Source organism: Perca flavescens, chromosome 3, assembly GCF_004354835.1.
Source record: "Perca flavescens isolate YP-PL-M2 chromosome 3, PFLA_1.0, whole genome shotgun sequence".
In the NCBI taxonomy this organism is placed as follows: domain Eukaryota; kingdom Metazoa; phylum Chordata; class Actinopteri; order Perciformes; family Percidae; genus Perca; species Perca flavescens.
In genome coordinates this window covers 1,716,571-2,004,928 of record NC_041333.1, presented here as the reverse complement: position 1 = coordinate 2,004,928, position 288,358 = coordinate 1,716,571, and the positions used below count along the sequence as shown (strand labels likewise).

At 41.9% G+C, this 288,358-nt stretch overlaps 1 protein-coding gene and 1 long non-coding RNA gene across 11 annotated transcripts in view; both read left to right on the top strand.

Annotated features, from left to right (window-relative positions):
• Nucleotides 1-66,317, top strand: part of LOC114552643 (uncharacterized) — a 183,189-nt gene extending 116,872 nt beyond the window's left edge. For 2 of the 3 annotated variants that reach the window (XR_003692204.1, XR_003692201.1), the window contains 2 exons: nucleotides 65,375-65,484; nucleotides 66,089-66,317. This is a non-coding gene — a long non-coding RNA (uncharacterized LOC114552643). The remainder of the gene's footprint in view (nucleotides 1-65,374; nucleotides 65,485-66,088) is intronic. The other variant, XR_003692202.1, reaches the window with a different exon arrangement.
• Nucleotides 66,318-101,708: 35,391 nt separating this feature from the next.
• Nucleotides 101,709-279,104, top strand: robo2 (roundabout, axon guidance receptor, homolog 2 (Drosophila)). 8 transcript variants are annotated; one of them, XM_028570050.1, is made up of 31 exons: nucleotides 101,709-102,575; nucleotides 115,222-115,548; nucleotides 206,789-206,946; nucleotides 207,243-207,363; nucleotides 208,244-208,382; nucleotides 217,821-217,957; nucleotides 219,121-219,132; nucleotides 223,045-223,169; nucleotides 224,858-225,029; nucleotides 227,990-228,195; nucleotides 229,864-229,945; nucleotides 230,042-230,207; nucleotides 230,360-230,526; nucleotides 231,865-231,986; nucleotides 233,770-234,001; nucleotides 239,079-239,203; nucleotides 239,298-239,469; nucleotides 240,536-240,724; nucleotides 241,605-241,631; nucleotides 244,588-244,630; nucleotides 248,766-248,893; nucleotides 249,778-250,050; nucleotides 251,039-251,164; nucleotides 259,790-259,949; nucleotides 266,079-266,342; nucleotides 267,346-267,560; nucleotides 272,164-272,346; nucleotides 272,865-273,023; nucleotides 273,240-273,512; nucleotides 274,995-275,134; nucleotides 276,024-279,104. In XM_028570050.1, exons 1-31 carry the CDS (start codon nucleotides 102,521-102,523, stop codon nucleotides 276,042-276,044), a joined length of 4,719 nt encoding a protein of 1,572 aa, XP_028425851.1. In that variant the 5' UTR covers nucleotides 101,709-102,520; the 3' UTR covers nucleotides 276,045-279,104. The 8 variants fall into 8 exon arrangements, with proteins under 8 accessions (XP_028425851.1, XP_028425837.1, XP_028425854.1 ...); XM_028570036.1 differs by having other exon boundaries at nucleotides 274,940-275,134; XM_028570053.1 differs by lacking the exon at nucleotides 272,164-272,346 and having other exon boundaries at nucleotides 274,940-275,134.
• Nucleotides 279,105-288,358: the final 9,254 nt, after the last annotated feature.

Sequence of the window (288,358 nt, the reverse complement as noted above, 5' to 3'; positions counted from 1 at the left end):
AAAGTTACACAGAATTAGTTTTTTTCTCGCTCCTCTTTGACTAGGGTCATTAGGGTAACACTGCAAAGAAGGGATGGGATGTAGGAGAGATTTGTCTCAATGTGTTCTGACTTGAAGTACAAGGCTTCAACAACAGTTGTGAATTGAATACACCCGGTAAAACATGGTGGGATAAGCATGAAAAGATTAAATACAAGCATAACAACAGTTTTTGTTTTGGTTCTAATGTCCTAGAGACTCCTGGGAAATGCCCACTGTAGAGCTGTCAATCCTATTATATCATTCGGATTTCATTCATTATTATTTTTAATTAGGGTCCAAGCGCCGACAGCGGCCAAGGCCCTACTGAAACTGAAGGAATTATTATTCTTCCGGCAAATGAGTTGCCTTTTTGAGGGGCTTAAAGGAGAACTCCGGGCAAGTTTTACGTTAATGTTGATTGCTATATGTATATGAGTACTGCCGATAGCAAAAAAAACGAGCCGAATCGGTGCTAGCAACACGGAGCTGCTGCAGCTAATGCCGAGAGCTCCCACTCAGCTAAAACGGCAGTTATGGGGGCATAAGATAAAGAGTGCCTTTGTGCCTCTTAACAGACACAAAATGCAATTAAAATGTCAGTGCAACATGAACAGGGCCCTTACATGACAACAAGATGCATTTAGCAACTTAGCTATTGTTTAAATTCACCTTCCCCACTTAGCTGCTAGCTGCCGTCTGGGATGAGTGAGTGTGTTCAGCCAGACTCCGGTAATAATCATCACGCAGCAGTTCCATGTGTATTTGTAGCATATATATCCATTTTGTGTGCTGTCGTTGGTGAATATGAGTCTCTGCAGTGGCGAATTGTGTGGTAGTTTCCTTAGCCAGGCTAGCAGCCCTGACCGGCATCCAGCTTCTACTTCCTCCCCGCCTCCCTCGCCTGCCGCACCGACAACAATCCACAGGCGCCCGCTGGTCTGGTGGAGGTCCTCCAGAGGACAGTTCATGCTTTCGCGGCGAAATTTTGAAGTTTATTCCCCCCTCAAAAATAGGTAATTGAGCACTGTAGTGGTTATGATCATATCAGTGACTATGTAACTACATGGAAACAGACCAAATTATGCCTTTTTCTTGTAAAGTAGCATTACAGAAGGCTGTAGCCTTGCGCTGAAGTCCCGTGGGAATTTAGTTGTAGCAGGAAAAGGTAAACAGCAGTGTGCAGATCGGAGCATAGTGTGTGAAGATTGAAGAGCAGAGGTGTTCACAAGGGAAGAAGCTTGGGGTAACATAACTATGTAGCTAGAAATAGCCTTCAGTAACGCTATTATACTGTACAATAAACAGGCATCATTAGGGCCCGAGCGCCGACAGCGGCGAAGGCCCTATTGAAACTGAAGGAATTATTAGGGCCCGAGCGTTGGCAGCAGCGAAGGCCCTATTGAAACTGAAGGAATTATTTTTTTCCAGTCAAATGAATTGGCTTTTTGCGGGGCTTAACATATTCAAAAACTCACCAAATTTGGCGGTCGCATCAAGTCTGGTGAACATTTACGTATTTTAAGGGTTTCGGGAATAGGCGCACAAAAATGGCTCGCTAGCGCCCCCTAGAAAGTTAAAGAAATTGAGCCCCTGCAGTGCATTTAACGTAGACTCACGAAACTTGGTACACATATGTAGCATATCAAGATGTACAAAAAACTTCATTAGAGCCATACCCTAAACCCAACAGGAAGTCCGCCATTTTGATTTCAAAGTTCGAAATTTGTGCGATTTTGGCCATTTCCACATGTCGTACTTTAACAAACTCCTCCTAGAGATTTCATCCGATCAACTTCAAACTCGGTCTGTGCCATCTTAAGATGTTAAAGATGAAAAGTTGTTCGTCATAGGGCGTGGCCGTGGCGGGGCAGCCATTTTGTGCGTTTCGCCGCCGAAACAGGAAGTGGGTGTAACTCGAGTGTACGTTGTCCGATTACCTCGAAACTTTTCAGGATTCATAAGAGTCCAACCCTGAGGACAAATAAAGGCAGATATTTACTTAAAGTCATAGCACCCCCCTAGTGGCAACAGGAAGTAGGCCTAAAAGTCAAGGTGCTATACCTTAACGACCTCCTCCTAGAGATTTCATCCGATGGACTTAAAACTTGGTCTGTACCATCCCAACACCTTAACGATGAAAAGTTATTAAAAGAAAAACTTTTCGTCAGACGGTGTGGGTGTGGCGTGGCGGCCATTTTGAGTGTTTAGCGATGAACAAAGAAGTTGTTGTAACTTGAGTGTATGTTGTCGTATCTGCCCAAAATTTCTCACGATGGACAAGGGTCCAGGCCTGAGGACACCTACAGGCCAAAATTGAATTTTGGTCATAGCGCCCCCGCCCTGGCCACAGGAAATGCGCCTTATATGACAAACATCATCCGATTTACATGAAACTCAGAACGTGTGGTCTACATGTGATACTGAGCCGCCCCTTATAATATGACCACGCCCACTTACTCAGGCCACACCCCCTTTCATAACATTTGAACCGTTTAAAGGTAGAGTCTTGTGTGAGGTGTCATTGAACTCAGCAGAGACTTCGTTTTTAATTGGTCATGGTTTGACCCGCCCCTATGCGTAAGCCCCGCCCCCTTTCATAAAATTTGAACTTTTTAAGGTACACCCTTGTGTGAGGTATCATTGAACTCAGCAGTTCCCTTTTCATTGGTGACGATTTGTAGTGTCAGAGTGCCGCGCTAATGCACGGTTGCAAGGAGCAGTGTCCGCCAGTAACGCTGACGCAAGCAGAGGCGCGAGTGCCTGCTTGCAGCTTTAATATTTAAATTATATTTGCATATTTAATGTTCAAATTCAGTAAAATTATATTTGACTCCTGAAATTCATTCCAACAACCCTAGCCCACAGTGCAATCACTTTTCTTTTGTTATTATAAATCAATCAATTATATATTTTGGAAAGTTTGCTTTACTCATATCCTCACCGCAAATTGTGTGGGTGAACAAGGCTCTGTTTGTAGCTGTGTCAATATATTTTATCACTCATCCATTCATGTGTAGAACACATAGATATTCCTATTATTATTTTCTTGTTCTTATTATCTTCTTACTAGTGCAGTACATAACACTCTTCCTATCCACCGTAACCAATGGCATAACAGATACAGTAAATAGAAGTGCTTGGGGCATGTTAAGCTTGTTGGGAATGTGGATAAAATTGGTGATAGAACTAATGATAAAAGGGAAAAATGCATGTTAATGCAGATATAAACGCATTGCAATCAGAATCCGTCAGATTGACCAGATCACATCTGGAGGAGGTCTGGCTATGATTGGATCTTAGCCACATTCTTAAGATGAAGCACCTAGCTTTGACTTTTCCTGCTCTTTCAAACAAGTCTGTCAAGCAGCTACTAGTAGTAACTGTAATATATTTTTTAAAGTTCAGTTTAAGTTGTTTAAAATGGATGGTGGCTGTATAAAGGGCAAGGAGGAAACACGTTGCTTAATAGCAGTAAATAGTTTCACTGCCCTTGACCTGAGACCCCCAAATCCACCAGCTCTGTCATCTGCATATCTAATCTGCAAATTGAGATCCAATTATAATGCAGAATTGTGATAATGAGAGCCATTACTGTATTAATACCAAGACCAATGTAAAGACCAATGATCTGATGTCACTGTCGAAATAAAGCACCTCGGCACAGACCACAATATTTACCATACATGTTTTCCAGTCGGTGTCTGGAAACATATTAGTAAGCCTGTTAGTCTTTTGTTTATTTGGAGATTATATTACAAATCTGATGTCACTTTAGTATACAATTTTCTTAAATGGGTATGTGCTTTGACAGTGCATTAAAAATTGACCTATTTTAGATTATGGGCTATTTTGAAAAATATTTCAAAGTCTTATCCATACTCGCATAACAGATTGTCCTGGTGTCCATCCGACAAAGGCTCATGATTTAAATGTGATGAAAAAGGGCAGTGCAGTAAAGTGTAGATGTCCCTGCGGCCAGGATCCAAAAAGATGGACTTCAAACATGACAGTGAAGGGCAAGGGTTATGGACAGTACCAAGTCCCTCATCAGAATTTTGATTGAAACCATAAGACAGTGACAGATTCACCGTGACCTTGACCCGAGCTGACATGACCGGGGTGAGCCAGTCAAAATGCCTCACCCATGACGAGCTCTCAGCTCCCTCCAAGAGTTGACCTAACTGCCATGTTTCTCTTTCACTCTTTTTCATTAGCTGAGACACAGCCTAACTGCATCTCCTCTACTCATCCTCCATAACTTAATTCTCTGTAACCCTGCACATCAAACCTCCCATTTGGCCTAATATTCCCATGAGCTGCATTTATTAATCAAGCTTGAGGCCTGATTGACAGGAGTTATCACCAGTGGATCAGTTCAGCGCTGCCTATCTGGGCCTTTCCGTCTGACTAGGAGACTATCAGAGCTTCTGCTATCTCTTGCGCCTGCAGCCAGTGTCTACCACGAGGAAGGGCTGCTACATCTGTGGCTCTCTCTTATCTCTTCCATTTTTAAACATCCCACAATCAAAGACCCTGTAGCATTTCCTGGCTAATTGCCGGAGGATAATAAATTGCAAAATCCCCCAACACCCCCATCCTCTCCTTTCACCCCCATCGCTGGTGTTTACAGTTGCTCATTGGCAGCAGGTAGCTAATAATCTGCTTCATTGCCACCGTTCTCGATCGCCTGACTGTAAGCGTATTCAGTTACACGTTGAGTGACCCACTTTAATGGAATCTGTACCTGAATCCATGAAACACATCCAACAAATGGAAAATTATCCTAAGCATCATTAGGCTACACTGGCACTCTATCTGCCAAGATGGAAATGAGCACTGAAGCTGAGCGGGAGTTTTCATTTAAAGATATTGGTCTCTCTCATTGCCCCAATTTATGGGATTACTATCTTTTCATTATGAGCCGGTTATGTTAAACCAGATTTACTGTATTTAAACAGATGGCATACGAGAGTGTCAATTTTGCATGACAGAATTAGGCTCATCTCGCCATTTGGGTGTCTTTTTAAAAAGCTGCAAAATATTAAAACACGAGCGCATTAGGCAAGATGCTTTCATGCAGTCTCGCTGAGTGTAGCACTGAGGGGAGATAATTACTGGGGATACACCCTTGGTCCTAATAATGTACGGCATAATTATTCTTTGAAAAAGAAATGTTGCCTTTGGGTGACTGATGATCTCAACTCCAGCAGTTATAGATTCCTATTGTCTTCAGTGGCTCTAATTCATCATTTGTAAACTTTCTGATATTAAACAACATTGGCCCATTGGGACTTATCTGTGTCGGGATGTTCTCTCTGATTATCACTTTAACAGGAGCAATTTTCATTTTGACATCTGATAGTTGGTTGTTTGTTGTTATTAAAGGTGCAATATGTAATATTGTATGTAATACTGGCAGCTAGCGGTTAAAATAGTTACTGCACTACCAGTTCAAAATACTGGAGAGTTGTTTCCCCCGCCCCCTCCTACCCAGACTCAAAGTTCACGGGGGTTGCCAGGCTGAGACCGCAGCATTCACAACAATGTTGCTAGACGCTTTTCTCACATAGCCAGACATTACTCCACAGCACAGTAGCTAACAGATGCTAGCTAACATTAGATGCTAGTCTCATGCAGTCTCACAGCCACGTTACTCCACAGCACAGCGGAGTAGCTAACGTTAGATGCTAGTCTCACATAGCCAGACGTTACTCCACAGCACAGCGGAGTAGCTAACGTTAGATGCTAGTCTCACATAGCCAGACGTTACTCCACAGCACAGCGGAGTAGCTAACGTTAGATGCTAGTCTCACATAGCCAGACGTTACTCCACAGCACAGCGGAGTAGCTAACGTTAGATGCTAGTCTCACATAGCCAGACGTTACTCCACAGCACAGCGGAGTAGCTAACGTTAGATGCTAGTCTCACATAGCCAGACATTACTCCACAGCACAGCGGAGTAGCTAACTTTAGATGCTAGTCTCACATAGCCAGACATTACTCCACAGCACAGCGGAGTAGCTAACTTTAGATGCTAGTCTCACATAGCCAGACATTACTCCACAGCACAGCGGAGTAGCTAACGCTAGATGCTAGTCTCACATAGCCAGACATTACTCCACAGCACAGCGGAGTAGGTAATGCTGGATGCTAGTCTCACATAGCCAGACATTACTCCACAGCACAGCGGAGTAGCTAACGTTAGATGCTAGTCTCACATAGCCAGACATTACTCCACAGCACAGCGGAGTAGCTAACGTTAGATGCTAGTCTCACATAGCCAGACATTACTCCACAGCACAGCGGAGTAGCTAACGTTAGATGCTAGTCTCACATAGCCAGACATTACTCCACAGCACAGCGGAGTAGCTAACGTTAGATGCTGGCTATATTGACAGTCATAAAAGCCCGTGCTCACGCGGAGCTCTGTAACCAACTGACAGACACTTTTTCGGCTTAAAATGACAGTATGAACCGCTAAAAACACAACAACCTCACTGTCCTCTCCACACGCCAGTCAGGCACACTTCCTCGGCTTAGAATTACAATACAAAACGCTAAAAATACCACTACCTCGCCGACACGCTTCATTGGCTTAGAATTACGGCAACAATCGCTAAACACACTGCAAACTCACAGTCCTCTCTTTCCGATTTACAGCCCCCCTCTCGTGGTTTAAAATAACTCACCGTTGTCGGCTCCAGCCGCTGAAGAGGCTACACGCTGTAAACAGCCATGACAACAGTTAACAGGGTTAGCATAGCGGCGTTAGCCAGGACCAGTCGGGATCACTTTACTGGCTATGTCTCAATTGTTTTTGCGAGTAACCAACTAGGTTACTCTAGCTATATAATTCTATGTGAGTACACAAATGTTGAAATGACAAAAAATGCCCATCCCTAGTAGCTGTGATAAATTAGCCTGAAGCTAATGTTTACCTGTTCAGGAGAAAATAAGCCAACTCTGCGTCCTTTTGGGCTCTAAGCTGTCTCCATCTTTCAAATACATCTCCAATATTTACCAGGGGGTTGTTACGTCTCTGGTCACGCAATTGTTAGAAACATGCTGTTTTCATGTAGAATCTATCTCCGTTGATCCTGTTCGTTTGTTTGCTGCTTTCATGGCTGTACTAACGTTACAGCTGTAGCGTGCTGGGTTTACGTTTTTACAGGTATGTCTGGCAACCCGGCCTGGCTGTCAGACTGGGCCGTTGATAACAACACACAGACCAAAACATAAATTCCGTCACGGAATGTAAATTTCAAAAAGAAAAAATACTGAAATTAGCATTGTTGTCAGAAAAGATAGTATTTCAGTTTAACATGTTTCCTTAATATCTGATGAGGCATTGGTGTCATTTTTGGATTTATTACAGTATAAATATTACATATTGGACCTTTTAATTGTATTAACTCATTTTGTAGCCCTCTTATATACACACACACAAACACAAGCATACAGTACATAATTTGCAACACACACATGCACACAACATACTGTTCATAGTACCTCAAACTGCTTACAAACTTTCTGTGTAATGACCTGACATCTCTATTTTAAGATGACAGTATTTATCTTTATGTAAGGCAAAACATTGATCTAATGTTTTGGCATGTGGGTGAAGGTTTTTTACTTTTTCCATACAGCAATGTACCTCAGATTGTGTTGGTGTTTGGATTATACAATTTAATGTGATCTGAGCATCCTCTCTGTTTGACTCATGATTAAAGTCGTGAACCATCTGATGAACACATACAATTAAACTGATTAATGCTGTATTTGTAGTTAGAAAGCACTTAATTTGGCTACTCTCAAATAGCTGGATTGTCGAAAGAAGAAACTTTGTTCAATATGACCCATTACTGATTGCACGGTTGTATAAAGTGTAGGTTTGGGACGTGAGATTCAGGTCTTTGTTATTTTGGATTAAGTGACAGTATTAGTATGTAAACAGTGCAGTTCTTACAGTAATAGAGTTCTGCAGTTAGGGCTGCATAATTAATTGCAATTTTATCGAAATCACAATATGGACTAAAGCAATATCCAAATCGCAGGGGGGCATAATATTTGTTGAAGGCAAAATATGTGTCAAACCATTCTGAATTAAGTATTGTGGTGCTGCAGAGACATCCCGGCCTACAAATCCTGTCCTACAGACTAAAGACAACATCTTTGTTTGGTACAGAGCCTCGCAAAAATCACATATAATCATTTACATTTTTTAAGATTTAATACTATTCAATGAAAATGAGAATAATGATACAAACATGATCATTCCCTTCAATATCGTCAATCATATTGCAGTCGCAATATCAGTCAAAATAATCGCAATTAAATATTTTCCTCATATCGTGCAGCCCTAGCTGCAGTACAAACTTCTTTTTTTAAAGAAAGTCATTGCTGTACAGTTACAGGTCAGCTAAGAAAGATTGTAAGGCTGATGGTTTATTTTAGTTCAGTCAGTGTTCGTGTTTATGAATAACTCCTTTTTTTTAAGTAAGACTTTTTTTAGAACCTATTTCCCCAGGATGGATTGACTGATTACTTTTTTTTTGAAAAGTCCTGTCTCACACATATTTGTTCTTTTTAACTCTTTTAATGTTCAGCACTTGGATTTGCATTTTATGTATGACTTGTGGTATATAAATAAAGTTTGACGTTTGATGTCCAGCCTACTGCCACAGTCGGAAAACACTGTCCACTGAGCTGCTCTACTGTAGCAGTTAGGAATTATTATTGTGCTATTTTAGTACAGTTACAGTGCAGAAATAACATTTGATAAAAGGCAGTGACAACTAGGTTATTTTTTTTTAGCTTTGATTTAAAAGAACCAACATCAGATCTTAAGCATGTTTGCTCCAGATATGTGCTGCACTGAAACTAAAAGTGCTTCCCCGGGCTTTGTTTTAACTCTGAGAAGTTAGCTTCAAGGCCTGCTCCTGACGACTTGACATTTGTAATACGGAACCAGAGCAGAGATGCACAGTATTATGTAAGTAAAAGTTATAATATTCTAAATCAATCCTGATGGTTTAGTACTGAGTGCATCGATCCGACAACTGAAGCTCCATTGTTTAAACCATGGAACGGGTTAAAAGTGATGGGTTGTTGGTTCATTCTTTTGAGGAGACCTGCGAAGAGTATTATTATTTTGCTACATGTTGACAGCATAAATTTAAAATACAAACTTGTCTTGTTTACTGTATGGCTGTGAGAAACTGAATATTTGTGAAGATTCGAAAATAGCAGCCGGATCATCTCAGAGCAGTAACAGTAAGGATAATAATTATATTTTAGAGCAAGAACTTCATCTAGGTTTCACTGGGGTGTCCTCTGGAGTATGTACTATGCTGTACCTGCCATTAGGGGATCCATGTTGCAACCCCCAGTCATCCTTCTCACCATTCTTCTGTCCCAGTTCTCCCTCCGTTTTCTTCCTCTGGGTACTAATTAATGTGTGGAGGAGGCTCAGAAGTCACGGTATAGCAGCATCCCTGTGTCTCCATGGCTCCTCCCAGGACAGAAGATGCTACTTTTGATACTACCTGAACACAGACACCAATATTCACTCATGGCTCATATCCTTATTGTCTCAACTCTCTTTCTTACTCACTTTATTTTTGATCTCACTTGATTCCCACTCATATACGTATGCTGACACACACACACACACACACACACACACACACACACACACACACACACACACACTGTAATAATGTAACAATACTGATCAAATTAACATTATTCTATGCTAAGCTAAACCATTTGCCTTCATAACAGATGAGTAAAAACCACTTTGACGCTCCCTGATAAACTTGATAGTTGTTACTTGAGTGTTCACATACTATCTGGGGTCTAAATCTGTTCCTATTTGGCTAGAATAAGAAACAGCTGACGTGATCAAGATAAATATCAAACCCATTTCACTAAAAGATCACTTTAGTCAAATACCATGTATTTCATATAGTCATATATACACTGTATATAATATTAAAATGTGTACAATAGATCAAAGCTTTTGTATTAACAGGCATATTTGAGAAGAGCACAACAGCTCCTTATTGTGTGAGAATGAGTTTGCATTGAGGGGGCAGTGACTTAAGTCAGGATATAGGCTGGAACACCTGCTCATATATTAAGTAGCCTAGCTGCTAATGCTGACTCGTAACAATGTCTCAGAACTGTGTTTCAGCTTATCAACCAAGGGCAAATCTGGTTTCCTTAATTACCTGTAAAAAAGCAAAACCTTACAAACAAAATATATATTTGATCCATCTTTAGCTGACTTTAAGAACTAATTTAGCTTAATTTGAGCTGATACATTTAATTGCAGATATACTGAACTATATGGTGATCTCAGAAAAGATAGTAAATCATTTGTATTGCATTTATTATCAAATTGAATCATCTTTACTAGCAAACCTTGAATGTCCTAATGTGTGTATGTATAGTTTGTGCATGTCTGTGAATTTGTGTCACTGCATGCATAAATGCTCATGAATGTACAATTGGTTTTGAATATTATGGCAAACTATGATTTTTCTCACATATTTGAGGTCAGAGGGGTAACTATTATGGATAGCAGACATACAAGCATTTAAAAACTAAAGAATTATGAATATATTTTTTGTTTTTTAGCATATTATTCAGAACATAAAGAATGCAGCCACTTATAATCAAAGTTTTTGTGTATAGCAATTGTTGGATGCGTTATTGCCGTTTTACCGTGCTATGTGTAATAAATTCCCTTTGACTCCTATTATTCATTGGATAATGGCTTCCATTCATCATTGAAAACATGAGGTAAATTAGCTGCTGGAACCTGGTGTTTGGCTCCAAGGCTTTCCTGAAAGAAATCTTTCAAAGTCTTGGTCTGTTAGTTAATTTCAGTGAGAAAAGAAACTCCAGTTACGTAATGTAGTCCTTATGACTGAATTTGCACTTGAACAATAAGATATCTCCATACAACGACATATAGTGCACTATTGAATGGGAAGTATTTCTCAGACCTCACACACTTACACATTACTCGTGTGATAATCCTCACATTTTCTTCTCATGAGCTCTGTATTTTTTTTAGATCATCACATTGCTCAGATGAAATGTGTCTGTCTCCTCCCATTATATACAACCCTTCCCTCAAAATGATAATTAAACAAGGAATGCATCAGAAAGCCTAGAATTAAAGTACTTGATTATGCATCCTTCACACATTAATCTTTCATGATTTGGGAATCAACATTCTTAATTATTCAAAACTGCAAAATATATGAAAAGTTAAATGTGGAAAAGGCAGAACAGATGGATACAGGAATAAACAAAACAAAATGCACATGGAGGTGGTGAAGTAAAGGTCTAATACAGTACCACATAATGTGCAGCAAGACTTCTCTCATTAAGTCAAAAATGTGCATCAGGGAGGAAGACTGGGTTTAATTACCTGATAAAAAGTTAATGCAGGGCAGAGGAATGGAATGGCCTAAGTGGTGCAGAAGAGATCTTTGACCTGGAACAGCAGTCCTGCTGGGAACTTAGAGCAGTGGGGAGGGACAGAGGCTCTAATTTGACGACTGTGTTGGTTCAAAGTGAAACTGACGTTACGCTAAGTGAATGCACAATGTATTAAGATATCTTTGGTGTTTTTCTGGTAAGATCTGTCCAGTTTCTTTGTATCATATCTAGGAAGGAAAGTAACCTTTATGCAATGTATTTGGACATTAAGTCATTTATCCCACATTAAGTGAGAATTAAAAATAATTCATGTAATACATTTCGAGTGGTTGAAAAGATGAAAGGCCGCATTATAATTTATCCATATTTCAACAAAGACAACAACCCCTTTTATGTTTCTTACAAGGTCACGCTTATGCTGTGCATGCTCTTTATGCCTGTTTGTGCATATACTGTACTGTGTTTGTTTTTGGCTAACAACAGTATACAAACAGTGAATGCATTTCCACTCCACTGTGTTGTGCATGCAAATAGGTTTCAAGTTTATGCATTCTGAAGGTCCATCTGAGGGTAAAAGTAGAACATAACACTGACCTGTACCTCTGAAATCATCTGCAGTCTTACGATGACTCTGTAAACCACTAACTACCCTAGGAAAGAGTTGTTACTGTGGCCGGAGGTCACCCAGGCAGGTCTGCTGGGGTGGCACAAGGGCTCCCAGCATGTTTTCTGGCCACTGCTTCTTCCACCGCAGGCCACCATAACAAAGACAGTGGCTTGAGCCAGCACTTGGCCCTTCTTTCTGTCCCTGGAAGGCAATCACAAACACATGTGCACCCGTGTACGTGTGCATACACACATAACTGTGCATGAGAGTTGACCGAGGTTCCCCATGAGGGTCTTGGCCTGTCATCTGACAAAACCTAACAATAGCAGTGAGCAGATGCCTAGGTTCCAGGGCCAAACAGATGGATGGGCCAAGTGGCTTTGGATAAGAATCACCCTCCTAACCCATAAAGGCAGCTTGGGGTTCAGGCTGTCAGGGTGCTATGTTTTTAGATAAATTAGCACAGCAAGAGGAAAAACAGTGGGCTTTGCAAAAGTCCAGGAACAGCTTGCAGGAAGGCAGACATAAAAGAGGTTTGCTTAGGGCCCAGAATCCCACCAAGTCTAATCCCTCACCCATCACTTGGAAGGCCAGAAGGGAGGGCCTGTATCTCTCCATGAGGGACTGAAATATTAAAGCGGTTATAAACCATCAGGCTGGTCTGTACCTTGGTTGACAGGCGGACTTGAAATGGCCACTAGATTTAGAGTGCCACGGGCAGGGTGACAATAAAAAGAAAACATTACAGGGCAGTGTATCAGTACCTGATTAAAAACAGCCAACCTTAAGTCCTATATGTCTGACTTTCATCTCTTTGTAAATTTTGGCTACTCTTCCAAACTTTTTTTTCTTTGCTTGTGTGCTATTTCTACATTTTCCTTTTGATGTTTTCTTTGCTTCAATACATCTTCCAAGGCTTAGTGACCATAAACACCTGTGATATTAGGAGCCTTCCCCTTCAAAGAGCTTCAGTGTGCTGCTGATGCTACACTGTCAGGCCTGTGATAAGGCCTGTGTTGGCAGAGAGCTGTAATTTGAGGAAGAGGAGATGCTGGCTGTCTGACCCCTGGCTTGTCAGGAAACCCTCACAGCATACACAGTATTGAAACTCTGGCAGTCAAATTGGGAGGGGCAGGCGGCGTAATGTCCCTGAGTGGAGTGAGAGAGGGTGCTTAGCCAGGGTAATTTAGGAGCAGGACATATGGATGGGATTGGGGGCAGAGAAGAGACTCTGCAGGGCTGCGGTGATTAGACAGAAGGGCTCTCTTTAGTGCAGCGATGGAACTTGGCCACCCTGACAGAAAAAAAGGGGGGTGGCACCGACCTTGTGACATCATCAAAAAGGGTGAAAATCGCAAGTGTGCTGACCGTAGAGTTTGGGGAGTCCATAATCAAAGGGCTCTCATCAAATCCTTATGACACCGCTGATCATGCTGTTTGTTAAAAGCAAGTAGGACACCAGGTTGCTGCGCTCAGTGAAAATGTCCCTACGGTCAGCAATGTACAGTAAAGGTTTTCCCAGAGGATAAGGATACGGGAAGGTAAACAATCACCAGTCAAGTACTCTAATACCACACTGCAGCATAAGGCTCTGATCACAGAACATCACAAGAATTTAAGAAATAGCACAAGTCATCGTGCAGTGGAGCCGCAAGCTAGTTAAACAAACACCCTGAGGTTCAAGAGGTCATTGTTGATAAGGCGGGGGAAACAACGAACGCGTGGAAACTTACCACAGCCGATTTGACAGCAGGATGTTGCAGACCTATGAAACCAAGCAATGAATACACAATGCCTGTAGTCGTTGAGCCCCCTGGCTCTTATTTATCTGAAGGCAAACATAAATGGAAAACTGCAAATGGCACTCAGCTCCTGCCTGCTGCCCATGTCTGTTTGGACATTACGTGTAATGAAAGCCACACGTCTCCTGTCTGGATGGGTTCGAAATGATGCAGCTCAAATGAACCTGCCTCTCTGTTAAATGTTTTCACACTTCACACTCCATTATGGTGGTGCTGATGTGAGCGGCTCCAGGTAAGCAGTGGGGATGAAGACTGTCAGTGAAGGAGAGGGGATGCGGTCCTTATGTGGGACTGGGAGAAGGGAATGGGAATGGAGCCACAGCTCATTGGGAACATCATCCTGCCACAGGGAGGACAGGGAACATGACTCATTAGGTATGGGCCTCTGCACTTACTATACTGAGCTGCATGTTAATGTCGAGAAGACATGGCTGAACTGGGACTCGAGTCTCTGACAATCACAATGCTGGAACACTGAAAAGGGTTGTGGCTTTTTGTGTAGCATATGGTGGATGTAGCATCACATAACCAGCAATATATTCAGTAACAATAGGATCTCAAAAAACCACATAACATCAACAGTGTGATGTACTTTTGTATGCGATTTACTGGGAACATTTACAGGAAAGACCTTAGGATGACTTGAATAGTTAGAGAAAAGTCTTGGATCATATACTGTACATTATGTCCATTGAACAGCAAGTGAGCCCTGATTGAGATTGAGGTGGAAGGAAAACCTTTATCATACTAATGAGAGGATATTAGCCATACTTTTCAGGCTTCAACGACGTTGACAATTTTACACTTGACATTAATTGCCTTTCTCAAGTACTGAAAATCTTTTTTTTAACCTCAAGAGTGTCATTTTATGCGGCTGAGTTAGATATCGAGGGGGTTGGTAATGAATGTGGACAGGAGTCAGCCAAAAGTTTTCTATTTGCAAGGTTGAGATGTCAATAAAAACTCTTGTGATAGCCTTTACAGCTTTCCTGTGTGTCGTATAAGAATGGAGAAAAGGCTTAATCAATTCAGTCACATTAAGGGGAGTAAACCGCCCTGTTAACGATTACTCCCCATCAAATACGTGGGGATGAACTGTATTTAAACACCACAAAGCAAATGAGGGCTTGTTTGCTCTTGAATTTTTCGTTCTTTTCTTGCTGAAGACTAATTAGATGCTCGAGGATACATCTGATTAAACACACGCCACTCTCACAATTAAATGTCATGTGCAATTAAGATGAGAGGAGTGAGTGATCCTCACACCACGTTACCCATTTGCATGTATCTTTCCATCCTACCAGCCCTTCTTTTCTATCTGGGTTTTCATCTTGGCCTTTGTAAAGTCAGAGATTGTCATTATTAATCAGAACAAGATGCCCTTTGACAATTTAGGAATTTATATACAGCACATAGCATTTACAACAATACAGAGTGACATAATATATAATTAAATATTTTCACCTTGTGAGAGAACTCAAGACATGAGGATTAAGTGCTAACCATTCTTTAATCTTAAAGTACACGATAAGGCTGGTGATATTCTATATTTTTCTTATTTTCAACAAATCCCATAAAATGATCCAAACCAACAGTGAGTTTGTCTGTTTCTCATTACTTCCCCAAGCATGGCTGTGGCTAAATAATAGTAAAAGGCTAAATCATTTACTCAAATAGCGCTGTAGTTTTCCGCAAACATTCCTCAAGCAGATGTAAATAGTGCATTTTTTGGGCACAATTTTCAGCTGCAGGTTTGGTGCACTAGTATTTATCGACTTCAAATGAACTACAGTGCCCATACTTATTGTAATTAAGGAAAACGTCACCCATTGCTAATTTGTTGCTTGTCTATGTGTTTTTAATAGTTTTGGGTCTTTGGCACAGAGAATAAGCTACATTAAGCTTTAGGTACTTCTTGAGGGATCTATTCATTGTTGGTTTTTGCCTTTTAAAAGGGTTTGTTGACAATAAAAATAGAATATCACCAGACTTTGTCTTAATCCTCCATAAGGAAGTTGTACTTTAGATACCATACTTTATGTGATGCTGATGGTCCTATATTCCAAAAAGAGGTGTCCCAGTTTTAAGCAGATTTATGTGAGATTTACAGTCCCCAACTGAGGTACAAAACATTCCCTGTGGGCAAAACTCCCACTCGCTCACACCAAAGTGAAGAAGAAGAACAACAACAACAACTAAAAGTTAGGCCCCTTTGCAAGTTGCCTCAAGCCTTGTAAGCTTCCCGATACATTGTTGTTGTGTTTTGCTTGTTGCTCACCTGCAGTGATTTATGTGTGTATCCGGCTGGGTTTTTGCTGTCATATTTTAACATTATTCTTAGGGCATTTCAGCTGTAACAGTCTTCTCTTGCTGCACAGGCTGTTAGTTAGACTCAAGCACCTGGCCTGCATCTGAGTCTGCTGCATTATGGGATATTTCAAACGGATCATATCATTTAGTCCCATCAAGACTTCTTTTGATGAGGCTGTTGCTACTGAAGGGTTTTTAATTTGACTTATATGAGGTGACCATTTGCTTTATCAGCTCCTTTAGATTCTCCCCCGTCCCGCTGCAGCGCTGTGATCAGTCACCTGTTCTCTGTTTCACACTAAGCTCGCGTGGGCCGTGCAGCGCGTTCATCTCCAGTGCTGCCATATCACTGGGAGAGGGTGTTTTCCCCAGAGTAATCCTGTTTTACTCCTCCGTAGAGCCTGCACACTGCTGCCTCGATGGCTGTGGAGTTGTAGCATACAGCTAGAGCCACCCTACTCTCCCTCTCCCTCGCTCATTACCCCACCCATCTTACATGCTATTCATCGGTTTCCAGAGGTGAGATTTGGAATCGGGTGGGGGTGTGTCCAATGGCATTAACCCACAGTGGAGCTTGAATCACAGATTAGAGCAGAGGAGGAACTGTGCAGAGTGGGGCTGGGTGGGAGGTGATACTGTGGTGAGATGGGGCTTCGGGCGCCTGGGGTGGGTGGACAGCTCTCATCAGGGCCAGCAGGGATAGAGGAATAATACAGAGATGCGGGGCTTGAAATCCAAAAAGGGATAGGCTTAACTCTTCTGCCATTGAGATGGAGCTTTGGGGCTAATAAAGGATTCCCTTGAAGGAAGAGTGAGAGCTCTGCAGCCTCCAGAGTTTGTAGTGTCCCTGCTAGTGCCAGAGCAGACCAATGTATCATCTGTGTTCCTTCTGAAAGCTGCCACACTCATGGAGGAAGAAAAATGTGCCTTCACGTCAGTGTAGTTTTGTCAAAAGTTTTACTGACTTGTCAGTGGGTTCTCAAATTTGTCTCCCTAAACCAGCTTTAGAGTGCCACATTTAGATGCATTGAAGCACTTCAGGAGCTTCTAAAAGGAATATTATTTGTCAGTGTTTTGGGGATAGACCCTTCTTTCCTTTGCTTTGCTTTGCTTTCCTTAAACCTCTCCTTTCCTTTACCCCTTCTCTCACCTTCTCTCCCTATTAACACTAATAGCAGTTTTATTAAAGCTACTCTTTGTTCCTGTTGGTATAGATCTATTTGATGTAACATTATTGGGATGAGCTTTCAAATATCCCATTAGGCTACTAATGGAAGTATGTATCATTACAGTATGATGATTTGATCGTCACTTTGATCCAGAGAAGGATTATAACACACGAAAAATTATTAGTTTTGTTTTGTTTGTGCTGGTTTCACTTCTACTCGGTGGCTTTAAACACCACAAGAATGTGCAAAATATGACAAAGACAAAACTAAAATGCGTATTGGTGGGAATTTCTTGTATACAGAAATCTAAAGTCAGTTTACAGTATATTATTATTTTCTCTCTTATGTCCAGCATCACAGGGATTGGCAAATAATACTTGTTCTTTGAGATCCTCTGCTTCTTACAGTGTTAATGTCAGTCAGTAAAAAATAAGAAATACCTCACATACATTATGTACATTCGAGTGAACTTTCAAAATGCTAAATACATCAATCTTGTATGCTCTGCTCTTTCTCTGTGTGCGCATGTGCATGGGTATGGGTGAATGAGTCCATCAGTCTTCTTTGCACTCATTAATAAGAGTCAGGTTCATAAATAACATGACTGGATGGAGGGGGGTGGTATTTGCGTGCCAGTGGCACCCTCCTGTCACCCCATCAGCACAATACATCCTGTAAAAATGCATGTTTTGTTTATACATAGTTAGGGTCACCGGATGTACAGCATTTTTTCCCACTATCTCAGAATAGATGACCGATGTATAGCTAAACCGGTTTAAAAGTTACTCCACTGCATACTGAGAAACATCAGGGGATCTATCAATAAGGAGGCACTTAAACAGTGTAAGTAAGATAAGTGTTAGGTCAAGGTGCTATAGGGTCAATGCTGAGTAGCTGAAAAGTGTGGCGCTGTGAACAACAAGTGCGTTGCCAAGAATATTGTTTGTAATAATTTCCTTGAATATGTGCTTGGAGGGTTGCACTGTGGAGCTGGTGGTTGATGAATAGCCAGAACTGCTTCGGAAAAGAGGCATTTAGCAATGGATAATTGATGGATCTAATCGGAACTAACCGCTTACTCCCTTCTCCTGCAAATGCTACCCCAGATGTTTGGTTTCCATTAGGCTGCTGCTAACAACTATTAACGTTAATGATTAATGTGCTGATTATTTATTTAGATTCATCAATTAATTGTTTAATGTTGTTTGGATATCCCTAAAAACTGGTCAACAGTCAAAGAAACTTCACATTTGAGAAGCTGGAACCAGCAAATATAATTGTTTTGCTTGATTAATCCCTGCTTGCATTAAATGAATTACAGTAATTGCTGGCAGTTAATTTTGTCAATGGAGTAATTGATTAACTGACTAATCATTTTAGCACTAATTGCCATTGTTTCTCTAATTATATATCACTGTGAATGAAATACTTTTTGGATTTGAAATGTTTTGTGCCAAATGTCACTTTGGGCTCTGGGAAATTCTGTTGGGCATTTAACATCATTTTAAACAATAAAAAAAAAATCTGAATAATCGATAGTTTAAGTTGTAGCCGTAGTTTGCACCTTGCCTTCTTTAGCCCACCTGGCATTAGTATAACCAACAGTAACTCCTTAACGAGCCTAACCTGTCTCCTCACAAGTACTGGAATTAGGACAACTATTCGGCACCAGCCAGTTATTTACATTGCGCCGAGCCGAGTAGTCATTATTATTCAAATTCATTCAATTGCAAAAGTGGGGGGAGAGTGGTCTTATGAAGATGAGGAATTGCAGATAATTAGAAGGAAGGCATTTTGTTTGAACCCAGCCACTTTGACTTGGGAAGCGCTATGAAGGTTGGGTGATAAACAAGCAATGGGAAAGCACAAGGGGAAAGAGAAAAAAAAGACAACGAGCTCTTTCATCTAAACACACACTGAGATAAGTCTAAGGAATAATCAACTGTTGTGTTTCGGGTAGACAGCTGTGGAATTAACCATCTCCAATCTGATTGTCCCCAGCACTTTAATCCCTAATGCAGATAAATATTGCTCCAAAGTCGTTGGGAGAGAGTGGCTGCAGCAGCCCAGGGTCTGGCCATCTAACCGCTTCTGTCTAAATGGCTTTGACTGACGATGAAACGAGGCTGTGGCAGCGGCACTGATGTGATGTTGGCTCCCTCTGTTTGTCTGTCTGCCTGCTTGTTGTTGCTATAGGTATCATTGTTTCCATTCCATTTCACAGCAATCGGCCTTGGTGAGGGAAAAGTGCTTTTCTATCCTTGAGCTGTGTCTTTGTCATATCAAGGCCTCTAGCTCGAGCTGCAGATTCTTTTAAAGCCTAGAAGAGTGTGTGTGTGTGTGTGTGTGCTCCTGTGTGTTAATGCTTTATCTACAGCACATGTCTATAGTTACTGCAGTTTAACCATTGTGCATGGCTTTTTAATGTGTGCAAGTGTGTATGCACAAGTGTGTGAGTGAAGATGTTTGTGTGCGTTGAATATATTGAGAACGTTGATGGATCTATTTTAGACTAAAAGTGTCTCTGTCAAAAGGAATTGCATTAGTATGACAACAAACATTCAAGGCTTGTTGAAAGCATAGTCACTAGAATAAAGAATCTTTTATCAAATCCTAGCTAGCACTTTTTTTTACAAATTGTATGCAAACACCTTTCTTGTGCTTTTATTTTTCAAAACTGACAAAACATATTTTGTGAGGCTTTTGGAATTGCCTGTTTTCTTTGGGTACATTTTTTGATGTATGCGTATTCAGGTACCTGCTGATAGTGCCTGGTTTTGATTTAGTGAGTGTGTCCTCAATATAGCAACATATAAAGGAAACCCGTTTATGCAACTGTACAACTCTGACAATGTTTGTGGCTGATTCCTTTTTAATTGCGTTCTGATAACCTTGGTAGAATGATGCTAGAAGTAATTGATCACACGCCCCTTTTTTGAGTACATTTATAACACAAGTAGACTCGCGCAGGCACACGCACACGCAGGGCTGTGGCAAGGTGATCAATCAACCTAGAACAATGTTCCAAACACACCATCATTCCCTCCATGGCTGCCTTTATCAACAGGCTAATTTGTCTCCCTCTGCACCTCAAACATTATGAGTCCTCACACATTTAGCCCCGCACCTTTCCCTTTTATCTTCCTACCCACCACTTAATACAGCAATCAGAGAACTGTGGAGGTTGCAGCTTCCCATTAACTCTTGCCAGCTTAGGCTAGTTGCCACAATCACAAACTGTAACCTGTATCCTGCTGTGACAGCTACAGTGTTCAACCGACATACTGTAGATACCTCAGCCCAATATTGCTATACCTCTTCCCTGTCTCTTCTTTTCAGAGCACATCCTGCGGATATTCTGTTGTTGTTACATTATGTCTTGCATACTAGTCTCATTGATCTTCCTGCTTACAATTCTTCTGTCTCATATCCAAGCTCACTGGGTTGATAAAGCACTATAGAAGCATTAAGTAGGTAAACATATTAACACTGCTGCGGAGCCCCCTCTTCCCACTTTCTTCTCTTTATAGTTGCCCTCATCTCGTTTCTGTTTGGCCCTACGTCTCTCTCTCTGTCTTTCTCTCCTCTGCTCTGTCCCTTGCTCTCGCTTACTTTTCTGCTTTCATATGCTCTCCTGCTCCTGTTCTGCCCTCATGCTCCAATCTTTCATGTTGATTTCAAAACTGGCAAGTCCACAGATGAAAAGTGGAATGGAGTCGGTTGAAGAGAGCCAATTTCCTCGTCTCTTGTGAAGATTAGCTGAGGCTCATTGGAACGTATGCTTTGTGTTAAAGAGCCTGCCAAATGACAGAACACGGTTGGGGGATTCATAATTATCTTTTCATTACTCTGCATGTATAATGACTGACCCCATTATAAAACTCAAGACAATGTACACAATTATATTACCCCAGACATAACTGAAACAGGTGCATCTATTCTACATTACAGTTGATGACTTTTTGATATCATGCTCATTTCCTTTTATTTTTTTTTCATTTAAAATGAGGGATTGTCTGTCAAAAAGGATATTTTGCGAATAACATTGCATACTATCAGATGGCGTTTTTCAATGCATGTGGTGAACATCATGCATACAATAAATGTTGATACACTACTGTAGCTTCTGGGACAAATGAGTGCAATTTTCTTTATTGAGGAGGCAAAGCTGTTTGATGCATTTACCATATTATCTGAAATATGTGTTATTTTGAGAATAAAATTGAAGGTCTCGTAGAAGGTAGAGCATCTGTTATGGGATGTAGCCAGAATTGAGAATTTCAGTATATCACCATACAATAATATACCTTTAAGTTTGATTTTCATTCCTGGTTTACCTGCTATTGCTATATGATTTTACACAAGGTTTAAAAGGTTTAAGGGATCACAAGAGAAAAAGACTAACATTACAAAAGCCAGGGCACAGTCCATGTGTCAGCATTACATTGAGTGTTTGCAGTCCTTGCACTTTTGCAGTTTTTTTTAAACACATACCTAGCAAATCTCCGATTAAACAGCAAGTATTTTTCCTAAATTTACTCCTCACCCCATTCTTTTTAATTCCTTGTCTGTTGGTCCCAAGCTTTCAGGACTTGAGCATTACATTGGTAGAATAATTTCAGGTTTGTAATTGTGTTTGTCTTGCTTTGAAAATCTGTGCAAATGCAAACAAGAGTCACTATTTGAGTGCACATGTGCACATACGCACACATAGTTCTGCCCATAGTGCCAAATGGTACAGATGTGAGCGAGGACGGAATTGATGGGTTTTTGAATGAGGATGGGATAGAGCAAATGGGTGGTTTGGCTGTAGTATTTCTGTCATCCCACCACAAACAGAAAAACAACAGGACTGCCGGCTTGTGAATAGACTCCGTTATTAACCCCATAAATCACTAGACTGCTGATGGTTTCCATATATGAGACAATTCATCAGATTTTCTCCCTCTCGCGCACACACACACACACACACACACACACACACACACACATACATACAGTGTGTGTGTGTGTGTGTGTGTGTGTATATATATATATATATATATATATATATATATATATATATATATATATATATATATATATATATATATATATATATATATATATATATATATATATATATATATATATATATATATATATATATATATATATATATATATGTATATATATATATATATATAAACACAACAGCTTGAAAAATGGGAAATGTTGCAAATCTTCCACACAATTTCATGACATTGCATCTTGGTCACCAGTCCTGTTTTGTCCTGTTTCATTTTCCTGCATATCCACACTGAGAGGGATTATTTCTTTGAAAAATCCATCACATCCTTACTTGTTCTAACTAATGGTGTTCGACAAGGCATTTGCCACTTGGCTACTAAGAGAGAAGATACTCTCCGTGAATAATCCTGGTGATTCTCATGGTACCTCAGAAGAAAATAGTGGGAAGATAAGATTATAGGTAATGAAGAGGAATGGATTGAGGCAAAGCAGAGGGAAGTAGGAGGGGGTCTTAACTCCATGACCAGCAGCTTTGTGATAGTGATTTAAGAGGTCAGAGAAGGAAGATAAAGGCGTGTGCATTATTAATGCTGAAGGGATTTGAATGGATGTGATTGAAAGTTTCTGCTGGTACTCCTGCTGAAGAAAAACGAAAATTCATCAAAGTGCCTGTGTGTATGTGTTCTCACATCACTGCCTCGTGAAATGATAGAACATTTGAATCTTTATTTGAGCCCTATCCTGTTTTGCATAGTGTAAAAATAGCACAAATCTAAGCTTTTATTTTTTTGCCAGTTGCTGATTTCCCAGAATAAAAGTGTACGTGAGATGAACTAAATGCATCAAAATAAATTTTTAAACTCAATAGTGCAGAAAGTGAGCTTCATTTCTTTTCTCTGCTGCAGTGGAATTAAACAAATAAGAATTCTATTGGTATTTGTAATACCCGGGAATACTTATCTGCAAGTGAGTTTGTGCACAGAGCGCCGGTTAAATGGCAAACTGTGTCACTTGAAATACAGGCAGGTCTGTGTGCATGTTTGTGTGTCTGTGTGTACTGTACATATTTGTACATGTGTGTTTGCGTGTGAGATTGAGTGTAAGCTTGTGGTTAGCTGTCGCCCCCGGTGCAGATTGATGACTTACAGACAGGTAATTTATGACCTCTCGGTGGCTGGCAGAGAGAAGTGTGACACGCGACTTTCCCCGCAGATAAATAAGCGCTCACCTCTGCATGTTTGTGAAATAACTTTTTTTATTATTATCTTTGTCTTCTCTTCTGCTTTTTGCCGGTCTTCTCATGTTGCTTTCTTCAGTTCTTTTATTTCATTCTCACACCTTTCTTTATATTTTTTTCTTTTAATATCATGTACCCTCCTACCCTTTTCCACTCTGTTCCTCTACCGCCTCTGGTTGTCTTTGTTTTGCCCCCCCTCTCAGCAGGGAGCTAGAGACTTTGACATGCTAGCTATCATTTACAGGAATATGGTGTGAAATCAATCTCATGGAGAACCTTGCTGCAACGGTAAATTTGGGAGGGAGGGCTGCAGATTAATTTCAAGGTCTTTTTGGCGAAACACATGGCCTGTCTGAAACAGGGGGAACCTATGAAGGTGTGATATCATATTGTAATTTATCATGTGGCTATAGTCTCTGCAATACAAGACAGTTTCATTTGAGCTGAAATAAACATCACATGGTGGCCTAGCTCAATCAATCCCTTTGTCCGTCCAAGTAATTCTTCCCCAGAGAGGAAAGCTGTAGTGAGCCGAGCAGGAAGTCAAATGGCAGAGAGGGAGAGAGATGTGTTGAACAGAGGTTGACTGATGGATGAGGAAGTTATTACACCGCTGGGAGGACGTGTCATTTATTGCCAGTTGCTTGTCTCTCGTTGCCTCTTGTTTCTTTTATGGCAGTGATTACAGAGCGGATGCATGGACAAACAGCTCCCCCAGAGATCCCCATCAGCCATATAAAACACATGCACGCAGGCACACACACACACACACACACACACACACAAACTAGATTTTAACCTTCCACAGCAAGCCAAGCCACCATCAGGACGGTAAGCACACGATGCAGGTAGGAGAGAAAGCCATCAGGAAAAGTTACATTTGTCAGGTCTGCTGCAGGACCTTGTCTCTCCCTGATGTGAGGACGTGGTAAAGCCACAGGCCAGCAGACCTTGAACAGGTTCTTCTGCTTCACTCTACTGGGGAGCCGTTGACAAGCAAAAAACCTGTTTAGACAGGAGACATTAGTGGGCCTGTTTAAGACCATGGCTCTTTCCCAGATCAGTCAAGCGAAATGTCTGTAGTAGAGCTGGATGAAATAGCAAAATGATGTCCTCACAATATTTTGTGAAACTGTTTCAACAATATGCATATGATTAAATATTTTCCAGTGTCATATTTGCATAGATCTGTAGGCGGTCGTAAATGGGAGGTTTTAACACTCTATTCAGAAATTATCTTTGGCGTAGTCAGAGGTGATTCATTCTTTCCCCAGCCTTCCACTGCCTCCTGGACGATGCCACAATTAAATTAAAACATTATTTCCTGCCATTAAACATTTATTTTATGTTTTACACTAAATAGTGTTACAATTTTGAGACAAATTAGTTGTGTGTGGCTACAACTGGAGTTGAGGACATGCTGCCATGGAAGGGCGCTCAAGTCTAACTTATTCAGTGGTGGCTTTGAAAGAGAAATTTGCCACTTTTTATGTGAATTTCCAATCATTGTTCGTAGTAAATGTAGCCGATTGAAGCAATAAATTCCTCAGTGCGTGCTATATTGACCGAGAAGCTGCAGTTCGCAGCTTCAAAATCTGTTCTTCCTGCATCCAGTGACAGTGACATAGTTGGAAGCAAGGAAGAACTTCAGACTATTTAGCTTGGATTGTTGCTGCCGTTGACAATGTGGGAAATATTAAAAAGTTGTTGCCGTCTTGGTTTACGCTGGTTTGTACTAAGGAGCATTAAGTTTAGGCACGTTGGGTTAAAATTCATGAATGCTTATGTTTAGCAATGGGAATGTGAATTTTAGGTATCATACAAAATATTCTATAATGTCTTATATGATAGTTATTCTAGATTTAATGTTGACATGTGCTGTTTGTTACCAAAGACTAAGACTCGTGAGAAAAGATGACAGCTGGACATGTGTGTGTGAGACAGAGGCGCCAATACTATTTCCAGTTCCTCTGTTCACCTCTGACCTCTGCCTACAGTGAGATAGCTGAGATGGACGCCACTGTGGCTGTGTTAGCAACAGGCTGTGTCAGCTAGATTATTTCCACAATGTTAGGACAAAGTTGTTATGTTAAAGTGATTTTATGCATATCTATTTGTGTTGTATTCTGTGTGTTTCCAACCATATACTGTAAAAGACCTATGTATCTTGCAGCTTAGATAGAGAGAAAGAAACGATGGTCACGTTGCACCACTCTCTCTCCCCGTACATTTGAACTATGCCCGTTGATCACGCCTCTTGTGCAGTAGAAAATACAGAGCAGACTCCCCAGACTAATGTTCAATCTTAAAGGATTGAGCTTGGTCTGCTGATAGCTGCTCTACATCATCACTACCATTTTCCTTTTTCAGACTTGGCTACTCCATGTTTTGGCTGGGTGTCAGTAGCTCCCGACAATGCATCCTGGTACATGTAGGCACTGCTCCGCAAGCAGGGGAACTCAACTGACTACATTTATCATCAACACTGATCGGACATCCACATAAAAGGTGATTGATTTTCCCTTTAAGGAGTTGCAATCAACCATAGTCAGTCAAAAGGGAAACCTCTGCAATAGAGTAAAAATTCCCTTCCTGCCTAGAAAAACACCAGATTCAGAACACAGTAGTTCTGAGTATTGCTTAAATTTCTTTGGTACTAGTGCCATTATGATTCCTTACTTTGAGTATTACAAACACTTTTCTACAAATCAAAAAAAAAAAAAAAAAAAAAGCATGCCTGAGTGAGTACAGTAAGTGAACACAAAAGGAAAGTCGGCAATGGCCGAGCTTCCGCTGCGCCGTGCCAACAAGAAAGATGCACCAGGGCAGATGCAGCCTGAATGTACAGCCCTGCCCAGCCTTAATTTTCTATCCAAGGGCAGTGGCAATTTAGTGTCTGTTCCTGGCACTGTGCCAAGCCATGCTCTTTGTTGTCCTATTTTTCATAATAACACTTTCTTCCAGGGTTTAACAATAACAGAAGAGAGGGACTTTAATAACCCTCCATCTCAACCCTGTGCAGCTCAGGGGCTTGTGGCAACAGTAACTGTGTATTTATTATTGATGGCTAGCACCTTGGCCCTATGTTTGCAGTGGAGGAACGAAACAGGAGAGAAACCAGGTCATCTACTGCACAATGCCAGAGGCCCAGCTGACTCACCCAACCAGCATTATTGCATTATTATTGCATTTCTTTCATTACTGCTATCGCCTGCCTTTTCGATACCTCTGGCGTGGAGTCACAGTTCCCATAGAGTTTACCTTATGGCCTTATGGAGAGCCACTTCTCACTACTACATCTATTCTATTAAACACACACACACACACACACACACACACACACACACACACACACACTCACTCACTTTATATGACTTACTGTTTCTCTCCTCTCAATCTTTACACCCCCCCACACACACACACACACACAACCCACCCACCCTGTCTTTTTTTTTTCTTTCCTCCCTTCTCTAGAGTTATTTTTCTCCTCTTTGAAGAACAGCGATAACGATTTGCCTTGGAAACAGCACTTCTATTCACTTCTGTTAAGTTGCTTCAAGGTATAATTTCTGAATCAAAAAAGGATGTTTTGCTACAAACGTTTACTCAGTGTTTTACTCTGGGGTAATATTCTAGCCTCATGGATGATTATTTTCTGTTTAACAGCCTGGTCTTACACATGGGTCTGTGCTCTGGGTGCAATTAGAATGGACTGAACGCTTTTGATGAAAATTATGTTTTGAGGTCAAATACATAGTAAACACAACAGATATACCACATTGACCCCCTGTGTGTTTTTAATGTTTTAGAGCAGTACATTAACTTGTGTTGCTGGAATATTATACTATACTATATTTAACACCCACACATACATACACACATAATTTGTGGGTTGAGGAGAATGGTCACAGAGTTTGTGTAAACAATGAGGCAGAGCATTTTTATGCCTGTCAAATTGCTCTTTCTGTCTCAGAGAAGGTAGCCGTGGGTGTTTGATCTCATTAATGTGGTGATTAAGTGTTCATTGTCTCATATTTTTCAACTAGAAAAGATTTTACTCTTTTTATGTGCCTGTGAATTGTAAATGTAATGGGGCTAAATTATACCATCACGTCCTGCATGAGCCATTACTGTTTCAGGGTAATTGTGTTTCCCAGAATTAGCAGGAGGTCAGCCCATTGTATTATCACACTCGGTGATCATGGAGATGAATACTGCATCTGAAATGTTTCCTATTCAAACATGTAGAATACTCTGAAAACAGTATAAAGCAGTATACAATGCAGCTTACTAAACCATTCCATGTTGCTTTTCAATCACTGACAGTATGATTTTGTCAAGGTTGTATGAACCTGATATTGATAGACGGACACGGATTTAATACATGTTGAATCCAACCTGTAACACCTTTTATACAATTGCAAATGTTTCTGTAGTTCCAACAACTTGAACAGAGTGATTTATTCCCAGTTCAACTTTAAAGGTGCAATATGTAATATTGTGTGTAATACTGGCAGCTAGCGGTTAAAATAGTTACTGCGCTACCAATTCAAAATACTGGAGAGTCGTTTCCCCCGCCCCCTCCTGCCCAGACTCAAAGTTCACGGAGGTTGCCAGGCTGAGACCGCAGCATTCACAACAATGTTGCTAGACGCTTTTCTCACATAGCCAGACATTACTCCACAGCACAGCAGAGTAGCTAACGTTAGATGCTAGTCTCACATAGCCAGACATTACTCCACAGCACAGCGGAGTAGCTAACGTTAGATGCTAGTCTCACATAGCCAGACATTACTCCACAGCACAGCGGAGTAGCTAACGTTAGATGCTAGTCTCACATAGCCAGACATTACTCCACAGCACAGCAGAGTAGCTAACGTTAGATGCTAGTCTCACATAGCCAGACATTACTCCACAGCACAGCGGAGTAGCTAACGTTAGATGCTAGTCTCACATAGCCAGACATTACTCCACAGCACAGCAGAGTAGCTAACGTTAGATGCTGGCTATATTGACAGTCATAAAAGCCCGTGCTCACGCGGAGCTCTGTAACCAACTGACAGACACACTTTTTTGGCTTAAAATGACAGTATGAACGGCTAAAAACACAACAACCTCACTGTCCTCTCCACACGCCAGTCAGGCACACTTCCTCGGCTTAGAATTACAATACAAAACGCTAAAAATACCACTACCTTGCTGACGGAACACACTTCATTGGCTTAGAATTACGGCAACAATCGCTAAACACACTGCAAACTCACAGTCCCCTCTTTCCGATTTACAGCCCCCCTCTCGTGGTTTAAAATAACTCACCGTTGTCGGCTCCAGCCGCTGAAGAGGCTACACGCTGTAAACAGCCGTGGCCCGCTTGCCTGGTCCTCCCGGTAACGTTAGCAGTTAGCAGGGTTAGCATAACGGCGTTAGCCAGGACCAGTCGGGATCACTTTAATGGCTGTGTCTCAATTGTTTTTGCGAGTAACCAACTCGGTTACTCTAGCTATATAATTCAGTGTGAGTACACAAATGTTGAAATGACAACACAGCTGTGATAAATTAGCATGAAGCTAATGTTTACCTGTTCAGGAGAAAATAAGCCAACTCTGCGTCCTTTTGGGATCTAAGCTGTCTCCATCTTTCAAATACATCTCCAATATTTACCAGGGGGTTGTTACGTCTCTGGTCACGCAACTGTTAGAAACATGCTGTTTTCTTTTTTTATGTCATGTAGAATCTATCTCCATTGATCCTGTTTGTTTGCTGCTTTCATGGCTGTACTACCGTTACAGCTGTAGCGTGCTGGGTTTACGTTTTTACAGGTATATCTGGCAACCCGGCCTGGCTGTCAAACTGGGCCGTTGATAACAACACACAGATCAAAACATAAACATAAATTCCGTCACGGAATGTAAATTTCAAAAAGAAAAAATACTGAAATTAGCATTGTTGTCAGAAAAGATAGTATTTCAGTTTAACAGGTTTCCTTAATATCTGATGAGGCATTGGTGTCATTTTTGGATTTATTACAGTACAAATATTACATATTGGACCTTTAATTCAAATTATATGAATAATTTAAGTTTATAAACTTTATATTTTGAATCAGTACAATTCATATTTTTATCAAGACACTTTAGTTGTTTACAGCTGTGATTTCAATGTGACGGATACATATTAACATTATTTTCAAACTATTTTCTTTTATTTAATTTAGTAGACTTAATAATTAATTTATTAATGGTATAAAACAGGGGTCGGCAACCTTTTTGATATGAAGTGCCCTTTTCAAAATTTCTTGTTTATTAGTGTGCCATATTAACATTAATTTTTTTTATGACATCACATCAAAATGTGATATCCAGGGAATCTGTAATAATCAGGACCTTGTAATTATTATTATTATTATTATTATTATTATTATTATTATTATTATTATATTATTATGGAAACATGGTTTTAGTATGCAGTCCTGATTGGTGGAAAATGGGCTGACAAAAATATCACTGTCAAAGAGCCTGAAGCGAAAAGTTGATGTGGAAAAGCCCAGCTTTAATGATGAATGGACTGATAAGCAGGTCCTGTATGCCTTATTGTCAATGAAACGATGCTGTGGCAAAATAATAATAACACAACCAGCATCATTATCAAGAATGAAGAACACGAACATAACGATTGCGTCATTCACGTGCATATTAAGTAGCCACATGTATTTGTTTTGGTCTTATAATGCATCCATATTTACCGCTCCAGCGGAGAGGATGGTTTCTTCAGACAGCTTAAGTTTATAAGAATTTGTCCAAATTTCAAGATTCCCTGCAAACTAAGATAAATAGACTACAAACCGTCAGCTTTTCTTTTAGCTTGTTTTGTAAAAATTAGCTATTTGCAGAGTAGAGCTGTGTTTGCGTAAAACAGCGCGGTGGACAAGAGTGGACTGAGCAGACAGAGCAGATTGAAATATCGCTTTCTACATGTTGATGCCGGTCTACACAGGTGAGTGCACTGATAAGTATTGACTTTTAACTCACGAAGGTTTAATTATAGCCTCCTTACAGTAACGAGACCAGCGTTAGTTCATCTGCCCCAGCGGCCGTTGGTAATCCTCTTTGTATTGTTCCCAGTCAGAGATATGAGTCAATCAAACTACCGTAAATAACAGGTCGCGCACAGGCGCCGATTTATGTTGTCCTCCGTGGGTGCTCACACGCGCACACAGTTTTAAAAAAGAAAAAGTAGTCAACAATGTTTGCATTTCAGAACCAAAATGGACAGCGGCCGACACGAACACACACGCCGTAAAGTAAGCTAGCTTTCAACTCAGGACAGCGCCACTTCTCACAGATAGGATTGGAGATGAGAAGTTTAATCAGCTTCGTGGGAAATTATAAATCAATACCACCGCCATTACCAATCACACTATGACAGACGCTCCACTTAGCACCACCTGCAATGTTTAATATTAAATTAATATAAAAATGAACTGGCAGTCTGGCTCACGTGAGCACCCACGGTATCGGCACCTATGAGGTCGGCAACTGTGAACGTTGTAATTTGGCATGCGGATGAGAGAGTGCTTCAGCATTTCAACCATGATTTTACCACATCAATAACTCTCTTGCACACATATTGCCAGCGTGCCATTGGTTAAGGTGCCGCGTGCCCATGGTGGCACGCGTGCCTTAGGTTGCCGACCCCTGGTATAAAATAATGAACAGATGAATCGATAATGAAAATAATCGTTGCAGTCTGAATAGAGTTTTCAATCTGTATCTAGTCAATTCACACAGGCTGTCCATGCTCATCCTGTGGCCACTGTCTTTATTTATTTTATAGTGTATGTGTCATGCTCTGTCTCATAAACTGTTCCATTCTGGCCTTGTTTAATGGAAGTGGCAGGGCCATGAGAGGCCATTGAAGGCCAGAGGTGACCAGCAGCCACACGTTTCTTGGGTCAGTCATAATTAGCCAGCCTGCAGCCTGGGGGGCTCCATAAAAAATTAGATGGGTCATCTCAATCTTCAGTCGTCTTGACCAAGCTTTTTCCTGCACTAATTTTAAATGTGTTCAGCGACCCCCAACAAAGTGCTTCCATAAAACACCATCCAGTGTCCCTGGGCAGTCAAGAGCCAATCATGTTGTTTTTTTCCCCTCTATGAATATTTCCAAAACTACTGAAGGTAGTCAACGTAATGTTGTGTCTGACCTGTTGTCCTTTAAATCTTCTGGACTCCCTGAACATAGATCATCCAGATACAGTCGTGTTCCCCTCATTACACATAATGCACTTCATCTTCACTAGAATATACCTAACTAATAATAATTGATCGTGTCATCAGGAATCAGGAATATCAAATGAGGGTTATATAACAAAAGCACTGACACCTTTTATGGTTCACGAGCTTAACTTTGATGCATTGGGTTAAGTGCTGGGGAGATGTCTTGTTTTGCATTTGTGATCATTAATGTAAATGTTGCTCTGTACCAAAGCTGGGGCGGAGTTTCTTTTAATTGCAATATAGTTCTAATTTATAGCAGTCAAACTGAAGGATTATGGTCTCTGCACAATAAATTGGCTAGACAAATAGCAAAAAAGAGGACAATACAGGATATAATTATGTGTTTTACATGTCAAAGAACTGACATATACAATATATCTCGGTGTCAGTGGATCAGGGCAGTGAGGTCCCAGTATTATGGCTTTTTTTTTTTTTGCTTTTATCACCCTTTGATAAACATCCTTAACAAAACAGCAGTGAAAACTCTGGCTTTTATTCTCAAAACTACACATATTTGATAAAACCATAGTCGATTTTGTTCCCGAGTGCATCCTTGCTCTCTGCATGTCATTTTTAACTTGTCTTGCTAAGCTCATCATTTATCTTCAGACTCCCATAATATTCAGACAGTGATGTCTTTTATGGCTATTATTAGAAATGGTGTCTGTCTTCAGAAGCTGGCACAAAAGTGTGAGTGCTCCCTAGGGCACTGTTTCATATCAAGGTTAACTTGTAGTGATTAGGATAAGGAGACGAGTAGTTGCCATGGGGATGAAGAAAACGGCAGTGGAGAGGACGATAAGCCCGGAGCCCTGATGTTTCTGTTGCTCTGTATACAACAAAGCTAATCTAAATACTGTTCATATGTATTATTTCCTTTACAAGGTTTTTCTTGGCAGCATTAGTCATGATGTATTCTCGCATTGCCAGACCTGTCTCCACAGCACGTGTCAGCGCTAAGTAAGGTCTAGCTACACCACACATACGTTCTGTTGTAGGAGGGAAAAAAACGCTCTGGGTTGTTTGCATTTCTTTAAACCAATCACAGTCGTCTTGGGCGGCGCTAAGCTCCGGACGCAGCGACGGTGGCTCTGCAAAATAGTCTCGGGGAGGAACTTGTTTTGGTGGAACATTTGCACCCCGCAATAGAAAACGCCACATATAATATTAAATTAAGTTATCTGTTGACACAAAACCATAACGTGAGCTATATAAATGAGCTGGACACATGGTTAAACTTAATTTGCTCTTACCAGTGTATCGTGTGTATTTTTTCCACAGCAATCCCACCATTCTGTCCCAAAACCTCCCAGTTAGAGAGGAAATACCGTAAACATATTCTTTGTAAATCTTTACAATCATTCCCTGAAAGAACCAAGCAGGCCTGCCTTACTGCACGATCCAAATTTTCAGCATGTAACGTTAGCTTGCTAGCTCGGAGGTTGTTCTTGTCGTTTCCCGTAGCAAAGGGATTTTGACACACAGATAGCAGCAGGGCAAAGTGCCAGATTTGCGGTTAGCCAGGCTTATCCTGGCTTGATCCAGACTAGTCATGGTGTGATGATGTAAACAAATACATCCCTCTCCAGGATTGTTGATAGGTTTTCAATGTAGTGAGTCCCCAGGTGGTCATTTAAGTGAGTCCCCGGGAAATTGAGTGAGTCCCAGACCTTAACTAACTTTTTTCACCATCCTCCTCATTATTTAAAATCAAATTTTGAAGCGTCAAACACTTTATTTCCTGATCTGTTTATTCTGCACATTTTATGCACCAATTTATGGTGTAAACATCTTTAGTATATACAGTATATATAGGCAGGTGATAATTAAAAATATAATGGAATACAATGCAGTAAGGGGGCTTTTTACATCAGGGACCTGGGCCCAGATCCGAGTACACTTGGCCCAAAAGTCCAGTTTGTTTGATTAGTGTGAACACCATCAGTGCCCAAGTCCACTTGAAAAGGTCATCTAGAGTACAGAGGCCCATTTCAGAAAGTTTGTTAACCCTGAGATGAAGGAAACTCTGGGTGTTCCAGCCTGTTTCAGAAAGAGAGGGAACTTAACCTCAGAGTCAGTTACTATGGTAACTGAGCCTGATAACCTAACCTGGTCGGGAGCAGGTTTTCTTCTCTCCGTCTCCTCCCTCTGACACAGCACTCTTTCATTTCCTCACTCATTCATTCAGTCTGTATCAGACGCATTTTAGCACAGTTTGTTAAATGCATGAATAAAATTTTGTTAAAAGTTAAAAGTTTATTAACCATGTTAGGCAAACTATAAAATGTTTTTTTTTTTCTCAAAACATGGCATTTCCTTTTGTTGATGATCCCTGTTAGAATAATTTCATTATCAAATAATAGACAGAGACCACTGAAGATATATTAAAGTTCATTTTACTTGAGAGCCCAACAAGGAGACCTTCTCCGCTCTACAGAATAGTACAGACAATGACCTAACGAAAAGCACTATACAGCTGCTTTTTATAATATTAAGTGAAAATGAGATAAATCATGATACAGAGTAGATGTTGTCAATTGTTATCTTGTCACAGTCGATGACGTGTCACCTATCTGGTCTGGGAGGGCATGTATGCCCTCAGGAACACACCGTGCTCAGACAAGGACACGCAATGGCTCCACGTTATCTTGTTTAGAGTATTCAGTATAATATTATTCTAAGCAAAAACTTTCTCTAACAATCCCGTTGATGAAGAAGCTGTAGCCTATTACTTCTCAGGGTGTTAAACATACGTCGGGAGATGATATTGAGGCCCCCGACTATAGATGCATTTTCATTTCCAGATACTAGCCTACCTATTTAAGCGGAATCGTTTTTCTTCCCGGTCTATCAGTTATGTAGCCTACATAACCTTATCCATTCTCATATCACTAACGTCACCCATCGTGGATATGCTCTTACATCTCAGCACATTCTTTGTGTCGCATTAAGTTTTTTTGCAAACGGCAGTTTTCTTTACAACATTGGTGATGCGGAGCATATTAGTAAAGCCGCTGTATAGCAAAGCACCGTCAGAAGAGTGTGACTCGCTCTGAAACGTGTTTTAAACGTTTTTGTAGTGTTCCCTGGACACAAACCAATGAGAGCCAATAAAAAGGAGTTCCACAGTATTGCAGGTGAATGATGTAAACCCTTTGAAATAAAAGATTATGAATTATAATTCTGTTAATGATGGTGCTGCTTAATGATGATTAAATATCATATACACTATATTGGAACTTGCGCATTTACTCTTGTAGCAATTTTCTCCCACGCAAATTCTCTCTCTTTTGCAGCAGCCTCTGTGTTGCTTTTTGAACGAAATACATGTTCAAACTCGCTGTGTGTGCACATGAGTATTTCCGCCGACCAGTTTGTTTGTGGTTGTTGCCATGGAGAATCGTAGTATCCTATCTCCATTCATGCTGCCTTTTTATTGTGGTGGTGCACGCGCTTAACTCTGAGTCAACCTACTCCGAGTTAATTGAACCAACTCAAATCAGCTGTTCTGGAACCAAAAACTCAGAGTTTCCATCTCAGGGTAAATCAACTCAGAGATCAGGGTTAGACTCTTTTTGTTTGTTAAACCTCCTTCCTGAAACGGGCCCCAGCTCATGTGAACTCCTGTATAGTTCACAACATATTAGCGCTAGCTTCACAGTCAAAACAATGCAGCTTAGCACCAGCCTCATGTGTAACATAGTGGCTGTGGATGAGAGGGAAGTTGACTGCTGAAAGTCAAAGACATTTTGACACTGGTGATTTTCCATTGGTTAAAACATCTAAAAAGCCCTCTATGCAGGTTAAACAAGTGTTAAAAATGCATGCGTGCATTTACCTTACCTAGGCTGTGGGAGGATTTCAGACTGGTCACTGCAGCACACCGACACAGTGCTCTGTGCAGGCCAAAGCTGCAGGTGGGAGACTCGGGTCGAGCGCTCGTGTATGTGCCTGTGCACGTTTTTGTTACCTCTTGGGGAACTTTGTGTGTGTTGTCATGGAGGTTTAATAAGAAGTGTGTGTACGTTCTTTTGTGGTTTGGAGGTTTCTTTTGTTCATTTCTATGATTTCAACACAGATTTATTGTTTACAATGTATCATTACCAGGGAAAAAATAGCGTGTGTCCCCTGGACGCATGGATGGTAAGTTTAATGCGTCAGCGATGCAGGACGCATACCTATCAACATCACTGCCTCTAACATAATGATCATCACCAGTGCTGACGTTAAATAACAAAAGTGTTGAACACGGTAGTTTTATCTAAATAATAAATACATAGCACTAATAGTAATATTGCAATCATATTTGAGCAATTCCATGATTTTGTTTTTGGAAATTTAACAGCAGTCTTGACAGATTGTTCAAAACAAATCAAGGCTCTTTTGATTTCCCATTCACTGATGAGTTTTGGTTGGCCGGCTGATCTATTGCTTTGGGAATTCTGCCATCTGTCATAGAAAAATATGTTGTCAGGAACATTAGTCACTTGATCTAGAACAATCCTAATCATATTCAAATGTAAAAACCTGCTGATATTTCTTGAAGAGCACTGTATGTACCATCCTGTAAACAATGAAAAGATTAATAATCTAGAGCCTGTCTTGGATGAAAAAACTTGCTGAGAATTGCTGTTCTTCAACTCCATTTAGTGACAATTATAAGGTCTTTATGGTAAATCCCCTTTAAATCATAATCCCAAATTATGTAAAAACCTTAATCTCAATCTGTTACTATCAACTGGGTCATCTTTATTCTTTAAAAAACAAAGTGTATTTAGCCAAGAGATAGCTCAGAATGGTATAATGGATAGTTTTATAACAAAACTTCATTTTGACCACTCGTATAATGCCAAGAAGGTTGAATAGACTTTCTCATGGCATCCACTCCTATGGAGTTGATTCAAAAGCCTCTTCAGACATACTTTTCCCTTGGCACTGCCTTGAACGCTGCATGGATAATCCTTGGAGTAGAGGGCTAATGCCCCCAGATCGCCCCCATGAGAGGCGCTATCCTCGCATCCCTTCGGCAGAGCTCTCTCTCCTTGCTGCCGTCCCCAGCAACACAATAATTAATGAGCTCAACCAGCCTATCGCTGCAGAAACCTACCTCCAAAATCTCCATTATCCACAAAATGCAATGATAATTTGACTTACGTAGGTGCTAATTTCAAATAAGTTAAAAGGCAATTAAGAAAATGTGTCTTTTTGACGGGCAGAGGGATTAATGCTAAGCTGTGATGCCACCATTCTTCAGAGGTTGCAGGCTTATACTGGGTATGAAGGCCCCTGCTTGGCAACACCCATTATCGGTCATCACATTAATAACCCCATATTTCACATCTCCATTTGATGTGCTACATTTAATTAAAGTGCGAAGTTGTGTGACGAATTAACGTCTAATTGGAAAGCACCTTTTGAACATTCCCTTTGCTGTACACCAGATGTGTTTTGTTATGGGGGGAGAGAAGTTGTCTAATTTCCTTTCCTAATCCAAATTCAGCCTTCTATTGTTAATGTTCCCATGCTGCTAAAATTGACAAGTTTTTTATAAAGTGAACACTTCTTTCTGTAGATGCCTGCATCACTGTGCCACCTACAGTATGTACAATATTCTTTTATATTTCTTTCACATTTCAGAAACAGAAGATTTGCCCTCATTAATGTTGCATTGTTACATAGCATAGATAGTTTGTGCTCAGTTAAGAAGCTGTGTGATGCACACACCCACCTCACCTGCCTGCTGACATTAAAGGTAAAAGCCCTGTCGGCATTGATATTAAATGTTATTGGGAATTTGGACAACTGGCCTCTGTCTCCTGTTTGGAATCTTAAACATATGCTATTCCAGACTAGTTTAAAGCTCATAAAAATGTAAATCTGCCATACAGGGGTGGAGTGTGCCTAGTAAATGATTTATAAATACCTTCGACAACCTGTATTTCTAATGCATTTATTTCTCCCTTTGAAGGCTGGTGGCTGAGAATTGTAGCTAATCTGACATTTCATGCATTTAGGACTATTTAGGGAGATATTTGAAGATAGAAGCTTATTTCCTCGCCTACCTCAGCATTCCTACAGCGGAGGGAGGATGATTATAATAGATTTGCGGAGAAGTGGTGTTAACGAGTTTACCCACACTGTTTAGAGGCTAAAAAGCAATTTTAACCTCGGCAATAACCATGCAGGATATTGAAATATGATGTATGCTCAGTGGAGTTCCTCGATTCTACATATTCCTGAGGACTTTTGACTGTTGTTTCACCTGCTGTTCTGTTTAGATCCAGTCTCTCCTGCCCAGAGTGTTTGTCTTGTTTGTGTTCTGCTCTGAAGGAGACTTAACAAATTAAATTTGCTTAAGAGCGGCAGTTAAACTAAGTCTCATTACAAACAAGTTGGCCCCATTTACTCTCTCGCCCTTTGCCAAATTAAAGCCTTGATTCAAAGTTCCACTGAGCCTGTCACTCTGTTGGCTGTTGTTCCTATTCCACACCCAGCCTGCATCACACTCTCGTCTGTATTTCTTCATCATTTGTACCTCACACTCGGTAGTAATGATTCCCTGGAACTTGATTAATGCAAGTATTGATTTCTTTGTAAAATGTGAGATCAGATGCATGGACTCCAGCACTATTCATCAAAATGCACTGGCATATAATTAAATTGTCTGTTTATATTTTATGACTGAACACATTTATTAAATATCAAACTCATGTTTGTATTATTTTAACAACGGGACGAATTACTATATGTTCAGAGAGCACAGGTTGGTCGAGGTTAATCTGAAAACTCATACACATACATTTTGATGTAAAATAAGTCTTATATTTTAGGATAGTGCTTGTATTTGTATGCTATCTATCTATCTATCTATCTATCTATCTTTCTTAAAATATGTTGAGGACATTCTATTGAAGTCCAATTTCAGTATATTTAACAAAAATGTTAATTTAAGAACGTAGTCTTTAAGAACATTATAAAAAAAATCCAAGCTCAATTATAGAGTAAAAGCTAATAACCTTTTGGGAACTGCCTTCTTTTTAGAGTTTGCCATGCTTTTATCTCCAAGTGAGTCACCTGATCAACTTTCCTCATTCCTCTGCTATTCCCTTGTCCATCATTTCTGCTATAGCTATAAAAAAACCACACATTTCGGTCGTCTCTCTCTCTCACACACACACACACACCCCATTTCTGGGTACTGGGATTATGGGCTGTGTCCCAATGCATCCATATTTCAGAGTTGTATCTCTGGTGTCACTCTACATCTTGTCTGTGGAAGCAACATGGAGGATCCAGCTCGTGTTTAAGCATGTTTATGTTGCTGACCCAGTTACTGGATTCTCACAGCGTTAGGTATGTGGACAGGGTGGGGCTGCAGCGTAGGCATCATTTATTTCAATTTAACTCTCCATTACAAAGTATGGATACTCACATACTGTAGAGGAGTAACCAAGCATTGAGCTTTTCATGGCATTCTCATGCTAGATGAATAAATGTATGCATTACTCACGCTACACGCTACACACTGAATATGCACACCTATAGAGATTCTATAGATGCTGAAGAAGCTACAGTACACAATTAAAATATAAGTGAGCTCATGATTGATGGATAATTGAAGACCTGAATTGTGTAGAGGAAGTGGTTAGATAACCAGGGGAAGATAGAACCATGAGGTAGGCTTTAGCGTTTCATTTAAAATCTAAGGTATTCAATAATGTAGAGAGCCCTTTGAAAGCTCAGTCGAGGTTTCCAACAATGTCGGGAAAGTGAAAGGCACAGCTTGTACCGAACCAGTGTATGTGGTGGGCTTAGAAACCTGTGTGGCACATATTTTTGTGTGTGCAACATACTGTAGATGCAGACACTGTGTGTGTGTGTGTGTGTGTGTGTGTGTGTGTGTGTGTGTGTGTGTGTGTGTGTGTGTGTGTGTGTGTGTGTGTGTTTGTGGTGTATGCCATTTCACTATATCCCACAACAGTGTGTGTGTGTGTGCGCGCTTACACACATGCGCGCTGTTACGTGATATAGTGAAATAGCATGAACCAACAATGTGCATTTCTGTTGCATTACCTGTCATGACTGGTTTCATGCCTTTCATATCTATGTTAACTGCTGAAATGTAACTATCCCAACATTGAGAGCCATCAACCAGCTGTTATGTTTCCCAGAAGTACTGCTCCATCCACAAACATGTAGTCATTTAGACAACCACATTATGTCATATATCCTCTCTAATGGAGTCACAATCAATGTTCAGGCTGTTCACTATACTGTACCTAATGTATGTTTCATTATCATGTATATAATGTAATAATTTTTAGTTTGTTTGTTTTTTGACATACTGTATGTCATTACTGCAGTGACTTGGAATTGCATTTGGCAATTGAATGGCGTGGCCACCATTATAAAGTAGCTTACAGTGCTATCACATCTTTATATATTTTCTGTGAATTACGTTTTTGAGTCCTGCTGCTTTGTCTTTTAAGTCATAGTCGCTATTCCTGGTGTTCCTTACAGCTGAATTGTAACTGCGCTAAAAATGTGAAATCCATCACTTCACATGGATGTTTATTACAAAAGATGTATATCTTTCATGATCTTAGAAGGGGTCAAATCATGTTGTGTTGCACCAGTTGGTGATGCCAAATCAGAATTCACATGAGCTATGCACATAACAATACAGCTTGTACAGTGTTGTAAGGATGGAAATTAATTAAAAAAAGCTGACATAATTAGAAGATTAACTAAATGGTTGATTGAAATAAAATGAATTTGCAACAGATTTATTTTATGCAGACACACCAAAAGTGGTTTTAGCTTCTCCAATTTGAATATTTGCTGGTTTTCTTAGTCTTCTATGATAGTAAGCTAAATATTTTTGCATTTTGGACTCTTGGTCAGACAAAACAAACGATTTGAAGATGTCCCCTTTGCGTTCCCCTTTGTTTTCACTATTTTTTACATTTTATGGACCAGAGTGTTTAATCAAGAAAACAATGACCAGTTTATTCAATAATGACAATGATTGCCCTAAATTCAATATTATTAACTTTTGATCAAATCATATTGAGATAAAATGGTCATATTGTCTTCTGCCCTGACTATGCATGTACTGTAGGTGCACAGCTCTGCGACAGGCTAAGCAGACTGGAAGCAATTGTGAAACAGAAGATGGATAAAAATGCAGTGATAGTGATTACAATTCAGAAAACAATGACAAAATCTACACTTTAACTGCTGAAATTGATTCACAAAAGTCTAGACTAGATGTCAGAGTAGTGCTTCACTGTGCTTCATGTCAGGAGGAAACAAGTACCAACAGTGAAAGATCATCATTAAGGTTATTTTACCCAGGGGAGGGTTATCATGCACTTTTATTAATTTACTTATATCCTCCTAATTATATTTTTTTTTTTTTTTATTATTATTTGATTACAAGTTTTTCACTTGCAAATCACTTTGGTCAACATTTCTTTTTCAAGTTCTCTATAAATAAATTCACCTGACTTGGCTTGCTTTGACAAATCAACAATCCCAAAACCTCTATAATTAGTACCTGCAGACAATGCTCTAATATGGGCTTTTGGAAAGTAGGTACTAGATGCTTGTCAATATTTGCCTCGACACAGATCTAACAAAATGGTGGATGTATCAATGCCAGTTAAGCTGCTTTAGAACTGTGCCAGTAGTGGTTGCTACTAGCAACACAATATCCAACTGAAAATGACTACTGGTGGCAGAATACAGCATATTGCTTATTCTGTCACACAGATTAATAATTAGTTATACAAGCAGATCAATTTGACAAATTTCTTTTTACATTTGCTATATAACATTTATGGACATAAAAAAACTATTCTTCGCCTTTACATGTAGTCTTATTCATATGGAGCTTGGTAGGTGGGGTCTGTGACTTTTTAATTTGATTGTGGCAGCTTTCTCTGGTGTGCTCTAAGTGTTTGGACTGATCATAGACAGCTGAATCCCCCAGTAATAAGCCACGCCATCACATGTGAAGAAGTTGCTTTCTGTTCTCTATAGAGACGTTCTGCTGCTTGGAAACCACCACCACCTTCACACACACACACACACTCATTCACCACCATTGAGAATTGCTGTGTGTCTTGCGGGTGTTAAAAGAGAGATGTTCCCTTTATGTGTCAACAACAGGTGTACTATCACATGTAGAACAACTGTATCTTTCACAATCTGTTTATCAGCTTTGAGAAGGGTTGTCTTCATCCTGTTCCTGCATTCATATCTACACAGGTAATTATTGAATGGTACAAGCTGCATAAGTTACCCTTGATCGCACTGACAACACATCCATCTGTCTGTCCTTCATAATTTGGCTGTCACTTGTCCTTGTTGCAGAGCTTGTTGCTCAGACAGGGTTGAGATTGATGTAGTTGCAAACCTTTACTGATGCCTCCCTCTGTGTGTCTGTCCTGCTATGGAGAGCTCAGTCTGTAGGAGTTACCATTGTTAAGAATGGTTCTGTCATCATTGGGTTGTGTCTCTGGGTCTGTGTTGAGGTTCCTGTTGGTCTCTGAGGTAATTGTCATGATGTTCTCACTCTGAAAGTAAGCCAGACAGCTGACATCATTGACCAGCTTCCTTTTCTCTCTTCTGCTGTCAGGATGACACCATCCCTCCTTCCACTCTCTGCTCAGCAGCAGACGAAGAGAGTTCGCTGGTCTTGGCAGTGTTGGCTGTGGAAGTAGTTAGAATGCACACTTCTTAGGTCCTTACATAGATATGCTAATCCACTCCATTAATCTTGTCCCCTTGCATGTAAACGTGGGAGCCAGATGCAGCACCAGTTGCTCCTCACACTCTAAACTCTGCTAATGCTTTGCTGTTTTGCTGGGAGAGAGCAATCTGCTGGAAAATAATCAAGGCCGCCTGGCCAGGACATCACTATGGTAACTTCCCATGACCTCCCACTGCGTCGGATCAGAGATATTTGTAGGTTAATTAGGCAGGCTGCTATGAATCCCCCCTCTGTCAGTGGGCTCCACTCTGGCTCCTGGTTATACAGTGACCCAATGATTGGATTGTTTCCCCCCATCCTCTGTAGGACAATTTACAAATCAGTTGTTTATTTGAACAACACTCTGTGAATGAGTTGAATCGGTTTGCCAAAAGAACTGAATTGAATTTTCAAACCACATCTGGGGGCTGGGTGGTTTCTGTACAGTTCAAAGTGAGCCTATGAGATTATGAAAGTGCTGGCAGCTTTGGAGGAATTGTCCTGAATTGACTCACTTACATTTGACAGGCCTGAAAGAGAGTCAGTATCGTATTAGTTCATGGTACAGACCCAAACCTAAAGTTCTGCTGTTGAAATCTGTATCAGTACAAAACTGAGCTGCTGAGCAACTACACTGTAAATCTTAAAAAGCTGCTTATCCATTGTAATTTGTGTCATCTCTTAAAAAATACGGCATCTTAGTGTGTCCCATAATTATGTTATAGGCTTGTAATTCAAAAATACTTAAATGGAAATAAATTTATAAGTTTCTCATAATAACATTGGTAACCCTTTTATGTTAAGAATTTTTCTCAATATAATCTTACTGTGCTCTACAATTATTTCAAGTATCCCCTAATTGAAAATGTTACGCCTCAATTAATGTACAAGTCCATTATAAACGATTTGCACATCCATCATACAGTAAATCCATTATACTGTAGATAATAAGTAAGTGTGAGCGGAGTAAAATGTTACTATAGTTAATATATAGTTAGGAAGATGGGCAAACTTGTTATTCATTGCAATCTTTCAAACTAATCCTCTGCTAAAGAAAAACTGAAAGAACTATATTTAGAAATCAAACTACTCCACGGTGGCCAGTAGAAAATATGTGTACTTTACATGCCTGCAGCTGCGTCACAGTAAAAGCCCTCCATTGCTGCTATGCTGCTTGAATTCAGTTGTAAAGCCTGATGTAGGGCTGGGCGATAAATCGGTTTTATCGATTAACTCGAATGTACAGTTAACGTTGATTTGTTTAAATGAAAATCGGTTTTCTCCTTAACATCCGCTGCCGCTCCCCTCTGGGCTCCCGTAGTTCCGAACAGGCTCAGCCCTCCCCCCGTGTGTTTGCCATAGAGATACACAAACAACATGGCAGCGACAAGGACTAACATTAGTTCTTTTCTTACTAGTCCTTTCATTACTTACTTAACCGTAATCTCCGGAAAAATGACCGGCAGCTCGCGGTGCTCTGTCCCCGGCTGCCAGTCACCTATTCTCGGATATCTCAACCACCAGCTACCGCTGACCTGACGGAGCACCGGAGCCGGTGTTGAAGAACTCTGTTGCGGCTCAACACATCTACTAAATGCCGCTGACCGAGCTGTGACGGAGCTCTGTAGCGGCTTAAACAACCAGCAATCTCCTCTTTGTAGCACGGAGCTCCTTTTGGACGTTTTTTTTACCGCTAGTTACTACAAAGGAGCTTGCTACAGGTATGCTACATTCATGAGACCATGGGATGTCGATGTACGTTACTCAGCAACAGGTGAAAATAGGGGCAAGGTTGCGCGACTAAAGTTTAGGGGAGGAACGAGAAGTGAATTACCTGTATGTGTGAAAACAGCTTTATCTCACACATCCGTTTTGTTGTTGTGGAATATGGCTTAATTATATAAGTTTGTCATTCCCCCCAAAACAATGGTAGGAAAACCACTCAAACCAATTTATATTTCCACAAAATTGGCATGAATAATCATAATGGTATAAATGCCTTGTGTGTGTGTGTGTGTGTGTGTGTGTGTGCGTGTGTGTGTATGAGTCAAAACAAAATAAAGTTAAAACTTGTTTTGAATAATTTATTTGTTGTCATCAGATTGATTTTAAGTGTGTGTGTGTGTGTGTGTGTGTGTGTGTGTGTGTGTGTGTGTGTGTGTGTGTGTGTGTGTGTGTAGAAATCAGCCCTAGCCTGATGGCATCTTCTGTCTTCTTATTTCCTACATCAGACAGGAATATTTGAACCCATCACTTTACAGTTGTATGCATTTACCTCAGTGTCAGATAAAGATGAGTCACTTTGTATATAATAAATCAAAATATATTTACACATGGAAAATATTTTTTTGTGGCATTGACAATGCTCAAGCAAAATTGTGGGCTTCCTGTAAAGTATATACAAATTCAAACCATAGCTTAGAAGGTTTACTCTGGTAATTAAAAACTGCTCAGTACTTAAACCACACTGCCCTACTGTTTATCCACTGTGTACATTCATGTCACCAGTAGTTGTATCATTTGTTTTGCGAGTTGCAGTTGGAGTGTTCTGTGGATTTACTTCAGTTAGCCTACATTGCCTCTCCACAGCACTGTAGCTACTCTGGACCACTGGCCATCACTGGTAGCTGATCAAGCCACTTCATCAGCTTTATCAGGTACTGTGCTGTTACACAGAGTAGGATAGAGCGTGGGAGGAGGAGGAAAGGGGTGGGGGGTTGGGATGTTTTCTTTTTTCACTTCATGCTTTGGTAGCCACGGCTTTGTTGACCAGGGTCTGTCTGTATGTGTACTTTGGGCTTGACATGAGGACAGTGCAGGATCAGTGAGAGAATCAGTGGAACAGAACTTGACAAGAGAACATGAAGGTTCCCTCTGGAGGAGGTTAGACAAAAAAAAGACTATTTATCTGTGCGGGAAACATTTCATTCAGCATTTGTTTCATCCTCTGTTACTTCTTGTTTTACCTTTGTTGTCCTGAAGCGTGATTGCAGATGGCCTCTCCAGAGATTTTAAGATATAGTGAATTGCTAAAGTATCATCCCTTCAATTTTTACACTATTTGTATAATGACATTTCTTTTGCTTTAGGTTATCACCACAAAAAGAACGAGATGATACCACTCTGGTTGTCACTATGAAGGACAAAAACATTTAGCACTTTGCGCTCTTCAATAAATATGTAAACATATCTTGAGCATAACCTCTTACCTAAAGTGTAATTTAACCCATTTTACATGTCAAAGTCAATTTACCAGTCACAGTACAGTACTATGGACTGTGCCTTTGGAGTGAGCTCATTCAAGTCTGAAAATTGCTTAATTAACAATGCTTGAGTAATCTCGGCTTGGGTTTGTAGACTACAAATTTCTTACAGAAATCCTGCATTACAAACTGACGGCATGGAGTGCGAAAGACAGGGGCATTAAACAGGCAGTGGCGGTTAAATGCATTGTGGGAGGAGTACAATCCAGGGTTATTGGAGCTTGCAACATACATCAGACAAAAAATTTGGATAAATCCGTCTCTGCTTCATTGATCTTGAAAGTTGTATTTTTAATCTGTTGCACATATCTCAACTTTATTGAATTAAAGGTACAATATGTAACATTTCTGCATTAAAATGTCTAAAAACAACCATACCTATGATATATATATTTTTTGAGTTGTGTTCTTACAAGATCCCAATTTTTCCACCAAATATCAAACCCAGAGAAATCTGTTATTTTATTATTTGACATGGGACATTTCCTTTAGTCGCCTGTCATGGGAGTCATAGAACCTTTCACCCTCTAGTTACTCTTAACTTCCGTCAAAACACTGGCACCCAGATGATACGTTAGAGAGTAATTGTAAATCATACAATGTCACAGAAAGAAATACGTTTGTTTTTTTTGCCACATGCCATCATTTAGTGATTACATACACATACATTTCAATATTGATCAAGCATAACGTTACTACCATCTGCTGGTTGACAAGTAGCTAACGTTAATGCTAATGCTTGGTGGGTAACATTATGAGGTTACATCATCGTTCAAAATAACGTTAGCTACGTCTCTGTTAGCACTGCCGGTGTTGGTGCCGAAAATCTTCTCCCTGCTGAATTTATCCCCCCTTCGTGTTTAGCTGTCTTTACAGTTGGCTAAATTAACTCAACAAAAGGTGGGTTAAGCACCAAAATGACTAGTTAAGATTACAGCAAAGTAAAAGGGGAGATAATTCCGGGCACCTGGGAGAGCTTCCTTGCCGTCCCGGAGTTCCCCCCAGCAATCCCCACCCACACCTGTCTCTCAGCCTCCTTGAGTAACAACTAGAAAACATCCAAAAGGTGACATTGACATGTGAAATATACTGTGATGGTGTGGGTTTAGCTGCTGGCTAATATTAGCTTGCTTGCTCACTAGCTAACTGATCAGCTACCAACACAAATCAAATCAAGAAAAACTTAATTATGTAAGAGGAACTGCAGCTATTTTATTAGAATGACACGAATAAACATAACATGAATAAACTTGAATTGGTACCGTAATCTCGTCCGTGAACAGATGCATTCTAATAAGCGATGGTGATTAACAATAAGAACTACAATTCCCATAATTCCACACAATTTCTTAACGTCATCGAAAGTCTGTATTTACCATCCATTGTTTTGATTGAGAGACCCCTAGCGGCAGAAAGTTATATATTGTATGTTTAAAAGACTTAAGTTGAGGGAGGGCCCCTTAAAAACAAGTAATTATAAAGCTTCAGCCGCCAACAAAAGGAATTTTATTGGCTGCCAAAGACCTATCAGGCCTGACAAAAAGATCAGCCATTGAGCAATTAAAATCCTTTATGTATCAGTTTAGTTGTGGTTCAGTTTGTTTGTGTTGAGAGAAAATACACTTTTGCAAATATAATAAGGGGGGGATCATTTCTGTTTTTTTAGACATTCAGAGAAAGTTTGAAAATTGACAAATTATAGTTACATTTAAACAGATATTTCCCATCAAATGAATACACACACACACACAGGTGAACTGGCATATAAACTTGCCAATATACAGTACAGGTCACTCCTAGTCCTAATTGGGAATATACATTTTGCATTATACTACAAATAGTAGCATGACCACCTTTGTCCTTATTAAGGGTGGTCATAATATCTCATTGTGACTTGTTCTGTCTAGTAAAACAGGATAATTACTGCTTTCATATTTAACTGATTACCTTTTGAAAGTTTACTGACGTGCTCTGACTACAGAAACACTGTGAACATTGACATGTGTGTAAATATAATCTGCTCTGCAAACCCAGATTTGTCACTTGGCTGCAGGATCCCTTGCATGGCTGGCAGTGTCACTGTGTGAGATGGCTGCTGTTGTGATGGGTAGTTGATTATGGCTCATCTGGCTGCCAGCACCCTCAATCAACATCCACATCTAAAGGGATGAGGAAGAGGGATGTTTATTTGGGCCTGGATTCGGTAAATGCCAGTGTGGAGACATAAGCCCCGTGCCTTATTTCTAAGCTTAATTTTCACTGCTTTCTCTCGCTCCGACTGCCTCTTTCATGCTCCTTCTCATTCTTTTCCTGTCAGCTTTCTACCCCACTTCCCCTTCCACAGTCCCTCCGCCACAATGAGAAAGAAATGTTTATGAGCCAAGCTTGAAATCGTGACCCAAGCCACCCTGTCCCCACGTCTCCGTCACCTGATGTATTTTTCTCCAACCTCCTGTCTCTATGCCAGAGTAAAATTGGCCAACCCTTAACATCTCCTACAGCCCCACTAGACAACCTCCTCCCTCTCCCTCTAGCCCGGCTCAACCCAGGCTGCCAGTCTGCTGTGCTGTTCTGTGCTCTACACGCTCCAGTGCGCTGTCGGCTGGTGACAGGCTATTTGGGATTTACCCACTGCTGCTGTGCCTGTCTCTTCATCTGCAGCCTTTCATGGCAATAAAAAGCAGTTTCTCCTCCCCCTTATCCTTTTCCTCCCTTTTCTTCCCCCCTCACCCTTCAGCTCAACTCATTCCACCATCCTCCCACTGCCCCCTCCCCTCCTGCCATCTCTGCTCCTAATCCCATGCTCCTAAAGACTGTAATTGAGCAGCGCGGCGTGCTGGGATTAGGACTGTTATTGGGGGTATTCTCATTGCAGGAGAAATTTGGGCAAAAGTGTGGGCAACTTAAATCTACTGACACTCGGATGCGAGCAGATGGTTGGGGATATAGGGTGTAGGGGAAAAGGAGGGGGGGGTGAGTTTTCAGAGGCGGGGTCGGCCGAGGGAACAGCCATCACTGGACCCCTGTTCTGACAAGGTCCATCTCCAGGTCAATGCTGATATCCACCAAACTGACAGAAAATCCATAAAACCATAACGATTAAACAATAAAACATCAGCTCCTACAGCCCAATATGACATCAGATCACTGAACAATGATGGACAGATAGTATTCTCCATATAGCATCTAAGATTTGGAATTATATCACACCTGAACTATCGTGGCCATTTCAGTGACTGATAGCTTTTAATAGCAGTCAGTATGAATCCATGGCATGCCAGCTGATCTGCTATGTGCTGAGAAAAACAAATGGCCTGGCACGACTGTCTGTGGTGATTTACTGGTTGGCGAGTAGCAGTGCTGGTTGTTTAGATGTGTTAGCCAATTCATATTGATCAGGTCTTTGGCCCTTGATCCTGTATTTCAAGGCAACCTTCTTTTTTATCCATCATCAGGAGATACGATAAAAGAGACTACACAGAAAGGCTGATATGGAGTTTTTCCCCTCGCTCCTTGAGTTAATTGAGGGATTTGCCATGACCCAGATGAATATTGATTCCAGATAGAAACCAGCCTTCAATTGGCAAATAGGTCTAGCAGGCCATTGAAGCAGTCAGTAAAAATGCACCTAGCAACACCCAAAACAGTTGAATGTCTTTAGTAATATACGTAAAACTGTACATTTTTACTGAAGTGTGCAAGTATTTGATCGGCCAAGTTGTCATGTGGCCAGCATGAGGCAGGATGTGTATTTAAACTCTTTAGGATTTAAAAAGTCTTGCAAACTGCTGTGGAATCATCAAGTTTATTTCCCTGTACTTTGTAAGCTGCTTAAGTCCTGTGCCAGCTTAGCATTGCCATATTAACATCACCCAGTGAGACAGCTCTGACAAGCTCCCTTCCTCCACAGTTGCCTCCTGCTCCTACTGCCTGACTGGCACTGTGGAGGAAAAGTCTTATGAACCGACACACACAACCACATGAATACACATAAGCATGCGCCTTACACACACACACACACACACACACACACACACGTTGAGCAGACATGAGTTAAGATACTTTACATCAAAGCTTTGCATTTTGATATCAAACAACACTTGTACAAGCTCTAATGTTTGCCAAAAGAGTTTTTTTTATTTTTTTATTTCTCACCTAAATGACTGAGAAAAAATGTAGCTGAGGTATGTAGATGCAATGATTGACAAAGCTTAATGTCATGTTACCAGCTGATCAACGCCATTAGCCTACCGTCCTGTCTCTGGCTGGATTCCATGTTTCCTCACTGCTGAGTTTCAACTCCTGTGCCAATGGAAATGTCGATACGTGGAGAGTGAGGATTATAAAGTCACTGTTAAGCAAACGTATGAACACAACGTGATTAATGAATGAAATGGCAGGTAAGTAGTTTGCATTACATCATCTTATATGATGGGACGAGCTGCCCTTTGGCTTTAATGAATATGCTTGTTAAGTTTAGTTAAATGTTGGACAGCATGAGCCAGTTTTAGCCAGCTTTTATCATAGTTTTAAATACTATTGTGGCTTTCTGGGAATGATGGCTAATAACAAAATTTGTACTGTCTGCCAGATGTGGTAAAACACTGGTAGGAGCTGTTTATGTAAAAGAGTGAGTAACAGCACATTTTTAGCGTGAGCCTGAGACTGAGTGCAGCTTTCACCTGGTCTGTGTGTCTCAGCAAAGTAAAACTGACAAAATATGTCAGATGTTTATTGTAAGGTGTAAGATACTGTTACTTAGACGTTCAAGCAAAGACAAGCTTAGACGTTTAGCAAACTAAACTGTATTTCCCTAAGTGCAATTATAGCACATGTCAAGTGTGTCAGGGTGAGAAAGGTGTGGGTGAATACTTTAACAAAATGCATGGGGCGTAGGAAGCATTGAAAATGTGGGTGGGACAATTTAAAGGGGGGTTCTGGTGGTAATTTCCTGTATTTTGGTGATCCTTGCTAACAGGTGGTTTGCTATACTAGCATGAAAATAATAATGGGTAGCCTACATTTTGTATTTTCACCCAGAGGAAGTGGTCAGCCCCAGATCAATATTTTAAGATATTTAAAAGCTGAAAGTACAGATATTGATTCAGTGATAATATTCAGAGTCATCTTTATTAATAACAACTAATTGTTTGTTTATTTAACTTGAGGATCGCTTTATGCTTGCATGTAATTTTAATTTCTGTTAAATTAATTTCTTTAATGTTTTCAAATCAATGAGTGGATAGGACAGCTGTGGTCAATGCACCCCTCTTCATTCTCCAATAAACTACATGTACATTTATTTTACAATAATTTCTACTACTAAGAATTAAAGGACCTGAGGCCGACGTCAGGCCGCTGTCTTTGTTACACACACGTTTTTACACACATAACACTGCTGTCAGGCAGGTTCAGCTCAGTAGAAAATATCACAGGCTCGGAAGGGTCAAAAGTGAAAAAGCAGTGTTCAGATTAAGTTATTCATAATTTACAGAAACATTGCGTGCAATAGTCCATGTTCCACCTTCTCAGTCTCTCAAACCTTGTCGCTCGCGTGTGTGTATGTGTGTGCGCGTTCGTGTGAGAATCTGGATGCAAGGTAGCAGTTGAAACGTGGTGTGGAGTTTCATTGATTTGGGCATTCTCTCAAAAAGCATGTGGATTGGATTTGATGATGACACAGCGCTCTGAAGAGTGCAGAGTGGAAAGACCGATGTTCTGTTTTTGACAAAAATACGGTAAAAGTGGGGAGTCAAAACTAGTAATTTAAAAAAGTGGGTGGGACTCATATAATGGCTGAGACGCCTGTGACAAAATGGTATTTGCTTCAGTTTGGTTTCTGTCAGGTATTGTCTGCTATGTAGTTTGGACCCCATGGAGAGTTTCTGTTGTTTTTATATGAAGGCACAATTTTTGTCCACATCTGAACGTGAGTCGTTCCTCCCTCCTGAAACATGGAATGAGCCTCAGCTTATGACAGGTCCAGCCTTTTGTCACCTCTACTTTCAGTGACCACGTTTACATGCACATAATATTCCGGTTTATGCCCTAATTCCGAAAAAGACGATATTCCGACTGAGCTGTTTACATGGCTAATGAAAGTAAGTATTCCACTAATATTCACGTTTACATGTAGCCATGCAAAACAGGATTTTTTTCAGAGTTTGCCAGCAGAGGCGGACTTGGTGGACAGTGCCAACACAACGTCCCTCCTTCATTCCTTCAACCAGCTTCTTGAAAAGGTCGGTGTACCGATGTGTGAACTATCCAAAAACCTGTTAATGTTTAAAAGTAGCTGTGTTCCTCCTTCTTATCGGATCTGCAGCCTTGCAAACTGTTGGCTGGTTGGTTTGTTTACAGAAACCATAGCAACACACAGAGCTGACCATAAGCCGTAAACAGGCAAGAGGCCGCAAACTGCAGTTAAAAACCCAGATTGAGACCAAGGGGGTAAGCTTCGCTTCAGAACTCAAACCTCCTATGGCGCCATTTTGATGCTACAAAACGATCACCTCTCGTTAGCATTCCATTGACTGCCATTCATTTTGAAGTCACTTTGACAGCGAATAACTTTCCATCTGAAGCGTTTAAAGACTCTATTTGTCCATTGTTTATTTCTAAAGAAACACGACAATGTATAAAAGGCTCCATTACCTTGTACCTCACGTTATGGCTCCGTAGCAGACGGTTTTGTAAAAATAGGCTAACGATTGTGTCACATAGTAGAGGAATTACCGTATAGTACAGGAGAAGCTCGCAGGCAGTTTTGACTTACATTAGCTGTTTAGGTTTAATTACTAATGTTAACTAGCATTTTATTTAGCAATAATTAGCCTGTGCCCATGTTATCTCCTTACTATACCTAAGCTCTCCGTCTCTGCAAGATTGGGAATGATTGAGATTTCTCTCGGCACAGCTACCAGAAGACTTCACACTTTCAGACACGTTGCTCACGTCACATCTGCGTCTTTGTGCTCTGTTTGAGGCTGCGCAGTAACGCTCAGCCAGCACCGGAAAAGTGCTTCTAATATCCTTCACTGGTCTCCGTCCAGAGACACGGGGTCTATTGGTCCAGTTTATATACTGTCTATGATTGAGACGCATATTCCGAATGCGCTGTATACATGTCCAAAGAATGCCTCTAAAACCTGAATAATACCGAAATAACCCACGCCTTAATCGGAAAATGCTATATTCGGGAAAAGGCCTTATTCGAATATCCAACCGGAATATACTGTTTACATGACATGTATCAAATTCAGAATATTATCATATTCTGAATAATAGTGCAGTATTGGTGTGCATGTAAACGTACTGAGTGACTAAATTTAACATGCATAAGCCTCTTACCAATACAGAGGCAAAACAAGAAGGAGTGGTATTGGTTTGAACAAAACAAAGGTATCATTATTATCACTTGAAGAAATATGCCCATAAAATTATGTTTGCCTGTCAAGTTGATTTCAGAGGCAGTGCAAAGCAATACATTTGGAAAGTGAAATCTAATTCTATTCATGACATTCTATATTCCCTCAATGTTGTAACATTTGTATTATGTGCCAGGCTGGTTTTATTCTGGATGCTCTCTCATCTCAAAGCCTTATTTCTTCATAATAAAGACATAATAATAGTATAAAGAGTACTCTAGATTTTCATATTGCCTTCCACCACCAATGTGCTCCTTTTAAGCTATTCCTATTGCCCATATTTTTATATAAAACCAAATATTTATTACAGACCCAATCTTTTCTCAGCAAATGATGGTAGGGAGACTGGAACCCAGGGTTGTTGTGTAATTTATAATATGCAGTGTATGATTTGTCTGGGTAATGAGAACAGAGCTCTTTTCTAAGCTATTCCACCCACCGAATGCCCTGATTGATTAGGGCCTGGCAAAACAAACTCACTGGATTCATCCCTGCTTTAATGCTCCGGACCCCAAGATGGAATATTAACCTAGATGTATTGCAATAAAATATGCACCTTCTTGTTCTTTATAAATCACAAAGTGGGCAGAGATTACAGTGAATGTTGCACTAGTGTGATCAGGGTCAGCCCATTTCTCTCTGCCTTCTCTGTCTGGCTTCCTTTTGCTGAGACAATGAGAGCATGTCAAAGACAGACCACAGGGTGGGGTAGGAGGACACAGAACCAGCCATATGTCTTCACTCTGCAGCACAGCAGCCATGGGGGGAGATGGGAATACTGCCTAATCCTTTGCCCAGTTTGTACACAAATGGACACAGATCTCATTTGTTAACCTTTTTCTTAGAAGCTGTATTTCAGATTTTCTATCTGCTTCTATTAAGAGTTAATAATAGTACTAATTATGGGATAATTATTAGGGACTGTTTTTCCAATGGATACAGGTTTAGTTTTACAGTCCTTTGTTTAATATTTTCCTCAAAGAGAAACATTAAGACAGACAGAATTAATGACATGTATTATAAGACCCTAAAGACATGCATTAGTACTTAATAGGTGTTGATAGCCATATGCATTCCTTTTGTTTAGCTGTATATCCCATCGTGTGGGCGCTATACTGTGCCCTGAGGCTGTATTGTAGGTGAGTAATAGCAGTGTAAATGTAAACACCGGGTTTTGGAAGCAGTTCAATCATGGGCTCAGACAGAGACCTTTAATATTCAACTGGAATTTCAGTTTGATATAAACTTTCATAAAGTTGACAAGAGAGGCATATTAACACAGCCATTCCTGAGGGTATAACAAAAAGGACTTAACAATGTCCCAACACACACACACACACACACACACACACACGCACACGCACATGAGACAGGAAGACAAACAGTTTCCCCGATCAGCGTGCCACCTTAATGCAATTTAGAGATGAGTAACCGCGAGAAACAGACAGCATATTATCAACTAATGGCTTTGGTTTCGCAATCCATCTACCAGCAAATGTTCATGCTGATATAAATAACATTACTAGCCTTGCTTGGAAAGGTATCCACTGCAAAGAGATGATCGTGAAACAGAGTATGCAAAGAACAATTTTAAGCAATTCATGAAATAGGTCTGGTTCTGTTACAATGTTTAAATTGGACAGAGATAAATAAAGTGTAGACATAAATGTTGGACAGCTTAGACTTGCTTTAAAGCAGTTGGCAGTTGTGTGACACGACATAGACAGCTGACATCAAAACGAGCAGCATAATCAGGTTTGTGTGAATCTGTGCGAGTCTTGACAGCAGTGAGATGTATCAATCAACAATAGAAGTCCCTTGAGTTTTCCTGAGTGATACGTTTTATTGGTTCCTTACTGCTACTTTTTTACCCCCAAGGATTATCTAATACTAGTGATCATCTATGGTCTTGTGTCAGACAAGTTCAGGTTCAGTGAGGTCAATGATTGAAATGTGACTGATGAAGGGAATTATAGCTGTATAATCATGTTTAGATTTGACTTCCTATGTCAGGAATCATCATATGTTCTGTATAATTGTGCTGTTGGCAAACTGTTGCTTCCTTTGTTCAAATTGTAACAAAACCGCAGAAAAAGTTGTAAACAGCCTTAACAGTTTCCAAAAGGCCATATAGTGACAAACAACATTATTTTGCTTTGGGTCATTTGCCAGAAATCTTATTTTCTTTCTTCCTGACAGCAATATGCAATTCTGCAATATGTATTCTGGTTTTCTCTCATTCAAGTCGTAGCTGTTGTACTGCGGCTAGACCGCCATTAAAAAGGAAAGGTAAAAATTCAGAGTTGCACAATAACAAGAAGGAATGAGATGTACGTTTTACCGCACTTCAGCAGTGAGCATTCCTGGGAATGAGCACCTGTGTGTCTCTGGGTTATTATTGTGCTCATCCTTCCAGGATGGAGCTGGTGGCAGGAGCTGCTCAGAGGCATACGGAAACTAACAGGATTAACACCTCCATCCCCCACTTACCCACTTTGGCCCTCACCTGTGCATATAAGAGGCTATTTCTATGGTAATGCTCTGTTTACATGAATGGAAAAAATCTATTTGCCATTTTAGTCTTAAAAAACGAATTACAAATTTTGTGTTTTCTCTGCAAATTCCAATCACTTTTTTTTCTTTTTTTGGGGGGGTTTTCCAATGGGAAACAAATTGATGTCCATACTCTTGATAAAACCGACCCCCAGCATAAGAAATAATTGGTGGGTAATCCCACTCCCGTCTCAGGATGCTTTCACATCCATAGAGCTGGCTCCATCTTTCTTATTCATTCATATTTCTAAAATAAGACATTCTTCATTTTCCCCTGTTCATCTTCGAAAACATCATTCTTGTAAGGGGTTTCCCAACACATTCATATCAATCCTATTCATGTTATTCATGAACAAAGACCTAAAATAACAACCACACAATAAACTGCTATGTACACATGTAATACACTTGTGGAAACACAAATTTGAAACCTCAGTATACATTGATAAGCTGTGTTTTAAAGGGAAAACATTACATGGTGCATAGTCCTGGTCATTTGTTTCTGTCCAAACAACATATTTTTAAGTTGTCCATGAGCCGAGTCTAAATAATGTCTTGTTATTGTTGTTTTTCCACACATAAGCATTTCTTGTCAGATCAGTATAGATATCTGTATGACTAAATTGTACAGTGAGACTAGTAGCAATGCTAGCTATACCCCTGACAACTCTTGACTTGCAAAGTGTATCTAAAGGAGTTAGGAGCTCAGACATTTAATTTTCTTTTTTTTAATAAGCAGCTCCAGAATGATATAGTTTTCCTGATAGTTTTTCTGATTCGTGATCTATTTCTAGAATGATTTAGACAACAAGTAATGAGCAGTTGAATTGTCATAAACAAACATTTGCGCAACGTAAATGTTCCATTATGTGTACTGGGGCTACAAAAAACACTGACTACCATTTTTCAAGTGCGTTAGGTGGTTTGCATTGCTGATGTTTTTACCAATTTGGATTTTACATCGCCTCAGTTACTGTTTTGGACTGTCTGTGTGACTGTCAACCTCGAGGGGTTAACTGGTTGGCATTGCTCCACATGGAGGAGACACTGGTGAGTTGGCTGCTGTCATGTCTGCTAATGAAGACATCACATCCAATGGGCATGCATGCTCACGTCCTCTGTTGGCATGACAAATAATACCATTAACCCTACCTCCCAAAGCAGCCATTTTGATTGATGTGCAGCAAAAGTGTGTGTGTGTGTGTGTGTGTGTGTGTGTGTGTGTGTGTGTGTGTGTGTGTGTGTGTGTGTGTGTGTGTGTGTGTGTGTGTGTGTGTGTGTAAACCCACAGTGGTCTTTATTGCTGTGACCCTTCTAGTCATTCCAGCATTCCAATTAAAAGCAGAATTGTGCATGTGATAATAATGGCGTTGAAGCGCGAATCAGATCTTTGAATGATGCCTCCACAGATTTACTGAGTGGTTTAACTGCACGCACATGGGGTGCCTGTGATATATCACCAGGTGGCAGCATTTATGTACAGTATAAATAGAAGCTGCAGTGGATCGGAATTCCTGCACTCAGCTCTAAAGCTTGGCAAAGACATGGGATAGGATTTTGCACATTTCATATTAGAAATTAAAAATCTAATTTCTCAGGACGAGATACCCCAATGTCTCATAATTAAAAAATGACATTTAATGTGGATACAAATTTAATGGCTCATTCATAATTTACAACAACAGCTGGGCATTTTGGCACATGGGATTGGGTGCATGTGAATGCTGTCACTTTTCAGGGGGTGTTGTGTGCTTTGTATAATTATAAAGTTATGGGGTCATTTTGTTTTGTTTACCCTGAAAAAGATCTACTGTCCTCAGTAAAACAGCAGGTATTTTCTTTGTGTGGAATTTGACAGTTGCTGAAGATCGCTTAAGAAATTATAACGGAAATACACGCATTATGGTGGCATTTATTCAGCAGTCAAAGGAACTGTGCTTTTCTTGTCTGGTACCAGCAAATTGTCCAACTCTCCTCAGCTTCTTTCTTTGCATCTCACACCAACAGAGACCATTCACTCGTTTAATTGATGAAGAGCTCACCTGCCAATAGCATTAATGATTTAAAATGTTAAGAGTGAGTGTGTTGCCATATATCAGTCCAAGACAGTTTAACTCTTGTTATTAGGTCTTATATAACTGCGACACTGATTCCAAACTGACAGATGCGCTCACACATTTATTGTCCTATTTACCCACAGAAAGAGTGAATTGTGTTCAGTTGTGGTCTTCCAGAGCTATGTATGTCACAATTAAAATTATCATTAAACAGATTGCCAATTACACATCTCCTGCATTTCACCTCCAGCAGCCCCCCTTCAGATTGCCCTTCAGTCGGTAAACTCTGTGCGACCCAGAAGCACTGAACATGACTGAATGTGGATCTGACTGTTTTAATAAATGAAATTGCAGTCAGAAAACTCTGGACCCAAATCAGATTTGAGTGATGATGATTTGACTCACGGCAAGGCATGCTGAGAAGTCTTTGTGTCCTGTGCTACGTGTGTGTGTGTGTGTGTGTGTGTGTGTGTGTGTGTGTGTGTGTGTGTGTGTGTGTGTGTGTGTGTGTGTGGGGGTACATGCTTGCAAACACACACACACACACGTGTGATTTTTGGGGTTGATTGCATTAGGTACTAGGAGTTAGTCCCTGTGGAGAAGCCACATGCTCGTTGTACCCCAGCTGTAGCTGAGATCTAATATTCCTCCACCAGCACCATTATGTCCTTGGTGGGCCAAACCCATCTTCTGCTTCTTTGTGTCTGCCAGGCAGGGTGGAGAACAGAGTGAAACAGTGACTGTGTTTACATTCACATAATATTCCGTTTTTTGCCCTTATTCCGAAAAAGACGATATTCTGACTAAGCTGTTTACATGGCTAATGAAAGTGAATATTCCACTAATCAGGGCTTGACATTAACTTTTTGAGGCACTTGTCCTTTGGACAAGTACATTTACGTTTCACTTGTCCATGCATAAAAGTCACTTGTCCGGGTAAAGATTCATCATTTTATAAAAGAAATTGTGTTTTGCTAATGCAGAATTTGAACAAACCGTTGAAAGCATCCAAACACTATCAACATTAATACAATTCTGTTGAAACAGTAGAAACAAACGTGCCCCAACAATAGATTTCCCCTTCAACAAGAAAAAAGGATCTCCAGACTCCATAATACAAAGTAATATGTTGCACGCCGGTGTGCAGAAGTTAATATATTGAGATTCTAAGTCAGTATTTTAAAGTTTGTCATTACTTTCAGATTCCTAGTCAATATTCTAAGTTACTTAGTCAATATATTGAGATACTAAGTCAGTATTTTGAGTTGAATCAATATATTGAGATACTGAACCAATATAGTGAGATATTAAGTCAATATATTGAGATACTAAGTCAATATTTTGAGATAAGTCAATCTATTTAGATACTAAGTCAATATTTTGAGATAAATCAATATATTGAGATACTAAGCCAATATACTAAGTCAATATTTTGACATAAATTAATATATTGAGATACTAAGCCAATATATTGAGATTCTAAGTCAATATTTGACATTTTCTCATTACTTTGAGATTCATTACTTTTTCAAAAAGGAAAAAAAAAAAAAACATTGTAGAACGGCTTGTTTATTGCTAAGGCAAAATTAAATGATTTATTAAAAATATAACAACAATAACTTATAACAATAACTTATTTCACCAGTAAGTTCCTGTTAAACAACAAATTTGAATGCAGCACAAGGCTGGCGGGGCGAATTTCAGACACAAATACAGACACACTTTTACACCGTTTAGCTGTCAACATTTTAACGGTTTACTCCAGCTGCTAGCTAACGATAGGCTAACGTTACTTGCTGTTGAGTGTAGTGTTAACTAGCGTAACATGCGGCGATGTTTAGGTTGCCTCTAACGTCCGTTTTCGGAGCATCCGAGAGAAGCGCAGGCATTTCAGTGTCACCGCGTTGCAATTCGGTCCGGTAGATAACGGTCGTTAAGGCACCGGTGCCGTATTAGCACCGGGTCTCTCCTTTTCTGTCAACGATGTGGCGAGGAGGTAACGTTAAGGCGGAGTTAGTTAGCAAGCTAACGTTAGCTAACTAACACCGGCAGGTTCACCGTGCTTTCATGCTGCATTGCTTCCAGAGAACGAGCTGAACAGCGGGCTGGGTCTAACGTTAGCGGGCTGGGTCTAACGTTAGCGGGCTGGGTCTAACGTTAGCGGGCTGGGTCTAACGTTAGCGGGCTGGGTCTAACGTTAGCGGTCCGCTGACCGGGATTGCGGGGAAAGAAATTATCGTTTCAAATCGCTAACATAGACGTAATGAGTGGCACATGACGTGAACTAACATGGCATTTTAGTTTGTTTGAGTTTTAACTTGTCCAGTGGGACAAGTACATTTCTCTTCCACTTGCCCTACAAAAAATCCACTTGTCCCGGACAAGCGGACAAGCCTTAATGTCGAGCCCTGGACTAATATTCCCGTAAAGGATGTTCTTCAAAGTTGTCCACCGGTGGCGGACTTGTTCGACCGTGTGAACAGAGCCTCTTATCTCATTCCTTCAACCACCGTCTTGAAAAGGTCATTGATGCGATGTATGCGCATATCCAAAAACCTGTTGAAATCTGTTTAAAAGTAGCTGTGTTTCTCCTTTCCTTCTATTCTTTTGGGGATGCATCGATACTGCCACCTTGTTGGCTGGTTGGTTTGTGTACAGCAACCATAGCAACGCACAGAGCTGACTGTAAACCGCAAACAGGCAAGAGGCCGTAAAGTGCAGTAAAACCCCAAAAAGAGCCGCATATTCCGAATGTGCTGTACACATGTCCAAAGAATGCCTCTAAAATCCGAACAATTCCAGGATATTCCACGTCTAAATCGTTAAAAGGCTAAATTCGGTAATATCCATAGGGAATATGCTGTTTACATGACCTGTATCAAATTCAGAATATTGTCATATTCTGAATAATAGTGGAATATTGGTGTGCATGTAAACGTACTCATTGTGTGAGGAAGCATATGGTATGCAATATTCATTTCTTAGCAAGTAGACTGACAATCCTGGCTGTAGGGTAGCTTTTACTCCAGATTGGGGATTTCTGAGACGCGAGAGAAGTCACACCAGTCTAAAGAGTAACACTTCAAAAGATTACTGAACCAGAATCTCAGTAATATACCATATAGTGCAGTCATAAATGCTTTTTTTCAGATTCATTTTCTGTAATGTGTTTGTGACTGAGGAAGACAGCTACCCTCTCGGTCACTGCTTTGTAGTCTCGCATTGCCAGACCTTCCTCCACAGCGCTGCGGAGGAGGGTCTGGCTAGTCCACACAGCATTCCGGGATGGGAGAAAAACTTGCTCTGGTTTATTGGCATTTCTTTAAACCAATCACAATTGTCTTGGACGCACGGAGCAACGGTGCCTCTGCAAAATAGCCTCGAGAAGGAACTTGTTTTGGTGGAACATGTGTACGTTCAAAAGTAGTTTTAGTCGTGCAACAGAAAACTCAGATTGGACAGATAGTCTAGCTAGCTGTCTGGATTTACCCTGCAGAGATCTGAGGAGCAGTTAACCATAGTCCTCAGAAATCCACCGGAGGTTAGAACGCCAACACAAAGAAGGAGGAAGGTAACGGACATCCGGCCGAAATGAAAGACATCCGGTGGAATTTCCGGGGGCACGTGAACAATCCCGGACGTGGAACGTCATGGCTATAGACTAATGCTTTGGTCATTTTCTCAGTTCAGAGGACAGTGCGCATACATTTCTATTTGTAGTTGATGTTTTGTCTGAGGTTTTTTTGCAGCAATTGTTGTAGAGGCCTGGTGTAGTGTGGGTGGGCCAGACAGACAGAGGACACTGTCGTTACCTCGCTTCAAATGGCCACAGTGAAAGCCTCCATTAGTCAGACAAACAGAGAATCATCGTCCTCACTCTGCGCACATCAGTTTCAGTCGGCCAATTCAGTCTACATTTTAATATGCCCCACCATGCCAGATGGTCTGACAGCAAGCTATATTCCTCATTTAGGGTTAATTCTACAGCTGTTGCATTTGTTTAGCATATAATGAAAAGGCTCTGTCTATGTTAAGAGACACAGTCCTTTCTGATCACCCTGTATGCTTCTGTTATAGAGGAGAAATTGGCCTTTTCAGTGTGTAAACTCACTCCATTGTCCCTGCTGATTTCCATTATTGTTATCAAATCATAAGCAGTTAGGAGGGTGCCATGTTAGATTGACAGTAGCAAGTGGAGAAGCAATTAACACAAACAGCTGGTTAGAAACAGAGACTGTGTCATCCATGAGGGACAAAAACAAACGCAAATGCTTCTTCAAATTGGGGTAATTGATGCTGTAGGTGCACATCATGGTATAATATACATTTTAATATTTACAGTAGTTAAAGAAGTATATTACAAAAAATATGGCATTGTTTGACATGTGCATCTCTGTACTGATGCTGTAGTTGAAAAGAGTTTCAGTAGCAGATTAGTTTGGATTAGTTTTTTTTTACATCCAGAATTGCAACTTTCAAGAGTAACTGGATATTTAAATAGGCTTTTGTCTTCAGATTAAGTTTAAATGTATTGTCTTAACCCTTGAATGAGAGACAGGCAAACACGTTGAACAAGTTAACTTACATGTGTTTGGACTATGGGAGAAAACCTGCAAACACCTCAGGTTAGCTGAAGCATGCTTACTACTGTACAGTTAACAAAAATAAAATATCCTTCAAGGTGTGCAATATATTTACCAGCAAACTCATCACATCCCCATATACTTATGTGTGATAATATAATGCTTGCTATATACGTTTTTAATGTTGCATGAGCCATTTCATCTCCTACAGTTGATTTTCTTTTTCTTTTGTCTGCCGGTCATGTATTTGCAGATTTGTGTTATTTTCTAAAATGAAAGAGGCCATTATATTCTATCAAACATTTCTATCAAATATGACAATGCATCTTGATAACATATTTCGTTATTTGAATGATTGGGGAGTTGAACTGTTCCCCCTAATACTAACTTTTTTTGCCATGGTAATGCTTAATTCTGGCAGTACGGTGAAGGCTATTAAATATATATTGCCCATTTGCCACATGTTGGATCTTTTGCCATATGTGCTCATTTCTGACAGCAGATTTATGCGCTCATATGAGCAGCAGTTAAGATACTATTTCTTTATACTGAGGGGCAGATTAATTTCACCCATGACCTGCTTGTTTACCAACATCTGCTTAATTAACCTCCTGCCTTGACTGCAGAGGAGCTGCCCCAACTACTACAAAGTGGCGTCCCCCAATCCAGGACAGCTGCCAACTGGCCGGCAGGTAACGGCATAAACCACTGGACCCAGGACAAGATTGATCACTCCAATAACCCCTCAGCATTCAAATGTGTGAGATGATTGCTATGGTTATTGGATGCCCCTAATAAACAGCAGGCTACATTTGGGAGAGCATCTCCCACTGGGTCATTTAGAGTCCACTGGGTCCAAACATGGCAGCTTCATGGCCAGATGTTTGATTACAGACTCACTTCTACTGCCAAGTTTCCGAACTTCAGTAGCCTTAAAAAGTATTCTTTAATTAACACAGTGAGTCCTTATATGAATTATTTTTTTATGGCATTTCTATTTATAGGCTTTTTCAAACCGCTGCAAGTATTTAATTCCATTCTTTAGTGGTTATTTATGTACTCTATATGCATTAAAGTTCTTTGACCACCTGGGTCTTACTTGTGTAGTTTTGGCCATCATTCTATCTGTTGTGATATCATTACTCCCCAGTGCCATTGCTAGGACCTGGGGATGCAGCAGCTTTTCCCAAAGGGAAAGCTAGACAAGGAACAGAAGCGATCAAAGGAAAAAATAGGTTGTAAGAAAACATACATCCGACCCAAATTGTCCTAAAGATCAAATGACAGGTTGTGCTATTTTGTGAAAATGCCTTTTCTTTGTTTTATTTGTTGCTCATTTACCGCAACTATTGATGCTGTTCTTTTTAGATGTCCTTAGTTATGTTAGTATGTCAGTAATGTGCCTTCTACATGGTGTTACAAACAAAAAAGCTGCAGTGAATGTTCACAAATGTTTATGCAGAAACATACACCAATCTTTCCATTTTAGTCAGTTTTGAAATTTCAGGTTGAGTATTGCAGTTCTGTCATCCTCATATGTTTATCACTTAGATTTCATTTGGTTATGATTGATGGGTTGGTTGATTGAATTGTCTGGACATTGTCAAGTTCAATTATGTTTCTGCTGTCTGCTATTTCATTTGGCCTCATCAGACTGTCCAGCAGTCTAGAATCAAAGTCATTATCTTCAAATTTGAGACAATGGTTCTGTAGAAGACAATGTAGCCTATCCAGTTTAGGTTGTAAGCAACTGACACACCAGGATCTGTAAGTAGAACTATAATCAAAATGCACATTTTTTTGCCGCAGCAGTACAGATCTTATCTATATAAATGTGTTATTTCCATGTCCTGTTTTGATAAAAAAATCCATTTGGTAACTAAAACATTTACATCTTACTTGGTATGTGCCTCTACTAGGGCTACATTTGAATCCTTATCGCAATGTAATAGAACCCAATTTTCAAAACACAAAAGCATTGTTTTTTTTAATGCTACACAAGCTGACCACCATTGAGCAAGCTAGAGACGGAGATGGTAGATGCCCTCAGAGCAGACAGGTGTTGGCGATCAGAGCAGAGAACAAATTAGCAGTAAAGTTGTCAAGTGGTAGTTATTTGTGCAGTGTACGTTTCAGTTTGTCCATGAATAATTGCTGCAGCTCCTCAAGACCAAATACAATTCCCGTGTTTTGCTTTCCAACTGCTGGGTAAAGTGAACGGGGTTAGCCCCGAAAGTGAGCGTCAACGTCCCGACCACGGTCTGGCAGCTAAAGCAGGAATGGTTAACTACATCAATATGAGGCTTTGAGTCATCATGATATTTTAAAGCTACATTGTGTAAGAATTACTCCCATCTAGCGTTGACATCATATATCACAATCAACTCTCTCTCGCCACGCAGTATTGCAACTACGGTAGCCTTCACGCTTCAAAAAGCGAAGGTGTACAAAAGGCCGTCTATCAGCCGTCATTGTTGGAGTTCATACATTCTCTTAATACAATGTAAGTTTGTGTAATTTGTTGCGATACTGTTACTGACAGCACATGAGTAAGATTCATATTAATTTATCAATAATAATAGTAAGAGAAGATAAACTCCAAAAATTGCATACAAAAGCATAATCTTAACCTTGGTTTAAATAATCACAATTTGATTATTTTCCCATATTGTTCAGCCCTACCCTCTAGCAGTAGATGGTTTCTTTTTCTTTCTGGAGGCTCAGAAAAGGAGGATGGGTGTATTTAGATCACTGGTGGAGGGAACAGGTGCCTTCTCAGTAGCTGGTTTGACTGATAACATGAGCAGGAAGCAGTGAACCTGATTTTGTTTTGAATTCTATCCCACAGATATTCAGCATCATGCAGCTTTTTGATTCAGCACACATGCTTCAGCCACTTTATTTTGTCTTGCTAGACTTGCCTAGACGTCTATCCGTGTGATAATACGGCATCAGACGGTATGACAAATCTCTTATTGCTTTTAATCATGAAATATTAAAAACAGCAAAGGGATTATTGAGAAATTATACCATTTTCAATAATTTTCAATTATTCACATGTGCTGGAATTATATAAAATGAATGTAATTGAAGCCCCCGCCCACCACCACCTAATGTTTTGATCATGGCTTCAGGACATAGATGAACTTGTACTGATTGGGGGAGAAAAGGCAATAAGAACAAAGAAGTGGGGAGTAACCTTTGAAGATGATCTTCTTTGCCACCGGCGATGTTTCCAGTGAGGCAAAAGCTAATTTCATTAAGACATGGGGGATGGGTGTGTTTGCCTCAGAATTGAGATGACATTATATGATTATAGACTTCATCAGTGTTTCAGAGTGAGGAACTGGATGATCAATACATAGTTCTGCAGGCACTCAGACCAAAACAGGGTACCTGGCTGAGTGAAATCAAATAGTGTGTACATGATTCAACCACTGAAATCACAGGGGCTGGGAACCTCACTGGTTCAAGGTGTTCATGTGGGCAGTAATAGGAGTAAGAGCCTCTGCTTTCTTTAATCTACTTTCTGCCTCTCACACTTCTATCATTGTCCTTCCAGCACTCGGGTGAGCAGTGCGAGGTAGACTGGAAGGGTGAAGCACTCAGAACATGACTTTATCTCTTTTCACCAGCCGCTCTCTGCTCCCATCTATGGAGGGAGCAGGGGAGGAGATTGAAATGCAGTGCAGCGGTGCTGTTGCACAGCTTCTCTCCACTATACTGCCTATGTTTTATGCTTACCCAGCACTCCTTCTGAACACACAAGTGATAATGATACTGATTAAAGTGTATGCTCATTTTCTGTAATGAAATTGTGGAGCTGTCATATATGGTAAAGTGTGTGTTCTTTAAAAAAAATAAAAGTGCATATAATGTAACTGATTGTGTGTTAATTTGTGTGTGCATATGAGAACGATCAAGCGTAAGCCTGAACAGGGGGAGGGGAGTAATGGTGCCCTCTGCTACTCCTAGTCAACATGTTAATTAAAGAATTATTAGCTCTGTTCCACATGTAGTCAGACACTAGTGATTAAAATGAAAAAATGATGTTCAGCCTTTTTTGTTCTAATCTATGGAGCTGAGCCTCTGATATGTAATCACAGCTGTGGTATAAATTAGAATTCTTCTGACATAAAAAAAAAAAATCTCATTTAAATATTGCTACTGTCAGATCCAGTAGTTAGTTTAGGAACTGCCTTTGTTGGAGCTGACCTATTAAACTGCCAGTCACACAGGGGGTAGATAGTTAGTAAACTCTGGCTTGCATGTGGAGTTTTTATGCACCACATATCTGGAACAAACTCCCAGAAAACTGCAGGTCTGCCACAACTCAGTTCTTTTAAATCAAGGCTGAAGACTTTTCTTTTTGATGCTGGCTTTCTTTAAATAATTGTTAATTTCTTATACTGCACTATAATTTTTATTCTCCTATTTTATCTGTTTTTAATTGTTTTTAGCAGCACTTTGAATTGCCTTGTTGCTGAAATGTGCTATACCAATAAAGCTACCTTGACTTGACTTACCTTGCACAGAAACAAACCTATTGATTCAGTTATAGATAAGGAGGCTATGTCCCCTGAAACAAAACACACTTTTTTTACATCGCTATCTGTCCATGTCCAGATTATGTCCATCAGTTGGGAGTACAATACGGTTAGGTATTGTTTAGATATACTGATTTTAATTCATATTTGATTTAGATTGTTATCAAGTCCTGGCTCTAATTTTTATTTATTTATTTTTTGCTATTTTCCATTCTTTTAGCTTTTTTTTAGGCAACCATTAACAGCCATTTGTCCTACTATGTATGAATCAGGATATTTTGGGAGGAAAAAAAGCTCAAAAACCAGAAAGATTGAGCCTTAGATATAGTGTGTGAGTTAGGTGTAGGTGATGTCTAGATGTTTACTGATTTTCAAACATAAAAACCCTGAGATACAAGACTTTTGGCATTTGGGCATTTTAAGTGCATGAGTTGACTGGCTGATGAGAGTCCAGACTTTTACCCAAACAGGGTCACAGGAAATCAACTCAGTAGAAATAGGATCATTGAGTATTTTTAATGCTTTAACATCCCAGGATTCACTACCTACAATAAATGCTGGATTAGTGCAAGACATTTCAAGTAATGCAAACATTAAAAAACTTTTTTTGTAAATTCTTTTTTAAATGCATGTGTAATTGTGTGTATGCATGTTTGTGTGGCTCCACAGTAGTTGTGTGAAGACAGGCTAGCCTTGCTGTCGTGTTTGCCCGGGCCACGGCAGAGTAGCAGTCGCTGCTGGCTCACACACCAGCTGCTGTCACATTTCAGGACACACTGACTCATTCAGTTTATAGCCTTCACTGCCCAGACACCTCCTCAGGCTTTTCACCTTTCTCATGGGTTACCAAACAGACATCACTGAATATGAAGGAAATAAAAGGGTGCTGTATACCACAGTGCCAGAACTGTCCAAAACTAAAGAAAAATCATAACAAAAATTTACAATTTCGGTAATTTCCAAGTACATAATAGTGTTATAGAAGTACATTGCATTAGTACATAGAAGCATGATGAGGTCTCAATAGATCAAATTAACTTTAGCTAATTATTCCACAAAGACTGGGTCAAAAAAGAAAATAAAGATATATATTACTTATTGTTAATGAAGCTGTAGGGATTTGGTGACAATAAGCAAGCTTTATTGGTATATTACATCTTGAGCTGGAGTGCTAGAGGTTATTCAAACAAACCCCCTTAAAGCTAACACAGAGCTGTGGTTCTGTTTACCACCGTTAATGCTCTGTTATTTAGTGGCACTGGCCCACAGGGAGCAGGGTTCGTCAGCAGGGTGAATATTCATTTGGGACTGACACCTGAGTCTCACAGGCTTCTTAGCCAGCACATCCTTAGTCTTCATTAGAGATGTGATAGATGCAGAGTATTGACTGCATTGTTTCAGTGAAATATCCACTGCAGTCAACGCATTATTTTTTTACTTCTGTTTATTCCATATCATTTGTCTGTGTAGCTTTGTAGAAATGTGTTTAATAATGAAGAAATATTGTTTGTAAAATAGGCATGGCAGTGCAAGGCAAATAGCACACTATTGTAGTTAAGTATAGCAATACTGTGGAGGTCATGTGAACAAGATTAACAACAAAAAGAAACAAGTTATCATAACAATGTGCCGTACTATAATACAACATTTAGATTTAACAGTGTAATTTCGCTTCATGTTACTGCACTGGGAAGCTAGAATTGCAGAGCCTGTGCTTTTGAGCTTCCCCAGACTCTCCATTGTGTGCAATATAATGAAGGCATTGAGTGCTTCATGAAATCCATTTCCCTCTAGATCAATCTGGCCTAATGTCATCTGTCTCATTCACATCTAACTGCCTAGGACTGTATTAATAATTGCATCGGCTGTATTGATTTCTATTGACCGTTGAAGCGGCCTGCACGAAACACTGTAGTCTTCAAGCGGCCTGACCCTAAATCAAGTGACATCTCATTAGAACAGACAGTGGCTCTTAAACAGATCTTTTCCAGCTATAAAAATGGAAATGGGAAACGGCCACTAACATAAAAGAGGATTGTTTCTTCATTCTTTGCTGATATGTCATTCGCTGAATAAGTCAATATGTCCCCTCTGAGGTTGACAAAAGGTGTCTTGTTCATTTTTTTTATCATCAATTTACCTGAATACACATTTCTTTTTCTTTTTACTATACTCACTGCCAACTTTTTTAAGGGATGACTGCCTTGTTTTGCATTCAGACTAGACTGACTTGTTCAAGGTTGAATTTTGGTTAGGTTAAGTTGTTAACGCAAACGCTGAGGAGAATATTTTGCATTTTTTGCAGATTGTTTGGTCATGCATTTATGCTCTTATTCTACCTAAACATCCTTGTTGGGTTGACATTGTTAAAGAAAGTCATTTCAGGTTAACAACATTGCTGTAATTTTCCTGTGACCGTGTAAAGAATGAACATGTTTGGCCATTCTCCTCTGAGGTCTCACATTGACAAGTTATTATTTTGCTTTCACAGAGCAGCCACTGAATGTTTTCTTTGTTTAATTTATTGCACCATTCTGTGTAAACTCCAGATGCTGAATCGTGTGAAAATGTTGGGATGGGGGTTGCTGTCTGAGATGAGGATAGGCATACCACATTCAAACCAACATCCATGTAGATCACACATCTTTATTTTGTATCCCCAATAGCGTGGTTAAATAGTTACTTGATATTTTATCTGAATACGTTACAATGTATACTGAATGAAAGTTAGGATTTGAGATTGATATAGTTTATAGGGAACTTCTGGTATTTTACAACCTGAGTGTTATTCTCATAATTGTGGTCGTTTTGGCTATTGTTCATGCTAACTTTGCAGTCTCCACTTCAGATTTAAGAAACACAAATCCTGCAAAGTATATATATGTCGGGGCAAGCAGTGCGGACCTCCTAAAGCTGTCCAATTATACCTCAATTTGTCTCTGGAGTCCGACCCAAAAGTACACACAGGAAGTAGCCTTCTGGATAGGGATATACTTCTGGGGCGAGATACCAAACTAGCTGGCTATTCATCTTCCCACTGCAGTCGGTTTACATGTGTGAGGCTGAGGGTGGCTGTTGTTTTAGTGTGTGGGTATGCTAGAGAAGTAGTAGCAAACCAAATATTTGTTTATGTTATTGTCTAATGAGTTTGCCTTTTACAACCCTATCACACCTGCATAAGTATATACTGGTCATTCAGTTGTTGTAGGGTGCATAAAGCATAATCACTGACATTCAAATTCTCCTTTCTTTTTTGCCTCTGGATGACTCTTTCGGTGGACCTTAAACCTACTAGCTAAGTGCACAAATGTATTTACTACATCATTTTAATTAGCTGGGACAAATATTGATATGCGTAATAACACCAATGGTAACATTGGAAGCGTGCCGTCAATTGATCACATATAACAGGGGAAAGAGGGCAGGACCCGTGGTGGTTGTGAGGACTACTTTCTTTCTCAATCTAATGAGTTGCTGCTGACTGGCTGCCATCATAGGTTAATCTCCTGCTTTGGGCCTCTTTTCTTAAGCACTGTAAAAAAGAAAACGTGTTATGTTGAATGGTTCATTCACGTCTTTTCTACTGAGTTTAAAATGGTTATGAATTAGAAAAATGTTTAAACATAAACATTTTACAAAACACATTTAACTATTTAAATATGTTGCCTGTTTTACCACGTGTTACACAAAAATAAAAAGAGAATAGATGTTTAGGACTTTAAAGCATTATCAGTTGAAACAACGACCCATTTTTTTTTTCTTTTTACAGTGCAGCCCAGGCCAATATAAAGGATAATCTGGCTGGATGTGGTGTTAAATGAGTGCTTTATGATTCCGTGCGGCTCTCTCACGGCTGAGCTTGATTCAGTAATGAGTTAGTAATGAAATTTGGATTTGGTGGGTGCTGGGTAATGTGGCTAAGCAATGCACTGTGGGTCCATGGCGTATGCTCACTTGCTTGTTGGGCCCTGGGCTCTGATGAATCCCCCACAGGTTTTAATATTAGAGCAGAGGCCAGCAATACGGAGTTGTGCTAACACAGCCTTATTGCCTTCTGATAGAAGAATATTGACAAAAGACAGACATTTTCCACATCTCACCTAAGTTACACATATGTAATGATTAATGATTGATGAGATATAGCCTCACTAATGTCCCAATAATAATTCCCTCTAATTTAACAATATGGCCATTCGCTCTCTTCCCTCCCCTCTCTATCGCCTCTCCTTTACATTCCAATCTTTCCATCGACTGTTCTGCTGAAAGCAGCAAAATGGGAGCGCTCGTTTTTAAGTTTAATAGTCATTAGATTTGTAACAGAGTGACAGCTTCATGAATCCAGAAAGCCCCTTTATTGTGTTAGTATGCCTACCTAGTAAATTCCTTTGTGACTCTTTGTAAATTTAAAGCATCAGTTACACTGTATGAATGAATGAATGAATGAATGTATTGGTCATAACTAAAGGGTAAGGTCAGAAGCTTCAGCTTATGTAACGTTTTTTTAAGAGTAACAAACAAATTGGCAAGGAAGACATTTACAAAACAAGAAAGATAAAAATAAATTATACAAAAAAACTGGAACATGTACACTTACCCAGATCACTTTTTACATGCATGCATACATACAGTGTGTTTGCATATACATGCATACACTTGCCTACATATATACATACTTACATACACGCCTATATATATCCATAAGGGTCAGTACTTATATACAGTACATTGCCACCATAAGGTGAATAATATCCTAAATAATGATGATAACCATAAGGAAAATAATGATGTTCATCACCATCATCACCATTATCAACATTCTCACAATACTACTCAATGTCTATACTTATCTTGTCTTTGAACCCTTTTCTAAATTTGAAGACATTCCTACTGTGTTTTAATTCCTCTGGTAATGCGTTCCGTAACTTCACGCCACACACAGATATGTACCTGCTTTTCATCACTGTGTTACAGGTAGGTTGTTTCCAATTGAGTTCGCCTCTGAGGGCGTAACCCCCTTCTCTTTCTCTAAACTTGGTTTGTGTGTTGGGAGGAAGTAGGTTATTTCCAGCTTCATACAGAACTAACGCAGTTTGCTGGTTCACCAGGTCCATGAATTTCAATGTTTTTGACTTAAGAAATAATGAATTTGTATGATCATTGAAGCCAACATTATTCAAAATTTGTATTGCACTTTTCTGAACTGTACACACTGTCTGTAGAGTGGTTTTGCAGGCATTACCCCAAATGTCAACACAGTACGTTAAATAAGATAGAATCAGCGTGCTGTAGAGAGCGTTCATAGATCTGTGGTTAAGAAAGCGTCTGACTTTACTCAACACCCCAATGCTTCTGGAAATTTGGGATCTTACATGGTTTACTTGTGGTTTCCAACTGAATTTGTGGTCTATTATTATAGATCTATAAGACTATCCTTAAGCTTACCTGAGCTGTTAAATTTGTTTTGCGATTTTAAAGATAACTTGTTTACATCAAACCACAGTTTCAATTTACCTAGTTATACTGATACCTTCTCCATTAGCCTTTGTAAACAGTCTGAACAAAAAATGTTGCTATCATCTGCAAAAATGACATATTTCAATATATTGGACACTTTGCAAATATCGTTTATGTACATTTTGATGTACTGTAGCTCTTCAGCCATTCCAGACCTACACCTCTGGTTCCAAACCTTTCCATTTTCTCCAACATAATATCGTGGTCTATAGTGTCAAATGCTTTCCTGAGGTCTATGAACACTCCCACTGCAAACTTTTTCTCACCAACTGCGTAGTGAAGATCTGTGATAAATGTGTGGTGAAAGTGTTGCTGTGCGTCCAGACGGAGATTGTTGTTGTTGCATATATCCTGAACCAGCCATGCATTTGAAAGAAAGTCTCACCATGTGGTCACTATGTATATGGCTTAGTATTAATTTTGCTATTTTCATGATTGATCAACTATAAAATGTAAATGCGTGCCACCACACAGTTCATCCTCAGTACAATTTCAAGGTACCGTTGTATGCATCAAACCTGAAATGATTGCATGTACGTTGGTATACTAAACACTTACAATAAACACTCCGTCAGCCCTCTAATGTCACGTGGAATTAATATGTTGCCTTGTTGGAGTTTTTTATTTTTTCTTTGCAGTGCTGTGCTTTCTCTTGCTTTTGAGGATAAGAAGCTGTTTGTGTGGAAGCCAAGCCAATATAGCTACCATTGCCTCCACAATCTTTCACTGACATATAAGCCACTTTCCTGCACTGCCCAAATCAAGCCCACCTAATCCACTGTGTGCTTGTCTGCTTTCCTACTTTGCTGCAGCAGTGGCAGTGACACAGGAGATGTATACAACACAGGGCCACATAAAGGCTACCTCCACCTAAGGGAAAGAGGAACCCCTGTAATGGCTAGTTGAGAGAGCTGGATGAAAGGAGCACAGCAGAGAATAGACACCAGAGAGCGGTGCTCAGCTGACCCATGGATCAAGCTCTGGTTTGGCCCCTTGGGGTTTAGATCACAACCAATTGTAGCAGCCCCACTGCCCAGGCCTCACACACACACAGCATGTTCTGAGCAGGGCTGTTTACAACCCCGCTATAACCCTGCCGCTATCTTTTCATAAGAGCCAAGGCTGAGGCTCTACAGGGATACGCTATTAAGGAAGAATCAGATCCTAACTCTCCTTACAGTGCCCTAGGCGATATTGGTATTAAAAACTGGCCTTTTGTATTTGTCACGCCATTAGAGTCTACCTTATTTTCACTTTACTGTAGTGTTCTCTGCCTTATTTAATATGTCCTACACTGTCAGCACGCAAGCAACTCTAGCCCCCGACAGTGTTCCGTGAAGCTCATTTAAATGGAAATTGTACAATTATAACCCCTGTGAAACTCTACCACTGTGATGAGAGAATTGAGACTTTTTTCGTGTCAAACATGCATTTTTGGTAATGCATTTACTGATGCTGGGTTTCTCCTGTCCTTTCTGCTGGGAGGGGAGACTGCTTAATGTGTGTTTTGCCTTGAAATGCACTAAAGCAAATATAATGGCAGCTATCAAGCTATCAAGTTCTTTTTCCTCGAGGCCCACACGCAGGGAGCCCATGACACAGAGTTGCAGTAGTAATCTTCTTTCCTGCATGACTCCCACCTTTAACCGGGCTAGGCAAGTCCTGCTGGCACAATAGCCTCACCACTTATCATAACCACCTGCCATTTCCCGCAAACACAATCCTATTCTCTGACTAGGTAATTACTGTGTTTGCTTCCAAATTGTTGTGTTTCCACCATGCTGATAGTCATGTCCAAAGATGACAGCTACTGCTGGTTCTCCAAAGGCTTTACAGCTATGTGCCATATGCGCCTCTCTCACATTGTTTATGTTTTTGTTGAATCCAAAGCACCCCAAAGAGACAAACATGTATCACATCTTGCTGAATGCTCATGTACAACCCTTTTCTTTTCAGTTTTTTCTTCTTTAAATTGAGTCAATGAAGCAGTCAGTGTTGTGAAACACTATGAGCATCCATTCTTCCATTTGAAACACAGGAAGGCATTTGACTACCCAGGTAGATGGTACAGTCTGCGGTCTTTATTTCCAGCATGGCTACAGCTGCAAGTGATGTTTACTTCAGGCCTTTCCATAAATATAGGGGTTCTCAACTGGCCGGGATTAGCACTGTGGGGAAGGGAGGATCTACTAAAGGGGATGGGAGTGGAATGCGGTTTTTGGGGGTAAAAAGCAGCTGTTTGAAGACCGTAAATGCTTCATGATGTAGGTCCTGTGCACTTGATAATGATGACCCTGGATCCCATTTACTCCAGAATCAGAGAGTCACCATCCATGCCCTACAATTAAGAAACAGGATTCCAGGCTGTAATGAGAGGCCCCTGGTCTGGACTGCACGGGATAGCCACGTGATACAGGAAGTCATCCCAGCTCCAGGTCGCACAACAAACACGCTGACCTCAGTACGACAGCTACATTCCACTGTCCATCCATTAAGTGGTTGTAGACATAGGTTTCAGTGATAACCTTAACGTATAGCCAAATAGTATATTTAAGGGTGCAAGATCATTCATGACACATGTGGGTCAATGGAAACATTTTAAGATAATCTCACCATCTGTTTAATTTATATGGTTTAGTAGATGGTTCTGAATTACCAGATCTTTTTCTTGAGACCTGCTGATGTAGGTGTAGTAGTCATAGTATTTAAAATAGATATTTTTAAGGTTGCTACATAATAATGGCAGTTGTTTTGTTATATTTTAGCCTGGGTTATATTTTAGTGAACATTTTAAAATAATAATTACATTTGTAAAATTCAGAATGACACTTAAACCCACTGATGTAGCTGTACTTTGTGGTCTGCTGTGGGTTGAAAGGTTGGTTTTCTCCTAGCTGATTGACCATTAAGACTTAGCAAACCATCTTTACTAACTAACTAGTAACTAACTTTTTTGTGTTGGGTTTTATGAGTGATGTATGCACATTTATAATGCAGTTGAATCAGGCATTCAGCCATATACGTATTTGTTTGCTTACAATTGTTACATTTAAAGAATAAAAATACCTTATTTCAATATGTCATGAAGCTTTGGAGGCAGATGAAATCAATTAAAGGGGATTTTAAATAAATTTTGTTATTTATTGGTAAAATAATCCACAACTAACTGATGTGGCATAAACCAGTGGATTACATTATGATTAGTATGATAAACAGACCATCGGATCCCTGTAACACATGTTATTTTCAAAGTAACCTCTCTAAAAGAGATTCACAGTGTATGACGTTGTCAGGAGGACATCCTGTATTGCTTATCTCAGGGGGGGAACTCATCAAATAATTTCAAGGAAGGACAATTAGTCTCTACTGAATTTTAAAACTCATTTACTGTCTTTTGCCAATTTTTGACAGATGGGAAAGTGGCAATTCTGTTCTAGCTCCCAGAAGACTAAACAAACGAACTGCAGGATCACTGACGAGCCCCTGCAACTGAATTAACGCCACCCTTTTCATAATTGCTCTAGAATTTGTGCTGTAGGTTTCAGCTTGATACGCCCTGCCAGATAGATTTAGCCAGACCATGACTCCCCACAGCTGTAATTCACATCAGGATTAGATTTCCCCTCATGCTTCTTCCATATATTTTTCCGTTTTTATATATATATATATATATATATATATATATATATATATATGTGAGACTCCATCTAGGTGCGGGCAGCATCCTCACTCAGTTGATAATACAGTTTATTAAAACCCACCATGGTTGGTTTGGTGGAATGGAGGTCATATAGGAGACTCTAACCTGTGTCATCTATAATTCATTGTCAGAATATGCTCTTCTTAGTGGGATTAAAGTTTAATAACTTGACAGGCTCTGTAAACACCCCTTTGTGCAGAGCTAGTGTCTTGCCTTGTGTAGGGACCGGTGCAGTGGCTAGATCCCGTGCTGAGTAGGGGGCTGGGAGAGACGGGGAGTATCTGCTGGGGGAGCGGCGGGTGTAGTAAGCCCAGGTTAAGCCCTGAGAGCCCACCGTCAGCAGGCCAGTCTCCTGCATAAGGACAAGCCCCAGCTGAAATGTGTTTCACTGCAGATAAGGTCCAGTCCAGAATGGGGCCATGGATGAGATGTGGCCCCTATCTGTTATGGTTCTTATTGTGTGGGCGAACGATTAAGTTAAGGGAAATGTAATACCTAGGCGGAGGAGTTTTGCTGTGTATCTACCTACAGTAGTAACTTGGGGTGAGGTTAAAGGGTTGAGGACATACTGAGTTGTAGAGTTGCACTTTTACAGTTTAATTTCGTGAACAGTATATTAAGCAAAACTGCATATTGTGCGCAGCATAAAACGCTTTCTACGTGGCACGTGTCTCTGTAGCACAGTACATGCTTTTATATATTTTATTGTAGCAGTTTTGTTTTTTACAGTCTCACGGGAGTCTGGCTTTGCAGCGAGATGCCTGACTGTCTTTGGCTGGTCCTGTCATCATTATTAGGTTTGTCTTGTTTATAGCTGCATTTAGCCAGTGGAATAGGTGGGGTCACATAAAGGAAACTATCTTTATTTGGCCATCACTCAGTGCTTGTTAAAAATTACAGCTTTGCTGCAGCATTGGCCCTCAGGAACACTGAACACATATGAAGTACAGTAGTGCTCTGTTATCAGTCACTGAGTTATCAGTAACATATCTCTGATGTGGTTGGACATCATAGCACCACTTCAGTGTAGTGACCTTTCTCCTGTATCATTTTTCCAGTTACGAAGTGCATGTTTTGATTTGTGGAAATTTGCTAGCGTCTGACTGCAAAGCAGTGTTTTGGCATTTCCTCAAAAACCAGTTGAAGTATGTCTTAGAGTCCAGCCTCAGATTCAGCTTTCATTGGATCTGTTTGGCACCAGACCAACCAATTAACCTCCATAAATGGCAGTCTGGATTGTTTGAAATCCTTTTCGTCACATTTAGAACCCCTGTGGTTTCTATCAGGGAACAACGGGTAAGGGGTGATCTATAAAGTGAGTGTGTGTGCTTATGTGTCTGCATGCAAGTACTACTGCACTGTACAAGCAGAGAGTTAAAGGTTTAGTGTCAGGAATATGGCTTAGTAATTTCATTTTCTCTTTAATATAGCTTGAACTCCCTTTAAAGCCCCTCTCTTTCAGGTTTATGGAGCACATTATGGTCTAATTGCTTGTGGTGCTCTTCACACCATCTCCTCACTTCAAAGAAAAAAACATCTATTCCTCCCAACCCCCTTATTTACTGTTGTGGCTAGGTGAGCAGGAAGAAGTGCTTCCCTTCAGACCTATCTCCGCTGATGTCGGCCTTAGATTGCAATTATTCATGATGGACGGCTCAGAAAAGTCTTTCCTTCCTAGCAAAACTCAATACACCTCCATTCTATTGTTGTCTCTTTCATGCAAGTAAAGTGAATTTATGTGTTCTTCTGTGTGAGTGTGTGTGTGTGTGTGTGTGTGTGTGTGTGTGTGTGTGTGTGTGTGTGTGCGCGCGCGTGCGTGCACACTGTGGTGGGTTTGTGATTTTACCACATAAACCAACTTGTATTTTGTGTCTCTTGGGAGCTGATCCTTTGACATAGAATAGATTAAAACACTGGAGGAGATGGCTTTGTGTGCTGCACTGGGCAGGTGGACAAGTGCTACAACAGCCAGGCAATGCTCGTGTGACGCATTCCCACCACACCTCTGTTTCAGCTCTGAATATATATGCTGACTAACAGCTACGCTGCTGCTCTGATTGAATGAATTAAAAGTGTCCTTGTAAGTTGCGGCAAGCCTTGTAGCTTGTGTTACAGTTCAGTGTTGGGTAAAGCGTGGAGAATTCACAGAGCAGAGTGCTCAAGGAGAAGAGGTGAAATACTTGTTTGTATCGCAAGTATTGCCAGTGCAATGTCTAAACCCATTATTGAATTCTCAATAGTAAAAAGCTATCGTTACTGTCTATTCGTATGCAGGTTTCCATTACCTGCAGGAACTCGCAGGCTCCCGCGGTTCCAAAAAAATGTATTAGAAACAGCCCGCAGAGACAAACTGCAGGCTTCACTAACATACTACATCACGTAGACCATGTATTTCAATTTTTAATACATGGTTTTATCTTTCGATCATAATCACATTTAATGAGGACTGTTTTGGGAAGTTTTGTCTTTACTGTGCATTTTTAGTTCTGGTAGCAGAGAAGATCAAAACTTAAGTGAGGGTGACCGTAAACTATGTGTAGTGTTGTCTTTAAATTCAGTTCAGGCGTAACGGAACCATGCTACATCCTGTATCACCATGAACTACTACAACTACTATTTCTAGTCACTGTTCCATTATCTTTATTGTTACTATTATTGCCTCTGTTCATCACACCCCCAACCGGCACCGTCAGACACCGCCCACCAAGAGCCTGGGTCTGTCCCAGGATTCTTCCTAAAAGGGAGTTTTTCCTCGCCACTGTTGCACTACATGCTTGCTCTTGGGGGAATTATTAGAATTGTTGGGTCTTTGTCAATTATAGAGTGTGGTCTAGACCTGTGAAGTGTCTTGAGATAACTCTTGTTATGATTTGATACTATAAATAAAATTGAATTGAATTGAAATCATTTTGATATGACTGCAGCTGCAGATAGTCATGTTTGGAATAAAAAAAAGATTACGCTCATTCTTAAACATGTACTCAATGAGTCAAAGCAACAATATGTCTCTTTTATAAACTGAAGGAGTCTGTGAAAAACCTAAAAGGTGGTAAATCCACTAGGTATGTGTTTCATTGGCATTCATTGCAGTTGACAATAACAAGGAATTCAAATTGCACCAGTTTTTTTTTTTATTTGGAAGTGATGTAATGGGACTGTTACAGACTGATTCCTGGCCTTAGCATACACAGATTTTAGCCTTTTGTGTTACCTGAATAAGACTCCTCTCTTTGTTCTCGAGGTTGATCATGTGGGATTGTTTTGTCAGAAAGTTACTGCTGGCCATTTGTCTTCATTCAGAGAACAATTGCAGTGTAACCAGGGGGCTTCCTGTCTCTGTTGTTTTCCTCAGTTGCATTCATTTTTCTCAGGTATGGTCACTTGTTCTCAGGAATATATTTTGTGGAAGGATACAAATCCACCCCTGAATACTTAATTATATGATATATATGATATAATTAAGTCATTTCTTATCATCTGTAGTCATAAAATGCGGTCTACTCTTTGAAAACATTACTGTCAGAATCCAGTAGAGGGCACATTTTGCTAGTTGTTTTTCTCTTACAAATCATCACCACTTTCTCTTCTCTCTCTAGCTCTACTGTGACTGAATATAAAAAAAGAATTGGATATTGAACTCACATATCAGACACGCCTGGGCAAAAGCATTGTTAAACATTTAAACCTTCAAACATTTTCTTTATTTTCACATGCTGCACAACGGATTGATTTTCTAGACTTTGCTTTTCAGTTTTTCTCTGCTTGGTCAAACCTATGATTTGAGCTGAAAGAAGGATCCATTTGGTGTGTATGTGTGTGTTAAGTGAGGAAAAAGAACAAAGAAAAGTAAAAGGTTGCCCTAACAGGTTGACTTACACCATGTTCTTAGAGCTTTTCCTTGGATGTCAGTTTAATGGTCAGTGTGTAAATCATTTGGGTTGTAACTGCATTTAAGTTAAAATATGAGAAGCATAGCGACAGCCTTGGCCACCTTTCCGTTCAACACACACCCAATTTATGACCACCATCATGGGACTCCAGGGACAAAAGCTCAACATTGTGGCTACACAGCAGAGGGAAAATGTACAGCAATCCCAGGCACAAGGTCCTAAAAGTTCATCACTTGAAACTCTGGGATAGATTTTGAGTGCTGAACTTTAAAACCCTCAGAATGTATGTGTTTTAAGCCTCTTGAATAAGCTGTGCATCTGGTTACTTTCAGTATCGCTGTGTTGCTTTTTATAGAAAAGAAATGTCACTCCGAAATCATGATACTCAGAGTTCATGGCACCCATTAGAGGAGATTCACTGGCCTTTTAAAAGGATATTTGTTTGGGTTGCAGCTTCTTCATAGAATTGCAGCAGCTTGCAAGGACATATGTATTAAATACCTTTCCGTACAGTATGCTTAGTTTGTAACATGAATGTGTGAATTGATTTATCACTACTACGTTTACAGCAAATTAACAATATCAGACCACAGTCTATGTTACTCAAAACTGCATCTTCTCCTCATGAATGACTGTTATTTCTGCTTTAATGTAAATGGTATTTTTTTTCTTTTTTCTTTAGAAAATAGTGTCATAACTGGTTTTATGTAAATGTAGTTTTTATAAATTAAATTCTTCCCACATACTACTATATTTTCCATATTGCTATATAGCATGAAAAAAAACGAAATCTTCACAGCATCTTAACCAAAAACCTATTCGGCTGAGTATGAATCATGCTAAAACATGCAATTCAGGCTCCAATGTACTGCATTACAGAGACCTTAGAGGCTTCTTGATCAGGCTTTGTTTTTGCAGTACCTAAAGCTATATTTTGGTACATGATTATAGATAGATTGCCCTAAAAAACAATGTATAGACTCATACAAAAGTAATCCCATCACTTATGACCTAGAAATGTGTGACTGTATCTGACCCTCTGCCTGTATTTTCTTCTTATTTCGCTGGGTTCTGGACCTTTCTGGGCATCATCTTTTGGGCCCTGGGTGTGTAGCCCATGTGAAAGCAAGCATCCAAGAGGAAGCTATGAAAATGGCGGACACAGCGCTGGAAAAACGCAAATATAGCAAGACGAAACGCCAAGTGAAAGAGCTCTTTCCAAAACGAGAGTGAATCTGGGGTTGGCTTTCCCTTTGGCTGCAGGGATGCTGCAGGTGGTACACTGGGCTGTGTTCTCTCAACCACGGTCTGGGGACGTGCACTTCTGGTGTCGTTGAGCCGGGGGAGGAGGGGCCGGCTTTGAATGTTACAAACTGTTAAGTGACAATTCCTGTATAGTATGCCTTTACAAAAAACAGAGGAAAACACAACTTAGTACTGCATAGTACCTTTAGTATGTAATAAATGTTGCACTTTTATTAAGCACATTTGAATAGAAGTGGAGAGATGACTGACAGCACTGTAGTCAGGAATAGTGGAGAGTTTGAAAGCCGGTAGTGTTGACATACTTCCTCAGAGCCTGTGTAATGTAGCACATGAAAGACAACCTGCTGTTTGGAAGAGCTATGCAGCAGATAAAAGAGCACATCCAAAAAACATAAAAAGCTACAGAAGTGTTTCCAAAAATAACAACTTAAATGGGAAGTTTTTTTTGTAATGGAACATGTCCAAAATGAATTTTTGAGGTGAGCTCAGTCCTTCTAGATACTGATAGATAGATATTAAGCATAGACAGGTATGTTTTAAAGTAACAGGTTGCACATAGCTGTAAGATTTTATTATGTACACTACTTGGTCACTAACTGAGGAAAATATAGTTTGACTTACTTGTTTAAATCCTACATTAGTATGCCTCTCAGCAACTTCTTTGTTTTTTTCTTGGCAGTTCTGTAAAGACTGACAGTGCTATGTACACCTTTTTCCTTCTTTGACTGTTGGTTTTTCTCAGGGCTGCACTGTTGAATTAGTTTGATTAAGTTAACCACACCATACGTCTACTTGTATACCCTTTTCCCACCAAAATTAGCGTGTATATCATAGACTGTTAATAATATACAGTCTATGGTGTATATGCAGCTTTTTTAAATGTCAAAGAGTGCTGTCCCATTGCCAGTACACAAGTACTCTTTTTTTCTTTTCGTTTGGCGTCACAAATGCGCCAGAAAACAGGGTTAGATAACAGTAGAAAGCAGCATGGAGGCCACTGAAAATGTTATGGTTGTTACTTATTTTTTATATCAGTTTCTCTTTCAAACTTTAAAACAAATTTGTGCTGAGAGTGGCAGAATTTACCGATGGAGGCGACAAGCATCAAATGATCGTGCCGAAAACTAGTGTTTCCACCAGGTGTAACCTTTCCCACTAAAGACAAAAGCCAGATGTTAGTGTTTTTTTTTGTCCAGACGGGAAAGAAGGTAGTATCATGAAACCTTCCATATATTGTCTATTCATACTGTGAGACCCATCTATGATGAATGAGCTTAGTTAGCACATAATTTTGAACAGTGATAAAGCAGTTTTACTGGAAGAGTCTGGTTATACAAATATGATGGGCACACTCCATCCAAAGACAAGTGAGAATTCATCCAAGCCACAAATTTCTTTCATGCCTTCTTATGCTCATTTCTGAGGTGTCACGATCAGTCTCTGTGGGATTAAACCAGCTGAATTTACTGCAGTTCTTACTGCAGTCCTACAGGCCCTAAATGACTTTTTTTGTGGCCATTCCCTTCCGTCCATTTATTTTCTTTCATTTTCTCCACTTTTCACTGATGACACCCTATACAAACCAGTCAGCAACATGGCAGATTTTCAACAACCAATCAAAAGCATCCTTCACTATTGCAGATTTAGTTTAGGCAAAGTGCTTCTGTTTTCCAAGTCAGATCCACCTCTCTTTTCTGCATCCTGGTCCATAACACCATTTCCAATGAAACATGTATCACATACTATTACTGTTACACCCGCCCTGCTCACATTACAGTGGCAATAATGCCACTTTTTAGTGCTTGATTATATCCTTAGGACAGATCAGGCAGTGACCACCTTCCTGTTGCAAACTAATCAGCTCCAAAAAATTACTTATTGATCCCAGGCCAGACCAAGGAGGGGGATTTAGTAGTGGGGTCAGTGGGAGGGCTCGTGGTGCCTGATTGCCTGCCAGCATTTCTGAATCATGAAAACACGTGCTCACACAGACACACAAATACATACACATGCATGCACATGTTGTGCCTATTCATTTTTAACCAGAATGAATCATTACAACCCAAACATGTACTTCTAACAGGCTTTCCTTTTTACCAAACCAGTGTGATAGATATGATGGTAACTGGATCTGGCTTCATGTGGAATACTCCCCCAGCCAACACAGCATCTCTTCCTCTTAAAAATACATTTCCAAAACATAAATTGGAAATGGATTTTTTTTATATATATACTGTGCATGACATTTAGCTCGGAAAAGTAATAATGGGACTGGAATTGAAAAATCATCTCCAGTAGGAATGCTCACTGTATGATCCTATTGAGATTTGTAATAGCTCACTGTGGGAGTTTAGACATGTGTAGAAATGCTGAGGGGTTTATGTGCAACATTTATTTCCATATTACATGCTATTGATATTACATAGTAAATGTGTTACTATATACAGTTATAGATCACCAATATTTACAGTTGTGTTTTATCAATAATTCCACTTTCAGTCCAGTTACACACACTGTTTGACCAAAGTGCAGTCTACATGTTTTCCTGTTCTATTCCCGTGGCATGGTAGCTCTCATTCCAGACAGCATTGATCGGATCTTTTAGAGATGAATGGATTAATTACAGGCAGTAAGAGGAGACGAAATACAGTCTGGCATGGGGACGAATGGAATTGAGGGCTGGGATTGAGAAAGCCATTAAGGCAAATTGAGGGCATTAATGACTGTGGAACTGCCAGGGGGCCCCACCGGCCCACCCTTTTCCCTGGCACTATGGCTGTGTAATGGCTATCTCAGATGCTCTTTTTAGGCATTGGTTGAGCAGTGGCTCTGTGGCTGACACGATGTTCTTTTCCACACCTCTGAGACTTTACGAGGTCTCAAAGAGACCACTGTCAGAAACCACAAGAACCACCTGCACCACGTTGTTGATGGCCCTAAGAGACTGGATATACAGCGCAAGTTGTAAATACTCATTAGATATATTTGACCAGGGACACTGTTGATTAATGCTATTTAAATATATTACACGAATACTATACTTTATGAGAAACAATCTAGAATGGCTTATTTTTCTCTTACTAAAAGAGAGAAGTGGGCAAATAGGTAGCAAACTCCATGAATCATTAAGCCTGCGCCTTGCAGCAATATGCTGACAATATGTGAAACAAGGGTTCAATAAATAATGAACAAAAACCCCTCTATTTATAATAGTCATACAGACAGAGGAGAAAGGCAGAATAGCAATTAATACATACAGTATATGTCAATTAAAGGATAGATTTGGATTATTATTTTAAGTTTGTGATATCTGAAATACTCACATACCATACATACATACATACATATGTATGTTGAGTGAGAGTTTTTGGACGCTAATTGTAACTCCTCTCCAAGGTTCAGTACTATACCATACTGTAACATGTAACAAGCAAAAGGAAATATGGGCTTTGTGTTAAATAATTAAACAACATCAAATATGAATAACAATCCATTATGGTTTGCTTATAGGCTTTAAACAGCACTACTGTAACATGGACGCACGTCTCTTTAAAGTCTTATAATTCACAATTCACCCACATAAATATCAAATAGGTTGCACCTAATAGTACATTATGCCACCATTAGATGTTATGCAGATGAGCTCCCGGACTGTATCCATGTAAGAATCAACAATATTAATAACAGTAATTAAAATAATCATAGACTTGTCCTCCTCTTTGTTCTTCCCATGTAAGTTTGTTTCACCCCTTCTCAATGTCTAGGCTGTTTAAATGTAATCTAGCTGAACACATTACTCCGCTCACATGGCCCCCAGCTGAATGTAGCAACTCATAAAAGCCCAATATTTCAGCCATATTGATTCCTCTGGCAAAATTGGCTTGAGCTATGAATGTGCTGCAGCACTGTGCACTGAAATGTTTTGCAGCCGCGAGGGAAAGGACAAGGGTGACCTTGAATGTTTTTTTTCCCCTCTCTTACTTTAATATCAGTTTTTCTCATTCTGCCTTTGAGCACTGTTCCACGGTTTTTCGGATATCGCCATATACACTGTAACGTAAGTGACCAATGGCACAGCATTACCATTCTCTTCACCTGAATTACACTCTCTATTCATGCCTTCTCAAAAGAGAAAAATATTTGGATTAGTTTATAAAGCAGTTCTTGTTTGATCTGCGGTTCAGATCTGCTTCCTTTCATCTTTTTTTTGCTCTTTCAGCAGGAGTTCACTCAGAGGGACAGCACGGTATATGCTTGGATGTGATCCCTGACCAGAGGGCTATTGCACAAAACCAGGATAAGGGATTAAGCCAGGTTATTCCAGTTATCCTGGATGAATTTAGCCTTGACTTGGTTTCACAAAAGCAGAGGCACCTAAGTTACCATGGAGATGTATTCTGTACAGCTAGCCTTTTCTGATCACTCAGCAGTGATTTTTACCCTATTGTTATCAGCCTGCATGAAAATACAACAGGTGCTTGTTGCTGTTCAGTAAAGCACTGCTATTATTTAAAGTTGACCATTATTTTTATAATTATTCATGTGACAGTCATTCTTACTGTTATATTGCTGTATGAAGACTGCTTGTTATAAGTTTGGTGAATGTATTACGGAGATAGTTAGAAAAGGCTGATTTAAATGAAAAAGTGCTATACACGTGTTAGTGGTTCTAAGAATGGCAGACTGGTCAGGGACAAATACACCTTTAATTATTTTAGTTGATTTATTTCGTTTAGTATTCTTTAACAAAGGATCATGTATGTTCCTCTTCCATGTGCATTGTATTTGGTATTGTTAGCACACAATGTGTGTTGTCTCCAGTGAACTGGGACTATAATTTGGGAGGATTGAACAATTATTATAGGTTTTTATAATTGTACAATCCTCCCTAATTATAGACTTAGTTCACTGGACCAATAACTATATAGTGTAGACTACTGTACATTCATGAAACAACAGGGAGAGGACACCCCAATGGTTTTTGACCTTATATTTAGCTGGGGGGGAAATAACTGATGAATATACTGTGTTACAGTCATGTTTAAAGTGTGCATTACATTTATCACTTAATTATTATTATAGTTTCTAGATTTCAGAGTCCAGTCTAATCAGTGTGTTTCTTTTCTGTGTCCATTAATAGGCCGTCAAAGCAGAGGAAGCAAAGCATACAATATGTAAAGAAGAAAACTCTGCCAGTAAGAAAAAGCGTGACAGATAATAGCGGACCGACTGAATGATATATCTAAAAATATAAAATTTACGAACTACTGCTCTTAAATTAAACTATTCAAGGAGTTAGGCTAATTATTTCCACAAACAAACTGTTGAACACTTTGCCTGAAAAGCAAGCAATGGAAGTTAATATGTTACTTAGGTAATTTATATTTTAGCCCATACGAGAGAGAGAGAGAGAGAGAGAGAGAGAGAGAGAGAGGGATATGGATGCATCGCAATCTAGCATTGTAGATTAGTGGTTGTAATTGATCTTCATGGTAAATTTCCTGAGTAACATTAGGTCATTAGGCAGTCTTCTGCTCACTTTTAAAGCAAAGAGTACAACAGCTCATTTTTTGCAAATAATCAGCCTAACTCCTTGAATGGTATGGAGGTTTCAATTCCGAGCAGTGGTCAGTAAATGTATATATTTAGGCTACTTACGCATTCAGTCGGTCCGCGATCGTCTGCCACGCCTCCTCTCGCTGTTTTATTACAGCGGCCGTGTTTCTTTTTTACAAATAATGTGTTTCAAGTTGTCATAATTCCATATGAAGCTGCTGCTCACTCTGTGTAAAGAATACACAATGCGTATTCTCCATTTTAGCATCAGTAAATCTGTGATCGACCTTGCGGTCTGTTAAGGAAAGCGGTGAACGAGCATCTATCCGAATGACCTCAGCCTGGCTCGACCTAGTCGCTCCTCCTCAGCCTGGTTCAGTCTTCGTGAAACGCACCAAGCCAGGATGCACAGATTAGACTAGGTCAAGTCTTGCTTTATCAGTTATCCTGGATTTATAAATTCTACTTTTGTGCAATACCCCCCCGGATTTCAATAGTGTGCTGCTACATTTCTCTTTCAGCACACTGACTATACACTATGCTTTGGTGATATGGAATGTAGCGTGCAGAGACAGCTAAATATGAGCCTCTCATAATGGAATAACCTCTTCTAATGTCTGTCCTGGGACACTTGTAAATACATGTAAACAAATTGTAGGCATGTACAACAGTCAACAGTAGTTTTAGCTTCAGTCGCTCTTTATCCACCTCGTAACTTCATTAGTACAGACAATTGAAAGCTCACTGATACAGCTGGCTATTTTACAGAAATCCATAAACTTAATAACAGCCACAGCTGTGCTTTACAGCTACTAGTACAAGTGATGGGAATCATTAGGACTATACTGATATCAGTACTGTTTATTGGCATCTATACTTATCAGAAGTCTCCTTAATTGTAACAGAATTAAAATTGATAACTAGGTGCACCAGTGCTCAATATATCCTTTATTTGTCTTTTTTTTATTCTGCAAAGGGATCCATAGTAAACTGTTATTGTTGTACACCTGGAGGGGGAAAGAATTAGTGTGTGAGATCTAGACTATGACTGTCTAGCTTACACGTGGTTGGTACAGGAAGAATAACCAGCCTTCTGCTCCAGATAGAGGCTCATGTGTCAGGAGTGACTCTACTGTATTTAAGGGCACAGGTAGTTAGTTGCGTAAAAAACAGGTAACACATCAGATGTAAGGAAACATTTGGCAAGACAGGTTTCCTAGAGTACATCTAAGAGCAGTTAGGTCTCTAGTGTTACATCCATTACACACTACACATTTGTTATAAACATACACATAGTGTTAGCTGTGTTTTCTTTCGCTTTGCTTTACAGTTAGCATTTTAACTACAGTCCACAGAAATAGTACATTTAACAGGAGGCAAACTTTAACATTCTGACCAATCAGGATGCAGTGCTAATTATAGACTGGTCTTCAGTACCCATCTGTAATTAGTACTGATTAGTACAATGTGTCATGCAAGGTTCACGCATGTGTGTGCATGCTTGTGGGCAGGCTTGTGTATGAACGGCATGTGCATTCCTTCATCATGTCCGTGTCACATTGTTGTTTTCGTGCCGATGGCAGTTTTGCTCTCTCTCCATTGTTTGTCAAGTCAACCAGTCAGTGCATTTCAGCTGCAGAGGGCCAGTAGATTTGACAGTCTGCTGTGAGAGGAGCTGGAGCAGCGATACATAGGCTTCCTCCAACTTTTTGATGACTGCAATACTTGATTGGGCTTTAAAGGGGGGGAAAAGGAAAAAAACTTAGCTCTATAAGTCGTCGTGGTGCAGTTGGGTCAGAGTTATAAGTCTAATGTTAAACTATAATAAAACAAAGGGCTGAGAGCCAAACGCAGTAGAGGCTGATTAAAGGAAGTAGGAAATTGTGTGCCAGGATCTTCAGCAGCAGGTCCATTGTTCTGAAATTCTTCCAGCTCCAGGAAAAAGTTCCACCTGATGGAAATAAATTGGCTGGGGGAGTCAGTGCTGAGCCGGAGTCTCTTAAGACAGACCCATGTTCTAAATGGCTCAATTTAGCTTTTGTGGGAGCCAAGAACCAGAGCAGGTCACTGCCCCACAACCCGCCACAGTGAAAATCAATAGGTAGTTTCAGAACAAGGGGCCTTATTAAAACAGGTCCTTTTTCTGTGAGGTGTTTGGATGACACTGTCTCACAGAACTCATTAAGCTCAGCTCAAACTGCTCACCACGTTTAAATTGTTGCAATTCCTTTTAACCCACACATCCTCTGTTGTTTTCTATTATATCCTCTTTTTGAAGCTAGTGGGAGTACGATTACGATCTCCTGTGATTATAGGATACCAGAGACTCTATAGACATGACTTTTCCTGTTGATAGCTAGGACACAATAAGGAGCACAACACAAACTCTATAGGTTCTCATCCATATACAGCCACAATAAATATATCAACAAAAATACTTCCAAGAGGAAGAAAAACAACATAAATAGATTGATTTACAGTATGACAGACTATGCTGCAAATAATTATTTATCATTTTGTTTTTTAAAGTTAGCAAATATAGATGCTTTCTATCACCTTCTCTCTTTCTCTTCTATCCTTGTCTCTCTTTCTGTTGTAAAGGTAACAACCTCACGCTTTTAGAGCAGATATGACCTTTTCGATTTTATGTGTTAGACCTTAATGGCACACAGTAAAGTCTCAAGGCCGGCAGCACTGCACAGCAGTGTAGTAAAATTCAAATAATGTTGTTGACCCAGGGCCGCGTGTCCACACACTCATTCTGTTTACCTCCTAGAAGGCTGTAACAGCAGCCACAGCAACTGTGGCAACACCCTGGACATGGCGAGTCATGAGTCTTCAAACTGCTAATTTTCTTCTTGTTCATTTTTAAAAGCAGGTTATTTAAGTCACAGTGTCACTGCAGGACTTATTCACTCCCATGTGACTGCATAGTGATTTTCTTTGTTTGGTTTTTACCTCCATTCTGAATTTATGATTCACTCCTGCAGGGAATGCATTCATAATTTATGTGTATTGTAACATTGTCGCATGTGCCTGCTTTTTCTTCTTTTGTGTTAACTGTAAATCAAAACAAGGAAAGAGATGCATCAATGTGCCAAGCTAGTGCATTACGTTAACCCAAACACAAATATATGTAATGATAAATCTGTGTATGAACAGATAGAAAAACACATACCATAGCTACAAACGTGTCACCTTTCGGCAAGATTTGCCGTTCTGACTAATTACACGAGCTGTTGCTGCTGAAGGTTGATGAATAAACCATAGCAATGTGCCTAAGCAGTTGCTGAATGAAATGATTCCATCCAAATGTTGCACAAATATTTCAGCTCGTTTACGAAAAGGTGAAAATGATAGTGAATGAGAAGTGTCTTTGATGTAGCTGCTAATCAGTAACCAACCACCCGCCAATGTCAATTTTAAATTATTCAACTTTTATGTCTTTTCATGTTGAATAATCAGTGGGCAGCTCAGAAGGGCTTGTGCCATAGCAGTGGAGACTTGTTGTGGGTCAACACTGTGAAGGGAGGGGCAAGTTGTTTCACAGAGAGACGCTGCCAGAAACCAAATGGTGCCGAGTCTGGTTTATGTTGTAACATCAGAGAGTTATCCACAGGAATCAGCATCTAATTGTATTAGTCCAGATGTGACCATCTTGTAGTTTTGTGGTAAAACCAGATGTTTTTTCTCCACTCTTCCTCTAGTACTAATTTATCACACAATCTGTTCACATATGTCAATTGAGACCCAGTAACGATTTTTTGTTCATTGATAAAGACAATAATAAACGTATAATTTAGTAATTGCTGTATATATATAAAGGTCACATTATGAACAGATTCAACCTACACCTGCTGGACAGTTTAAAGCAGAAGGAGCCAGAAACAATGGTGGATACACTGCTCTGTCTTTACTGAACACCTTCTACTGCAGTCTGACGTGAGAGATCGGCAGCTGATGGAAATGTGAATATACACATGTTTAGTAAACTGTGGATTCAGTCACTGTAGTAAGTAGAACAAACGTTTAAGGCAGAATTTGTAATGTGGCTGGCATAAAAGAGAGAGCGGACATCTACTGTCTGTTGTAGCAGCAGCTTAGAACTGAAGAAAGAGCTATTCTTGGAGGAAGAGACTGCATGATACAGTGGGGGTTGAAAGTAAGCCAGATTAGACAACAAAGGCAATGGAAAACAGTAATTTAGTGCTGCATTAAAACCGATTTATGGAATGTGTCACAATGCTCTTGATGATTGCTTACAACTTTGATGTTTACCAGCTCCTCAGATATACAGTATCTGTGAAAAATAACATCTTTGATGGATGTAAGATTTAAGCAGAAACGCAGTCTCACTAAGCCTCCCATTGTTTGGCCTCATTCTATCACCTTTTACTGTGCTCTCACAGATAAATAAGAAGAAAATGCAGCATTGCCTTTTCTCCGTGCCATTTTAGTATGTAAATGAGTAGTTTGACTAATATGCTTTGTTTCCTTTTCCAATTAGGCACCCTGTTTGCTGCATAAAACACCCAGAGTTCAGCAGTACCAGTCAGCACATGTTGTATACCATGTTGAGTTGTTTACAATATTTAAAATACAATAAAACACCATACATAAAGTGAAATTATGATTAACGCGTCATGTAACCATAAAACATTTTAAGTACCGATGCAGCAATACTGTATTGGTGACATCATGGATTTATAGGCTGCTATTTGAACAGCCGTCGTGTATTCATAGCTTTCAGATCTGTTTGGCCTAATGTCCCACTGCTGCCGGCTGTATTTTAGGCATGCTGCAAAATCTTCTTCTGTGTTCAGACTAGGCCTGTAATGGCTCTGTTGGGACAGCGCGAAAGTGCTTCTTCAGTGCTCATTTATGGAGCAAATTGAACAGGTCTTGTGGCCTACGTCTATAATGAGGGCCCACTCTTCTCTGCCCCCCACTCCCACCGCCATCCTGCAGTCTATTGTTCACCTACAGTTAGGGTCAGAGCTGCCGAGCGGTAATTGTATCACTCTGACCCTCTTTTGGTTTTTATTTTGTCACAGGGACGTGCTCTTTATTGGGTGCAAGCCATCCCTCAGGTTGTAAAAGCCACAGTGCCCCTCCTCCCTTACCTAGGGACAGGGGTGCTGCCTGCCTGCCAGCGATCAATATGCCACTGTCGTTAACTGGATTTGTTGCTGTGGTGCTTGCTTATGAGGCAGCAATTAGTGTGAAGTGGCAAGGCCAGGGTACGAGGCTGCGGCCGTGCGAGGCTTGGCCCTGGGGGATGGAAATGTCAGATGCACGATCCCAGTTTCATTAGGGCCTGAAGAGACTATGACGATCCATACTGTCTGTGTAATTCATTCAGCCAAGGGGGGTTAGAATTATTTGTGGGAGACAGTTAGCAAACACAGAAAGAGGTCACAGGTTAGGAGTGGCTGTGGTAACTTGCTCGCTGTGAAATCCACTTACACCCGGTGGAATCCACTTACATACCTCCATTGTTTTATCACCAGATCAGTGATTTGAGGGGAGCTTAGCAGAATGATACAGCTGAGCTGCAGCTCTTGTCATGTAACAACTCAACAGTCATTTACAAATGAAATCAATCTCTCCTTCAGTAAAGTGCTTCAACATACAGTACATTCTGAGCCTTTACTAGAGTAGCTTTTTGCCTTCCTTAAACGTACTGTGTTCTGTGTCATTGAAATAAAATTACAGATTTCTCTGGGTTTAAACATTGTTGGAAGCATTTGGGATAATGTAAGTACACAGCTCAACAACGTATATAACATAGGAATAGTCATTTTTTAACATTTTAATGCAAAAATATCACATATTGTACCTTTTAAATGTCATCACCTGCTGCTTGTAGGCATGTGTTGTGTTTCTGTTCATGTGTGTGCAAGTTCATGCCTAAAATTAATTATAGGCCAGCAGTGGTGTCCAGCGTCATCCGTGTCAGACCATCACTCAGCTCAGATTGGTGACATTGAGGCATTTATGGCAGTTTGGTGCCCCAGGCCCCCCCCCCAGTGTCTGGATATTTTTCTCCCCCAAAAGGGTCATGGTGTCCCTGGTCGAGCATGTGGAAGCGGTGCCCTAATGTGTCATTTGGGAGCGACTATGACCTCAGGCTCTAAATCACTTTCCATTTTGGGGGACAATTGAGTTTGAACCTCTGATGAGCGCTGCCTTCAAATGATTCTGTCTATGTGTTTTATCCAGTACAGAGATTACGATCTGTCCAAAAGGTATTGATATGTGAGAGCCAAATGTAAGCAGCTGCTTTAGAGACTAAAATTCTGTTTTGTCGTTTCATAACAATACGTAGTCAAGCTGCTTTGGTAAACTTATGTAGAAGATTGCTTATATATGTGATCAAGTAAACTTGCTGCTACATTGTGAGTATTTATATTCATTCACAACCATAGCAAGTCATCCTGGGTAGTGGAGCTGGAGCTGTACACGACAACATTGCAGACCAAAGTGTGCAACACATTTTAGTTTCTGCCAATAAGAGACAACAGATGTTGAAATTGTCCCAGGCCACAGGGTTACCAAATCCGAATATTGAGATGAATGTTTTCCCCCTCGAAACACCTGACTGAAGGTGAGGAGCAAAGCAGACAATTTAAAGGACGTGAGGGGGTAATATTGTTTTTCCAGTCATGATTACAGCCGGTTTAGTGTACAGAGGGGACAGGGAGATTAAAAAGGTTTCATAGAGACGGGAGAGATGTTGAGAGGAGCAGTTTTAATTCTGGGCTCTGTTCCAAAAGTGAGTGCATAGTTGAGAGTGTAATGGGGTATATATTTTGAGTGTAATCTTCAATTTGTGCAAAAAAGAAACGGCCTTTTAGCAGATAAAAGCTGAGTTTTTTTAACTACACATTCCTATTCCCTAAAAATGGGCTTCAGCTGCAATAAGTACATTATAATGCTGAGTGTTCCATGTTTACACTCCGGCATACTGGGTTGACTACTAAGATATAGTAAACATTAAACTATGTATTTCATTATAAGTATGACAGACACATATACTGTATAGTGAATACAAATTGGTGTTAAAAAGAAGTAGAAGGAATATAGAAGAAATCAGTGGAGATTATGACCAAATAATGTCTTATTTTCTTCCTGGTGAATACTTGAATCTATTTAGGATTAGAGCCCAAAATTTCACTATCATCCCAATCCTCCTTAGTTAGCAGCTCTCTAGAAAAGTAGGTACATGAGAATTCAATCACCACATGTTGACTTTTCCACGACTGGGTGAGCGGCTGCTTTGCAAACCAAAAGTTAATTTCCATTTCTGATCTATAGAGGACGGGCAGAAAACAATGAGCACCTGCACAATATGATGCCATCCGATATGCAATGCGGTTAAATACAATGAACACTGCCTTTGATAGTAATAGTACTTTTGTGGAACTTGCGATGTAATGTTATTTCCACTGCTTTACATTTGCTACCTGCTAGCACGGAAAATAAATTGCATGACTTCCAGCAATTGGATAGTCTAGCAATCCTTAAATACTGTTTATTGATCACATGCCACCACTACAGAAGGAGGTTTAATTAAAGTCTTAGTTCATGCCCACAGCCACACTGCTTCCTCTAACAAAGAATACACAATATTTACAGCATCTAATACAAAGGAGTGGAAGATGTCGCAGTGATATTGAACAGGAATAGCTGGCATTCTATAAGTAAAAATCTTCTTTGGTAACGCTAACTTCTTTCTAATCTCTAATCTCCTCTAATTTAAAGCATAGCTATTTATTTAATTGCAAGCCAAAATAAACACTATAATTGGAAATATAAACTGCATATACGGTCGTTTACATGGATTAAATCATGTGAGAAACTCAACAGGTTAATAGTGTTTTTTGTGATTACACAATGCGTCTCAGACATGTAAATGTGTTGTGCTAACTGTCTTGTAAAGTTTATTCTTTCCAACAAGACTCATAAATGTGTGTGCCTTGATTAAGGATGTTCATGCCAAGTCTTGGGGAGAATTTGGCAATTCTTTGCAATAATGTTTTTAATGAGGGAGAAGGAAATGACTATGAATACATGATGTTGATAGCTTAAATAAATCCATTTGTTTGGGTTACTTGGGTGTTTATGAGACCAACTGTGCCTTTTTCAGAATTTCATGCAGGGATAATGAAGATAAATAACTTCCCATTTTAGCAGGGACTGTTGTATAAAGGATTGACACTTTGGGCTTCCACATGCCAAACATGAAGCCAGTCTTATCAGTCTGTGTAGTCTGGTTGTGCAGGATGAAGGGATTTCAGAGGAAACCGAGCTGCTCAGAGTTTTGCTAATGATGTCCATAGCTGTGGGTCTGAGGAGGAGGACTGGAGACAGGAAGGACAATGTCCTGATAATGAGGTTGGAGAGATACTTGAGAAGCTCTTGTCCTCCCTTCCTCTCACTGCCTCCTTTCTGATTCTTCACAGTTGAAGTATTCACTTCTCACTCACTGGCGGCTGCTGCCCATCGCTCACTGGACCAAACTGTTTACCCTGTTCTGTTATGACGATGACTAGCACCCTGTTATCAAGGTCTGCCATAGGTGGAAGATGACAGTTGTGAGGAGTTTGTACAGGAGAAAGATTAAGCGGCTACGTTTAGGAAAAAGTAGGCCAGCTAATTAGCTGCAGCTCTCAGGACCCTGGGAGTGGGCTGTTTTTCACCTAGACAGGGAAATTCCATAAATGACAGGAATGTGGTTGAAGAAGTGGGCTGGAATATCTAATAAGAGTGGGAGGAAAAGAAAGGTTGACATAAAATAGAAAACATGGAGGAAGGAGACAGATCATCTGTAAAGTTTATTTTGGATTCCCTACAACTGAACCTATCTCATAGTGTACTTTACAGATTCTTTTTTGACATTTGTGAGTGTGTTAGTGACTTCTGTGAACTGACCTTTTCAGGGAAAGAATGCTGATGTTACCACCTGTGTACAGGACTAAATATAAAAGTCTGTCTTCTATATCGAATATTTGTTTTGTTCAGTAATTGGAGCCGCACGGATAGGTTGTTTCACAGTCTATTTTCTTTTACTGCAGCGTCATACCGTTCTACATTTTGATGAAATATTGCTAAAGAGAAAAAAAATCCTCACGATTAACCCTGAAAACACATGATGGGATCTTACGTGAATATCACATTTTGGGCAAAGTTCGTGTGGTTATTTCACATGTGGGCAGGGCTCAGTTAAAAAAAAAAAAGGTGATGTCATGTATTTCTGCACACCAATCAGAGTAAAACATTTGAATTACAATGTAATGAATTGTTTGTTATTTGCTTATGTCAATCAAATCTGATCGAACCGCACCTACAAAGTCGTAATGAAAAGTGTTGTAACTATTTATAAAAAATATTTATGGATGTATTTCTTCTCCTAACTTTAACTTTGATTGCTGCTTATTTAGTCATGGGTATTTTATAGAGAAATATACAAGATTTTCAGATTACGTTTTCAGGGGCTTTAAAGTGCTCATATTATGCTCATTTTCAGGTTCATCATTGTATTTAGAGGTTTTACCAGAATAGGTTTACATGGTTTAATTTTCATTTTTTTTTGTGTTCAGGTCTCTGTTTTAGCTACAGCGTGAGACATGGCACTTCTGTTCCATCTTTGTTGGCAGTTGCACCTGCGCAGTAGCTAGGTAAGGATCACATCAGCTAGCTAGCCGTTTAAACAACTTTGGTCAGTACAAGGCAGGATTAGCCGGGAGACTTCTTCTAAATGAGGGCACACTTCCAACTTAGCGTGGAATACCTGCAGAACAGGGACATGGAAGTGTTTCTTTTGTAGATTAGGGTGAACTAGTGTGTGTTGTAGCAGTGTTTTGCCATTGAGAACGAGCTAGCATGCTAGCGCTAGCTCGGCTAGTCTCGGCTAGTCTCGGCTAGTGACTTAGAAAGCCGTGCAGAATTTGACCAGCTCACTAGGAGACTGAAGGCAGGACACATTCAGAAACCGTATCTCACTCAGAACAGCATGGATGGCTTTGGAAGCACCAGAGACACAAAATAACACCCCAAATCCCAGAAAAAGTGATTTTTTTTTCATAATATGGGCACTTTAAGGTTTTCATCTAGAAATTACAAACCTCTACTCTGTCCCATATAATTGCCTCATAGTTGCTTTATGTTCACTTATATTTGCCAACAAGGTCACATATTTATAGCTAGTTTATTTGATACTTCACTCAACAAGAATGTGAGAGAGAACGGGACAAGCAAGAATTCCTAAACTGTAATCCCCAGTTTTGCAACATTTGATAGGGTGGCCCTATCTCACTTCCTGTACCTTTGAGTGAATCAGAGGAAGACGGGGCGATGTATTACATACAGAGTGTATGTCCTGCTGATGGAAGCCTCTCTCCTCATCGAGCTCAGGTGTCGTGTCCACCATTCTTCCTCCATCTGTACAGCCTCCTGCTTCAGCCCCTCCGAGGGAGTATCATAGAGTACAAAATTTAACATGTGTCCCACTGACATCCATTAAATGTTTTATTGCCCTGAATAAACCCAGGTCTGCTGTGTTTTGTCTCCAAAACTTGGGCTCTTATATATGTTTCCCTGTTCTATGCATCATATTAAAGCCACAAGCCTAAATAGCAAAAGCAGTCCTAGCTGCCGAGGCTCTCTGCCAGCAATTTGGGTCTATCCGTGTTCAGCATGCCACAGACTTTACTCGGTAGCCATATAACCTGGAGTGGAGAGATTTGCATTGTTGTACAATGCATCGTAGTGAGGGGTTTGTCACTTTTTCAGCATAATGTGATATTGGCTTTGTGTGTATTAAAGAGTGAAAGTAGGGAAGAGAAACCGAGATATCTAACAGATCGATGGACTCTATGTCATGCTGAAACTGAATCTGTAAAATTTGCTAAATAAGAAAGTAATATTTCAGCAAATGTTAATGCACATGTAGTGATGTGTTTATGAGTGGGCTGTGTGTGTGTGTGTGTGTGTGTGTATGTGTCACTGTATTGTGTAGAAATAATCGTGTCAGTGTGTGTGCCTGTGTGGGTGTTATTGCCGAGGATAGTGCGGAGCAGAGCACAGCTTAATATCTGTGTTTGACATAGAGGCCCATTAATAAGGTCCTGATCCGAGCCCAGTGACAGGACTGCTGACAGAGGAGGATCATGGGGAAGAATCATGCCCTGCTGAGGGAGCCTGGGCTGCAGGTATACCCATTCTGCCTTCCCCAGGTGTCATTACGGATGCTGGGGAGGGAGCGGAGGAGGGAGGGCCGCTACTGACATCTACATTAATCACCCCTCCACACATCATCCCCCCCCTCCACACACTGCCTTCCCCACCTCCAGCTCCTAATCATCCCCATACAGAGAACCCAAACCCAGTAAGGGGATACTCAGCCATGAAAGATATCCAGCTAAGAGCTCCCCAAATACCACTCTGATCTGATCATGAGTGATGTTGCTACCTGAACCTCTGACCTGGCACACAATTAAAAACACTTTCCTCTTTCTCCCCAAGACACACACATACATACAGACAGATGCAGCTTTGCTCTAACTACACATTCTGTCACTGTCTGCATTTGATTCATAGTTTGCATTTGAATTGCACCTTAGTTACAAGCAATTAAAATGCAGAAAATGTCTCTGCTGGAATGTGTCTCCAAACCCCCAGAGCGGGTGCTGCTGTTGTACACGCTCCTGATTGTCTCGCAGATATCACACTCTCCATTTGGGGACCCCCTATTGATCTTCAGCTGTGCTTAATTCTGCAAAAAAAAAACAACAACACTGCAGCATTTTATGTTCACATTGCTTTAGTATAAACTGGGCCACTGGATAAAAGAGCCTTAATAATTTACAAGAACAATTGGAGGATGCTGTAATTAAAGTGTGCAGCACTTCAGATTTTAAAGGGATCACATAAATTGTTAATAAACTTACTTTTTAAAGTGTATCTTTCTTATAGCAAGCAGCTATATTGTGTCTTATATTAATAGAAAAAAATATTGAACGTAATTTTGACACTAAAGTCTTTGTGATTCAACTTGACCGATTAAAGGCATGTCAGTTGAGAAGTGGACGAGGATGGATGTGAGTCACGCTAGACAACCATTCTTATGAATGGCTCCACCCAGGCTCCATCAATGAGCAGATGTTCTGAGGACAATAATGGGAAATTGTCTGATTGATAATTAGTTTAGATTCAGTTAAAAACACAAAATTGCACAAAAATGTGACAGTAATTGTGGCATGGTTAGTTTAGGTTAAAACAAATGATCTATTTCAGCATCTGGTCGTAAACTTAAATTGTCTTTGCGGTAATGGAAAAAAAGGGGGGCAGCATAATTGCATGCAAGACTGTGTTATTTTCCATGTTTTTAATATCTTTCATTTCATCTGTGTTGTTGATGCAGCCGTTCTAAACCACCGCTCTTGCTTTGCTTTCCCCTCAGTGACGTCACACTTATTTGTGTGTGGTTACACCTCATTTGCATGCTCTCAATTTTTCAAAATGTAAAAAACTAATCAACCCAGAAAACCCTGTTTGTCAGTAATATGAACTCCAACTTAATAAAGGATCTGTGAAGTTCTCCCAACAGTGGAATGAAGCATTAGCTCATATTATAGTGTCCAGGAGTTACCAGTCCATGGCTTAGCCCCATCATCTCCTTTTTATGTAACATGCCTTGCCCTGAGTAAACACAGCCTCCAGTTTAATTAATATAAATCCACTTTCAGCTGATATTTAGAAACCCGGGGAATATCACTACCTCCGCTACAGATCCAGTGATTGAAAATAGGGAATAAAAGGCAGTGCTTGAGGGAGAAATACATTCAACTTACTTTTTCCATCAATGAAGCCATGCACTCCATTGTTTATGTTTGAAGCATGCTTTTCTTCTTAGTAAATTACCTTTCTTCAATTCTCTTTTTTTCTCCTTGAACCGTCGGCAACACTGATGACACAATAAATTTCTGTTTAGCTGTGTGTGTGTGTGTGTGTGTGTGTGTGTGTGTGTGTGTGTGTGGTTGCACGCATCTGGTAGAATCTAGGACACTGTGGAGACACTGAGAAGACAGCATTTGCGTGCAGCTCACAAACATATTAAAATATGAAGATAAATCACTGTGTCTGGCCAGCTGACAGCGCTGCCTGCAATGGGAGCAAGCTAGTAAACGTACAACATGTTGCAGTTCCCAGTAAGGCCTTCATAGGACAAGCTTGAACATGCAGCTTGACAAACAAACGGAAGAAAAAAGAAACCATGAGCAGTCACAGCTATTATTAAAGGCAATAGAAGTGGTTCCCTTTGCCAAAGCCATCCTGTCATGGTGTTAGTCTCTGTATTTTTTATCGGGAGAGTATGGTTTTCACAGACACCTTCAGGGAACATACTGTGAGTTGTGAGGGCTTTGTTCTATGGCTGACTTTGATGTAAATCATAAAATGGGAAATCCAAGCCTTTTAGGTTGTTAAAATAAAAAAGGTCAAAACAAAGGGGCTAACCTTACATCTCTTCTAATGTTTCATTCAACTACAGAGTTTGTATTGTGTAAGTTCTTTGGATAAAATAATAAACCAATTTGCTGTGGTCTGTGGAGAAAGAAAAAACAATAGTAGTCTAATTATTTAAATACTGCTGCAACATATACCAGTTTTTTTCTTTTTTTTAACTCTTCTGGTGTTTTTTAAATCAAATCTGCTTAATTCTACTGCTGAAAAGCAACATGTGATCAATCACGTTGCTTAAGAAATGGTGCTGTTAGGGCTACATGGGCTGTCTCCTCTTGTTATACTACTTGATAGGGCAGTGTGAAAAGAGCCCGGTGCCCAGAATATTGCTATAACTGACACCAGTAGGGGGAGCTCACAGCTCATAGCTCACTGTATAATAAACCGCTGAGACAACATGAAGAGCTTTGCTGGGCAGTAGTAGGGGCAGACCCCATACACGACCCCCCTCTATCTCTGAACCTCATCATATCTTGGGACCTGTGCCAAGTCATACTACCTGAATTTGTCCATGATTAAAAATTGGATTGTAGTAATTATCTTGTATGCTTGCTGTATTCTGTCTTTGTCTGCACACTTTGCCCTGAAAAGGACATATGTATGCAGAGAGGCCACCTCTCTCCTCATCTCTAGCAGGGGCTCGGTCAATCAGTCATTGATTTCTGACAGAGATCATATTTACGATTCTGCTTCAATATCTCAAGACATTAACATCCATGTATTATTCAACATCTTTATCACATCTTTAATATGCCTAAACAGAAATGTAGTCTATTGATTAGTTGTTTCCACATATTCTGAAATTGTAAATGACATTCGTAATCATACCATCTGCGTTATTATAAAAAAAAACTACTTTTATTTTATTTATAAAAAGCTAGTTATGACATTATGCTACCTGTTGCCTCTTTTTTTCTATACAATCCCCACTAATATTGCAGTAAGTAGGTGGTTAAACTATGTGGATATTTTCAGATAAGAATCAGTGTAGTGTTCACATTGTGTGGTAAATAATGCATTTGCTATAAATGATATGTAGGCTACACTCAGGTAAACAGTCCTATGTGCATAAACAGAGTGTGTGTGGCTTTATCCTCCACTCCAGCACATCTCGACATCTCTGTTCAGAGTGATTATCTTACAGTAGTAAAAATGGTCACTCGTCTAGTCTTCATTTCGTCATAACTACAAACAGATTTGGACTGAGAGCCCAGGTCTCCTGAGCTTTTCCTTCCTCTCAGTCTACTCCTCTCTTCCCTTGTCGCTGCTGTCTTCCCGGTGTGACCGGTCCGTGTGTGCTGTGTGGTGCGCTGCGGGCTGTTCCGGCGTGGTGCCTGGTGCGCTCCTAGCGGCAGCGCTGTTGGAATCAAACAGCAGAGAGAGAAGGAGGATGTTGAACTGACTTGTAGTACGACTGTACACTTAAAGCGCTTTTTTCCCCAGGCTAAGCACATGGGTCTTTTGGGAGCTGGTTCCTATTGTAATAACACAACTTTTGGGGAATGCATGAGAGTTGAGGGTCTGGTTTCCAGTCAGAGTCTCAGCCGAGCCATGTGTTGGACTGGGGAGACATCGCTGAAGATTTGAAAGGTGCCAGAGACGCGTCCTGAGGAACCAAGGACCTGCGGAGAAGTGCCCAGCCTGCGTCTGTTTTCCAGCGTGGACTTAACTGTAGCCTATCTCTCTCTCAGCTTGTGTAGCAGGTCCTCTCGGAGAATTAGCAGGTATTGCGGATGAACTGGCGGGGCAAGCGGGGATAGGATCATACTCACAGGCTGAGAGTTTGGTGGATATGAACACCCCGAGCAGCTCCGGGTGACCTACTGGGAGATGGATCCTCTCCATTTTTTGGACATTGAAACTGGCTTCTGTCAGTAACTACGACCTCTCCATAACTCCCAGAAACACGGAGTAGACTTGCCTGTCATTTCGGACATATCTTTCCTGCAGTGAATTCGAGGTTTTGTGCGCCCGCCGTGGATGTTTAATATGCTAGTATGGGTCCGCTAGCGTTCATCCTTGTTGGCGGATTACTGTATTTCCAAGTTGATGGTAAGTTGCCTAACGTGTTGTTGTGCAACACTTCTTCTTAATGGTATATTAATATTCAGTTCTGTTTTGCACAGACATCGCCAGACACTGCCCTTACACCCTGGCGCTCCACCCGTCATTTTTACCCAGTTTTCAATTGTAAGCAGTGTTGTACAGTTATGTTGTTGGAACCTGGTTGGCAGGAAGACAAAAAATCATTCGTTCATTGATTCACTGAGTTTGGATTATTAAAAGACTGAAGTCTGTAATACAGTTTGGCTATCTGTTGATAACTAGACTGACCTTATGGAGTTTGGATTTAAATGTATTTCGTATCATCAGCAAATATTTTCCATTGCACATTTTTTTTTTCATTCATAAAACTCCAATTAATATATAGGCAAACCGAGAACCCTTTCACTCAATGCAGCTAATCCCTTTTCAGGAGGTTAAAATTAGGGCAGAGATGAATTTATTATGCAACAGATAGAAGAAGCAGCAGTAGTATTTTTTTAATAAGTAAATATTATTTTATAGTATGCATATATTATGACAAAAAAGTCCACTTACAAAATTATTTTTAATAAATAATAAATCCATTTTTTTTTAATATGACAAACAAATCCCAAATATTGTTATGTATTCAAATGCTACAAATAAAAGATAAAGTAGTCTGACACAACAGAGACCTGTGGGTGGGAGTTGCACTGGCTTGGAGGTGATCAGCCTGCCCCTGCACTGTAGTGGATGGTACTGCTGTGGTCATTTGACTTTAGGATTTCAATGCTGCGATTGTACACCATAGTGTAAACCGGCTTAAATCCAAGCTGGGACAGTGCCCCAGTTTATTATTCCCATTTGTTTGATTAAACTTTAATAGTGATGCAAATGAGATTGATACTGTTTAATTTCTGCAGCCAAAAGCTTAAGCCCTCTTCGTCCTATCTGCCACTGACTGCTAAGTCAGCATCTTTTTCTTTTCTTTTTTACGATTTTACAAGGTTTCTTGGGATTCACTGGCCTACGAGAGAACTGGTTTAATGGGGGAATTAAAACAGCCTGGACTGCAGAGTTAATGTGATGACTCACATCAATCTTCAAAATAGGAGGGCTGAGGTGACGGAAATGGTGATTGGGATTGGTCCAACCTGTGACTGCTGGAATGACGGGAGCAATTAAGATCTATTACTTTTAAAATGCACAAACCTGAAGTCTGATTGAATTTTAGTGCGACTTTTGAATTGGGCACACCTTTTCACACGCAGTTGTCTCATGCGCACACACACACACGTGCGTAGACAAAGTGAGGCTCATGATCATAGAATGAGGAAATCATGCTCCTGACTGGTCACACACTGGGACATTATATCAGCAATATGTTGTGAGTGATGATTTACACATGTGTTTGCTTTGTATTGTTTGTACAATTTGGCAGTAAAGCCAAGTTTTTTTGTTGTCGCTGAATGCAAGTGCCGGCAAGGCCCCATTTTTCTTTTCTTTCACCTGTCAACTCCCGCTTTTGTTCTTCCCAGCTGCGTGTTTTGCTTCTCCTGCTTTCTGTAGTCAGCAAATCAAGTCCCCTTTCTGCTGGGATTTAAATCTTTTTTCTTTCTTTTACCTTTTTTTGGTGTGTCTTTCACTCTGTTCAGGCAAACCCACTGGTTGCTAAGCAGTGGCTGATGGCATCACTAGCTGTCCAGAGGGAGAGGGTGCACCTCTCCCCGGGAGCAGTGGATCTTCCCAATCATTTGTCACCCTCCTCCCCCCTCTTCCTTGCTCTCCCCCCCCCTCCACCTCAGCAAAACTCACCCATCACCAAGCCCTTTTCAGAGGTAATCTGAGGGTCCTTGGAGAGGGAGGAGCTTCCTCTAAGAGTCCACTTAGGCAGACAAAAAGGTCTGGAGTTGTATTCACTGGGCAGCATTGGCAACAAAGCCAGGCCTTGTGAATGGCGTCAGTCACTGTTTAGTGTGCTGTGATTAATCCTGCTACTGTGTAGGAGAGGAGAGAAAAGGTGAGATGGAGAGATAATAGAGGGAGAAACAGTGTGTTGGGTGTGGTTGCCAGGGTTGGAAGAGATTGTGCATGTGAAAACAGGATGAGCACACCTTTAGAATGAATCGGATTGATTGCAGTAGAAGATATTTCCAGGAATTTACTGGTCAGCAGCTGCCTGGTTATCTCTTAAACTCCACCATGCTGCTTTTTGAAGCTGGATTAGAACGTGCTTTGCATAGAGGACATGCACTCCTGACCTTTTGCTATTCTGAGACCTCCTGCATGCTTGTGTCTGATGTAGGAGCTGGTGACATCACGTCCTTTCTGGGTGACACACCGAGAGGTGCTGAAATACGGTCCAACTTAAATCTGTCTAAGAGGTTGTGGAGACGGCCTCTTGGTGTCTTTGGTGGTCTAGACAGTGCAAAGCTCTCTATCCGCCAGCAGGGTTGTGGTTTCAGTAATGCTGAGTCAAGAGAAACTCAAAGCCAGAGAGTGGTTGTGTATGGGTTAAGGAAGGGAGGAGGGGAGGGAGAGATACAACGAGTGTAATCAAATACAAATATTGAGAGAAGAGTTGTTTAACAACACAATCTTTTAAAGGCAAATGGCGAGGATGAGGCATTATTACCAAAGCGCCCTGGAGACTAACAACTCTGTTGATGGCCATGATTGAATGAGAGAGGTTTAAAGTACTGCCCTATAATGGAAAGTAGGCCCAGATTAAAATAGTCTAGGTGAATGATGAGGCAGGCTGAGGTCATTGTGTAAGAGCCGTTGCAATGTCTCGCTCCAAATGTGATTGTTCTGCTTGAGTTGGCAGCGTTTAGGCAGCGTTATTGTAATTGAGGTTCATTTGCTGGAACAGGGCTGCTGTAATGATGAACCTTCATCTGAGATCTAGAGGAATATCCCCTTGACTGTCTCCCACAGTCTCATCACCGTCGAGGAAGCCACTTTCCTCTGCATCAAAGTGCGCTGCTGTTTATTCTCTGATTAACATCAGAAATGAGAGTAGAATAAAGACAAAGGTGGTGATCATGAAATGAAGGAACAAAGAATGATGTGAGCACATGTCCAATGACAAAGCTGTGTGTGTGTGTGTGTGTGTGTGTGTGTGTGTGTGTGTGTGTATGAGAGAGTCTGTGAGTGAGTGAGTGAATGAATGAGTACTTACTCACTCACTCACTCACTGTGAGTGAGTGTTACTTGACCAATGACGAGGGCCTGTCAACTCCTACGATATTTATATCAGCATAGAAGAGAATAGACTTTGAGCTCTGCATACTTCTTTTAAGTCCAGAGTGCTGCTCTGTGATCACTCAAAAATAAAATGGATTCACAGATGTTTTAAATTCTGGGATCACGCTGGTTAATGCCTTTACATTTTCATAGTGCAGATGTGGGAGAGAAAATGTCAGCGTCAGACAATGCACATGGCTGATTTTGCTGTAAGACCAGCAGAATGCAGGGTAGGTAATGCCACTATTCCCTGTTTACCTCCGCTTTATTAAGCCTCAGCCAAGCATACCCCTGACATTTACAGAGCAGAAAAAGGCCTAATGCCTTGATGCCTTTGCCTAGAGAAACAAAGACTGAAAGAGGGGGAGAGATTACAATGAGGAGAGATGGAGATTTAATGCAAACAGGTAGGCGGCAGTAAAGGATAAGTATCTTTACTCACATGATTTATATTTCCAAACTTTCTCAGACCCATCTCGTTGTCACATTCTCTCTTTCACACACACACGCACACACACGCACGCACACGCACACACACACACACACACACACACACACACACACACACACAAACTATCGGTCGTTGACATTGTTCATGAGGGTGGAATTTAAACACTGAGGGGGTTGTTGTACACCTGTGATGGCAGCATAGTAGGAGTGTGTGTGTGGAGGTAGGCATGGGGGAGGAGTGATATGATGAATTGAGCATGCTGACTATGAGGTTAAGCAAGAAGTCAGGGCCTTCACCTGTCTCACACACCTGTACTTACAGAATACACACCTGTGCTTACCCCTCTGGGCCCCAAGACACATATATAATCCTTTGCTCCATTCTCTCACTGATTTTGTTTCCCAAATAGCGGTTTGATTAAGGGTTTGAGGCAGGCCAACAGACAGAAAACGTGGATCTAATTACTGCTATATAATCCCTGATGATTAGTTGATAGTGAATGAACCCGTATTGATAATTGGCAAATACCCAGGCAGCGGTTACAATACAAACGGCCTCTGTGTAGGACAGATTACTCCGTTGCAGTGTGGATGCGACAAGCATTCTTATCTCCACAAAACTTGATTATCTTAAGAGCATGCCAAAATGCAGACAGGAAGTCAGGATTGAGTACAACAGAAGCCTGCGATGCCTTAAACCTGCTGGAAGAGACAGCATGTTTGCCTTATCAGTGTTTTCATGTTCCACGCTGCACTAAAATGTCGTGTTTGGGGAAGCGTCTAATTACTCTGTATCCCGTTATGCCCTCCCTCTGCCCTCTGGTTGGCTGTCTCGCAGCAACCTTTAGATAGGAGCGAGGGATGTCAAGGTTGAATGACTCACAGAAATACATACAACTAAAGGACTAAGTAAGGCTGCTCCATTATGGAAAAATCATAATTGATCAATATTGAAATCACGTTATCATTGACTTTTGAAAAGATGTTGTATTTATTGAGCTTTAAAAACAGTGAAACAGTTAAACAGTGAAAACACCTTTAAATTTAAAATTTTAAAATTTTTGAATTCCCCTTAAAATTAATAATATAAAAAAGATATATTAAAATGTTGAAATAGTATTAAATAATTAACACAAAAAAGATCAACTGTGCACTTTCACAATCTTTTTGAAAACAATAAAAAAAAACAAGTAAAAGAAAATTTAAACTAAATTAGATAAAAATAAATTTGTGTCATAAATCTGTGTCAATCAGAACACAAGACAAAATAATAGTTTACTTGCAAAACGTAATGTGCAAAATCATTGTTTTTCTCGATTACATTGGTTTTGGGATCGTTAGCATTGGTTTTGGGATCCAGCCGAAATCGAAATTGCAATCTTAATTTGATTAATTGCACAACATTAACAATTGCCACGTTAAATGGAAAAAAAGCATTTGGCACATACTGTATTATTTCACATCCCTGGTTATTGGATATACCTGTTTATGGTATATGTCTATAGTGTTTTCAGTCGCTGGCATACCTTTGTGTTCTTCATTGTCAATAGTTTGTGTGACAGTTGTACCTGAGTTGAGTGTCTTGGAGAGGAGGTCAGGCCTGGTGCTAAAAATGCATGAGCTGTCTCTCAGTGTGAGATGTGTGAAAATGGACAGCCAGAGTATGACACTCGAGCACACATCCGTCACACACAGCAGTTGTCCAGCGCAGCTGTAATGCGGCTCCGAGTGGTGGAGCCGGTGAATAAGTGTCTCGTTCCACCATCTCCATCCCCGGCTTGGTCTATGGATCACCCATCCGTGACAGCTTGGTGCCTTTTCTTCCCTGTAACTAACTGGGAAATCTAATCCCCAGTGCATAGACTCCAAATTTTACACCATCACTTGCCAAACCAATGTTTTAGTGTGGAAACGAGAGAACAGACTGATATCTCCCTGGATGTCAACATTTATAATACTGCAAAGCTGGCCCAACATGTAAGCATCGATATGTTGATATGTAGAGGTGTTTTATGAATTGCAAATACTGTATAATACTATTACTTTGCCTGAGTATATACTGCGAATGATGTGCTGTCTCTATCCTTGGGATCTCTCTGCTATACAAGTCCTAATTTGGTAATAAGACATAGGGTTCCCTGGCAATGCATTTCTAAATAACCTTGTTGAGTAATCAGTGTGGCTATGTGCTATTATATACTGTAATATGCTAAATCATGTTCACAGTTCAGTTGCAAAAAAATATTGTCAGGCCAAGCAGCCTGATGTAACAGCATTCTCGTTCTGGAATACGATCATATGAATACATACATAATAATTTGATCACTGTATGTCACTGCTGTGGGTATGTTTTTGTTATTGTGTCCCTGCCTACTGCAGAAACATGGCACCACACTGCTTTGTAAACCGAGCCACCAGGACCAGGGGGGAGTTGATTTACTATATATAATGGCTCCTGGTGAGCCTGGCTTTGTGGTGGAAGTCTCAGTGTGGAACGTGGCACGAGCCAAAGTGTTACAGCCATTGTGGCGGGTAGGAAGAAAGCCTTAATCGCATCCTTGAACGTTTGAACTCTTCAGCTCTACTTCCAGGATGGTGATGATTTTTCTGGAGGGCTGCTCACAAGCATTTGTCATTTAGAGGCCCGGTAACACCCAGCCAGTGGTAGAATTATGAAATGTAGTGGGTGTATTGTGTGAATGAGTTTGTGAACACCATTAATAACCATCACAGCCCATTGTTTTCTTGTGTTAGCATGGATTTATGAGCATGAGTAAATTGAATGAGTCCTTCATCCACTTACTGCTAGCACTCTTGACCCTGTCACCCTAAGCCAGACCAGATGAAGTGTCCCATGGAATAGAAATTTTAATAACTCTCATCTTGACTTGGTATACTGCACCTTACAAAACACAAACCGTGAGCTATAAGGGCCATTTTATTACCTTGCTTGAGTCCATCACGTGGATGGTGTGTGGCTACAACTCTTATTCTCTATCATCACACGGGGGTCTAAAGACCACTGGAGTGACTGGAGGTGGCGACTGCCCTCATTGACATGCAGGGACACTGCAATGTGTCCACTACAGGTCAGCGCCCGCAGCACACCTCCAATTATCCACTCATCTCTCAGCACAGTGTATCATGAACTGAAGGCCTTCTCCTCCACCCTTTCCCCCCCTTCGACTTCATTTCTAAAGCAATAAAGCCCTTATTTATTTTGCCCTGCTGGGGCAGCTCAGCAGTGCAGGTAAAGAGATTACAATGCTTGAGGGAGAATCAATTGATGCCATTCATTACATTGCTCTTCCCTCAGTAGGAATTGGGGGAATTGGTGATGTGAAATTTTGCGCCCAGCTGTGTCTACATTTGCATGCACATCACACACATAAACACACACACACACACACACACACACACACACACACACACACACACACACACACACACACACACACACACTCACTCACTCACTCACTCACACCTTGAGAACACTGCTTTTTTCTGATTTTATAGTATATTTACAGAGATTACAGTCACACATCACACTTGTGCTCTACTGCCAGAGTTTTCTACTGATGACCACTGCTTGACCAGAGCAAGTGGACATTAACTTAACTCAAGGGCTCCTCCACAGTAGTTGACATTAAATTAGCATTAAATTCACCTCTTAAATTTTTACTACTGGTTCTGGGATTCGAATCATTTGTACGATTTTCCACACACAAGCCCGCATCTTCAATACCAAGGCTGCTGCCATAGTGAAAAGAAGATGCAGGCAAGAACATGACTGCTCAGAAGGATGTGCAGGAGAAGAGAGAGAGCTAAAGAAGGTGGGGTGGTGCAGCGAGCTACATGCTTGAGTGGCCAAGTCATCGGAAATCATTTAATCTGCATCACACAATTTAGTGTCCCTACCAGTGGCCTGACAGTCCCACAGAGGTGCTATACTCCTTACATTAATCAGCCCTTATATAGAAAGCAGGCAGTGCCCTTATCAACAAATTGCACTTTACCATAAAGAAGGCTAACTAACTTACTGTTGTCCCCTTTTAGTCTCTTGTTCTAAGTCAGCAATCTCAGCTCTTCCGGGACAGGCTATCTGCTGAAAATAAAGATAACATAATCCTTTTAGTTCATGGCTACTGATAGTAGAATGAGGAGTCAGAATGAGAGTAGTTTGGGGGGAAAATAAGGTGGAAACTGCTTGAAATGTAAGATATGTGAATCAGCCCTCTGCAGCAAAATCAGATATTCTGTTTCCCACAGTAATCTATTTATATATTCCATCTTCATGGGGGAGAGAGGGCAAATACACAGATGCAGAGTCAATACGACCCCACCACATCACTGCCCGAAATACACTCAGAGTGGAATTCTATCTGATATTTGTTGGAGGCAAGCATGGATGAGGTAGAGAGCAGCTCCTAGAATTACCCTTGTGTTGGCTTTCAGCGTATAGATCTTAGCAAGAGAAAGGAGGTGGAGGGGGGCAATATGCAGAGCACTGAGGTGGAACAGAGCCCATCATGTGAGCTTGCTAGCTTGAACTCCTTCCTTCTCTTGCAACAGAAGATGAATCTGCTCAGCACCTGTGAACACCCTTCATTTTCCACGTCTGTATTTTCCCTGTGTAGAGTTTGCTGTATGTTCCAGGCTGTAATAAGTGGCTAGCTGTATCCAGTGGGCTGGCATGGACTTAGGGATATAGCAAGTTGTCTTTAGTGACGCTTCACCGAGATGAGCTGTATGCCTGGTATTGGGGTACACTGGAACTCATGTGCTGTGACGCCAATGACAGCCCGGCCTAAAGAAGATGAATCTGGGGTGCAGAACAGGCTGTCTGTGTCACGGCAGGCCAGAGCAGAGGCGAGGACGGCCAGTAACATCATTCTATGGCCACCCCCAGTTTCCCCCTGCCGCTCTCTCACATTTCCCTTCTGATGACATGACGGATATGACTCTGTCACCCTCACAGCGAGGGTAGGATGGAGAAAGGGAGCAAGTGAAGGAGACAGAGAGATTTTGGGAGGCAGAGGCAGAGATATGAAGGAGATGGAGTGGAACGTTGAGGAGATGTGGAGAGAGCCAGGAGAAGAATATGAAGAATATAGGAGGAGAATATATTTCAGAATGGACATGGAACTAATTATTATTCATTCCTTTTCAAATTTCTTTGAGGTTTTCTTTTTTTCACTTTTTTAGTACAATTTAATATTCCCTCAGTTCGCTGGGTTTAAGCACTTTCTGCCTAAAAAAGAAAATGTCCACCATTTCAGTATCCACATTACAGTGGTACTGTGTCTCGGCCTGGACCTTGGTTTTCATGTTAGATGTTTTGTGGAGCCTCAGTGACTGGAACTTTTTTCTTGGTCCGAGGTTGCCGTTGGTTACCTGTGATCAGCGAACAAGTCTGTTGGCAGAATAACTAATATCTCTTTAGGGAGCCCTTCCTTTTATGCTCTGGCAGAGACTGGTGTGGGTATTGATTTGCTTGGTGGGCTAGAATTTCTCCTGGGAGCTAATAAAAATAATTACAAAAAGATCATGAAAGGCCTGACCTTCTGTTGCACACATGAATAAATATGTGGCAAAGATAATAGAAAAGAGACATTCTATGTGTGTGGTCAGTGGAGAGAAGAAGCTGTTTATGACAGTTAAAGTGGTGTTTTTATGCTGGATATGATAACAAATATAACATATTATTGTTTAACGGTGTTAAACCTTTTATGTCTTTAGTTATTTTCAGTGATACATGTAAAGTGAGATATTTGGAACATAGAAGAACACAACAGAGTGAGCTATAATGCCATAAAACTCCTCATTTCTTGGATAGCTGCATTGCAGAATTGCATCCGATTGCAGTGAAGCTGACATAAGTAGACTGACAGAAAAGGCAGAAGAGAATCAGCTTTTGGTTCAGTAATCCCTCTCTGATTTCATTCTTTGTCTGTGTGCTTGTTTGTTTGTTCTCTTGTTCCTGCTTTCCTTCAGGAGAGGATGACTGCACAGCGGTGGTGAAAAGTAATGGTGGTGTTATTGCAGACAGGGGGAAACACAGCATTTTGATTGGAGCGTGTGCCCTGAGACCCAGTGAAGTGCACTCGCCTCAGCTCAGAGAGCACTTGATTGCACAGCACCAATGATCACATTAAAAGGGCAACAGAAAGCCCATTTACCGTAAAGAGAGTGAGAAAGAGGGCCCAATAGGAAGCTGAAAATTGACTTTCACTTCTGTTAGGAGCTCTGCTTGATGGCAGGGCGGTTGGGATATACATAGGGTTTTTTATTTGATCTTCATGGACAGCATCACTAGGACATAGGAACCACATAAGGGCACATTAAAAAACACAGATGAAGGCACAAACATTTTAGTTTGTACTTTTGAAAGTGAAGCTCGCTCAGCAACTGGCAACGTTTGAGTTGAGGTCATCCAGTATTGAGATTGATGTGCCTCTTTTAAAACATATTCCATGGCATATGGATGTGCTTTTAACCTTTTCTAGCTCTACACCTGACTACCTCTACTCAGGAAGGACACTGACCAGTCACGTCTGGCCCTCTGTGCACCCAGCTCAGCGTTTTCTGGCAGTGAAAGGACAATTGTAGAGGCATCTGCTGTTTTCATTTCCAGCGGAAAGAGGAGAGCAGATGGAGACTCAAGGTTTAAGTGATTAGAAGGCAGTAGATTGGAATACAAATTGGATTTAAAGAAATTAGACTGATATAAATTGAATGGAGTCACCGCAGTTTAGTGCTGTGCATGCGCATTGGCCTTAGTGTAAAGTCACCGCAGGGCCTGTGGATTATGAGGGAAACAGATGCTCCAATGAGATAAGAATAAATGTGCATTTGACACTCTATCTGAGGGAGATGGGGGTCTCCATGTCCGTCCTTTATCTTGCCCTCCATTTATCAATGTCAAAGTGTTAATTACTGCTTCATTTATTAGATCACTTACTGCCAGAATACAAACTTGCCCCTCTGCCCCTGTGCTGACAGGGAAACTGACTGCTTGCTAGGTTACTGTTACCTACCACTGGTAAAAGAGATTTGGTTAGAAACTGCCAGCAGCATGCTGTAGGTTTTGTTCCACAACAAATAGTACATTTATAGTCTGTCGTCCCCCCCCCACCTCCTCTACTACTACAAACCCCTGGCTGTGGCCCCACTTAGAGGAAGACAGTAGGCCTGATCATTAATCAATGACAGGGAAATGGAGGGAATTAGCCCAAATTAGGAAGCAGAGAGAACAGACTACCTCCTGTTCAGGGGTCAATATGCCACTGTCTGATGCCTGATCCCTGTTAGGACAAATAGTGGACTAGTGCACATTTACACAGAGTGTGTGTTTAAATGTTTGTGTGTGCACACTCCGAGTCTTTGAAGTGTATTTTGTGCTGATCAGTGGGTTTCTAACTGTGCCTGTCCTTTACCCATAGACTCTCGGGCAGAAAAGACCAGGGTACAGCGAGTCTCAGTATCCCCTGAGATATTCCAGTATTAGGGGTAGTGGAACATGTGCAAACCCAGGCAAACAAAGAGCTGGCGCCTCCGCTGTTTTGCCTTCATCCCATGTTGAAATTAGCCCTTACATAAGCACAAAGGCGTATGTGGTACACTGCTCTTCTGTGCAGAAGGCATCGTCATATTACCCCACTGCACTGCCCCGGGGAAGGGCACAGTCATCAACTCAGCTCAATCGCATGCACACCTGCAACAACTAATTCTAAGACAAAGAGCCCGGCACTCTACTTAATACAACACTGACTGGTTAACATTTGGCCGGAGTTATTGATGGGGTATTGAATGTGGTTCAAAAGAAAGCGGATAAAGGAAGGGCTGTTAGAAAAGTTTGCATTATTCCCCATTCCCTTTACTGTGTCTTTGACTGTTTGATGCTGGATCAAACTCTTTGACTGTTCCATGGTTCCCAGGGCCTCTATGATGTAAATGCGTATGTGTGGCCTACAGCATCTTATCTCCATGGTTAAGACCTGGTCACAGACACACAGAGCACTCTGGCTTGGGGACCACTATCTTAGCTGCCAGACTCCGAGAGCTCACCCACTGCAAGCCCTAATAAAAAGAAAAGTGGGCCAAGGTTTTCAGCCGTGGGGGATTAGCATTTGACATTAGTCTGTACCCCGGCATTGATTTTCCCATCACATGCACACGTCTACAACAGTGGACTCAACAGTTGTACTTGTTTGCACCCCAGTGAAAGCCAAATATATAATTTGGGAGTGTGTATAGTTTGGATGTAAGCTGACTGTATGCTTCCATTCACTGTTCACCCATGGGTCCAATTACCCAAAAGCCCGTGCATATAGGGTAGAGAGAGCAGATGGCTGCTTTTTGATCGGCTTGAAATAGTGATTAAAGGGTTTAATATATGTTTTTGACATGCATTTAACCCAGGACAAGCTTTAGTAACTATTAGTTGGAGTCATCCATCCATTTGCCACTGCTTGTCCACGTCTGGCTTGCGGTGGCACCAAGCTTAGGAAAATATCCTTCTCCCAAGCAATGTTGATTTTGGCACCTGGTTACAAATGAATATCAGTCTTAGTCTTCTGATGAAAGTTTGTCACATTTTAGCAGAAGTTCATAGTTTTGCTCACAAATATTACTATTTATGTAGTTATTATTTCTTTTATAGTATTTTTTTGTCAGGGTTGGCAACAGACATTTTTGGTCATAGTTTTCATTGATAAAATGAACACTGCACCTGAGCCACATCCTGTATCTCCTTCTGTGGTATCCTGAGGCTAATTGCTACTTTTAGTTGTGTTTATTAATTTAATTCCTACCTTTTCCTTATTTTCCAAGTAGTGTACCTGCTGGCTGTTATGTTAATGGAGGAGGCTTTTGACTTGAGAGCTTTTTTTATATTAAAATGTCAAACTGAAACAATGCTAAAAGTCTGTATGCTGTTCTTTTATGATTAATTACTCTTCTCTTCTTTCTCCTCCAGGATCCCGTCTGCGCCAAGAGGACTCCCCACCCCGGATTGTGGAGCACCCCTCTGACCTGATTGTCTCCAAAGGGGAGCCCGCCACTCTCAACTGTAAAGCGGAGGGGCGGCCAACCCCGACAGTGGAGTGGTACAAGGATGGAGAGCGGGTGGAAACGGACAAAGATGACCCCCGTTCTCACCGCATGCTGCTGCCCAGTGGCTCCCTCTTCTTCCTTCGCATTGTTCATGGACGACGGAGCAAGCCGGATGAGGGAGCCTATGTCTGCGTGGCCCGGAACTACCTGGGAGAAGCTGTCAGCCGCAACGCCTCGCTGGAAGTAGCATGTGAGTCAGGACTCTGTCTCCTCTTTCTCCTTAATTTATCCTCTTTGCTGCAATAATTGAAATTATTTTGCTCATTTAATTTAATTCATTCATTTGGCTCGATGAAAAAAAGTCTTGATCTCGCTGTTTCCAGATGATGGAAAGACTGGATTTACATTCAGCATGACATAATGAAGATATACTATTTGAACATTTCCTTTCGGCAATATCAATTATCCATTTTTTTCTTCTATTTACATAATGGAAAATTACATTTTATTTACTGTAGGGGATGACAGTAAACAAAACAGCATTTTATTTGAGGCAACTGAAATTACACTATTTAAAGACTTGACATCATCTTGCTTTCTGTGTTTTCTATTTGCAAACACTGTAATCATTTCCTGTAGCTTTAAAAGGAACAAATGTGCTTGATTGCGGTCCCACTATGTGTTCCATTGTTTGGTTAAAATAATGAGTTCTACAGAATGAGTTTTTCCTCCATGCTCTTGAGATACATTTGATATATTTTTACCTCAAGGGAGTTTGATTGAAGTTGTCTGCAGACCTTTGAGTTGGACGTAGAGCAACTGTCAAACTGTATGAGAGGGACATGATGGTGTGGTAGATCTGGGTCTCTCACAGGTGAGTGGGGGTAGAACGACAGGCACAGATCAAAGTCCTGAAAGACATTTGACACAGGCTGCCTGGACTGTGTTGGTGGCAGAACCTGAGCTGTGGATCGAATTACCTTTGAAGATGAGCCCCCAGCAGGCTCAGGCTGGGCTTCCTTTGGAGAGGCTCCCAGGCACCTCGACTGCCCATGAGATGGAGCGGAAAGTCTCCATCTCCTTATGTTGTTTTAACTGCTGGTACTTTTATTAAATTAAGTCCTGGCCTAAAAATGCCCAAAAAATAATCTTAAAAACAAAATTATTAGAGTCAAATGCTAAGCGCCCATTCCCCACAGTAAACATAACACAGGCAAACATTTTGTGTTTGAAAATGTTTTGAACAGAAGAAATTATATCTTGCACATTTTCAAAAGGACCTGTGACTGTATTTCTAATGTGATGACAATGATCAGTGGTAGTAGGATGGGTAGTTGGTTTGTGATCCTTGGGAAATGGACTTTGTGTGTTGGAGAGGAGGGGGTTGGTGTCCGCCTCTGATCCAGTCCCCTGCCTTCCCGAGGGCCTCCCAGCAGCCCCCAGGTGCTAACTGCATGACAGCAGCTTGATCTATCGATTGCTGTAAGAGGGCTCTCCCAGTCTAAATGAAAATTCATGAAAAATTGATGAGATTATTTTATTTTTTCCCTCTCATACTGTTTTTTGGCCTTTCTTTTCAGTACTCTCTATCTCTCCCTCTCGAATGTAATATGGGTTGAGCAGCAGAGGGGGTTGTACAGAGGCATTTACTCTTTGAATGGCTTAAAGGTGAGGGGTCAGGAAGCCAGGAATGAGGGGATAAGGAAGAGATAGCAAGGTGAAGAAATAAGAGCACATGTATGATTGGTATTATAAGTGATACTGGGTTTGAGAGAGAGAGGTTTAGGGCAACGCCTCAGGCCACACTCTGAGTAAACCAGGATACATAACTGGAATCTGTCCCTACTGTAGCTGTACAATGCCATTTTGACAAAAAAGAAAAGTACACCGTCAGACTCCACTAAGTCAAAAGCTTTGATTCTGGCTCTCATCATCAGGCAGCATATCCCCAATTATCTTATTGCAAAAAACATTTACTTGAAACTGACTCCATCTACATTTAATTGTTTGTCAAAGTCGATCTTCCAATTCCATTTATTAATAAACCGCTATTGGCTCTACACTTCCTCACACAATTTTGCTTCTATTGACCTGACCTGACCCGACCTGAGACACACATAGTTAGAGAATGACAGCAGTGTTGGCCTGACTGTGATGGAGTGTGGGTGTAGGAAATGGTTGTGCTGGTGGGTCAAGTGCAGTTCATACAGGGACAGTTACTATGCTACTTGATTATGACGTGACAGTGACGTGATGTTTTATTAAAGTAGAATATTGTTAATTTAAATTATTTGATTATGAACGGACTAAAGCCCTTAGAGGCACTTTAGAGTAAATTGAGGAGATGAGGAGAAAGGAAGGAGTTTGAAATATACAGGGAGGGTATTATATTAAGATATTGATGACTTGCTGCAACTTTAATGACGAGAAACTTAAGGGGTATTGAGTTGGAATGTCCCGAGGCTCATCTGCAGGATTGGTGTCAGAACCAATCATGTGTCTGGCCTAGGGCACCAGAATGGACCTAGTCAACGCTAGTTAGTGTTTCACCATAGTGCTATTTCCATTGGTTGAGAGCACGCTCTCTGTTTTAAGCTCTCTTTCTCCCTCCATCTCTCCTATATTTAGGTAGTAGTATTAGGCTGTCTTTTAAATGTAGTTAACAGATCAAATAATCATGATCGCCTTATTTATAAATATATAGACAGTAAATATCACTGACAGTAACAATAAGGGCATAATCAATCAAACATAAAAAACATGACATAAAGATATGTGTTTTCTTTATGTATTTTTGTTCTTACATATAAGGCTATCATAATTCCCAAAGAGGAGGGAGGGCCATTTTGTGGAGCGCTCCATGCCCGGTTTGTTTTGAGCCCTGGGCTTTCTTGGCTTTCTCTTTCAGCCAGGTCTTTGGGGGGACTGTGGGAGCAGAAAGTGGTGGGGGTGCTAAATCCCACATTGGCTTACTGCAGTGATTAGCTTTATCAGGTCCTGACATCCGTCTAGTGATTGTAAAGCCACAGCTAATCGCACAAGAAAAAGCAGCATTTAAATCTATATCCGTGTTGAGCTGGGTTTGTGTGTATGATATGTCTTGCACCCCCTCGTCTTCTACCTCCCTCTCTCCCCCTCCTCGTATTGAACACACCTTTGCCCTCCCCCCCTTCCCTTCACGAGTGGTTGAGCAGGACCCCGGTGAGATAATTTAATTGCAGCTCTGAAACAGATTGAACTCAGTGTCCACTGAGCAAAGCGGCACTGCTGCATGCTGGACATCAAGCTGGGCAGCACTCACCACTCTCTCTGTTAGAGGAGTAATGGTGGAGTGGAGAGTAGGAGGCCTCTAGGAGCCTCTGCATTTTTTATGTGTGCCAGATTTGGGGGACATGTGCCATTACTGGGCTTAGTCTTTCTAAAATGTCATCCTTTCAGTGTTTAATGTTGAACACACATTGTTCACAAATGGCTGGAGAAGTGCATGAACTGTTTTATGTTATCTAAGTCTATGGTGCATGTACAGAGTGTGAGGATGGTGCTTGAACATCACTGTGCTTCATTTGGGAAGAATTTTCATAATAGGTGTTGTTCACTGTGCTGTACTTCAGAAGATGGAGAACCTGTACCTGTGTTGTCTTGCGGATATACAAGCAGTCTGCTTTGTAATCTTATTCTACCTCCCATGCTCTTCGAAACTAACTGCAGGCCAGTTCCATGGGATGGATATGCCGTATATACTAGGGGATGTGCCCCCTTTTCTCTTTTCAGAATAAACTAGGTCAATGAGCAGGTTCATAAATCATTGTGAAGCCTGTCAGAAATGCTAGCTGCAGCTACCGCTGCTGAATAAATTGCTAGCACTGCGGATATCTGTGTATATGTAAGTGTGACAAGGCACACCTGGGGCGATAGGATCCCATGGAAAATGTTAATAAGCCCCAATCTTTTCAGGTGGATGGGTAGCTAGCGTTCGTAGTGCTTTAAATACAAGCATGTAGGGTGAACAGTTGTACTTTTAATTGAGTGTTGAACTCAAGCCTTCTGACGTGTATGTGGTTATGTGTATATTAAATGTATGTAATCGTTTGGGGAGAGAGGCATTGCAAAGGGACGAACACACCGAATCTTGAGGTGTAGCTCTGTATCCTCTGCTGCTCCGTTCAGTTTGTAACCTTTAAAAATGCAAATGACGCAGAAATGAAACAGATGTCTTGGGTTGGTTCTAAATGCCGCTTGGAATGGGATTGGATGACTTTTAAAAAGGTCCTTTGATATCATCTAATCTACCACTTCTGCAATTAAGTGAATCGTTAGGTAGCCTTTGGTGCTCGTACAACAAGGTAATTAGCAGGAAAATAGAGTTGGGAGAGGTGTGAGTGGTGAAGAGAGGAGGAGGGTACCAAGCTGTTCCTGTTGTGTCCAGCATGAGGGGAAGCTAATAAAGGGACAGGCCAGGAGGAGCAGGCCAGGTGGGGAGTCAGGCTGAGCCGCACTGTAGAGCCTTTCACAAGCTCATCTGGACTCATTCCATTTCAGAAATGAGAAAATGGAGTGACAAGTGCACACAAACAACACACACATATACCCACACTCACAAAAACAGTGTACACAAACACCTGCCCTCACACTGGTGTAAACCCCAGTAGGCTGAGGTTTAATCTGCACTGAAGTCCTTGAGAAATAATGAAGGGTAATGAAGGAAGCAGCAACAATGCAACCATTACAGAACATTAATGATGCATGCTGCAGTTAGGAAATAAACACAATTTCAAAAACTAAGCACGTTCTAATTAGTATTTAAATATGTTTTACTTTCATAGTACGTCAGTGTGTCTGTGGTGGGATGTGCAAAACATAAAGTTGAGGGTCAGTCTAAAACAAAAGTTCATGCTTAGATTCTGCACCTTTGAATGGCTCTGTTATGGCTCACTTGATATAGTCCAAAAGTGGAAGGGGTACTGGGTTCTTAACCAAAAATAATTCCAGGACTGTTGATATTTCTTGCTTAAGGTGGCCAAGTTTAGTGTGGAAGGAAAATGCAAAAAGTATAGATACGGAAAAGGTGAGAATGTTGCGATAAGAGAGATGGTGAGAGCAGGCAAGTGTGTGAGAAATATGTTCCCCTGATAAACTGTGAGAGAGGAGAAATTCCTGATTAAATGTGTCAGCTCTGTGTCTGTGCAGCTAGACCTCTGTAAAAAGGTGTTGTTATCTATTGGGATTTACACACACACACACACACACACACACACACACACACTTCTCGCCAGCCATATACAGCAGCATGCAGATTACTCTCTCATTTCTTAGCCACAGATGGCCACAGGAAATGAGGAGATACCTGCAACAATCCAACTCCTGTGCACAGAAAGAGACTGGCCTGGAGAAATGGAACAGATATTTGGAAAACTCTCACAGGGAAATAAATCATATGAATACACTGCAGTCCCTACCAGCACTCTGACCTTTCACTGTCACACACACAAACTAGCACTCACACACACACACACACACACACACACACACACACACACACACACACACACACACACACACACACACACACACACACACACACACACACACACACACACACACACACACATAAGTCCTGAGACTGCACTTTTACTATCCTCACCGGGCCTTGTGTCCCAGCTTTGACCTCCCCAACTCCACTGAAGGGAAACAGCCTGTCTGTGTTACCTTTTTACCTTCAGAGGAAAGAAGTGTAGTGCTGAAGATAGGAAATACAGTATAGCACACCTACACTGTGGTATTGCTGAATGATGACAGCTATACTGGAGTAGTGGAGTAAGAGCTGTGCTGAGAAGGTGTCAAAGAGATGGAACACTGATGGCATCCAAGTTTGGAATGATCTTTGACCATAATTCTCAGCCCCTTTATTAGTCTTTTTCTCCTCATTTTTTTCCTCACTCTCCACCTCTCTACTTCCACCATTGTGTCACCTTTGAGTGTATAAACTGGATTATCATCATGGATGCCACGGCCCGTCGGCAGAGGAGTGAGCCATCAAAGCAGAGATTGCTGAGCCAGCCGCTTCTCACACCCATTAGCGCCCGGCAAGATGAAGCCCCTGTTGCACCGGGTTTTGTGGTGTTTCCTTTATAAACCCTACTCTCGCTCTTTCACACTCTTCCTCTTTCTCTCTTTATAGTGACACTGTTATTGATGGCCTCTCCACTCTGACAATGCAGGGCTATTGCTTTGTCTCTCCTGCCTGCATGTTGCCTCCTCTCTCCTTGCTCCCTCCACCCCCACGTGCCTCTTCACCCATGCTTTACACCATCAGTGCTCACTCTGCAGTGACTGAGAAATAAATCTTTGCAATAACATCAAGTCCCTAAATTGCAACAAGCTCATTCCATAAAATAAACTTAGCCTGCCTAACCATTTCTTTTATTCTTATCAGACAGTTTGGGGTGCAGGCTGAGCTGTAAATTATTAAAATCTGTCTGCAGGCTGATTATTGATCAGCTTTAAAACACAGAGGGTGAGAGGCTCCTGCTTTCATGGGTGGATTGCACTTTGATTATTGTTTTGATGTGGACTTTTGCAGCTTTCAGTTTTTCAGTAAGCAGATTTATCTTGATTATCATCAAATTACATTCCAGAAAATACCCTGCCCAATTAATCAGTCTATTAATCCGTTCTTCAACCTGTGTGTAGATAACCTAACACATAGGGTTCTCCAAATGTAAGTCTATTTTAAATTGCTATTGCTATTTAGATGCAAGCATTTAGATGAGTATGTCTGATACCACTCTATTTGCTGACAAGTAGGCGAAGGGACAAGTGAGTGATAATAATATTAATCGAAAATGTGACCCTGAGTGAAATCCCTGTAGACTCTGCGTCCTGGGGATGGCTTGCCATTGAGTCCAGCCGGGATTGGATCCTCTGACCCCTGGAGAACCCTTTGGCCTCTCCTATCCACCCTAGATCTCTGTCAAACCATAATTCCTTAACCCAGCGCTCCCCTCTGATGACTGTGTCCCTGTAGTGAGTGACCTCCCCCACCCACCTTCCTTTTTCTCTCTCTCTCACTCTCAGACTCTCTGAGACTGCCAGAGATGGTAATCCATCATATGGAGCTGGGGAGGAGGTGACGGGGTGGAGGGCTGAAGTTCAGGCTCTAGCTGATATGGGTTTGAATCAAATGTCGCTGGAATTGATTCACCCTCTGGTGTGTGGAATGTGTTGTTATTTCTGCACTGATGTCCCTGGTTCAAATGCCCATTATTTCCTTGGTTACTTTCACACACACCCTTAAACACACATTTGTTCACACGCCTACATGCCTTTGCACAACACTGTAGGGTGCACAATACTGCTGAGGATTGATCTTGTGGAAGGGTCAAGACTCAACCAGACCCACCATTCAGCCTGTTTATTTTGGGTTACAACTGTCACACTGCACACTGGCAATCTGATGGATATCTTGTTCCAAGCTGTTGTGCACACTTACTCTCTGCGTCACTCCTTACATAAGCGCACAAGCACGCACACACAAATGCTTCAGGTAAATGTCTTTTGTTTTTATAGTTGTGCAAACATTAAGGATAGCCCCTCCTTAAAGTAGTCCTTTGGGAACATAGGAGACACGGCATTTCAGCTTCATTAGATTCTCAACTGAACTGTGTGGATGGAGAGGAAGTAGGAAACTGGGGGAAGGGAGGAGGGGAATTCATGGGACAAATTCCAAACTGGCCCTAGGAAGTTGAGAGTTCGTAGTGTACAACTTTGCCAACCTTGTGGTGCCTCGGTTTGTGTAGATTTGATAATATGTAGTTTTTTTTAAATTATTTTTCTGCAGTCCCTTAAACTGATACCAGGCATGGCTTGGCCCCGGGCAACGGCAGAGTTATCGTGGGTCCCGATGTGTTATGACTTGGTGATCTCTCGATGGCGTAGACAGATACTGTGTTTGGCTTGGATTACATTTGCAGTAAGGGACACCTATCAGCCAGCAGAGCCCTCAACAGCTGCAGACCTAGAGTTGAAACCTGATCATACAGTCTCTGCAGTCTCCCTCTCTCTCTGTCTCCCTCCCTCAATCACTCTCTTTCCTCTTTCCACTCCCTTCCTCTCATTTCCTTTCCTGCTGTTTGAAAGTGATACTCAAAGCATTTTGGTCACTTTCAAAAGTGAACGGAGACAAGATCAAGTGTTAAAGAGTGTGGTTTCTGAGACAGCTGTGGTTCCATTCAGTTTTACATCCTGACCTTTACATGACTGCACCGCTGCATCCATTGGGCATATCAGCAGAGGAAGTTGGGTGGCTGCTGTGTCTAGTTGGAGGTGACCTTGTGTGTTGCAGAGTTAATGGCTTCCCATTTGGATGTGGAGTGTGTCCTAACTGCTGCCTCTGCCTGTTAGACTGCTCTGGGATCAGTCCCAGGCTTGCCGAGGTGAAGAAGGGGACACACAGGTTTTATTTTGTTTTCAGCAGTCACCAGTTCACTACAGGAGCGGCCGCATCCACTCGGCTGAGAAATAAACGTCAACGCTTCTCAGCTTCAGGACCAGCACAGACATGTGATTTCATAGAGGGAAACAGGCTACCTCGGTTATGTGTAAAGCAGTGTGACCAGGTGCAGTGAGATGACATCACATGGTGAATGAGACTGGGAGCTGTGGTATGTGTGACCACCTGCTTCTGCAGCTGGGAGGATGATTAGCAGCTAGCCAGGCTGATTATTAACCAGCCAGACTCATGCAGCCAAACGGAGAGACAGACAGACCGACCGGGACACTGACAGACATTGCCAGATATGAGCCTGCATATTGGTTGGCACAGTAGAGACCAGACAGACTCACCCAGACCACTTAAGCACTAGCATGGGCAAAGGCCAACTGAATAGAAATCAGAACACCCAATTCAAATGCTAAGCAGAATGTTATCTCACTGCCTCTTGCTGCTGGCCCACATGCTCTACACTGTCCAGGGCAAAGCTATTAACGAACATGCAGGTGCCTCCCATGTTTGCCTGTGTTTCATTGTGTGTGTGTGTGTGTGTGTGTGTGTGTGTGTGTGTGTGTGTGTGTGTGTGTGTGTGTGTGTGTGTTTAGATAGGTGTATGGGCAGTCCTCTGTCTCTTTCTTTTTGCTTTTGTGTTGAGAAAAAATAAGGGATAGATTTTGGGAAGATATTGCTTGAGTAAAATCCTAAATAATCAACATTATTGCTTGTGTATGTCCAATGATAACTGTTGAAAAATATGCCATACACAACAGTACCCACCACCCAGTGAGACAGAAATGATGGCAGTAAATCATCTAAAGCATGGCTATAATTGCAGGGATTTGTCTTGAATCCACCGAGATCTTCTTCTTCCACGGGAAATGAAATCTAACGACACTGAGTGATCACCAAGGGGTGTGGATGCTAACTGATGAGCGTGCTCATTTGACTCCACCGATCTTTAAAAGCCATTAGCGCTCTCCTGTTTCATGCACAAATTAGGCCTCCACACACAAAGGCACACAGGCACCGCAGCACATAGATGTTTGGAACTCATACACAAGACAGGGTTTGTAAAGGCACATATATGCACATGCACACACATGCCCATGCCTGAACACATACACACACACTGTAACAGACTCCACACTCCCTCTTTGTCGTCCAACTTGCACAGTGAACATTTGCCCATTTGAGGCCTAAATGGCAGAGTAAGGGAAAATGAACCCCCAGACACCGCGTTGTAATGGAGCTGAAAAGAACAGCTTAATTGGCCAACATAAGCCATGGCCAGGCACTAACTGTGAAATTTACATGTTAGCTTTTTTCTCCGTCTTTCTTTTAAAGGTCTCTGTGGTGTTCATGTGGAACAGACACATGAATTACAACTCTGACACTTCATGAATATCGATTTGGCTGCTGTTGCTGTGCAGGAGGTTATGGGAAATAATATTATTCAAAACACGTTGAGTGGAATATTTCTGAAATTAGTCGGTTGTTAGTTTATGCAACTAATGTGTTATTAGTTTAATTGCCTGTTTTTGGTAATTCACTTATCCTCTCTCACACACAACCCTGCTCTGTGAAAAATATCCTGAACAAGACAAATTAACTATAATTAAGAAATACTGACACAGGGTTAATTGTTTTTACAATCCCTGGATGACTAATCTTCAAAATATGAAATTTGAGAATACGGTAAATTGCTCTTCTTATCAAATTGTCAGACTTCAAGCAGAAGGTGCTTCTCCACATGACTTACAGTTCCATTCAGGGCAGTACAGGGGTTGATAGTCCAGTCATACCTCTGGGTCCAGATAGGCTGACCTTTGGCCAGCTCTGCATGTGACCTGTGATTGACCATTGATTGACCATGATCTGACCCCATGGCTTGGAAACAGAGCTGCATACGGGTCCATTTGGCAGTCTGGAGAGCATCTCTCGCATACACTGCTAATACAGTTACCCTAGTGTTATTGGGAGATGTATGAAAGGAGAAATAGCCCGAGAAGGCAGGGTTATTCTTGTGTCAGAGGAAGAGAAGCACAGATAATTCCATTACAGGCTAAAGGATATGAGCATCTGTCAGCTTATTCATTCTTATAGTACTTAAGTTCTGTTGTTACTGCCGTAACCTCAAAACTAGATTGCCGCCGGATTTAACTCAGTACCCGCTGTATGACAGATTTGGACATCTATGAGCCTTTATCCTCCTTTCTTTATGTTTTTATATCATTTTACACTGCAAAGGGCCTTTTCTGCTTCGTAAGATATTTTGTGAAACTAAACCTTGCACAATCCTTCTACATTTGCCGAGTGCTAGACCAGATTCTGTTATCTGCCCTCAGCATCTTGCCACCCCCATCCCTCCTCCATTTCTTCCTTATCTCCTAAATTGCTGTTCCCTAACTGGCTGTAGATGATAACAATTTCAGCCGAGCAGCCAAAACACCAATCCCCATCCCCCTTCTCACTACGCAAAATCAAATAGCAACGTAGTGACTGACTGCTAATAAAATTAGCAGAAATTCTCATAAACCTTGACTTGATGAAGGATGGAGACAGCACAGCGATTGGGAAGAAAGAAGAGGGGGGTATACCATTCATCTCAAAATCACTCAATGGTGCCAACTGGGGTGTTGATTGTCATAAATATTCTTGGACCTTAAATTTTCACCCCCACGCCCCACCCCCACCTCACCCTGCTAGAGCATCTCACCTCTTCTGACTGCATCCATGTGACAGCAACACCACCCTCAGTCCTCTCTCTGTGTGTCTGTCTTTTTTCCCTCATGCAGCAGGGGGATGGTTGGCCCAAGAACGTGGCATCATTAACTTTCTTGAGTGGCAGACGTTAGACGTGCGGAGGGCTGTCCTGTCCCACCCCCTGCTGGGTGTCCCTCAACCCCCATCACTCCTTCCTGTCATCCTCCATCTCTGCATATCTCGCCTCTTCTCCCCCAAACAGAAATCCACAGATTTCATACACTTGATGACCAGTCAAGGGTGAATGAGAGGATGCATTAACAGATACATATCCAATTTCAGCATCATGGATGTGCCATATGATTGTTGACGTGCAAAATAAGGCATGTGTATGTGTGGTGGTGGTGATAGATTTGTCAACATTTATACAACTGTTGAACTGTTGTGACTCTGGCTCCACTTTCACACAGTGTCAGGAGATTTTGTTGTTACCGCCAGTGTGGCACGTGCCGCTGAGCTCCTTGTGGTGTGACTCCCTGTCTCATTAATCACAATCCCTGTGCAGGAGCCCTGACATCCCACAGCCTGGTGGCCTACCACCTCCCCTCATGTATACTGGGAAGGCTCTACACCATTATCTGCTCACAGGAAGAAGGCAATGCAGCAATGACAGCTGCCAGTGGTCATTTGAACCGACCCCCCTTTTCAATTGAAACTCCTCACTTCACATATCCCCCTTTGAGCTTTTTGGCTTTCTCTCATCTCGGGTTCACAAGTTTTGAACTGCTGGGGCAAAGGTCAGTGGATTTGCCAGGTTGTCACGGCAACTCTCAACAACATCACATGTCAAGAGAGTTGGCCGACCATGGCGAGGCAGAGAGCTCTGCTTGGCTGGCTGCATCCTTCCAGAGAGCAGGGGAAACAGGACAGAAGGGGAGCGAACAGTCTTTTTGTTAAGCATACTCTCTTTTTCTCCCTTGGCTTCGGACTGTGTCTGGAGTGATGAGGGTTGTGGTAGTGGGGTATTTAGGCATTCATGGGGGGAGTGTTAAGGGCTTGTTGGGGTCCAAGTCAGTCCTGTACAGTGGGGTGCTGGGGCTCAGAGCAGTGCCATGGTCTAGTTGTGTCATGAGCATGTAGCTGAGCTGTCACTTGTCTCTAATTGGCTTAGATCAGCCCACACGAGGCTCAAAGCTCACTGACCCACCCTCTCTCTCTTTCTCTGGCTCTCTCTCTACCCCCCTCTCTCATTAGCTTCCTTTCCTCTGCCAAGCTAAGACAATGGTCTCCACAAGGTCCTTTCCATTGCACCGTTTGATCCAAAATCTCTCTCTCTCTTTCAGCAGGCCTGCCACTTTCTCTGCCTGCATGTGTGTCCAGTTATGGGGCTAAAGCCTTGCAAAGAGCAAGGGACTAGAATTATGAAAAAGGAGGCAGAGGGCAGCTTGATCTAATCCTGATTGGAGACCTGATTGATCTGAGCCTCGGGGTTGTCACAGGGTCAATACATGGACTGATGATAAGATGGATCATCTTAAGGGAATAAACCTATCGCGGCACTTTCACATGCCATTACACCTTGTAGCAATCCAAATACAAATGCACATCAGTTGTCTCCACTCTCTACCTACTCTCTACTCTAACAGTTAAAGAACATCCTAGCACCTCATTTACCAGCGCTGCAATCAGTCAGCCATTCTGAATCCTGCCAGAGTGGGTGTTCCTTCTTGAGCAGCGTAGGATTTACGATGTGCTACGACGGTTCAGGGAATGACCCTCTAGTGTGCATCCCTGATGATGTTCTAATTGGATGGGATGACCTTGATTCACTGTAATTTTGAAGTCTTCGTGGTCCTTGGGAGTGGGAACAGATTAAAAAGCAGCAGGGGTGGGCTGATTGATGTGTGCTGTGGTTGGTGTGGTTGTGGATGGACAGTGACAGGTAGAGGGACAGTAACATATGAGTCCACAGCTGTTGAACGAGAAGGGATGTACAGACTGATACATGGGAGGTGGCTGCAGCCAGGCCTGACTGATTGCTACCTTCTGGTAAATCAGCCCTTGTAATGGCTGCAAAGACTATGCCTGCTATAGATTGAGTGGTGGGGGAGGTTGATTGTTTGGTTTCTGCATACATTAAAGCTGTGTCATATCATATATTTCATAATAATACCAGCATCACGTTTAATGTGATAAAATATTGTCACGTCATGATATTGCTACATATTATACTATACTACACATTAAACCATGACTATGTACAGTAGCAACACAAACAGCAAAGTAATGTGGCTGCCGGCGCCGTAATACTACGGTTAGTTAGTTCCCAAAAAGGGAGCACCTTCTGTGGTTTAAAATATAAAACATCAGAGAGAAAAGCAGAGGAACTACATCACAAAGCAAACCCACATATGGTATCATCTCATAATTACATTGCATATGAGACATGAGAGGTGTTTTTGTCTGATTGAGCTCAATGATGATGATCTAATGGATTTATTGATTGATTGGTTTGCTTCATCATGATGCAACGTTGAGAAAAAATAGTAGAGGTGAACGGCACACTAAGCCACAATTTGGTGGGGATATGTAGAGAAATATTTACCACATACTCATGTATTATGTAAAGTACATTCATATTTGTATATATTTTATCATAATGCATACATAGCATAATCAAAATAATACCCTAATATTATGGTAATAATATTATGATATAAATGCACTGTAGATATACATAAATGTAAATAAATATGTGTGTGGTATTTATACTGGCTGTTGGTGTTTCTGGGATCTACTGTATGTTTATCCCTGATTTTGGCTGTTATTTTGCTTTGCATTCATGCATAGCAATGTCACTGTGCCGACAAAGCTCCCGGCATATATTTATTTATTTGTGTTTCTTTTCTTTGTAGCTTGAATGAGTTGAAGTGTGGTGAATGGGCTTGTTTTGGTGCATTAACTGGTGGATCCTATTTTGACAGCGTATGAAGCTGGAACTAATTACTGAATATTTATTTGGCTTGGTCTAAGCAAGCTAAGCACTAACCCTTCTTAATATTCGAGGGCATGCTAACAGAAACAGCCTTTTGGTAATAGCAAAACAGCCTTACACAGCCTTTGGAAGATTGTGAGGGGACAACTTGTTAGCCTCAGAATGTCAAAATAATTTATTTGCTTGCAAATGGGCATGGATGAGTGTGTCAATTTAAGGTGCTAGGATTGGCTTTTCCAGCTGTCTTTTGTTATTTTATGTCATTTAATCCAAAACTAATATCTGGAAATAATCCACTCAGTAACATATACTGCCCCAATATTGTAGTAGGGCTGCAACTAACGATTATTTTAATAATCGATTAATCTGTCGATTATTTTTTCGATTAATCAGTGAATCGGATTAAAAAAAAGATTTCAGTGTATAGACAAAATGTACATTCTGTGTGCTACAGTGTGTTCTTTTCACATGACAGATCTTTTCTCTGCTCTAGATTGACTCCATAAACAGGTCTTCATGTAACTCTCATTGATATAGTCTACCACACACCTAACCTCATTTAAAGCCTTAATATATATTCTAAAGGGTAAAAGGATAAAAGAGCATGAGGAGGAAAGAGAGCCTCATCCCTTTCCCCCAGCCATCTCCTCCAGGCTTGAGGTGCTTTTGTTGTGGACTGCATCTGAAAAGCTCAGCTTTAACAACCAAAGCAAATATCCATGAGAAGGCTTGTGAAGGGAGGGCGTTCAACCTTCTGTAGAACAGGTGTGTTTTATAGCACTGTATTACTTCTTTGGTCTCCACAGTGTGTGTGTGTGTGTGTGTGTGTGTGTGTGTGTGTGTGTTTTTCTTAGTGGCTGAAGCTTCACTGTAGCAGTGAGCCAGTCCCAGCAGGAGGGCCACAGTCAACCCCGTGCCATGTGAGAGCTGCAGGGAGCGGGCTAACGAGGTGTCCAGGCAGCTGACGGCTTTGTCCTGCTGCCTGTGAGTGGCGATGGCACAAAGAGTGTCCTGCAGAGAGTCCTGTCTGTTCTTTGTGTCTGCCTTTCTCCTCTGCCCAGCACTTTGGGCTACAAAAGAAAGCTGTGCAAGGCAGCGTTGCGGCATCAGGTGGACGAGGCCCTGTGCCTGTCCCCCATTTCCCTCCTCCCTATCCGCCTTCTCCCTAGACCACAAAAACAGCATTAAATCTTGGATAGCTTTGAAATTTGTGTCTCATGCAGTTGGTAGGCTCCTGTCCTATCTTCCCTGGAGCCTTGGCAAATAACTATCATTTTATTAGATTCCCCATCTTCTTTCAGTGTTCCATCTTGCCTTTCTTCCTCTCCTTTTCTGTCATATTATGCCGAAGTGAGTCCAGAGGGCAGTCACTTTTTGTCATGTGTTTGCTGCTTGTATTTGCTCAGTCTCCCATCTTCCTCTCTTTGCTCTCCTCTCTAATTTATGAACTGCTACACTTGAGTGGGCATAGCGCCTATTAAAACCAGCACAGCGCCTGTGTTTGTCCTGGCCTTCTGTGCTCCACAGGAAGCTCATCTAGAGCCCCCACTAGTTAATGCCACTGCAGGGGGTGAGCAAGAAACATGGACATCTCGGTGGATCCCCTGCTCACTGGAGGGAGAGGTTTGACGCTTCTTTTAAAAGGCCAAAGTCATTTGTCTTTGTTGTTTTCTGTCTCCCAGGGATTGTTTGGAGAGATAAAGAGTGAAAGGGAGCAAGCATGAAAACGAGCCTTTCTCTCAGGAATCTCTTTGTAAATGGTGTGAATGTTTCTCATCTGGGTCATTGTATTGAAAGCTGTATTTTGCTCTGTTGTTCTACGTTCAGGGGAGCTTTTCCATCCGTATAAGTTTTCTCTTTACTTGGTTTCTCTTAAACAACAGCTTTGCATTGTTTCATCCACACAGTATAAAACAATAAATACAAAATCTATACAACTTCAGCATTGATGCAGTTAATATTTAAAAATAATATAATATTTAATCATCTGGGCATCAGGTCCAAATAATGCTTGTAGGATTTATGGTTCCTCAGAACAAAGACTCTGAGCTTTGATCCTTCAACCTGTGTCACAGTCTTCTCCAATGGCCAGAGAAGCTGTGATATCTCTGGTGACTCAGCATTATGAGCTGACTATCCATATGCCTGGAGCCAGACATGCTCCAGGCATGTAGAAACAGACACCAATTCTAACTGGTTCAAAATGATCCACACCGTAGGCATCAAACAGCATATTTACATTTACAGTAAAGCGTCACTGCAATATATATAGTATCTCACAAAAGTGGGTACACCCCTCACATTTTAGTAAATATTTCATTATATCTTTTAATGGGACAACACTGAAGAAATGACACTTTGCTACAATGTAAAGTATTGTTTGTTGCCAGCGGTTTAGACATTAATGGCTGTGTGTTGAGTTATTTTGAGGGGACAGCACATTTACACTGTTATACAAGCTGTACACTTAATACTTTACATTGTGGCAAAGTGTCATTTCTTCAGTGTTGTCCCATTAAAAGATACAATGAAATATTTACTAATATGTGAGGGGTGTACTCACTTTTGTGAGATACTGTATATATATATATATATATATATATATATATATATATATATATATATATATGTGTGTGAATACCACTTACTGAGCTTGACCCACAGTGTTTCCATATTGTTATAGTAATCTGATTTAAAACAGAGCAGACAACCAAGAGAGAACCACAAGAATCACAGAAAGGTTAGGATGGAATCCCAAAGGACTACAAATCCCTTCTCTGAAATCTCATTGTTTGAAACCATGAAACCGGATTCCTGTAACAAGTCTCTGATCAGTGGAGCCTCGGCCCAAAGGACTCAATTAGACCAGAACGGCCTTTTCTGGCCGGGCCTTTATTTTGCCTCCTTCCTTCTCCCAGCATGTTGCTACCACTGCAGTGGAGCTGTCTAATGCCCCAGACTGGGAGCCCAGCCATACAGCACTCTGAGCAATCACATCACTCTGCCTTTGCCCCTCTTATTACACATCAACAGCATAAATCCACACCAGGAAGTGTGTACGCATGCATGCGTGTGTGTGTTGCTTTCCAGTAAACCTGTGGCACTCCCGTTGACTTAGTGTTTTAATTGGCGGCACGAGTACGGTAAACATATATTTAAAACACTGGCAGAAAATAGCAGTTACTGAAACATCCCTGCAGTCAGAGGCAGTAATCCAGAATTTAATTTCAGTAATTTTGCCCTCCTTCACTTATGATTAGAGTGAATTATGATAATTTCTTGATTATGGTTCGGCCCCTGCCTGTGAGCCTGAGGACACTCCTTTCCTGAGCTCGACAGAAGATGGCAATGGGGAGCATGTGCATCCCACTTGATCTGCAGTGTCAAACACTTCCTTTGAGATGAAATAAACACAAGCTGTACTTTGTGCTGCAAGTTTGTCTTCAACTTGCCCTGCATTCGCTGTAGCACATGGAAGCAATGTGGCAGTTACAGATGAAAGAAGAGAAACAGCACCAAGAAATGAGAAATAGCTAGGTTGTTATCGCGGGGTGCATGCATTAATGTGTCTATGATAATGAAGGAGTGCATGCATGCGAGAGGGAGAAAAGCATCAGCAGTCGGGTCAGTAATGTCTGCATCTTGGCTTCCATTGTCTGGAAACCTAATACCAGGCCACTGATTCACATTCAATCAGCGCTTCAATCAGTGATTCAGATAATACAAACTGGATCAGCCACATTGCTTTCTTCACACGAAAGTCAATTAGAGCTCCATTTAAAAAGCAAAATTAGTCGTTATAGATTGAATAAGGGACCTGGGCTGTGGTGGACTGGGCAGAGCCTGATGGTGGGTGGTTGGAGGTCCGTGGGGAAATGAGTGCCTCCTCGCTAAAGCCCATTGGTAATAACTTCTGTTTAGATTTGATAATGTCTACTAATTAGTTAATCAAAGACAATGACCCACAACATACAGTACACCACCCACCTTAGCAGCTTCTGTCTGCTTCATTGAACAACAGCTTTAGAGTGTAAAGCCTTGAAATCCCCATTCACTCTCATCACTGGCAGACACACCTGGTTGGACTTGGTGTATGCCTGCAGCAAGATGTACAACACATTCATTTGCTGAATTAATGTTAATGGATGCATGGACAAAAAAGTCTGCAATGATCTGTGTCATAAAACATGTAAAAGGGTAATGAAATATTATAGAAGTAATACACTTCATCCCACGCGAGGTGTCCATACTGGTCATAAGGTCGATATAAAGACCCTCTGGGCTGGACAGGCTGGAAAAACAGAGCATTGACAAAGTGTCTGAGCACCCCTTGGAGCTGCCATCATTGGGTGAGTAATACTCTGTTTTCTCCATAATCAATTAGTAAGCCTTCATTAGCTAGGCCATTCATTATGTTGGCGTGTCAGGGACGGGACATGGTGCAGTGGTCGCCTCTGGGATGGGCACGTCAGTGGGTGCTGATACATGACGAGACTCTCACAATCGCTCTTGCATCTAAAGAGGACGCAGCCAAGCAAGCATCACTCTGCGTGGCCAAATCAACATCACTTTGTTGTTACACAGCCAGCCAAGTAAGCATTATTCATTTAGTTGCACAGCTAAGTAAATATTATTTACTGCTCTTACACAACTAAATATTCATTACACTATATTATTAAAACCATTCAAGCTAATTAATTTACAGCTAGAAAAGCAATTTCTTCTCAATATGCTTATTTGGGAGTTGAACGCCCACTGTACATATTTGGGGATTCTTAAGATTAAAACTTTCAAGCAGCCCTGCTGTTGGTTTTTAGCTTGAACTACATAATAAGACATCCTAAACATATCCCAATTACTCTGGTTTCTCACAGCCCTTGTGAATATTACAGTAGCTTGTGAGCTGCACCAGGAATCATTAATGTAAAACAGATGTTAGACGCATTCCCTGGTGCACCAGCTCTCATCGCTGGAGTCTGTACCACTGCAGCATCAACGGCTCTGCTTGTTTGGATGCATATTTAATAGAAACAGAATTGATTCTACTATAAATATGTGTGTGTGAGTCTGTGGGCATGTGAGTGTGTGTTGGTGTGTCAGTGTTTGTGTTTGGACAGTGTTAAAGATGCCCATAGCACAGTGTGAGCCCTCTCTCTCTCTGTGTGTGTGTGTGTAATGGCCTGTGCTATGGAATTATGACGAGGGGCAGACAGAGATTAAAAGAGTAAGCTATTGAATGGCCCTATGATGGATGGGAGCTGTTTGGGGATCAATTAAACAATAAGAAATTAATTCTGCCAGTGACATGCTCATTAGGGACTTGGTGAGAGGAAGGCAAGGGGGAGAAAGAAATGTGTCACTGCTATATTTTTATTAATTTTGGCTTTCCATTTTTTCTTCTTTTTATTTCTTTCTATTTAAAATGTCCAGACTTTTGAAGAATATAGCTGTCATTCATTGGCAGTTTTATTTCAGCATGTACAAAACATTTATTTGGGAACACTGAACCCGATCATATACTGTATGTACTCACAATAGGTCACTAAGTGTTTGACAAATTGTATGCTGTTTGCATACTGCCACTCTCCAGATCTTCCCTTTATGTTTACCATATTGCTGACCTTGTTTAAAGGCCACAGCTAAGAGCTTAATCCCCTCTCCCGCTGAAAAGAAGCTGCTATCAACCTTGGACTCTACAGTGCAGTTGCGTCTTTGTGTTGCCCACTGCAGCTAAATTTGGCTGAGCTGAGAAACAGAGGAAAGTCAACTAATTACAGGAGCAGCTCGTATCAAAGGGCCGCTGAGCGCTGCAGATACAGGAGCCAACAGATGTGAGTAACAGCTGCCATGTTGAGTGTCAACCTTCTCGGTGCTGTCAGTCTCTATTTGCCCCGTGCATGAGTAAATAATGTGTTGTCTTAATTCATTTGCCTCTGCTTGCAACAGCCGGTGCGTAATGGCTTCTAATATTATACATGATCCCGTTCCAGTGTGCAATTAGTGTGCGGCTCCACCTATTAACACTTACATATTAATGACACTTCTCCGAGTTTGCTGGATGGTGGTCGTGGGCACAGTCATTGTAGGAGTGGGGCACACCAATTGGCAGGCGCCAGCGGTTTGGGACCCATCATTCTGCCTGCCAATGGAGGCACTATGGAACTTCTGTGGTACTGTGGCAGAGCCAAAACAGCAGCCCCTCCTCCCCCTTTCCATGGGGAAGGCTATCCTGATGCGTTGGCTCAGGGGGTGAGCACACAGACGGACAGGCGGGGCAAGTTGCCAAGCTGGGCCAGGCCCACTCAGTGCGCGGCCTGTCTGTGTGTGCAAATGTCTGCTTGGGGGGCTTTGATGTGGCTGGACTACTAAGTGGAAGTTGAGAGGGGTGTGGCTGCTAAGTGAGAGTGGTCGAGGGTGCACTCTCTACAGATGGGGGGATGGAACGTTTGCTTGCTGAGCAGATGTTTTAGGGGTGTATGTTTGTGTTGGGGGTGTGACATGGTCAGTAAAGGGCAGTCAGGGGACTGTAGCGAGGACATTTGCTGTTGAGCCTGCTGCTCTTCTGAGGCTTCTCATTCCAAAATGTTGAAAGTGAGGGTGGAGATGTGACATCTGGGCGTGAGCTCTGCCCTCTATCCATGGTCAGGGTCTTAGAGCTAAATCTTCCCTTTGTTACAAATATTCCTGTCTTTGACTTGAAACATGTGCCTTGTTAATTCAGTTTTAGTAATTTGTCAATGTGGCTGTTGGGTCAGTAGGCACCTTATATGTGTTTTACTACTTTTTTATTAGCGCTCCTCTCATTCTTAGCCTTTGCGCCTGTCTACTGTGGTGTGCTATTCTCTGGTGCACGGCAAAAACAGATTGGCATTTTTATTAAGGCAGAAAAAAAATTCTTGACAGCTTTTGATCTGGACATATGATCTGATACAGTGGAAACAAACACAGACAAGCCTAGAAAATCTCTCCCTCCCATCTAGTTCACTCTTTTTCCATCATCCTGGCACTCTATTTCTGTCTACCTTCATACTTCACCTGCAGTTGAGGAGAAGTGTGCTGGTGCTTGCTTGGAGCTGTTTTTTCATTTATTTGGTGAAGCTTTTTTTAAATTGGTGGATAGCGTTTTTGAGGATGGATCATGGCTCTGTAATGCCTCTCTCTGTGTGTATGGGTGTGAGTGCAGGGTGTAGACCAGCGCTGAATGAGATGAATGCTTGGTGGAAATGAATTTCTAAAGGCCATGGTGCTTCATCACGGGCCCAGCACTGCCCGTCCCACTCCCGCCTGAATAACATCAGAATTATCACTCAGAGGGAGGAGAGAGCGATGAATACCTCCAGCTACTACACCCTAGGGACTCTGGTACCCCCTGCCCCTCCCTGGTGCTTTCTCTTTACACACACACACACACACACACACACACACACACACACAAATGTACCACACATTCACACAGGTAGAGATTAGAGATGGGGGGGGGGCAACATTATGCACTAATGGTGTGCTCCATTAATCATACAATGATGACGGCCATTTCCTTTATTTAATTGGCTGCCAGTATCTCAGTGTCTTTGTTGCATGTCATTTCAGACTCTCGCTGGCAATATGCGTGTGTGTGCTTCACTCTTTTTAGCTAGCAGAGTGCAGTACGAGGGCATGGCTGAGAGATCTCGAGATACATCAAACAAGTGTCTTTTGTATCTGTTGGTAGCATATCGCTTAAAGTCTAAACAATATGAGGAAAACAGACCTGTATTATGCAGTATTTTAACAAAATGTATCAGAATTCAGTTAGACTCTAGCTTTTTATTTTAACGTGCAATCGTTAGGGGTGGGAATCACCAGAGGCCTCACGATGCGATATCATCACGATACCTATGTCACGATACGATATTATTGCGATTTTAAACATATTGCAATATTCTGCGATATATTGCAATGTATTACCTTTTTTTCCAACTTCAAATTTTTCCCAATTTCAAATGATGTCCCCCAAGGAAAATTTTGTCAACATCTGTTTTATCTAAAAATATAAATTTCTCTGTCTGTTCGTCTCACTTCAAATTTTATTGCTGCAAAACGGGATTGTCAAGCAGACAGAGTGACCAACACATATATCATAAAAGATCGATACTTGGCATCTGTGTATTGATACAGTATTGCCACGAAAAATATCACAATACTATGCTGTATCGATTTTTTCCCCCACCCCTAGCAATCGTAGACTAATATTTTTTCTTAATTAACCAACAATCATTATTTAAAGTTGTTAAAAGAATTTCTAAGCTGTTTTCTGGCTTTTTGCTGGCAGGTTTCTCTATAGAGCGCCCCCCCCCCTACAGCTTGAGAATAGATATTTGGCAGCTCCTATGTTTACTCGTGTCTGACTCCTCTCTCGGTCAGTCTGCCGTTTCCTCTTTCTCTGTTCCTCCGACAGTGCTTTCCTAGCTTTCTGCTAGCAGAGTGCAGTACGAGGGCCTTGTTAGCCGTTTCTTGAATGGGCGTATGTGTGGAGTGCCGTGAAGCAATTCGTTACATCGCGAGACCTGATATCACGCGACACTTCCTCGCGCTGAGGCCGGCGGCTCGCCGGCCGAAAGTTGCAAGGGTGGTTTTTCCGCTCACAGGCGCTACGGGGAAGCGAGACGACCACCATAGAACTCGAAAAAAGTCATATAACCATTCCAATGACTCCGAAGCTGTTCAGTTAAGGTAAATTAAGCTAAAAAAAACCTGCATAGTTCCCCTTTAAAGGTCTCATGGCATGAAAATTTCACTTTATGAGGTTTTTTAACATTAATATGCGTTCCCCCAGCCTGCCTATGGTCCCGCAGTGGCTAGAAATGGTGATAGGTGTAAACCAAGCCCTGGGTATCCTGCTCTGCCCACCCAGAGAATTTGGCCCACCCATGAGAGAGAGAGACATCATGGCTTTCAAACGAGCAAAGTGGCAGTTGGTCAAGGCAGATACAGTATTAGGGGACCACTAAGGTCTATATAAAAGAGACTTCAGATACAGTATTAGGGGACCACTAAGGTCTATATAAAAGAGACTTCAGATACAGTATTAGGGGACCACTAAGGTCTATATAAAAGACTTCAGATACAGTATTAGGGGACCACTAAGGTCTATATAAAAGACTTCAGATACAGTATTAACGGACCACTAAGGTCTCTATAAAAGAGACTTCAGATACAGTATTAGGGGACCACTAAGGTCTATATAAAAGAGACTTCAGATACAGTATTAGGGGACCACTAAGGTCTATATAAAAGAGACTTCAGATACAGTATTAGGGGACCACTAAGGTCTATATAAAAGAGACTTCAGATACAGTATTAGGGGACCACTAAGGTCTAAATAAAAGAGACTTCAGATACAGTATTAGGGGACCACTAAGGTCTATATAAAAGAGACTTCAGATACAGTATTAGGGGACCACTAAGGTCTATATAAAAGAGACTTCAGATACAGTATTAGGGGACCACTAAGGTCTAAATAAAAGAGACTTCAGATACAGTATTAGGGGACCACTAAGGTCTATATAAAAGAGACTTCAGATACAGTATTAGGGGACCACTAAGGTCTATATAAAAGACTTCAGATACAGTATTAGGGGACCACTAAGGTCTATATAAAAGAGACTTCAGATACAGTATTAGGAGACCACTAAGGTCTATATAAAAGCATCCAAAGAGCACCATGTCATGGGACCTTTAAAGGTCTGAGGCTAATGGACCTCCCCCTTTTCCTCTATGTGTCTGTCCAGTCCTCCAATTGCTTTTTCTTATCATCCTCATTATTCTTTAGTTTGGCTGCAGTTCTAGTAGTTTTTTTTAATTGTCATTAACAAAATGTAAATGGGGAGAAATGGGGAGAAAAGGTCCATTGTTTGTCCACAGCTGGGTGGGTTGCTATTAGACTATGAATATGTAAGTGTTATTAAAAATGTGTAGCAGTGAACGCTTAGCTGAGTCCACAAATAGGCAGTGGAATGGCTCACTGAGGGGTAAAGACCCTGCCCACTCACACATAAACGCAACGGGCAAACTTACACAGTAAAACCATGTGCCTGTTTTCAATAGGTATTCACAATTAGTTTGTTGATTTACAGTTAGCACTTTTAAGAATATAACAGAATAATACAAACAGAAATGCCTGCCTGAGAACCCATTGTGGGCATGATAGTACAAGCTGATTTGCCCACAGTAGCAGCTACTGCATTGATCTGAAGTTTACCTATGAAAGACTGGTAAATTGTTAATTTGTAAATTTGTACGACTCCCAAATAGCTAAAAATAAAGAGAATGCCCTGGCTTTTGCCACTTTAATAGCTAGAAGAAGAATTCTCCTAGAGTGGAAATCACACAATCTACCTAATATGTCATCATGGCTTAGTGATCTAAAAACTGAAAAAATCAAATATTTTCTCAGGGGATCAACCAGAACATTTTACAAAACATGGGACCCTTTAATAAACTATTTTGAAAAGAATATATTTCTCCCTCTTTAAAGTAATTTGAGGACCCCTTCCTTTATTTATTATGTATGTGTGTGTATGTATATGTATGCATACATATATATATATTTTTTTCTCTTTCTTTTATTTTTATTTATTTATTTTTTATATTATTATTATTTTTTTTTAATTTTTGCATCTGGGGTTGTTGTGTTGGGATAGGAATCTGTAGGTGAAAAATTGAAAAATCAAAGCCTTTAACAGTGTTTGTCACTGAATATTTTCAATGTACCATGTTCTGATAAAAATAATTAAAAAATAAATTAAAAAAAATCTGTAAATCGTTTCGTGCTATGTTTTCTTCACTGCACATCCAGCATATTGATAGAAAATAACAACAAAAATGTATTTTTTAGACCACAATGAGTTATTCAGAAATGTAGGGTGTGCAGAAAGTCAATAGGACATGAACTACAAATAGTACAGCAACTGTCATGGATCACATTGCCTCAAAAGACATGTGAAGGAAAAGTCTGTAATCAAGTATAATACATAATCCAAAAGTTCTTTAAGATAACTGTTGTTGTTTATGCTAATTTATATATAATAATTGATATTCGCGACAGTCTTTTGTGTTGTTCCTAATTGGACAAGACAGCTCTCACGTTGCAACAATGAGGGAAGCAAAAAAAACAAGAGAATGCAATTATGTACTACTTACAAAGGCCTTTCGGATTCACAGAACACTTGGTAGCAGCTTTACACAGGGATGTCTATTATCATAAAGCATACTGCCTGTTCACAGTGTGCAGAGGAGAACAAGAGAGGCAGAATGCTGCGGTTGGCTTGTTTTGCTCTTTGAAGGCTGAAGGAGGGCATGGCAATATTTACTAAGAGTGCCCCCCCTCGGTCTCACCCTGCTAGGCTGGCGTTTGAGCTTCACAGCCGGGGGATGTGTTTTGCACCAGTACATCTCTTCTCCCTCCCCCTCCCACCTCAATCCCCCCTCTGCAAGCCCTCTATGGACAGGCTGCACAGGGACACCCACTTCCTCATTAAAAAACCAACAGCCATTAATGTTAGATGAGGGCAAGAGGAGCTGGAGGAGGGAGAGCGGGTAGAAAGAGGGAGGTGTTTTCCCCTTGATCGACTCCTAAGGAAGCATGATGAATCCTCACAGACACACAGGCCGACACGCTGACAAAGGGGAGGAGATGAGAGGCTGCAGACATTTTTTCCCAAAGACAGACAGACTGACAGACATAGTCGAGGTCTTATAAAATCGCTGCAGCGTTTCATGGAGACAGTCTGACATACTGATAAATGGATCAGACATTGAAACTGAATAATTTTAAAGTATAAGAATTGCATTGCAGGAAGCATAATTAATGACACATTTGTTCAAAAATATGTGTCTCCCTCCCTTTCTTCCTCTCTCTCACAATGAATATGGAAGCAGCTAGTGCCCTGTATGGATGGACTGTTAATACCCAATATGCCCCCGCTGTGAGCTCTTAAATCGGTAGGCTCCCTAAGGGTGGAAAGAAGTGACAGAGAAAGGAGGGGTAACCCCATCTCAGCCATAAGTCTGATATATCATAAAAACACACACACACACACACACACACACACACAAATGCAATAAAGAGTTCACAGATCTCTGCCGTTCATTTTAAGAGTGCTCAGGGTTCTTCACACTTGCAGCAATCCAAGAATGTAATGATCCCCTCTGTCCATCGTCCAATCTGCTGAGACCCTCCATTCAATTCCACATCTACCTTTGCAATTGTGATAGACATTTTAGTCCAGAGAATCAATCCCATCAATTTTGGGATTGACCCCAGCTGCACAGTGTGTATAGGCTCTGATTTTAAATGCCAGGGCATATTAAGACATTCACATTCCAGTAGTTTATGGATGTCATGGAGCTTTTCCTTTGCTGCGGTCATGAGGATTGCTCCATGTGTGTTGATGTGTGTGGGAGGAAATTAGGGTCATTGTTATTCCACAGTTTTTATAGAGAACCTCCAGGAAGAAGCTTACAGTCCAAAGCAACGTGGGTGGATGATATGGAGGGTGTGTGTGTGTGTGTGTGTGTGTGTGTGTGTGTGTGTGTGTGTGTGTGTGTGTGTGTGTGTGTGTGTGTGTGTGTGTGTGTGTGTGTGTGTGTGTATATATGTATAGCTGTATTGTATTGGTGAGCGTCTGCTACACGTGTGTGTAAGTGCTTGTCTTTTCTTTCCACACATTCATCCAATATATTGGGGTTGCATGGAGAGTTCCAAAGCCCTGATGAGAAGGGGGGCTATGGCTGCAGAGCTGTAGCCCTATAGCGGTGGCTGGTCTGCGGGGAGCTAACTGTGTGTGTGTGCGTGTCTGCAGGCCCTGTCTGTGTGCGTGGAGCTGGGGGAGACAGAGACGGAGAGAGCGGGCAACCAGAGCTTGCTGGCTGGGTAATGAATTTACTCCTGCGGCACTCTTTAAAGCGTAATTACACTCATCAAAGCCAGGAAGGCCTGTCTCGCCCACTGACTCTTAGCTAAAACAAAGGCAGAGCAAAAACACCACGGCTCAATATTACCATACCACAGTTACCACTACAAACCACAATATCATTTTTATCTCTTTCTCTGTCTTTAGCCAGAGTGCAAACTGTAATTCCGATCTTTCTATGTAGAAATTACTGACTGTAACAATTTGTGGTCAAAGGGCCTAAATGCTCCAGAGTTCAGTTTAACCAATGTCAACAATACAGAAAGTATGTCTGTCCTGACAGCATCACCATCGTTTCCTCTATTACTTGATCAAAGTTAGCATTTTTGCTTTGTATAAGATACCTGGTTCCCGATGTCACTCGTTGACTCTGCTCTCAAATTCAACCCCACGTTCCTCTTGCCATAGCTGTCCTCCCCCCTTGTCTCCCCTTGATTCCCCCCCCCCTTCACCTCCAATTTCTGTGGGAAAAGGTCAAGGTTGTGCGTAAGCACTTGGTTGTGTGTCTAGGCACACGGGGGCTGTGTGTGGTAAGCATACAAAGAGAAACCCAGCTCTGGTGACGAGAGGGGGGCAGAGACGAGAGCGCAACACACCACCCAGATCTAAGACTGGGATACAGGGGATCAGACACTGCTGGATCAAAATGAATTCACACACAGACGTACACACACATATGCACATACACATTCATGAATCTGCCGTACACACTCACACATGTACAAACTTTCATTCATCTTTTTTTTGTTGCAGTTTTGTAATGAGATTCTTTTAGTACTTTACTGTATTAATGGAGGCTTCTTTTGCGTATTTGGTGTCATTGACACACACATTAGCAACTTATCATGATAATGACTACCAGCCCCAGTACAGATGAGGCCACAAGAATTTGCCAGAGGACAGATGTGGCTGACAACTGTTGGCACACCACTATTACACCCCTTCAGATAAGTGTGTCTCTCAGAAGTCACACTTCTGAAAACACGGAGCAAAAACAAGCACTGCTTTGATCAGTAGACACTACATTTAGCACAGCATTTGAACCATAAGGATTCAACAGCATACAACTTGACATCTGCTGAGTGAGGAATTAATTACAAGCCTCTTTTAATCCATGAGAAAAATCAGAACTGAACAATCATTGCAAAGGAGTGGTGTCATGGCCATACAGTGTGCCATATAACAATACAGTCTTTCCTGTAAGTCCGATGTAGTGTACTGCAAAGAGTAAAGGCAAGGAATTCAGTGTGTGTTTCTTTGTTTTGTGTGTTTGTGCAGGGTGTGTTTAGTCTAATTACTGCAGCCTTCTGCTTGGTGAGGTGATTTACACATTGTTTTTCTCCACCGTTTTTTTTTTGGTAAATTTGAGATTAGCTCTCTCTCTCTCTCTCTCTCTCTCTCTCTCTCTCTCTCTCTCTCTCTCTCTCGCCCTCTCTTGCCCTCTGTCTCACTTAATCTTCCCTCCAACTCAACATAATGAACAGTTTCAGTGTTTTGTTTTCCTCCGCAAAGCCTGTGTGTCTCTTGAGGATTTATCATCTGCCTACAGTATTTTAGGGGTCCTAATCTCCTACCATTTGACTACTACCAGCTAATTAAACCGAGATGATGCCAAGCAGGTGACAGAGAGATGGAAGAGTGAGGTGGCATCAGTCCCTTTCTGGAAGCCAGCGCTTCTTTCTTGTCCTCTGCTCTACTTGCCACAGTCTGGACGGATGGTCTGAGTGTGCTTTATTCGCCTATTATTACTGTACTTCGGAGTGAAGTACAGTGTATGTTCAGATCAGTTGTTTTTCTTCTTGGTTAAATAGACCTAGTTTTTATTTTGCTTCGCCCTCGCTACTGGACTGCCGCAGGCCAGCGAGAGGGAGGAGTGCTGGGTTTCAAGACTCTGTGGCTGGGGATAAGGAACTGCTGACATCAGCATCCAAAAGCCATATTAGTGAGAAGAAAATGGAGCGCCGTGAAAAACCTGCCTATAGATTTATTTCTGTAAAAGTCAATCTTTTCCCCCATTTTCTCCCTGACAAAATTCAATGTCCCTTATGAATTTCTAGCAGCAGGTACAAATCCTTCGCCATGCATCCATTTGGCGTGACACTTTGCCACCCAAGAGCTTGCTTAAACAGAGGAGTGAAATGATGTCACACAGATATGAAGGGGACAATGATAAATGTCACAGATGACAATCAGTTTGTCACAGCCAAAGAGATGCCCTTTTCCAAAGTCCCTCAGCAGAGATGCTCTCTTCACAGGTCTCAATCCCTTGTCAAGTGGTTGAACCTGCACATTCATATGCATGCTGCTACACATGAAACAGCATGCATCTGCTTGTCGTGCTCCGCGGCTGCCCTAGTAGACAGGCAGACAGGATGTCCTTAGCCCCAAGGCCAGTGAGACAACACAGTATCTGCTGACTGGGAGAAAGGGGCCACCACGATCCTCAGGGCAGGCTGATGCACTGCTGTGACTGTGGGTGAACTACTGTATCTAGTTGACAAAGTAGACTCTGTCAGCATATCAGTAGAATGATATTTAAACTGACCTCTCTTGGCAATTCACCCAACAATTCCCAAATTCTGTCTTATAGGAATGCGTGTGTGTGGGTGTGTGTGTGGGTGTGTGTGTGTGTGTGTGTGTGTGTGTGTGTGTGGGGGGTAAGGATTGTGTTAGTTCTTAGGGTGCGCATGCTTAAATTGCTATTATGTTGCCATTTTCATATTAAACCTCTGTTTAATCACAACCAGAACCATCTGCCACAGCTTGGACTGGTGTCCATTAACATTGGGCGACATTGGGTTCTCTTTTTCATATGTACTATCTTGAAAAGGTTGATTTATTGACTAATGGTGTAATCTGTGTTATATTCTCAAATTTTATAAATGCATTCTTTTTAAATTATCTTTCTGTATGGCTCTTTAATGCTGCACTTTAGTGATAATAAAACCCAGTATCTCAAATATGAAGTGCCACCAGCAATACTTAATTAATCTTAATTGCTTTGAAACGAGCCAGCCTGCAGAATCGCCTCACTTTTCTAAATGACTCTTCCCTCCACAATATTGCATACAACCATTTTTCCCCCTGTCTTCCCTGGCGTGATGAAATGCGCTTTCCGTTGCTATCTATTCCTTATCCACTCTGTTCCGCCACACACTCTTCTCTCCGGCTGAGGAAAAGCTTTCGGAGGCTGCCAGAGCAGACCCGTCATCTGCTGGCAGTCTATTTGCTGTTGTTGGTGGGGGATGAGTAATGGCAGCACCACTGTCCTTATCGCCAGTCCACACACCTGCACTCCTCCCTGCGCCACACACTTAATTGCCCCCCGCTCCCCCACCCCTGCTTCAGGCCCTGATATCTGCTTATGCTCTACATTCCTGGATAGAGGCCGTATGTCCATAAGTGCCATGGTTGCATGGGATTTATAGCTTTGCTATGGCCAGAAAGCTAGGAATCAACATTTCAGGCTTGGTGGGGCAGAGGATGCTGTCGTCTTGGTAAACGGTTGGGGAGGGTCCTGTTTTTGGGCATGGGAAAGGCAGCCGTGTTATCCTCCTTTGCAGTGAATGTGCTGAAAAAAAGGAGTGGTGACATTTGCCTATGATTTCCAGGACTGACAGATCCCTAGTGCTCAGGGTCAAAGCTAGCATCCCACTGAGGAAAATGAGGCAGAGAAAGCCTAAAACAAACAACAGAAGGCATTGAGGAGCTATGAAGTGATGTCCACACAGAGCCAGACAGAGTCCCAGAGTGAGGGTCACAACAAGGTGGATGCAAATAGAACAATGGGCCCTCAAGAGGTTGCAGTGGACTCTCTGCTCACTCTGAGGAATACCTTTCCCTTTGCTTGTACAAACATATATTTACATACAGCCAAGAAGAAAGACAGATTTTTTAATTTAAAGTTTATGAACTACAGTAAGCTTTGAAAGACTATTTTCCAACTGAATGAAGTATAGTACACTTTTTCCACCTTGGGCAAAACGATCCAGATTCAGACTTGGGAATAATCCAGACATTTTTAAATGGATCGTATGAAGCCTGATTCTTTTCCAAATTGTTGTATGCCTGTTTCAGGTACCCAGCTTCAGAATGTTATGCTTAGTTTAAACAATGTTACCTTGTTTAAGTCCAAAATGTTGAACCTGCCTCCTTTCTTCACGGCTCCTTGTTTCCCAAACGTTGCAAGTTGTCCCTCAGTGCTCATTTTAAATAAATGTCATTTTGTCTCTTGTCTTGTCAATGATCACGGTGTCCAGAAGCTAAAATTGTATACCTACTTGCAGCACTAGCCAGGATACTCATGGGAATGTATTCAGGCATGTTACTCTAAGATGCACCAGACATGTACTATATGTTGCTGTAGTGTATGTATCCAAAGAAGGGCAGAGTCACAGAGACAACAGCAGATATTGTGTGTTTCTTTATGTGGAAGGGACAAGACCAAAAAAACAGATACTTGAGATCTTTTCTTCCAAGGCTACATTGGTTTGGTTGTTGAAAAGTAATTGGAGAACCACTTGAAGGCCTGTGGTTGTAGATTCCTCAGGCCCTCTCCTCCTTTGACAGGCCTGTAATAGCCTTGTCTCTCAGTCACCAGTATACCAGTAGACTTTGCCCAATCCATCCTCAAGGCCTTGTGAAAGACCTCTCTCAGGAGACCATGATTGTAACTTAAGAGATTGTGTCTATGTATTATCGGTCTTTCAAATAATGGAGAACTAGGATAGGCTTATAGGCTTGGATATGCATTTTTTCCCTGATAAATACACTTTTATACATGCATTTATTCTCCTTCAGATTGTCATTTCTCTCTTAAGCTGCCAATGTCACAGTTTGGAGAAATTAATATTAGTGTGCTTTCTTTACATTTCCCTTTTTCTGTCCTCTAAGGGTTATTACACAAAGATAGTGGAGCAAAAACCTGAGACATGCAAAGTGTTCCTGTGTGCAAGATTGATTGCAGACTGGTCATTCAAGCGAGCTGCATTCTCAAATAGAAACAGTGGCAGCGGCGGCTGCAGCTCTGGCCTATAAAAAGCAGCAGCAACAGCTCTAGTATCCATTTAAGAGTATCCATCCTCCTCTGAAATGCCCTAGAGAGCACCTCCATTAGGGCTCCAGCTGGACACAGTAGCAACCCCAGTTACACTCGTGTCCTGCCACCAGCCTCCCAGGTCAGGAGGGTGCTAAGAGGCTCCTATTGGCAACCCACCCTTCCCCTGTGATAAATATCCAGGAGCTCCCTGGATGACACCAAATTTTTCATCATTAATACAGCCCATTATGAGGCTGTTTCCCCAGCATTGATCCCCAGTCCAGTCCAGCTGACGCAGCCTCTCCAGGGTGGATGCAGGAGGGGGGTCACTGGGGGAACTGGGACATAGCCAGGCTACGCAGTCAAGTGCAGGGTGGGAAAGCTAGGGTAAGCACAGATGTGAAGTGTTGCTTGTGCATACTAATCACCCCATACTGCATGTTTAAACATATACAAACACAGCTATTAACACAACCATACACATACAAACACAAGACGCTGTGTAGGATGCAACCAGATCCTGTGAGGAATAGGATGTCAAGAATCAGGGCCAGATGTCCAGGTGTTTGCTGATAGTAAAGCCTTAATTATATTCACATTGGCTGCAGAGAGACAGTTGCCTTCCATTACGTTTTATAAGCACACATACTATGCATACACACACCAGTGAGCCCAGGGGGGCAGATGCACAGCTATTGTCTTAATTTCATTCCCCACTTTTTTTTTTCCGATTTGCTCTCCTTTACCCCTTCCTGGCTGGCCCAATTGAGATTGGCCTGCTGTTCCACACTTCCAGTATTCCAGAAAATGAGATGAACAGAATGCGTTATATCCCACTGGGGAAAGAGGTAGAGCAGCGAGATTTACGTTCTTTTTTTTACAAATGATATCAAATCAGGGAAAGGAAAGTCTGTCAGCTGTGAAATTACTGATCATCCGGGTCTTTCTTGTTTCTGTTCACTGGCAGAGAGAGCAATAGAGACTGTTAGAGAGGAGCAATAGAGACGAGAATGGGAAGGTATTTGGCACAGCATGTGTTTCCATCTTCCTCTTCCCTGTCATCAGTTGTAGAGGACAATCTTTCTAAGGTTGATTGTGTGTCCACCTTCTTTGATGATGTCAGGTGCAGAGATTGTCATAAGGCCACATGGCCGGCGGTGAACTTTACCCGATGACTAACAGTGGGGGCTGCTGAGGGTCGCTCCACTTTAAATGTCTCTCTCTACCTTTGTTACACAGAAAATGGCTTTAAGATAGCCAACATGAATATTGTTTGCCAATCATTACCTTTATCCATTGGCCTCCGCCTTAATATTACATCATAAATATGCACAGATGATGACCTTAGGTTGGTGGTGTAATAGAGCTGTTTCACGTCTAACTATATCATCCATATAGTTCTGTCTCAGACCAGTGTTCATTGGTGTTGTGACAGCCAGCTCGGTCAGAGTGGTGTGGTGGTGGTGGCGGAGTTGCGTCTCGAGGGGAGGGGGTCAGATGGACGAGGTAATTACCCGGATCAGTGAGCATGAAGGTGGGGCCATGGACCGCTGTCATCACCGGGCTAACAGCTGGAGGCTAAAGCCCCTTCAACAGCTGGGTGATTACACATACACACACACACACACACACACACACACACACACACACACACACACACACACACACACACACATGCACACAGTCCACAAGAATTCTCTTCACCTGAACTAAAAAGAGACAAGTGGCCAGTGCTGTGATAATCAATGGCACAGCCAGCCAACTACTTTACTCTTTCTTTACAACGCTGTGCACTCTGTGAACAAAACAGTGAACATACAAGATCCTCTTTCTGTCATACTGTTCATACAGTCATTAAGGTTTAATGGGAATGTGACCTCCTCCATCTCCTCTCGTCTTCCTGCGTGTTGTGGAGATGTTGACATCCCTGTCGCGCTCCCGTATCCTCCCACATGAAGAGAATAGAGACATTAATGGAGCTGGCAGTCCTACTGTGTGAGTTATTACTCTGCTCTTTCCCTAATGGAGAAAAATTTAATTATCAGCTAATTTGCTGTGTTGTCTCTTGTGACATGAAGTTCCCCATAGTGTCGGCTCCCATTAAATGCTCTGCTTTGACTCCTTTATTCAGACACAGGGAGTAAAGAACACAGGTAGGCATAATGAAATTCTGAGCGTACAGTATTCGCCTTTTGTAGCACATATGTCACGCAACACACCATATGTTGGTATATTAGCAACTTTGCGTAGTTCTGCATTTCAAAACCAGTCTCAACTTCAGATCATATTCACATCTCATCTGAAGCAACGTTAAATTAGAGAAAGGTAAATACGTTTTCATAATCATTTCTCTGTATTTACACAGTGGAGTTTTCTCATCTGGGTGTTAAGTGCTTACCATGCATTTCCTTTTTCTTCTTTTCCTCTCACAGTCAATTGGTCCGACTTCAAGATAAAAAAGACACACTAAATCTGTGAAATAAATAATTCAGTCACCCCTAAGAACTACACACAATAGACCTATTTTTAAAAACAAGGCACCTGCATTACAGCTTCCCATAGTCTGTCTTATTGTTATCCACTAAGTGTGTTCCATAGTGTTCCTCATTTATCTGTCTGTCTCTGCTTGTAACCACTGGGTATAATAATAGTCAGCAGTGGAGCCATCTTCCTTCCACATATAATGTGGATGTCATCCAGTGGGACCATTAAAACAATGTGTTATGATTGGATGTCTTGAGCAGTGAAAGGGATTGATTTCCATTTACCCCCCATTAAATCCTCAGACATCTGGCGTGCCTTTGCCAGCACGTTTCCAACTCCTCCTTTTTGTTTTCTGTTGAAATATTCAGGAGCACCTCTTGCGTCTGTGCTCTTACTACCTCCATGTCAAAATATACTCAGCCTAATTTATTTAATTTTCGGATGTGTGTACACTGTGCACTCTTTGTGCACCATCCTATGACGGCTGAATCGAAATCAAGTGATATTCTGTGAAATGACCCCATGATTGTTTTTCCCCTCCCCTGTGTGTGGGTGTGGTTTTTGCGTACCTGCATGCATGTGCTGTCTGTGAATGAGTGAGTCTGTGTGCAAGTGGTTGTGTGTGTGAGTGTGCACGAGCTATAGTGAGGCCCTGCGGATGCTGATGTTGTGTTGTATGTTAGACCTGCAGGCCAAGCGTAAAGACGGAGGGAGCACATGAAAAATACATGATAATCAACCCGCCACAGTGCACACAACAGCCTAATTGGAGAGAGGGCCCCTTCCTTATTGGTGCACAGAAGTGGCATAGTCAGTTCATTAGGCCTTTGTTTAATCTTCACCCTAAGATGCTTGGTTTGGCTTTGGTTTTACTACAGAGCCAAAACAACGACGACTCTGCATTCAACACAATAGTTAGGGTTTAATAGTAAATTGTAGTTTATTTAGTATCATGCATTATTTATTATATGTTTGGGCGTGCAATTTAACAGACATTGTTTATGCTATATATATTTATTCTTGTTCCATATCCTATGTTATTTTTAACAATTATTGAGATTTTTCAAATCATTTTACTGAGAATAGTGCTCCAGTTTCACCATCTTCAATCTGAATATTTTAGAGACTGTTATTGAATCCGTCCTGAGGCTCTGTCAAAGGGGTGTAAATATATGGGTCAGGAGTGAGAAGTGTTTGGCCACCCCCATCTCTGCTCTTTCAGCCATTAGAAAAAACACCACACGGCTGCTTATCCACGCATGCCTCGCCTGCAACACAATATCTTATCAGCTGAGAATCCACATCAAATCAAATCAATTAAAGCCTGTGAATATCTATGGATCTGCAGTGTGAAAGCATCAACACCCCCTCCAGCTCCTCCTGAGAACAGCCAAATTAATAACTCTAAGTGGATAATGCCCTTGCTCCTATCAACATCAAAATTGAATCCGTGCAAACCGCTGAAATATAGCCAGGGCATTTAGCACTGTGGTAGTTAGCATTACAGGCTTTTCCTTTGATAGCTTGGTATCCTACGGTCCTGCTCTGCACATTGAAATTCAAAATGCAAATTCCTAACAGTACCTAATTGGCAGGGGGTGTTTAATAGAAAAGTGTTCCTGGAGCCATTTCTTTTCAGACACTCTTCTCAGCATTGATTCACCACTGAGTGGCTCTGTTGAACAAAGACTATGAGCAGGGATCTACAGTATGGGTAAAGAGTCGTGTCGAGCAGAAACGGGTCAAACAGAAGTCAGGTCCACTGGCTAGCTGTGAAACTAGGGACTCTCGGGGAGGGGAGGGGAAGCAGCAGTGCTTGTGAAATAAGTGGAAAGGACATAGTAAGTGCTTTTACATAATACATAGTAACATGAGAGCCAGCAGAGCCCTCCGCCCCTTTTTTGAATGGCCACTGACCTTGCGATCTCTCATTTGTGCCATTTTAACCATTGTGGGTCATATAGTGTCAGGAGCACCACAACAAACTCATTTAGAGAGTCCTTGTGTTGGCACCACTTACACTGTTCCCATTCAAGTATGCTGTGATGGCACGGTTGGGAAGGATGAAGGCCTTTTTTCCTCTGTATCGTTAACAGTATTTGAAGCAGCAGTACATCAACACAGACTCATTCGGTTGTTTGTCCCTGGAGTTTGTTAAAGTTAATCTGGCTCTGATTAGTTCTTTTAATAAGATAAAGTGACTGCTCTCTGGAGTGGTTTACTCTTCCCAGGGAACAGGCTTCTATGGGTTCTCCATGCGGTACTTTCCAAGGACTTTATGTCATGTTTTACACCATCATAAATTCAAGTCATCAATGACCCTGATTCACACACAACCTCTTCATTATCCTGTTCAGTCTGTTTTGTTCAATAAAGATTTTCTCATGACAAGGTCATCGGACTTCCTCATTATATTTCCACCTCCTTGTTCTTGTTTTTTTTCCTGCTCAACCCCCCTATATTTATCTCTCTTGATGCCCCCTTTTGTCCTTCTTCATTCGCTTCATCATATCGCTCTTCTCCATCATGAGTGGATAGTCAGACTAAGTAGTTCTTGTCTTTGTGCATCTCCAGTACGTCATTCACAATGGCCCTCGAAACATGCAGAGAACAAATAGATGAAATGTTTTTTCAACTCTTAAAAGCTGCATCATGGACATTTGACATTGAGAGAAGGCACTGCCCTCTCTCAATGTCAAAAGAGAAGTAGTGGCCAATAACTAAAGTGGTAAAAATGATACCACTGATAGAATTTGAGAAAACATGTTAAGATGTGTAGCCAACTGAAATAAAATTAAACGGCTTCTAAGGAAGACAAGTATCCATGGTTTTGTATTCAAATATCACATCTTGAAGTCTTTTCCCAGTGGTCATTTCAAATGTTTGAAAACTGCAAATAATCAGGCTATCTGTACTGATTTTCTTGGTCACAAATACAGCATACAGTGTTTTAAAGTGGTAAATGAGGCGGATGAGGGGTTAAGAAAGCTGCTGTCTATCCTCTCCTTTGTCCTCGTCACACAGCAATAGAACGTGAAGTTATTGGGGTCCACTGTGATCTGATAGAATAGGAGATGGGGTCAGGTAATCCACTGGCCTGCCTGCAAACACTCTTTCATGCTAGACTGCCTTTCAATAAATAAGAAATTTTGTCTCCATCACCAATATAATATTAACCTGATCTCCCCCATGGAGAGTATGAGGGGTACCTCCTGGGTTAGGGGCGGTAGAAAGGCCTCCAGGCCACACTGCTAATGGATACACACGTACACAGTGTTTGAGGATTAGACGAAAACCCATCTAGGGGGAATATAGCCCAGGATAGCAGAGGGGGGTTGTGGAAAGTAAAGGCATCTCATTTCAACTCATTGCTACATCAAGTCACCATCTTATCTTTACCTGGTGATCATAGTGTTCACCATACATACTCAAGACTAATGTGATGCATATAGAAATAAAAACAAAGTGTTTTTCAGTGAAACAGCGCAGATAGAATGGGGCTAATTAAATGACACGTTTGAGTTAAATCACATGGACATACCATAGACTGTATAAGGGACATGCAGAGGCAGAGAGAGCTGAAACTGTACTGTGGAGCAAGCCGAAGTGGAGGGACGTTGCAGCCCTCTGTAGCTGTGGCTTCATGCTATGTTTACCTTTGAGTCCCTCTCACTTTTTCTCCTCCTGAATTTACTTTTCTCCGGGAGACAATCTATTGGTCACAGTCTGGGAATAAAGCAGCACGGCTTAGACCACAGTGGATGAGCTCCATCCCAAACAGGTTCTACTGGACCCCTTCTCATTCAAAGTCAGTACCAGATACCAACACTTTCATTCAGCTGATTTAAATCATTTTGAGGATAATACAAGATAAAATATTATGCTGGAGACACAAAGAATAAATGCTTATGGTGGCTTTAGAGTGGCCTCATTCTGGAAATGAGAATGACAGTGACAGAGAATATTTCAAGTCTTTATCTTGGGCTTTCATTAATGCAAGTTTAATGGAAAGGATGCTGAGAGAGGAATGTTAATTATCGGCATTAATTTTTCACCGAGCAGAAAGCCGAGGATGGTTCCAGCGAGACAAAGATGATTCAGAGTTGTTGTTCTTATAACCTGTGCTTGTGTGCCGACACAGCCGATCTGTCTTGTTGCATGTTAATGTCTACAATTGGCTGCTCATAAGAATCCACGTTAATACATGCAAATCTTATTTTTAGTGCACAACACACTTATAGAAAGCTTTTTTATGCCTGTAGTCAATCAATAGAATATTTATCTACTTTATGAGCAAAGAGAGAATCTTAACCAGGTATCTTTTATTTATATCTCCACTGGGTTCTGATATATGGGAAACTCGTCTGAAAGGTTGAGTTTGTGTCTTGGTGTGTAGAGGAATGCAGATGTGCCGGTGAATGCAGAGTGGATACACCATTGTTCGCTGTGTGGAACTCGTCTATAATTTACAGGGTCTCCACCCCTCTCCGTCACTAATGGATGGGGGTGTCTGCTCGGAGACTGAGGGGGGCATTGAGATAGGCTGGAGGATTGCCTCTTGAAGAGCCCCCTCCACCACCACCACCACCATAGCAGATAAAAAAGCCCACTTCAATTTGATGCACGTCGAGTCCACGCAACGGGTTACCAAAGATACCGAGACAAATCTTGAATTCAGCGCTAAGGTTTTGAGGTGGGACGTGTCTCGTGAGGGTAGATATTTGAGAGAGGTGGTGATGGAGAATTGGAGGAGGAGGGGGTGTACAATGTGGAGTGTACACAGATCATTACCATCCCCTATAGCTCCAGGGCTCGTCATGCTGAAGGCAAGCAGATTGAAAGGGCTAATGGGAGCCGGGCTGATGCTGTGTGGAGTAATTTAGTGCAGGAGGTGTGGTCGCTGAGAAAAGGCAGGGGGGAGAAGCAGTTCTTAATCCTCACCATAAAAAAAAGATATACAGTTTCACCTTAGTGTGTGGGAGCTCCTTCGATACATCGAGGACAGGTGCTCAGCTGCGAGAATGATGGAGGTCACTGCAGCCCCGGGCTATATTGAAATGACTGTATGCCGAAAGCTGCCTATCCCTCTCTGTGTAGTGTCAGCTCAAAAGACAGCCTTAGTCGTTGGCCTGTTCAGAGCCTTGACACCAGATGTGAGTGTCAGCCACAGGATGAAGAACAGCTGCTGTGGGCTTGGAATGGTATGGCCTGGGTAAAAATATTCTGCATGTTTGCCTTTGAAGTACAGTGGCCATGGCGATGCCATGTAGTGGCTGGTATGGCTAGGCTGGTTGGGCTTGGCCAGACTAAAATTTGGGCTGAGTTAGACTGAGTCAGGGATATACAGGTCTAGCACAAACAGCAAGCAACACCATGTCCACATCAGCCATCTGAAACTCTCCATCCATCAGACAGCAGCTGTTACAATACACTCACACTGACTGACGTTCTCTTTTCCTTTTATTATTCATTTATTTGCTCTGCTCTTAGATGGACTTACCTCACTCTTCACTTATTTATACAAAGAGACAGAGACATGTCTCTTCTTTTGGCAGAGGAAGGATCAAGAAACAGGGGTTCCATCCAGATAGCTTTAGGCGGCGCCGTGTGATGAAATCATTGTTTGAATCTGAAGGACACAGCGGAATCTGTCTGAAACAGTTAGAATCAATTTAATTTGAGCTTTGGGATCAAAGGCAAGCCTCTGGGCTGCTCAGTATTTTTAGTGATGCCTTTAAAGCCATCAGTCATTTTCAATCCTGATTAATTTATGGAAATCACAAGCTATTTTTGAGGTGTTAATTCTCATTAGATTACTGATGGGTAGACGATGACTGATGCATAAGCGTGGTGGTGTTGACTGAAATTCAGTTTGGATCCTCCATTGATTGTTTTATAGACACTTTATGCTGCGTTTTATTGACATTCCGTATGACTGTACAACCAGGTGGATTTTAAATACTGTAGGCCTGTGTGGTTTTATTTTAACATTGCTGCTGGCATCGGTGCCAGTGTGAAAAGGACTTCACAGTAGTTGCTCAGTGACTCAAAAGATATCTCCTGTAGTGGCACACTCCCTCATACATAACAACTTTGTAAAAGCTTTCGTAATACATCATGTTCTTGGTATTGTATGCAGCTGCTGTGTCTGACCTATTAAGAGGTGGTCTGAGGACACAGCACTCTAGCTTCGGGAGCGACTACACGGCTGTGGACAAAGCTACTGATAGAATCTACGCCTCCTTTAAGAAGACTAGAGGTGTCATCGAACGTGTACATGGACCCCTGAGATATAGAAGTGTATTAGTATTTATAAAAGCACGAGAGTGAACACACTCCAGTGCACCGGGATTAGCTTGTGTGTCCTGGTGGGCAACCTGCTGTTTTCTGCATCATTTTAACCCAGAGGAAGATTAGGACAAGGCCAGATTGTTGAGTAATTGGTGGAGAGAGGCCACGGCTCCCTATGATCCCAATCACACTCTTCACACCTCAGTGGCATTCCCCAGAGACCAGTGTCGTACACATAGGAGTGAGAGCTATGTGTGTGTATGTAAGTGTGTGTATTTGAGTCTCTGAATTCATGTGTTTGTGTGGCAAATGTGTCACAAAGGCGACATCCTGATAAATGTGGCTGAGAAACAGACACGATATATAGATGATATGTAGATTTTCCTGGATACCCAATAATGATTTATTTTTTTATTTGTCAATTATGAAAAATTACGAATCTCTCTTTTTGTGACGTTGGTGTGTGTGAATGGAAGCTGTCTAGTGTCAGAGCTGGAAGTCTGTTGACCTGTGCGCCTGTCCTGTGGTTCACGCCTGGATATGCAATCTTTCCTCAGCTTGCCCCCATTGGCTTTTTTTCCCTTTCCCCTTTTTTGATCTCAGACGGATAAATTCTGCCTGGCTGCCTCTCCGTCAGACGAAAACCCAATGGAGGGTTAGGCAAGGTCATGTGGAGAGAGGGACGCAGTAAGAGACAAGGATAGAGAGGGAAGAGACAGAGAGGCTGGCAACTAAAAAAGAGAAAGTTTAACCTGTCATTTTAACAAATTGCGTCCGCGCTATACACTGGTTTCATCACCAGTGTTGGGCAAGTTACTTCCAAAATGTAATACATTATAGATTACTAGTAACTGTCATTTGACAGTATTTAGTTATATTACAATATTACTGTCTCTGAATTGTAAAATTGTAATGCTTTACACTACTTTTGCGTTACTTTTGAGTTACTTCCACCAAAATAAAAGCGTAAGTATGACTTGGCAGGTAGCTTGTGAATTTCACCACAGGGTCTCATCTTTATCCACTTTAATACATCATAATTTATTCATAATATTTTGTATTATTAATCTGAAGCCGCAAAGTAACTGAAGCTATAAAATAAATAGTTAAGTAAAACGTACAATAGCCTACTTGACTCTGAATTGTGGTGGACTAGAAGTGGCCTAATAAGTAGGATTAAATTAAAATATTCAATTAAAAGCACCTTACAATTGAATCCAAGTAGCCTACGGTATAGTTACTTTCCACCGCTGATGAAATGTAATGATATTACGTGTAGCAAGACTAAACATTAATTCCCGACATGTTGTTATCTGTCAGTTGCTCGGGCACATTGCTGTCGGACAGCTCGCTTCAACGCAGCGTAAAAAACTACTGAAAATAATATCCATGTCGCAAATGTATCCGTCTCTGCGGTCATTTCAACCACCGAATCCAGCAACAGGAAATAACATTCGCAGACTTTTTGTTCTGTGCCGAAATGTTTCGTGGTGTTGGTGAATTCTTAAAAAAACTAAGGCCACCAAATGTTGGGTTAAATGCGTTGTAACTCGCATTACTGAGATTGTAACGGGTATAATATTACCGAAATTGTATTAGTAATGTGTTATATTACTGCGTTACAGCAAAAAAGGAATACATTACTGTAATTGCGTTACTTTTGTAACACGTTATTCCCAACACTGTTCATCACAGATCAAACTGTTGTCATCGTGCTGGCATGTTTGGCCCATCCTGTTGTTCAAAACCAAACAGAGTTTAACACAAGCAGATTATGCTGTCAAACACTCACATTTTTAAAATACTTAATGTTAAGACTTTCTTTACAAGCAGCAAACAAGCCTAAATTCCCTGTGAAGAGTAGTGGATCACAGAGATAAGCAGAGATAACACAAGTAACAGGCCAAGGCAATAGCTTTCTTATCTGGACTTTTCCCTTCTTTACCTGCCAGCACACATTGCCTGTCCTTATGCATATTTGCTTAGTGGTTAAAAAGACACTAAGGCCACTGTCATGTTATCATCCAGCAGGGATTTTTATTTATTTACCCGTCAGTCCTTTCTGATTCTGCTCATGTCTTCCCTCTGTCCCTGACTCTGTTTCCTTTGAAGTAGGTAATTTTATAGTAGACATAAGGAAAGGTAATTCCCTCTGACTGCCTTGTGCACTATCTATCTATCTATCTATCTATCTATCTATCTATCTATCTATCTATCTATCTATCTATCTATCTATCTATCTATCTATCTGACTGTAGGAAACCAACTGGTTGGGGTCAGTGAAGGCGGGGGAGACTGAGACAGGAAATATTATTGGAAATGCAACGCTAATATGCAGATAATGCTGTTACCGCTGTGCAGTGGCACTGGTGGTGAATGAGTGGCTGTCAGGAGTCCTCTGCTCTGAAGGGCCTGTTGACAGACTCTGTCCACATGTGTTTATGCATGTGCGTGTGTTTTGAAGGGGGGGGTCTCTCAGTACCCGGCATTATAGATTGGACACTGCAGTTAGCAGCATACAGACACACAAAGAATTTTCATCCACTGCATATGCACACACACACACACACACACACACACACACTGTTTGCATGAGTCACACATACATACTCAAAATTGGAGCCTAAATAGCAGACAAGATTGTCCCCTGTAGTTCAAAAAGAGGTGGTGTGTTTCAATAAATTATGTTGAATAATAAGAAACGTTTGTGAAAATGGGGATGGCCCCCCTGGCCCCTTTTTTATCTGCTGCACAACTAAAGGCATACAGGAAGACAGTAGATGTGAGGCTAGAGGTTTGACATAACCACCATCAGCTCCACCTTCCCCCCTCAAGTCCTCCTCCGTCCTGACTGACATCCCTCTATGGGCCTGTACCCCCAGCAGCGATGGTCAATAAATCCCTGCCTGATCCAGCACTTCAAAAACAACCAGCCCCAATCCCCGCTCAAGCCAACAGCATCATGAATAACAATTAACACCCTCCAAAAACAGCAGTAACCTCTGAAAACTCCAGTCTATCTGGCTTCTGGGGTGCATTTGCATTAATGATTTCTCTGCCCTCTTCATTCTCTCAGCCTCTATCGCTTTGTCCCTCTGCTCCTGTCGGTGTATCTCTTCTTTCACATGCACTCTATATCTTGGCCAATCTACAGTATGTCCTCTCTTAAATCTGTATCTCACAGTTACTGCTTTAGATAAATGGCTGTAATGTAGCTACAAACTGCACTGATGAAAGTTTTTATCAGGAAGATAGTCTGTTTGTTTTTCTCCACTTCTGTTTTGTGCCAGGGAAATCCAGTAGTAAACAGTATTGGGAATTTAAGGTTACGTGTAAATCCAGTCTCTTCCGCTGCAGTGGTTCAACTTAGACTTAGACTTAGAATTCTCTTTATTGATTCCTTTGGGATGACTCCCGCAAGGAAATTAGATTTCCAGCAGCAGATTTTAGCATCTTACAAAAACACTCTTTAAATAGAAAAAAAGATAGAAAAAAAATACAGTATAAGAATAACAATAAAACTTTTAGCTAAATATTTTTACAAAAATAAACAAACAGTAAAACAACAATAAACTACAGATAAATAAAGATATATACACTACCGGTCAAAAGTTTGGGGCCACTTAGAAATTTCCATTCCACTCCATTCCAGACACAATACCTGCTGAGATCAGTTGTATTGTTTTTTTTAACCAGGGCAGCAGTTTTCAGATTACATTATTTGCTTACATAATTGCAAAAGGGTTCTCGACTGTTGTAGAAAGAAGTGGCTGAAGAAACACTTGAAATTCATGCTTTTTGGTCTAAACGTCATACCCAAATTAAAAGTGGTACAGCTCCCATATACTTTGACACTCAGGGGTGTGCCTGATATCATTGGAAAGGTGATTGATGTGGGTTTGTTTGTGTATTTGAGAAGTGTTGTATTTTGTAGTTTTTTGGCTTTTTTATTTGCACTTTTCAAATAGAAATAAAAAACGCACAGACATATTTGTAGAAAAGAATTCATATAAAATCCATTTTTGAGTCTTTTAGCTTCTGAATTTTTTTCTGTAGTAAGCTGAGACGTGGCTAATGCTGTGTTGTCTGTCACCTGTCAGATGTGTTTACAGCAGTGTATTTTAATAATTTTACAGATTTATAACTTGGACAGAAATAAAAAATCTCCATTCTAGCCTCTGTAACTCTGTGTCAGTAAGGCCTAGAATCACCCTGACACAACTTGAGTGTTTCCTTTCCAATGATATCAGGCACACCCCTAAGTGTCAAAGTATATGGGAGCTGTACCACTTTTAATTTGGGTATGACGTTTAGACCAAAAAGCATGGAATTTCAAGCATTTTTTCAGCCACTTCTGTCTACAACAGTCGAGAACCATTTTGCAATTATGTAAGCACATAATGTAATCTGAAAACTGCTGCCCTGATTAAAAAAAACAATGCAACTGATCTCTGCTGGTATTCTGTCTGGAATGGAAATTTCTAAGTGAGTTAAGAGCAGTTAGAGTGTCCAGGTATGTATGTGAGTAGATTATTAATAATTTATTGCACAGTGTTCGAGTGAACATAAAATGCTTACTCACACACAGTTTTTCATATTTATTAACCCCAGTACTCTGCCTAATGTTTCCCTCTTGTCTCTTCTCTCTCCTTCCTGCCAATCTTGGCTGATGACGCTGTCCTTTCCCAAATTTCATCATTCAGGTGAGTAATTTCTTTGTCCTATTAAGTAATTTCATCTTTATTCTAGAAGAAGAATCTCACCTCACTTACAACTAATTGTGTTTAAAGTTTGCTCCTCATATAATTTCTCTCTGTCTATAAAACACTGATGAGTAGGGCTGTATATTAGCAAGAATCTGGCTGTACGATACGTATCGTGATACATGGGTCATGATTCAATATATTGCAATATATTTCGATACTGTGCGTAAGGCGATATGTTGGGATTTTTTTAAAGTATCATTTTAGAAAAACTAATATTTAAAAAAAGACATGATGTGCATAAAAGTCAAACAAGTTTACTTTAGGTAAACAATTCGGTACACAGAAAATCAAACTGCCAGTTTGGGATTGTGGTTCCCAGGTTCTTAGTGAGCTAATGTTTATATGCTAAAGTAGGCCAAAGTTCAGCCATAGCTACATTGTTAGCTTCTAGCAAAAAGTCAGGCACTGCTAGGCACTGTTAGGTACTGTTAGGCACTGCTAGGTACTGTTAGGTACTGTTAGGCCCTGTTAGGCACTGTTAGGCACTGTTAGGCCCTGTTAGGCACTGCTAGGTACTGTTAGGTACTGTTAGGCACTGTTAGGCACTGTTAGGCACTGCTAGGTACTGTTAGGTACTGTTAGACCCTGTTAGGCACTGCTAGGTACTGTTAGGTACTGTTAGGTACTGTTAGACCCTGTTAGGCACTGCTAGGTACTGTTAGGTACTGTTAGACCCTGTTAGGCACTGTTAGGCACTGTTAGGCTGTGTTAGGCACTGCTAGGTACTGTTAGGCCCTGTTAGGCACTGCTAGGTACTGTTAGGCACTGTTAGGCACTGCTAGGTACTGTTAGGTACTGTTAGGTACTGTTAGGCACTGCTAGGTACTGTTAGGTACTGTTAGGCACTCTTAGGCACTGCTAGGTACTGTTAGGTACTGTTAGACCTTGTTAGGCACTGTTAGGCACTGCTAGGTACTGTTAGGTACTGTTAGACCTTGTTAGGCCCTGTTAGGCACTGCTAGGTACTGTTAGGTACTGTTAGACCTTGTTAGGCCCTGTTAGGCACTGCTAGGTACTGTTAGGCACTGCTAGGTACTGTTAGGTACTGTTAGACCTTGTTAGGCACTGTTAGGCACTGCTAGGTACTGTTAGGTACTGTTAGACCTTGTTAGGCCCTGTTAGGCACTGCTAGGTACTGTTAGGCACTGCTAGGTACTGTTAGGCACTGCTAGGTACTGTTAGGCACTGTTAGGCACTGTTAGGTACTTTTAGGCACTGCTAGGTACTGTTAGGCACTGTTAGGTACTGCTAGGCACTGTTAGGTACTTTTAGGCACTGCTAGGTACTGTTAGGCACTGTTAGGTACTGCTAGGCACTGCTAGGTACTGTTAGGCACTGCTAGGTACTGTTAGGCACTGCTAGGTACTGTTAGGCACTGCTAGGTACTGCTAGGCACTGCTAGGTACAGTTAGGTACTGTTAGACACTGCTAGGTACTGTTAGGCACTGCTAGGTACTGCTAGGCCCTGTTAGGCACTGTTAGGCAAGGACACTAGTGGTGTGTCTCAGCATAGCCATCTAGCGGTAGGGGGTTTAAACACAACATAAACGTGAACCACTGTCTTACATGAATATTTTTGCACGTAAACTTAAAAAAAAAAAATCAATATTGCATTTTTAAAAATCAATACAGTATTGCAGTATTTTTTTCTTACACCCCTACTGATGAGTACATTTTGCTTTCTTCTGTACTCATTAGAAATCATACTAACCAGGTGTAAATGCACTTGCAGTTTTCACTGGACTTATATTGCAACACACTCAGAAAAACACACACACACACACACACACACACACACATATAGACCCATTCAGTATGTGAACATGCAGACATGCACACTTCAGTCACACCTACACTCTAACTGGTCTCTGAATAAGCTGATGGGTACTAGAATTGTCCCAAGGGATCTGGCTGAAATAACTGTGATATTCTTTTGAAGACCCCTTTAGAGCGCAAAGTAATGAACACTTTCAGCATGGATCCTGGATTTTGTGGTGTGAAATTGTCATGCAGTAAAATGGACAAGATGGGATTCAGACTAGCTTTTTGGAGAGCACATCCCCCACACTCCACTGCCGCTTCACTTTCTTGTTTTAACAGCTTTGCTCATCTACCTCTGGTACTTCTTTCCTCTTCTTCTATCTCTTCTCCTGCCTGTAGTATCTAATTTCTCCTCTGTACTTGTTGCCATATTTCCCCCATCATGCATCTTCCTTTGCTCCCTCTTTCTCCTCTCCTCCTCCCCTCTTTCCTTGTCTCCATATGCTGTGTCTGGGCTCGTTTACATGGCTGGAGGAAAGGTAGGGAAGGAAAGGAGAGGGCTAGTCTAAATTATACATGCAGCAGCAGTAGTGCACCAATCCATTCGGGACCCACCAGATGCTTGCCCTCCAGATTCACTGCTTTTGTCTCGGTTGACTCTCCTAACATGCAGTTGTTGTATATGTGTCTTTTCTATTGTGTGTGTATGTTTTTATTCCTGGCCCTATTTGATAATATCAGAATGGTTACAGTATTAATAGCACAGAAGAAGAAATAGCACAGAAGAAGAAAGTTTTGATTGCATTGCAGTCAAAACTGCACAAGACTGCAGTTGAGCTTGCATAAAATTGTATTTCCTATCATAATACTTCCCTCACTCATGTTTATTATCATATACATGAACCTTTGTGCTGGGTCCTGGGGTTAGTGGCTCCTATTTCTCAGGTGAACACGTCAGTTATGTGAGTCTGCAGCATATGTGTGTATGTGTGTGTACCTGTATGTGACAAGGAGATTTACATGCTGTAATGATGAGGGATCAGAGTGAGGACAGGGCCTGTCAGTGCCCCTAATGAGAGAGGGCCTGTAGCCCGCGGCCAGGCTAAAGAATTGGAGAGGAATATGGGTGGGGGTCGCACAAAGCAGTTGGGGGAGGGCGACAGAGGATGGCATCTGTCTTTGGTGACACTGCTCTCATCGCTAATTCTCAGCACCCATCCTGAATTCCTCTGTACAGAAATGATCAGGCGGTGCCTCTGCGCTGTGGAAGAGGACTACTGGTAAGGGCTGTGTTAGATACTGCGAGGCACACAGTGTCATCCCGCTGTCTCAGCTCTGCTAAATTATGCTGCTCATTGATTCAGAATTCAGCTGTAACAACCCCATGCTGGATAACTGGGTTCGGTCTGAAAAAATATAAATGAATAAAATCAAGAATCTGGAGTGACTTCTATTAATTTATTAGCACTTATCAGTCGTTGTTTATTGAATCCAAACAGATGCAGACAATCAAGAGTTTTGTGTGGAGTATTTTCTTTTTTTTTGTTTGCTTCGAACAAGGCAGAATCCCAGGGATTAGTTGAGTATTATATTCTAAGCCTCTAAAGATGCCCTGTAGACCTGAGTAGTTTCTCTACACACACCTCCACCTGAGGGACTGTCTTCTCAGCTCTGCATTAGTGTGAGGCGCTGGTGTAACATCACACCTATTTATCTACCTCAGGCACTCAAACCAAATGTGTACAAACCAGAAATGGCGAGACTGACCTCCTGACTGGCTCCTGCACCCTAGATGGGACTCCACTACCCACAGACATAGTGCACACATGCTCATTCTATTTGCCTGCACACACAGTGCACACTAAACACAACATAAACAGATTTGAATCAGATTATTACCACAGACTGATACATTCTGCATCTTTTCTTTTATTATCGGGGATAAGAAGCGCTGCAGGGTCATCAAAATCTCCCTGAGACTTTTAATGATATCGCTGACAATAGGTAGTGCATTATGGCAGGCCATTGACTTGACCTCTGACATCAGAGACATCCTCAGGGCATGCCCTGGCTGTTGGGAGAACTCCCATGATACACTGAGGCTACTCTCTGTCCACACATGTTGCAGTGTGGCTTCGCTAAAGTCCATTGGTAATTCAGCTAATAAGTGTGAGGAGATGACCAGGATTAACCCTCTTTAGCATCCCACCGTCTTTCTGCTTGTCTGGCTCTGCCTCACTGAGCCGCTGCAAAACGGCAATCAATAGCCCGAGATATGTTGCACAGAGCTACTGATTTAATCCACCACAAGAGGCATTTTCAGTGAAAGAAAGCATGTGTTTTGCTAACAAACAAAAAAAAAACTACTATCTTCACATTGCCAGTGTCATGCAGTATTTACAGTAAGCTGTATGGCGGCCCCCGTGGTGGTCCCAGTTTGGTAAAAGACAGAGAGGATAAACATTAGAGAGACTTTGGCATAGAGCAGCCCAGTGTTGCCACATGCAGCAGGCAGGGCCCTGTTCGGGGATGTGTTCTGGGCCTGTCTTCACCACTTCAGTGGAGGCGGCCTCATCCAGCAGCCCTGCCTCCAAGCTCCTCTCCACCTCCTAACCCAGAGACCGAGCCCAGGCTCAGCCTCCACCGCTCTAATTATAACAGGAGCTCCACAATCTGTAATTTATAAGTCTAAAACACTGTAATTAACTACAGCTTTTATAGGGAGTCATAAATAATGCCAGGCCCTTTTTATAAAGCTAACTTTTCTCTCTCTGCTCTTTTCTTGCCCGCTCTGGGTTTGTTTGGAGGTAACATGGGGAGACCTGGGATTTTTATTCAAGCCACCCGCCTCATTCACCCCCATAACATCCCACTCATGCAGACAACCTCAAAGAGCTTTTGAGTTTTTCTGACTGGTATGGGGGATTTTGTGGGGTTACCCAACAACATTACATCAGAACATCTTGTCAAGTCCTGCCAGTTTTGGGATGTTTGACTCAGGGGGGGGGGGGTTTGAAGGACGCTGGCTTAATATGTCTTTGGTGTTCCTGGAAATGTTTCTAAGTGCGGTAAGGGATCCCTCTGAATAACCCTGATATACTTGTCTTTAGAATAGTGATGTAATTAATGACTCTAACAGAGCAAGACAGAAAACCACAGAAGGCCATGAAAATGTTACCATATGGTTGAGGTAAAGAAAGATTTCTCTATAATGCCCTGAGAAAAATATAGGACACAGTGACGACACACACGCACACACAGTTTTCAAGTTAACAGTTCAGAGGAGGCTATATTTTATGTAGCTGCAGTAAAGTCTAGTCTATGTATAGTTAAAAAAAAAAAATCCCCCACTGTCTCTACCTGCCTTTTTATAGATATTTCACCCGTGCAGTTGCCGATTTTTCCAAGGTACTTGAGATAGTCAGATATGCAAGGGAGATGATGGTGCATATGGATGGTGGTTCCTGCTGTAATCAGCCGCATTGTCTGACGGCTGTTTTCCTCCCAGCCTGTTTGGGTGGCTGGTGATTTATGTGGTGGTCTTTACATCCAGTCCTTTGGGAGGGACAGCCACCAAACAGGCTGGAACAGCTCGACTCAACATTCTTCTCCTGTCACAACCAGCCTTCCAACGTGTTCCTCAGACAACACAAAACAACCCATACAGAAAAAAATGATCCCCTCCCTTCAAAAGGGAAAAATATCTCTCTGTTTTGTATGAGAAAAGGTTAAGAAAAGTGAGATACATAGTGTGGCATAAAACAACAGCAAACAAAACAGAGCGAAACAAAGCCCAAGGCTGAGAGAGACAGAGAGGTGAAGTATGGGATAAAGAATGGGCCACCCTGGGCACAAGGAAAGCTCTCAGCACCCACTCCCCAGGACTCAACAGACAATAGTCCATCTGCTGGAGACACACAGGCGCTTTCAGTCTGCTGAAAAGCCCCCTCGTTTGGATTCAGCCTCCCAGTATCTTTCTCTCTCCTCCCTTTCGACCACCCAGACACTGCCGCCGCCGCCCCATCTCCCCACTCTCGCACATCACATATATGCAGGAGATGATTATAGTGCTCGCTGTCTTACGGCCCTGCCTCCAGTTTTTTTAGTATCCACTGGAGACAGATCCTAGTGATAGTTCAAGGCAGACAGAGGCTCTGTTCTATTGCTGCTTAAACCCTTCTCTTTAGCGGACTATTCAGCTTGGAATCAATTAATCTCAAGCCTGCCTGGTAAAAAACCTGCAGGAGGGATTTTAGTTGATACCAGTATTTTGGTTTTTTTCCAAGAAAATGCGCAGCTGAGAATTCCGTTTTAGGTGTTATGAAGAGCTGAATAGAATACTGATCCATTCCACCCGTCTGTCTCAAGAGATAAAAAGAAACCCTTAAAAAAAGATATTTTTTCCTTTACTTTTGAAGATGCATATAATGAATGTGCACACATATGTCTGTCTGCTTGGCAGTCTGTGTTTCTGCTTGCTTGTTTGTTTGTGCCTTTGTGTGAGCAGTGCTCTGGCTGGGACTGAGTGCCGTCCTCAGCGGAGCAGTTGGGCCTCCTGAGATGTGGCTCTGGGGTTTCCTTTGCTCCCTTGCTACACCATGGTCTTTAATGACAATATGGTGGCCCAGGCAGTGGCAGCTCCTCTGAGAGAGAGGGGGGGAGTGAGGAGGAGGAGGAGGTGGGTTAGGGCATTGGGCTGATTAGCGAAAAAGCCAAAGATGTTTACCAGGCTTTACCGCTCACTGTTTTAACCCCTATCAGGTGGTCCATGGTGATTAGGCTTTCATTCAGACTCCACCAGAGTGTATACAGCTTATCTTAGTTTAGCTTTCATCACCTTCACTGAATCCTGATGTGTTAGGAAATAATCTTACGTTACAGTTGGCCTTTTGTTGCAATTATAATTTGATAACTATTGATTATAAATTCAGGTAATAGGGTAACCAATCCTGCCAACCTCATCTGCCCTCCATACCGTCCACCAGGCTCCTAAGGAATTCTGGGATGTTGTGGCCTGGATTCCAAATGTTTTTAGTGGATTTACGGAATGGGTTTTAGCCTTAATATGTTTGGCAGCATGCCATTGGTCCAGCACGGATTCTGTTGAGGATAACTAAAGTAATTGCATGTGTGTGTGTGTTTTTGTATGTTCTTGTGGATGTTACAACCAGAAAGCTCTTGACGTGAAGTAGATGTTAATCCTCTCTCTAACTAAGCTGCCAGCTCTTGGGTATAATTTGAACCCATCCAATCTAAATCTCAGCGTGCCTCTTCACTAAGTGGTAGGTTGCGGACTGCAGTTTCCGTCTGTGCGTGGCAGCTTTTCTCTGATGACATAATGCGTTGACCCTCCTTCTTGTTATCCATGCATCGGGCTGCTGGTGGTACAGTCGCGTAATCCGGAAATGAGTAAGTGGCAGGGAGTGGAGATGTTCTCTTTAAAGCTTAGCTATCTGCCTAGCAGTGATGAGAGGGTTCAGAGTAGGGATGAGAGAAGCTCAGCACATCCCTGTGGTCTTAGTCCAGCCACAGCCACTTTTCAGGGACAGACAGAATCGATGCTGGCAGATGAAGACAAGCCTCCTCATGTCCCTGCTTCACAGCAGTTCACCACAAATGACTCTCTATGGCAACACACACACCTGTGGGAGATAAAGCAGCTGCCTGTGAGACTACTATTATTGTGTTTACCAGAAAGCAAGCTACTTATTTCTATACTGGGTGTTTTATATTTCAGACATACTGCAAATATTCTTTATAGAGCCTTATTCATTCTCTACCCTTATCATTATTAGACACCAAGCAAACCACATAGTGCTCTGAACACAGTAACATCTACCTTGGGAGATGTGTGTTCCATGTGGGGTGATGCTACAGAGTGGTTCTATAACAACCATAATCAAATCAATGCCAGTAAATATGTCTCTTGAGCTGAGAAGACTTTGACGTTAATGACAGAAGTGTTGAGATGTAGCAGTATGCTGAAAAAGGGAGCTAGATGATTTATTTGCTGAGGAAATCGCTGTCACAGCAGCACTGCTCTCAGCCCTTTCCCTGATGCCCAGTGGGCCAATTAGACCATCTCTAATCCAAGGTACAACACCTAACTATGCCACTAGAGAGTAGACGCATACACAACACAGACCGGCTGCTGTCAAACACATTTCAGTCACGGAAACTCTCCTGCTTTTCCTTTTTGCATTCTTATCAACCAGCCCTCCGTCTCGGTGTCTCTCCCCTGTGGTACCTGCTCCATTGTGGGCCAGTCAGACAGTATGGCTGCACGGCCGTTGCCGTATGGTTGCTGCCATGCTCAGGTGATTAGGCCTCATTATGAAGACATTTGTGCTACATTAATTAGCGCCTGTTGTGTTGCCTCTCAACCTCTTCTGTCCGTCCATCTCATGTCCCTGCTTAAGTTCAGCCTGTGGTTTCTCACCTGCTCCGCAGCCTGACGTTTGCCCTTGCACTGTAGCAGCTACCAGATTGTAGACTTCACTCTGTGGCTCGATCTCCCAACATAGTGTTGACAGTTAATTTGACTTCACCTTCATCAAGAGCAACAATAAATCAGAAATGCTGTGACACTCAATCAGTGCAGACTGGCAGTGTGTCAAACATGGCTGCATGGATGTTTGACACTGTTTTGATCAGATATTCATCTATGCTTGCATCCCAGACTGAGGCTGATTATACAGCGCCCTGACCCATCAGTGTACATGCATGTTTCCGACTAGACACTCAAACGGATAGTCAGTCACTCCAACAGTCATGTCTAGCAGCTGTTTGAAAGGGACAGCCCTTTAATCACTGCACTCTCATGTACAGAAAAAGAGGCCTCACCGTAGACCATAAAGCATGTGAATATCCAAAAGAAGCTCAACAGAAGGGTCTCTACGTTCCGTTGTTTCCACTGGCCTTACCTTGACAGCCGCTCCATTAGCAACCGGTGTCAGGGCAAGGGCAAATCTGGGCGGGAATGGATGGTCTCCAGGGGGAGAGCAGGAGGCTATATGGTGGCTGAGGATGAACAAAGCAATGAGATTACCGCTAGTAACCGGTTTTAATATCAGAGCTCGGTTATTGCCAGAATCTCCACAGCGCCTACTTAAAAATGTCAAACGTGATTTAAAAGGTTATTACACTGCCTTGTGGGGAAGAAGAGACGTTCTCTTTTTCAGTCAGCTTTTTTTTTTTTTCAGCGGTTTGATTTTTATAATAAATCTTTCTCCGCTTCAGCCATCCTGTCTGGATTCTGACAAGTGTACCAACAGTATAGTTTCTGAGAGGAATGATCTCTGAGAAAAATACCAAAAATAAATCTAAACATATTACAGTACACTCATCTCATAAAAATCAGTGTGTCAGCTGTTGCGCTCCAAAAAAAAGTCTTTCAATTGGAAGTCTCGGGAAAACTGCACTCTACAATATCCAGCATTGATCTCAATGTGGGGTCTGTGTAGTCTCATTTTGCCTCTTGTCATGATAGGAGCCTATTGTGTTCCCTGAGTGATTGTGCTATGATCCAAACACACAGGGAGCCCCCAATCCTGTTGTCTCCCCATGTTGTTGCCGGAGGGCCCCCTGTTGGAACAGGCCTTTCCGGGGGCAGGCCTTTGATAATCGCAGGAACCATTAGATGTCTTGTTCAAGCACATTAGTTCCAGTGTTGACTGGGGACGACTCAGGAGGACAGGGGTGGCCTTTACCTTGGTCTCAGGGAAACCTTAGTTAGGCTAGAGAGCAAGACCGCCTGGATTTGCAAAACCTAGGCTGGGGTAAAAAGGCTACAATTTGCCTCCACTCCAATCCTTCATATCCACTGCTTGCCATCTCACTTGAGCATTATTTTTCCTTAAGCAATAGCTTGCTGTATAACTCTAAGTAGCATACATATGCAATCATTTCTGAATTCCCATGCACCTGCTCTCCCCTCCCTGCTGCTTCCACATACTGTATCTAAGACCCTCAGGGGAAGAACAGAACTGATATTCTTGCCACCCCACCCCACCCCACCCCACTCCAACCTCACCCTCCCTCCCATAACTACCACCCACCAGTCAATGTCATGCTCCTCACTCATTCACCTCCTGCTGGAATGCCAGCATGATATGATGTGTTTGACACAATACAAAGGAATAGAAAAAGATAGACGCATGCAGATCCAAAATTCTGAACTGGGATGTTATATGCAGCAGACATTACACCTTCAGTTAATCATCTTCATTCCATTCATTCTGGGATATGCTAGTATGACTACCTGAAACCTTTTTTTTTATTTTTTAAATCTCTCTCTTTTTTAATACCTGCATTCAGTGATCATTGTGTCTTGGCACCTGTGCCAGACTGATGTGATGAAGTATTTGTCTCAATCTTAAATTAACCTCATCTTCTTAATGGACAATGACATGGTACATATCCCCAGAGGCTGAAGTGTATGTGTCTATGAGTTGAGTCAGCAGCCAATGCAATGCACAATCTGCTCTTTTTGTCTCTCATCAGCAGGTTTGTGGTGTGGCATGTTGAAGTGGTGCATGCTCATTTTCAAATTTGTTTGCTTCATAAATCATTGGCTTTCTCCGAAGTACACTGAGAGGGGAAACTGGCAGGGAGTGAAAAAGCGCTCTTTAAGCACCCCCAGCTGCTCAGCTGTCCTACACTTGGGATCCTCCTCATACAAGTGAAGACTGAATGAGTGCAAATTGAACCAATCCATCAAAGAGTGTACAATTAGTTTAACCTTCCCCTGTCAGATATTTAATGGCTCTGTTATTACATGTAGGGAAATGCCACATATACAGTTCTAACTAGTTTGATAGTTTGATAGAAATGAGTACAAATAGGAAAATGCATGTTGTGCATAAGCACAGACTGATGGAGTACCATTTGTTTTGGGAGGTGTGTTAAAAGGAATAGAAGAGTGCTGCAGAGAACAAAGTAGCAAAGAGCGTTAGACAAGAACCAAAGAGAATGCAATAGTAATAGCGTATGCAGAGAGGAAAAAAGTGCAGGAATAATAAAACAGTCTCTCTGGCAAGCAGCCAGGCAGAGTGTGAGGGCAGGGTTCAGATAAAAAGAAGAATAGGAGACTTGGAAGCCAGCCAGTCAGATTTCACAGTCTTTTTTTTGACTCCCCTTTCTCCTCCCCCAGTTTATTGTCAGTGCCAAGATCTTTTGCCAAAAAGTAATGGAAACTCCCTTGTAGCAACAGTTCCAATAGTAGAGCAGAAGAGCGGGCTTGTTGAAAGGGCACTTTTGCTGTTGTCTAACGTGTACAGTATGAATGGTCTCTCTCTCTGACAGCCTTTGAATTAAAAATCCCTGAAACAAATAGTACGATTACCCTAGGGAAGTCAGCTTGGGACTGGAAGGTCCCCAGTTTGACCCCATGTGTTTCTTGAAATATGGGTGGAGAAAATATTCAGCCACAGCCGCTGATATGGAGACTTTAACTCCCAGCTGTGCATCTTCTTGGTGGCAAACAATAGTAGACCGGGCAGCTTCCATGTGTGAATGTAAATTGCTGAAAAACAGCACACTCAGTTGACCATCCCCTCTTAAATAAAGGATTTGAAAAAAAGTGCACCCTGCTTCCCAAACATCAACCATAAAAGGACAGAAGATGCATGGCGTAGAAATTGCAGCCTGCTTGTGCAGTTGACATAATGCCCCACAATGACACTTATTAAATTGTAACAAGCCCGCCCTTGGCACTCCATCTTTGCCCCTGCAGTTCTCGCAGCCCCCGCCTCCTTCCAGAGCCCAGAGGTTTGTCAGAGCACCAAAAAGAAAAATGCTGACATTGTGGGCTGCTGCTGTTCCTCGTTATTGCAGCCCACATCTCAGAGCTGTCAGGAGCTAGCTGGTGGTGATGTGGGGAAATTGGACTGACTGCTTTCTGGAGGGCATCCCCCCTGCTGGGCTCTGACCTGAAATATGAGATAAAGGCCACTAGTCATTGGACCATCACCTGCTGTAATACTTGGAGAAACAATGGCAATTGTACCCTAACTAGAGACAGCAGTAGCCAGTATTTGGATTTCAAAGTTTGTTTAGAAAGGAAAGGAAGCATGTGTCTTAGCTTTTTTTTCCTCTGCCCTCTTTTTTTTAGTTGAAGCTAAAGTGAGAGGAGTCTTAAGAGAGGGGGATCTTGAGCAGAACTCACCAGTGAAAAGAATGTATCAGCGATTAGTAGAAGATTGGATAAACTAATCCTTGAGAGCTACTTCAAGGCTCCTCAATCCCTTCTCCTGGGGGCCGAAGCCTATGTGTGTCACGCTAATATCCAAATATCCACAAATGCTCGTACACACAAACAGACTAGTATGAACAGAAATTCAAAATAAAAAGGTTTCGTCATTAAACAAGGTTTCCCAATAATGCAAATGTATTCAGATAAACTCCTGTTCACACATGCACACATTGAAACACACACACTGATGCACTAACCACAAAATCCCTTTTCCACCACCTGCTAACCCACATCCATAATGTTTTCCTCTCCCCTGCAGCTCATCAGGGATTAGGGAAATTGCCTGGAATGAAAGAAATATGTTCTTTGATGGGCCCTTTTCATGCATATGGTGGCAAAAGACGCAGCTGGAGGTTTTTTTCTGGAGCCAAGGAAAAGGCTTCTGCTGTAGAAAAGCCAAACACAATGAATGGCAGGGCGTTGTGTCCTGTTTTCTCACTGTTTCAAGATGGTAAATTTTAGGTTGTGCTCTTTGTAGTGCTCATTAACATTCAGCTTATCAACAATTTATATTCTGACTTCAGTGGCATTGTTATGTGTGAGGCATGAGTTTTCTGCTGGAGAAGTTTACCATGTACAGCTTCATATTCTTTCAGCAGTTAAGAGAATTGGGACATCCTGTAACCACAGTTATGCCCTCCTCTAATCTAATTGGCTCTCCAGCCTGCAATACTGCTGGAACATTTTGCTGTTACATGATGCTGCTTTAGTTTCCCAAAGTGCACATGGCTAATCCCTCAATTGCACCACATGTAGGCACCACAGCTCATACTCTATGGCCCACTTGGTGCCAGCAGCCTGACGGTGAGGGTAGAGGTAATGACCCCCTGTGCATGCGTGGGTGGGGATGAGAGGGCAGACGAGCGGGTAGTGGTCTATAATTGTACCCAGTGTGACTGCATGTTGAGGGTGTCAGTCGGCCCATCTCTACAAGATGGTCTGCAAAAGCCATACATCCTGTTGGGGGTGTTGGGGGCTGGGGAGGTAATTGAAGGGTTTTAGTAAGGACTGCCATTGTACCACACAACAAGTTCATGTTTATCACCACAGGGGCACAATAAATAATGTAGGATCTTTTGGGGATAGAGTGGGGAACATCTGAATAACCAAACCTCACTGCTTCCTGGGAAGGAGGATAATTACACAAGATCATTTTTCTATATTGCCAGCGTTGCGTGAAATATGCAGTAATGTATTACGGTAGATGACATCCTCCCCTCTATGGCCAGTTAAGCTATATTACAGTGAGACAGTTAAAAATGGGAAGGTGAGAAGATGTAATCAGTTTAATTGTCGAGGAGAGATGTATGCAGCTATGGGTCATTTTTATGCCCCCAGTCTTCATTTGGCTGTCGCGGCACCAGTCAATGGCAGTCCTCGCGTCCATCAATCTATAAACAATGTGTACATATCGAGTGGCTGTGCAGTGATGCATATTCCTGCAATTATTGGGGTCCTACTCTCATCCTTATGTATTTCCTCACCTATGACCTTTACACAGCCGCAGGCATTTGGGCTGTGTTATTATGATGAATACATTCTGCTATTGTAAGTAGAGATGGTGAAGGGCTTGCAGACTCTGACAGTATTCAGGCAGTATTTTTAGAAACTGATTTTTATTAACTAAAAATTTCATTTGACTTCTTAGACTACTTAGAAGACTACTCAGAAAGTATATTTTCAGCTTTTTGGGTTTTATTAACAATCCAAAGTTGTTACTTTTACTCTAAGCTGTACTTTGCCTCTCTCTCTCTCTCTCTCTCTCTCTCTCTCTCTTTCTCTCTCTCTCTCTCTCTCTCTCTCTCTCTCTCTCTCTTTCTTTCACGTAAGGATAAACATCCCGTTTGTGTCTTTCTGTGGGCTCCACTTGGATGTTTGCTTTGTTTTAACCACAGTGGAGAAGCTTTGATCATTTAGAGATGGATTGGCTTATTTTAGGACATGTATTTCAAGTGTGTGCTAATGATCAGCAAAGAAGCAGATGTGCCCAGCAGACACACAGTGAAGGCAGAGAGGGTTGAATGAATCATAGTGCATGTGAATGTATACATTTGTGTGCTGTGTTGGCCTGTTTCTTCGTTTGTGAAAAGTATACCGTTAGTTTGGAGTACAATGTGGCTTAGTGTCCACAATCCCAGGGCAAAGGAAATGGGAGAGAATGCCTCTCCACTCCCCAGTGGAGTGAAATGAAGGGTGGAAAGGAAGAAAGAAAGGATGGATTTAACATGGACTCCCAGCCTGGGCGACCAGGGCTTGGTCCAAGAACCACAACCAGACCAGAGTTACTCCTCTGTGGTCACCAGAGCCTTGTAGTGTCCTGGCACAGGCCAGTGGCACAGAAATAACAGCAAAGAAAATGGAAGTCATTATGGGGCTGGGTTAGTACTCACATTCAATTATTATGATGGTGTCCAAAATAAACATGCACACCACAGTTTGATGGTTTACGAAAATAATCAAGATTGAAAAATAAATGTAATTATAAAAGTGGCATCGTATTTTCTTTGAAGTCTGTAATTTTCTAATTTTGTTCTAATTCTGCTCTTTCAGCCAAGAGAGTTGGCAGTAGGTCCCTAAAATACTTGATATGTTGAATATAGAAAAGGAAAGTGTGGAAAATATCTATTGAAGGACTTTACTGAATGGATTTCCGTGGACATCAGTGCATAATTGTATGTTTAGGTTGGCAGAGTAGTAGTGTTCAGTTGTCCAGTAACACATAGTCCAACTCTACCTCTTAATATTCTGAACTTCAGTCAGACAAACACACACACACAGCTGCACATCAGTAATAGAGACTCTAAATCCACGGCTTCCCCTACTGTACTAATGGAGGGCTCATATCTGCTTAGTCCCACAGGAAAGTTGTGCTGTATACCTTCCCAATGTGAGGCTAATCTCTAGTTTATGGGCCAGAGAATATCTGTCCAACCACAACAACTAACTCTTAAAAACTCTCCCACAAACCACACATGTTCATAGTATCTCAAGCAATTAAATGAGCTCAGCCCAACACATAAGCTGCCTGCTTCCCGGTGTTGGGAGGCAGGAAGACTGAACTTGCATGGGGTCCTGGGATGGTGACTGCCCTGGGGGCTATTGGAATTGATTGGATGTCCTTACTTAGGAATGACCAAGCTTCTCTAAGCGCTTAGCATGCTGACCTAAGAAAGATGAGGCCAGTGTCCTCTTGGCAATTTCCACACAGATCCACTTCTCTGCAGCACTCAACTTCAGTCTGCAGCCTCTCTGGGCTTCAAGAGAGAGGAGATGTATGAAATTAGATTGGGTTGGTGCTTCTCCCTCTGCATCTTTCCTACCCCTCTTTCTGTTGAAGAGCAGCATAATGCCTACCCCAGGGTCACAGCATCAGGGCTGCAGTGTGAAGGTACATAGCTGTGCAGGGTGATAAAGTAGATGAATAATAAATGTGGGAGTGTGCCATGTGGTGCCAGGATCCTGGGGCAGGTGGGAACAGTGGGGTGTCTGAGAACCTCTCTGCCCCGGAGTCAGAGTCCACACAGTTGGATGGGTACCAACGCTGCCAGATCAACAACAGATCGACAACAGAAGCATCCTGATGTTCCTCTGATCTGCTCAGATTAGGCCTTAGTGGGGGTCTTGTGAAAATGCAAATCTCATCCTAGTCGATGTTCAAGTGGAAATGAAAATCGCAAATTTAGAATGGTTTTTCTGTTACATCTTTATGTTGTGAAGCAACAGATTGTAGCACTATGTCAAAGACAAATTTCCCCTCGAGGACAATAAAGTCTATTCTATTCTATTCTTGTTTAATGTTAAGCAATCTGTTTTTCCACACAGTCCACTGAGTTTGCAGTTTAAAGTATGATTTAGTGTACTGTATGTACTTGCATTCATTTCTTTTGAAATGGAGAACTACTTCTGATTGTATTCTTAACACTTTGCAGGACTAGCTTTTATGTAGCAATCCGTGTTAGTTTACGGATCAAGATTTCAATGCAAATGGGAAGAATTAAGTATAATAGGCTATCGTTGCTTCAGCTGCAGCTTCGCCTCGGGGATGCAGGTGTTATGCTTTCACTTGAGAAATATCTCCTTAATGATTGCCTGTGATATTTTTAGACTACCGACAGCTGTGTCATTTTTACATATAGATAAAGTCTAAAGCAAGTCTGTTGCCCTTTCCTTCTCTCTCCATGTGGTGTTTCTATTGTGTGTTCATCTTCACACCCAAGAAGAGATACAATCCTCTTAAGTGTGGATGATTGTGTGGTAAAGAATCCACATGTTGATCATTGAGTCAGTGGAAAATGACAGATATATCCAGGCCTTTTGCCCTTAGCAAAACTGTTCACAAATTACTGGCACCCAACCTGACTAAAACATTCAGTATTCATATGAAAATTCCTCTCAAGTTAAATGCAGTTGCCACAAATGCATGCTGGAAGTGTATAAAATGTCTTTGACAACCATAAAATATATAATAAATAACATTTTCTGGTAGGCCACAGGCACTATACATAGCTTATAAATGTGTTTGGTAAAAATCACACAGCCAGACTATCACACCACAGACACACACCACATTTTAGCCCCACATCCCGTTATATACCCCCATCGCCTTTAGCCTGCAAGTGGATGTCAGTTCACGGGAATTTAAATTGTTTTTCTTGGCCTCAGACAATGGAATGATAATGGATAATGGTGATCCGCCAGGCATAAAGAGGGAAAAAGCAAGAAAATGGTCAAGGTTGAGAGAGTAAATTTCCTGGGGTCAGAGGTCTAGGGATTAGCAGATGTCAGAAGGAAAGCTGGGAGGATGGGGTGATGGAGGGTTGGGGAGGTGGAGAGGTAGAGGGCATGTAGACGCGGGGTAGGGAATATGATAGTGGTCTCAGACTGGATTCTAACAGTAACCCCTGGTCATGGTTAGTTCCTCTCAGACCTACATGAAATGCAAGGTTTACTTTGCTTTCTTTCTTACTGAAGATGGCTGTAGCTTTCTGTTTGTTTCAAACTAACCCAGGTTTTTTTTTTCCTGACAATCCTTTTGTATTCTGCTGTATCCTTCTCAACAACGGCTTTGGCTTCCATAGGTAAGTGAAACATCAACCGAAAATAGATAAACATTTTTATTCCCAGTATAAAAGTCACACACAGAACCTACAAAAAAAAATAAAAAACATACACTCGTTGATAGAGATACAGAGATCATGACAGCTAGCAAAGGGCTAAGTAGAGCAATCACTAGGTTTACAACTAATGCCTTTAACAGGATTTTCAACATATGTTTTCATGCCCCCCAAATTACACACTTAAACTAGGCTCCTACCCAATCCTTCCAGGCTGAGCAGTTAATATTTGTTCTGAGGACCCGTCTGTGTGTGTTTAAGCCCAGCTGGGATCCTGGTTAGTAGAGAAGGACGAGTGAGAGTGGGACGCTGAAGAGAAAATAAAATCTAGAAAATCAGCTTAATTGGTTTAAATTATAACGGCACAGGAGAAATTAGAGCGTATGTGGAGTAAGGTTATCTGGAACGGTGCACATGTGTATGTGTATGTGGGAGGGCACCGCAGCAAGTTGCTATTGTTGCCACAGTTCCTTCCTCCGGGTTGCTTGGCACCAGATGGGCTCCCCGGGTGAGGAGCAGCTGAGGAGTTTGATGAGGCCCTGTGCGGAGATGTGAAAGAGGCCCCGCCTTCCGTACATGTAGCTCCATCACGGGGTTTGAGGCACACAGGCCTTGGGAGGGCTGTTAAACTATCCATCTACAGTCATCCTCCCACCCTCCACAGCTGGTTCAACCCATATCTGTGCTCCCAAAGAGGCCAAGGGCAGGGTCACCAACCCCTCTATAGCCATAAAACATACATCACTCCAACAGAGGAAGAAGTCCCTCTATACTCCATTTTCTCGTCTGCCATTATTCCTGACACAGTTTTAGCAGATTCTCCTTCTTCAGTGTTTCCCCTTAATTTACTGCTCTTTGTTTAGCTGTCTTCCACTTACATATCACTTACAGTGCGATTTCAGTCCACACGTTGAGTATCGCACTCTTTGCTGCCGCTGTGTCTCCATTTCTTACTAGCAAACAACATTCCTCCTAGCTTGGCGTTATCTCCCCAGGGTTACTGTCAGTGGGAAAGGGAGGTGATCCAGACGGACTCCATCTTGTTGTACCACAGTCAGATAGCAGCAAGTGAGGGCCTCCTTTGTTCCAGTGACCTTCTGTATCAGAGAGGGAGAGACACAGAGAGCAGACAGAGCTTCAGACAAAAAATAATAATGACAGAGTGTTATAGTGTGTATCTCTGGGACCTAGTACAGTAGTAGAGAAATTAAGACATGGAGGGCGCTTTGTTGCCCTGGCAATGCTGCTGATTTACTGATTTACCTTACATGCTTTTATTATTAATACCATGTCTATTGTTCAAATCTTCTACTAAGCAGGTTGTCCAGAGCAGGTGGTTCTACTCACCAGGCAGCAGTGGAGTGTACAGGAAGTGTCTCAATCCAGCACAGATTGTATGCTGGCAGTTTACTGATAAGAAGGCAGCAGCATGGTAGTGGAGTTGATGTGTCAGGACACATTTCTTCTTCCCCAAAGTTCGAACCACAGTGACAGCTCAGCTCAGGTGTATTTAAACAAGACACTAAATCACTGTCAGTTTCAAGACCGCTGGTTGACCCTAAACGTTGATTGTGCGGTGGAAAGTATCCAAAAAATGCAATCACTCAGCAGGGTAACACAACAAAAAGCAACATAAAATAAAACCAATAAAAACACAAGTCAAGCAGTTGTGTTTGTCTGTAGCCATGCACAGTGGAAAGGGGGCTTTTATGTAGTCTGGCATTTTTTCTTTATTTCTTTCCAGAGACACTTGATATAACCAAAGTGAGTAAGGAAAAGAGGCAATATATGACCATCTATAAACATGGCACGTTTCATCGGCTCTGTTGGGATTATTAGAAGCAAAGGAGCTTGTCTTTGGAATGTCTTTAATGGCCATCTCCTCTTTTTCTGTGACTCTCTGGACAGGCTGACACCCCGTATCTCAGTGAAGCAATCCATGTCTGCCAGCAGGGATTGTCCTAACCTGAATCTCTAAAAGATTAAACTCTGCTCTGTGTGTTACTGTGAATGTATTTGCATACCTGCAACTAGTCCGTTTTGAATGGGTCACCTTTTTCAGCCCTTCTGAGTTTGCAGGTATGCATTTGGGTGGCATTGAGGCATCTTGCTTTTGCCCTTTTGCATGTAGATTTTGACTGGATTCATTGCAAGATACTTTTACTGCATTTGACTCAAAATGCATATTGTATATGATATTATTGAAATGTATCAGTCCCAGGTCTTAGCTGTGTGGTTATTTGTCCACACCTCTTTAATTAGAACCTTGGACAATCAGGAGTCCTGCTGTACCAACACTGACTAAACCCACAGCTACAGTGTGAAATTCCACTCTAAACTGTTATCATACAGCGTGTTTTTTTCGCCCGGTAGACATGCACACTTAAATTACACTGCAGGTATTCTAATTGGAAAATTGCCCCTTGACTTGATGTGATACAGTGCATTAGGTGCCAAATAAAAGGTAATGAGTGGTCCACCCCACTAAAACTGTCCATTTAAGCCTACGCTACTACTATTGTTAGTAATGCAATAATGCCATGTTGTCCAGTTCTGCATTGAATATACATTTGCAAACAAATATATTATTCTACCCTTAACATGCATATGTGCATCTGTGAATGAATTATCATGCATTATATTTATGCAGCACACAGAAGTAGGTCAGAGAGAGATTGAGTATCAGGATCTTGCAGTGGCCTTTCCATCCTCTTTTTCATTGCTTCTTCATGTTACACTCCCTCCTCCTTAATGCTTGAAAGGTTTCCTTCTCAGATAACATATGGAAGCTCAACCAGATACTTGTTTCATCTCTGCCAATCCACACCAGATTTTACGGTAGGAATTACACCTGAAAACTTTCCAAAAGTAGTTTTGAATTCCCAGGCTAACATCGCCTGTGTTTCCTCTAGATTTGATTCCTCATCCCTCTCTGACTCGACGGACGGAGAGGGTAGAAGATTTAGACAGGTTTTATCTCCCCATCCAAGCTGCAGTGGAACTCTGAACTACCTGCTTGCTAACCCTGTCAAGACCAGACAGAAGGCTGTGGTGGAATGAGACCTGAAGAGGACTTGTGTGTCACTCTTGGCTTATATAGTCTCCCTCCACTGCTTGAAAGCCACAGGCTTAGAGAGGAGGCAAGCTGAAACACACAATGTGGGGAGTAACATTCCTGATATTGTTGCCTGAGCCACTCAGAGGTAATTGTTTATTTGAATATTCCGGTGCAAGACAGCTTCCCCATGTCAATTGCTCAGAAAACTAATTACGATGAGCAGCGCTGTTGAGAGAAATTGTGAGATGAATGGAGCTGAAAGTCCCCATGTGCAGAACTTGGCAGAACACTTGTACACACAGACTGGATTTTTTTCTCTCTTACCTATAGGGAAATGCAGTCATTCCCCAACCCCAGGATTTAACCTGATCTTGTTACTGACTTTACACACATCCACGTTTTGTTTACAAAGTTTAACCTGCAGGGTAAGGAGAACACACAAAGTGGAATCAGCAAAGTAGTCTGAATAAACTCGGCAGAGACCTTGAATTACCGTATTTCTGTAATAGTTAACTACACTCGTAGTTCTCCCATGGTCTTGTCTTTGCCCTGATGGTCATGTCCACATAGAATGTCAGTGTCTGGCAGCAAACACATCAAAGACTGTTTACCCATCAAAGAGTCTATGCGGAGTGGGAGATGTTTATTTGGCCCTGGGCTCTCATTCAGCTAATAGGGTGGGCTTCACTCTTGATGAATTGTCAAAAAGAAAGTGCCACATTCCTCCTCTGATGGCACTTTGAGAGTGTTATTGCTTTGTATTGCTTTCCTCCCTTAATGAGTGGAAGGGAGCCCAATTACCAGCAGAGGCCATCAGGTTTCATCTCCATAACACATTTCAGCCGGCGAGTATTATTATTGTTCATTAGGTTAGGACCAGAATCAGCGTAGCTAATGAGAAAGTCAGCAGCCAAGAACCCGCATTTACCAACAAGACCACAATTCAATTAATTCTAACATATTGCCTAATAATGCCATGAGAGAGAAGTGCAATCATCTGTTCTTTTTGCTTTTCTTCTCCCTTAAAGAAACATCAGCTGCATTGTGGGGAGTGTTTGTTTTAACAGCGACTCTCAGAAGGAGTTGAGTTCGGTAGAGGACTGTTGAAAGAGAGCCCTGTGTGTTTGTTGGCAGGGAGAGGAGATTGGGACGGGAGGAGGCCTGCCAACACTGCTGTTTAAGTACACACAGGGTTATTGGGTTACTCCAGAGGGGGTGGGAGTAGACTCGGTGGGCCCGGATTAGCATGGGGGCAGAGAGCGGACAGCTGGGTGTTTCTGGTGGCACAGGATGGAGCTAGGCATGCGTTTATGTGTGTCCCCGAGAGAGAAACATAGAAGATGAGGGAATGGCAGAGAAATAGGGAGCACGCAGAGCCGTTTTAACAGCCGCGGCTCAACCATTTTCTCTGCCACATTTATTCCCTCTCCTTTTGGGGCCATTTCTCGTTTACAGTCTGTGGTGTAAACAGGGAACTACTTCCCTTCGTGTGAGAGAGGGCTTCAGGTAAAAAAAAAAACAAAGGCTATCACCTCCATCTCCATCCCCAGTGACTCACCTCATATTCTGGTCTACTACTCCCGCGCGCACCGAGGTCTAATTAGCTCACCGACACAGAACACAGCCAGAGTAAAACTCAGCCCATGGCAACCTGGCTTGTGTACACATGAGGCTGCTCAAATAACGCGGTGCTGTGGCAGGCGGCCACCACAATCTTCTCTCCTTTATTTATTCACTTACTCAGTCACTTAGCCTTGCTTGCCATCCTCGCTCTAACGCTTAATCAGATTTACCACGCAGTTAGGACTGTTTCACTCTTCATTTTGTTCTCTGTGGCTTTACTGCTTTTTTATTTCAAACTGCCAATCACTCTTAGCTTATTTGTTTCTTCTTTCTTGTGGTCGTACTTTTTTTAATTTATTTTCTTTATACAATTTCCCTCTTATTTACTCTCTTACGACAGCGGTGTAATTTGGGTCATGACTTCAGACCTCTTTGATCCATTACTTGAGGATCTTTTTCAGCTAATTGATGCATTCTTCTTGGAAAGACCAGAGGTTGACTTAACAAACAGTGACCCTGGGGGCTGTCAGTCGTCACAGAAAAACACAAAAAATGTTTCTGACTCAGATGGGTTTACACCATCAAGAGTAGCAGATATTTAAACAACTTTGCCAATGTTATCACATGACTTTTTAGTGGATTAAAATAAGAGGAACTACAGTGTACTTAGGAAATGATGTAGTGGCTTTGACTGTATTCCACAGGCTTCAAGGTTATGACACATGCATCATAAAAATTCACAAAACCTTTGGGCTTTTAAATAACTAAAAACTAAAACGGCAAAAAAAGGGAAGGGTAAGTCTTTTTGCGAATTAAATGGAGAGACTATTCACTCCCCAGAGACAGCAGTATTTAGTAATGTCACCAGGGGCAAGCGGCGACGGGGTCAGGAGCCAGGGGGGTGAAAATGGAGCCATCTAGCCTTCACCATCGTTCATCCTGATGGCTGGTTTAAGGGAGGAAGGAGGAAAAAAAGCCGGATTGGAGAGGAGGACAGTTGGAGCATGGGGGGACTCAGACCAGACTTCCCGCTATGATGGATAGAGGAGGTTTAAAGAGAAAGGAGCAGTGGGTGCTAGTGCGGCCACAGAGAAAAGAGAATAAAAGGAAGACTGAATAAAATGAATCATCACTAGGGAAAAGGTATTAGTCTGATTGAAGGGCCAGTAAAGAGAGTAAAAGAGAGGGAGGGATGAAGAGGGGGGGGCAGAGGGAGTGACATAATCTCAGAGGTGTAAAGGTGAGGATTTGGTAAAAGAAGGAATTAATGCCAGCAAGCAGATGGAGCGTATTCCAGGGAATGTGAGTCTAAAGAGAACAGGGAAAAATGGGGTTTGCTTTGTCTTATCCCGGGCCTTCAAAGTGCCGTTTTTTCCCCTGCTGGCTGTCTAGTTGTGGGTCGTGGGTGTTAGGGGGATTATGAAAATGCCAGGCGGAGCAGGGTTAAGATGAATGGTTGTCCTTTTGGATCCAAGATGGTCATTATCATTCCCACATGGCGCAGCCAGATAAAGCCCAGAAAGCCTTTTTGATTCACATGTGTTTGTTGTCCGTCTCATTTTTCTTTTGTGCCTTTGTTTTCTCACTAAACGCGGTACGACTTTATACCTGCAGCATGGGGAAGCCTTGTATTTTTTAGGACGCAGTCAGTTATAATCGCAATAAATCAATTCATAGCAGTTTTCATTCCAAGTTGCTGCGTTGATTAATTGTGTGGAAATGACTAATCAGTTAGTTGCTTAACAGATAATTAATCAATCATACTTTGAACAATGGATTATTTATTAAAGTAACAACTTTTGTCATTTATCAAACATAACACTTTTTGTTTTGAGAGTTATAAAAGATAACATTTTGTATGAGTACTGTATTTAACTGCTGCTTAGACTAAGTAAGCACTTCCCCCACATTTATTTAGCCACATTGAATGATGATGAAGAAATATGTCAATAGGTTAAAAGTAAATTGATTTCATTGTTAATTCAGGCTCTCTTTACTTCTGCAACGGCTTTCTAAAAGCACTTTTTACTTTTTTTTTTTAAAAGGAAAGTATTCATTCATTGACAAAGACGGTCCTTGGCCAACCATTATTATTTTTCGTCTGTAGTGAGACACAGCATAAAAAGTGTGTTTCCATCTGTTGCCTTGGTAGCAAATAACAGGGTTTAAAACCAAGTCTCACATGGATTCCCTTAATGGCTATCTCTGTCTCATTCTTCTCCAATCACAGGCCAGTGTGATTAGCCATGTCAGTCACTGGTGAAAGCCCCCCATAAACAGTGGCACAGCAGCTTACTGTCTGAATAGACTCGGGAGGAAGCTCTCCAGTGGCAGCCTGGACACTGGAGCCATTCATATTCACATCCTCTTTTGTCACTTCAATATTGTACTATGGGGAAACATGTTGACATTCCTCTCCACAGGAGTATTGTCAATCTTTATGCTGTCCATTAAGGCCAAGCTGCACATTTTCATTTTTTTCAGCAAATAATAATACACCATGGCTCGCTACATGATTATTTTGGATGGAAATGGGCTTTAACTGACAAGGAATTGAAACATTAGACAGTCTGGTCAGCTCACTGGCAAATGTAGTTAGTTTGGACTGTTTCTGTTCAGCCTAGAGCTACTGGTGGGGATTGTGATCTGAGTATGCACGGATACATGTATGTTTTTTCCTGCATGTTGATGTGCGTCTATGCGTTTGTTCATGTTGACAGTAAAGAAGCACATAGCCCACTCTGTAATGCACTTTGCGTCGGCCTTTTGCCCATAGGCTGACCTCTTCCTTGGTGCTGCCCATGTTTGTTTAGCCGTGGACACAGGCCTCAGCTAAGAGCATCTGGGGTGCTATGATTAAGTATTAATTGAGGCGTGTGATCAATTTCCCTCCAGCTGCTGCAAAAGAACTGAACACAGAGGGCAACGTTCAAACCTTGACTTGGATTAGTGTTCAAAAAGAGATCTTTTTTTTCCTGTTTTACTCTGGGCGCAATGTACAATATTCACTGCTGAACCGACCACACGGACCACACGCAAACAAAGATTTGTCCTCTTTTGTATCATCATCAGTTTATACTCCATCTCCACTTATCCAAACACAAGCCTTAAACACTTCTCAAAGGTGCTTGAAAATGTTACTTAGAACACAGTGATTCTTCTGTGATGTATACATCTGATCGTAGAATGAGAGATTATCTTTTACTCTTTCTGAAAGTGGCAAACAGGCATTGTCTCAGACATGCATCCCTATCCCATTGAACTCTCCCCCTGCAGATCACTTGATCTCTGACCCCTGCTCAGGGTGGATCGACACTCATGCCACTCAGTCAGTGGACAGACGTGCCTACCCCACCTCGAACCCTGCAGGTCACCAATTAGCCTGTGTGTCCCTCATCCAACCAGCCATCCCAAACCCCTCTCTTCCTGTAGATGATACCTCACCGCATGGAGGCCATATTGGTCCTGTCCATTTGTCTTCATCAGGGTCTATCACAGTGGAGGCCTCCCTAGCCCCAGAGGGGCGCACTATCTATGGTCACGTCTCACTCACTCACTGCCTCTAAACTTTCCCTGAGAGGTCCATGCATATTCTTATCAACCCTACCTTGAGAGGTACCTGATGGCAGTTACAATGGCAGCCTATTACATTTTCAGCATGATAATGAAGAGGGAGAATGGGGTGCAGGCAGACGACAGCCCACTGGATAGCAATGGTTTCAGAGGGGCCGTGGTGCACTGGAGCGTACAGTAAAGCTTTGCAGGCCAGTATATTTCCCTGGAATTGGAGGGTGTGAAACGAGACTGAAATGGCAAGCAGTGGCCAGTTAATGGGCCTGTCAACACAGCCAACCTTGCTTTGAGTTTACTGTTTTAGTATCGTTTTCTGTCTGTGTGTGTGTGTGTGTGTGTGTGTGTGTGTGTGTGTGTGTGTGTGTGTGTGTGTGTGTGTGTGTGTGTGTGTGTGTGTGTGTGTGTGTGCTATGGTGTGTATTTCTGGCCATGTGAGTATACATGTGTTCGCATACATGTGCGTGAGGGCCTGCTCCGTCATCACTCAAGCTGAATGGATGTCAGCCAGCAGTGAAATTAGACTGTCTCTCCCCCAGTGGTGGACTGTCACTACTGAAATGGAAGAAGGGTGAGCGGTCTGGTCCCAAGGCACTTTTAGTGGAGGCCCATTTTGAAGCATTTAAAGTTTGACACACACTGACATACTGTCAAAGCACAATGACCTACAAACGGCCATACTCTCTATCAAAAGGTATGACAAAGCCACAGCATAGGCTCACATACTCAAAGTCATACACCCATTAAATCAAGCAAGCAGTGGTTCTCTTTTTTATCTAAACGCCTCCATTTGGCCCCAATTCAAAAACTAGCTGCTCGAATTCCAGTAAGCCAATCCATTTGATTGCTTGACACAGAGGTGACAAAACCTTGTGTTACTCAGATACAATGATGTTTGGAGTGAGGCTTTAGTCATATTCTTGAGCCAGGGGCAGACTCCAGCTGCTCCTCAAGGATTGTATTTAAGTGAACAAAAAAAAGAATCCCTGATTTTGGTTTTGCGATCATTTTAGATAAAGCTTTGGATAAACATCTGTTTCTGCCAATATAAGACTTTGTATTGCTACATCGTTAAGTTTAAGAGATGTGATTAAGGAGGTTATGCATGCATGTGCATGTGTTGGCACACGAATTTCAAGGTTAATCTCAAGACCGCCCTCTATCTTAAGTTTGTGATTAGAAGGATTGCTAATTACTGTTCAGATAATCTTCATACTTTACTGTTTCTCTCACTGTTAGCATTCCACATTACTTTATGTTCTAGACAGCACATATACAGTACACCTCCTTTTTGCTCTTTTTCCTTTTCCAAACCCACATACTAAACATTTATTTCTTTAAACATTCTTTATGAAAGTTTTTTTTTTTTTTTTTTTATTCATTTCAGTTTATAGAGAAGCAGACAGGGGGCGTAGAAGCAGCTGCAGACACAGCATGTTGTGACTTTATGGTGATATTGCTAAAGCATCTCTTTGTGTGACGGCTAAGTGGAGTGAGGTTACAGTCTTTTATTTTATCAGGCTTTTACCACTCCTCCACCTCCCCCTCTCTCCCATTACAGGTCATCCTGTGGCATCTCCCGCCGCTGCGCTTAAATGTTTAAAAGCCTTTTTCCCTTCAGCTTTACTGTTTGTTTATCTATTTATTATGTCTCCATGCCTCTCATTTATATGGTCTGTTATAGTATTATTCTATCTCTCCTTTTTCTCTCTTTATATCTGGCTTGTTTTATTTTTCACTGTGTTTTTGTGCTCCGATGAGAATAAGTGCCCAGCCAGGTGCTTGTCCTGGCATTTTATACGAGTCTACCATTGATCCACTCACTCACACCAGACCAAATTTGTCCACTGAGAACAGGAGGAAGCCACTTTTCCTTATAAACTATATCTTTTTCTCTCTGTTAATTTATACACCTATTGGATTCCTCAGGTCCCATTCTCAGCCTACCCTGTGATCCTCTTGTTTTTACAAGGTCTGGTTGTCCTTGCAGATTTAGCCACTTTAATTTGCAGTTGCCCATAAATGCTGTGTTGATTCACGGCTGGTAATTTAGCGCGTGGCCACAAGGGGAGTGGACAGGCCCTGGTTGCTGTTCATTAATAGTGGGGCTGCGACAGAGAGAGAGTGGAAAGGCTTCCAGGCTCCATTGATTCACTGTCTCCATACTGCATACTGATGCAAGCAGAGCTGCCTAATGCCCTAGTTCAACAACCTTAGTGGGTAGAGGGAGGGTGAGGGAGAGAGACAGAAAATTTCTTGGCTTGACACAGATTACTGTCTCTACTGAGTAGCCTCACCGCTTCCCACTCCAGTTACACCACCACTCTCCAGAGAGGTGACTGCGCTTTGCAAGGTCCATGTTTTGGTCTCTTTAAGTTTTCACTAGCTGTCAGTGAGTCTTAGACATCTCAGAGTTGGGTGTTCAGACAGAAGGCTTAAGAACAAAGAGATGTGTCTCCACCACGTCGTATTTAATACCTCCAGTGTGTAATATGTTGGTGGTATGTATATATATATATGTGTATGTTGTATGTAGAGTGAGTCCTAATGAAGAATAATGACTCATTAGCTTCCACTTAATCACTGTTGATGTCCGGTGGAAACAGTCATGACCCTCATGGCCCTTCCAGACACCCAAGGGCTCAGGCAACCGAAACCTAAAGGCTTTTAAGGTCGACTTAAGTAGCTAACTGAGCAAGAGTCACTCCTGACCTCACCCCACTGTAACCTTAGAGGTAAAGATTGGCCGCCACTCTGAATCCCCACTAATCTGTCACTTCAGACCTCCCATTTTGCCACAGCACACACATATATATAAGGTCATGAACAGTGGAGGAAACTATGGTGAATAGCATGAAGGAGAACTGGAGGTGCAGGGTGTGTTGTGACAATGATAGAGAGGGAGAAAAAGTGTCTGAGAAATGTCTTCTCAGTGTCCCTCTGGGGTGTAGAGGTTATCAGAATCCAACAGTATCTCACACACATGATGCAGCATACTAACTCAACATATACTATGACTTATAGACCCCCCCCACAAAAAAAAAGTTCAACAATCAAATAAACTTTTATTGTGAGTATAATTTCTGGGACGATATCGTTGGTTAGCTCTTTTTTTTATTTAAAAGCAGAAACTTTGACCAATAGGCACAAGAACGGATACTTCAACAGATTAACTGGTGCTGAGAAACTGAGTGCATATGTTTGTTTTAGAGGCCCCTTTCTTCTCCAACAAAGAGCCTGGTTCTGCCAGACTTCATGCACCCTTGTGCTCCAGTATGGTGGCTATGTGTCAGGGCTGCTGAGGCCCTGTCTCCTCTCCAGGGAGTCTCCTTCCACTCACTCACTTCATCCTCCTGCTGTTGCTGCCCTGTGGGACACGAGGCAACCAGAGCCCAGATTGTGCCACTCTGGCTTGGCCCTCTTCCATTACTCCAACAATGCTAATTACATCTCAAATGGTAATAGATGAGGCCTCGTTAGCAGCTCTAACTCCGTTGAAAGATTCACAAACATACATCAGAGGGGCGACTGATCGGTCTGAGCTCCCTCCTTCAAAGGCCGGACTTCACAGGGAGCTGGGGGCTCGATTCGCTAATTACTCTTGCAGGTCCACCGCGCTGCCCTGTACACCGCCTGCACTGAGCAAACAGCTTTTGTCGCATCACCAGTGCTGCTCTTAGACAGGCCTACACTCCAACCCAGGCCAAACTACACAGGCGTGTTGAATATATAATTCAATGATCAAATTAGCTCTACGTCTATTTCTGTGTCTCCGTAAACCAGCTGCTGATTCGATAAGTCAGTTTTAACCTCAATTTTGGAAACTCCTGTGTGTTAAAGAGAGAGACAAAAAATGTCATTGTAGTTCTTGGGGGAAGATATGCTGACATCTCAACATTAAGTATGTCATTAGTGCTTCTCCTAACAAAATTAGCCTAATTAAGGCTAGAGTTCATTATTGAATTATCTTACCACAGAGCATGTCATTTTCTGCGCTCGATATTAGAAATGTAATTTTATTCTGCAAAGATTCACTTAATGGGATGGTAATAGATCTACAGTTCCAACTGTGTTCACTCAAGTGTGTCATCACTTTCTCTAATGTAGGTTGGTATGTGTGTGTGTCTATGACATGTCTTTAGAGTATATGTGTGTAATGTGCTTGCTTATGTGTTCTTTCTGTTTTTTGAAAAAAATACGTTGGTTTTTATTTACTGTTTGATTGTGTTTTTGTTTATTATGTTTGCATAATTATCACCTTTACCTGTTGAAAGCGTCTGTGCCAAATGATACACCACCATGAAGAGAAGCTGCTCTCCTGGCTTGTTAAGCCTATATGCATATAAGATATTGACTGGTATATAATATATCTCTATTGGGATCTTTATTGGTTCAGAGCTGTGGCTGGGCTTTCTTCATTGTTTAAGTGATTTAATTCCACAGAATCCCATTAGATTTCATTATCATTTCTGTGTTATTCGCTGGCTGTTGTGAAGGAGATGGAGTCAACAAGAAGATTAGACACTGCTTTAATTGTGGTGTGGTTTACAGTGAGCCTGTTTGCCTGCATCGATCCGCTGTGAGAAATAATAATAAAATGGAAGTAAAGTGATGCAGGGAAGGAAGAGGCGGCAAGTGAGCAGGGCTCGTTACTAAAGGAATGATGTATTGATCGCGTCTGACAGGTTGCTGTGGACCGATCAATCCTGATGGGCAAGAGGAGCCTGTTAGGAAATTCTCCTGGGTCGTCAGGGTCACTCAGACAACAGGCAATGGGAGAGAAATTAACTCATCAAGGAAAAAAGGGTAGATAGAAAGGTGGATGGATGCATAAATAATCAAGTGGAAAATGCTCTGGTTATGTAGAAAATAATTTAGTAAGGTATCATGAGCTTAGATGGTTGTTGATGTTGTATGAATGCATGATTGGGCTATGCCACCCATGCAAATGAACCTGCTACTCTTGACCTCTTCCATACTGGTGTGGGAAAACAAACAAACTTGTGCAAATTAGAGTCATGCAGTATGTGGACATTTTGTCTTGCATACTGCTCTTCTCTTAACTCTTTTGAGGGATTAAAGTGAGGCTGCCTGACAGCATGAGGAATGCATTCTGTCAAAATGAAGGTCAATTACTCGAGAGTAAAGACAAAAATCACTGTCGAACAGGTGAATAGTTTTAGATAATGAGGGAAAAATAAAGCAAAAAGAGAAAATATGAAGTTTAATGATGGGAGAGAGTGTCCGCTGTCCAACATCTATCCAGGATGCTCTCCTTTCCCCTTGAGTACCCAGTGCCTGGCCTTAACCAAGCTAATTGATAGCCTGTACGTTAATTTAAGTCAGACATGAGTGGCTGCTATTAATGAAGGTGGAGGTTCTGACAGTGCAGTGAGGGCTCACGGGAGAGTGATCTACAGCTTGAGGCACTGTCTAGAGGCAGATGCTGGAGTGGTGTAGAGTAGAGCAGCCATTACATTTCAAGGAGGCATTCACTGTGAACTCAGAATGAATCCATTTTCACAGTAAAATGACCTCCATAAATTCATCTAGGAACCATTTTTTCAACGCGTGGAAAGTTTTCCTCTATTGCTTGGACAAAACTCATAGATGCTAATGATGAGGCAAGCGGAAGGTCACTCGACAGTGGCAGACCTAAGATGGGGGTTTGTTTGTGCTGTCTTAGCTCATATTGATGGGTCCGTCCACACTGGCAGCCCATTTGCATTTAGCTCCCGTAATTGCTGACATTAATAGCACACACATTTACAAAGTATTGTCAGCCATGAAGTGATTATGGTAATCAGCAGATGAATTGGAAAAGGCCATTTTAAACTGCTATTTTTTTTTCTTCTCAAATGAGTTGATCGACTTCAATCATGTGAGTGCTCTAGAGAAGAGTGGCCATGAATTATCTGCCTTAATGATAGGTTTTTAGCTGGGCAAGGGTGTTTGCATTATGAGACCAAGCAAACACACATGTGTTGTTTGTTTTAGCGTGTTTGTCAGTAGCACGGTGCAGCAGGGTCATGTTGATGTAAAACATGCAACAATTACCCGGTGAGATCAGACTCCTGCGGAGGATGCTACGTGATGGTTGTCACTGTGGCACGGTGAGGTCAGGGGTCCCTTTCCTCTGCAGAGTGCTCACATGTCGCCTTTCTGCTATTTAAACAGAGGCTCTTTGCCCCATCTCCTCTCATCTCTCTCCTTCTTTTCCCCTCCCATTTCTCCTCCTCTCTCCTCCTGCCCTCATATTTATTTCAGTAGCAGTCTGTGGAGCAGGACTGGAGCAGGAACTGGCCATTTTGGCCCCTTTCTTAATAATAGCTATGATAACAATGGTTCTCCCATTAGCCAAACCATCTTCACTGGCTCATTAATGTAAGACATTTTTTTAGAAGTGTAGACATTTTAAGCATGATCCGGTAAAAGGGCGGGGGTGCAGAGGTCCATGCTGAAATGGACGCAGAGGAAGCAGTCATGCATGAGTGGAGTTCCTAGCTCTTCATTTAAAGACCTCTTTTGGAGTAGGAGGATGCTTTCTTGTGGCTTGTTATGCTTCCCCCACATTCAGACGTGCTGTATGAAAATACAGCCCTCCATCCCTGCTATCATGGATTCAGTTATTCAGTTATTCATGGCTTGAGGCTGAATAATGAAAGATGGTGAAAAAAACACTTCACCCTGTTTCTCTGTCTGTCTTCCTCTCTCTGTCTCTTTCTCTGTCTCTTGACTGGATTGCTACTTAGCTCTTGACTCCTATTGAGCAGGGCCTTCTCCAGTATCAGGGAAGTCGATAATATTGGGAGTCACTCAAATGACATTTGATATTCAATAATGCTAATGCAATTTGAAAATAATTAGATAATCTATACTAATCAAATCGCCTAAATCAGTGTCACACAGTCAAACAAATACACACGTAGATACAGGACACACTTGTGCACACGCTTTCTCTGTGTGCATTCCCACAGAATGCAGAATCCTATATGTTTCATGCAGCCATACCATTTGTTTGGTGCAAGCCACAGCATCTTGACAGTGATCTGTGCCATCAAAGGGCCCAGAGTGATGCGGCACATGAATACAGAAGTAGCTCTTTTGACGGCTGTGGTGGAGCAGAGGCTTACACAGCACAGCGGTTGAGATTGCCACCACTCCGTTCTGCTCTTTTATGTGGCTGTGGAAGATGGAGGTGTTTGAAGACAGGGATAAGGCTGATGTTGGGACACCACTTAATTCTCCAGCTACAGTCATTTGAAGGCAAGAAATCCAGCTCTGAGACGTGCCAAGCAGAAACCGGAAACAGACGTAATCTTTGTTTAAATGCATGCGATACAGAGGGAGACGATTTCCTTGCATCACTTGAGATCTAAATGTATGTATGTTGTAACACATACAACATGGGGTTCTAGTTGTGTAGTGGGTTGTTGACATTTGGGAAAGGCTTTGCTTCTGTTTTCATTTATATTGTTATGAATTAGCCTTTGCCAAACAGACACACAGTGAATTTACACTCATTCATCTTGATTAAGCCGCATATGGAGAACACATTAACCCAGAATGCATGATCACAGTCATTTATCCCCCCATACTCGGTAATTCTCAACATGGATCTGTATACGTATGTTTAGCTGTGTTTAACCAGCAGGGGGCAGACCACCAGACAGGCAAAACACAATCTCGTGGAAGCAGTTATCTGTATGTGTGGCTCTAACTGAGAGAACTGATAAAACCACACACACTAATTGGGTTTTACAGCAACCACAGTCTCACAATGCTCTTTCATTACCCAGGGGACAGTGCGTCTGGTTGTTTCTGTGTTCAGACATACAGGGGGTTTATAGCATCAGTGTGTGAGTGAGTTAGGGTCTGTATGTGTGTGCCTGTATCATAAATATGTGTGTCCTCCACCCCCACTGCTCTGAGAGTGCAGTGACTGTATGCAAACAAGGATTCCAGCAGAGGCAAGAAAACAGCTCAAGTGGTGTCTGCAGCCCGACTTAATGTCCACCCCAACTACAGTCCCTCCTAATGGCCCCCCAAATGTCCTGCTTTCTGGGGTTAGACTTGACGATTTAAAATGTCGTTGTATCATAGTGACCTTTCAAGGACCTGGAATTAATCAAAGAAAGAAAAGTGCCTTCTGTGTTAAATGGCAAGAATTGTCACAATTGATCCAAGCATTAGATGGAATTGTCTTGAGAATTGAACTGATTTCAAGATGGTTCAGAGGCAGTGTTTAATGTAAAAGGTCTGTGCCATGAAAATAATAGCATTTGTGGTTTTTGTTATTATCCTTAGGTTCCAAACATATAGTGTATTTTAAGAAAAATTAAATTGGTAGATATATATATATATATATATATATATATATATATATATATAGGAAAATAAGTATTTGAACACCCTGCTATTTTGCAAGTTCTCCCACTTGGAAATCATGGAGAGGTCTGAAATTGTCATCGTAGGTGCATGTCCACTGTGAGAGACATAATCTAAAAAAAAATCCAGAAATCACAATAAATGATTTTTTAACTATTTATTTGTATGACACAGCTGCAAATAAGTATTTGAACACCGGTCTATCAGCTAGAATTCTGACCCTCAAAGACCTGTTAGTCTGCCTTTAAAATGTCCACCTCCACTCCATTTATTATCCTAAATTAAATTATTACCTGTTTGAGGTTGTTAGCTGCATAAAGACACCTGTCCACCCCATACAATCAGTAAGAATCCAACTACTAACATGGCCAAGACCAAAGAGCTGTCCAAAGACACTAGAGACAAAATTGTCACCTCCACAAGGCTGGAAAGGGCTACGGGGAAATTGCCAAGCAGCTTGGTGAAGAAAGGTCCACTGTTGGAGCAATCATTAGAAAATGGAAGAAGCTAAACATGACTGTCAATCTCCCTCGGACTGGGGCTCCATGCAAGATCTCACCTCGTGGGGTCTCAATGATCCTAAGAAAGGTGAGAAATCAGCCCAGAACTACACGGGAGGAGCTGGTCTATGACCTGAAAAGAGCTGGGACCACCGTTTCCAAGGTTACTGTTGGTAATACACTAAGACGTCATGGTTTGAAATCATGCATGGCACGGAAGGTTCCCCTGCTTAAACCAGCACATGTTAAGGCCCGTCTTAAGTTAGCCAATGACCATTTGGATGATCCAGAGGAGTCATGGGAGAAAGTCATGTGGTCAGATGAGACCAAAATAGAACTTTTTGGTCATAATTCCACTAACTGTGTTTGGAGGAAGAAGAATGATGAGTACCATCCCAAAAACAACATCCCTACTGTGAAGCATGGGGGTGGTAGCATCATGCTTTGGGGCTGTTTTTCTGCACATGGGACAGGGCGACTGCACTGTATTAAGGAGAGGATGACCGGGGCCATGTATTGCGAGATTTTGGGGAACAACCTCCTTCCCTCAGTTAGAGCATTGAAGATGGGTCGAGGCTGGCTCTTCCAACATGACAATGACCCAAAGCACACAGCCAGGATAACCAAGGAGTGGCTCTGTAAGAAGCATATCAAGGTTCTGGCGTGGCCTAGCCAGTCTCCAGACCTAAACCCAATAGAGAATCTTTGGAGGGAGCTCAAACTCCGTGTTTCTCAGCAACAGCCCAGAAACCTGACTGATCTAGAGAAGATCTGTGTGGAGGAGTGGGCCAAAATCCCTCCTGCAGTGTGTGCAAACCTGGTGAAAAACTACAGGAAACGTTTGACCTTTGTACTTGCAAACAAAGGCTACTGTACCAAATATTAACATGGATTTTCTCAGATGTTCAAATACTTATTTGCAGCTATATCATACAAATAAATAGTTAACAAATCATATATTGTGATTTCTGGATTTTATTTTTTTAGATTATGTCTCTCACAGTGGACATGCACCTACGTTGACAATTTCAGACCCCTCCATGATTTCTAAATGGGAGAACTTGCAAAATAGCAGGGTGTTCAAATACTTATTTTCCTCACTGTGTGTGTGTGTGTGTGTGTGTGTGTGTGTGTGTGTGTGTGTCTGTAATTTCTTAATCATTTATTGTGGTTTTAATTACTGTATAGGGAAAACAGGCATATCGATTCCAAGTAAATATTAGTTCATTATTCATTTATTATTGAAAACTCAGTTGACCATGTATGTTGAATTGTACAATTGCCCATAGATACATTTCACTTCCTTTTTGAGTGTTTGGCTGACTAGCTGTCCACCGACATAAAGACACCCAAGTTCTCCTTGGAATCAATTGGATCAATCACAGCCTCTATTTTCCTTATAATTAGTATCAAATTACGTATTGGAAGGCCTTTGGAATTATTATTTGGAAATTCTTACTCCTACAGTAATACTATATACTTACAGTAATTTGTAAATACTGTATTTCCCCAATTATAGGTTCCCAATGACTACTTCATGTCTAACATGTCTCCATACAATCATGGTAGAGCAAAACCTTGCTGCCTGTTATCAAGTCTCTTAACGCCCTTTAATGTTCTCTGTGATTGGAACACACTTGACTTTATCTTCTCACTCTTACTAGACACATGCAGAAAGTTCAGTATCAGACACTCCTGAGCATCATTCACAGCAGACATGTGCCACAGCTATACCCACTCCAACCCCTTCCCACCATCTATCTTTAGGAGTTCTGGCTCAGTAGTTCTAGCTCCTTGAATTATTAGCTAATTGCCAGTTGAAATCAGTATTGATTGTGTGTTGCACAGCAGCTAGTGGTATATAGCTGGTCGCAAACTGGATTCTCCTATTGGGTGATATGAAAACTGGGGACTGTAAAGACAAAGGACACTGCGTGGGTGGAAGGAGACATTTTTGCACACGCACGTGCGCGCGCACACACACACACACACACACACACACACACACACACACACACACACACACACACACACACGCTGTCTTTTGCTGCAGAATCTGTGCCCTGGAGAGCTGTGGGATCACTGTGCTGTGCTGCTGTTGAGCCACTGTGTTGTCCTTGCTATGTAGGTCATCAGTGCCCTGCAACGATATCTTATACCATCTGCAGTGCAGTCAATACTGTTGACAGAACTCCAAATAGCCTCGGATTAGAAGTTGCCTCATTAACTTTGTTCCTTTGCCTAAATGATTAACCTCACATCTCCAGCCGACAGAAATGTATTGGACAAGTTTGTAGTACCAACACAGTATGAAACAGTTCTGTTTAATCTTTTGAGTCTTTTTGATGGGGTGCCTGAGAAAATGTAAGGGGGGTGGAATGAACCAGGAGGAAAGAAATGGAGAGAGGTTTAAAAAAGAAGAATAAAAAGAAAAAAAGGGAGGGCTGAGGGGCAGAACAGGAATGGTTTAGACAGAGCGCTCTGCACTGATCCTGAGCATGGCAGCCAGTGGTGTGTTTCAGATTGTTTTCCATTTGCATGATAATATGAGCATGGATTGACTCACACACACACACACACACACAAACACACATGTGCACACACACAACAGGGTTATTACATACAGGCTGACGGTTCCAGCAGGCCAGATTACCTGAGTGAGTATCCTGGGTTTTTACACCATGCCCTGAAATGAATGAAATTCCCCTCATTAGCACGCAGGTTACATAAGCCTGGTGTACAGGTATATCCAGCTGCACTGAGGCAGTAAGCTGATTACACACAGAACTAACACAATTACTCCTCTGTAATGCAATTAACACGGGTTGGATTGTGAAATAAGCAACTGGACTGTCATGCGGATTCTCTCAAGATGTAGAGCTCCTCCACAGAATGACACCAGAGAAGCTATAGCTTCAATACATCATTTAGATGCTCTGCTAAGCTAGTTAACGTCAGTGCATTTCAGCACACATGGTGCTGAAGTCTTTCACGTGGCATGTAAATGCACAAACATGTGAATTAGCTATACAGTAAATCTTCTGTGTGTCAGTGCATGTTAGTCGTCTCCTAGGATTCTATTTATCTGAGCAACGGGCTAATGGACTGCATATGCATGTAACTGCTGCTATGTCAGTGCAGTATAGAGTGATCAGTTTGCTATTAGTGCTGTTGGTGCATTGCTTTGCCGTGTGCTGGACAACTGCTTTCCATACAAACTGGCAGACTCTGCAGCACAGACACTTGAAATTGTAATTTGGGTGTGTATATGAGTGTGTGGTACTTAGGTGAGCCTAATGTAGCAGTGATTTGCTGAGCAGGCAGCAGCACCGCTACAATTTATTCCAAGTATTTAGATGTTATGTGCAGCATTCAATCACACTTGAGCAGACGCACATAAAGTATATAGCACATCTTTAGGATGATAGTGGTGCTGGTTGTACAGAGGGGAATTTTTCAGATGCACATTCTGACTAAATGGTGAATTGCTTCTTCCCCCTCAATCATAAACAGCTCACACATATACATACTGGGACATGGAGACGGAGAAAAAAAAATTCCTATCCATGGGTGAGGCTGTTGTAAAGGTCATCTCCGTATCCAGTTTAATTTTTGCTCTTCCTCAAGAGTTGAGATCTATAAAGTGATCAATAAATCTCTTTAAATGTCTGTGCATCTGGGCTGCATGTGATTTAACACCCCAGCTCTTCTGCTGGCTGCTTTCTGTTCGCCACACTGACAGACTTCTGCCTTCCTCTGCTCACAAATCTTTACTGTATCAACCCCCGCCCAAGCCACCCACCTAGAACAAGGCCAGATGTTTACATTTGATGGATACCAGAACTGGTTCAAAGTCCTCTGTAAGGTTCTGATCCAGTACCAGCGGATAATTCCTGGTATGGAAAATGTGTAACCTGTGATCTACAGTGGCGAACAAAGTGTAGGTGTGGGATTCTTCCTTTCAGGCAGTATTGATTGAAGGAAATATGATCTGAGGAGGCCATTAGGAGGATTGAGGAGGGGGGAACAGGCAAGGACTGTGATGGACACCTCTCTAATCATTATGCCACGTACAGCACTGCCTACAGCATCAGCCTCACATTCAGATTAATATACACGCACACAGGCAGCTGGACAGTAAAGTAGGATTAGTTTCAAATTTACAGCAGTCTTGATCATTTAGACTCTCTGTTTGGGCCCATTTTCTGCCGCCATGTTGTGGGGCTGGCTCTGCATTTGCACCAATACACACATGACTGCACACCACTGATGGGTGGGGCTCTGTCACAATGAGCACAAGGAGACAGTAATGGCATACACAAACACACACACACACACACACACACACTAAATGTTTATGATGTCTCCCAGTATCAGTTTGGTCCAGGCATTTAGATTGGTGTGTAGGGAGGGACACTGAGTACAGTAAACTGGGCTATCTGCAGCTGTTGTGAACACCTCCTTTCCTCCTCCTGCCTGTCCTGCAGTACAGTGTGGAGCACACTTGCACTTGGGGCTCATCACACCGAGCTAAATAAAAACTGCTCATCTCCAGCTGAGAGCTTAATTAAAACAGGGCTGCCTTAGCAGAGTGACACCTTTTACAAGCTCCTAACGGCTCTCTGCTCGCCGTTACTGCCAATCCAATTATAGACCAAAACAATAAAATAGACACGGAAGGAGCTGCAGCAAATAGGCTGGAATAAAGAAAAAGAGGGGGAAGCTGTTAAAGATTATATGAAGATTTGCACAGTGGCCTGCAGAACTAGGCTGCAGGGGTTTAATTTTCACCGAAGATGCCCTTGCAAGTATGCCACACAGGATAAGCGACTCAGCTTCTGTCTGTGTGTGTGCCCGGATCCTATGCGTGTGTTTTGTGCGCCAAGGGAATCCAGCCCTGTTCTTCCAGCCTGGACACAGTTCAGCAACATCCTGGGGATTATCTTTCCCTGTGGAAGGTCACTACTTCAATGGCATTAGGCCACAGCTCACACCAATATGCTGAAGACCCAAACAGCATTTCAGACTTTTTTTTCAAATCCTGCTAATTTCCTGTTTTCAGAATTACTTCTCTAGTGAGACAGTGTGTCAGAGCTGGACTTGTGACATCTGTTTGGTAACTCACAACCAAAAGGCCAGAGTTAATGAGAGTCCCATGCGTTTAGCCTACTTTTAATGTGTTACACAATGCTGATTTAAAGTCACTTGTCTCCCCAGACTGGGAAGCCTAGAGACCACTAGAGTTAAATATTACATCCAGGCTGAAAAAGGAAACCATGGCCAACTTGTATTACAGAACTTTATTTTTGATAAGAATCAAAACCTCCTTTCACAACAACATTTAGAGACAGAGCATCTTTTCCAGTTTGCTTTCAATATTTTCAGATGTTTCAGAAATGCGGCTTACTGTTCACCTCTCAATGTGCTTACTCAGCCACTATTACACTCCTAATCACAAAACTCCAGCAGCTCCCATACCATATTATCTGTCTTGTTTAGATGGGACTGATGTAATAGGAGACTACGAGAGAAGACATTAACAAGAGACATTTGCCTGTCTGCCTACTTCTTCTCCCCTTCTTCTCACTTTCCTTCCTCTCCGCTCTTCCTTTACCAGATGCAGGACACAGACCCACCTGCTCCATCATGATGCCTCACTACCTCTGTCTGTGCTGTCTCTGTGCTGGAATTGGCAGGAAATCAATCCCACTCTCATGTACAACGCCCTCCTCCCCTCCCCTTCTTCTCCTTCCTTCACGTCTTACTCCCCCTTCCGGCTGTAAAGTGTCCATTCTGGACTGAGCACAAGCATCAGCACAACATCATGCCTTATCAGAGCAGGCACAAAGACCCATGGGCACATTGTCCGTCAGTATCAGCCAGCTCCAGTTTCCGCGCACTGTCTGCATCTGCCAAGCCCCGCAAACACATTCATGACCAGAAACAAGACAACAGAATGAAAACTGGAGTGGCAACCAAAATCATTTTGGGGCAAAATGCATCTTTAATTGTAGCGCCTGTTAATTACAGAGTGCTATGAGAATGGAAAAAGATAGGAACGAGGATACAGCACATCATTATTTATTATGCAAATGTATTCCATTTTAGACACAATTAAGTGATTAAAAAGCTGTCGCTCTCTGCTCTCTGTCTTCTCCTTGTCTTCTCCTTGTCCTTACTTGTCTTTTCCTTTGCTTTTCAGCATATTACTGTAATGAAGCCATTACTTCTTCAAGTGAATTTTAATGAGTTTTTAACCAACATTTTAATGAGCTATACATTACCATAAAGCATGGATTAGGCTAAATTGAATGTGTGTGTGTGTGTGTGTGTGTGTGTGTGTGTGTGTGTGTGTGTGTGTTATTGTTAAAGGAACAAGGTTCATTAAGAGTTAATGATATTGTTTCTCAGGAGCAACACTGCACATTGTTCCTGGATCGGCCAGCAGAATGGCCCACTGAGGGCCTGCTGTCATTATGGTGCTGCCCAGGGGCTTGTTAGGCCAAATTAGGGGTGCTGTTTGAAAAATGAGCTTTGAACAGTGCTGCTGTTTAAATAAAGATGATTGTTTAGGCTTATCTACTGAATCAGATGTTGAGGCACAGTATGTGGTATGAGTTTGTTGGAATGCACTCCATTCATTTACTGCCAGCCCCATTTATTCAGCACCTTTGTACTCCTCAGCACTTCTTCAGGTTGACCTTGATCAGGCATCCTCCCATCATCTCTTGCTGTGCTGTGTTGTTATGCCTCGCCTCTTTTCTCTCAGCGTTCTCACTAGAGCACACATGCTCTGTCTCTTTTATTCCATCCAAGGCTCTTTTAAAGATGCACATTTCATATGATATTGCCACCTCTGATTTCCCCCCACTATGGTATCGCTGCCCACCATATGATTCTCTTTACCTTCGCTCTTTTCCATATTTCCTGCATCTTATCTATGGAAGTGACAGTGTTATTTACAGTCCCTTAGCTCAGGATTTGCAGATAGGGAGAATGGTGGTGGAGATCATATCAGGCTTGGCCATGGTCTATGGAGAATGATCGGGTGCGCATGTACGTATATGGCTTCATCTGCAAAACTTCATCTGCAGTCAGTGCAGAGAAATACCTTGACAAGCCAGTGGAAGTGACTGGAGCATGGGACAACACTGTGGGATTGGAAAAACATGAACTACGATCATGAAATAAAAAAAGAAAGACAGAGAATGACCTGTGATGGGGATAAGAGAGAATAAGACAGATAGAGAGAGATGGTGATGAGTTGTGCTAATGATGAGAGTCTCTACTCTGTTCTCAGAGGAGGTACAGCCTTGGGCACCGCCAGCCGGACATATTTTTGCAGCTGTTTCTCTGCTCTGACCTGCAACCCCTAAGTGGAGGAATATAGGGGCTATGTGTGAACCTGCTGCTTGCCTGCCTGCTGAGGGGGTAATTTCTGCATCTGGATGGGGAGCAAAGGTTACTTCTGGCCAGTGGGAGGGCAAATGAGCGAGTCAAAGCCGGAGAAAAAGCTTACATCCAGACAAATGGAGCACATCTCCTTTCATATTGTAGTACTATATAGTGTGGCATTATCCTTCTCCTGCCTTCAGCGTCAACAGTAATACAAAACAGCACATAGAGTGGATTTGGTATGTTTTATCAAGTGACATATATATTGTCTCTCTTCTCTAAGGGTGGAATTGAAAACGGTGGTATTATAATAGCACTCTGCTGGATGAAGCGCAAAAAGCACTCGAACAAAATGATATTATAGCTTGGAGCTACCTCTCTACAGCTCTCCCAGGTTGTGTCTGTGTGTGTGTGCATGGTTTATTTTCTAATCAGAGTGTGGGTAGAAGGTGATGGGTCTGGGTGCCGGGGTATGGCCCCGGGCTTCTCGCTGTTGTAATCTCTCTCTGTGTTTCTTAGCCCCTGACCCTGGAGAATATCTATGAAAGCACTTTTTCTACAGTGAATAGGGAGAGAAAAGTAATAACCACGCAAACATACACAAACATTCACATTTACAGTATTAGAAAAAGATACCAAGCCCTGCAGCTTTTAAGAAACGTTTCACAGTTTATCAGGTTTTTGTATATTTTTTGTGCGTGTGGTGATTGTCTATCAAAGTAAGGTTTTAGACATTAGTCTGTGGTGATGTGGGGTGAGCGCAACCTTTGTGAACCATAGCTAGGTACGCTCCTGTAGGTGAATGCATTTGTCAGCACTTATCTCAGTATGCAGGCCGGACGTTTCAGTCAAGGCTCCCCACTAATCTTACGGACAGGCTGTGTCACCCTCCAGTGAGTAATATCTTGGGTGGGAGAAGAGGGTGCACTCCTCACCTGTCCCTGCCCTGCCACCTCCTTGCTATGATGCCGGGTGTTTGTGCTGTCATGTATCTGCATCGGGAGGATTTTTTGTGTGCTGAGTTTACCTTATCTTATTTAGCTTATGTGTAAGAACACACACACGCACGCACGCACACACACACCCACACACGCACGCATGCACACACATACCCACACACATGCATGCACAGACAGAGACAGACCTCCTAATGGTTGCTGGCACAGGCCTCCCTTGCCAATGTAGGGCAATCTGGTTTACACAGTATAGTGTGGGTGTCTCACTTGTGTTTTTATTTTGGCACAGACCTCCACTCTCAACCCCTTGGCTGTTTCACAGCGCAAGTTGCAACCTGACTCCCTCCCATTTAAGTTTGAGGTGTTGAAACAGTGCCAGCTGAAATTGCTGCACATTTGCTAGGCATTGCCCCCTGCCTGATGATCCTTCATTCAAATTAGCCCAATCCTATGATATTTGGGAAATAAATAAAATAAATGAAATAGGAGAAGCAAAGGCAGATTAATATTATTCAGATATGGGTTATTTTTAGCCTGCAGCCGGATTGACAGATGTAGCACTTGCTAACAGAGGGGTGTAAATGTAAAAAATGTAAAAATATGTAAATATTAATAAGCAAGTAAGCAAGACGGCAGAGTTTGGGGCCTGCTGGAACTCCATGGGAGGTGAGATGTTTTCAGTGGAAGAAGAGCCGAGTGTTTCAGGGGGATAGAAAGGCAATTACCTTACGTCTGTCGGCTGATTCGGGCTTGAACGCCTACAGGGCCTCAGAGTTGGAGCTGGAGTTCAGTTTCTGACAGCGAATACACAGACCCACTTAATGATATGTACATATCAGATGCACTTCACATAGATTACAGAGAAAACAGTCATGTTATGATTCTAATATAAAAGCATTCACTTGCCTTATGATCCCTAGTCTTGCATTGCTAGACCTATCTCCACAGTGCTGTGTCAGTGCTGGAGTATGGTCTGGCTACACCACTTGTCTATTCTGTGATAGGCGAAAAAACACTCTGGCTTATTTGTATTTCTTTAAACCAGGATGCAGCAACGTTGATCTTGCAAAAATAGATAGCGGAGATAGCAGAAGGGGAGAGACTTCAGGAACGTGAGAGATGCGTTGGATGTCAGGCTTTGTTTAGCCAGACTATAGGATCACTGACGTAGGGTAGTTGAGCCCACGGAGGAGCCTGTAGGCAACAATGGGAGAGGTACACGCTCATACGGTAATGAAGCAAGGCAAACGTTACCCTAAGGGGATGAATATTTGAGTTGTGTGTGTGCTTTAACCGTAGGAGGTAGACCTTGATGACCTTGTAGTTAGGATTAGATAGTGTACTAAAGTGTATTTGAATTGGCCCCTCCCCTCATTTACTTAGTAAATGTATCTGTTCAGAGTGTTGTCTTGGTATTGGCAAGCCCTGAACCAACACACAGGGCATAATCCCTTCACCAGTGGTGTGTCATGTTTGCTTGCTTGTAGCTGTTTGCAGCCCAGTGTTTATCTTGTCCTCAACAAGTGTGTGTATATTGTATTTTATTCGCTGGATCATGTGGCTACTCTCTTTTTATATTTCTGTTTCTACATGTTGTGTATTTATTTAGATTGCAGGGTAGGGATGCATTTACCGTGACATACCGTGTAGTATTAGATTAGATTAGACATCATGGCACAAGCACCTTAATGATGCGCCTAACGTTGGTTTCTTTTGTCACCGTTCTGTTTCAAAGGAAATTGATTCTGACAAAATCCCATGGGTGCTATCAGTAATGAATGGAAAGGAGTAATTAATCCAACGTGACATTGAAAAGAACAGGCCGTGGATGGTCCAAACCTGGCTATGATTTAAAACAGCAGGACTTCTGTTTGTAATGCAAATACGGAGAGCCCAGTGGTGGTGGCTGTTATGCCCACACTGGCCAGGGGGTCCGCCACTCTGAATGTGGCTAATTACTTTAGCTCTTATAGGGCAGCCCTGCATTAGAGAGAAAAAACCTCTACCTCTTCTGTATTCTCTCCTATTACCCTGTGTAAAGGTTTCATTAGAATTCATGTCACACAAAAGTCCCACTCTGTACTCATGTGCATCCCCAGGATAATTGGGTTGAAAGCTTCCTCTCTCTTCCTCCGCCCTGTTTTCCCCTTGGTCTAAATAAATAAATAAATAAGAAGACAATGGCCGTGCGGCTTTCTGTAGCGGGGGTAAGAAAAGTGAATGAAGAGATGAGAGAAGCTTGGAGCGCAGGGACCAGTTATCCCCTCTTATAATCCTGGCCCTCCCCGCCATTGTCCCCAGTGCTGTGTGGAGTTTACATAAGGACCTGTGGTACTGCCCTTAATTTAGCCCTCCTCAAGCATCTTCAAACATCCTCCAACAAGCTCAGTCCTTTTATCCTTCAGAGGAATCATGTGTCCCTCGCTGCCGCGTGGAAGAACACTGCTGGAGCTGAAATACCTAAAGTGCTCTTCCACGGATTAGATTTATTGTAGATCAAATGAAAAAAGATCTGTTTGAGTGCACACAGCAGGAGAGAACCAGAGCGACCCCCAGTATGTACCTTTTTAATACATTAGGTGTTATGTTTGTTCATTTATTGGTATGGTAGCTGTATCCTTCTAGTTTAGCATGTTTGTGTACGTTTGTGCTTTCACGTTAGCGTGTTTGTGTGTGTGTGTTTGTGTGTGATAGCAGCTCTCCTAGTTTGATAATGAGCTGGTGTTGTGTGTTTGGCTGAACACTGTGTCGGGTGAGAGGCTGTCTCTGTGATGAAAGGCCTACCTGAGGGTGATTAGATACAAGGCCACAGTTGTTCATCAGACCACCCACTGTTTTTTTTGTCCGTTAGTGCATATCTGGTTTGTATGTAAGTGTGTGAATGTGTACATGCTTGCAAAGTGAAACCCCTGTGAGCTCTCACATGTGACTGACACTCGGCTTCAGGGCATTCTGTCTCTGTTTGTTCTGCTACCTCCACAGGGACCTCCATTAGCTCCAATTAGCTTTCACATGTGCTTGCCTTGTCAGATGAAGCTGCACATCCCATTTAAATAGCCACAATGAAAGATGCTTCACACTGTGCTGTGCACACACCTTAATACAGATGAAGACATTTTAGTAATGGAAGACTTTAACATTTCGGGATTTAAATTCAACAGTATGCTACACAACTGCACTCTTCCTGAATCATTTCCTCCTTTTTTTCCCCTCAGTGCTGCGAGATGACTTTAGACAAAACCCGACAGATGTGGTAGTGGCAGCAGGAGAGCCAGCAATCCTTGAGTGTGTTCCTCCGAGAGGCCATCCTGAACCCACCATCTACTGGAAGAAAGACAAAGTGCGAATTGAGGACAAGGATGACAGGATCACCGTGAGTGCTGTTACCATTCATTTGAATACCTGGTCTCAATAGGAAGAACTACTGTCAATGTCCCTAACTTTATTTTTAGTCCCTGGGCACATAGGAAAAGAAGCTCTTGCTTCTGGAGTGGTCTGCCGTTCAACATGTTTGACAGTGTTTTCATGTGTTGGAAGCAAGTGAAGGATCATTCCTTTGTTGCTTCAGTGCATAGGGAAGAGAAAAAGGGGACAAATCTTGAGGACAGTGGAAAAAATATCTAAATGTATTATCTGTGTATTTAAGGAAAAACATTTTTTTTTCTTTAGATTCGAGGAGGGAAGCTAATGATCTCCAACACAAGAAAGAGCGACGCTGCCATGTACATTTGCGTGGGTACCAACATGGTCGGAGAGAGGGACAGCGAGACGGCACAAGTCACAGTGTTTGGTAAGCTTCCTTTCAGTCAGGACCACTTTGTCAAAATAGATTATTTGGCGGTATGGCTCTGTTCTGGGTCCTCCCCGCACTTCCACGTGCAAACGTGGAAAGCCTTAAGTGGGGAGAGCAGCAGTGCAGGATCCCCATAGGGTACAGAACAGAGCAGCATCAATGACAGAGACAGGACATTGGTGAAGTTAGACAACATACATTTAAAAGGAGGAGCTGGGGTGGAGGTGGAGGTGGAGGTGGGTTGCAAGCGCTAGCACAGATGCAGCAAGGTAGGCTGGGAAAAGCAGTTTAAATAGAGCGCGCTATTTGGAAAGCCAATCAAAAGAGGGAATCGGCTGAGCCATCAGCTGGTGTGCTGGCTTAGGAACTGTCAGCTATGAGCTGAGATAATAGCCCAGCTTGACTCTGCCAGAACTTACGCTTATGCTTCATTTCTCCAGTTCTCCTGAAACTTCTGTTTCTCCTCAGTGATGTAGCAGAGCGACTTTCATACACGTCATTATATATTCTCAGTTACTGTAACGTTCTCAACCTAGGGTATGTCTTTAATGTGCATTGAGCTGAAAAGTAGAAATACCTTTAGGCCAAATGTTTTCCCAGTTTAATTTTAATTCCTGATTATAATGCTTTTTGGGGTCATTACTTTATTTCTTTGTCCATATATTGGTTATAGAACATATCACAGATGGCTAATGAACAGAATGACTGAGTCAACAGAATGTTTAAGAGACAAAACAGAGTGACTAGACAGAGCAGATCATTTAGCAGGAAGAGGCCACTGTGTTGAAACAATACATGCACTGTATACTCACACACATAGAGTAAACCCATTATATTACATTATATAGTTATCTATTTGTCTGTGCCCGTCCTGCAGAGCGACCAACCTTCCTCCGGAGGCCCATCAACCAGGTGGTCCTGGAGGAGGAGACGGTGGAGTTCCGCTGCCAGGTACAAGGAGACCCTCAGCCAAATGTACGCTGGAGGAAAGACGACACTGATGTTCCTCGTGGGAGGTATGTACATCTACAAAAAGGTTTCTTAAGACAGTAATATGAGGTGTGTGTGTGTGTGTGTGTGTGTGTGTGTGTGTGTGTGTGTGTGTGTGTGTGTGTGTGTAGCACTGATGTGACAGGCTGCACTTTATGCAAAGGAGCTGTGAAAGCATTGATGTCAGTCTGAGTGACTGTTTTTAAACTAATGATTACTCACAATGGCAGTTTTCACCTGGCCTGGCTGCCAGGGGGCATTAAATAGCTCTATTAGGCTGTACACAATGCACATTACACATTCAGGATACAATGACTCCACCCTTGGGCGCCCCAGAAGACAGCTCCCACAGCCATAACAGGGGTAGACAGTGTCTCATGTCAAGGAAGGGTCCTGCATGAAGACAAACAGATATTGAGCTAGACAATTAAAAGTGAGTGGCAGGTAAGTGGGCAGGGAGGCTGAAAGGTTGACATCTAGAGGAGCAAAAAAAAATAATAATATGGCACACTGCAAAGCAGACAGAGACAGATAGAATGACAGGACATACAAAGAGACAGAGTATAGCAGCTGACATGGCCCTCAGGTGTCTGTGTACAGGTGCAGCTGTTCAGGTGAAATCTTGGCACAGAGTTGACACCTCAGAAACCTAGAAGATAATCACTCCCACCCTTACACATTTAACCCCATTCAGTCTCTATACGCTCGCTGACTTGACACATGTGTTTGCCCACAGTTGCAAAAACTGAGACTGGAGACGGAAGTCTGTAATTTACCGAGAAATACTAGCACCATTGCCATCTACAGTCTGTCTCACCTCCTGTAAAAAGCCACTGATGATGAAGTGATACTGTTCTTTTTGGGTCCCCTGTGTGTTGGCCTGTTGCTTCACGGTGAGTCACTGGTCTCACAGTCAATAGCAGTGTCATTATCAGGAGTGGACTTCAAAGAGATCACCGTTCTGTCCCAAGCCAACAAGCCAGTCACACACAGCTTGGATCCCCTCATAAAACATACACTCAGTGGACCTGACTTCTCTCAAGGCTATCTGCAGAGCTGAGCGTGGGCGGGTTGTTTGTGTCTGATAAGGATTTGGTTCACTGGGCAGTTCCACACAAGTGCTGTGCCAAAGCAAACACATAGAAGTATTTCACTCATGTCTTTGATAGAGAGTTGGCTCTGGAAAGGAGTTCATTTTTTTTACACTAATTAAAAGATTTATAACGGAGTAGGATGAGCGTCATGTGCCTGCATCCTTGCTAACTGCATGGTCCCTTTGATGTTCGGCCCTATTTGGATATGGAAAAAAGAACTGAACACATAAAAAAAAAACATTAATAAGCGATAAATATCGCAATGTTTCTAATTACAATGCGAGGGCTTTTTGTTTTCCTTGCTATATTTAATTCTGCAGTTTTGCTTTGAAGCAGAAAGCAAGCATGAAGACTGCGATATTATATTATATTATATTCTGACATTTTCTGCTGCATTTGTTGGGTGCCAAAAAGAAATCTCATATTGCTAAATGACAAACTGTTCCTGCTTCCTCTACTGCTTATCCTCACTTAATAAACATCAAACAGGGCTTCTCTCTGACTGACAGAGGAATTGTTTAAAATCCCACGCAAGAATACTTCCCAGTTTGATAACTGGCAAGTGCTCGGAAGAGTAAGAAATTAAGCCAGCTACTGTAGCACAGCCATTGTGTCATTACACTGTGGGCATCTGTAGCTGTATCAGTAGTGGTCTTCAACGTAGGAATAAAAGACGACTAAAGATCAAGCACTTCTATATGCAGTGGGGAGGGGTCTTTGTTTGCTCTTTATCCGAAAAGGTTACACTGTCCTTATTATTAAGGTAAGCTGTAAAAAGAGAGACTTATTAAGACCGCTCCTTCTTTACCATAAAATTGTTTCAACTTGTCTTTACTGGTCCCTTTACAAGCATTGTGCATGCCTGTGTCTTTTCTGTGGCTGTTTGTGTGTGTGCAACCTTTATACCGAAATGGAGACTCAGCTGAGTAAACAAGTCTTTAATATGCTCAGTGGCTCCAGCAGCCTCCCAGGCAAACACATGCACACACTGGCACATAGACATAAAGCACACCAGGATGGCACTGGCTTTGGTCTCTGTGGGGTAGAGCAGGAGATAGAGACAGCACAAGAATGGTTTCAATTAGAGGACAAAGACAATAGTGCTGCTCTTTTGCCTCCATGAGGGTGTTTAATTGCATTTGTAAAAACTAGATTAAAATCACCAAACAAGCTTATCTACTCTGGGACACTTGTCAACAGGCGTTGGTACTGCAATGCAATAAAATAGGTACATTAAATATTTCCTTGAATACATTATGATGAGAAATCCCTAGACATATCTATGTGAAACCATTCAAACTACAGCCGTTCACATGCCAGAGTAAATAGCTAAAAAAATTTCAAAGAACAACATGTTGCATTATTACTACAGTACAGGTGCATTAATTATGATCAGGAATTTAGACATTTGCATGAACTCTTGACCTTAATCTAAATGAGAAAATATTTAGTTAAAGTTGTTTACGTGAGTTGCTTAATGCATAATTAAATATAACAGCCCAATTAATGACTTTTAATAGACAAAGAGCCCAAGTTCAAATTGTCATTTCTTTTTTATATTGTTATTAATATGTGTTATCAAAAAATGAAATCAAATGGTTCTAGGACTTTCAGTCTGTGAGGTGATTGTGCTAAATACATGTAGTCCACTACACATACAATTTGTTATAGGAAGGCAGACTAGCCAAGACAGAATAAACCTGTAGCTGAAATTAGATCAGCCCATTTGTTGAGCTTGCAGGTTTTTACTCTCATAATGGCTTTTTTTTTAATTCTTTCATCATCTGGGCTTCATAATGGGACTGTGTTTTGCTATCAGGTCAGGAAAAAAAAAAAACTTTTCTACATCTTCCATTTTCCCACAGAACTCTAAATGTTGTAAATTAAACTCTAAAATACATGTGACTCTCAGGACATGACTTAAATTATGAAAGCACCAGTAAGTGTGCTGAAAAACAGTAGTCAATTTGGGCTTAAATTATTTCCAGGGTAGAAGGGGTAAAATCACACACATGCACTTCAGGCAGGATTGAAGTCACTGACCAGCACATTCAATATTAAAATCACCCAACCTTCCCTAGATAAATAAATTTGGTTGGAATAGGGCTCATTCTTTTTACCAATATACACAAGATGGCATGTGTCATCAAGCAGCTGGATAGCTTATTTAACGTGTATATACACTCACCTTAAAGATTATTAGGAACAGAATTTGGCGTAAACAGAAAGAGAACATGGATCCCTCATGCCTTGTTACTATTGTGCAGGCTGGTGGTGGTGGTGTTATGGTGTGGGGAATGTTTTCTTGGCACACTTTAGGCCCCTTAGTACCAATTGGGCATCGTTTAAATGCCACAGCCTACCTGAGCATTGTTTCTGACCATGTCCATCCCTTTATGACCACCATGTACCATCCTCTGATGGCTACTTCCAGCAGGATAATGCACCTTGTCACAAAGCTCACATCATTTCAAATTGGTTTCTTGAACATGACAATGAGTTCACTCTATTAAAACGGCCCCCACAGTCACCAGATCTCAACCCAATAGAACATATTTGGGATGTGGTGGAACGGGAGCTTCGTGCCCTGGATGTGCATCCCACAAATCTCCATCAACTGCAAGACCCTATCCTATCAATATGGGCCAACATTTCTAAAGAATGCTTCCAGCACCTTGTTGAATCAACGCCACAAAGAATTAAGGCAGTTCTGAAGGAGAAAGGGGGTCAAACACGGTTTTAGTAGGGTGTTCCTAATAATCCTTTAGGTGAGTGTACATTGGCACACATGACGTATATACTACAATGTCCATCCATAATGTGGCTAAATTTACATCCTCCACATTTGATGATGTTCAAAAAGGCCAATTCGTTATCTGTAAGAGTGTATTTGAATTAATATCAATCGGTCAAGCAACTCTGCAGAATCTTGGAGAGAGGAGTACTTGAGAGCTTAGCGTCTCCAAATGAAAGAGTTTCTGCCTTAGTCAGTGGATCCCGGTGAAGGCTGGGGCAGTGTGGCTACCAGCTCAGTGTGTGGCCCACATCTTTCCCTCCTTTGGTTTCCTTCTCCCTGCTCATTTGCTCTGGACCCTTGTGCCCTCGCTTGTGCCTTATCAGAGCCCCTTTGGTCTTGCAGTCTGTCTGTATTCAGGCCCTCTGTCCCTGTTGACCTCCACAGCACAGCCCCTGCAACATTCAGCAGAAAAGGCTTTCTTTCTGACTCAATCCCTTCGTGGTGTGTGCATGTGTGTGGGAGTGTGTGTATGATAGAGGTGTGTGGGTCATTCTATTTGAGAGAGCTGTTAAAGCTAGTGTGACAGGAGCACCTGTGTTTTGCTGACCATCCAGTTTCAGTGATTTCTCACCTCCGCAGCTCAGCAAAATGGAAAGACAGCAGGCTATGGTTCCTGTCTCCATTACTTCCCCTGATATATAAGTGGATAAATCTGGTATTTATGGGAGCGCACACAGGGGGGGGTTGGTGAGTGGGATGGCAGTCGGATGATCAGCAGTATATTTTATCTTGAAGGTTTATTGACACTGATGGTGTCAACAACAAAGTAATGCGAATAAAATAATAATGCACTGTTTATAATAGAGAATATAGAAGTGTTGGTTTTGCATTAATTAGGAAGATGTGCAGCTGATCATTCATTATATATCAGTGCTTTTCATCTTCATGGAACGACAGTGCTCAGTGCTTTTGGTGTTTGTGCATCCTTTGTTCTTTGCACACGCACGCTCATGAAGGGAGAAAGAGTAAGAGTGGCTTCCAGGCATCGGTCAATGAGCTGTACTTTGCTGTTTCTCTATCTGCAACATTTTCCAGTATCACCATGGTATCTGCTCCAAACCCATTTTGACTAAGTAAAGACTGCACTGTTTCCACTTTTTCTGTGGCACAAGAGAGAAGTCACTCTTTTAATGGCAAATTTGGGGAAAAATTTTGTTCCCACAAACCCCTGTCCTAACCATAAGGGTTAAAGTCTTGCCAAGCTGATCTTTGATTAATATAGGATAAGCGATGAATGTTAGTCGGACAGATTGGAAGACCCTGAATCTGCTAGGGCGTGAGAGATGCCAAGAGGGGGTGGAGCTCTGGCTAAGGGCCTAAAAGGGAGATGAGAAGCGATGGCGGTTAATTGATTCCCTCTCATGGGTGACAAGGCCTGGACAGGTAGACTCCAGCTCTTTTGATTGGGATGCGGTTAAGTAGCGGTTAGATGGCGAGAAACTGGATCAGACTGTCAGAATGAAATGGAGCATAGAGGGGACTTTGTGTCAGAGCAGTCAGGTCATAGAACATGCTGGAATTAGTCCTCTGCTGTAACTTGAGTCTGACTCATGTGCTCAGAGTTGGCACCCTTCTGCCGACTGCCGACCCCATTCATGTACACACAGAGGCAAGGCAGATAAGATCCTCTCAGGTTGAGTCATTCGGAGATAACTGTACGTACACATTCAGTCATCCACACAAGCAACACTTAGATTCTTTTAATGTGGGTGAATTGGCTGTAGGTGAAACATGGGTGAGTGTGTTCCTGACAGACAGTTCCAAGGCAAATCCTCTATGATGATCTGGAGGATTTTTGAGATGTAATGCTGTTAAAGTGTGTCCAATAAAGTTGTCATCTTTGCACAGCGTTCTCCATGCAGCAAACACATCACCTTGACAAGCCTGAAAAATTCTGCTTTGTCTTGGCATTTGCTTACATTCCCATCACTCCTCATCTCCCTGCATGAGTGAATAACTCTGCACATGTGTGGATATGTGTTGGATGATTGTATACTTTGTACTCTGTGTGTGTGTGTGTGTGTGTGTGTGTGTGTGTGTGTGTGTGTACACACAGTGTGGCTAGAGTGAACTTGGCTCTCCTATCCTTTCCACAGCCCTTCTACATGTGCAATTACATTCCTCTTCTAATAGAGAACAGAGCTCTACCCCAATCCAGTCTCAATAAAGAGCTACTGTTCCCTTTCTGCGTGTACTTACATGTGTGTGTTGCCACAACTACCTCTTATCCCTGAGTATTTCCAGTCATCTTGTCATCTAGGCTGATTCCATATAGGAAGTTGATTACAGATTGATTGGGCTCATGTTTCCCACTAATAAGTCATGGGCCAGCCCGAGGTTCTGTTTTGAGAGATTGATGGAGACGGGACAAAGAACAATAAGCATGTTGTCCAGTATGTGGATACGTTGGTTATCCACACGACAAGGGCCCCCTTCATGCAGATGTCAGGCTGGAAGAACGTGTGTGAGCAGGTGAACTGTTTATGTTTCTATGAGTTTCCACAATATCTGTAGCTTGCATGCCTGTTCTTTACATAAAGTGAATGAGCAGAAATCTAGGTAAAAGCATAAACTGTATTGTCCCAATATATGCTGTCATGCCTCCCCTGTGGGTTGTAAAGTTTTGTGATTATCTGTTCAAAAATATATTAATATATATAATATATATTTGGGCTGCACGATATAAGGAAAATATGTGATATGCGATAACGTTGTTGAATATCGTGATAATGATATTACTTGCGATAAATAAACAGATATTAAAATGTACTCAGTTCTACATTTCCGCTGCATTTAGTATTCTTCTAAAATACAACAAATTGCTTGTTGAATTTATAACAAATAAAAGGAAATCATTTCTAACATTCTTTTATTGAACAAATTGAACACACACATATATATATATATATATATATATATATATATATATATATATATATATATATATATATATATATATATATATATATATAAATTCCACTGACTTTGGTGATCCTCTGACTTTTTATCTAGTGCCACCATGAGGTAGACATATGTGGTTTAATGGAAATATCTCAACAACTCTTGGATGGATTACCTTGACATTTGATACAGATATTCACCCGAAATACACATAGACATGCATTATTGGAGAGTTGTCAGAGTGAAGGGGCGGCCACCTAGTCGGTGCTGCAAGCAGTTGGGAGTTTGCTCAAGGGCACTTCGGCTGTGCCCAGGATGTAAACTGGCACCTCTCCAGATATCAGTCCATACTCCGTACTTTGGTCTGTGCGGGACTGGGACCGGAGTGGGAGTCCCCACGGAGTGAGCTGCTGAACACCTTGTGTTGTGCTGTTAGCATGCTGATGTTTGTTGGCCGAGTTGGTTAAAGGTTGTTTAAGAGTGCTGGGAAACAAATGAGCCTGTTAACTTGCAATCATCATTGTCTGTTAGGGAGTCATGGTGTTTTCCCTAAGCCCTAACTTGTCCCTGCCACTCTTGCTAACCTCCACCTTCTCTTTCATGTCAGTAGTTCATGTTGAGCTACCCATTCTAGCCGGAGGCAGGTTATGGAATGATGCTCTTTCTATTAGCTTGTTTGTTTTTCATCTGACAACAGGCTATGTCCCAAAAGGTGCTATCTCATTCTTTGGTTGCCACTCACTCGGTTTCAACAATAAATGCTTTATTCATGTCCCCCACCCTTTCCTGAACTGTACATCCCCTCTCTCTAGAACAAAGCATTCAGTCATGACTCAGTCAAATAATCATTATGGCTCCTTAAGTACCTGTGTGGAGAGGAGGAACTGGCAGTCAGAGTTGAGGAATGTGCTTCAATAAAGCTGCCTTTGAATGCTTGCTCAGGAAATGTCATAACAGCAGGTGAAAAAAAATAAAAATGAGACAGGACAGATTAGTTCTGCAGCTGCCAGTGGCAAGCAGCCATCAGTACACCTGATGGTCGAGCAGAGGGGTCTTTCCCACTCTGAGGGAAATGGACTGTTACTCTAGAGTCACAACAGAAAGTATCCCTGTAAATCATAGTTTGTTGCCATATCTAATAGTCCAATATATTATCCAGAGTAAACAGTTATCCACCATGTGTATCAACCTCCCAGTTTAAAGTGTAACAGGCTACTTTCTCTTTTTTTAACTGTCAACAAGTCCCCTGAAGAGAGCAAAACCAAAAATGAATTTGTCCCTCTAACAAGTATCATCTGTGTAGCCAAAGCCTAATATGTTTTATTATTCTGTGCCAAAGAGCTCTATTGTCATCTAAAAGCTATTAAAAACACATAAAAGAGTCATACTGTTGCACCAGGTCGCATTTTTCTTCATTACAATGAACATGGCCGGTGTAGTCTGTTCTGAAACAACTCCGTGACTTCTCTCTCTGAAGAGTTCGCTCCATGTTGGGCTGACATCACTTCTCTTGGTTCTTTTATGTGTTTTTAATAGTTGTTGGACTACAAGTTGGAAGTTTTATGGCACAGAGGTATAAGCTATAATAAAAAGTATAATATCATTTCAGGCTTGTCCTTTTAAAAGCTCTTATGTGGATTTGAAACATTCTGCCTTTGGGGACTCCAAGTGGTAATATCAAAAAAGACATTGTGGCAGACTGCAGTGCACGGATTGAAAGGCTGAAAGCAACACACAGTGTTCACCTTCATTGTTGGATTTTTTGACAAACTAATAATTTAAACCATTCTATAATCATAATGAAATTCTACACCAAGGATTTAAAGGGGCAAACACAGTGTCAAGCTCTCATAGAGTGGCCTTTTATCTGTTCGTCTCAACCCTGTTCTCAGTGTCTGTGAGTGACAGACTGTGGACAGCAGAAGGTTGTCAGGCTGACAGACCACCATCACACAGCCCCACCACCCCCCGCACGCTACTTACACACTGCCAGGCCAGCACCCCCTTCAATTACAGACTGGAACAACAAACCAGACCAGCATCATTCCCCTGTCAGCTGCCATGCAATTCATACAGGTCTAGGCACACATACAACCCTCTGCAAACACACATGAACACAAACATTTGACTACTGCAGTGGAATTGAAAATACAGCCAACTATAGCTGCTGTATTGATTCATTTAATTGCTATACAATAAGAAGGTGTAGCTTTTTATATATGTATTGCTACCTTACATTCATGCACTCATTGTGGACGCACAATGGCACAGTTAAGCATGTGCGCACACACACACACACACACACACACACACACACACACACACACACACACACACACACACACACACACACACACAGAGAAAACATCTCATGAATATTGAACGAGTTTTGAGGGTTCCAACTGAACGCACCCCTTTCTATGTACTGTCTGTCATTGTTGAATAATTGATCCTCGCCTTTGCAATCTCCATTTGTCAGAATGAACAGTTGTGCTTCTGTGTTCCCTTTCCAAGAGGAAATACTCTCTTCGCGGCTACAGCTCAACAGGCATATGTGAAATACTGAAGCACGTCTTATTTGTCACAGAGTTAATGTTGTATCCAAATTTACAGTGTTTGCATTCAATGCTGAACAGGCAACTTACATTTCACGATGTTACATTTGTTGACAGGTATGAGATCAAGTACGACAAGGACGACTATGTGCTGAGAGTGAAGAAGGCTTCCATTAACGACGAGGGCACGTTTACCTGTGTGGCAGAAAACCGCGTGGGCAAGCTGGAGGCCTCTGCCACTCTCACAGTCAGAGGTACCAAACACCTTTTGTCTTTTTATTATTTTTTCACATTAGCTAGCACGTGTCAACACTTGTCATGCATCACTGAGGTTTATTGTACTTGTACACAAATATACGGTGAGGTTTGGATTCGCAGTTTACTCCATAGGGTCCCCTTTACACAAATGGAAATCCAGAATGCTGACTCTCACAGCTCAGAAAGATGTAGACAGTCTATGAATCTGTTTAATTATTAACATTTCCGAGTGCAACGTCGACACACTCTGCCACCCTCCCCCCATCGTGGTGGTCTGCTAGCCACGCTACCCTCCGTGCTGTAACTACCCAGTCAGCAAAGCCATTTCACAGATTACTGGTGCACACTACCAGTCCACCACCTGTGGTTTGCAAGGTTAATAAAAACATTCTAACCATAATTTCCCCTCTTTTCACCTTCTTTCCATTACACCCAAGCATTTAAGGTCTCTGTGGAGCGCTTTGCAAGCAACACAGGGGGCCAGAGGGAGATCAAACAAGGTCTGGGTTGATTTGTGAAAGTAGCATCTTAGTGTTTTACTTGGCGAGGACACATACAGTAGCACAGAGGAAACACTGGGGAACCACTACCTGCACCAACTCATTTGGATAGAGAGTGGGCTTTCAGAAGCTCCGGTCTTTGGATGAAACCCACATGCTGTCTTCACTTTGAAATCTTTTTGCTCTCTCTCCTCTTCTTGCTCTCTTTTTTTCTGCCCTGTCCATCAGCACCAGTGATAAACCCATCTTTGCCTTGCTATTACAAACACAAACCATCTGTAGAATTGTAGATTTCATTAATGCAGACAGCGAAGTTCCAGTAGTAGTATGTTTGTCCCCTGACAATTGAAGATTTTCAACCACTAGGGGGCGCTCATACCAGACTGCCTTTGGCATTCTGTGTCTGAGAAACAGGGTTTGAGCGAATCAATAAAACTGTCCAGTGGACAGTGGACAAAAGCTACTGGATCCTCTCTGCCATGCTTACCCTGTGCTGGAGATGTGTTGGCCCCAACACAACATGTCATTCATTCTGACTGATTTATTTTTGTCTTATTTTTATTGTGTTTGTTCTGTTCGTCTTTTGTTTTACATGTTTGTGTGTCTGTGTCTTAATTTGTTTCTTTTGTGTATCCACTCCTCCATTGTTGTGTCTCCAGCTCGCCCTGTAGGTAAGTACCCATCCTTCTGATTAGATTCCATCCTGCATGCCTTCTCCATACACATTAATGCATTTGACTGCCTGACAATCAATTACCATTGCTTTAACAAATACTTATGTAGTCTGTGGAGATTTTACAGCTCCACCTGGATTACTAAAACACTAATGGCCTATTACACCCGGACTGTAGGCCAGCCTGATCAATGTAGCCAACTGCAGTCATTTTGTTTGCAGCAACTTCACAGAACTTAGAGACAAAGCTCCAAGCGAACATACTTTTTTTTAAATATGGCTTCTAAGTTTCCTGAGTATCCCTATATGTGTTGGACTTAGTTAAGTACATAGAATGTACTTTAAATACATGTCAACAAACTTAATCATTGTTAATGTGACAGTAGGGTTAGGGTCCAAGCAAAAAACAACAGCCACATAATATACCAAATGATTGTCTTTGCCAAGTGCATTTTTTTTTTTTACGGTTGCATTTTCATCACTTTAACTTGATCTCAACCAACAGCTGATGGAACTGGAGTAACAGTAACGTCACAGTACAGCAGCACAGATTTATCAACTGCATTAACTCAAACTTTCCGTTACTCGTGTAGCTCTAAACTGAAGGCTCTATAGATTCTAGACTCTGTCCTTTACAATGAGTGGGCTGGCAGTCTGATAGTCTCAGACATTGTCATCTCACATGGTCCAGGATGTGTTTAACTTGCAAGTCTTGAGGCCATCTGTGGATTTTTTGGAACACTAAGCTGAGATCTGTTTTTATTTTGGACGAGCTTCTTTCCGTCTGAGCCCCACAACACAGAGCTGTTAATCTCATTGTATTTCCCGTGTTTGATTGGGACAATGTCAAGGCAGAACCAAATATGATACATTTAAAATGTTAAATTGTTAGAGGAAGTTAGTGAAAATGGGCATCTGGAGAGAAAGGTGTGCAGTTTTGACAGTAGAAACAGGAGGAATGCAGGAACAAGAAACATGCAACAGGACAAAGAATGGAGAAGAAAAGAATGGCACAAGTGTTTGTCGAGACAGGCTTGACTGGCAGAAAAACCCAGACACTGCTTCAGTGGCAGGACTTTGGTTGCCAAAACAGCAGTAGTTGTTCTGTGATTGTCAAACTGTCAGCTTTCAAGAAGATGGAGGAAATTACACATTCACTCTGCCTGTGGGAAGAGACAGTAATTGCAGTCGACCTCTGAATAAAATATGATTGAACGTGGGATTTGAAAGCAGGAAGAAAAGCTTTAGTTTGTGTGCCTGGGTGTACTGAATGGATGTCTGTCTCTCTCTGTCCATTTGTTCTTTTCACCCTGACTGCTGTTTTTTCTGCTGAGCCCTCTCCAAACCAGGCACATGTGGCTTGTCATGAATTAAATATGGGCGCCTGATCATGTGTTTCCTTAGGAGGGGACAGGAAGGAGGCTCTCACATGTCATTAAGGGTCTCTATATCATAAACAGGGCCAGTGTGAGTTAGCCCTGAGTCTGTCTGTGAAACTGTCACACACTGGCTTCCTCTTGATTTTTTTTCTTTAGTTTTTGTTTTTGATCTGTTCTTCTCTGTGGGTCTCCCACTCCTTCTTAGCTCCACCCCGTCACATTTACCATGTTTTATTCCTTTTCCGATGTAATTTAAAAAAAAAGAAAGGGAGATTGAAAGCGGTGCCACAGGTATAGAATGAGCCCAATATTAATATCAGGCCACCAGGAAAAGCTACTGTTTCGGCTGATAGAGTAGACTTGATGTATCACTTGTTCAAACAGTCAAGTGGAATAGGAAACATACTTACTTGAATAGGGTATCTCAGTTACAAAAAGATGGATGAATCCAAGTTGTTGCCTACAATGAAGATGATTCACACTTTTATTAAGTTTGATGAAATGTGAAATGTTTGTTTTTGACATCCAGCTGCAAACAGTCATCCATACAAGCAAAATCCAATTATTCACAATTAATTAATTTAGTTTGACAGTACTTAGTATAATAAATATAGAAATACGTTGGGTAAACTCTTTTTTATAAATTAATTTGAGTTTGTTTGCAACAACAACCTATGAGAAAGGGAAAGAAGTAGACTGATGAAGAGTGTGAGAAAGGACAAGGCCGGGTGATGCAGTGATAGGGACCAGTCTGTAAGGTGTTAAACCATATTTTTAGCGAGTAGTTAGTAGTGCAGTGTGTGGGATGGAACAGAGCAGAGGAAGTGAAGGGAGGGAACTGAGTCCTTGCCAGAGCATGATTTAGAAGCTCTGTATCAGTCCCAGCATTGTGAGAGCCACAAGATATCCAAGCTGCAGAAGGCCAAACGGGAAGGCAGTAAATCTGTAGCCATCTGTAGCATTCCCAACTGTGTGTATATATGACAAATACACACCCCCAAAAAGGGATTACATGGAAAAACCAGCCAAATGGGAAGAGTTTGGCCTTACTAGAACCAGCTGGCTTGTCAGTGAAAGGACTTACAAAGAAACAGAAATGGTGCAAGATGTTGCATTGCAACAATTCAGATTTTTTTGTTATAGAATTTACCAACATTGTGTAAAAAATGTCTTACGTTTTCATTTTGTTTGCCTATATAAAATGGCCTCTACTACCCATTGTCGGCACTTAACTCAGTCTTTAATTTGTTGACTTTCGTTATCTCTGCAGGGCCCATATTTCCTCCTGTAAGGAGGTTTTATCTTGGTAAACATGGTACTTGTCAACACAGGACTAAGACCCCCAGTGACAGCCATAGAATTAACAAGCAGAGGTCTTGGGTCATGCAGTAAATTACTTCAGGTCAAAGTTCAGACGATCTAGTTTTGCAGCTGAGATAATTGATTATATTCGTCAGTTGTACTTATTATTAGCATATGGCATCTGTGAAATAAAAGGAATAAAGGTTACTGGTAGTGCAAAAAGATATGGACTTAAGAGGAAAAAGACTTCTTTGCGTCTGTGCTAGAATCCATTGTCATGCAGTACACTGAAGCTTTTGATTATTTGAGATAAAAGCATACCGTTGAAATTGATTTTTCAAATAAAAACATCATTGCTGGTGTTAAATAATAAAGCCTCCTTTACCCACCATCAGAGAATGGTCAGGGAGCGAAGAGAGGCGTGGCTGCACACCAAAATAACTTGTGTCTAATCTCTAAACTCCTCTCTCTTTATTATTGAACTGCAACTGCCAAGTTGTCAGTCAGAAATGTCTCACTCTGCCCCGACTGCATGTGTGACAACTGGTCTGGCTCCTGATGGAGTCGTGAATATTGACTAAGAAAGCTTCACACTACGATTTCAAAGTTTGATAGCTTTTCAAGCCTCTTCTCTATTTGATGGAGAGGTGTTAGCTTGAAGTGTGGTAAACACAGAAAAAGTCTCTTTAAATCTCTCACTCCTTGTTGATACAACTTTGATCAGAAGCACTGAGCCACTTCAGATCTGGACTTTTATATGAGACGCATTCTGATGAAAACTAAATCTTACATATGGAAATTTAGACATGATTAAGCCTTTTATGTCTATACCTGTTCATAGTTTTGGATGTTTCCTGGGCATGGGTGTGCCTTTGTGTTGTCTCAGATCTAAGTGCCTTTGTGAAAAGGCGCTTCTCCTTGTGAATGCCAATGTGACTGTCATTCATTCAGCCTTAGCCTCACCTGGATGAATGGCCAACCTGGTTACCATGGCAGTAATCATCATGATAGTCATTGGTGTCCTCCCTCTGTTCAGAGCCATTAGAGAGCGATGGATATAACGCTGCATGGAAGCTCTGTACGGCACTCCCATTTTGAGTTGACCATGTGGTATATATTGCTTGTTTTTGCTTGAAATCCCCAAGCCCTGATAATCTCCAGCCCTTATGTTTGGCCTCACTGTGTACCACTGGTCTACTAACACTGGTGTTTTTGCCCTTTGACTTCAGCTGCACCACAGTTTGTCATACGCCCAAGGGACCAAATTGTGGCTCAAGGCCGCACTGCCACCTTCCCGTGTGAAACCAAAGGAAACCCTCAGCCTGCTGTCTTTTGGCAGAAGGAGGGAAGTCAGGTAAGAGCAAACGACCTCACACAACCGAGTGTGGAAAACATTTGTAACGTTTTTATTGCTTTTTTGCATTATTTCTTACATGCGGAAATATATTGCTCTCTTAGTCAGCAGCTTTTGTTATCTACTGTGCGTCTAGTGTTATCAACCCTCAGCACTTTGTTTGGATTTCCTTGGCTGTATGCACACTTGCTGAGTACTTATGATTCTCCTGCCCTGCACATACACATTACACACATACACACAGCACTGCAAACTACACTATCTGTCATCAGTATCTTTACTACAGACACAGATACACCTTTGTTCTCAGGAGCCGCAAAACGGCAGTGTGCCTGGCAAAGTGCTAATCGGTTTTCCGTGACCCTGCACTGATAAGAACGATCCTATCCCTCAGTCAAGCAGATACCCATTCAAATACCTGGGTGTCCTCGCAACGCTTAACAACAATGCCAATTAGGAGCCTGTTGGGGCTTGTAGATGAGCCAGAGATATGATTCAGCCCTGGCTAAGGTTCAAACACACACACACACACACACACACACACACACAAACAGCCTGCAGGCCAACAATTACAGCAAAGTTCTCTTAAAAGAGTGAACAGAAGTGAGACACAGGGGTACATGTTCTCACAAACATTTGGTGTAATACTCACCCACTTTACCTCTTACCAATGTGTGACCTAAAGATTACAACATGACTCAGTAACACTGAGTCATGTTGTAAACTTCTTCAGATAGAGAAGATTTATATTCAGCGTGTGTCTCACATAGTTATTAAAGATGAGCCTTTTGAAATGAATGTACTACAAACACTTTTGTACAAGCAGTTGCACGCCCTCGCTATCTCTGCACTTGTCTCTGTTTATCGATGCTTTCTGTACCTCACCCACATTGACATATAAAAGGTATAAAGGTATTTGTTGAGAGAACAAATTAAAGCTATCATTCAGTATAGTAATTAAATGGCAGACAGACCTTTTTTCTCACACTTGAGGATAATGGAGTGTACATCTCATGTGCTAGAGATACGTGGAGCCTAATTAAAAACAACATAATTTGTTGCATTAAAGAGATTAGGTGTAATTAAATCCAGTTAATGTATTTGTGGGTTACCTTTGGGATCATAAGAAAATAGGCGTACAAAAAAAAGCGCAGGGATAAAGTGGCTCTAAAGCTAATAAAGAAAGAAGTAGAGGTGATGTTGTCAGTGTCATCAGTGCTTTGATCCTGTGTATTTACTCTAAATTATGTGGGATTAATTATCCCTTCCTCTATTCTAAAGATACATCGTATTATATTCAGCATTAGCCCAACTTGTATGGGGTGGTCTCTGTGGGTAAAAGAGCAGCGAAACTGCTGTGGAATTGAAGCAGAAAGGAAAATAGTCATGACGCCAACAAGAGCAAAAGTTGCCTTCATAACACAGTGGAGCCTCTGGCTTGGCACAAGAATAAGTATGAAACTGAGTCTTTATGCTGTATACATGTTGGGAAGTTTGTGAGGTTGGTTAACCAAGTGATAGATGAAATTGTTCTTACTGTAGCTGTAATAGTCTGATCTGTATGTATGTGAGTGTGCACAGTTTATGTGTGAGTTTGGCGGTGGTGGGTGTGAGTGTTTTGTCATATTTCCAGGTTGTACTGGTTCCATGTTCTCACTAATTGGCCGTTTGTACCTCTTTTCCTGCAGAATTTGCTCTTTCCCAACCAGCCCCAGCAGCCCAACAGTCGCTTCTCTGTGTCACCCAGCGGAGACCTCACCATCTCATCTGTGCAGCGGGCAGATGCTGGTTACTATATCTGCCAGGCTCTGACCGTGGCAGGCAGTATCCTCGCCAAGGCTCAACTGGAGGTCACAGATGGTGAGGGGAAAACCGACGCGTCCTGTAACATCTTCCATGCCAGCACACTAGCACACGCTTTAGCACCACTGCAAATGTGGAGAAGTTGGTTCATATGTACATATAAACACAGATGTACTTTCAATATGCATGTTTGATTCTGCCCCACATGTATTTAGACAATTACCCCTCAACAAACAAATTATTAATACCGGCATAAATAACATCTGATTTTAGTTTGTCATGGTTTAAGTGTAACACATTTCTTGCTTGCCAAATTCATATGGGAATTTGGCCCATGTGAAAGTATAGGTACACAAGAAAAAAAAGCTTGTAGGCAGGCATACATTCAGCTTCAGTCTGACAAATGTCAGTATGCCCATGACCTTCAGTAACTGTTTTTTTTTGCAGTACGATTTTTTTTTTTTCATGTCACAATTTAATTAACATTTTCTACTTTTCCTTTTGGAAAGGAAATAAAGCATTGCCCTTGAGTTCCTTCAAGTTTAATGATCAGCGTTTTGTGTGAGTGGGTGACGTGTGAGTATATGTGTGAGGGAGGGAGCAGGAGAAAGAGACACAGAGAAAGAGAGGGGGCATGATTGAGTGAGTGAGTGACATGGGTTTTCTGTGGAATGAATGATGTGGTCCTGCGAGGTGTGGGAGCATCTAATCTGCTCAGCTGCTGTGATGGTAAGATCGACGGCCATCCATATGTCTGCTGAAGTACCTGCTAGTAGAGAGATTAAAAGCACTACTGGAACACTTTTTTCCCCAACATTTTATCTGAAGTAGGAATGGTTCTATTGCACATACACAATTGGTAAGTCCTTCAATTGCCTGGAATAACATATCATCACATTTAACAGCCAAAGACTCTGGCTTATCAACAGTTAACAATTTCATTTTTTTTTTTATAGCAAAAGGCATGTTAGCAAGACGGATGTTAGGATGAAAAGAAGGCAGAGGAGGAAAGAGTACAGGAGGGCCATGGTGAGGTCACGGCCACACCTGCCTCAGTCTTCATGTGATTTACTGCCCCAAATCCCGACAACAGTCTGTGGAGTTCAAGGAGATCTGTAATGAGAAATTCCTGATGCAGAGACCCAAGGCCTTAGTTGAGCCTTGCCTCCCCCCTCTGTCACTCCTACATGCATCAACACATACATCAGGTGCATCCCCGTGCCTGACAATTTCTTATGTTTGTGCATGAGCTTCTGTCACTAGTCATAGCTTACTGTCTTCTCTTAATGGGGAAGGTGTTAGAGTCATAGACTTCACTGAAAAGGGGAACTATACCATTTTTTTTAGCTTAATTTACCTTAACTGAACTGCTTCATTGGAATGGTTATATGACTTTTTTCGAGTTGTATGGTGGTCGTCTCACTTCCTCCTAGCTCCTGTGAGCTGAAAAACCACCCTTGCAACTTTGGTATCAGGTATCAGGTCTCGCGATGTAGCGAATTGCTTCACGGCACTCCACACATACGCCCATTCAGGAACTGGCTAACAAGGTAGCGATGGAGTTTTTCACACTATCGTCATGGCTGAGCCGGCAAAAAAGACGCAGAAAGCTAGGAAAGCATTGTCGGAGGAACAGAGAAAGAGGAAACGGCAGACTGACCGAGACAGGAGTCAGACACTAGTATACATAGGAGCTGAAAAGCCAGAAATGGCCAAAACTGCATAACGCCCCTTTAAAACATGTATTAACAAACATGGTTGCCAGTGATAATTCAGTCTGCTTAGTAGTGAAATAAAATGCTTTATTCTAGCTTATAATGTTGGTGTAAATCTATAGATCTTTCAAAACTGACAGAAAACCCCCGGGCTGTGTTCATGAGATAAGATAAACAAGCAGGAGGTGCTTTGAATACTCTCTTGGCTTACTTTCAGATTTACATGATTACTTTTTTTAAAACATTCAAGAGCACTAAAACAAGAAGTGAAATATCATTATTGAAATGGATATGTGATGTTTTGCTTTTGGTAGATAACATATCAGGTTTCTGCACAATTTTTCTCTTTCTGTCTTAGGTGACCCATAGCAAGGGGTGACCACAACACAGCAGAAGTGTATTACTTGGAACCACTACCTTTGGTCAGATGTAGCTGCTAAAGTGAGAATAGGGGTGGAAATGAGGGTGTGATGATGTGTTGAAAGGTTACAGAGGTAGACTTGGTAATTAGCCCCTGCAGGTCTGACTTCATTAATCCATACCGTCTAATTAATATGGGTTCTGTGATGCCAGGGGGACTCCACATTATTCAACTCTAAATATATAAACTGCCTCTGTGCTAGAGCACTAACTCTCTCTGAGATCACCTCTGACATACCCACTATTTCATTGAAGGGACCCACAGGCTTTTTTTTTGGCACATTATAACAAATGAATTTGCTCATGCAAATGGAATTCATCACAGCATTCGTCTAAAGTGAACTTAAAACAAAATAAAAAAGGATTGTCTTCTCTCATTATTTGAAGATTTAGATTTACTAATCCTATATCTGTTGTTTTCAGTAACATTTAGTATTTGAAATTCACCTTTCATTGTGCCCCATGCTTCACATAATGAAGTATTTACCGGAACCACACTGAGTCAATAGGCAAGAGTCTCACCGCTAAACTGTACCACAGAGTCTAGAGTAGTGTGTAAAAATAAGGCTACCCAGGCAGTAACTGGAAACTGCTTAGCATCCCTCTGCCACATCAACGAAACTAGTAACACTATTCAGCTGTTCTTTTCCCTCCTTCCTGGAAATAGAGGATATGGTCATTGTTCTGTGGTGCAATTACAAGACCTGCAGAGAAAATAGTCGACTTTATGATAGATACCCACATCCACCCTCGGTGCATTTTATGATCAACACTGCCACTCAGTTTATTTTACAGTCAGGCGCCTTATGTGAACACAGATTTTCCATCTGGACTTCAGAATCATATGAATAATATGTTCAAATGTTTGTCTTTGTATCGCAGTGCTCACAGACAGGCCGCCACCCATCATTCGCCAAGGCCCGTCCAATCAGACACTTGGGGTGGACAGTGTGGCGCTGTTGAAGTGCCAGGCATCAGGAGACCCCATCCCCTCCATCAGCTGGCTGAAGGATGGGGTCAGTCTGCTGGGAAAGGACGCCCGCATGTCCCTGCAGGAGCTGGGCAGCCTGCAGATAAAAAACCTCAAGGTAAAGCTTTTCAATGGTCTTATTGGTTGAAGATGTATTTGTGCTACTGTGCCAATGTTATATTACAATAGCTTTGTCCGACAAGGGTGGCCTAAAGGTTAGAGAAGCAAGCTTGTGACTGGGAGGGTGTCGGTTCAATCCCCAGACCGGCAGGATCAAATCTGGGTGGGGAAAGTGAAAGAGCAGTGATTGTTTGTCCCTCATTACCACAACTGAGGTGCCCTTGAGCAAGGCCCTTAACCCCAACTGCTTGGTGGCCATCAGATCAGACTGTGGTTGTACTGGACAGCTTCCAGGTATGAATGTGGAACTGGGTGAATGTGATCAGGTTGTTTTCAGAGGCTCATCTGATCAGAGGCTTCCTCTCAGTGACCCTTCCCTGAAAAGAAAAAAAAATATGTTTTTGTATTGTCAGCTCCCTTATTGCTTCACACTTTGTCACCACTCTATTTTCTTGGTTAAGTGTCTTGATTTAAGATGTTTATACAGTTATATGCATTTGTATGGGCATGCCTATAACACTGCAGGATATGAGCATTTGTAGGATTCAGTAAGACATGGCTTAAGCAAGGTACCATAATGCCTTAAAGAGATGAATAGGCAGCATTGATTTATTTTAATTGTTTGATAGTATCACTTAGTGGCACTGCAGCTCCAACTGGGCTCAGCTGTGCAGGGTTGGATGGACTCCAGCTGTAGCATAGAAACATGTATGCACTTACAGATATATATTCACACGCACTCACACACACACACACACACACACACACACACACACATGCACACACATACATTTAGAGTAGATTCAATTTAAAAGGCGCATGCCTCACTTTCCCCACTCGGAGGCCTCAGTGGAATATCTATTATGCTTGACAAAGCTGCCGACCACTGACATGTTATTTAATAAATGGCAGGAAGGCACAGGGACAAAAACCAACAAACAACCAAAGTTCCTAAGAGGGATGGAGAGACAAGCCAGCTGTCATCGGTCCAGGGGGTTCAAGCAGCCCACCCTAAATGAATTAGCCTGGCTTTGTTGTAGTCGACAGGACAGTGGGGAAATGAGGATGGGGAGTAGAAAAGTGATGGAAGGGTGGTGAGTAGAAAATGGAATTAATTAGGAAATTAGCGTCAGCACTTTGAGGCACTCACAAATGACACACAATTTGGCCAGCACAAGGCTAGCTCATGAAGTCATGAAGCCCCATCACTTTTCATTGTTTCAGCGATAGGAAGATAACATATATTCAGTCATAGCGACTGCTCTCAGCATGTGTAAATGAAATGGCACTAAAAGTGATATTAGTGGTGTCCATGCTGTTAGTGTATATGTGTTTTTATTCATATATACATGTGTGTTCTACTTTATACCAGCTTTCAGACTCGGTGCACAATGTGTACATGCTTTTAGTGTGTGTGTGTGTGTGTGTGTGTGTGTGTGTGTGTGTGTGTGTGTGTGTGTGTGTGTGTGTGTGTGTGTGTGTGTGTGTTTTTATTCATATATACATGTGTGTTCTACTTTATATCAGCTTTCAGACTCGGTGCACTGTATGTCCAGGCTTTTTGTGTGTGTGTGTGTGTGTGTGTGTGTGTGTGTGTGTGTGTGTGTGTGTGTGTGTGTGTGTGTTTTTTTATTCATATATACATGTGTGTTCTACTTTATACCAGCTTTCAGACTCTGGGATCTACACATGTGTGGCTACCAGCTCCAGCGGTGAAACATCATGGAGCGCTTTCTTGGAAGTCAAAGGTAGAAGATGGCATAATGATTGTATTTGTATGATGTATTTTATGTACAGAAGAATCTGCAGTTTTCACTAGAAAAAGTCTCCTTCTCTCCATTCAGAAACAGGTGGAGTGCTTGTCATAAAAAACCATGATGAGAATGAGCTTCCAGGCCCGCCATCTAAACCTCAGGTCACTGATGTCACCAAGAACAGCGTATCCTTGTCCTGGCAGCCTGGGATGGCTGGAGCATCACCTGTCTCCTCCTTTGTTATTGAAGCATTCAGGTTTGTTTAACCAGTAACGTCAAACCCTCACTCTACAGTATCTACTCTGTAGCAGGCTTGGTAGTGTGAGGATTGCAGGTACAAATATATTGTACTGTGTGGAAAGACACTGAAAAATAATGTGAAACCACCTTTTTTCTCTTCCATTGCAGTCAATCAGTGAGCAACAGCTGGCAAACAGTAGCAGATCATGTCAAAACCACCCAGTTTACCGTCAAAGGCCTCCGTCCCAACACCATCTACCTGTTCATGGTCCGAGCAGTCAACAGCCAGGGGCTGAGTGATCCAAGCCCCATGTCTGATCCTGTCAGAACGCAAGGTACTTTACATAACATGAATATGAAAGGAATGTGTTGTATTTACAATGTTTATTAAATAAATGTATAGTTAATTCAGAACCTGTCCTAATCATTTTGACTGGTGGTGGAATGTGATGTTCTTTTTTGCTGAGTATAGTTTTTGTTTCTACTGATAGGGGAAGGTCACTGTGCTCCCCTTCAAAGTGTGATACTTATCAGCCCCTCTCAGCAATCTGCAGCCAATAGCTATACCGAAACACTGCACAACTTTCCAGAGGTCACATTCTCCATCTCAGCTCAGCTCATTAAGGCTACACTTTAGCAATTATGTAAAATAAGCATGTCTACTTTTGGAAAGCCTAACTGTGTTAGTGCTATCCCTGCTATGTTAATGATCATAACTGGAGAAAATGACTGCCTCCAAACCCAAAGAAGATTTGATTACTGGACCGGACAGACCACAGTCTCCAGATTACACTGATATGTTAAGTCCCCGGCAAAAAATAAAAAATAAATAAATCAAAAAGCAACTTTTGGCTGAGCTCTGTCAAATGCAAGCCAAGAGTGTCTTTAAAAAAAAGAAATGGAGTCAATTTGAATTGCGGCATATCTGTCTTATGCTGAGGTGAAGGTCTTGAGATGATATATCGATGTGTTTATTGACAATGGCATGCATTGATGACAAATTGATTTTTCACTTCTTTTTAACTGTGTTTGGCCCGTCTTGCATTAATAGTGTGGCCTGTGATTCATGACCGTCTTGGGTTGTCTGAATGAAGCTTTTATATATATATGTATAATTCTTCTTGCGAGTTTTTTGCTTCCCTTCAGTAAATAACTCAAAATGTTGCTCGCTTCAACCACACTCAGTATCTCATACACTGGAGTTTTTTATTACTTGTAACTTGAAACATGTGCATGTGCAGAATGGGAAATGAGCTGGAAAATAGTGTCATAGTGTCCATTCATCTTCCATCCAATATGTCTGGGGTCGCGCATTCAGAGTTCATTTGTTGATGCGGTTGTTCAGTCAGGCCCCTGTAAGTGCAGACAAGTCACAAATCTGAAGAACTTTGCCAGCCCAGTTCTCCTTTCTTTTCTCCAAACAGGAGAAGGAGCCTTAATAAAAAATGGAATGAGGTCATTTTAATGCAGATGAAGTTGCTTCTTTTCAAATGAAGTCGTAATCACAAAGTGTACTCTTCCTTGTTGAAAGCGATTGGTCTATTCATTCACTCTTACCATTCCACGTCTGATGGTGATGAAGCAAGGTGTATTGTGAGTGAGATCTGTGAAAACCACCATTTTATTTTGTGCCCTCTCTCTCTTTCTCATTTTTCTTTCTTGCTCTCTCATAGATATAAGTCCTCCAGCTCAGGGTGTCGACCACAGGCATGTACAGAAGGAGCTTGGTGAGGTCATAGTTCGGCTGCACAACCCAGTTGTGCTGAGTCCCACAACCATTCAGGTCACCTGGACGGTAAGGGCAGCTTATCTTTTTGCATATAGAATCCAACTATAGTAGTACATCATTCTCATTTGTTCAGTTTGAGTCTTTGCACTGGAACAACTTTGTCCGATTTGTACGTGGTTTTCTTATCTCCCCACATTCTTTTGACATCATCGGTTTTGTAAAATTGAGTCATAAAGTCAAGATAGTTTATATTCTAAGATCCCTCTTTGAAACCAAAAAGGTGCAGCTCGAGGCTACAATTTGTTTTATGTCAGGGAATTTTAGTCCGGTTGTTCCCCCAGACTGCAGCTTTGATTGGTGACTTAAAAGTAACTGAACATCAAATAGCTGAAAAAATTGTTTCTCCTAACCACACTGAACATCACAAGAGGTGTCAGAGACATCTGGTTGCTCATCAATCTTCTGCATGTCTTCAGCTGCTTCCCTCTTAAAACAAGGACTTTGCACAGATGAAATTAGATTGAAATTAATGTTTGTGGTTGAACTGCATTTTGTTCATGGGATGATGCATTCATCTTCTTTTACACTCATACATGCAAACAATACAAACACACACCTGCTTTCCCACCATACGTATGCACATATTGTGGTGTTATCACATTATGTCCCACATTTGGCATTTGGTTTTATTTAATGTGAAAAATGTAAAAACAGCCATAGCCTTGGCTAAAATATATTGCTGTAATTGTATGCTAATAAGAACAAAAAGGCTATTTATATTATTCAAAGCTGAGGTGGTCATGAAATATATGTGCTTGTTTATTTTGATGGTGGTGCTATGAATCCCTCATGTGCAGATATTTACAGTATACAGCTATGTTGTTGCTGCCTGTTTCCATTTCCAAATGAACCACATTAGCACTTTTCCTGGTGACATGTTTATTGACCCCTGTAATAAGTCTCACCCCAAGACTTGCTAGCTACTTTAATGCTAAAACATTGCTTTATGATTGCAATGTACAATCAACACAAAACATGCCTAATCAATCAGGGGCCCTTTCAGTAAACAGAGGGGCCACTCTCAGAGAGCTTTTATATTCCCAAATCATTCCATTAATAAAAGTCACGCACCAAGCAGGGAATCCATTTTGCTGATTTACTCTGGCTACACTTGCGAAAAACAGCTGCTTAATATCCCACTTGAAAGCTCGGCTCACTTCTTCTACTGTTAACAAGCCATTACAATGAGTTATGTGCCCACTCCGACTCTGCATAAATTCCACATTTTCTGTGTAGCTAAATGGGTCCAAGTTTTAAGGGAGGGGTCCTTTGTGGGTTGCAGGGGGGCTATCACACTTCCACTCTCTGTCTTTTCTATGGGACCGATCTGCTGTTATCACCTCTGCTGTGTATTCTCCTCATGTCCCCAGGGCATCTGTATGTGTTGCCGCATGACATTCTCATACTCACAGCCCATCTTAGATGTGGTGGGACCTGCTTTCCAGTGTCAAGAGTATTTATAATAGACATGAGACATGCATCTGTCCTTTAAGGTGGCATTACGGAAAGTCTTTTTAATAGAGGAGGGAACACTTTGGGCTGGGAGCTGGGTGTATGAGGTAATGTCCGGGTGTTAATTGACCTATGTGTGTCATAGCTGGAGCCATTTAACGAGTAAAAGTCTCGGAAGTGTCATGAATGCAATCCTGTAAGGAAGAAATACATTGCCGAAAAACATCCCTTTTATATTACCTAGTGGCTGGCACACGATAGCATCTACCAATCTCCTCTGTCCAGTTCTTTTTGCACAGAAATACAACAGTAAACCTGTCTTCATTCACTTTCTCAGGTGGATCGTCAGTCCCAGTTCATCCAGGGTTACAGAGTTCTGTACAGGCAGACATCAGGACTGCCTTCACCAGGACCCTGGCAGACCCAGGATGTGAAGGTCCCTTCTGAGCGCAGTGTCGTCCTCTCCATGCTCAAAAAGGGCATTGTGTATGAGATTAAGGTCCGTCCATATTTCAACGAGTTTCAAGGCATGGACAGTGAGTCCCGAACGGCACGGACAACTGAGGAAGGTATGAAGAAGAAGAACCTGCTGAGTATTTGTAGATTATGTCGGGAGCAATACAACATAGTAACTCAAACTGTGTGAGTCCACACAAATGTGGGATGACGGGTGACACATGACCCCGTAGGCTGTTTTCATGTTGGTTTTTGTCATAATATCGCAGGCGCGCCGTCCCTCCCTTTGACACAGAGAGTTGAGGGTATATTTGTGAATGCATGTTTGTGCCTGTCTGTCTGACCTTCCTGCTGTGCTTTTTTTGTTTATGATTGGTGGTGTTAGTGCCAAACTTCTTCTAATCCATCACCCACAGGCCTAAGCTGTGATTGGACACAGCGCACACTTCCTGCTGTGAAGATGATCTGTCGCCCAAAGCTTGATTCATACAGGCTCTGACAAGGCCACAGAGCAGTGTGGCACAATTTCACAAACAAACACAAGTCTGTGTTTGGATGAATTCACTATTTTGACCTATGCCATAACAGAAATGCATCCAACAGCACTGCGCCAGCTTTGCTTCAACCTTCGAGTCTAATAACTGAAATTAAATTATGATGTGATCTGAAGGAAAGACGTTTGTGCGTACAACAGCACAAAGAGACAAATACAGACTCCATATACTGGAGACAAAGCCCATCTTGCCACATATTTAGGCCTGCATGTATAGGAGACTGTTCAAATCCTGTCTGTGTGGCAGGCCCATTTATTTTCCCTTTCTCAGAGGGACCATATCTCCTGTAGCCAGCAGCCAGTGTACACTGTAGGGGAACTGCCATCACATTACAGCTGTCCCCAACACACGCTCTCACACACACATACAGAAAACGCTTACATTCAAGCACACCACCTCTCCCGAAGGCCTTCACAACCTGCATGTCCCAGCAATTACCAATGTTGATAACACTCGCTGCTTCTGCTCTATCTGCATCCCAGTCCCTCAGAGAGCTTCTATTTCTGTCACAACCCCGCTGCTCTGCCTGGTCAGCTGATACACCGTCAAACACACAGCTCTAGGCTCCTCAGAGACACTGGGACTACTAAGAAGGACAGCTAGATGGATAGAGAAGTCTTGGTCAGAGGGTGATTAAAACTTAGCTTGTCCATTAGCTAACACAATTAGAGAATCCCTAGAGTAGACGGATGCAAGGTTACAGTATGCTTAGCGTTCCAATGCTGTGTCCATCTTTGTAGTCTCCCTCCTCCTTTTTCACACATTCTCTCACTATCCATCTGGAGAATCATGTCATAGGTGATAGATGAACTCTGGTTGCCATCTGATCAAGGGTTTAGGTTTGCATATGGACGGCAGGGACACAGAATTATCCCTGCCAATATTCGAGCAATCTCCACCGATCCTACTGCCAGGCATGAAGGAGGCGAGAGCTGCTCAGTATGCTCCAGTTATTTTGACTTGTAAAAAGTTTGGACTGCTGTGTGGTGTCTTTCCTCTGACCAGTTCCTCAAATAGAGATGAACCGCACGATGCATTCCGTGGTCAAGTTAGTGTCCACAGGCAGCGCCATTTCCACGCTTCTCATTCATTGTCTATGTAAGCAGCCGGGCAATGCTTTCTGGTAGTGACGCGGCAACTTTTTCAGAAACGGGGCGTTGAGTTACCCGCTCCTCATTTGCATAAAGTCCCTCTTGCTTCTTACTGTTGTCAACCTTAAATGAAAAACAGATTCAGCAACTGCTCACAGCTTATTTATTGCATAACATGTTTTCAGAAACACATTTCGGTTAACTATTTTCATAAAATAAGCGAAAATAGCCAAACAAGCCACCATATTGGTCTGTTTTAATATCCAGGAGCAGACAGCCCACAAGTAAAGCGTTCGTCCAATCAGGTGCAGCCATCTCAGTTGTAGGAGGGTGTAGCCTGTTTTCTTTGCTTGTCAGTGGTCATTGAAGAGAAACTGCTAGTGGCAAGCCTATCAAGCGTTGAATTCTTGGGAAGCGGGGCAATCCCTCCCATCAAAAAACGACACTGTGGATACGTACAGTCAGTGTAGCAGCTTTAGTTTATTATAATGGATGCATTCTACTGCGGGCATGCTGCGGCTGATGTGCCGCTCTGCATCCTTGTCCCATATATTTCAGCCGCTTCCCCGAACTTTCTTCTTCTAATCCAGAGACCAGAGTCCCAAACGAGGCTCCGTGTCTGTCAGCAATCTGAAGGGGAAACTACCATACAGCAGAGCAATAAAGTAATGCACGGCCGACTATAGGGCAGGTTGGTTTCTTTCTTGAAATATTGTATTATAACCCCACACCCGCCACACCTGCTCCTTAATATTTGTCCCCATCAGTGTTGGGAACGTTACTTTAAAAAAGTAAGTAGTTATAGTTACTCACTACTTGTTCCAAAAAGTAACTGAGTTAGTAATTGAATTACTCTATAATAAAAGTAACTCGTTACCAGGGAAAGTAACTACTAGTTACTGTTAAAAAAAAGTTGCTATATGTCAAAGAATTTAGATTTTTTTTAGCAGTTTTCACAAGTCAGTTGAAATGAGTAGAACAGACAGGTGTTTGTACGTAACTTTCGATATTTATTACACGTCGACAGACAGCAAGAGGTTTATTCTGCACTTCAAGTATTATCTTTGTAAGAAAAGTAAACAGTTACACCATATAAACTTATATGACACATATACTTTTAACAACATACCTGCCTATCATACGGTTGACTTCAGCCTGTGTCCTAGGTTTTTGTTGTGAGGCAGAAAGATCTAGCTTTTGCTGCTTGGAGGACTTTGCTCCGAGTCCTTCTTTGCTCGTGGATGTCGAGCTATCATCTGTGGTGGAGGTATAGGTGGTTTTGGCCACTAGCTTTGTAGATGCGTGTGTTGTTGTGAGATGCTTCATTAAATTAGAGTTGCTTACAACGGATGTCGACAAAGTCTTCGCTCCTGGACGTAATGTACACATTACATGCACGTTCTTGCCTTTGACCACAATGAATTTGAAGTTGTGCTTATATCTCCACCTTGAAAATGCCAACTTTTCATCGGATTGCTCCTGACTCGCCACCTCTGCTGCTTCATCGAATCTCTGTTTAGCTGTTGTGTGTGTGTGTGTGGCGCGTGTGCTGGCATGTGTGTAAAAACACTGGCTCTGATTGGCTACCATGAAACATGACTCTGCCTTAGCCAATCATAATCGCTTACCTCGTTATTAACCCACCTCCTCACTAGCTGTGAGCCAGAGATGCGTTCGGATTACACAGTTTATTCAATCAATGCATAGTAACGCACCGCATTTAACGTCCAGTAACGTTAACGGCGTTGTAACAACGGGGAAAGTAATTAGTTAGATTACCCCGTTACTGAAAAAATAACGCCGTTACCTAACGCCGTTCTTTTAAACGGCATTATTCCAAACATCAATGTTGAAACAAAACCTACGCCCTTGCATCTGATTCCCACTGAATGACTGTCTAAGACGTCATTAAGGAGGCCCGTCCTTTATGCAAAATATGCTTATATAGGGGGAAAGGAAATCAGTAATGTTTGTATAAATGTTAATAATCTTCATCCATGTTGATGGATCTCTGGGGAATGTCCACAGGTAGCCTCCCACACCACCCACTGCTTTACATTAGCTATTGGCTTCAGATATGATATGTTTGTATTCCCTCATGATGCAGCACAGCTTTGTGTGTGCGTGAGAGACAGGGGGTCACATTCGTGCCTGCCATACATCACTCTGCTAATGGCTCTATTAGGACAGCCCCCTAGGGCCTCTATTGAAAAATGTGTATTGTTTAGCACAAATATGCATGATAATAAGCTGCAAAATCATTCATAACATTAACTTTGAACGACATTGTCTCTGATTGCTGCCATGCACCAATCCAGCACTTTGTCACCTGGATGTAATGCAGCGTTGGAGAGCCCTAAGCACCATGGTTGATCAGATGCTCTCTTGGTAGATTGTTTCTAATCTGGCCAAGGTGTTGGGTTCATCATTGGACCCATTCATCTTCCAGCATGCCAGGGCCTTCTGGCTCTCTGGGGGCCGGTGTGGCCTATCACGCTGAGGGATGAGCACAGATTTACAGGGTGACACGTGCCATTTTGGATGGAGGCAAGGTGAGGGAGAGGCAGCCCAGGAGTAATTGACCTGTCAGTATTCTGCTGTGGTGCCGCTCCCCTGCCAGCCACTGCGGAAATGAGAAAACATTATTTTTAAAACGTTATTTCCAGTTGGGCCAACTGTTATTTATTTTTCCTCTGTTACCCCTTGTGGGGTCAGAATATTGTTGCCATCAGAATAACAAGAGAGTGAGGTTTATGAAAGCTTGGACTTGTCTTGTTTCTATCCACTCTCTGTCTGCCTGTGGATAGAGCTGATTCATTTAGATGTGCCTCGCTCCGAAGCTTCCCTCTGATCCTTACCTACTGGCTTTAGTTTCATCTGGCTGATCGATGGAATCGGTCAATATGTTTACTGAGACCTTGTTTCCTTCCCCTAAAATGTATTTTTTTCATATTTCCTTCTCATCTGCACTTCATCCTATAAGCTCGTTGACCCGCATGCCACCCTGGCTCAGTCAGTGTCGGAGTCTTAGCTTGACTGAGAGCACTTGCCTGACTGTGCCAGGCCGTCTTTCCACAAATCAATACCAGTATTGTCTGTGCAAATCCACCAGGCTGGAGCAGAGGATGAGATATTAAATCACAGTGAAACGTTAAAGATAGGCTATAGCCATGTCAAACCTGCCCTGGCCTTCATGTAAATCCCCTCTAATCAGACATTTTGACAGCCTTCAGCCACCTGTTCCATCGCAGAAGAATAACATTCCTTGGAAAAAGGTGTGTGTGTGTGTGTGTGTGTGTGTGTGTGTGTGTGTGTGTGTGTGTGTGTGTGTGTGTGTATAAAGTATGTGTGTACTGTATGTCTGGTTTTGTGCAGTTGTGAGAGTACATATTTATGAGCTCCTTTTTAAAACATATTCAGATGTACTATACTGCTGTGCATCCCAGTATCCCTGTATCCCTAAGGATTAAATACTCCTCTGCTGCCTGAACTGCAGATTAGTACATTGGATTGTTGACCTGGGTATTGTGTGCCTCCTCTTTCAGCTCCCAGTGCCCCTCCTCAGCAGGTAACAGTCCTGACTGTGGGAAACCAGAACAGCACTTCTATTAGCATCTCCTGGGACCCCCCTCCACCAGACCACCAGAACGGCATCATCCAAGAGTACAAGGTTTGTCTCAGCGCGTCAAAATGGATTATCATCAAACGTATACAAAGCCAAATAGAATCAACTGCCTCTCTAATTTTTCCCTTTTCTGCTTTAGATCTGGTGTCTGGGGAATGAGACACGTTTCCATGTAAATAAGACAGTGGATGCAGCCATACGCTCAGTGGTGGTGGGCGGGCTGCAGGTGGGAGTGGTGTACCGGGTGGAAGTGGCCGCCAGCACAAGTGCAGGGGTTGGAGTCAAGAGTGAACCTCAGTCTATTATCATCGGTAAGATGGATTGATTAAAAAAAACATTCACTACTCTTCAATAATCAGTTTAATTTTGTATCTATGTCAACACCAGTGTACACAAAGAATAAGATTGCATTTCAGTCTTAGTGGATGATTTCAACAGGAGAACAAATAGTGTGAATGTTTTTGTTAAATACTAAGATTTCCCAAATGGATAATATTGTTCAAATACTACTATTTTGATATGTGGCCTGACCACATTTGATTTATGTGGAGCTGAGGCAGATTGTGCCTGATTTGACCCATAACTGATGGTTTGGCCTGAAGCATGTTCTTATTTCCCCAGTGTCACTCACATAATCCATCTCCGAGAGCAGAGCCCCAAGCTTGCAGTTGTAATATCTTGTGTGTCTGCGTGTCTGTGGATACGCGAACGGTTGTGCGTCGTATATTACACAGTAATATAAAGATGAAGAGCATTTGTGCAGCTTCTCATATATGCACATATGATATGTGTGTTTTATGAGTGTGTGTTTGTTCATGTGTTGTCAGTGTGTGGGAACATTTGTCTGTGCTCGGACTCTGAGTCTTATCATGCTCCAAGAAATAGTGTCAAGCAGACTAGTCAGGGTGAGCTGCGATTGGAGATCAATACAGACCAGGATCTTCTCTTCTCATTTCACATGGTGTGTTTTACTGGCAATGGAGTGAATTAGGGGCTGAGCTAAGCAAACAACCTGCTCACCTTGGGGTTTGTTATAAGCTTTTAGGCTTTGTCTTTTTCAGGCTGTACATTATATTTCACTGCACATCCTTTAGATTTGTGTCCTGCTCCCTTGGTCAATATCTCAGCTCAAATTCATCAGACTTACTTTCTATGAGCTCAATCTAGCCCTAACCCTGTCTTGATGTATCTTTAGGTGTTATTTCTGCTCAGTGAAAAAGTGTTTTGGTGTATCAGTATTACAGGGGCTGTTGTGATAACTTCAACTCACCTTGAAGCAGCAAAACATACACAACAGCATTGTTATTTCCTGTTCCTCTCATGTAGCTATCCATCCAGCATCACATTAATCTTGCCTGTTTATCCTTGTGCCCTCAGGTAAGGAATTCCGGGACGTGATTATACATGGAAACCGGAACAACAGCATCACAGAACAGATCACTGATGTGGTGAAACAACCTGCCTTTATCGCCGGTATTGGAGGAGCCTGCTGGGTCATCCTCATGGGTTTCAGCATCTGGCTCTACTGGAGGAGAAAGAAGAGAAAGGGCCTGAGCAACTACGCAGGTTAGACTGATCATATTCTCATAGTCACCTATGCACATTTACACTGACATTCTGCTCTTGTGCCTTAGCAAACAATGGAAAAATCTTCTACCATTCATAAAATATTTCTTCTGTCACAGCAAGAGTATTTTACTACTACGCTATCTCATTTCAATCCTAATCAGTATAGTTTTAATGGAACATTGGCGAAGTTGCTAGCAGTGAGGCTGAGATTGCTATGGTGTTAAAGCTCAACAGGGAGACAGATGTCAGCGTGAATCATTTCCAGAGGGTTACAGTTTTCGACAAATCCACCCACGGTGTTGGTTAACAGCCTGGGGAGGTCGCGCTGAGTGGGCAGACTGGACTCTCTGCTGGTCGCTGTAGCTGGAGTTTGTCCAGCTCTCCTCCCACACACTGACCCTGACCCCCAGTCAATACTAGCAACCACCAAGTCCATACTGTATACACTGCCACGGGTACAAGATTTAATTAGAGAGCAGAAAATGGTAATGAACTGACACATGCAGTCAGTGCAGCACAATATTCTAACATGAGTTTTTGCCTTATTATCAGTAGAAATTCAAGAGAAACTCATACATGCACATTGGCAGCTGCTATAAGCTGGTCTGGTCAATTTGCTCTTCATTTCTGTTTGTTACATTTACGTGTTTGTGTGTTCTCTTTGGTTTGTGCCACCGTCTCTACACCTCTGTGGCCTCTGAGCCGGCTGCTTTCCTGGCTGTCGCTCTGCACACTGGGTGACGATGTGGTCTTAACATTCTCTGGCCCCTTCAGCACATCTCAGCTTGACCCCGTCCCCAGTGTGCAGATACCCCTAAAGCACCGCCTATCTCTGCAGGCTTTTAACGCACAACTTCTCTGTCTTCTTTTTTTGCAGTTCAGTCCTTCACCTTCACCCCTGCAGGTACTGTTCATTTGTCCCGTCTTCTCACCCCACCTCAACGCAGATTCATCTCCTGCTCGCTTATAGTATACAGTATATGCTTGGATTGTTAGACTGATGGTCATGGGTAATGCAATTCCATACATCAAAACCCTCAAGGCAATTTAAGGAACCAAAGAAGCAAATTTACAAGTTAAAGACACCTAGATTTGTTATTGGCCATGACCAGAGCCCTGCAAACTTGAGCCTTTCTTACTGCCAAACCTACAGCCTTATGTACCTATTGTGTTGTATTTGTGTGTATGTCTGTTGTGGCTACCTGTTTTTTAATGAAGTTTCATTCTGTCTTGTGTATCATTTTTTGTCTTGTGGTGCAGGGTGAAACTGCCCATTTTCCTCTTCCTCCAATAATCTTCTTCATCTTTCTTTTTTCTTTAAGACTCGGATCGTGTTGTAATGTATTTATCTGTTCTTCATACAGTAGGTGTCAGTTTGGCAGCTGGGTGGTGTATTTGCTTTTTCCTTTTCCTTCTGTTATGTTTTTGTGTTCTTTACTTTTTGTGACAATTCCCCCCACTCCTGTGACTATACAGTACATATCAAGCTACTTTGGCTACCATTTTATTTATTGGTAAACTAGAGGCATTTTGATGAGTGGTATACAGTATTGTCACTGTCTGTCCTCTGCTGAATTAGGCATCATGAGTGGTACCAACACTGTATAAATCATGCATCTGACTGTCTGTGGATGGACTGGACTGGCAGAAGAGCAGCCTATCAAAGACACTGAGCAGATTAATAAGAAAAGGATGCCTAGAGGCCTCTGTGCTGTACAGTGTGATGTAATGAGTGAGGTGTCAGCACATTGCCTTTCCCTCTGTTTCCTGAATTTACTGTGACAATCTCAACTATTTTTTTTTTCATTTTGGTAAAGTATTCTATGTACAGTATGTAGCTATGTGGTCCCCGTGGAGCCTACAGCCAAAGATCCAATTTACTCTGGCCTTCAGCTTCAAAAGATTATGGAAGACATTAATATGTTAGTGAAACTTGTCTGGTTAGAAATCGGAGGCACACCTCAGAGAAGCCGGAGAGGAAGCAGGTTATTTCACTAAAAGAGTTTTGAGTGGCAAGCACAAAACAAGGTCAAATATAGCTGAGATTACAGAGTTAGAGTGAGGTGATATTTAGAACATGAGCCAGAGTGCGGCTGAAGAGTCTTACAGTGCTGCTCTTCTCTGTATTGACAATTAGTTGATGTATGGAGACTGTCCTGTCTCAGCCTCCTAAAGCTGTCAGTACAGGAGAGGTAAATCACTACTGTTGAGGCACACGTCCAGCAGGAAAGAGATTTGATGGAATTTTTATATGCTGATTATGTCCACCCCCCCCCTTAATGCTTATTAAAGGGGATTAATCTGTATTCATATTGGAGAAAGTGCTTATCTGGAAGAGGGAGGCGAGAAGCACAGCTATGCCGCTATGTCACTCTGGCTAACATAAAAGTATTCCACAGCAGCCCAGAAATGTGCCAGAGCACAGATAGGGACTTCAGAGGCCTTCCCGCTGCACAGCCTCCCCTCGCCTCCACCTCCTTCTCCTGTCAGTCCTCTCTCAGACGACAGAGAATTCTCTAATTTAAGTTTGTTGGTGGTGGAACAAAGATAAATGGCTTAGCTATGACTGAATAAGGGATGCCAACTCTGTCTCGAGCTGTCAAAGCTATATTTTATTCAGGCAGACCTGGGATGTTGGTTTTATCTGGGTAAAACCTTTGTTAGCAGCAAGTATTTTAATTCCACCTTAACGCAGTAAATAAACTATCTAACTGTTCCGACATGCATACTTGACAAGTTTGAAATTGTGTCTCTCTTGTTTAAAATCCTACAATTTTGTTCATGAGAGAGACAATTGGATTAAGTAAGTTTAGGTAATGTTGACAATGCATTTAAATGTCCTGTTGCAGCCTCTGTAATATATTGTCGTAGCTTCCTCTCCCTGTCATCTGTGTCACTACGTCACCCACAGAAAAGCCCCCTCTCTCACCCATGCCTGGGCTTGTTGTGGAATCAACCTGAATGAAACAGAAAAGAGAGGAGGAATGTTCAGCCTCCTTCTTTCTTTAATCTCCATCTGTGGAACAAATGAGCCAAATTACTAACAGCTCTCCTTCTCCCTGTTGAGTAAACCAGCCCTCCCCCATCGGTATGAGGTGATTTCCAAAACTCTTGCTGCTTTCCTGTGTTTTCCTGTGATCCATTGAAGTTCTAACATGCTTAGAACTCTCGATGCTGCTTTGTCATCATGGTCGTTGAACAGAGATGAAATGGATCCTTCACAGCCGTCTCTCACTTTGAGCCATGGAGTTTTACTAGCCGCTGACAAAGAGCAGCCCTTGTTATCTATAGATCACTGTAATAGAGCAGGCCACATGCATGGCTTGTGGGGAGCCCTGCTAGCTGAAGGATCAGTAACTCAGCCTCCACGCTTGTACGTAGATAGAAAACTCACCGTGATTAATGAGCCCTCTGCCTTTTCTAATCATTTTTTGGCTGAGATTTAATCACAAATCTGATAATAACTCAGCAGCAAAATAAGAAAGATGAAATGAGTTTTGCCTCTCATCAGGCATCTTGTCCTTGAGGAGCACATGACGTCTCCACTTATGCAAAGCAAAGCAAAGCAATATGCAATTCTCATCATTGCCCTTTTTTAATTTTCATGAACGGCATTGGACACAGAGGGACGTCTTAGTGAATCCATCAACTATCTAGCTGTGAAAAAAAAAGAACAGATGAATACATTGCTGTTGAAGCACAAGGGCAAACTGGACAACACTGAAAAGACTATGTATCTTCTCTTGATCATGGAAATAAATCCTGCTTGATTGCTATTTATTATACTAGAAACACTTAATATATGTCTTTCTTTTTTCCCTTCTTTTCCTCTTTTTCCTCTCTTTCTTTCCTAATTTTAGTGACATTCCAGAGAGTTGATGGTGGTCTGATGAGCAATGGAAGGTGAGTGTACCACAATAAACAGCAATCAGTATTCAAGTGCAATATCAAGACCTAATGAAAAAAAAAATCGTCCGACCATTATTATTACATTCTTTCTGTCCTCAGCTTTACATGTCTTAACACAACCTTTCCTTCACAGTTATGTGTTAAGTCTACAGCAAGCTGTACTGATAATGTAGATTGATAGATAACCAATACCTGTTTGTGTGCCTGCCATGCAAACCGGCGTGCAAATATACATTTCTACCACATCTCCGTACATGCATCGATAGATGAACTCATAAATCTCCTCAACAGAATTAACAGAAACAATTTAAGCAGAGAGTGCTTTTATTTTGTCATTTATCTTCCGCTGCTGGCTACAGGCAACCCAGAAGCCCTCTGCAGTGATAAATTTGCCTGTCACCTTGCGTGGGCGGCTGGGATCTGAGCACATGTAATAATGTAAAAATAATTACCCAGGGGAGAGGTGTGTAGAGGAACCCCGCTTGCACCCCCTATACAGCCTGCTCCATTTCAGTGTGTGTAAGTGAAAGAGAGAGGGGCTACAGAGAATAGGGCACATCTCAATGACACCAGTTACTGAGCCTTTGTGGGAGAGACTCCCTTGAGAATCCCGAGCTTCTGTCTATCTACTGATCACACCTGACTAGGTAAAGCTTCCAGATCTCAAACACTCAGTGACAGATTGCCAACTATATCTGACCCTGTGTCTCTCTGGGCTTTTCGGAATGTGTCTGTTCTGTCTAGATGTAGCATTTTTGTATTTCTGCTTTTTTTATTCTTTCTTTTTTTTTTCCTTACGTATGACTGGATGCCACAATGGACAATTTTGCCTATATTGTTCTGTGAGCTGCTGGCATGCTCTCAATGAATTAGCCACGCCATTTGCCATGCCTTTTCTCATCTACTTTCTGCTGTAGTGTTTTTCCTTCAATTTTCCACATAAGTGCCTTGGATTCTCACTCCAGCGAATGGGATTTGAAATGTCTGTATTTGTGGTGCTCTATATTTGTCATATCTTTAGTCAATAGCAGCGACTGCCACAAATTTCCACAACACTGGAATAGGATGCAGTCTGGAACTCACACAGGAGCCTCTGAGCCGTTAGTCATTCTAGTGCCATCAAATCCCAGATGTTGCAACTTGCCCATCTGCCCTGAGAGTGTGAATGTGTTGCAGATTATCAGAAGAAAATGTGTTCATTTGTTACATGAGATGTTTATTGCATTAATTAGACAACAGCAAATGAAGCCGCGTCTATTTCCAGTTTCTCATTGGCTCCTGCCAAATTGCCCTGACTGAACAATTACATTTAATCGATCAAAAAATAAATGATTCATGGAAGATGAATAGGCTGCAGATTGGTAGACCTGGACGATTTGACTTTGGCTGCTCAATTGAAATTGATAAAAGCCGATAAGGGCTCATTCCTTTTCCCCCTGCCAATAGGGAGATGGTAATTAGGAGGTAGTAATAACTTCCTATCTCGGCACTGATCAATATTTTAGCAAAGCAGATTCACTCCTATAGGCTGGGAGAATGGGCTGAGCATTGCAGTGAACAGGTTTCACTAACACTGTTGCTATGGAGATTCCTTTACATCCCAGGATCTGAATGCTAAATGACAGCATGTTCCTTGAGAGTTAATCTAGAAAGTGATCTGTGTTTCCCACTGCTCTAAGTGTTAGCTAATGTCTAGACTTTTAATCCAAATTCCATTCACTAGTCGATGGGACCATAAACACCTGATTTATGAAGTTGCTTTGGAATTAATATCTTTCACTTGGCTTATTTATGGGAAGCTCAGTGTCAGGCATCTAAGGCAGTATTTATAGTTTCCTACCCATCACAAGTAACTGGAATGTCTAACAGGAAGAGGAAACACTCCAAATCAAATTTTATCTGCCAAGGTTGCCATCCATCCTAGGTTGGACAGGGATTAAAAGTTAGGTGTTGACTTTTCATTAGATGTATGACCTGGTGTCCACCCCCCACTGGCTTCCCATTACCCACCCTCCGCACGCACGCAGGTGCGCGCATGCACACACACACACACACACACACACACACACACACACACACACACACACACACACACACACACACACACACACACACACACACACACATAAATATCCTCAGTAGAAATCAGTCTTATTCTAATTATCCTTAGCTGGAATACTGCTGTGTGATAATACTACTGTGTGATAAATACAAGGACGATGCAGCCATTTTCACTGTCAGCTTCTTGTCTTTCAAATGGTCTTTCTCTAGTGGGCTGGGGGAGGAATCGCTGGAGCACACAGGGCAAGTGAGACAAGTAACAAGACAAAGGCATGGCCTTTTACTTTAGACAATGTGCATTTGTGGTGCAGTCTTGTTGGACTCAACAAAAAAAGGAACAATATCCTCTTCTTTTTCAGCTGCTTGGAATGTGTAGTCCGCTAATGCTAAGCACTCAAGAGGCAGGGGATAGGAAGAGGAGGTGGAGGTGTATAAAGGGGAAATAAAGGAAAATATAGTTATGGAAAGATGGTATGGCAAGAGAGAATGATGGCAATGGGAGAACAAGGCAGCCAGAAAAAGAGGTAGAAGGACGGGAAGAGATGTATTACCCTATAAAAATGCATGTGTCTGATGCACAGCCATCAATTTGAATGACTTGTCTCCCCTGGGGGCCTGTTTTCGCATTCAGGAACCACAGCGAGGGCTCTTAGCTTGCCGGGGCTGCAGTTCCTTTGGACTCCCCCCTCTGTGGAACAGCTCTTCTCATTAGAACTAGTGGCTGAGAGAGAGATTGACTGTAGCACGCCCATTACCTGCCCTTGTCCTCAGGGCTTGATTCTCTCCCAGTCCCTCGGAGCCAACACGTCACACTGCTGGAGCTGAGACAAAAAGCCTCATCAGGCAGCCAGGCTGCTAACTACTGTGCTCCTCAGCTTCTCACAGTGCACATGTGTATCTGTAGTCTGCTACATACAGCACAGCCGGGCACTGACGGTGGGGTGTGCTGTGTTTCTGAGAAGGCGATGCCTTCATCACACGGGGTGCTTTTCTGGCCATTGCAGGGTGTGATTTCTCATACTTCTGATATTTTTGATGAGGCTCCTTTGTCTGCTTAAAATGTGTTTATTTGGTTTCCTTCCTCAACTGAAGTAAACTAGTAATTATAAATTCTTAACATTTTGGTTGCATTTTAATCCATTTCAATGCAAAGTCAAGGAAAAAAAGTAGGTTATGATGTATCAATAAAGTGACACAGACAAAGGCATTTAACTTCATCTTTCATTCTCATCTAACTCCATCTGTGTTATCCATGGTAACGAGCCTCAGACGTGATTGTACAGTAAAGTGGCCCTAATGGCCTCCCAGCAGTCACCCATGACAGGTTAAAGTCTTAATGGCTGCTTTTTATGGTTCTCACCCCCTCAGGAGGGACACAACACCTGTTAAATGGAGCTGCCCTCTCCCATATGCAGGCATCCCACAAGTGGGTCGGGGGCATCATGGTGGGGCTAGGGCCGAGGTTTGACATCTCATCAAATAAGATTTAGACTGTCTGGACAACACCACAAGGGGTTGATGGGAAAACACAGCAGAATGTACAAGATATTAATGAATAAGGAACATCTACATGTGGGTGTCAGCGTGCACTGCTGCACATGTGTGCAGCGAGCAAATTCATGCATTAGTGTCTCCACAGTGTGCTTTTGCATTAATAACTCAGGGAATGTGACAAAGACACAGCAGGAAAGCAGAGAGATAAAGGGCTGTGTTTGCCTGAAGGAATTCCAACTTTGTGTGAGGCGAAATGTATCCGTACAGTATTTCCTCCTATCTCAGAAGTGTTTCATTAGCTTCAGAGGCTTATGGCAAGCTTATCTCACACAAACACACATTACTGTGCACGGACTAACATTTAAACATATGTTTGATTTTTTTTTTGTCTTCACATTGTCTTGCTGCTGATTGCTGTCATGTTTTTTATTGTTTATTTCAGAATCCAGTAACATAATGCAGACATAAACCATGCATAATAAGTAATTAGGGATGTTTTTTTTTTTTTTTTTTTTTTACACAAAGCTCTGGTATTAATGTAATTTCACGTGTTTCATCCTGTGTTTCTGCCTAGCCGGCCAGGCCTGCTGAATGCCAGTGACCCAGGTTACCCCTGGTTAGCAGACTCTTGGCCAGCCACCAGCCTGCCTGTTAACAGCAGCTCCGGGGGACCCAATGACCTGAGTAACTTTGGCCGAGCAGGTGAGTGCCCTGGTGCTGTCCCAGGCACTTTGAGAAAGAGACCATAAGAGATGAAAGATGATGACCCGCCTTCCTCTCCTGTTGTTCATCATGGACATATATGCATGGACGATGTATACATATATGTATATTGCGTGTGTGCTTGGGCATATATTTATATATTACATCAGAGGACATCTAGAGCATTAACAGCAGGGCTTCCACTGTCACTAGGCTGAGTAATGGCAAACAGTCCAGCCTGGTGTCATAGCCCATACCTCTGAGAAAGAGAATGTGAGGGGAGAGACGGGCAGAGGAGCAGGGGGTGGGTGTGTGTTTGAAAGGATGGTCTGGAGCAGCCAGTCGTGAAGGACAGGCGCAGCTTGACTGGCGCAGATGCGGACACTTCCGCCATGGCTCTACATCATCTCCCCTTCACTGGGCATGCAAACCATGCACCATTGAGAGAGTCTGCCTGCGCTTTCCCTAGCTCTCTCTCTCCTTCCCTTCCTCTGTCATCACACACACACATGCAGAGCAGCAGCGTTATCCCTCATTTTAACAGAGAATGGAGGAGAGGGAGATATTCACACATGTGGAGGGGGAAGTGGGGCACCAAAGTGGGGGTGAGTTTTTTTGTAAGAGATGAACCTGTTAAGGGCTGTCTCTTAAGATGTGAGCTTACCTGAAAGCACAAAGACCCAGACTGTAACACTCCAGAACCACATGTACTTGAATCCCAGGTTACTCAAGGCCCGATGTACATAGATCATAGTCTACTTTTCTTTATCAGCCATAAAAAAAACAGACACATGTTTATTTAAATACTCCAGAGTTACAGCTGATCTTAACTTTCGTTTTAGAGGACAGCTGTCCTATAAACTCCCTCCCTTCCTCCTTTCCAGATCTCCCCACTGGGCAAGGGGATAAGACCGGCACCATGCTCTCTGATGGAGCCATCTACAGCAGCATAGACTTCACCACCAAAGCCAACTACAACAGCCCTGGCCAAACATCCCAGGCCACTCCCTATGCCACCACCCAGATTCTCCACTCCAGCAGCATCCACGAGCTGGCTGTGGACCTGCCCGAGGCCCAGTGGAAGGCCTCACTTCAGGCCAAGCAGGAGATGGCCAACCTGGGATACTCCCTGCCCGACAAGAACTCCTGCAACAACAGTAAGCTACACTGAGAAATAGATTGTGCTCATAGCCATTTGTGGGGATGTTGTTGCCCTCATGTGAGGTACAGCAAGTGTTTATAGAATATGTACAATAGTGTTCCATAGAGATTATTCTTATCCTGTGATGTAAAAAACTAAGAAATGTAACCCAGAGCACAAGCCAGACATTTACAGTTGTTACAAATGGCCATTTGGAGTTTCAACTTTTCCACCAAAAGTCTCTGAAGCCTTCCTAAACCCACTGTGGCTTGAGCGAGGTTGTCTTAAAAAGAGTAATTTTCCCCCAGCAGACATCATCTTGGTTACTTTCCAAGGTTGAATAAACATCTCATGAAGGAGTAGTGCCGTTAAGTCATCCATCCATTTTCTTGCTGGGTTTTCATGATAGTACCACTCCTCCTTCAGTTTCAGAGTAATTGCCAATCCATTTTAGCTTGACTAATGTTTAAGAAAATAATCCAAATTAATTACCGTGGATTTGATGCAGGATTTTTTAAAGCCGAGTGGAGTTTCGTACTTTAGGTGTAATGGGTATTCCTCAGCTGTATTCTTATGATCTCATTTTACAAATGATTAATTATACTTTTTACATAGTCCCTTATTACATTAAATGTAATTGATCTTTAAAAACTACTCTTCTAATTCTCCCTGTCATTATTTTGAGTATGATCACATCATGATTATGTATGATTATATCTCTTTGAAGAGGGGGTAAATATTAAAATAAAATCTTCACTATTGACTCATTTATCCAATAAAAAATGTATTCAAAGATTAGCGCTATGTTTTTCAAATCAACAACAAATCAAATATGTCTGTTGCATACAAATCATAAAGTGAGTTAAAAGGTTGAAAATGTGCACCTTGAATGTATGAATCCTGTCCTGCTTGCTTAATGCTCTAACTGCATGTTTGCATGTGCTTGTGCTAACTGCCAAACACCTGATGCCACTGTGATTTTTGCCCTTTAACCCCCACTGTAGCCCTCCTTTTCATTCCTGACTACCGATTGGCCGATGGATTGTCTAATAGAATACCACACAACCAATCACAAGATTTCAGCACCACCAGCTCTCACAACAGCTCAGAGCGAAGTGGCAGTCTCTCAGGTTGGTTTATGCAGCAGAGGATTTTATCAAAACAAACTGGGACACTCTCTGGGGCTCTGCCGCTTGACTTAATGATTGACTGATGTCTTAATTGCCTTATTGAACAGTTATTTGCATGTACTAACCTGACATCAAAGAACAAATGTATCAGCACAGTCCCTCTCCCTCACAAGAGATGCTTTGCTCACTCAGCTCCCACTGCTTACTTTGCATTACATGTGAATGCTTAATGCTGGATGGATACATGCTTTTTAAGTATTTTTGTTGTTGTTGTTGTTGATACATGGGGTTCTGAGTACAATAGCTACTACTGTACAGTATAAAGCCATGTTGGGATATGGGATAGGAGTCAACAGCTTATCGGAGCATAAAAAACGGGACATTTAAATCAGAGAGAAAGAATAGAACTACATTATACAGTATGATCTCCTGACAGATTATCGCTGCAAGTGCTAATGCTGGGTTTCTGCCATCAGAGCCAGTCCTTGTAAAGGCTTTGTCTCTTACTGTGTGAGTGAGCGGACGGGAATAGGGGCAGAGGGAGTCTTTCAGACAGAGTGGACTATACACACTCTCACAACACACACACACACACACACACACACACACACACACACACACACACACACACACACACACACACACACACACACACACACACACACACCATTAGAGATGCTTGGTTGGTTAAAGTGGCAAAAATACCTCCCTTTTTCCCTCTTCCACTAATGGTGGCTGGCTACACTAAAACCCATGTTCAGAGAATTACAATGTCATTTATAGGACACCAAGGCAGCCCTCTGCCTGCCTCCCCTACACTCTCCTCTTTTATCTAGTTACAAGCCACTGCCTTAACTGGTCTGTAATTCAATGCTCTGGCACACACAGAGCTGGAGAGAAGGATGTGAAGTGGCTATGCCTTGCAGGCAGATTCTTGCCACAGACACGCAGGTTACTAAGGGCTTGGACTGGGCTTGGCACATGTTCTATTATAATTTCATGAGATGAAGAGAAACGTAATTAACCAGAAAGATCCCTGCCCAGTTTAATGTGTCAGAGAATATGCTTAGCTTGAAATGTTGGTAAAATTTGCTTATTCTCTTTCTTGCTGAGAAATAGATAAGAAGATCGATACCACTCTTGCCTCTGTAAGCTAGCCAGCAGCCGGTTAGCTTAGCTTAGCATAAAGACTGGGAGTGGGGGGAAACAGCTAGCCTGGCTCTGTTCATCGGTATTGATCTTCTCATCTAACTGAGCAAAAAAGGGAATAAGCATAGTCACCAAAATGTTGAACCATTTCTTCTACTGTTTTCCTAGTGAAAGTAAAGAATAGGTGCCTACAGTATGTGGATATCGTGAGGGACATGGATGGATGTCATTTGATATAGACGAACAAATATATTATAAGAATTCCCATAGGTCAATACTCTTCCACCTACCCTTGCATAGTAGTTTATATCAAAGCATACGATTAGAGGAATGTATACGTTATAATGGAGGCTAGTACCCATTCCAGGGAGCTCTGAATGCTTTGCACTAGAGATGCACCGTTTACAATTTTCTAGGCCGATCCAGCCCATGGGCCCACCACCTGTGGGAGGAACCGCTGGGGTCGGGTGCGTTGTCACACGGGTGGCAGTGAAGGTCAGGGGCCTCGACGGACCAGACCCGGGCAGCAGACGCTGGCTCTGGGGACATGGAACGTCACCTCTCTGTGGGGGAAGGGGCCGGAACTGGTGCGGGAGGTGGAGCGCTACCGGTTAGATCTGGTGGGTCTTACCTCTACGCATAGTCTCGGTTCTGGAACCATACTCCTGGATAGGGGTTGGACTCTTTTCTTCTCCGGAGTTGCCCAGGGTGTGAGGCGCCGGGCGGGTGTGGGGATACTCACAAGCCCCGGCTGGCGCCCGCCACGTTGGAGTTTACCCCAGTGGACGAGAGTGTCGCCTCCCTACACCTGCGGGTTGTGGGGGGGAAAACTCTGACTGTTGTTTGTGCATATGCACCAAACAGGAGTTCGGAGTATTCGGCCTTCTTGAAGACCTTGACTGGAGTCCTGCATGGGGCTCCAGTGGGGGACTCCATTGTTCTGCTGGGGGACTTCACGCGCGCGTGGGCAATGATGGAGACACATGGAGGCGTGATTGGGAGGAACGGCCTCCCTGATCTAAACCAGAGTGGTTGTTTGTTGTTGGACTTCTGTGCTAGTCATGGATTGTCTATAACAAACACCATGTTCGAACATAGGGATGCTCATAAGTGTACTTGGTACCAGAGCACCCTAGGCCAAAGGTCAATGATTGATTTTATAATCGTTTCCTCTGATCTGAGGCCGTGTGTTTTGGACACTCGGGTGAAGAGAGGGGCGGAGCTGTCAACTGATCACCATCTGGTGGTGAGTTGGGTCAGGGGGTGGGGGAAGACTCTGGACAGACCTGGTAAGCCCAAACGGGTAGTGCGGGTAAATTGGGAACGTCTGGAGGAGGCCCCTGTCCGACAGACATTCAACTCACACCACCGGCGGAGCTTTTCGTGCATCCCTGTGGAGGCTGGGGGCATTGAACCCGAGTGGACAATGTTCAAAGTTTCCCTTGCTGAAGCTGCGGCGAGGAGCTGTGGTCTTAGGGTTTTAGGTGCCTCAAGGGGCGGTGACCCACGAACACCGTGGTGGACAACGGTGGTCAGGGAAGCCGTCCGACTGAAGAAGGAGTCTTTCCGGGATATGTTATCCCAGAGGACTCCGGAGGCAGTTGCAGGGTACCGAAGGGCCCGAAGGGCTGCAGCCTCTGCCGTGATAGAGGCAAAGCAGCGGGTGTGGGAGAAGTTTGGAGAAGACATGGAGAAGGACTTTTGGTCGGCACCAAGGTGCTTCTGGAAAACTGTTCGCCACCTCAGGAGGGGGAAGCGGGGAACCATCCAAGCTGTGTACAGTAAGGATGGGACACTGTTGACCTCAACTGAGGAGGTAATAGGGCGGTGGAAGGAGCACTTTGAGGAACTCCTGAATCCGACTAATACGCCCTCTATGTTAGAGGCAGAGCTGGAGGATGATGGGGGATCATTGTCAATTTCCCAGGCGGAGGCCTGGGAATTGATGAGATCCGTCCAGAAATGCTCAAGGCTCTGGGTGTGGAGGGGCTGTCCTGGTTGACACGCCTCTTCAACATTGCGTGGAAGTCTGGAACAGTGCCAAAGGAGTGGCAGACCGGGGTGGTGGTTCCCCTTTTTAAAAAGGGGGACCAGAGGGTGTGTGCCAATTACAGGGGTATCACACATCTCAGCCTCCCTGGTAAAGTCTACTCCAAGGTGCTGGAAAGGAGGGTTCGGCCGATAGTCGAACCTCGGGTTGAGGAGGAACAATGCGGATTCCGTCCTGGTCGTGGAACAACGGACCAGGTCTTTACTCTTGCAAGGATCCTGGAGGGAGCCTGGGAGTATGCCCAACCGGTCTACGTGTGTTTTGTGGATCTGGAAAAGGCGTATGACCGGGTCCCCAGGGAGATACTGTGGGAGGTGCTGCGGGAGTATGGGGTGAGGGGGTCTCTTCTCAGGGCCATCCAATCTCTGTACAACCAAAGCGAGAGCTGTGTCCGGGTTCTCGGCAGTAAGTCGGACTCGTTTCAGGTGAGGGTTGGCCTCCGCCAGGGCTGCGCTTTGTCACCAATCCTGTTTGTAACATTTATGGACAGGATATCAAGGCGTAGTCGGGGTGGGGAGGGGTTGCAGTTCGGTGGGCTGGGGATCTCATCGCTGCTCTTTGCAGATGATGTGGTCCTGATGGCATCATCGTCCTGTGACCTTCAGCACTCACTAGATCGGTTTGCAGCCGAGTGTGAAGCAGTTGGGATGAGGATCAGCACCTCTAAATCTGAGGCCATGGTTCTCAGCAGGAAACCGATGGAGTGCCTACTCCAGGTAGGGAATGAGTCCTTACCCCAAATGAAGGAGTTCAAGTACCTTGGGGTTTTGTTTGCGAGTGAGGGGACAATGGAGCGGGAGATTGGTCGGAGAATCGGCGCAGCGGGTGCGGTATTACATTCAATTTATCGCAACGTTGTGACGAAAAGAGAGCTGAGCCAGAAGGCAAAGCTCTCGATCTACCGGTCAGTTTTCGTTCCTACCCTCACCTATGGTCATGAAGGCTGGGTCATGACCGAAAGAACGAGATCCAGGGTACAAGCGGCCAAAATGGGTTTCCCCAGGAGGGTGGCTGGCGTCTCCCTTAGAGATAGGGTGAGAAGCTCAGTCATCCGTGAGGAGCTCGGAGTAGAGCCGCTGCTCATTCGCGTCGAAAGGAGCCAGTTGAGGTGGTTCGGGCATCTGGTAAGGATGCCCCCTGGGCGCCTAGGGAGGTGTTCCAGGAACGTCCAGCTGGGAGGAGGCCTCGGGGAAGACCCAGGACTAGGTGGAGGGATTATATCTCCAACCTGGCCTGGGAACGCCTCGGGATCCCCCAGTCGGAGCTGGTTAATGTTGCTCGGGAAAGGGAAGTTTGGGGTCCCCTGCTGGAGCTGCTCCCTCCGCGACCCGATACCGGATAAGCGGACGAAGATGGATGGATGGATTCTGATTTCCGATTTTCTTTGAGTTAGGCCAGCCGATACCGATTTTAGTCGATTCCGATTTAATTTTTTCTAACCACTTTATAGCACACGTAAATATTTCTTTTCTATCTTTTCTTTAATAGAACATTTTGCACAGAACATAGAACATGTTTTGAACAGATAATGGATCACTATAAAATAGAACTATTTAAATTACTCCTGGTGTGGGAAATTCACACACATCTAAAGAGCAATGTTAGAACCATTTCCTTCTTTTCACATCCAATATCCAACTAAAAAATTGTGATTTTGATTACCTACTTTCTCCTTGCAGGTGTTGCATATTGCTAACTTGTTATCTTCTACACACGCTGAAGAATTTCCAAACAGTTGACATGTTGCAGGTTAATTCACGAGGTTCCCTACATGTGGGAGAATAGCGCCGACATGTGCTTCACACGGCGAGCGGCTACGCGCCACACACGGCGGAGAAGTTGACAGAAAGGAAAAAGAGACCGTGCTGTGGTGTCCGTGTGTGCGTGCGTCCTTGAGAACTGTAACTCGTATAACTTATGTTGTCAGTTAATTGTAGCATTGACCGGCATGAAATCGGCATATGCCAGACTGACCTGCCGGTCGCCGGTCATGGCCGAGCACGTGAAAACCGGCCAATTCCGGTCACTGGCCGGTCTATCGGTGCAGCTCTACTTTTCACATTTAATTTCAAAATGTAAAAAAATAAATAAGACTGAAGGAGATAATAACGCATATCTGTATTAATGATGCTATAAAATGGAATTCATTTGCATAATATGTGATATTCATAAAACCCCGTTGCTATAGGGAACAGCACTAAAGAGTTTCTGACTATATAGGTGTATGTCTTCTATATAGTACAGTATATGCCACACACTGTGTACTACATCTTACAGCAGTGATGGAAATTTGAATCAGCTCAAGCTGAGGTTTGATTCAAACAGAGTGAACTCTGCATTTGAAGGGGGGAAGTTGAAGTTACAGTGGCTTGCTCTCCCTCTGAGGAGATGGAAGGAATAATGAATGTCAGGTCTGAAGAAGGAGACCAGGATGAAAAGGAACAGAAATAGAGCAGCTTTCATAGCAGCATGGATCTCCACTGGGGACATGAAGCTGCTCATTAAAACCTTTCCCCCGTGTAGGGGAGAAGAGGTAGCTGGTGTTTTCTGTGTTTTCTATAGCAGTTTGAGACCTTGAAGACTCCGCACTTCCCTCACACTGAGGCTGTTTATGAAGCTACAAAGTCTACGATTTTGTGAAGTCCAATGTAGTGTGTGGCCTGTTGTGCTCCTGCCCTCTCCATATATATCCCACCTCATTATATAATATGTTGTTGTTGTTGTTATTGTTTTAAACTAAGCAAAAACAAAAATGATGATACATGGCTTTCAGCTATTTTAATGTCCTTTTTGAAATTATTCTCCCACTCATAAGTTATGTCTGGCTGCATAGTTTTTCTAGAGTCTCTGTTCTGTGGCTTTCCCCCTCAGTACCAACGCACCCAATGAAAACAGAGCAAGCTCAAGGCTATGCAGCCCTACAGTTATAGGCTGGGAGCGCCCAAACCTTGGGTATAAATACCCAACGCTGAATCTATATTTAGTATGAGTTCCCCTTTGAAGAGAGGCCCAGTTTTGTCAGAGGAGATGGGTTCGCTGTGTAATTCCTGTATAGCTCCCAGCCACAGCCTCTCTCTCTCTGTATTTTTCATATTTGGGGTGAGCTGTTGTAATTCCAGTGCCAGACCATCTTTCCCTAGAAGAGGCTCATTTACAATATTGATGGCTGGTCTTGTGTGGAGGGACTAAGGATGATTAAACAATCACGTCAGCTCACCATTTATTGGTAAAAGTCAAGCATCGCCCAGAGGTACGATTAGGAAACCCAATTACTTTCAGACTATACTTACACTGTGGTGCTGCCTGCCTTGGGCTTACAGTTGTTTCTTTTATTACTTCCATTCTTTATTAATCTTATTCTGACACTTCTCCTATCTCTTCATGCCTGATATTTCCACCCCTACCCTAGCATTGTTACCATGCTCCTATTTGAAGTGCTTTTGTTCTTCTTCCTGGTAAAAGACTTGTAATAGTAACATAATCTGAATGTTCTGGACTTAAAACATATTGGGTAGAGTTTCTTTTATCTCTGCCATGTGGCTTCCATTCATTGCCTCTGTACGTTTCTTTTGATGACAGTGATGTACTCTTACCGTGCCTGAGTCGAGTCACTTTATTAGATTACATTAGAGTGCATGATGTTACATTGCACAAGATGCAGTATTGGCAGCTTTTTGTGGCACTGGAAGAAGTGATTACAGGCCTTTGGCAGCGAAGGCTAACCAACAGTTGACAGATACAAATGTGTTCAACAGAGTTTCCAAAGATGGCTTTCACTAGTCTGTGAGGCTGGTGATGTCAGTTTGAGGTGTTTACTGGGTTGAGATGTTAAGTGTTTAATGGTAGAGAGGCACTGCTGCAAATGAATTTATACAAGCAAATACTATAAATGGTAAAATATATGGTACAGTACAAGATCACATGATATGGAGATGCTAGGCAGTGTGTGATTAACTTGTTGGATATTGTGAGGCAATATGCTATGTGATAAAACAAAAACCTAAGTGTACATTTTAAATGTGGATCTCTTGATTGTGCATGCAGCAATTTCAGTGATTAATTTAGGATTAGCTCATTTTCTCCTGCAAAACTGCTGATTATTTAAACCAAACAATTGCAGATTTATCCCAAAAAAAATCAGTAATGACAATAATCATCATATTTGCAGCCCTAATGTTAGGGTAACATGTTCTACCCATTGAGGTGCACTATACACTAGTATCACCGGTCTGTAGTTTGAATTGTCAACAAGTCTCGTTAATTACAAAAGGAGATAACTCTTGTCTTTGTGAAAGTTGGAATAATATATTTCCAATACACCAGTGAGGAAAGAAGAAGGAGCAAGTAACACATTTTAAAGTAACAGAAACAGATGTCTTCTACCTTAGTATTTTTAAATTATAATACTGTATATATATATATATATATATATATATATATATATATATATATATATATATATATATATATATATATATTTATTTATTTATTTATGTAATTAAAATAAAAAACTAAATGATAAAGTAGATATGAACAAAAAACTGCTCTGAAATGTAGTTGAAGTTAATGTAAAAAACATATAATCTTCATGTTTTTGTTTTATGGACTTAATTTCCCTGATCTAATCTTAGCAAGAGTTAATTTTCCATCAAGGTCTTTTAGACCTTAGGAATATGTGCATATTGTATATACATCGACTTAAAACCGATATGGGCTTGAAGTCAAATGTGTTTAAAAGAAATATAGGTTTCTTCCATTGTGACTGAATCGTATAAAACCCAGTATTGACCTGGCTGGCAGATTTATAAAGATGGATGGGACAGAGGAGAATCTGGTGTTGGAGGGATATGAGAGGAAATGGATGGGGTTAGCGGCTCTTTGGTGTAATAAAAGAAATGAAAGTAGTAATAGACTCTCAGTGAATTCCATTAGGGACACACTGACACTACACAAGCCATTCATTATGATGATGTTGTGAAGAGAGATATTTCATTGTGGAACCGAAAGCCTGGTGTGAAAGGGGAAACTGAGGGATGGTTGGAGCACAAAGGTCTGCCTTAACCTCGTTTACTGCCGTTCTCTCCTGTTTCTATGGAGATTTGAGGCTTTTCAGCCAATTAATCAATGGAAGCAAGCTTTTCATCCGGCAACCTTGAGCTTCTCTGTGTAAACAGAAGCAGGAGCCCATTGAAATCTTGTGTTTGAAATTGTGTATGATTTTCCAAGGGTATGTTGAAACTGAGTCCAAATGTATCTGTTATCTAAGTAGCATGTTTGGACTAAACTGAGTTTCTTCTGTCACATAGCAATAGCAGCTCATGTAATTTGCAATGCTACCCCACTTGTATATTAGTTTTTAATTGATTTTCTTTTACAATCTAATTTTCACCGACTGTGTCTCTTAAATGCACTCTTTCCTTTTGTAGGTGGAAAAGGAGGAAAGAAGAAGAAGAACAAGGCTGGCTCCAAACCCACTAAAGCCAATGGATCCAACTGGGCCAATGTTCCCCTGCCCCCTCCCCCAGTTCACCCTCTCCCTGGCACTGAGATGGACCTTTATCCTAATGAGCATCATGACGGAGGAGGGTATGTCTAATAGGGCTTTAAACAAATAGGAATACATTATTTGGATATGAACAGTGTTCAGTGCAGGACAAAACTTGACCGATGATGCACAGTTTTACCTCATGATCAGATATTGAAGCCTGGGACATTGAGCGATTTGAGAGTAGAGTGCACTGTAAATTTTAACAAGTTGACTTTACTTAAAAAATGTATGGAAACTCATTGCCTTGAAAAAAGTAAGTTCAATGAACTTAGTAATGGTAAATTAGTGCAACTTTATTGTTCTGAGTAAACAATACTTAATAAACTTACATTTTCTAAGTGAACACAGCTTGTTTATTCTGAGTAAGTAACACTCAATACGCTTATACTTGTTAAGTGAAGACAACTTGTTTATTTTAAGTAAATGACACTTAATTAGCTCATGGTTTTTAAGTTAATCAAGCTTGCTTTTTCTGAGTAAGTAACACTCAATAAGCTTATACTTGTTAAGTGAAGACAACTTGTTTATTTTAAGTAAATTACACTTAATTAGCTCATATTTTTTTAAGTTAATGCAGCTTGCTTTTTCTGAGTAAATAATTAATTAGCTCACATTTTTTAAGTGAGCACTATTTAATACTACTGACTTGTTTTCTGGTTCAGTTTACAGACTGAAAATGACTATACAAGTAGCATATACATCTATTTAAAAAAATCTATCTAAAAGAATGAAATGAGAAGGTTGTTTTAGATGAATCACATAATTTCTTTATTTTTAATTATCTGGCATTCACATAGAAGACCAACCTGCCATTTAACATATTTATAGTACGCTGTAAACCCGAATAAGTTACCAGAACTCAAATTATTTTCAGTTATTATGACTTACAGTTTTGAGTTTTCAAACCACAGGAATAACTTCACAGAATTTAAGAAAATAAGTACACAACCACACCATGTGACTCAATACTTTTTTTTTTAACTAACTTAATATATCTAAAAGTCATGAACGTCTGCTTTTGAACAGCTAAATGTTAAAATGAAATAGAAAAATAAACATTTATAAATTAAAATAAAAAAATATTTTTAAAATATACTTAAAGAAATTGTATATTAAATAAATAAATTTAAGAGAGATTTTTAAGAAGAAAAACTCAAAATTTTCTGATTCTATCCTTCCAAATGTGTTCCTGGTCACTTAAAAGGAACACGCCAACTTACTGGGACTTTGTCTTATTCCCTGTATCCCCCAGAGATAGATAAGTCCATACATACCCTTCTCATCTCCGTGCGTGTCATAACTCTGTCTGACGCACCCACCGCTAGCCTAGCTTAGCACATGATTTGTATAGGCACAGCGTGTACAAATAACAAGATCACATAAGACACAGACATTTTCTAACCATATACATACTGAGAACTATATTCTCAGAAAGGGCGAAGCACTGCTACTTCTGCAGAGTGATTTGCACCTGAGAAGCCCTGTGGTGAGGAGCAGAGAGTTCACCTAGAGTTCTGCAAGCAAATCACTCTGCCCAAATAGCAGTGCTTTGCCTTCTGAGAATATAGTTCCCAGTATGCATACGGTTAGAAGATGGCTGTGTCTCTTGTGACCTTGTTATTCGTACAGGCTTTGACTATACAAATCACAACATGTAAATGGGAAAATGTTGGCGTTATTTGTCACTTATTAGGAGCATAGATGGAGCCAGTTACCTCCAGGATCTGTGCTAAGCTAGGCTAGCGGTGGGTGCTTCCAACAGAATTACGACACGCACGGAGAGGAGAAGGGTATGTATGGACTTATCTAACTCTGGGGGATACGGTGAATAAGTCCCAATAAGTAGGCATGTTTCTTTAAGGCCCTAGGAAATAAATATTTATCATAAATTTCTGATATTGACCAGACAACTAATCAGATAGTCAGGAAAATAGTCGGAGTGATCAAAAACAATAATACCAAAATGAAATTATTGTTCGTTACAGCTATAAAAGAAAAAACACTGCTTTTGACTTCCTTGCTAATTCCTGAGTAAGGCAACAGGGCAGCAATTTGGATGAAATTTCAAAAATTCTATAGAGTTTAAGAACATTTTCACTTAAAACTCTAAAATGTAAATGTTTTACATAACCAGTATCAAATGCACAGTGAAATGTGGGTCACAATGGTTAAGAAAAACATTAAAACATGCAAAACATTAGTGTTACTTTTGCATTATATTAATGAGAACAAAGGAATATTGTGTAGTTTGGGTCTATTGGCTGAACACCTGCAGTAGTGCAGTAACTTTCTGAGGCATTATTTAGACAAAAGGAGCTAACTTTGAACTAGCCTTTTATAATGCTTTACCCTGTAGCCTTTTTACAGATGAGTTTCTACATCGTTAATTCATTCTTGAGGGTGTGCAACCTCGGGGATAGTTTACCACTTTCTAGACAAAGTTAAATCTTTTAAGTGAATTCAAAAGTGTTGGTCAGTTCTTTGGGATAGCTGAGGTGTAGTGCATAGATCACTCCACAGATTACCAGGAAGGCATTGCCAAGTCTGGGGAGGCTGACCACGGCATCCCTTTCAATGACGACAGTGATTCTCACAGGGTGGTAGTGAACTGGACTTGCGTCATAGTCACTGATGAAAGTAATGAAGCCCACTGCAAACACCATCAAGCTCTGGCTCATCGGACTCATCCTGAATGAATGAAAAAAGAGATACTAATCACAAACTAACACATGGAACAGAACAGATGACACAATTTGTCTTTCCTTAACCAAGTCCCATTGAAATCCAATACATCTTTTACAAAAGAGACCTGGGTCTCATTGTAAGAGTTGAAAAACATAAGATCCATTTTCTGCACATACAGTATGAATTAGCCAAATTACCAGATAATCTAAGTGTTGACTGAAACCAAGGACATTTACAAGAAAATGTTTTACTTTACATTGAATAAAATGCCAATACAGTTCCTTTGTAGTAAGTATTTAGATGAACGGTTTAGATAATAAACAATAAAAATAATGTTGCTCGGGAAAGGGAAGTTTGGGGTGCCCTGCTGGAGCTGCTCCCCCCGCGACCCGACACCGGATAAGCGGACAAAGATGGATGGATGGATGGATGGTTTAGATAATACACAGTAGAATCTGTTAGTGACTTAAGGAGACTCACCGTGCAGGTTCTTAAAAATCCAGAGACGTCCTCGCGCAGATACACAGGAAGGGCGTGGAGAACAGTAGTGCGCTTGGTGTGGATGTCATGGATTTCCTATTCAGATAAAAACAGAATTGTATATACTTAAGAGTTTACAGAACAAAGCTGATTTTAAAACAGACCAATCAGAACATATGTCCACAAATAACCTAGCAAAATTAACATTACTATAAAGAAAAGCAGCCACACTTTAACCTTACTGCATGGTTAATCATCAATAATGCCGTTTCTACAAACCAAAGCTTTACTGTTAAGGGTTTTTACTTTATTCATCTTTGTAATAAAAAGCAGCTTGCCTCCAGCAGGGTCGTTTGTTTTAAAACCGACGCAACACAAGTGGGCGGGCACGGGCAGTTGACTCGTTCATCCGTTGTACAATTCTTCAGTGAGTCTGGGAGTGGTAGCTAGGTCGCAAGTTGTGCTGCTGGATTGTGTAACGTTAGTGGTAACGCTAAGTGGCTAGCTCTATAGCAGCTAACCTATATCTGACAAGTTGCCAATCCCAACAAGACTACTGTGATAAGCCAGTGAAGGGCGGGGGCTTGGAGAAGGTCTACGCTCTCTGAGACAAACACATAAAAACATGTATAAAAGAAGTAAAAGTGAAGGAATGTTAACATTCAAAACTTACAGTAAGTCCAGTGCTGCTCCGTAGGTAGTAACTTTCTGCAAGCCTACTGTCTGTTGCATCCCGCCTTGCTGCGTTGTTCAAACTTTTCTTCTTCTGTGTTTTTCCAAAGAGCGGTAAGGAATCAGTGTAGTATGCAAATTAGCGCCACCTTCTGTTAAAGGTTGAATCAGAGATTAATTTGCCATACAAAATTATCCCTGCAGCTAAAACTTTGAGTATACACTACTTAATCTATTTAAGTACTTTGAACGTTTGGATTTACAGTGTGGAAACTGAAAAGCTGAAGCTTAGGATCATCTCAATATGGCCAAGAGAGTTTTTCAGATCATTTTTTTTGTATTTATCTTTGAAGACATTTAAAGCCAATTAATTATCATCTTATATATATATATATATATACACCCTCAGTTTTTACACGCCCTCATACTCTACTTCTGACTGGCTAGTAGTCCTTACCTAGGTACTGCCAGGGCATGCCCTCATTTGTCATTTGTCTCAGTTATATATATATTTAGGAATAATTTAGGTACATCTAGGTAAATGGTTAAAATATTATGTTACAAATGTAATTTTGTTTATTTTGTGGGCAGCTAAACTAGTAAGTAAACGTATGAGGGGTAAAAATGGAAGTAGAAAACAGAAAATATAATAGCAGTGTAGATTATTTCTATCAACAACTTTACGCTATAAACCCCACCAACATCCAAGATACATCTGAATACTTGTTATTCTTATTATATTCTTATTTTGTAAAATAAACAGCCACAGATAGTAGCATTACGGTGAACCCCCAATGTCTACTGACTGCACCTCATAGAGATTGCCATCTTTGATGTATTTGCACTTGAGCTTGCCTATTGCTATCATTGTGTGTTTCCTCCTCTGACTACGTCAGGAGCAGAGAATCTAGTGTGTTGTTTGCTGGAACAGAAAAGTCAGCGCTTGCCAATGTAAGCAACACCACACATTTCTGTGTGCAATAACAGGGTTCAGCTCTGCTTTCTCTGCAGCTAATTACTGTACTATTGTACATCTGGAGAAAAGGGAAGGATCAATGTGTGCGTACGTTTCCACAGGCAGCCAGATATACACTTATACACAAAAACTCCTACAGATGGTTGCAGATCAAACTATCTGCTGATCCTGTCTTCAATCAATGGGAAGAAAATAAATGGAGAAAAAAAAACAATGTTCAAGTAGTCTCCTGCTGCTGCTGCTGCTGCTGCTGCTGCTACTAGCGTGTAGACACACAGATGGTTTCAGATTAACTATTTGCTGAATTCCAGAGTGGGAAAACAATGATAATTGCATTGTTTCATAAGAGAAAAGCGAGAGACAGACGGACAGAGTGGGGGATTCATACCAGCACAGTGTTATCCACCTCCGAGTTTGAAATAGATGTAAAAAGAAAAAAAGAGTTCTTATAGATGTTTGATGCGATACTAATCACTTTTTAAGCTTATTTCTACACTAATTACATTACTTTTTAAAATCCGCTGACACATTTTAACTTCAGACATACTCTACTGTAAGTACAAAGTAACAGAGGCTTATTTAAGTGATGGTGTGTCTCTCTCTTAGGTTCAGTAGGTGTTATGTCCTCTTACTCCTATTTCCAATGTGGGAGAGTCCTCTGCTTTAATAGGCTATCTGGTAAATGAAGAGTCCTGTGCACTGTAAATCTGAGGCTTCTCTTAATGGCAGCAGATTAAAACAGTTATGTCCTATGGAGTGTGCACTGACAAATTTCTTTAATGAACATTTTCTTTATGGCTAGTATTATTTCAGCGTGTATAAGCACAGCTATGAAGAAGTGAAGCCTGACTACCTCCATAATTCCTCTCAGGACTGTCGTCTAACAAATGCTTTCAAAAGTTGGACAAGGTCACAAAGCTCTAAGTTGGCATATAGGAAATAATATATATTAAAATATTTATATGATGTCTGCGATTCCCTTCCTTTTTCAGTAACCTTTTTACATTTGGGGACATTACCAATATCACAGACCCTAATGTAGTTATGTTTCTGTCCAATTTCTTTTTACATTAAGCATAGCTGCGTTTAACGTGTGATACATTTAGCATGTTTGTTCTTTAAATATAGATGGTCAGGCAAGACTTGAAACAATTAGTTGAATAATCATTTAGTCGATTAACAGAACATTAAATCTGAAAATTATCTTAAGATGAATCAATAAAATAATATAAGTAATACAAATAATAAAAAGTTATTGTTAGTTGCAGCCCTACATCGGACTAAATATTAGATACACAATTTAACACATCAATTGTGAGAACTTTTGTGCAGTAAACATCTCTTCTTACATCAGGTATGAGAGTGATGGTTGGGGCCCGCCCATGCCCGTGCAGACCTATCTTCACCAGGGCATGGAGGATGAGCTGGAGGAGGAGGAGGAGAGGGTTCCCACCCCGCCCATCCGAGGGGTTGCCTCTTCCCCAGCTGCTGTGTCCTTTGGACAGCAGTCCACAGCCACCCTTACCCCTTCTCCTCGGGACGAGATGCAGCCCATGCTGCAGGCCCATTTGGATGAACTGACCAGAGCATACCAACTGGACATGGCAAAGCAGACATGGTAAACACTGCAGTATTAAAGCTCTATCTATCTATCTATCTATCTATCTATCTATCTATCTATCTATCTATCTATCTATCTATCTATCTATCTATTTATCTATCAATCCATCCATCCTGAAATATACTCTATCTTGTTATAGTTGATAAATGTACATTGTTGTCATTTTGAAATGCTTACTGTACATTCTGCTCTGCATGCACTGCTGCCAGGATTTATTTTGGTCCTGCAGTATTCTTCATGTCAACTGTGTGTGCAGCGGAGATAAACCCATTAATCATTTTATTTTAATGGGCCCATGCTACCACTTAGGCGACTACTGTATTTTGCTCACTTTAAGAGACACAATTTCTTACCCGCCGTTGTTTACTCCCCCCACACCCATACGGCACATTCCATTGTTGTGGCGCTCATGCAAGTCAGATGAAGGCCATGCCTCATTCTGTCGGCAACGCAGAGAGACTGGCACTCATTCATAATAGGGAAGTGGGAAGGAGGGGGGGAGAGGGGAGTGACAGGGAAGCCTTGTCAGGAAGGAGATGTCATGTTACCCAGTAATGGATATGTTGGTTAGAGAGCATCTTTGACAACACCAGAGGGCCAGTAATTACAACCAATTCCCACTGCAAATCGCGTCAAAGACATTGCGCTCCTCAAAGAAACGTGGCTGTCAGCAGAGCGGGTAGCCACTGAGGTGACAGCCATGTGTCGACAGGCCTGGAGAGCATGCCTTTGTGCCATCCACAGCAGCAATTAGCGGGTCATTGTGTTAGCATGCAAGCAGCAACATAGAATTTGTGGAATCTTCCAGATTTATTCAGTGCTTCACTTATGAAAGGTCTCTAAAATTAGCTCTACACTTCCACATACATCCTTATTTCTTCACCATCCTGTGGCATAGAAACCACTGAATACACCCTTTATTCTCTCTAGTTCATCATTCCTAGATATAAACTGTATGTTGAGTCCAGTAGAGTAATATGCTGACTCTTTCTCTCCCCAGGCACATGCAGGTAGGCTCTCTTCCTCCCCAGGCTCCAGCTCCTCCTGTGGGCTACGTGTCAAGCACAATGGTTTCTGACCTGGAGACTGACCTGCCTGATGAGGATGAGGAGGACGAGGAAGAGGATGAGGATGAAGGCTATGGAGCCAGGCATCCCCGCGGCATTGAGCACACACCAGGGTCTAGCATGGACAACCTGGACAGCTCTTTAACAGGTATGGTTGATTCTGAATTCTGGCTATTGGGGCGTGTTTTTTAAGCATATTAATGTATTTTAATACAGCATTTGTTTGAGCTATATGTGTGCATGTGTACAAGTAAACTGTATTATTATTTATTGTTTAAATCAAAATGACTACGTTCTAATTACTCTAAATGGGAAAACATTAAATTCCCATTGTTGCTACATCTTGTCTCACAGTAAATGGATCGTTGTTCATGACATGTTCTTCATCAGTGTGCTGTGCGTACATTTTTATGTGAACATGCTTACTGAATGTCGCTCAATCACATTTTTTGAAGCACTTTTGGCAGACTCTGGGGAATTATAATTATCATTTTCAAAAAAGAGATAAGAAAGTCCATGAATTTTAAACAGGATAGTGAGAGGGAAATTAAGAGGAGGGAGAGGCAAGGCGAGCAGGGGAGAGTGACTGTGATTTAACACGCACATAGCACCGGAGCCAGCGCCACCCATATCTTCCCGAGGAGATTTGAAATACATTTCACGTAGGGCATATTCCATTGCAAACTAGAGGCACCATTTCCATTTTTACAACTCACTGAAAACTTTTACAGCCGTCTGTCAGGGGGACATATGAAGGGCAGGACAGATGAAGGGCAGGACTTTGCAGCGGCAGAGCTTTGTTTTGGACTGCTGCTGTCATACTGACCAGGCCACACTATCCATCTATAAACTACAGGGTAAAACTGAAGCGATATTTCTGGAAAATGTATGACATTTGGCTATCATGCAATATAGAGACAAGTTGTTTTACAAAACGCTGGTGTGGTGTAACCTTGTGGCACTGTATATCTAGCAGGTCTTCCAATAAAGTCTGTGGGGGTGTTCTCATTGCCTAGTGGTTCCCTGCAAAGTGGACTGCACAGGGTATTCAGCCATGTTAAGTAAGATTCCAAACCGTAGGGATTAAAAATGCTCAGTTTAAAGGGAACTGTGTAGGGAAGAACTGAACAACGGTTCATCACTTCGCCGGACGTTGACAAGCAAGACTACCCATCAGTCATAGCGCCTTGCTGGAATGACACTATACTTCTTGTAAAATAATCCCCAAGTTACATACATTGTAATGGAATATGTTTTTATTAGTATCAGTTTTTATTTTAATATATTATTTCAGTAGTGTAACATTTCCACAGTAGCAGTAACGTATCCAAGTGATATCTGCGTTGGTGACGTTGCAGGGTGTTCCAAATGGAGGAATTTTGTCGAGGGAAGTTCCCTTAACTGACATTCCCTAAACAGGGAGCAGGGAGTACTGTTTATGTACACGAATGTGGAACAAAACGCAGCTTGTGAATACTAAAAAATAATATCCATATTGGGTAATTTATGGGTGTAAAGAAACAGGGAGCGAATAGGAAATATACTGTATGTGAAGGTAGAGGAGCTGAGCCAGTTGAGAGAGAAGGCATGAGAATAAAAGGGTTGACGGCGCTGCTTGTTGGTCTACCCTGTCAGTGGCAGCCCTAAGGAGTAGTTTTCCATTGGATGATGGAACAGTGGCTTTGGTTACGCTGACACATGCTACTGCTGATGTATTTAGAGGAATATAAAGCAGCAACTGGGCCCTAATCTACTGCATCTCTCCGCCACTGTATTACTCTGAAGACAGCACTATTTCTTCTTATCTCTCTGCAAGTCTGCCTTGCACCCCATCGGTTTACAACACAGACACGGTCACAGCTCCAGGGTTAGCGGGAGGAAGGGAGGGAGGATAGGGGAAACCGCTGAGATTTATTGTGGCCTCCATTTTGAGGCTGTACAAATAGGGGAGGGTAGGAGTGAGATTCCTGTCAAGCCTCGCTTGATAGATTTGTCGTTGTTTTAATAATATGGAAATAGGTCTGTTTTCATAATGTTAAACCAAAGGCCAGTAAATCAAACATTTTCACTGATGCCCCAAAAAAAAACGGCAGCCTTCTCTTCTGGTGGCCATTTTTCTCCAGCAGATTGTCTGCACGGGCTTTCCAATGTGTAATTCTATTCTTTGAGATAATACAACACATTTTTTTGGCAGATAAATGTAAATCTTGATGTTGTTTGGGGTATTGCAGAGCCATGTCATGCTTGAGCCAGAGAGATGAAGTGAACACATAGGTATTACTTGGCTTTTGTGTGTAGGTGTTATAGGTCGTGTAAAGTTGAGCTGTGGTAGCAGTGAGGCTGATACGCCTACAGTGAGCTGGAAGCCGGGCTGTTCTAGGCGATTACTCTCCCATAAAGCCTTGCCAGGTTTGTGAGGAGCGGGGTCACGTCTCCTGACGGCAGGTAGAGACGCCTGCTCGTCAGGGGGAATGATTTTCCTGCCTAACGACATGCAGATTAGGGTTTCCGTCAGTATAAATCAGTTTTAGTGGCAGGAAGGTCCTGGGCTGGGTTTTACTGCCACCAACTATCTCCCGTTTACTGGCCTTTCTCTAACCATGCGTAGAGCATGGGAGGTGTCAGCCAGTGGTTTTTAGAGTGGATGGCTTGGCCCATTGCTCTCGTTCAAGACACGATAAAATGACAGACCCATAGTGCAAACCTTTGTCTGGAGCTACAGAAAAAAATTGCACATTTCTAGGGCAAAAAGAAAACTTGATTGGATTTTTATCAAATTATGTGACAATGATCACACTTTGATTGGACTGCTATTTCTGAGAATAGAAGTGCTCCAGAGGTTCAGCAGTAGAAAGTGGCAGTTAGTGCAACTGAAAAGTCATTCTGTGATTTGATTTGCTGAGGCAGTGTTCCTTCGCTGAGCCGGAGGAGTTGGAAGCTTCAGTGCTTTGGCTGGCACTGCCTATACTTCAATATCTGCTCTATTCTTTGTGGGAGGATTGGACCCAGTGGAATTGCTGTCTTTCTTTCTTTGAGAAAAACTCTTAGAAAAGAATTTCAAAGAAAATAGCAAGGCAAGATGGAGGACTCGAAGTAGTTACTGCCTTGGATTTCAGGTAGTGCTGTAAAAATGGGTTGTGTAAGGGGTTCTCTACCTTATGCAAGCTTATATTTTATAGAAGCTTCCATTAATCTGAGACAAAATTGTCCCTCCTATTGCAGTAAAATTACTGCAATAGGAGGGAAAATCTGTTGCAACTTCAGCTGTTGAAGGTGCAATTCCCTGAACATCCAGTGACTGAGTAACCACTTCTTTGGCCCCGTTTTCAGCTGGTATTAAATGATTTATTATTTGAGATATATGGTTTAAGACGCAGAGACTCACAGATGGGGAAGTTGAAAAACTCTTTGAATGGGGATTCCCCAGTTCATCTGGATAAATAACCCGCAATCATAATACCAAGTGTTATTTGACATTTTAAATGTGTCATATTGTATTGTACCAACTTAGAGACCAGTCTCCATTGTCTCTTCATTTAAATCGCAGAACTCTGCCAACTGCCCTGGCCAAGATTATTCCAACTTTTGTATCATACTGACCTTTTAATAAATCCTGCTGCTAACTTTTGTCCCCATTGCTCCCTCTACAACCTTTACCCTCACATCTCCCCAGTTCTCTGTTCAATCACATCATTCTTGTGTTCTGTGTGAGGGAGAGATAGAGTGTGTGAGCACAGCACTTGGGTTTATGCCACTTAAGCAAAGTCTGCCAAACCAGTCCCACTGAAAGCTGTCACATTAGCCGACTGTTCTCTGTGTTTTTGCTTGCCAAAGCGGCATATTTTTTATTGGCAGGCTGATACTTTTATATTTAAAGTGCTGGCCTAGCTTTTTATGTGAAGAAAAAAAAGTATGAAGAAAATACTTACAGTAGCATAAGATGTATGAGCCAAAACTCTTACAATATGTACACATCTTTCTAATGCGCACGCTTTTGATCCTGTCAAATACTCAATACTGTTAGTTAAGCAGGGTATAGATTTAATCTCCCATCTTTTAATCATATTTAAAGTAACATACTGTATATGTGTAGCATGTGCGTCTTAAACAAAAATCTCTCCTTTCTTAAAGCAGCTTTTAGACAGTGGTGGCTGTGCATTTTTAAACAGGAATGAAGAAAACTGTGTGCACTGCATACCACCAGGTGTTTGATTTAATACACTGTTTTGTGAGATGCTTCATCTGTGTCACCTGAGGCAGTTTTCTAGCTAACTCCGCTCTGCACAGGTGCGCTCATTGTTCTTTATCAAAAGAAGAGCAAAATGAATTGATGCCAGTCCTGCTGTTCCACTGTGTACATTCTTCTGTGTGTGTGTGTGTGTGCGTGCGTGCGTGCGTGCGTGCGTGCGTGCGTGCGTGCGTGCGTGCACAATATACCTGTATGTCCTGAATGTGTTTGTAGTTGATGAAAGAGGACAGGCCAGAACAGAATGACTATACAAAAGCACTCACCTGCAAGAAGAGAAATGCCCTGCAGCAAATACGAAATAATTTAAATGCAGGAGGTTAATATTACCTCTTTTTTATAAGATCACTCAATACATTCATCAATCCAAATGTGGAATTACAGCACAGGTGTTCAAAATGTCAGATCATATGTCCATTAGAATTTTAGTATTTTGAAGAAAGATATTCATTCACACACACAGTTCAACACACTCACACTTGCTGCTACCTGTGGTGTCCCACAGGGTCCATGGTGAATGGGTGGGGCTCAGCCTCGGAGGATGACCGTAATTTCTCCAGCCATAGGTCCAGTTTGGGCAGTTCGTCTGATGGCTCCATCTTTACCCACTGTAGCTTTGCCCAGGCCCTGGTGGCCGCTGCAGACAAGGCAGGCTACCGCCTAGAGGGCACGAGCCTCAGCAAGAGAGGTTGGTGTGTGGAGATCGGCTACAAACTGCTGGACTGCAACTTCTACCAGTAGCAGATGATTTGTTCCTTTCTGCTCTGATTCTTCCTCTTGTCATCCATTGGCTGATGTTTTCCCCGATAATGTTGGCTTCATGTTGGATATCCTCTGCTGCTTGTGGACGCTGTGCCCAGGCTGTGCATGGCACCTTTTGTACATGGCTGGACTGCGGATATCTCCCTATCCCCAACTTTCACTCAGTTCTTCTATGACTGATCTGGCTTTTGCACTCTGGCTTTCTTGGGTTAAATGAGTAATAATAGCTGGGTGAAATGTTATACTTGCAACCTTTTACAGACTTTCTCCAAAGTGCCTTCTCCTCTAATGGAAACCTTTACCTTTTAGTTTTTTAATAGGTTTTTTAATCTTAATTGATAACCTCTACACTTCTTGATGACAGCCTGAGCTCCACTATCTAGGCATTGGCTTCTGAATGTCTTTATTAACCAGGTGGCTTGTGGTCCTGTATCCCCCTTGCAGGTAAAGGCTTGTCCCACAGGCCCCGGCCCAGCAGTCCATTCTCAACAGATGGCAGCACAGTCGGCACACACAGCTTGGGCCACCAGAGGGCCACCAGGCCAACACGCAAACCCCGAAGCCAGGGCACAGCACCCCACCGGAGAGATGCTGGTGCAGACGGTGAGGCAGTGACTGAAAACACATTTGAAATAGTTTATGTTCTCTTGAAACATCTGTTGTTGTTTTATAAACAAGGACTTATATCAATATGTAATTATATTATTGGATGGAAATGTGTCTGGACATGATTCTTTAGATTCATACAAGTAAAGTACATCTTATAAGTAATTTACGGCTTTAGTTAATTCATTCTGGGGGTTTCCCCTTTTGGCACAGACCTACCTCCTCCCCCTGAGCCTCCTCCCTGTCAGGGGCAGGGCCGTATCCAGGGGGCCCGCAGTGTAAGCAGCATGGTACCCCCTACAGATAGGAAGGCTTCATCTCTGGAGCGCACACCTTTGTCAGGAGCCCTGTCTGGGCTAGATGACACGAAGAGCTCCATTGACATGCAGACACGCACTTCTCTGGAACATCATCATCATCGCCAGGCTCAGGACAGGCTGGGCTCCATGGACCGAGCTGAGGACGGGCGCAGGGGACACAAAACAGGTACTACAGCCATGCAAACAGGCAGACTGCTTTGTCAGGGGATCACCAAACTTATTCCGATTCATTCTTTTAAAATCCATCTGACTGAGACTGCACCAAATGTTGAACTGACAGATGCATGGATAGACCATCGCTAGAGCCATGCTGCTAGCATGGTTACAAAACGTTCACTTAAGTCAATCACATATCATGTTAGGGTGGTGCACTCTCAGCTTTACTTAAGCATCTACCCTATTTATTTCTAAAAAAGAGGGGCTAACAAAATTATGTGTAATATATTTATCACTTAAATGGTTTTTGCTGACTTCCAACGATTCATTAAGAAGAAATTAAAACCTCTAGGCTTCACATTCTAAACAAGTGGAGATGTTCCTGTTCTTGGCTGAAGTACTTGTTTTAATAAAGAGATCGCTCATCGCAAAATTTGCAAGAAAACAACAAGAACACAGGAGTTTTGCTGCTACGGTGGTTTGACAGTGAGGGATTTCTTGTGTCGAAGTTAGCTTTCATGCTGCGTTGAGACTGGGCTCCCATGAACAGATTGCACTGTCTGCCACTTGCTCTGGTTTCCAGAATGCCCCACTCAGCCTCCCCATTGCCCCTGTAACTGTTGCCAATATCATCCTGCTCCGCTCCAAGAAAGGCAGGAGGCCCCAGCAACTGAAATGCACTCTAATCGCTTCGGCTTTCTTTTCTCACACAAACAGCAGCCACTCTAAACCCCATCTGTGTGTGTGTGTGTGTGTGTGTGTGTGTGTGTGTGTGTGTGTGTGTGTGTGTGTGTGTGTGTGTTCGTGCGTGCGTGTGTGTGTGTGTGTGTGTGTGTTCGTGCGTGTGTGCGTGTGTGCGTGTGACCATTAGAGCTCTCCATGCTGTGCTGCCTGCCCCCTCTTTGTGCCAGGACTTTCTCAGACAGTTAATCTGAGACTGTGAGACAAAGACAGGTGCCACAATCAGCATCTTTACAAAAAGCCCATAGGTGAATTCCCTTATGTGTCAGAGTGCCTACTGATTCACAGTAGAATCCACTGAGGTCGGGGCAGACTCTATTGCAGTCATTAGCGGAGCAGTGGGAAGCAGTTTGATGAGATTTCACGCAACGACGGAGACTGCTGAGGGTCAATGTTATGCTGCCCTGCAGCAGGGGGTGCCACAGCAGCCAGTGGTCCCTCTGTTATTGTATTTACCCCATCATAAGGCTGGTAGCTGCAAGGCCATGTGTGAGGCTGAGAGTCCTCTCTGTGGCACGCCCTGGCATAGCTTGTTGGCACCGCCACTTTGCAGATGTCAGGAGGAGGAGGGGGGGTTGCAAAGTGCTCTTTGTCTCTTAATGCATCAGATGTTAGATGTGTTTCACTGCAACACTAAAAGTCATATGTCTGCTTTTCAAACTTTCCGTATGCCTTTCCATCCCTCTGTGTTTTCAGAGGACGGATACCTGCCATACAACAAACCATCCTTTCCCTCTCCTGGTGGTCACAGCTCCTCTGGCACAGCCTCCTCCAAGGGCTCGACAGGACCACGCAAGGCCGAAGGTCCACGACAGCCACAGCAGTGGACCGCCACAGAGCACGCTGAATTCCTGGGGACCAATGGACAGGGACAGTACTCGGGAGAGTTATGTGAGTAATTCCGTATTTTACAGCAGGGTTTTAGGATATACGGCACTGCATGTGTAGTGACAAAAATAAGTCATATTGTGTAGTCCAACAATTCTGACAACACAATTCTCGCAACTTCACTGTGACAACAAGACTCTGGGAGGTTACTGCACCTGGCTGTCGCTGAGGAGTTACAGCACACAAGTTGTGTATGGCTTAATCAAACAACATGTTAACGAGTGAGCTTTAAAGCTGTTGATAGGTTTACAGTATATTTTAAACTTAAGAGAAACTCAGGCTAGCCGTTTTCCAGTCTTGTAGCCTTTAGTTAATTTTTGTTTAGCTTGGTACAGTATCTTTGTTAGCTGTGTAGCTGTCATGTACATTTGTTCAAAAATAGTGACAGCTATTGTGACGTAGAGTTAAATGCCTTTTATGTGACAGCAAACTTTGCTAATAGAGTTTGTTTTCCAATTCTGATGTATGCTAAGCTAAGCTAAGCTTGGGCAGCATGGTGGCCCAATGGATAGCCCTGTGGTCTCACAGCAAGAAGGTTCTGGGTTCTAGTCTAGGTGGTTCTGGGCCTTTCTGTGTGGAGTTTGTATGTTCTCCCCATGTTTGCGTGGGTTTCCTCCGGGTGCTCCGGTTTCCCCCACCATCAAAAAACATGTATGAGGTTCTCCAGTCAGTGCCCACTGGCTCAGATCTGGAGTTGGTCCCTCGCTGGGATTGGCTGCCCACTGCTCCCTTGAGGAATGGGTTAAATGCAGAGAATGAATTTTGCTATGTGTATGTGACAATAAAGTACCTTTACCCAAATTACCCAAAATGTTTCTTCTTTTTCCTTTAAATAAACCTGCCACTTCTCAATTTAGATACATGTTTCATTAATGTCCCTTGCTTCCCACAGAGTGATCTGCCTGGGATGTGAACTGGAGAAAACCCAGCCTGTCCTCGAGAGAACGACGCCCTCCTTGTTGAGGTGACAGACTTTGTCCTCTGTGTGTTCTCAGAGGGAAGGAGTGCAGCAGAGGGCACGGCAGAGAAAAGCAGTGTCACAGAACTGTAAATGTGATGTATAGACACAGACATACTGTACATCTCACTATGTTTTCGTCCTCAAGAAAATATTTTCCACCTCCTACCTTACTGTAATTTTCGTTTTGTTAGAAAAAGGCAAGTAAAAAAAAAAAAAAGAAAACATCTATACGAGAACACATTTTCTGGTAACTGCCCTTGGAGAAAAGGGGATTTTGGTTCCTGTAAATATCTTCTTTAACTTGTTGTTGCATTGCTATGCAAGCCTAATTCAGTTTAAGCTTTTAATTTCTTATATACAGAAACAGTTGGTTTTATCTGGTTATTTGTATTATATGTGAATTGAGTGGCTGTTGTGCCATAAAATAATTGTTTTATAATCCATTGTTTGTTAATAGTTACCATTAATTATTATCATTATTATTATTAATTATTGTTTTTGCACTGCAATTTTTGGTGATAAGCACAAAAACATAGCTCCTGCTGACATGAAGAACCGGAAGAATATGTGAAGAGGAGTTTCTGTACTGTAAAGTAAAGAGAAGAAAATTATATACTAATGTACAGAGAGATATTAAAGAGTACGGCTTTGCTCACAGACAGCAACTAAGGCACCCATTTCCATAGTTGAGACTAATTGGGTGGAAGACATACAAGGTTCCCGAGGGTCTGAAAGGCAGATATGAGGCTGGGAGAATTGTACACAGAGGATACTGTATTATTGTAGGTGATTGAGTTGATTATTTAATTCCTAATTAACTGACCTAAAACAATTGTTTGATTTCAGAGACATTGAGTGGTGAAGGCGTTGGGCAACTCCAGCCATTGCCCTGTTTTTAGAAGAAAAAAAAGTGTCTCCAAGCATTTTAATTTTAGTTTTTTCTGATTTACTGCCTGAATAATTATACTACACAGAGTTCACGCTCCATTCAGTATAACAGCACACTAACCATAAAACAGCCAAAAGGGACGAGGAGTCAGGGAAATCTGTCCACATGCTGTACTTCAGTCATAGCACTTACAGAGGCAGATTCATGATTCTTCTACAGCCTTAACTTTAGCTATGATTAGTAGCAATGATACTCCCAAACCTGCCTAAAACACCAGTGGAGCAACATCATTTGTTTACATCTTTTATGTTTTGAATTTTTGTCTTTAGTTTCATCATTTTAATATTGTTTGCTTTTTTGAGCACTTACAGTTTTATTTGATATTATTTGTGGTACATTGTCATCCAAGAAAACATCACAGTGACCTGTTGGGTCCAGTTTAGTGCTGTTAAAATTAGATAATCTATTAAAGCAGTTGTTGCTACAGTTGCCAGTACACTATGGTCAGCAGAGCCGTGTCTCAGTACCTTTTGAGAAGAAATGGTGTGTGTATGATTTCCAATGTAGCTTTGAGTCACTGTTTAATTCCAAACGGTGACGTGAAAACAGAGAAAAGCCTTGTTTATGAACTAGCAGTTCCCACTGCCTTCATGTCTACAGCCACAGTGTGGAGCAGAACACTTTCTGTCTGCCTGACCGCCACAAAACACACTTATCATCTGCTGCTTTCGACTTCTCAGCCTCTGAATCTCAATTCTTTTTGTCAATTCAGACAATGTTTTTTATTGGTTGTCCTTTTTTAATGAAAAAGCTTGTTTATTTGTATGCCTTTTATGGACTACAAAACGCTGCTTACAACAATGTTTTCAATATTAATGTTCAGGATTTTTGTGGTTCAATGACTGTTTGTTTTGTCTTTTTTTGTACTGCTAATGTTGATAAAAAGGGGGGGTGGAAACAAAAGGCCGTCAGATGCTGTTGTACTTATTGTCGTCATGCCATCGTCATTTTATATCATCCACCCAGTGGCCAGTGTTCTGGAAATGAGGTGCAAAGAGTATCTCAGGTTATTTTACATTCTGGTGGTGTTTATGTATGTGTATATATGTGTATATATCCATACGCATCTCCACTTGATTATGCCATTCCATTTTCATTGACAAAAATATCCCTCTCATGTCCGATTCTGTCGTCCCCCCTCTTTTCTTTTCTGCTGTGGATTTTGATTCCAAGTATAATGTGCTGGTTCATCCACCTTAAGACAAGATGTCAGTAAAAGAACATACCAAATTAAGATTGATATTTCTAATGTCTAATGCGTTTTAGTGTCTCTTTAATACTCATTGTTTTCTTTTAAATCACAGTGTCGTTTTGTATTTATTAAAATGATAATAAAAGTATATTGTGAAATATGCATAAAGATTCGTGGAATATAAAATGTGTTTTTTGTTCCTTTGTAAAGTTTGCTGTCAGAGCCGAGCAGTGAGGCCTTAAGGAGCTGATCGGCACACAGTGCTCACAGCGCGGTGAGGTGCCGGGTCACTAGTCGTCCGAGTCACTCTTCGTCCTGCATGTTCAGCGCACTGCTCCTCTCATGTCAAAACTTCAGAAACTTAAAACCTTTTTTGAACACAAGGAGCAAAAACGCTCACAATTTGCTTGTCGAGACAGTAGAGAAAACGTCTTTTTGGAAGGATGAAAGTACTTTGGCTTTCCCTCTCTTTTATTCATTTTCTCAATATTGTTGATTCTTTGTAGCCTATCTGTGTCTTGCCTTTTTGCTATAAAAGAGGATTAAAAGTGACAAAAAGAGAAAGTTGTTGGGTGAAGTCTTTCTGTACAGTATGGATGTGAGGTGACACTCCAGTCCAATGCCATTTCTACAGTACAGTTCATTAGGATTTTTTTTCTCCTGTAAACCACCTTCTGTATTCACTTGCATGTCCTTATCCAAGAAGAGAGTGAATCAAGAAAATAAACTTTTACAGTCTCATTCCCATGTCCTGTAAGATAAATCATGTTCTTTTATTTCCTTGTACCTGGATCAATATCAAATAAAATATTTTTGAAAAATGAAAATGCCTAAAATTCTGTTTGTCTTTAATAGAAAGACTTCTGTACAGATGAATGGACAAGTCCAAATTGGGTATAAAACAAGAAAGAATAATGCCAATTCATGTCTCTTGGCTGTATTTGTGTATGAATATGTAAAAATAAATTCACCTTTATTTTACCAGGCAAGTCATTAAAAACAGGATCTTACTTACAATGGCAGTCTGCCAAGTGGCAAAGCCACTTAGGGAAAGGGAATGAGGTTTTTTTGTGTAGTTTGTGTAGACTACTTTCTTAGACTGTAGCTACAACAACATGAAAGATGGCAAGTTTGCATGATTGTCCAAAAACATGCCCCCTGTGATATCTTGATAGTGTTTGACTCAGCAACGTGTGTAGTTATTTTGTACTGTGTATGTGTGTGTGTGTGTGTGTGTGTACATGTGCACTCGAGATGTGTAGCCTACCGTGTGTGTTTGTGAAAGAGCTCCTGACTCAGCTGTGCTTCTTATGTCAAACCAATCCGTACTTTGATCCTTCTAAAGGAGCAGCTTCAAACACAAATCCAAATCTCCTAAATCACTAAGACAGGCAGCTTGCTTTCAAACTCTCACAGTAAAATAACTTGTGAAAGAAATGCAAAACTGGATATATAACAGCTTCTGTATCAGCATTTTCTGCAAATATAAATTCACAAAAAAGTTTGCTCTTGTTCTCTTATATTTGTTTATATATTTTCAGAGTTGTTGTGACCTCTACTCCATTTCCTAATGGCGCCCATAGTATTAATCTTTACCGGAGCGCCCCAGTAGCCGAATGGTTACAGTGCAAACCATATGACCCTGGTTCGATTCTAATTGGGGACCTTGCATGCATGCTGCCCCTCTCTGGCCCCAGTGTTTCCTGTTTGCCTCTTAACTATCAACTACTGCGGGGAGACGGATGGTGAGGGAAGCTCTGCAGCTTGAGCCTTAAACCCCTTGAAGTGTTTTAGCTGCAATGGCTGTCTCACAAGGCTGTGTTCTTATTGTCCATAAAAGTGGGAGAACTACAAACCAATTCATTGCATAAGGAGTGCTGCCACTTTATGTCAAGTGATGAAAGAAGGCCAACCCCAGTGGTTTGCATTCCACATGATGCTACCATAGACTGTATATAAAACTGGGTGCTACCTAATGGGCCTTGTGGCAAGGTGCCCTCTTTTCAGAGATCTGTGCAACAGCCCTTCGTCTACTTCAATTCAATTCAATTCAATTTTATTTATAGTATCAATTCATAACAAGAGTTATCTCAAGAGACTTTACAGATAGAGTAGGTCTAGACCACACTCTATAATTTAAGACCCAACAATTCCAGTAATTCCCCCAAGAGCAAGCATTCAGTGGAACAGTGGCGAGGAAAAAGTCCCTCTCAGGATACTTGGTGTGTGGCCAGCATGAAACTGCCCCCAGAGAAGAGCCCCCAGGTGCAGACTTCACCATACCCCTAATAGTTAAAGACAATAATATGATATTATTATTCATAACCAATATTATGTTTATATATAAAATCATGTCAATAATAAAGTCATGTGTAATTTACATCCTGCAGTAATCATTCAGAAAATGGCGCTGGTCGGTATTGGCTGTTCGTTGGGCCGTTTACAGCGCGGTGACAGCTGGAGGTGGCTGATGAAAACACTTCACCTTGAGAGACTCAAATGGCTGCAGGATGTTGTCCTGGCCCCCGGCTTGTTACTGTAGGAATTGACCTAGTGTGGTAGGCTATAGGGCCGCACGATATGAGGAAGATGTGCGATATTCAATATTGTTGTTGAGCATCATGATAACGATATTACTTGCGATAAATAAACAGATATTAAAGGTCCCATGACATGGTGCTCTTTGGATGCTTTTATATAGACCTTTAGTGGTCCCCTAATACTGTATCTGAAGTCTCTTTTATATAGACCTTAGTGGTCCCCTAATACTGTATCTGAAGTCTCTTTTATATAGACCTTAGTGGTCCCCTAATACTGTATCTGAAGTCTCTTTTAAATAGACCTTTGTGGTCCCCTAATACTGTATCTGAAGTCTCTTTTATATAGACCTTAGTGGTCCTCTAATACTGTATCTGAAGTCTCTTTTATATAGACCTTAGTGGTCCCCTAATACTGTATCTGAAGTCTCTTTTAAATAGACCTTTGTGGTCCCCTAATACTGTATCTGAAGTCTCTTTTATATAGACCTTAGTGGTCCTCTAATACTGTATCTGAAGTCTCTTTTATATAGACCTTAGTGGTCCCCTAATACTGTATCTGAAGTCTCTTTTATATAGACCTTAGTGGTCCCCTAATACTGTATCTGAAGCCTCTTTTATATAGGCCTTAGTGGTCCCCTAATACTGTATCTGAAGTCTCTTTTATATAGACCTTAGTGGTCCCCTAATACTGTATCTGAAGTCTCTTTTATATAGACCTTAGTGGTCCCCTAATACTGTATCTGAAGTCTCTTTTATATAGGCCTTAGTGGTCCCCTAATACTGTATCTGTAGTCTTTTTCCCAAAATTCAGCCTTGGTGCAGAATTACAGCCACTAGAGCCAGTCCCACAATGAGCTTTCCTTAGGATGTGACATTTCTGTGTCTGTAGCTATTGAGGAGGAGAGGGGGGGCAGCAAGGTGGAGGGTGGGGGTGTGGCCTTGACCAACTGCCACTTTGCTTGTTTGAAAGCCATGATGTCTCTCTCTCATGGGTGGGCCAAATTCTCTGGGCGGGCAAAGCAGAGAAAGGGGAGGTAACCTTGCTCTTTATGACCTCATAAGGAGAAGATTCCAGATCGTCCCATCTGAGCTTTCATTTTCTCAAAGGCAGAACAGGATACCCAGGGCTTGGTTTACACCTATCACCATTTCTAGCCACTGGGGGGCCATAGGCAGGCTGGGGGAACATATATTAATGTTAAAAAACCTCATAAAGTGAAATTTTCATGCCATGGGACCTTTTTAAAGTATACTCCGTTCTGCATTTCTGCTGCTTTCAGTATTCTTCTAAAATACAACACATTGCTTGTTGAATTTAAAGAGCAATGTGCAGGTTGAATTCATAACTGAATTAATACTTAATGTTGTCTGAAGAGGTCTTTTAAAAACACATAAGTAGAAATTGCTATGTTACACAAACCCTAAAGCAGAAATTTTGATGAAAGGGTGCCCATTTTTAAGCTAGGTTCTGAAATAGCCTTTCCCGCTAGCAATGCGTCATATAGAAACAATAGGTTTCTTCTCACACTACAGTGGTGAGAGACAGTATTGCCAAGTCCGCTTATTTTAAGCGACTTTGGGCTTGTTTTTCTGTAAAGTCGCTTACAAATGTTGGTAGTCGTGGGTCGTGTTTTTTTTGGGCTTGTTCCCAGCTCCGTAATAAGTTGTCAAGCAGTCTTGCCTGTTCCCTCTGTCCCTTCCCTTTCCCCATACACACAGGAGACAGCAGAGTTTTTTCCCACCCACATCCTGCTTCTAATTGTCTCTGACCCAGATGGCAATGAGTACTAGCCAATCAGAGGCAGAGCAGGGCAATCAGTTTTTTCTGTTTAGGAAAACGTCAGTGAGTAAATATGCGCGAGTCGCGACTGATGGTGAATGGACTGTAGGAGAGTTTTTGGAGGAACAAATGCCCGGGGCAAATTGGGCGAAATACGGGAAGAAATATAACAAAGACTGGGAGAAAGAGAAAGGAGTAAAAGAATGGATTCAACCCATCGTAATAATTTCTCCTGTTTCTGGGTTATAGTTATTTAAAAATGGGATCTTCTGCAGTCCCTGCAATAATAAATAAAGAATTTGTGAATTCAGGATGGTATTATGCAAATTTTAATTATCAAAGATTATTATATACACGTGTATAAAATGTACTTGATACATCAGTCTATATGTGATATTCTATCAGTTTTCTAATGTTAAAAGGTTGTTTAACTCCCTATTGTAGTCAGTGTCCTGAAGCTTGGGGGAGAAAAATAAATAAACTACCTTGTGTAAAGTTTTGCAAAACTGCGCACAGTTTACCAATCTGTCCACAGGGATGTAAATTGACAATCTGTACCCACGGATTGTAAAACCGTGCACACAGTTTATTTTTCTCTTCCCGGGGGTCCGTAGAAAAAGTCGCTTGTTTTGGGCTTGTTTTCAGAGGCCTGGTTGCTCATTTGTCTCGCGAGATCTGGTAACACTGGTGAGAGAGAGAGAGCTATAGAGAAAGTTTATGTAAGTCATTGTAAATGTCTGATAAATTGCATTAATATTCTCCTACACAATATTATATTTATGTGTTAACAAGACATTGTAGTTCTACAGTGCCACCTTGTGGTCTGTTCTGCTTTTATTTTGAAAAGCGCCGTGTTCTTCTTCCTATGATGTTTTGTGATGCTAAACTTCCTGCTACTCTCTCGTCACAATGTGGTGCTCATGCATCGTTAGAGAACGAGCTCCGAACTGTGAGGGTGTGTCAAGGCATGCTAGCTGGTGGAAGAAACTCTTTTGATTAGCGCCCTTGGAGAGCGGAATGAGTTTTCACGGTGTTCATGGTGCTTATGGTGCATGGTGCTCGTTGAGAGGAAGAAATAAATCGACACCCGTTTGAAACTCTCTGCGTCTTGATCAATAAATCAAAGGGGTCGCTACAGTGAAAATTCATCGCTGCACCAGCCCTGCCATCCGCGGTGAGAAGCTGACGCCATCACATCTGAGGTCCAACTACTAACCCGATACCAGCCAGTTTACTTCGCTTGCATCCAACTCATGCACCCAGGCAAGACTTAAAATGGACAGCATGCTTAAGGTACAACTAGAGATGCAAAAAGAGACACTGGATGCTAAGGAGCAAAAAGACTGAAAAAGGAAATTTCTACATACGCAAGCTTACAGCATAACTGAAGTGACTTAAATAATAACATGGTATTATAAGGTCAAAATAACTTGCGAGCCAATTCTCAGTCCCTAATGCTTCGAAAAAATGGTGACTATTTCAGGAAACTGGCTCATGTGCTTGTGTCATGTCTGTTTATGAAAAGGTTTGAAGGGTGAATTTTGTTGTTACTGTTTTATGCTAAAAAATCCCTATGAATGTCCATAATCTGTTAATGCTTGGCATAAATATTACTCTGTGGTAAAAGATAACTACAGCTTACAAGTGTAAATTCAAGCATAGGACAATCAAAGGCTACACTCGACTTAAAGCAGCAGCACAAACAAACAAGATGTCACTTAAAGACACACCATGTAGGTCCAGCTCAAGTGAAAGAAAGCTAACAGAGAAAGGCCAAGAGATGCATGACCAAGACACCAGAAAACGTGAGAAAGCATTTAACAAGACCTATGACTCTTGGAAGCTGGTAGCAAGGAAGACTAGGACAAAATTAAAAACCCTCTGTTCATCAGAAGACCTTAATGAATTACAGCAAGACATTCAAGCAAAGCATGATGATGTAGGCAAGCAGTATGAACCTATCCTACGTAACAGTAACACCACACCAGAGATTGTAAAGAAAATGGATGCCTGTGTTACGCTAACAAAAGACATTTGCGACCTCATAAGTAACCGTCTAGAGACTATTAATCAAGATTATAATGACCAACTTGAAAAGGAAAGAGTAAGAGAAACATTAAACAAAGATGAATATGGGTCTGTCTTTGGCCACACCAAAACTGAAACAGTAAGCTCAGCAAAGTCACCGGAGAGATTGAGCAACCACTCCAGCTCAGCCAGTACCCATAGCAGTAGATTAGATGCACAAGCAGAGCTTGCAGCCAAGCTGGAACAGTCAAAAGCCATGAAAGAAATCCAAGCACAGCAAGCACATCTTCACAAGTTAGAGGGTGAATGGAAACTTAAAGAGGCAAAAATGTTGGCAGAAATTAAACAAAAAGAGGTGGAAATGCAACAACAGTTGGAACAAGAGAGAGCCAAATTGCAGCAGTTACAAGCAGCAAAAGACGTTGCCATAGCAGCAGCTCGTGTGAGAGCATATGAGTTTTGAGAACCGCAAAGAGGAGATTAATGACACAAAGGAAACTGAACCTCGATTAAATCCTGATGCTGCATCATTCCAATCTCACCAAGCTGCTCCTGAAGTGACGATGACCCAGGAGTCTGTCCGTCTAGCCCAATTAATCGCCAGCTCACTAAGCATGAACCGCTTGCCGGTCCCTGAACCAACCACGTTCAGTGGTGACCCTTTACAGTTTACAGATTGGAAGATGTCATTCATGGCTCTTATTGACAGAAAACCCCTCCCACAAAGTGAGAAGATGTTTTACCTCAAAAATGATCTTGCTGGAGAGGCGCGCAAAGCTGTAGAAGGTTTCTTTTATCAAGATTCAGAGTGCATACAATGGAGCATGGAAAGTCTTACAAGACAGATATGGAAACCCGTTCATCATACAAAAGGCTTTCCGAGATAAGCTCATGAGATGGCCAAAGATCAACACAAAGGACCCACTAGCACTACAAGAGTTCGCTGACTTCCTCCAAGGCTGCACTGAAGCAATCCCACACATCAAAGGACTAGCTATCCTTAACGATTGTGAGGAAAACCACAAGTTGCTCAAAAACCTACCAGAATGGAGTCGAATTGTTGTAGATAAACTTGACACATCTGGAAGCTATCCAGATCTTGCATGCTTCACAAAGTTCCTGAGCAAAGAGGCACGGATAGCCTGTAACCCAATTGCTTCTCCATTGTTGATAAATTTCAAGACCACAGATGAAAGATCACCAAAGAGAGCCAAGACTCTCAACACAAATATACATACAAAGACTTTCGCTCAGGAGAAACAAGAAACAAACGGCAGTAAACCAAAATCCCCTTGCTCCGTCTGTAAAAGTGAAGCTCATAACATCACCAAGTGTCCCACCTTCGCAGCAAAGAGTGGCGAAGACAAAAAGGCATTCATCTGTGAAAATTGGCTCTGCTTTGCGTGCTTGAGGAAGGGTCACATGACCAAAGATTGTAAGAGGCGACACACATGCAACATATGCAGCCGTCGTCACCCAACCTGCTTGCACGAAGACAGGAAACAAAGACCTGTGGAAGCAACAACGAATCGCTCCACTTCCACAGAAAACCATGCAAGCCTGGAAACGCACATGGTCGTATCCCATGCATCAACACAACGTGCTTCTGCTACCTCAAGTATCGTCCCAGTCCTTGTGTCTTCAATACAAGAGCCACACAGAGAAGTACTTACATATGCAATATTAGACACACAGAGTGACTCAACGTTTGTCTTAGAAGATGTACTTGACAAACTGAATGTTGATGCCCAACCAGTAAAACCAATTGAGTACTATGACAGCTATTGACACAATCATATCGAGCAAGAACATCCATGGTCTACAAGTTCAAGGACTGCACTCTAAGAACCACATCCAAGTACAGCAGGCCTACAGCCGTGACTTTATCCCGGTGGACAAGTCTTATGTCCCAACGAAGGAAACCGCATTACTGTGGCCTCATCTCAGACATTTGGCAGATAAGCTACCACCCCTTCAAGACTGTGATGTAGGGCTCCTGATTGGATATGACTGTCCATCAGCACTAGCTCCTATTGAGGTTATCATTGGGGACAAAAATCAACCGTTTGCACAGAGATCAGAACTAGGATGGAGTATCATAGGCTCATCAAACCCCCACCTAGACAGACAAGGAAGTCAGAGCTTTGTGCATCGGCTCACAGTAAAAGAACTGCCAATTCCATCAGCGACAGATGTTCTAAAAGCCCTAGAATCAGACTTCACTGAGAGAATTTATGAAGATAAATATGTGTCCCAGAATGATGTTCATTTCATACAGTTCCTCAGTGACAACATCACGCAGAAAAAGGATGGACATTATGAGATGCCCCTCCCTTTCAAGGGCAACAGTCCACCCAACCTACCAAACAACAAGAGGCTAGCCACAGTTCGCCTGCAGTGTCTTAATAAGAAATTAAAGACCAATAAACAATATTATGATCAGTACAAAACATTCATGGAAGAAACAATTAACAAGGGTGATGCAGAGCCTGCCCCTACAACATCTGAGGGAGAGACAGAGTGGTACCTTCCGCATCACGGCATCTATCACCCCAGAAAACCGGACAAAATGAGAGTTGTATTCGACTGTTCAGTCAAATTCCATGGTTTTTCTCTAAACGACACTCTACTGACTGGGCCTGATCTTATCAATCCTCTAGTAGGAGTTCTTTGCCACTTCAGGAAGGAAGCCGTAGCAATCAACTGTGACGTCGAAAGAATAAGTTCTCCGTCACTCCTGAATCCCGGAATTATCTGAAATTCTTCTGGTGGAAAGGTGGAGATTTGGAGAAAGAACCACAGGAATACAGGATGGCGGTTCATCTCTTTGGAGCCGCCTCGTCTCCAGGATGTGCCAATTTTGGCTTGAAACATCTGGCACGGCAACACAAAGCTACCTATCCACTAGCATCAACATTTGTGGAGAAAAACTTTTATGTCGATGACGGGTTAGTCAGTGTCCCATCAGTTGAGGAAGCCAAGAAACTGATCACTGAGTCACAGGAGTTGTGCAAAAGAGGCCTACGCCTTCATAAATTCAACTCAAATGAGGAAGCAGCCCTCGCTTGCTTAGATCCCTCAGAAAGATCGGCAACCATCGAACCTCTAGGACTGGATCCAACCCTATCAGAACTTGGCATTCAATGGTCAATTAAAACCGACAGTTTCAGCTTCAACAGCAGCTTGAAAAATCAGCCTTCAACCCGGCGTGGTTGCCTTTCTGTTGTTGCCTCACTTTATGACCCACTTGGATTCATCGCTCCATTCAGCCTAACTGGAAAGCGTATACTTCAAGAGCTGTGTCACAGAGGCATCGGATGGGATGATCCACTCCCAGAAGATATGAGGCCACGGTGGGAGGAGTGGATAAATGGTCTTCACAAGTTGAAAGAGATTTCAATTCCGAGATGTTACCACCCATATGACTTCCATAACATTGTCGGAGTAGAATTGCACCATTTTTCGGATGCCAGCTGCGTGGGATACGGTGCATGTTCTTACCTCAGATACAAAAATGACAAGGATGAAGTCCATTGCAGTCTCGTGTTGGCGAAAGCAAGGGTTGCACCCTCAAATGTCACAAGTATCCCGAGACTAGAACTCACGGCAGCTGTGGTTTCTACAAAAGTCAGTGTCATGTTAAAAGCTGAATTTGACATAAAGATAGATGAAGAGGTTTTCTGGACAGATTCACAAGTTGTGCTTGGGTACATTAACAATGATGCCTGTAGGTTCCACATATTTGTTGCGATCCGTGTTCAGCTGATAAGGGATAAC

What these genes read in the sequence shown, in the direction of transcription:
- robo2 (XM_028570036.1), top strand. Translation starts at nt 102,521, where the DNA reads ATGGGTCCGCTAGCGTTCATCCTTGTTGGCGGATTACTGTATTTCCAA. An exon ending in CCATTCAGGTCACCTGGACG is followed by an intron (nt 231,987 to 233,769) that starts GTAAGGGCAGCT and finishes TCACTTTCTCAG; the next exon opens with GTGGATCGTCAGTCCCAGTT. An exon ending in CTTCACCTTCACCCCTGCAG is followed by an intron (nt 241,632 to 244,587) that starts GTACTGTTCATT and finishes TCCTAATTTTAG; the next exon opens with TGACATTCCAGAGAGTTGAT.